At 42.4% G+C, this 247639-nt stretch overlaps 2 protein-coding genes across 10 annotated transcripts; one reads left to right on the forward strand and one right to left on the reverse strand.

Moving 5' to 3' along the window:
• Positions 1-20865: 20865 nt before the first annotated feature.
• anln (anillin, actin binding protein) lies at positions 20866-133884 on the reverse strand. Of its 3 annotated transcripts, none has more exons than XM_068056674.1 (24): positions 133653-133883; positions 122189-122336; positions 118627-118881; positions 103719-104062; positions 101833-102064; positions 100922-101115; positions 90744-90845; positions 77822-78005; positions 74722-74871; positions 70945-71201; positions 68730-68890; positions 65906-66053; positions 65475-65610; positions 64501-64689; positions 63751-63877; positions 62641-62689; positions 62489-62545; positions 55950-55985; positions 46882-46903; positions 45917-46029; positions 38083-38169; positions 31645-31752; positions 25610-25782; positions 20867-22466 (listed from the first exon to the last, which is right to left on the reverse strand). In XM_068056674.1, exons 1-24 carry the CDS (start codon positions 133668-133670, stop codon positions 22322-22324), a joined length of 3435 nt encoding a protein of 1144 aa, XP_067912775.1. In that variant the 5' UTR covers positions 133671-133883; the 3' UTR covers positions 20867-22321. The 3 variants fall into 3 exon arrangements, with proteins under 3 accessions (XP_067912784.1, XP_067912775.1, XP_067912768.1); XM_068056667.1 differs by having other exon boundaries at positions 46882-46906; XM_068056683.1 differs by lacking the exon at positions 31645-31752 and having other exon boundaries at positions 20866-22466; positions 46882-46906; positions 133653-133884.
• A 38407-nt stretch (positions 133885-172291) lies between these two features.
• Positions 172292-233939, forward strand: LOC137383571 (putative tyrosine carboxypeptidase MATCAP2). Of its 7 annotated transcripts, none has more exons than XM_068056697.1 (7): positions 172292-172375; positions 191162-191820; positions 213464-213607; positions 214849-214981; positions 216426-216731; positions 225953-226050; positions 230300-233939. In XM_068056697.1, exons 1-7 carry the CDS (start codon positions 172336-172338, stop codon positions 230456-230458), a joined length of 1539 nt encoding a protein of 512 aa, XP_067912798.1. In that variant the 5' UTR covers positions 172292-172335; the 3' UTR covers positions 230459-233939. The 7 variants fall into 7 exon arrangements, with proteins under 7 accessions (XP_067912798.1, XP_067912827.1, XP_067912835.1 ...); XM_068056726.1 differs by having other exon boundaries at positions 191162-191706; XM_068056707.1 differs by having other exon boundaries at positions 172295-172634.
• Positions 233940-247639: the final 13700 nt, after the last annotated feature.

Here is a 247639-nt window from a genome sequence, read left to right on the forward strand (position 1 = left end):
TGAAGCAGGCGAGGCTCTGAAGACCTATGAATCCTGTACAGTTTATAAAATTTAAAATGACGATTAAAATCACTGTCAAGAGGTCTCTTAAATACCTTAATTGCCTACCTGCCGCATCGCCATCTGATCTTCACCCTCCAGGTTTGCCACCATGGCCAAAATCGAGATGGGACGTCATGATGTTGGACTTCCTCTCCAACATCTCCCGTTCCAATTTTATGCCCCTCCCCACCTCTGTTCCCATCCCCAAGGTTGGCACAAAATTCAGCCCTTTGTGTGTGTCTTCACAGTAGAAGACAAGAAAAATACCAGAAATAGTGGAGAACCAAAGGTCCAATGAGAGTGAGGAATTTAAGTAATTAATTAAAGTAATTAATATTAATAAAGAAAAGTTACTGGAGAAATGAATAGGACTAAAAGCTGACAAATCCCTTGAAGCTGATGGCCTATATCCTGGGGCTTTAAAAGAGGTTGCCTGCGGGGATGGACTGGTTTTGAACTTCCAACATTCTCTGGATTAAATGTAACAATGCTATTCAAAAAAGAGGGAGAGAGAAAACAGGGAACTACAGACCAGTTTGCCTGACATCAGCTGTTGGGAAAATGTTGTAAACCATTATTAAGGAAGTCGTAACAGAGCACTTAGAAAATGATTAGGCAGAGTCAACTTGGTTTTATGAAAGAGAAATTATGTTTGACAAATCTATTAGAGTTTTGTGAGATAGTAACTACCAGGATAGATAAAGGGGAACCAGTGGGTGTAGTATATTTGGATTTTCAAAAGGCATTCCATAAGTGTGCCACATGAAAGGTTGTTGCACAAGGTAAGGGCTCAAGGGGTTGGGGATTAATGAATTAGCATGGATAAAGGATTGGTTAAAGGACATAAAACAGAAAATAGGAATACATATGTCATTTTCAGGTTGGCAAGCTGTTATTTCTGGGGTACTGCAAGGTTCAGTACTGGGGCCTGCACTAGCTACAATCTATATTAATTACTTAGATGAAGGGGCCGAGTGTACTATATCCAAGCTTGCTGATGATGCAAAGGTAGGTGGTAAAGTAAGCTGTGAGGAGGACACAAAGAGACTTCAAAGGGATATAGATAGATTAAATGACTGGACGAGAGGTGGCAGATGGAGTGTCATGTGGGGAAATGTAAGCTCATTGGACTAGTAATCCAGAGCCCTGGCTAATGCTCTGAGGATATGGGTTCGAAACCCACCATGGCAGATGGTAGAATTTGAATTCAATTAATAAATCTGGAATTAAAAGCTAGTCTAACAATGACCGTGAAACCATTGTCGATTGTTGTAAAAACCCATCTGGTTCATTAATGTCCTTTAAGGAAGGAAATCTGCGGTCCTGACCCACAGCAATGTGGTTGACTCTTAAAAAATGGCCTAGCAAGCCACTCAGTTCAAGGGCAATTAGGGATGGACAATAAATGCCAGCCTTGCCAGCGATGCCTACATCCCACAAATGAATAAAAAAATTACTTTGGTTGGAAGACTAGAAAAATTTAATATTTTTAAATGGTGAGAAACTATTAAATGCTAATGTTCAGAGGGATTTGGTTGTCCTTGTACAAGTTAACATGGAGATACAGCAAGAAATTAGGGAGGCAAATGGTGTGTTGGCCTTCATTGTAAGGGGGTTGGAGATAAAAGTAAGGAAGTCTTGCTGCAATTGTACAGGGCTTTGGTGAGACCACACCTGTGTACAGTTTTGATCTTCATACTTAAGAAAGGATACACTTGCCTTAGAGGGGGTGCAATGAAGATTCACTAGATTGGTTGCTGGGATGAGAGGGTTGTCCTGTGAGAAGAGGTGAAGTAGAATGGAGTATACTCTCTGGAGTTTAGAACAAGGAGAGGTGATCTCATTGAAACATATGTGATTCTAAAGAGTGATTGACAGGGTAGATGCTGAGGATGTTTCCCCTGGTTGGAGAGTCTAGAACTAGGGGGATATTCTCAGGATAAGGGGACAACCATTTAACACTGAGATGAGGAGAAATTTCTTCACCCAGAGGGTGGTGAATGTTTGTAATTCGCTAGCCCAGAGGGCGATTGATGCTCAGTCGTTGGGTTTATTCAAGGCTGAGATCGGTAGATTTTTGTACTCTAAGGGAATCAATGTTATGGGGATAGGGCGTGAAAGTGGAGTTGAGGTTGAGGATCAGCCATGATATTATTAAATGGCGAAGAAGGCTCGAGGTGCTGTATGGCCTACTCCTACTCCTAATGCTTATGTTCTTATGAGGATGAATTATGACTTGGAGACATTGGGGGACCAACAGCCAATGTAAATCATAAAGGACAGTTGTGATGGAAGCATGGGACATAATGCAGGGTAGGATACAAGTAGCAGAGTCCCAAATGAGCTGATGTTTATGGAGGATGGCAGATGGAAGGCCATCTAGGAGTGCATTGGAATAGTTAAGTTTGGAGGTGCAAAGGCAGGGATGAGCTCAGACCTGAACCTGGCCAACTGTTAAGACTTCATCCATCGTGCTGCACTGCTGCAATAAAATATGAAGGCAATCTTATCAAAAAATATATTTTTGGCTTTCAGTGTGGGCAAATAAAAACAACTGCACTCTTCAAAGTCCAACAAAGGAAAGCTTAATTTTTCCTTGATACAATTGAACTGGTCAAGTTTGTGTGAAGTGGGGACACTTATAAACCAGGCTCACATGTTTCTCGATTTTAAAATTCTAATCCTTGTTTTAAAATCCCACCACAGATTCACCCTTCCTTATCTCTATAATGTCCTCCAACCCTACAACCCTTCCATATCTCTGTGCACCCACAAATATCTTTGTTCCACCATTGACAGCCATGCCTTCAGCTGCCTTTGAATTCCCTCCATAAACCTCTCTGTTTCTCCTCCTTTAAGAGGCTCCTTAAAACCTACCTCTTTGACTAAGTTTTTGGTTACCTATCCCAGTGTCTCCTTATGTGGCTCAGTGTCCAATTTTGTTTGATAACACACCTTTGAAGCACCTTGGAATGTTTTACTACTTTAAAGGCATGATATAAAATGCAAAATTTTGTTGATTTTTTGTATATTCTACACAATATCATCCTTTGTTCCAATTATGTCGTTTAGACACACCATAGTGCTGGCAAGAACCAAGAACTTAAATATTGCTATTCATTTTGCACATTGCACTCCAAATACATATTTCATTAAATCATGAAGATATCAGATCAAAAACGATTTCCTCAATCACCCCTATGTTCCCCAATGTAGAACTTTGGCAATGCCAAACCAAACAGATTCTAATACGATAACTCTAGAAAATATATCAACTAGAAATGACCAGACAACCCTAGTTACACAAGACTTCACATTCCTTAATTACATTAATCACTATCTTGGGCATTGAAAGTCTTCTTCATAAGTAACAGCTCATAAGACATCTTGCTGCTCCACTCTGTCTAAAATTGTCATTATTTTAGTGTTTGACAAAATTGTTTTGCATTGTTTGAAAAGGAAAATCTAGGGTTCATTTTATCATAATGACTTTAACTTCAACTGATTTGATGGTGTGTTTTGAAATTGTTGACGTCATTTTGCATGTAAAATAAAACAGAGTTGCCAAAAAAACATGAAGATGGTAGCCCTTTAAAATCATTGATTAAATAATAAACGTTTTTCAGGAATATTTGTGGATCAGCCTTTACATTAGATGAAATAAAAAGAATATCCTTATGAGGCCGGTTTATTCAGGAAAAGACTTAATCAACTTGCACTTTTGAATGGTGGATGAACATATTACCAATTATGACAGCTGCAAAATATTCTTTCTTTTTTTCTTTTGGGCCTCCTTATCTCGAGAGACAATGGATACGCGCCTGGAGGTGGTCAGTGGTTTGTGAAGCAGCGCCTGGAGTGGCTATAAAGGCCAATTCTGGAGTGACAGGCTCTTCCACAGGTGCTGCAGAGAAATTTGTTTGTTGGGGCTGTTGCACAGTTGGCTCTCCCCTTGCGCCTCTGTCTTTTTTCCTGCCAACTACTAAGTCTCTTCGACTCGCCACAATTTAGCCCTGTCTTTATGGCTGCCCGCCAGCTCTGGCGAATGCTGGCAACTGACTCCCACGACTTGTGATCAATGTCACACGATTTCATGTCGCGTTTGCAGACGTCTTTATTGCAAAATATAAGCAAAGCTATATAATTCAGAAGGTACCAATATAAATTATCAATGACAAGAATCTAAGTCTTGAAAGCTACTATCAAAATGGTAGTCTAACTGCATGAAAATATCAAAACATGTCTTGCCTCTTTGGGTATCCATTTATATTTATTAATGTGAGGGACGTCAATGGAGCACCTTTTAGCTTTGATATTCAATCTCGTAATTAAGAATTCACAGATCAGGCATAGTGCATACTAAATTCAAGTCAAATTCCCAAAACACTACTTCAGCATTTATCTACAATAAAACACATGTCGCTGCACTTCTGAAGTAACTTATTATACATGGAGTGCTTTGAAATGTTTCTAAGAAACATGCTGAGGTGCTAAATAAATGCAGATTTTTTCATCAATTCCCAGCCTCAGAAGAGGATCCCTCACCTAATGTGAAATTTCTATTTCCTCTGAGGAAAATGGTCCACTGTTGCCACTACTAGAGCTCCAGTTTATTTTCTTGGCCCAAAAGGGCGGCACAGTGGCGCAGTGGTTAGCATTGCAGCCTCACAGCTCCAGGGACCCGGGTTCGATTCTGGGTACTGCCTGTGCGGAGTTTGCAAGTTCTCCCTGTGTCTGCGTGGGTTTCCTCTGGGTGCTCCGGTTTCCTCCCACATGCCAAAGACTTGCAGGTTGATAGGTTAATTGGCCATTATAAATTGACCCTAGTATAGGTAGGTGGCAGGGAAATATATAGGGACAGGTGGGGATGTGATAGGAATATGGGATTAGTGTAGGATTAGTATAAATGGGTGGTTGATGGTCGGCACAGACTCGGTGGGCCGAAGGGCCTGTTTCAGTGCTGTATCTCTAAACTAAACTAAACTAAACCCTGTTATGTTAATCAGATAAGTTAAATTTCTTCTGGAGTCAGAAGCAAATTAAAATATACAAGTTGCTGATGCCAGCATTAATACAGTTCAGCTATGTTATCATTTCTGGATGGTCCCAAATGTTTGTTCGATCTCCAAATATTGGCAATATATAATAAAAAGAATAAAAGCAAAATACTGAGGATGCTGGAAATCTGAAATAAAACATAATGCTGGAAATACACAGCAGGTTTGGCAGCATCTGTCGAGAGAGAGAAACAGAGTTAACATTTCAGGTCTGTGACCTTCCATCAGAACTGGCAAAGGTAGGAATGTAATAGGCTTTGAGCAAGTGAAAGGGGTGGGGTGGGGGGCTGGGGAAGAAGAACAAAATGAGAAGTCTGTGTTCGGGCAGAGAGCAGGAGTGATTAAATAACAAAGATGTCATGGATTGAAAGACAAAGGGAATAGTAAAAGCTGTAGTAAAAGACAAAGCATTTGTCCGGAGAGAGTGTTAATGGCAGAATAGTGAATAGCTTTGTTGAAAGTAAAAATCATGAAAAACAAGTTTATGATTGGTACATGGTAAAAAAAAACAATCAAAATGGCTGTCATGCTCTGAAGTTGTTGAACTCAATGTTGAGTCCAGAGAGCAGTAGAGCGCCTAATCGGAAGATAAGGTGCTGTTCCTCAAGCTTGCATTGAGCTTCACTGAAACACTACAGCAGGCCGAGGTGAGACATGTGGGCAAGAGAGCAGGGTGATGAATTAAAATGGCAAGCAACCGGAAGCTCAGGGTCATGCCTGTGGACTGAGTAGAGGTGTTCCGCAAAGCGGTCGCCCGATCTGCGTTTATTCTCCCCAATGTAGAGGTGGCCGTATTGTGAGCAGCGAATACACTATACTACATTGAAAGAAGTACAAGTAAATTGCTGCTTCGCTTGGAAGGAGTGTTCGGGGCCTTGGATGGTGAGAGAGGATGGAGAGAGGAGGTAAAAAGGCAGATATTACACTTACTGTGATTGCATGGGAAGGTGCCGTGGGAAGGAGATGAGGTGTCGGGGGTAATGGAGGAGTGGACCCTTCAGAATGCTGACAGGGGAGGGGCAGATATGTTTGGTGGTGCATCATGCTGGAGGTGTTGGAAATGGCAGAGGATAATCCTTTGGCTGTGTAGGATGGTGGGGTGGAAAATGAGAACAAGGGGAACCCTGTCGTGGTCCTGGGAGGGAGGAAGAAGGGGTGAGGGCAGAAGTGCGGGAAATGGGTCGGACAGAGTCAAGGGCTCTGTCAACCACCGGGGGGGGGGAAATATCCTCAGTTGAGGAAGGACATATCAGAAGTGCTGTTGTGAAAGGTTGCATCATCAGAACTGATGCGACGGAAAAACTCGGAAAATGGGTTGAAGTCCTCACTGTATGCAGGGTGTGAGGAAGTGTAGTCGAGGTAGCCGTGGGAGTCAGTGGACTTATAATGGATAGACAGCCTATCCACAGAAATGTAGACAGAGAAGTCGAGGAAGGGAAAGGAAGTGTCAGAGATGAGAAGGTGAGAGAAGGGTGGGAACTGGAAGGGAAGTTGATGAAGTTTTCCAGTTTGGAACGAGAGGAGGAAATGGCACCGATACTGTCATTATGATAAAAGCAACTTTTATAATCCAACTAGTAACAGTTAATGAAGTCTGAGTAATGTCATCTAATAATTCCATACAATGTACTCTGGGCATTATCCATCCCCTGCCACCGTCCCCCCCATCCCCCCACCACCACCGCACCACATACTCTGGGAAACCCCAAACATACTATGTAATCTGGGCCCCCACTGCACCACCAACTCTGGACTCCACCACTCCCACTGCATATGGAGCAAGAACATTGCCAAATGTTCTTGATGGGCCGAATGGCCTCCTGCTGTGCCATAAATGGCTCTATGTTACAAATTGCATTGGAATGGCAATGATGTTGGCATTAACATGCTCAACAAGACTGCTCATGATTTTAGTGTTTGCATGTCAATAAGTCACTTCATGGCAGAATCATTTTGTAGTGCATGTAAAATGATTATCCTTTTTTTATTCATGGCATGTGGGTGTTGTTGGCAAGGGTAGGATTTGTTGCCCATCCCTAATTGCCCTTGAGAAGGTGGTGGTGAACAGCCTTCTTGAACCACTGCAGTCCATACGGCGTAGGTACACTGACAGTGCTGTTAGGGAGGGATTTCCAGGATTTTGATCCAGTGACAGTGAAGGAACGGCGATATAGTGCCAAGTCAGGATGGTGTGTGACTTGGAGGGGAACTTGCAGGTGATTGTGTTTCCATATGTCTGCAGCCCTTGTCCTTCTAGGTGGAAGAGGTTGCAGGTTTGGAGGCGTGGTGAGTTGCTGCAGTGCATCTTGTAGATGGTACACACTGCTGCCATTGTGCATCAATGGTGGAGGGAGTGAATGTTTAAGGTGGTGGATGAGGTGCCGATCAAGCAAGCTGTTTTGTCCTGGATGGTGTAAACCTTCTTGAATGTTGTTGGAGCTGCACCCATCCAGGCAAGTGGAGAGTATTCCATCACACTCCTGACTGCCTTGCAGATGATGGACAGGCATTGAGGAGTCAGGAGGTGAGTTACTCGCCACAGAATTCCCAGCCTCTGACCTGCTCTTGTAGCCGCAGTATTTATATTTCTGGTCTAGTTGGGTTTCTGGTCAATGGTAACCCCCAGGATGTTGATAGTGGGGGATTCAGCGATGGTAATGCCATTGTGTGTCAAGGGGAGATGGTTAGATTCTCTCTTATTGGAGATCGTCATTGCCTGACATTTGTGTGGCACGAATGCTCCTTGCAACTTATCAGCCCAAGCCTGAATGCGGTCCAGGTCTTGCTGCATATGGACATGGACTGCTACAGCATCTGAGGAGTTGCGAATGGTACTGAACATCGTACAATCATCAACAAACATCCCCACTTCTGACCTTATGATGGAGGGAAAATCATTGATGGAGCAACTGAAGATGGTTGGGCCTAGGACACTACCCTGAGGAACTCCTGCAGTGATGTCCTGGTTCTGAGATGATTGGCCTTCAACAACAACAACCATCTTCCTTTGCGCTAGGTATGACTCTAACCAGAGAAGAGTTTTCTCCTTGATTCCCATCTACTTCAGTTTGGCTCGGGATCCTTAATGCCATACTCAGTCAAATGCTGCCTTGATACCAGGGCAATCACTCTTACCTCACCTCGAGTTCAGCTCTTTTTTCCATGTTTGGATCAAGGCTGTAATGAGGTCAGGAGCCAAGTGGGCATGGTGGAACCCAAACTGAGCAGGTTATTGCTGTTTGATAGCATTGTCAATGACACCTTCCATCAATTGCTGATGATTGAGAGTAGACTGATTGCATGGTAGTTGACCAGATTGGATTTGTCCTGTTTTTTGTGGCTAGGACAAACCTCGGCAATTTGCTTACCATGACTAGTCGTAAAATTGTTTTCTCAGGGAGTTTTAATTCACAGCAATTATCGATTGATGGGATATTCCTTGAAAACATAATGGAGGGAATTTATGCTGTCCGCCACGGATAATTTGGTGGCATGCGGGGTGATATAATTAGGCAGGATTCCTGACGGTGGGATATTTTGGAAAAATTAAGTCAGTGGTGTTCCAGCATGGTGGCAGATTGCAGTTTTGCATTCATTTAAATAACATGAATACTAATTATCCTATGTATAGTTACGATTTAATCCTACTTGCCAAATTAAGTGAACGGTGAGCAGTATTCCTGTGCCACACAGTTCACAAATGTTTCAATGTGGCATGCAACAGTCGGATCTGTGCAGTTGAGCCTCAGGGCTGTGCTCTTCTCTCTTTAGCTCATCCGCTAAACTAATGCCAGCATCAGAATGGATGTTTGCCTCCAGGCTTGGCACCAGCGAGGGTCAATCTTCTCAGGCGATTGTGGCGAAGGCCTGGCGGGGGCTACAGGGAGGAGCAGGACAGGGTAGTCGGGGAGAGAAGGGTGGGGTTGATCAGGTGCATGTTCTTATGGAGGAGCAGGACAGGGTGGAGTGGAGCAGCCAGGTTGTTGAATGGTTGCTGTTGATGGTGAAGATGTATTTTGTTGGCTGCAGGGATGGTGGGTAGATTAGATCAGTACTGTGTGAAGATATTTAGCAAGGCCCTAAGGGAGGGATGAGTGCTGTCGACACCGGGGAGTTGTGGCGCAAATTGAGGGTATTGGCTAGCAGAGAGAACGGTCACTGTCAATGGGGGCAAATGGATTCTGTAGCAGGGGGAAGGTCAAGACTAATGGATGGGTAATTGGCAGTTTCATATGGAGGGGATCGGGACTCAGTAACAATGGTTGGTTCGATGTGAGGAAGTTCAAGGGTCAGAGTCGGCATGTCGAAAATAACAGGGGTAGGAACGACGGGATAAGATGGTATGAATATATTGATGATTACGCTGTGCACGGTAATGGGGGGAGGCTCAATGGTAATGGAGGGAAGGGTAACGGTAACATTGGGTGGGTCAAGGGTAATGGGTTCAGGCTGGTAGGTTGCAGGAGGAGGTTGGAAGGTGGGGAGACTTGCCGTGAATTCCATGCGCACTATTTTCTCCAACGATAATGGGAACCATGTGGACACTCAAGGACAGCAAGGAGAGTGGGAGGAGGCAAGCAATAGTGGGTGTGTCTTCTATCTGGCTGTAGTTTGAAGGCAGATATAAGGGAGCTGTTCATTCCCTCAGTGTTTTAGCTCACAAGCAACAGAGGGCTGAATCGCCCCACTCTGCTGATTTATTGCTCAGAAAAATCACAGCAACATACACCCAATTCGTCTAGTACCACAGGAAGAAAAACAAAGAGAGAGACTAAGGAGGGCTCTTCTCCCTCAACTCATGATGCCTGAATGCCAGCATCAGGCAGAATAGGAAGGTTCGGATGCTCTGAATGATAACATCAAGGAGCGGCCTAATCGAAGACAGGCACTGGCATGTCATCGTATGCTCAGGACAAGGACAAATTACTTTCAAATGTCAGAGAGGCAATGCCAGAGACGCCTAAGGATGTCACCTGAAATGGTCGCAGAAAAATGTAGGATCCTGCAACATGACCTGCAGCCGCTTGGCTTCAATGGGAATCCCATGCCAGTTGCCCTCAAGGTAACTGCTGCACTCAATTTTTTCTCCAGCGGCTCCTTCCAGGGATCCTCCTTCTTCTTTGGCCTCCTTGTCTCAAGAGACAATGGGTATGCGCCTGGAGGTGGTCAGTGGTTTGTGAAGCAGTGCCTGGAGTGGCTATAAAGGCCAATTCTAGAGTGACAGACTCTTCCAAAGGTGCTGCAGATAAAATTGGTTGTCGGGGCTGTTACACAGTTGGATTTCCCCTTGCGCTTCTGTCTTTTTTCCTGCCAATTGCTAAGTCTCTTCGACTCGACACACTTTAGCCCTGTCTTTATGGCTGTCCGCCAGCTCTCGCAATCACTGGCAACTGACTCCCATGACTTGTGATCAATGTCACAGGACTTCATGTCGTGTTTGCAGATGTCTTTAAAGCGGAGTCATGGTCTGATACCAGTGACGAGCTCGCTATACAATGTGTCCTTGGGGATCCTGCCATCTTCCATGCGGCTCACATGGCCAAGCCATCTCAAGCGCTGCAGGCTCAGTAGGGTGTATATGCTGGGGATGTTGGCCGCCACGAGGACTTCTGCATTGGAGATAAGGTCCTGCCACCTGATGTCAAGGATTCTCTGGAGGCAACAAAGATGGAATGAATTGAGACGTCGCTCTTGGCTGACATACGTTGTCCAGGCCTCGCTGCCGTTGAGCAAGGTACTGAGGACACAGGCTTGATACACTCCGACTTTTGTGTTCCGTGTCAGTGCGCCATTTTCCCACACTCTCTTGGCCAGACATAGCAGTGGAAGCCTTTCCCATGCGCTTGTTGATTTCTGCATCGAGAGACAGGTTACTGGTGATAGTTGAGCCTAGGTAGGTGAACTAGGTAGGGATCCAAGAGCGACATATGTGGCATCTTGTAGTCTGCAACTCACAGGTGTATCAAAGAGGTGACCAATGCCCTTTTTCGACATACCAATGATTTCATCTACTTACCTGTAGACGAGGACAGCCAGGCAGCAAGGTCTGCAGCCTTCGGCACCATCGCTGGTTTCCCTAGAGTGCAAGGGGTGATTGAATGTACTCATGTGGCCATTAGAGCTCCCTGAGACCAGCTTGTTACATTTATCAATCACAAAGACTCCCACTCTTTAAACGTACAGCTGGTTTGCAACCACAGGAGAAGAATCATGAATGTTTGCTTATGTTTCCCAGGGAGCTGTCATGACTCCGACACTGAGTAACTCTCAGCTGTCAGCAGTTGTCGAGAAACCAGCCAAAGTGGACGGATGGATCCTGGGTGACAAGGGTTACCCACATTGTGCATGGTTGATGACACGAGTAAGTTATCCCCGAAGCACTGCTGAAGAGTGGTACAATGTAGCTCACGCATCCACCAGAACCACCATTGGCATGCTGAAAATGCGATTCCGTTGCCTGACCAGTCTGGAGAGGCTGTTCAGTACATGCCACAGAGGATGTCACAAATAATCGTTGTCTGCCGTGCCTTGCACAACCTTGCAATTAGACGCAGCAACATTCCGCAGGCGCAGGAACACCAGTCCTCCTCAGATGAGGTTGAGGATGAGGACAACAATGCCAATGATGCCGTCATCGATGAGGGTCATGGAGAGACATGCAAGGGATATCAGGGAGAACCTAATTTATGCACGTTTCAGCCAACAATAAGCCACATGATCAAGGAACGTTGGGAGGAGAAACATAACAAAATCCCCACAGACATTCCCTTTTGTCTGAGGTCTTATTCATCTCTGCAATCTTAACAAAGCATTGCTGCACTTTCAAGAAGGTGGGGGAAGGCAGAAAAAAGGTAACTATAGGCCAGTCTGTTGTGGGGAAGGTGTTAGAATCAATCATTAAGGAGGCTGTAGCTGGGCACTTAGAAAAACTCAAGGTAATTGGGAATAGTCAGCATGGTTTTGTGAAAGGGAAGTCATGTTTAACCAAATTATTGGAGTTCTTTTGAAGAAGTAACATGTGCTGTGGATAAAGGGCAGCCTGTTGATGTACTGTACTTGGATTTCCAGAAGACATTTGGCAAGGTGCCACATAAAAGGTTATTGCGCAAAGTAGGAGCTCATGGTGCAGGGGGTAACATATTAGCATGAATAGAAGATTGGCTGGCTGGCAGAAAATAGAGACCACGCATACATGATTGGCAAAATGTGATGAGTGGAGTCCACAGGGATCTGTGCTGGGACCTCAACTTTTTACAATTTATATCAATGACTTAGATGACAGGAGTAATGGCATGGTAGCTAAATTTGCAGATGACACAAAGGTAGGTAGGAAAGTATGTTGTGAAGAGGGCATAGGAAGTTGCAGACCGATATAGATAGGTTGAGTGAGTGGGCAAAAATCTGGCAGATGGAGTACAACGTGGCAAAATGTGAAGTTGTTCACTTTGGCAGGAAGAATAAAAAAACAGAGTATTAATTAAATGGAGAATGACTGCAGAATTCTGAGGTACAGAGTGATCTGGGTTTTCTAGTGCATGAGTCACAAAAAGTTAGTATGCAGGTACAGCAAGTCATAAAGAAGGATAATGGAATGTTATCCTTTATTACGAGAGGAATTGAAAAGAAAAGTAAGGATGTTATGCTTCATTTATACAGGGCATTGGTGAGACCACATCTTGAACACTGTGTGCAGTTTTGGTCTCCTTATTTAAGGAAGGATGTAAATGCATTGGAGGCAGTTCAGGGGGGGTTTACTAGATTGATACCTGGAAGAGTGGGTTGTCTTATGAGGAAAGGTTGGACAGACTGGGCTTGTTTTCACTGGAGTTTAGAAGAGTGAGGAGAGACTTGATTGAAGTATACAAGATCCTGAACAGTCCTGACAAGGTGGATGAGGAAATGATGTTTCCTCTTGTGGGTGAGTCCAAAACTAGGGGGCACTGTTTGAAAATTAGGGGTCACCCTTTTAGGACAGAGGTGAGGAGTAAAGCCTGGCTACCCGACTCGAACCCGACTAGACCCGACTACATGTGTTGGATTCGGGTTGGGTCGGGTCAAAATTCCGAATCCAGCATTCGGGCTCGGGTCAGGTCAGGCTGGATACTGCTTCTGGGAAGTCACTGGATCAGGCTTACCCATGATTCCCCACAACTTCAGCTGCAGGAATAGCCTGCTGCCAGAACAAATGAAGGAGATTCGTGTCAGGTCAGGTCAGGTCAGGTCGGGCACGAAAAAAATTAAAGGGCTCGGGTTGGTTGTGGTCGGGTCAGGCCCGGGTTGGGTTTTAATTTTATACCCGAGTTAGGCTTTAATGAGGAGAAATTTTTTCTCTCAGAGAGTTGTGCGATTTTGGAACTCTCTACCTCAGAAGGTGGTGGAGGCGGGGTCATTGAATATTTTTAAGGCGGAGGTGGATAGATTCTTGTTAGGCAAGGGAATCAGAGGTTATCGGGGTAGATGGGAGTGTGGAATTCAAGACACAAACACATCAGCCATGGTCTTATTGAATGGCGGATCAGGCTAGAAGGGCCAAATGGCCTACTTCTGCTCTTAATTCATATGTTCGTATGTGATTGGCTATGATGAATGCGACTACACACCATTGCAAGCAGCATTAAGTTATGACTGTAGAAAACAAAAGTAAGGCATGACAGTATTGGAAAAAGTTATTAATCATCAATAGGAAAAAAGCCATCATTGTAGAGTGAAGGCTCAAATTCCAATGGGATATGGATACTGGTCATTTCCTGAGATGCTTTGCAAGCATCATTGCATTCCTACCATAGGCCTCCAAAAACCTCTTTGTATCTATTTGTAACCAAGCAAAACATTACCAAGAGTGGATCAAATTTTGCATGAAATAAAAATGTATTAATAAATTTTCTCAATCATGGCAATTTGTACAGCACCCATGTAATCAAAACTCTTTCAATTTCCTTTTTCTCCCACTACGTCTAAGTGCTACCCCAAAATTAGCAGCTGAGGTGTACTCAGTGCACTGCCCCGTTGCTGTGGATGACTGTGGCAGGCGTCCTCTGGAGGTACGGGGCCTTGATGGCTCCATCCTACTGGGGGTCTGCAGCAATGGTGCTTGAATATCCCCCGTGCATTCGCCTGCTGGAGGTAAGGGGGCCAATGTCAGGAGGTGGTGGCAGGTAGGGGGGAGGACCAGATGCCACTTACCCTGGGGATGTCCTGAGAGGAAGGCCCCGGGGCAGCTGGCACGCGTTCCTCCTCCATCTACGTGCACGATGGTACCTGCCTGTCTACAAGGGGAAGGAGCACCTGGAGGGAGGCTCAGATTCCTCGTCCCCCTCTTGCCTAGACTCTGCTGCATGGTGCCCACGGCAACAGCAATACAGGTCAGATCGCATACAGCTTGAGTGCTCAACCAGGCTCGCCACGGAGCTCGCCAGGCTCTTGACTGAGGAAGTCATATACTCAAATGCCTGGGATATGGCAGACATCATGGCTTGAATGGACTCCTCCGTGGCACGTGGAAAGCCATGGATGACCAGGCATCTCCGACATATTTTCCACATGGTTCTGCTGCACATCCAGCAGACCTCTCGTAGCTACAAAACAGAGGATCATTATGAGCGTGGGGCTGAGCAGGGGTCTGGTCCACAGCAGTCTTCTGGTTGTCAGGGGACATAGCTGGTACATGTCTGTGTCATGACTACCAGCTTGTGACCTAGATTCTGCCCTTACTCCCCCAGCAGACCATGTGGATGTATTGGCGCTGGCGGAGGTGAAAGAAGAGGCAGGTGACAATGCACCCTCTGGGGCATTGGCTTCTTCTTCCTCCCCAGAAGTGGATTCTTGGGCCCTGCAACATTCTGCGACTCGAGTATGGACACCTACAGTGGAGACACAAACACAGGCACATTAAGCATGTGCTTGACGTGAGTTCACACAATTTCCATCAGTTTCCACTAATGGCTGCAAGAGTGGAGATGCCACTCAGCGTTACACCTTGTGGCTCCTGCCTCGCCATCTCCGCTCGCCCTGCCTCCCTCGTGACCTCCAACGCCTCCTCCTCAGTTGTGGTCAGCAGCCTTATGTCAGGAACCCCTCCTCCCATTCTAGCAAGCTCACGCTGGTTATGGCTTCGTTTATTCTGCAGCAGACAGTGCAGATTTATTGACATGACAAATGATGCATCACAACCATTGCATATATGCATCAACATCACTCATTCTGCAGTGGCTTTCGCAGGACACATCCAATCACATAAACAATGCCAATCTTCATCTTGGCACAACATCATTTAGTGAATGGCACCAAGGCTGCTCACGTATTCCACTGCATTCCTTGCATATCCTGTGCCTTAAAGAAATGGAGCCATGGAAGAAAACAATGGAGCAGCCTCACCAGGACCACTTACCCTTGCCGATCTGAGCAAGTCATTGATTTGCTTGCGGCACTGCACCCATGTTCTAAGAGTCACCCTACGCTTCAAGACCTCCTCTACTACCTCCATCCAGGTTGCCTTGGTGAGGCGAGAGTCTTTGGACTCCATCTGCAGGGAAGAAGACCTCCTGCCTTTCCCTAACAGCCTGGAGGAGAAGCTGCAGGGAGGCATCATTGAAGGGGTGGCGCAGTGGTGAGCATTGCAGCCTCACAGCTCCAGCAATCAGTGTTTGGTTCTGGGTACTGCCTGTGCGGAGTTTGCAAGTTCTCCCTGTGATCACGTGGGTTTCCGTCGGGTGCTTTGGTTTCCTCCCACAGCCAAAGACTTGCAGGTTGATAGATAAATTGCCCCTAGTGTAGGTAGGTGGTAGGAGAATAGTGGGGATGTGGTAGGGAATATGGGATTAATGTAGGATTAGTATAAATGGGTGGTTGTTGGTTGGCACAGACTCAGTGGGCTGGAGGGCCTGTTTCAGTGCTGTATCTCTCTAATCTAATCTAAAAAAAACCATGGGGCAGGTCTCTGCCTATTGGCTGCCATGTCATTCACTTTGGCTGCAGGGAAAATAAATGATATGAATTTGGAGGTGACTTTTACAAATTAAGGGAGGCAAAAACATTTTGATTTATGTAAAGGCTTCAATTTAGGTTAATCTGAAGATACATGAAAGGAAAGCTGCTGATCCTTGAGGCTGCAAGCACAGAATGGTTTATATCTGTGACGATCCTGGTGCTTGGGGCAGTGATGGCAGGTTCCACCAATGAAAGGCCGCCCCTGCCATATGATCCCACGTGTTCCCCGTGCCCACAAAATCACGTGGGAAACTGGAATTGCAGTGGAAGCAGAAGTTACAACTTCCAGCCCCGCCGTTGGGAACACTGCGGCACTCATAAGATTCCACTGAATGTCCATCTGTACTCTGTGAAATGCCACTTTTATTGTCAATTATAACAATTCCTAAACATCACTGCCAGAGGTACAAGTTGGTAATGATTGTCTTCTATCTCTTGATTGAGTTCATCTATTTCTGCTGAAGACAAAAGCTACTGTGGTGTAGTGGGTATAATGGACAACATGGCAGTGGATTCGCAACCCAGAGGTTACGTCTTGAATTGAATAAAATCTTGCAATTTGTGGGATAGCACAAGCAAAAGGTTGTAAAACCCCAACTGATTATTTCTCTTCAGGGCAAGGAACCTAGCAGCCACATGATCTGGCTTATATGTGACTCCAGCCCCATATGGGGTTAATGCTTAATACCTTTAGGGAAACTTGGGATGGGCAATAAATACTTCATTGTCGGTTTTGCCCACATCTCAAAAGCATATTAAAAAATAAAATCAAGCTCTGTACCTGGAAATTTTGTGGTTGCTGATTTGTGATGTTTGGTAAAAAAGTTAAAACCGTAATCTGTGGGATAAGGACTCCAAGTTAAAAAGTATTGTGGTATTGTCCTGGCAAATTAAGGATAAAAGACTAACAGACTTGACTTTCAATCTAATCTCACTCCATTGTTTAAGTGTTATGTTGTACGATAGTCCAAGTCAAGGAACGTTTGCATATTAACTTATCCAGTTAAATCCCCTGGACCTGTTGATCGACACTCTAGGGTTTTAAAAGAGATGGATGCAGAGTTAGTGGATGCCTTGGTTTTGATCTTCCAAAACTCCCTCGATCCTAGAATGATCTCCATGAAACCCAATGTTCAAGAAAGGAGAGGAAAACAGGGCATGAAAGATCAGTTAGCCTGATATTAATAGGGAAATGGTAGAATTTATTATTAGGGACGTGGTAATAGCACACGTGAAAAATCACAATGTGATTAGACAGTCAACATGGTTTTATGAAAGGGAATTATTGCTTAACAATTTAGAATTTGAGGGTCAAACTAGCAGTGTAGCTAAGGGGAAACAAGTGATGCAGCATATTTGAATTTTCAGAAGGAATTCAATAAGATGCTACACAAAGAGGTTGTTACACAAGATTGGAGTCATGGAAATGGCAATAATATATCAGCTTGGATTGAGGATTGGTTAATGGATAGAAAACAGAGAGTAGAAGAAAAAGTGTCATTTTGGGGAGGGCCGGGTGTAAGTAGCAGAGTGGCACAAGGATCAGTGCTTGGGCCTCAGCTATTTGCAACTATATCAATGTCTTCGATATATGGGTTGAGTATAATATATTCAAGTTTGCTGACAATACAGAGGTGGAACAGTAAGCTGTGAGGAGGGTTCCAAAAGATACTGACTCATTAAATGATTGGGCAAGAATGCAGCACTCTCCCTGCAAGGTGCATTGTTTCCCTTCATGACACTTTCTAAACATCTTTGATGGCCGGAGAACTGACAGAATTTGAGTGATTAGTCTGCCACCCATTGGCGAATAGTAGCACTACACTATTGCAGATGTGCATACATGTAGAATTGACAGCACAGAAACAGTCTAATTCTCCACAAATGCCCTCAATTCCTCTCCTGAAAGCATTGAGCTCTTGTTGCAATATGATTTCAGTATTGGGCATCTTGTATTCTCTAACCCAAGGCGGCAATTTTAAGTTATGAACCATTCTTGCCCAATCATTTAATGAGTCAGTATCTTTTGGAACCCTCCTCACAGCTTGCTGTTCCACCTCTGCATTGTCGGCAAACTTGGATATATTATACTCAACCCATATATTTGACTGCTGGGAAGGGGTTTATAGTAAATTTGATCTTGACATCCACTCACGTCCTTCCAGCAGGGATCACTGGCAAGTATTCAGAATTCTGCCCAATTTCCCCCCCTCTCACATTCAGGAATAGTAAAGTCAATTATAACACCCTAGTTGACTAACCTCAAGTGTATCATTATGACACATTTGTATGGCTCAGCTATGCACCAGATAAGTTGGTTGAACCTCATTTTAATGCAGATTTAAAAAAAAACTAATTTAGATCAATGTAAGCAAAACTGATGAGTAAAATAGGAGATCCTTCTTAAAGGCGTGCGATATAGTTGGAGCAAGCAGGAGGGTAAGGGATTGACAAGTGCTACAAACCTGATAGAACTAAAATCAAGTATTAAAAAGGATGTTTGAGGAAAGATGAATTGTTTTTTTCTCCACAGATGCTGCTTGATCTGCTGAGGATGTCCAGCATTTTTTGTTTTTATTTTCAGACTTTCAGTATCTGCAGTATTTTGCTTTTGTATATTCAGCATCATCTTCGTATTAGTCACAGTATACATTGGGCCAAATGTAACAGGGTAGCAACAGAACCCTTGGGTTGAACACATCAATTGCTAGACAGAAATAAGTTCCATGCGGATAGTCAGGACCTACTAACAGAGATTAACTGCCAAGATTAGTTAATTAGTCTACAACAAACTTAGACATGAGGCAAAGAAATCAGTGAACAGCTTTGTCAGCCATAGACTCAGTCACCATTTCTGCCCAAGCATACTATACTTACCATAACTCATGTCTCAAATTGCTCATAACCGCAGTGACTTGGGATGATATATGATAAAATCACTATAAAATTCAAGTAATTGTATCCCAAAATATTAAATTAAATTTGCATTTGAATGAATCAACATTCTGTTGCCACCATCTCCCAGGGGAGCCTATTCCATAGAAGTATTAATCACTCACTGAAATAATGCTTCTGTGGATTAAATTTGAATTTAACACTCCTTGAAGTGCAGGCTGTGTCCTGTGGATCTACTGTTCTGGCCAAGATGAAACAGCTCATTGTGGTCTACATTATATGGTCTCTTTAGAATCCTAAAATCATATTAGAAGTCTTAAATTTCTCTTTTGCAGAAAGAATATGCTCAACATATATAGTCAGTCCACATAAACCAATCCCTCTATCCTCTCAATCATTCAGGTTGTCCCCTTCTGTATCCTATCAATAGCTGCAGTATCCTTTTTGTACGATGACCAGAACTGTACCGTTACAGTTGCAACAATTTATAAAGTGGTAGGATTACCTCACTATTTTGACACAATACTGATCTTTCAATACATCCCAAATCTGATTTGCTTAACTCACTTATCAAGCTTTGTTGCTATAGCTTCAGTTTGTTAGTCAGGGTCACCAGATAAAGGAGGGTCTGATGAAGGATCACTGACCTGAAACGTTAACTCTGCTTCTCTCTCCACAGATGCTGCCAGCCCTGCTGAGCATTTCTTGCTTCTATTTTAGATTCCCAGCGTCTGCAGTATTTTGCTTTTATTATACCACCAGATCTCTCTCTCTCATTATTGAAACTGTTGGAAGCTTTGCAAGTTAAAAGTCCAGACATCTTACCCCTGGTCAATACGTAAAGTGACTCAACCTGGGTTTTTGAGGCCAACCTATAACACAAAACTACCAATGAGCTGAAACCCAATGTACTGAACTTGGACTACTAGAGGATATTGAAGACACATGGATTATAATGGCAGGGAAGAAGGGGTCATCAACAACGCTATGCTTTTTGTACAGGCACATAAGCATCAAAACACTGATGCCCAAAAGATCTTAAAAGGACATTACTTCTGCTGCAATTCTTATACAAGATGGTAGATTGAGGATACAAAAGAATGCCACTGCTGCATTCAAAGGGTTAAGTTTGTTTGAAACCCATTTTCAAATGAAATTGAATTTAATACCAGTTTTAATACATTTCCCCCCCATAACCTTGGTCATCCAAGACTCGACTGTCCATGTCTACATCACCCCTGTGCTCACTGACCTACACTAGCTCCTGGTTCAGCAATACCTCCATTTTAAAATTCTCATCTTAGTTTTCAAATCCCTCCATGGCCTCGACCCTCCAAATCTCTGTAATTTCCTCCAACCAGATAACCTGGGAGATATCTACACTTCTCCAATTATGGCCTCTTGAACATCCTGATTTTAATCGCTTCACCATTGGGGGCCAGGCCTTCAGCTCCCAAAGCCCTAAGCTTTGGAACTAAACCTCCCTTTCCTCCTTTAAGATGCTCCTTAAAACCTACCTCTTTGACGAAGCTTTTGGTCATCTCCCCCCTTAGCTCATGTGACTGTCAAATTTTATTTGCTAATGGGGATGTTTTACTATGTTAAGGATACTATATAGAGACAGAGATGGCATCCTGAGCTTGGGTTCTGATGAAGGGTCACTGAAATGTTAACTCTGCTTCTCTATCCCCAGATGCTGCCTGACCTGAGTATTTCTAGCATTTCTTGTTTTTATTTCAGATTTCCAGCATCTACAGTATTTTGCTTTTATTACTATATAGAGACAGATTGTTGCTGAATTTTAATCAATCCATGAGCATAATATCTTTGCGATGGTTATGTATTTTGAAGCAGTTTAATTTTAAACTGTGCATACGATGGTCTTGTAATAATACAATAAAACATTAAGAAATGAAACTAGGTATAATAGCCAGATTCAACAGACAGGACAAAGATAGAGGAGAAAAAGAATATTGACCTACTAGAAATAGAAACAGTACAATAATTTTTGCATTTAATATTTTACAAGTTTGTTAGTGTGATATTACAGTACTTATTTGGTATACATTTAAAAGCTGTAAAAATGATAGCTGGGGCAACTATAATGTGAATCCTTTTCAATACATTCTATGATGGCATCCTGAGCTTGGGTTCAAAATCATTGTGTGCCAGTTATAAGTGTAATCCAAAAAAATAACCCTCTTAAAATTCATACAACTGGAGTTCACATATTCTTGTAGCACAATGTAGCTTAATGCACGGTGAACAAAAATTCAGGCCTGAACATATTTTAAGTAGGATTATTAAATAATTCAAAATGATGTTCACAAAAGACATATAATTAGTGGAGTTTAATAAATCTCTCAAAAATGGCCTGTGTAGAATCTTATTAAAATGCTTTTTGCTAAAGATAAATGTCACAGCCTGCAAGCATCAAGCAGGTAATATATAGCAGCATAATTGAAAATATATGTTTGAAATTATTGCATAGTGTGTTCTAGTACCTCTAAAACTCCAGTGTTTTAAACTACAGAAAAAAGTGTTCCCATATTTCAACTTGACATTTTCTGGAATCAGTTCATGAGCCAGGCCAACAATCTTAAGATCCATGGAGTGACAGCCCAATAGACTGGGTAATGTGCAGATCTCTTCTCAAGAGGGCTTGGTACACTTGTAAGTCAGTTGCCCTTGTGTGCAAACTTTACTAGTTGTTGGCTGGACTACTAAATAGAAATTGTTTCCTGTGGTGAAGGACATGAACTGAGACTTGTGCCATTGTTAAAAACATGCGTTGGCGGATATGGAGAAACATAATTGGTGGCGGCTATGTCATCATTCTGGACCCAGTTGGCTCTTCCTCATATATTAATATATTTTATAGGTCTGGTTTATAAATTCAGCTCCTCTTATTTGCAAGTAGTTGCTGTCCGCAGTTCCTTAATTCCCTCAGTGACAAATATTTTACAAATAAAATCCTAACCATGAAAGTTACAGCTATTCTTATGATCAGATGTTGAGTTCTTAGACCTGTAGCATTCTTTCAAAAGAACAGCTGTAACTCAATAAGCTCAAGGCAAAGCTATTTTTAACAAACATTATATCAAGGTCCTCCAAAATGATTTATCTTCCCTCTTTCACCAAATAATGTTACTGCTGGACCAATCTAGGACCATCTTTTCTGCTTTTAAACACATTTTCTTCAGCTACTGCTGTGCATTGGTTATTGCGTGTGTACTGACTGTTCAGGAACATTTAATGTACAAAATGACAAGAATTTGCACTTGTTCAATGCTCATAATGTTTCAGTCCCACTCAAGGACTTAAATGGTAAATAAAATTGGTTAATAATGATGTTCAATCTCCTTCAACAGGACATGAGGCCTGTAGCAGGCATCAGGTTGCCAGGTCCGCAGATCAACTAGAGCCCGATTCAGCTTCTGCATCCAGAGGTTGCGTTCATCCTTGGTATCAGCAGATAGCCAGTTCCTGGAATTGGTGGGGGTGGGTGGTTGGAAATTGGTAAGATTGTGTTAACAGTGTCATAAGAAAACATTTAAACTGCATATCATTATTCAATTCTTATATTGTAATTCATAGAATCTTACAGCACAGAGGGCAGCCATTTGGCCCATCGTGTCCATGCCAGCTCTCTGGAAGAGCAACTCACCTAGTCCCACTCCCCTGCCTTTTCCCTGTAGCCCTGCAAATTTTTTTCTCTTTAGATAATTATTCAGCTTTCTTTTGAAGGCCTCGCTTGAATCTACCTCCACCACACACTCAGGCAGTGCAATTCAGATCCTAACCACTCACTACATTAAAAAAAAAACTTTTCCCCATGTTGCTGTTGCTTCTTTTGCCAATCACCTCCTCTGGTTCTGGATCCTTTGGTCAATGGGAACAGTTTCTCACTATCTACTCTCTCCCGACCCCTCAAGATTTTGAATACCTCTATTAAATCTCCTTTTAATCTTCTTTTCTCCAAGCAGAACAGACTCAGCTTCTCCAAACTAACCACGTAACTGAAATTTCGCATCCCTGGAACCATTCTCATAAATCTTTTCTGCACCATCTCTATTGCCTTAACATCCTTCAGAAAGTGTGGTGCCCAGAACTGGACACAATATCCAATTGAGGCTGAACCAGTGTTTTAAACAGGTTTATCATAACTTCTTCATTTTTGTACTGTCTGCCCTATTTATAAAGCCCAGGATCTCTCATGCTTTATTAACTGCTTTCTCAACCTGCCCTGCAACCTTCAATGATTTGTGCACATATATCGCTAGATCCCTCTGCTCCTGTAGCCCCTTTAGAATTGTATCCTTTAATTTATATTGCCTCTTCTCCTTCTTCCTACTAAAATGAATCAACACACTTTTCTGCATTAAATTTCATCTGCCACGTCTGCCCATTTCACCAGCCTGTCAATGTCCTCTTGAGGTTTATCACTATCCTCCTCACAATTCAGAACACTTCCAAGTTTTGTGTCATCCACAAATTTTTAAATTGTTCCCTGCACACCCAAGTCCAGGTCATTTATACCTAGAAAAGCAGGGGTCACAATAGCGATCCCTGGGGAACCCCACTATATTCACCTCCTTCCAGTCTGAAAAACAACTGTTCACCACTACTGTTTCCTGCTACTCCGCCAATTTTGTATCCATGCTGTTACTGTCCCTTGCTGACAAGTCTGTTATGTGGCATTTAATTGAATGCCTTTTGGAAGTCCATGTACACCACCTCAACCGGATTACCCCTCTCGGTCATCAAAAAAAATCAAGCTAGTTAAACACAATTTGTCTTTAACAAATCCGTGCTGAAATTCCTTAATTAATCCACATTTGACCAAGTGACTATTAACTTTCTCCCAACTTATCGTTTGTAAAAGCTTTCCCACCACTGAGGCTAAGCTGATTGGCCTGTAGTGGCTGGGCTTGTCCCTACACCCTTTTTTGAATAATGGTGCAACATTTGCAATTCTTCAGTCCTCTGGCACCACACCTATATCTACGGAGGATTGGAAGATTATGGCCAGTACCTTTGAAATTTCCACCCTTAATTCCCTAAGTATCCTTGGATACATCTCATCCGGTCCTGGTGGCTTATCAACATTTAGTACAGTCAGCCTATCTAATACCTCCATCAACTTTTAGCCGATCCAGTGTTTCAACTACCTCCTCTTTCACCATGACTTGGGCAGCATCTTCATCCTTGGTAAAGCCAATTCAAACAAGTTTACATCCAATCACTTTTAACTTTGGCTTTGTTTCTCTCTCAACAGATCTAGTTAATTTTTCCTTACCCTAGCCACTTGTAGTGCTTCTCCAGCTGCCAGCTATGACGAATCAGCACTCTAATTTCTGACATAGGGAAATCATTTAACCAACCAGAGTCAAAGTACATTGATTATAGAAAATATGCTTAATTGTCTCACAAATACAAAGCAGAACTATGGTGGAGTGCAAATACATCATTCTAGTAAAGTGTATGGGCACACTGTTGTTTAAGCACGATACCTAGAAGTTAACGACTGCAATGAAATATCTATTACACAAAACAATCTGTATACAAAACTTTTTTTTTAACAAATTCTGTGATAAAGAAACTAATCTGAACTGAGGTTTTTTTTGTTTGAAACTGTGCACCAGGAGTACTAAGAATACTGTCTCTATCCATTTGCACCACATCTCTTCGACTATGGCTCTCAGCAGACTTGCTGCATCGTGTGCATCAGGTTTCCCGTCAGATACACATATCTTAGATATGGAATGTTGGCAGAGCTGTATCTAGTGATGTTCCCTCTCCTTCTCTTGCTCTCCAGTAAAAGGAAGTAAGGGAATAGTATTAACAGATAAGGGTTATTCCAGCTTCTATACAGCAAGTGAAAGGATCCTATTAAAACAGAAGACTTAGAAGTTAGTCCTCTTTTTTACTGCCTCTTCCTGTGGGGAATTTCATGGTCCACAGCAGCATGATTAAAATCAGAAGCACACTGTTCAAGAATTTACAAATGAAGACCACTGTCCCATCACTCCATGGTACAGCATTCCTGAGAGAAGCCCTCAAGTAAGATTGTGATCTCAACAGAAGTTAACAACAATAGGAATTGGAGTCAGCTGTTCAGCACCTCTAAATCTGCTCTGCCATTCAACTAGATCATGGTTGATCCGTACCTCAATTCTATCTACCCACTTGACACGCTTACCTAACAATAATCTATCGATCTAAGTCTTGACAACTTCAACTGTCCCAGCATCCATAGCCTTATGGGAAAGAGAATTCCAGATTTCTACTATACCTATGTGAAAAAGTGTATCCTGATTTCCCTCCTAAATGCCCTAGTTCTAATTTTAAGAGTACATCCCTTGTTCTGCATTCTTCCACCACAGTAGTTTCTCTATATTGTTCTAATTAAATCCCTTAATTTTAAACATCTTTGTTAGATCACCGCTCAACTTTCTAAACTCGAGGCAATACAAACCAATTTTATGCAACCTGCTGTCATAATATAACCTCTTAAGTCCATGTTTCATTCTGACAATGCAACGTACAGAGATTGGCAGTATTTTACCAAGGCACTGAAATTTCAGATTGAATTCTGCCCATCAAAAGTAGTTTGCCTTGTTTCTTACTTGGTGACACAAAGAGTGTTCTTGCACTGACTGACAAGAGTTTCTCTATCATCTTCTCGCTGAGGCCTTACAGTGATGAGTTCCAAAGTGTGGGGTCGAGCACAGAACTCACGGTTAGCTGGCTCTATTTTTCTGCTAGTACAATTAGCCAGATTTACACGGCCAAGAGGGTTCTGGAAGTAAATAAAGAGTTGTTTAATCACACCTGCATATACACATTAGTGCTCAATAAATCTTAAAACAGGATCAGCAAACATCTGGAGAGAACATTAAATTTAAGACATATTTCTGTGCTCTCTCCTCAATACAATATCTGATCAGTAATTGAAAAGATGTGTTGCAATTTTAAATTACATAAGAACAAAGAACAGTACAGCACAGGAACAGGCCATTCGGCCCTCCAAGCCTGCGCCGATCTTGATGCCTGTCTAAACTAAAACTTTCGGCACTTCCAGGGTCCGTATCCCTCTATTCCCATCCTATTCATGTATTTGGCAAGATGCCTCTTAAACGTCGCTATCGTACCTGCTTCCACCTCCCCCGGCAGCAAGTTCCTGGCACTCACCACCCTCGGTGTAAAAAAAACTTGCCTCACACATCCCCTCTAAACTTTGCCCCTCGCACCTTAAACCTATGTCTCCTAGTAACTGATTCTTCCACCCTGGGAAAAAGCTTCTGACTATCCACTCTGTCCATGCCACTCGTAACTTTGTAAACCTCTATCATGTCACCCCTCCACCTCCGTCGTTCCAGTGAAGACAATCAGAGTTTATCCAACTTCTCCTCATAGCTAACACCCTCCAGACCAGGCAACATCCTGGTAAACCTCTTCTGTACCCTCTCCAAAGCCTCCACATCCTTCTGGTAGTGTGGCGACCAGAATTGTACAAATATTCTAAGTGTGGCCTAATTAAGGTTCTGCACAGCTGCAGCATGACTTGCCAATTTTTATACTCTATGCCCCGACCGATGAAAGCAAGCATGCCGTATGCCTTCTTGACTACCTTATCCACCTGCGTTGCCACTTTCAGTGATCTGTGGACCTGTACGCCCAGATCTGCCTGTCAATACTCCTAAAGGTTCTGCCATTTACTATATACTTCTCACCTGTATTAGACCTTCCAAATTATCTCACATTTGTCCTGATTAACCTCTATCTGCCATTTCTCCGCCCAAGTCTCCAACCGATCTAGATCATGCTGTATCCTCTGACAATCCTCATCATTATCCGCAACTCCACCAACCTTTGTGTCATCCGCAAACTTACTAATCAGACCAGCTACATTTTCCTCAAAATCATTTATATATACTACAAACAGCAAAGGTCCCAGCACTGATCCCTGCGGAACACCACTAGTCACATTCCTCCATTCAGAAAAGCACCCTTCCACCTCTACCCTCTGTCTTCTATGACCAAGCCAGTTCGGTATCCATCTTGCCAGTTCACCTCTGATCCCGTGTGACTTCACCTTTTGTACCAGTCTACCATGAGGGACCTTGTCAAAGGCTTTACTGAAGTCCATGTAGACAACATCCACTGCCCTTCCTTCATCAATCAAAGCAACTTCATTTTTCTAATATATTTGTACACTATAAATGTAATCATACCTTCAAAATGGATCTCAAGTTAATTTTGTAGCACATTGCAAAACAATGCTAAGTGTGGCAGAGTTTCATTGGACCAGATATCAAACTTTTTTTTTAATGTAGTGCACTATTCTGGGCATTAGCTAATCCAAACAACTGTGGCAATTTCTGGTGCTTGCCGTTACTATTTACCAGAATATTTAAATTCGACCTAAAATCTACTAAAGGTAGAATCAGAGAACTCCAAATTGATTTTTTTTTGTGAAAACTTGGAACTTCATACTTTAGAGCAGAATTTAAGGGACAAGAAACAATCAAGGATGAAAATACTCAACTTTTTGAAAAGAGGAGTGGTCCTAATACTGACCCATAGGGGATCACCACTGCATACTTCCTTCTAATCTGAAAAATTATGATTCACCACTACTCTTTGCTTTCTGTCTCTTAGCCAATTTTGTATCCATGCTGCTACTGCCCCATTAACCCAATGAGCTTCAATTTTGCCAACAGTTGGATTGGAAACACAGATCGGCAGGTAAAACACTAAATGAGCAATGGGAAACCTTGAAGGGGGAGTTAGTATAGGTAAAGACTAAACACATTCCTATGAGGGGTAAAGAAACCATAAGGTCCATGGACGGCTAAAGATACTTAGATTAGAATGAAACAGAAAACGGACACTTATGATAAATGCCAGGTTTATAATACAATGTGGAACCATGGAGAATACAGAAAGGGCAAAGGAGAACTGAAAAACAAATTATGAGGGAGCAAAAAGAGTGTATGAGAAAAGATTATTGGGTAACATAAAAGGAAATACTAACTATCTTATGAATGCAAGAGTAAAAGGATCATAGTCAAAGGAAGGGTGGGGTTGATTAGGGACCAAAATGAAAATCTTCTTGTGGAGGCAGAGGGCATGGCTGAAGTACTAAAGGCAAAAGAATCAGAGAGATGAGATGAGAATTTTTAATACATAGCTTCTTGCTATGATCTGTAATGCACAGTTTCAAAAGGTGGGAGCAGATTCAAGAGCAACTGGATATTTAATCTGAAGAGGAAAAATTTTGCAGGGCTATGGGGAAACAGCGAGGAGTGGGATTAATTGAATAGTTCTACCAAAGAGCTAGGACAGACACAATGGGTCAAATGGCCTCCTTCAGTACTGTATGATTGTATGACTTCTCGGTGCACAAATTAGGCCATCAGTAGGGATGACAGAGGGGGACATTTGTAGATAATTCAGAACAGGTCAATAATGTTGGGTAACTTTTTTAAAAAAATAAGTGATGTATTGGTCAAAATGGGGAATATTTTTCAAGACTGTATCCATGACTGTAGATTAGTATGTTTCGAATTAAATGATAAAAGGAAGAATTGTTAATTTAGCTCTGCAAAATGAAGTGGGGAAAATGAAAGAGGAGAACAATTGGGAAACAGTGGCCATAACAGTTAGATCCAATGTAAAACAGAAAAGCACAGCAGTCAAAGGTGAAGGTACTGGGCAGAGTTCAGTGAGATAAGAATTGTTTCACATTCTCCTCTTCTGCCACCCTACCACTATCATTTGTAAAAACTGATGAATATTTAATATCTCTCCGTATTTTCATCCTCCACAACTAAATTTCATCTTGAAACAGTCCTATGATTTCTTTAGCTATTCTTTTAATATACTTATAAAAGGTAATGTAAGGAATTATATATCAGTTCGTCTTTTTTATATTCAGTTTCAAAAACTTGAATTTATATAATGACTTTCATGTAATAATACATCCCAAGGTGCTCCACAGGAGCATAATCAAACAAAATTTGACACCAGGCCACATAAGAGATATTAAGGTCGGTAACCAAAAGCTTGGTCAAAGTAGTAATTTTAAGGAGCATCTTAATTTTTTTTTTATTTATTTAGAGATACAGGCCCTTCGGCCCACCAAGTCTGTGCCGACCAACAGCTACCCATTTATACGAATCCTACATTAATCCCATATTCCCTACCACATCCCCACCATCTACCTACACTAGGGGCAATTTACAATGGCCAATTTACCTATCAACCTGCAAGTCTTTGGCTGTGGGAGGAAACCGGAGCACCCGGCGGAAACCCACGCAGTCACAGGGAGAACTTGCAAACTCCGCACAGGCAGTACCCAGAACTGAACCCAGGTCACTGGAGCTGTGAGGCTGCAGTGCTAACCACTGCGCCACCCTAGCTTAAAGGTGAAAAGAGAGGTAGCGAGGCTGAGGGGTCTAGGGAGGGAATTCCAGAGTTTAGGGCCTACGTAGCTGAAGGCAAGGCCACTATCAGTGGAGGGAAGGAAATCAGGGATGCTTAAGAGGCCGGTATTGGAGAAAAACAAGATTTTGGAGAAATTGTAGTCCTGGAGGAGGTTACAGAGATAGGGAGAGGCCAGGTCATGGAGGGATTTGAAATAAGTTTGAGAATTTTAAAATTGAGGCGGTCGAACCTTTCCAATTTCCTTGCTATGAATAACTTTATTAATGGTCCTAATTTTATCATATGCATCCAAATTAACAGGGCAAAAAAAGTTAGCAAACAGGTTAACAGATTAGGAGTGGGGAATCCTCAAATTTGAAATGGTTATTGTACAAATGGAAACATTCTTATGAGAAAGGGCAGCAAAAGATAAATGCAGAAAATAAAAGTAAACTAATACCTAAAAGGGATGCATGGGAAATTTATTTTGCTGTTGTGGAGCATAATGAGAAACCACTTGAACTTGCAGGCAGCAAGTAGTTTGCTGAGAAAAAGATGTAAATTTCTGTGGCTGACTTTGGCTTTTAGATTCCTATCCATTTAATTCAACATTTCATCTCAATTTGATCTCTTAATGTCATCCCCACACTAAGTTACCAAAGATTAAACTGCACTAAATCAAGGAATAAAAAAGCACAAATGTTCACCACCCATTAGATAAGACTTTTAGAATCATAGAATGGTTACAGCACAGAAGGCAGCCATTCGGCCTATTGTGCCAATGCCAGCTCTTTGGAAGAGCAACTCACCTAGCCGCACTGCACCGCCTTTTCCCCATAGCCCTGCAAATATTTTTCACTTCAGGTAATTATCCAATTCTCTTTTGAAGACCTCAATTGAATCTGCTGCCACCACATTCTCAGGCAGCATATTCTAGATCCTAAGCATGTGCTGTGCAAAAATGTTTTCCCTCTTTTCTGCACCCTGTCTTATGACTTCACGTTCTTCCTAAAGTGCAGTGCCCAGAATTGGACACAATACTCCAATTGAGGCCAAACTAGGGTTTTATACATAACTTCCTTGCTTTTGTACTGTATGCCCCTATTTATAAAGCCCAGGATCCCTTATGCTTTAGTATTCGCTTTCTGAACCTGCCCTGCCACCTTCAATGATTTAGGCACATATATCTCCAGGTGCCTTTGCTTCTGCACCCCCTTTGGAACTGTACCCTTTAGTTTATATTGCGTTTTCTCATGTTTCCTACCAAAATGAATCACTTCACACTTCTCTGCAGTTAAATTTCCATCTGCCACTTGTCCAGCACTATTCCTAACTCTTGGGCAGGCACACACCCAAGATTCAAATAAATGACGTCAATAGTTTCTGAATTTTGCAGGATTTGATGAAACTGAGGGGGATACAAGGGAAACAGATTTTACAAGCAAGTGTGCAATGATGTGTTTTGGACTTACTCTTTTTCCAAAGAAAAGTATTCAGAAATCCTTAAATTACACAACCTGGGAATTGAGAAAATGTTGTCTCAACAAATTTGCAAGTAACCAGGATGTGCAACCCTGTACTATATACAAGATAGTCGATAATCTGTACAAATACATAAATCTCTGAAATGCTGCTATTGTTCCAAGCTTCACGAGGAACAGCATTGACCATTCAGCCCCTCGAGCCTCTTTTGCCATTCAATGAGATCATGGCTGGTCTGTAAAATTCTGAATGCCAGAAATAAAGGACTCAATTCTACTGTGGGATTAGCTGAAAGTGCAAATCGCATCTCAATGAGAAGGGCAATTTTTTTTTTTTCCATCCGTGTCAGCGATATACTGCACTATCAAAACAACCAGTACTTTTACTGATGAGACGCAGCACAGATGGGGTGCAAAGATTTGGAAATGTTCCAAAGCCTGGCACTTAAACCTCCTTTTCGCAGAGTATCAAGCTATTAGCCACCTCACTCCCATCTGCCATTTAATAAAAGTGCAGTTCCTCCCTGGATAATATCCAGCATCAGAAGCTGCACATGGTGCTTAAGCATTTACAGGGCAGGTATTTCAAGCATAAAGGAAGATATGTAATGTAGGTGTTATGAGAAAATTAATAAAAAAAATTATATTTGAGATGAATACAAACAGAAAAGGGATATTTGAATTGCATTATTGATGATTCACTTCAGTTGTTATTTTCTAACACTGCAGCAATAGCGCATGTGATGACAAACCTTGCATTTTTCATCATCTGGATAGGTCCAATATGAGATGCAGTTCCCTGATAGGACACACCAGCGTCGGTGCCAAGCTCCAAAACCACTGACATCATCAAACATGGTCTACAAGCAAAGAAATGTATTGAGTTGATCAGAAGGATGTTTTACCAACACCCATGTAATATTGGATAAGCTGTGAAAGCACTGGTTTGTGACTGCCTAGATAACGAAAAAGACAACTCTACTATCCAGGTCATTCCATACATCATTCACAACCCCCCTCAGGTAAGCTCCACAGACAGGAATGGATGACAGCCTATTGCTGACTTCTTCAAAAGCTGGAGCAAAAATCTCTTATTCTTGGGACAGACAACCATACCCAGTGTAGAATATAGCCTAGAATGCCTATACATGCCTCAGCACAATGAGACAGCTGAGCGACAAATCCAATTGATCGGAAAACACTCCGTGGCATAGAGTGTATAATGCAGTCCAGCAATTGTGGTACCGCTCGCTATTTAAATCTTTAATGGTCATTCAGATGGTGGTACTTGGGGGGGGTGGAGGGTATGCTCATCTTAGTCTGTTGGCTTAGAGATGTTCGAGCTAGGGAGTGCACCTGACAGCATAAATCCGCGAAGAGCCAGCTGGACTAGATGGGCCGAATGGCCCCTTTCTGTGCCATAAATGACTATGACTCTAAAATGTTTAAATAAGAAAGTAGATAGACATAAAATGGCAGATTTATTAAAGGGAATAATAGTGATGGATCAGAAGTTCTTCTCCCTCAAGCTGAGGATAGTTGAAATATGATAAAGTAAGCCATTTTTATACGATTGAAATATAATGAATTGACTCGTAAATCTGTTAAATTAACAAGGTTAGGACCATCTCTTTAACTACATGCTTTTACAATTGATTAAAAAGGAGATCATGCCTAATTCTAGACAAACAAGGATACAATAGTCTGTGTGAAGCCAATCAGGCTATTTGCGATGAGTTGTAGCTGATGCAAAAGCATGCTTGCACAACAGGGCCATAAGCAGTATCAATAGAAGAGCACAAATAGAACAAAATACAGCAGATTTGAACAAGATCTACCAACGCTGTACTGTTGTCCAGAGACTGACGATGTAATACCTACCTTGATTCTGTTAATTGTTACTTGAATACTGTGTATGATTGATTCTGCTAACATTATACTCAATTAGGACTGCCAAACTGAATCAGTAACAGGGTAACCTAGGACCAAGTATCCTGACACAGAGGCCCTTTAACACCAGGCCATTCTACAACTGAAAGAGTGGAAAATTTGATGGCGGAATTGTTTTACAATGGCTAAAGCAGGCCATCTCCTCCTCAATTTTCAAACAACAATGCATTAGCTGGAGAACCAAGTAAATTTCAAAAACTAGCAGTGGTGCTCAGAGCTGCAAGGCGTCCTTCTTCACCAAGTATGCCCCAAACATCACCGAAAGGCTCATTGTACTAGCCTATCTCAAACATATATTTGTGGGGTAGGGCAAGATGAAAAATACAGAATTCAGAAAATCCCGAGTAATTAGGAAAACTCAAGAATTATTAGGATCACTGCCAGTGTGCTACAGCATATTCCGTCAGTGCCAAGAATTCCTTTTTCAGTGTCATGGAAATGCCACTGACCCAGACTGACAATTGGCTGGTGAAACAAGACATTTCCAATCACGCTCAAATAGCACTGATTGAGTTCTTATTCTGGCCATTTGTCTTGGAATAAACTGGTACAAAACTAGATTAATTTATTGCAAGTCTATTCCAGTGGGTCAAGGCTAAATCCAGCAAGTCTTCTAAAAGGTCATTTCAGCTTACCAAAGTCACATGATTAACACCTGCAGAAATGATTTTCCATGCCAACCCCCTTCAGGCTTTGAAGCTGACCCAATGGGTCTAAGTAGAATTACAGGACCTAATGGTGTTATGTTGGGAGTTTCACAGGACTGTAGCTGTGTCGATCAGATACACAAGACCCTGATCTTAAAGGTGCTCAAAGGAAACCTGATCGAGCTTGAATGCCGGACCCACAAGTCCGACATGGCCCGGCCCAAACCCGACACGTCGTCGGGATCGGGTTGAGTAGTAGGCCTTTACCCATGTACTGATGTAAAGGCCTGCTACCCGACCCGACCCCAACGGGATCCAACGACATGTGTCGGGCTTGGGCCAGCTCGTGTCGGGCGTCCGGCTCCAGCAATACGGACTGGGGTTGTGTTTCCTTTGCACACCTTTATCTGATCTTGACTAGGATGGGTTTTAATGGAGGGGGTGGGGAGTTAACAAATAACATCACAGCATGTGTCATGCTCCTCCTGGTCCACAAGCAGTGCTGTAAAGGTATTTGCCTCTTCTACGAAGCAGCCCTCACTTCCCTTTAGCCGCTGGGTTCCCAGAGGCCCAAAAACCCAACTAACTAGGGTTAAACCTGGAGGATGGTTAAATCTGAGGCAAACGGGTTCATTATAATATTTAAAATGACCAAATCACCTGCTAAGAGGGGGTTGGTTACCTGTCTCCCACCACCTTCCTGTTCAAACTGGAAGTGGGCAGGTTGGAGTGGGGTTCAAGATCTTTTAAAATTTTTTCATAACACGCAACCAAAACCTACCAGTTTTTGGGCAATGTATAATTCCCTACAGTTTTTAATACATTCAACACAGTGCTTAACGCCCAACTTTGACCCTCTTGTCTCTTTCCTACAACTTTTCTTTTAAATTTTATCAGATGCAAATACAAAAAAAAAAATCATTTTTTTTCAAATGGATGTGGACTGCCTTTAGAGCGTGCTTTTAGATTCAGCGAGAGAAAGATAGTTATGTAAGTGACATGATTTATATTCTCAAAGGCCTCCCACTCTGACTCAAACATGGACAACCAAGTCTGTTTCTGTGCTATGTGAAGAATAAAGAATATTTGATCTTCAGTGTTGGTTGAACTAAATTGGAGGCAATATGAACATGGTTGAGAATATTAGCGGATTATGCGGAGCAAATTGCCTCTGATGAACAACGTGCAGCTGTCAGAATAATTATCTGCATTTAATTCAAGGGTTCTCATTAATCTTCAATCAGATAATTTAATATTCCACTAACTGGTGCTTTTAGATTAGTTACAGTATGAAGAATTCCTGATATAAATCTAAATACACGTGAGATATATCAAAACAGTATAAGATTCATGATGGGTGATAGGCCAATGCCAACACACAAAAAAAGTTTCACTCAAATTCTATCATGGAGCTGGACATACTATCCAATGATTATCAGAGAGCTCTCAGCCATTTGACCAATGTGCGTTAGTTTGGCTCAGCAGTGGCAGACTTTCTTCAGAGTGAGAGGGTGCAGAATTGGGATCAGTAGCACCTGTTTGGGTGCTTTAGGTGGCATTTGGGAACCAAAATGGCATCCAATGCCTGCGCAGACACTTCTGCCATGAAGCGCTTGGGATGTCATTTCAATAAAGGTATCTTTTATGTACAGCTGAAGCAGGTGTTAGGGGCCTAACATCTGATTCTGGTCCTTGCTATAACTGGTTCACCCTGAGGCAGCCAGTGCTGATTGCCTCCACAAAAACCAATGCTATACACCACAAAAGTATTCACCATAATCAATGCCACTTCCGGTCCCGACCTCATTCCTGACTCTAACCTCCAGGACCACACCCCCAGCCGCCCTCCCTACTCCCCAACAGCAATCCTGACCGCAGCAGTACTCCAGAGGCCCTGCAATCCTCCTACCAAATCCCCTAACAACCCGCAATCACGGACTGTGAGGCCCACCCATTCCTCCTCCAGACCCTCGGGGTCCAACCTAATTGCCCACCTGACAAGTGGAGCACTAAACTGTGGAGGTCACCACTGCACCATCATCATATGGTCAGAGGCCCAAAATTCAGGACTTGTCAACAACCCATGTTCAAATGGGAGGTCTAACACGGATGTAGGTAAGGCGCCCAAAGATAGGCGCACTCAAATTTCTTAGAGGACCATAGACCCTGCCCCATTCCAGAGACATGAGCACAGAATCTAGGTGTCCTTCTTGCGCACTACTGAGGTGTTGGTGCACTGTCAGAGGTGCCATTTTTTCGCTGAAAATTAGGTCCTGTCTGCCTTCACAGATGGACATAAAAGACCACATAGCATACAACAAAGAGTGAAATGTTCTCCTGGTGTCCTGGCCACTATGTATCCCTCAAGCAACACTGCCAAAACAGATTAACTGGTGGGCCAGTTATCTCATTGCTGTTCATGACTACACTTCAAAATAATTCAGACTTTGTCTATTTGCAACACAAACGGGACCAGATTTATTGGTCCCCGAGGAGGACAAGACACACCCAGAAGTTTGTTTGGAATGCGTAATTCCATTCTGCCTGCTGTAGAGTAATTCAAGTTCTTTGCAATGTGTAATTCGATCCAGTCATCATCAGGCAGACAGGGTTCAGAGTGCCACTGTTATTGTACAATATGGCTGAGGAAGGTGGAAATCATGTGAAAATGGTGATATGGTAGAATGCACAAAGTGGAGCTTTATTTAACTTTGTGCAGATCCTCTAATCTAGTGTTCTGCAATTGTAATTATAGTTGTTCTTAGCTGGTAAAATAAAAGATTCTATACTCTAATTCAGGGGTCACCAACATGTCAATCACAAGCTACTAGTACCTCGCCGACTGTCTGAGTAGCTCACCAGCAGTGACTGGAGCATGCGCTCTGGGTGGTGACTGGAGCTGGACGGAGACGGTCATGTTGGATCCACAGCAGGTGAGAAACGGATGAGTGCAGGAGAGGAATGGAGCCAGTGGGTGGGTGGGAAGTCCTCAAATACCCAGTGTAGGCCTCAAACACCCCCAAGAATAAAAGCAAAATACAGCGGATGCTGGAAAACTGAAATGAAAACAAAGTGCTGGAAATACACAGCAGGTTTGGCGGCATCTGTAGAGAGAGAAGCAGAGTTAACGTTTCAGGTCTGTGACTGTTCACATTCTGATGTAAGGTCACAGACCTGAAACGTTAACTCTGTTTCTCTACCCAAAGATGCTGCCTGACCTAAGTATTTCCCACATTTTCTCCTTTTATTTCAGATTTCTAGCATCCAGAGTATTTTGCTTTTGTTTTATTGCTGGCTTTACTCATAAAACTGAGTCGAGAAATTCAGCCAGTTTGTATTGGGGTGGGCGTTGGATGCAGAATTAGGTCCCTAACCTCCTGGTCTTTTTTGTTGCATCAGTTTGAGCTGGAGTGCAAATGGAGGGTTTAACCCCAAGTACTTTTGAGCCCAGATGGGCTCAACAATTTTCACCATGAGGCTGTCAAGGGAGGTAGATTCCGGGGGTGGGGGAGTGGGGAATGACGTTGCTAAACGAACACCAACCACGCAATGAAGCCGCTGTTAGGCCTCTGGACACCAGCAAGTACAGTGATCTCTTCACCAGGCTTGCATGCAGTGTCAAGTATAACAATGAAATAAAGCTAAGATCAGTTTTCCTTCATAATAAATATGATGTAATTATAATAGCTACATATTTAGTTTGCATTTATCTATCCATATTGTTTCAATATATGTTTAAGCGGCTCGTGATATTTTTCGTTTATCAGAAGTAGCTCTCACCAAAGAAAAGGTTGGAGAACCCTGCTCTAATTAGTGCGTTTTGGAGTTTTGTGTTAATTTTACCTCTTGGAAGTAATAAAAATTCTTTAATTCAGGATGAAAGGATCAAGGTCAAGGCAGAAATGTTAAATAAAATCCAACAACCTGGGCAGTATGAGCACAGCCACTATGGCAAGAAGCCCTTCCGGTCCGGCACGTGTGGCAAGGTTGCCCTTCATCCATTGCTACTGCCTGACCGACTGCTAGCGCATCCACATGGATGAGCAGCCCTTCCTTCCCGGCCTGCGGGAAGGACGTCACTGAGTTGGGTGCCCTGTGAGAGCTCCGGTGCCACCACACTGGGAAAAGCCATTCCATTACTAGGAGTGCGGCTAACACTTCCTACACTCCAACCACTTGGCAGTCCACCACCAGCGCGCACACGCACCCACCAGGGGCAGGAAGCAAACAGCTTCAGCCTCCAAGCTCAGCAAGGAAACGTGCCTCAGCAAGCCCCACTTCTGGGTTCCTCTCCAGTCAGTTCTCTGGAGTCCAGGCACATGCACGACTGATTTGGGATTGCACATGTGCAAAAAAAAAGTCAGTCATCAGGGTCCCCATATGGATGCGCAGAAGGACTAATAAGTCTGCAAGCTATCATTTCGAATAATTAATTGGCTATTAAATAGTTGCGATGGCCTGAGAATGTGAAAACTTATTTAAATGCAGCTTGTTCTTCCTTTGCAAATGAATCATTAATTCTTCAAAACAAAGAGCAATCAGTAGGGATGGTTTCAAATTATAACCTCTAATTATAACCAAAGAAGAGCTTACCAAAAATCCACGTTCTTCAATCGTGGACCCAACCTGGCACTGCAATTTTACATAAATATGACCTTCAAGAGGACACAAGAAGGGAACCTGCAAAGAACCAAAAGAAGTGCATATTACAAATAAAAACAAAGCGCTGGATATACTCTTTAGGTCTGGCAGCACCTGTGGCGAGAGAAACAGAGTTTAATGTTTCAGGTCAATGACCTTTCATCAGAGCCGTATATTACATTTGGTTAGTACTTTTAATCAGTATTTTAACTAGATCCAGTTTGTTACTGGTAGACTGTTAGTCTGTTATGTTAGCTTGCATAATAGAATTGTGACCCTAAGGCGACTGGAAGGTGACAACACGGTCTGCCAAAATGTGTTGAAAACCTCGGTTGTAAAACTATTTAACACTGTTTGATGAATTTAACTTCCCTGATGAGGTTAATAGCCACTGATGAAACTAAAATATTTGCATAGTCCGACACTAACCAGGGCCATGCAACATTACAAAGCCTTCACAAAGAACAGTATAAAGGCTTTATTCATCCAGCAGTTATGTTAAGCATATTGATGCTCACAAATAAAAACAGAGCTTGAACTAGTTACAGAATTGCAACAATTCATTTATAAGTCCAGCTGCAGCATAGTCATACCAAATCCTCTATATCCGATCATGAGTTAACGCAGCTGCGTCATTGTATTTATCACAAGCTTTTTATTTTGTGGGTTCTTTAAGTTATGAACCTTCCTAGATGATGCTTTACTAGGATATCTTTGACTGTGTAGTGCACACTTTCTTAAATATCAGAGATTTCTTCTCCAGATCCTTAAAAAAAAATCAAAGCTACACAAAAAAGCGGTTTAATTTTCTGGCCAAATGATTTCTATCTTAATCATAGTCATAGAGATACAGCACTGAAACAGGCCCTTCGGCCCACTGAGAATATTAAAATGTGACACCAAGTGCAAAGCTCATTACCAATACAATTTCAAGCAAATAAAATCTAAGAGTTATCAAATTTACATTTTGGATCAATTAGGTAGGGTGAGGCAAAAGATTTGGAGCTTAAATTTATACTTAATTTGTTATAATTAATTTTGCTTTAATGCTTCAAAGCAGGGCCCATTAGTGACCCGAGACAACACTCTTAGTGATAAGGATAAATAATTACGCTATCAAGCAAACACAGCCATGCACACAAGTTGAGCATTTGAACAAAGAATCTGTGCATCGGAAACAGAAACAGCAGTAGTACAGAAGCAATTGATAAGAGAATACCATAAAAAGTGATGTATCAGGTGATCAATTGTATAACTGCTGCAAGTAGTACATGGGCAAAGAATGGAAACTATTCCTAGATTAGGATATACAATAGTGTTATCAAATATTCATGCAAAATTCCTACCCTCCAAGAAGTTGAAAAAGAACTTACCACAGTGGCTGCCACTTAATCAAACCTGCTATTCTCAGTCTGAGCCTTGAGATGCAAAATCAAGAGGCCAGATACGTATCAGTTACATTTTTTGTTAAATTACTCAAGTTTTAATGCCATCATAGAACTAACTTGCTTGAGTTTTTTGAAGAGGTAATAAAGAGGGTTGATGAGGGTAATGTAGTGTACGTGGACTTCCAAAAGGCACTTGATAAAGTGCTACATAACAGGCTTGACAGCAAAGTTAGAGCACATGGAATAAAAGTGACAGTAGCAGCAGGGATACAAAATTGGCCAAGTGACAGGAAACAGAGAGTAGTTGCGAATGTTTTTTTGGATTGGAGGGAGGTGCATAGTGGGTTACCCCAGGGGTCGGTGTTAGGACCCCTGCTTTTCTTGATATATATTAATGAGCTAGACTTGGGGTACGGGGCATAATTTCAACATGTGCGAATGATACAAAACAGTGCAGAGGCTGGTGATAAACTTCAGGAGGACATAGACAAGCTGGTGGAATGGGTGGACAAGTGGAAGATGAAATTTAGTGCAGAAAAGTGTGAAATGATTCATTTTGGTTGGACGAACGAGAAGAGGCAATATAAATTAAAGGGTACAAGGACCCATATCCAGTCATGAATGATGGTGAACAATTAAACAACTAACTGGAGGAGGTGGCTCCACAATGATGGGGGAGCCCAGCACATCAGTGCAAAAGATAAGGATGAAGCATTTGCAATAACCTTCAGCCAGAAGTGCCGAGTGGATGATCCATCTTGGCCTCCTCCTGAAGTCCCCAGTCTTCAGCCAATTCGATTCAATCTGCGTGATATCAAGAAACGACTGAAGGCACTGGATACTGCAAAGGCTACGAGCCCTGACAACATTCAGCAAATAGGACTGAAGACCTGTGCTCCAGAACTTGCTGCGCCCCTAGCCAAGCTGTTCTAGCACAGCTACAACACTGGCATTGTGGAAAATTGCACAGGAATGTCCTGTACACAAAAAGCAGGACAAATCCAACCCAGCCAATTACCGTCCCATCAGTCAACTCTCGATCATCAGTAAAGTGATGGAAGGTGTCGCAACAGTGCTATCATGCGGCACTTGCTTAACAATAACCTGCTCAGTGACACTCAGTTTGGGTTCCACCAGGACCATTCAGCTCCTGACCTCATTACAGCCTTGGTTCAAACATGGACAAGAGAGCTGAACTCAAGGGGTGAGGTGAGAAATGACTGCCCTTATCATCAAGGCAGCATTTGACAGAGTATGGCATCAAGGAGCCTGAGCAAAACTGAAGTCAATGGGAATCAGGGAGAAAATTCTCCACTGGTTGGTGTCATACCCAACGCAAAGGAAGATGGTTGAGGTTGTTGGAGATCGATCATCTCAGCTCCAGGACATCACTGCAGGGGTTCTTCAGGGTAGTGTCCTAGGCCCAACAATCTTCAGCTGCTTCATCATAAGGTCAGAAGTAGGGATGTTCGCTGATGATTACAAAACGTTTAGCACCATTCGTGACTCCTTAGATACTGAAACAGTCCATGCAGAAATGCAGCAGGACCTGGACAATATCCAGGCTTGGGCTGATAAGTGGCAAGTAACATTCGCGCCACACAAGTGCCAGGCAATGACCATCTCAAATAAGAGAGAATCTAACCATCTCCCCTTGACATTCAATGGCATGAAGTTCGCAGAATCCCCCACCATCAACATCTTGGAGGTTACCACTGAACTGGAGTAGCTATATAAATACTGTGGCTACAAAGGCAGGTCAGAGGCTAGGAATCCTGCAGCAAGTAACTCACCTCCTGACTCCCTAATGGCTGCCCACCATCAACAAGGCACATGTCAGGAGTGTAATGGAATAATCTCCACTTGCCTGGATGGGTGCAGCTCCAACAACACTCAAGAAACTCGACACCATCCAGGACAAAGCAGCTCACTTGACTGGCACCCATCCACAAACATTCACTCTCTCCACCACCGACACACAGAGGCAGCAGTGTGTACCATCTACAAAATGCACTGCAGCAACGCACCAAGGCTCCTTAGACAATACCTTCCAAACGCACGACCTCTACCACCTAGAAGGACAAGGGCGGCAGATGCATGGGAACACCACCACTTGCAAGTTCCCCTCCAAGCCACACACCATGCTGATTTGGAACTATAGCGCTGTTCTTTCACTGCCGTAAAGTCAAAATCCTGGAACTCCCTTCCTAACTGTTGTAATACAAGAAATGCAGCAGCCAATTTGCACACAGCAAGCTCCCACAACAGCAATATGATAATGGCCAGATAAATCGGTTTTCTTTTTGTGATGCTGACAGAGGGTTAAATACTGGCCAGGACACCAGGGATAACTCCTCTGCTCTTCATTGAAATAGTTCCTTGGGATCTTTTATGTCCACCTGAGGGGGCAGACAGGGCCTCGGTTTAATGTCTCATCTGAAAGACAGAATCTCCAAGTATATGACTCCTTCAGTACTGCACTGGAGTAACAGCCTCGGTTTTGTGCTCAAGTCCCGGAGTGGGACTAGAAGCCGGAACCTTCTGACTCAGAGGCAAGAGTGCTACCAACTGAATCACAGCTGACACACATGGAGTTAAGATAGATTAGATCATGGCTGATCTCGAAGAGATGAATGGCCTACTCCTGTTCCATCCTGCTTATGTCAATAGTTACAACAGATTAATGCATGTCACATTTTTAAAACATGGTATACGTGGCCCATTGTGGTGATCTGGAGCTAAGACAAGTAAATGAAGTTGAGGTACAGCCACGATCTAACTGAATGGCTTGAGGGGCTGAATGGCCTACTCCTATTCATATATAATCTGCCAAGTCCAGATACTATTTTGTTTATATAATGGCACCATCAAACAGGATGCCAATGATGCCAAAATAAAACCACTATATGAAGTAAACACTGATATGTTAGATAAAAGCAAAATACTGCAGATGCTGGAAATCTGAAACAAAAACAAGAAATGCTGGATTCACTCAGCAGGTCTGGCAGCATCTGTGGAAAGAGAAGCAGAGTTAACGTTTCGGGTCAGTGACCCTTCTTCGGAACTGATATGTTAGATCTTTGTAACAATTGCTTGATGAAGCTTTATGTTGAGAATGTATCCCAGAGACCTACACAGGACAAACCTAAAAGGTATCAGCAAAGCAGTAGTGTGTGAGCAAGGTGATCCAAGACCAATAGAGTAGCTTTTTCTGAAGCTTTGTACTGCAGATCAGCTACCTAAACATAGCTTGCTTTTAAAGCTGACTCCAGACATAGTGAGATTTGAGTATTGCTGAAAATAAAGACATTATGTCGAAGCTTTTTGTCTTGCACTCATCAGGACAATCTGCAAAAATACCAATGTAAGGGAAAATAACAAATTTATACTGTATGAGAAGACAGTGCTGATTGGTTGGAAAGTGAACTCTGATTGGTATAGGCGTTGCATTGGAGAATGCACGAGTTAATGGTCATAGAGTCGTACAGCAGAGTAACATGCCCTTCAGACCACCTTGTCCATGCCGACCATAATGCCTATCTATACTAATCCCATCTGCCTGCATTAATTCCATATCCCTCTATGCCTTGCTCATTCAAGTACCTGTACAGATGCCTCTTAAATGTTGCTTCTGTTCCTGCCTCCACCACCTCCTCTGGCAGCTCATTCTAGATACCCACTATTCTTTGTGTGAAAAATTTACCCCTTTGATCCCCTTTAAACCTCTTCCATCTCACCTTAAATCTATGCCCTCTAGTTTTAGTCACCCCTACCATGGGAAACAGACTCTGGCTATCTACCCTATCTATGCCTCTCATAATTTTATATACCTCTATCATGTCCCCTCTCAGCCTCCTTCGCTCCAGGGAAAACAGACCCAGCCTATCCAATCTCTCTGAATAACTCAAGCCCTCCAAACATGGCAACATCCTTGTGAATCTTTTCTGCACCCTCTCTAGCTTAATCACATCTTTCCTGTAGTGCAGCGACCAGAACTGCACACAGTACTCCAAATGCGGACGAACTAACGTTATGTACAACTGTAACATGACGTCCCAACTCTTGTACTCAATGCCTCGGCCGATGAAGGCAAGCATGCCATATACCTTCTTCACCACCCTGTCTACCTGTGTTGCCACTTTCAGGGAACTATGTACTTGCACCCCAAGGTCTCTCCGCTCGACAACGCTCCCCAGGGCCCTGCCATTCACTGTATATGTCCTGCCCTGGTTTAACTTCCCAAAATGCATCACTTCGCACTTGTCTGCATTAAATTCCATTTGCCAATCCCTTGCCCACTTTCCTAGTTGATCTATATCCTGTTGTAACCTTAGACAACCTTCTTCACTGTCCACTATACCACCAATTTTGGTGTCATCTGCAAACTTGCTAATTATGCCCCCTACATTCACATCCAAGTCATTAATATATATGACAAACAACAGAGGTCCCAGCACCAATCCCTGTGGCACACCACTGGTCACCGGCCTCCAATCTGAAAAACAACCCTCCACTACCATCCTCTGCCACCTATCACCAATTCTGTATCCAATTTACTAGCTCACCCTGGATCCCTTGTGTCCGAATGACTTTTCGAACGGTGACTGACAGGGTAATGCTAGGTATCCCAAAAATTTGAGCAACAGGTGAAGATAGCCGTTTCACACTGCTACTATGTAGTAGCAATGTGTGGTGTTTGCCACGAACAGATGCTGCCGTCAAGCCAAAAAGACATCCTGCCTATCACACAAATGAATAGTGTGATACATGAATTTCAATGCCAATGTGATGCTAGGTATATAGGCCGTCAGTCACAAAGACTGATGGATAGTATCAAACAACAAGTCCCTTCTGCTGTTCGCAATGGGCAAGGCACAGGCCGTACCCAACCAGCTCGTGCTTGCAAAACTCAAAACAGTGTCCAACATTAGATGTGATTCCACGATTGGACAACATTTGCTAAATAATCCTCAGTGTGCTAAGAATTACGCTGACAACCAATTTAAGATCATCAGTAGGGCTTGCGGTGTGGTGCATTTGCATGTACCGGAAGCTACATATATTAATACACAGGGCCCTGTTCTTTGCAGACAGAAAGAATATGTACAAACATTGCGCCTGTTCCAGCTAAACAAAATAAGTGACAGCCATTCTGGTACATTCTCCATGGCAACACGTCTACCAATCAGAGCTCACTTGCCAACCAATCAGCACTTTTCCCATATAGTATAAATTTGTTGTATTCCCTTACATTGGTATTCTTGCGAATTGTCCTGATGAATGCAAGACGAAAAGCTTCAACATAATGGACTGAATTTTACCAGCCCCTCAACATCAGGGGTTGTGGTGGGCCCGTAAAATACTTGCGGCAGCGGCCCGCCATGAATCCCAACGCAGAGAAGGCCCTGCGGCATTTTACCGGCGGCGGGGAGGCTTCGGTGCAGCCTCCACGACGCTTCGGTGCAGCCTCCACGACGCTTGGCGGCGTGGCCTTCATTTAAAATCACATCTGGGTGCCGGCACCTTTAAAAAATGTTAACGAACCTGAAGGGCTTGAAGCCCTTTAAAAATGGCACTGATGCCTGCACGGTGGCACCAGACGCCATTATCGGGGACGCAGCAGCCGCCCCCTCTCCAGCATCAGGGGCGGCTGCTCCGCCGCCTCTATTTAAATGAGCCCCCATGCGAAATATCGTGGGGGCTCAGCGGTGGCGCATCCGTGTCGGAAGGCAGAGTTCAAAGCGCGCCACCGTGACGTGCGGTGTGCTAATAAAATTCAGCCCAATGTCTCTATTTTCAGCAATACTCAAGTTCTGTACTATTTATAGAGAGATTTGCATAATTGGAAGGTGAACAGGCCAAATATGTCTAGGTAATAGTGCACTGTGACCCCACCCAAATAATGTTGGTGACAGAATATGTAATGCAGAAATCTTGTGACTGGTAACCAACTGGCATTATAATGAGCTTCAATTCAAAGAATAATTTAAACCTAAATGAAAAAAAATCTCCATTAGTATGTACCTGCAGAGTGTAAGTTGTCTTACTTAATTAAATATACAAATCATGTAATTAACCCCAAATCAAATATTGCTTTTAATTATAACCAATTCAGATTGGATGCTTTTAACTTAGTTTTATTTTTAGAAAGAGAAATGTGCATCCCAAGACATGCTACTGAACTGCAAGTAAACTTCTATGACCAATGTAATTCTGAGAGCTGAATTTGTGATTAAATACACTAGAGATTCAATAGGTAGAAAAAGCATGTGTATGACAAACCTTTTCACAGAATATCAGAGCATTTGAAACAAAGGAGATATGCAATCTGCTAAAACTGCACATGGTCAGACAGACAGACGATTAATCGGACTAAAGAAGTACTCCAGTTTGCTAACCTTATCTAGATGGAATTTTGTGTTTCCTACAGAACAGAGTGAGAACTTGTGGGATCCAACCATGGTGAAATTACTAGTGCGCACTGCATTGGGACCTCCAGGACTGGCCAAAGCTACAAATGAAAACAGAACATTGAGAAACATGGACAAAAATTTCCAGTCATCATTCGAAAATTACTAGTGAAAGACAGCAGGAGGGGGTGGGGGGAGGGGCAATCATGCACAATGAAATGGGGAGAAGTCATCCTGATTCTATATGAATTGAAACAAAAAAATGACTAAAAGCTGCCCCAACAGCAACTGAAAATTGTCCACAGCCAATGTTGTGTTGGGTGTTTTTCAGGCGTCCTTGGGCATGGAACACAGCCTTGTGAATCTGGTAAATTTTCTGCCAGGGAAAACAGACGCATTATGACCAATTTCAATGCTAATCATAAATGCATCCTTGCTGAGGTTAAAACAGCATGTCCAGTGGCATTCCAAGTTTCTGACAACAAAATAGCTCTAAGTACACTAGCCTCACTACCAATACAAGCTTATCGAGACTTCCATTGGCAAGGTGTAGGCAACACAATGCAAATGCGCATTCATCCTCAGTTTTGGATGTGTGAGCAAAACCAAAACAAAGGTTAATTTCCACAGGAATCAGTAAACCCATTATAAACTTCACACCAAATCTTTGATAATGTACGTATGAACCTAGTGTCAAATTCTGATGCAACAGCCTACAAGTAAATATAAATCTCTGTTCTTTTTAAAATAAGCCCATCCAAGAGTTCAGATTTTAAAAAATACCATTAAAGAATGAAGGGACCCAACTGTTCCAATTCAAAGCTATTTCAGGCTTCCGTTGCGTTTACAGCAGATATCCTTAGACATCTAGCAATTAGTGTCAATGGGGGTACTTTAGCAGAAGAGACTACTATAAGTCACAGCAGCTAATACGGAAATAGCATTCTACTTACCTGGTGTATGCAAGTTGCTTTTCTGCTTGAAATGAAGAGATCAAGAATTAACATTAAATTTTATTCATAAAATCTACATACAGAAAACTTAAATACTAAATCTAAACAAATTCAGTGCAATCATGTAAACTTTCTAATCCTTTAATGAAATCAAAATACAACTGTGCAAAACTTCTATTTAAAAAAAGTAATTTCTGCTTTCCTCTTTATTTCATTCCCAAACAAGGGACTAGCCAAGTACTCTATTCAGACCTCTTTGCTGCTCCTGAACAGTTAGGAGGTAGAGTAGGACTTTTCACTATTGCACACTGACATTCTGCAACATCAACGTCACCAAAGACTTGGATCACACAGGCAGACACACAATCCAAGTCATTCTGGAGCTCCTACCCTACACTCTCTAAGCAATAGGATCTTATATGGTTTTGTACACTCTCCCTTTGGGTGACAAAAGCAACTGGAAATTTTATTCAAGGCAAGGGATGCCTCAGATGGGCAAATTACCAAAAGATCAGAGTCAGAGAAACCAACATATCAGAATGGAATAAGAGCCATGTCAAAACAAAGTACAGCATAGCTGTCTGGAAAGATGCTCATCACAAGGTAACTGTGGATGCTAGTTCAGAATACAAACCTCAATGATACTCTTCCTGTACTTTTCACAACTGTAGATGGGAATTTGGGAAGGATTTTATAGGTCTGTCACATTTCAGTTAGACTTTTCTAGGGGCAGGTTTTCTTCAATGATTTTCTTATGAAAATGTCTACAAAGCCTAAGCTTCTCCCCACAATTAGATGCGGTGCTTTATCTTGGTTCAACATTAGCATTTTTCCTGTAATAAAGCAGCATGCCCATTAATGTCCCTATGCTATAGGAGAAGTTCAACCATACATTGAATTTAAGTCCATAATTAATAATCTACTCAACATTGTTGCATTGAAGGATAAAGCATCAAGGTCTAATTGTGGGGGTAAGCCATCATCTATCTGACTGTTCCTGTGGTCCACGTGCATGCTAAAGATTCCATGTCTTTATTTAGAAAAAGTATTCTCCCAGTGTCTTAGCGAGTGCTGAGGAAGTGCTGTACTGTCCGAAGTGCCGTCCTTCGAATGAAACGTCATCACATTGTTGTTTGCGACAGCTTGCTGTATGCAAATTGGCTGCCGTGTTTCCTATATTAAACAGTGACTGCACTACATAAGTACTTCATTGGCTGTAAAGTACTTTGGGATGTCCTGAGGTCATGAAAGGCACTATATAAATGCAAGTTTTTAAAAATTCTTCCTTCAAACAATTCCACCAACATAACCTCAAAATTGATTGGTCATTTATATCATTGCCTTTTACAGAACACTGCTGGTCAGAATGGCTGCCATATTTGCCCATATAACATATGAAGAGATAAGAAGAGGTCAAAAAATTAAGAGGGCAAAGAGCAACTATGAAATTAAACTATCAAGGAGCATAAAATAGTACAATATTTTACAAGCACATAAATAACAAAAGGAAAGTCAGGATGAGAATAGGGCCACTTAATAATGGACAGATTAATATTACAGGCAACAAAGAGAACTGGCAGAAATATTTAAAAATTACTTTGCTTCAGTATTTACCAGGGCAACAGGAGAAGTGGACAGGACATCGAATAATGAGATTAGAAATGAGATAACTGCATTTAAAATAAAAACTTGGAGGGTAAAACCCCTGGTCCAGACAAGATTATATTAAGCATTTTAAAAGAATCTAGGGACGAGATAGCAGAGCCATTCCTACACATTTCAAATAATTCATTCAAAAAAGGTGTAGTGACAGAAGACTGACGATAGCTAACGTTATACCTAAATTTAAGAATGGAGATAAAACATGTCAAAGCTTAACATCGATGGTAGGAAAAATAATGGAATTCCTACTAAAGGAGAGAATAGAACATCTAGAAACCAAAAGTATAATTGAGAAATAGAATTTTCTATGGATTTTGAACAGATGAAAGACAGAACAGACCAGGCTAAGGCAGTAGATGTAATTTATCTAGATTTTCAAAAGGCCTTTGATAAGGTACCACATAATAGACACATAAATAGGAATGTAGACTCAGGGTACAAGTGCTTACCAGCTGGTTTCAAGACAGAAAGCAGAGATAAAAGGTAGTAATTCAGAGTGGCAGAAGATGGGAAGTGGTATTTTACAAGGATCAGTGTTGGAACCACTATATTAACAACTTAGACTTTGGAATCAAAAACACAATTTCTAAATTTGCGGATGACACCAAACTGAGGGAGGGGGAAGATAGTCAATACTGGGGAGGACTACAACAAATTACAAGATGATATTAACAAACTTGTAGAATGGGCATATAATTGGCAAATGAGATTCAACATAGATAAATGTGAGGTATTGCATTTTGGCAAGAAAAATGAGGTTGTATATTACTTAGAAAAGAAGAATCTAAATAGGGTAGAGGAGATAAGTGATACACAAATCACTAAAAGTAGCAACACAGGTTAACAAGGCGATAAAAGAGCAAACCAAGGGTTTATTTCTAGAAGGATAGAATTGAAAAGTGAAGTTATGCTAAACTTGTATTGCAATTTGGGGAGACCAAACCTGAAGTACTTCCTATACTGACCACCATATTATCATAACAATATAGAGACACTGGAGAGGGTGAAGGATGATACCAGAAATGTGACATTATATCTATCAGGAGAGGATGAGCAAGCTGAACCGCTTTCCTCTTGGAGAGAAGATGGAGGGGGTGGGCTAATAAAGGTCTTGAAAATTATGAGAGGTTTTGACAGAGTAGACACAGAGAATGGGCTGAATATTGCCAGAAGGGTCGCGATCCTGACCTTCATGGAGGTGACCAATTAAGAAGCTGCCTCCAAGAGCCTGTCCAATTAGGGACAGTGGCCACGTTCAAGCATTGGAAGGTCTGTTCAATGCAGCCCATGGATAGGGATGCGGCCTCCCTCGCAGTGTGGGCAGCAGCACCATAGAGGTGTGTTCAATAGAAGGGGAGCAACTTGTCATTGTAGCAAGTACAACATGAGCAGAGACATCAGTCTCCTTGAAGTGGCTGCAATGGCATGCCTTCTGCTTAGGGAGACCTGAGCATTGTGATTTACTGCCAGCGAATCAATAAAAGCCCTCAAATGTCTTGGATTTTGGACCTTCCACTGTGAAGCCACCTCCACCGTGAACCCATATGCCGTTGGAAAAATTTCAATCCATTTGCTGTAATAGGGACTGACTGCCCTATTAAGTACCCTAATGGACTACCTGCCATCGGGAGCCCACGTCCGGGAAAAGCGCACTGAGGCGGGTAGATATCTGGAGCTGGCCTGTCGTGATTCTGTTGAAAATTTCCACACACCCACCTCCGCTGGGCTGGGAAAATTCAGCTCCATGTTTCTATTTGTAGGCAAGAGCAAAACCAGAGGCTAAAATAGTCACTGAGATATCCAAGATTATGATGGAGCTGTATAAAACGTTAGTTAGGCCACAGCTGGAGTACTGTGTACAGTTCTGGGCACCACACTATAGGAAGGATGTGATTGCACTGGAGAGGGTGCAGAGGAGATTCACCAGGATGTTGCCTGGGCTGGAGCATTTCAGCTATGAAGAGAGACTGAAAAGGCTAGGTTGTTTTCCTTAGAGCAGAGAAGGCTGAGGGGGGATATGATTGAGGTATACAAAATTATGAGGGGCATTGATAGGTTAGATAGGAAGAAACTTTTTCCCTTAACGGAGGGTCAATAACCAGGGGGCAGAGATTTAAGGTAAGGGGCAGGAGGTTTAGAGGGGATTTGAAGAAAAATTTTCCACCCAGAGGGTGGTTGGAATCTGGAGCGCACTGCCTGAAGAGGTGGTAGAGGCAGGAACCCTCACAACATTTAAGTAGTATTTAGATGAGCACTTGAACCGCCATAGCATACAAGGCTACAGGCCAAGTGCTGGAAAATGGGATTAGAATAGTTAGGTGCTTGATGGCCAGCACAGACACGATGGGCCGAAGGTCCTGTTCCTGTGTTGTATAACTCTGACTCAATAGGGACTTGATTTCACCCAGAGAGTGGTGAGAACATGGAACTTGTTACTACAGGTTGTTTGAAGAAAATAATATCGAAGCATTTAAGGGGAGACAAGATAAGCATATGTGAGGGAGAAGGGAATACAGGGTCGAGCTCGATGAAGGATGGGAGGAAGCTCGAGTGGAGCAAAAATGCCAACATGGACTGGTTAGGCAAAATGGCCTGTTTCTCTACTGTATATCCTATGTAGTTGCTAAATTACAAGTAATTAATTGCTTGAAATGCTGGCAGATATAATTGATCCACTCAGATACTATATAAACCTGCATTCCATCATTGTAGCATTGTTATAGTACTGAGATAAAGATATTCAGTACCTTACATTTCAAAGACACAAATTCAGCAATAAAATTTCACTACTTCCTTATTCAAAAGAGATCATGGTTTCATTGGATGCATAAAACAAAACGAACACTAATACTAATTAATGCAGTACTTTATGTCAGTCTCAATTCCGGGTTGGGAACTTGGAAAGGGCATGGCAGGACATCGGACACAATCATGCCAGAAGCAACCAATTAAGAAGTCACCTCCGAGAGCCCCACCATCACTATTCCTGGGTATGCCCTGTCCCACTGGCAGGACAGACCCACCAGAGGTGGTGGCACAGTGGTATACAGTCAGAAGGGAGTTGCTTTGGGAATCCTCAACATTGACTCCGGACCCCATGAAGTCTCATGACATCAGGTCAAACATGGACAAGGAAATCTGATTACCACCTACTGCCCTCCTCAGCTGAGGAATCAGTGCTTCTCCATATTGAACACCAATTGGAAGAAGCACTGAGGGTAGCAAGGGCACAGAATGTACTCTGGGTGGGGGACCTCAAAGTCTGTTACCAAGAGTGCCTCGGTAGCACCACTACTGTCCGAGCCCTAAGGGGCGTAGCTGCTAGACTGGGTCTGCAGCAGGTTGTGAGGGAACCAAGAGGGAAAAACGTACTTGACCTTGTCCTCACCAATCTACCTGTCACAGAAACATCTGCTCATGACAGTATTGGCAGGAGTGACCACCGCATAGCCCTTCTGGAGATGAAGTTCCGCCTCCACATTGGAGATACCCACCATCATGTTGTGCAGCACTGTGCTAAATGAGATAGATTTTGAACAGATCTAGCAACTCAAATGTGGGCATTGTTGAGGCGCTGTGAGCCATCAGTAGCAGCAGAATTGTATTCAACCACTATCTGAAACCGCACAGCCCAGCATATCCCCCAGTCGACCATTACCAACAAGCGGAGGGAGGGAGGGAGGGATGGATGGATGGATACAGAGAAAGAGAGCAATAAATTGGTCTCCTCATTTAAAGATTCTTCAAAAAATTTACTTTTGTTGTTTTGATTAATAGTAAGATAACTTTTTAATGCCTTTATCTTTCCAAAATTGCATCACCAGCCACCTATGCAAGACAAAAAATGTAATGCGGCTCCCTCACACAAAACGTTTGGACAACCCTGATCTACAAGATGCACTGCAGCCACTCACCAAGGTTCCTTTGACAGCAGCTTCCAGGCTCGCAACGTCTACCAACTAGAAGGACAAGGGCAAAATCCTGGAACTCTCTTTCTAACAGTACTGTGGATGTACCTACACCACATGGACTGCAGTGGGTCAAGGCAGCGGCTCACCACCACCTTCACAAGGGCAATTAGGGATGAGCAATAAATGCTGGCCTCGCCACTGACAACCACATCCCGAGAAAGGAGGAGGCGGTGGCATAGTGGTATTATCACTGGACTAGTAACCCAGAGACTCAGGGTATTTCTCTGGGGACATGGGTTCAAATCCCACCACAGCAGAAGGTGGAATTTGAATTTAATTAATAAATCTGGAATTATGGCCATGAAACCATTGTCGATTGTTGTAAAAACCCATCTAGTTCACTAATGTCCTTTAGGGAAGGAAATCTGCTGTCCTTACCTGGTCTGGCCGACATGTGACTCCAGACCCACGGCAATGTGGTTAACTCTTATATGCCCTCTGAAATGGCCTAGCAAGCCACTCAGTTGTATCTAACCGCTACGAAGTCAATAAAAAGGAATGAAACCGGACGGACTACCCGGCATCGACCTAGGCACCGGAAACGACAACAGCAAACCCAGCCCTGCCGACCGTGCAAAGTCCTCCTTACTAACATCTGGGGGCTTGTGCAAAAGTTGGGAGAGCTGTCCCACAGACTAGTCGAGCAACAGCCTGACAGTCATACTCAGGGAATCATATCTTACAGTCAATGTCCCAGACACTGCCATCACCATTCCCGGGTATGTCCTGTCCCACCAGCAGGACAGACCCACTAGAGGTGGTGGCACAGTGGTATACAGTAGGGAGGGAGTTGCCCTGGGAGTCCTCAACATCGACTCCAGACCTCATGAAGTCTCATGGCATCAGGTCAAACATGGGCAAGGTAACCTCCTACTGATTACCACCTACCGCCCTCCCTCAGCTGATGACTCAGTACTCCTCCATGTTCAACACCACTTGGAGGAAGCACTGAGGGTGGCAAGGCACAAAATGTACTCTGGGTGGGGGACTTCAATGTCCATCACCAAGAATGGCTCGGTAGCACCACTACTGACCGAGCTGGCCGAGTCCTAAAGGATATAGCTGCGAGACTGGGTCTGCGGCAGGTGGTGGGGGAACCAACATGAGGGAAAAACATACTTGACCTCGTCCTCACCAATCTGCCTGCCGCAGATGCTTCTGTCCATGACAATATTGGCAAGCGTGACCACCGCACAGTACTTGTGGAGACGAAGTCCCGCCTTCACATTGAGGATACCGTCCATCGTGTTGTGTGGCACTATCACTGTGCTAAATGGGATATATTTCGAACAGATCTAGCAATGCAAAACTGGGCATGCATGAGGCACTGTGGGCCATCAGCAGCAGCAGAATTGTACTCATCCACAATCTGTAACCTCATGGCCCGGCATAACCCCACTCTACCATTACCATCAAGCCAGGAGACCAACCCTGATTCAATGAACAGTGCAGGAGGGCATGCCAGGAGCAGCACCAGGCATACCTCAAAATGAGGTGTCAACCTGGTGAAGCTACAACCCAGGACTATTTCCATGCCAAACTGCGTAAGCAGCATGCGATAGACAGAGCTAAGCGATCCCATAACCAACGGATCAGCTCTGCAGTCCTGCCACATCCAGCCGTGAATGGTGGTGGACAATTAAACAACTAACTGGAGGAGGTGGCTCCACAAATATCCCCATCCTCAATGATGGGGGAGCCCAGCACATCAGTGCGAAAGATAAGGCTGAAGCATTTGCAACAATCTTCAGCCAGGAGTGCTGAGTTGATGATCCATCTCGGCCTCCTCCTGAAGTCCCCATCATCACAGATGCCAGACTTCAGCCAATTCGATTCACTCCACGTGATATCAAGAAACGAATGAAGGCCCTGGATACTGCAAAGGCTATGGGCCCTGACAATATTCCAGCAATTGTACTGAAGACCTGCCACGGACTCCAGAACTTGCCACGCCCCTAGCCAAGCTGTTGCAGTACAGCTACAACACTGGCATCTATCCTGCAATGTGGAAAATTGCCCAGGTATGTCCTGTATACAAAAAGCAGGACAAATCCATCCCGGCCAATTGCCGCCCCATCAGCCTACTCTCAATCATCAGTAAAGTGATGGAAGGTGTCATCAACAGTGCCATCAAGCAGCACCTGCTTAGCAATAACCTGCTCAGTGACGCTCAGTTTGCGTTCCGCCAGGGCCACTCTGCGCCTGACCTCATTACAGCCTTGGTTCAAACATGGACAAAAGAGCTGAACTCCAGAGGTGAGGTGAGAGTGACTGCCCTTGACATCAAGGCAGCATTTGACCGAGTATGAAATCAAGGAGCCCTAGCAAAACTGAGGTCAATGGGAATCGGGGGGAAAACCCTCCGCTGGCTGGAGTCATACCTAGCACAAAGGAAGACGGTTGTGGTTGTTGGAGGTCAATCATCTGAGCTCCAGGACATCATTGCAGGAGTTCCTCAGGGTAGTGTCCTGGGCCCAACCATCTTCAGCTGCTTCATCAATGACCTTCCTTCAATCATAAGGTCAGAAGTGGGGATGTTCGCTGATGATTGCACAATGTTCAGCACCATTCGTGACTCCTCAGATAATGAAGCAGTCAGTGTAGAAATGCAGCAAGATCTCGACAATATCCAGGCTTGGGCTGATAAGTGGCAAGTAACATTCGCGCCACACAATTGCCAGGCAATGACCATCTCCAACAAGAGAGAATCTAACCATCTCCCCATGGCATTCAATGGCATTACCATCGCTGAATCCCCCACTAACATCATCCGAGGGGCTACCATTGACCAGAAACTGAACTGGAGCAGCCATATAAATACCGGCAGGTCAGAGGCTAGGAATCCTGAGGCGAGTAACTCACCTCCTGACTCCCCAAAGCCTATCCACCATCTACAGGGCACAAGTCAGAAGTGTGATGGAATACTCTCCACTTGCCTGGATGGGTGCAGCTCCAACAACACTCAAGAAGCTCGACTCCATCCAGGACAAAGCAGCCCGCTTGATTGGCACACCATCTACAAACATTCACTCCCTCCACTAGCGACGCACAGTGGCAGCAGTGTGTACCATCTACAAGATGCACTGCAGCAACGCACTAAGGCTCCTTAGACAGCACCTTCCAAACCCACGACCTCTACCAACTAGAAGGACAAGGGCAGCAGATGCATGGGAACACCACCACCTGCAAGTTCCCCTCCAAGTCACACACCATCCTGACTTAGAACTATATCGCCGTTCCTTCACTGTCGCTGGGTCAAAATCCTGGAATTCCCTTCCTAACAGCACTGTGGGTATACCTATCTCAAATGGACTGCAGCATTTCAAGAAGGCAGCTCGCCACCACCTTCTCAAGGGCAATTAGGGATGGGCAATAAATGCTGGCCTGGCCAGTGACGCCCACATCCCATGAATGAATAAAAAAAATTTAACTTACTGTGATTGACGTCAACAGCCTCTTTGGAGTAATAGCCTAAGAAAGAATGAACCCTTTTATTATTGAAACAGTCAATCATGTAGTGTTAAAATTACCCTCCTGATACCTGCATGCAACCAGAATATCACCCAGTGTGTGTAACAATACATACATTTCTGTTGTTAGTTCAAAAAGTTTGTTAGTGTTATTTTCCATCTTTCAGAAGGGCAGGAGGAAGTAATGGACCTTCTTCCAGTGAGCAATATCCTGCAGTTAGAAGTTAAACGATAAACTTGGGTGCACTAACCCATACAGAAGTGCAGGTTTCCCCATTCATGGGAGACTAAATCTGTTTATGGAACTGCCTTCTGGTCATGCATATGGGACAAAGATGTTGGGGGAAATGTCTGAACTATAACAACAAGATGTATTATATCAGGTTATAGTGGCAGTGCTTCATTCAGCTTTTCATTATAAACTTAAGATTTTTTTCCACAATGTAACTTTTATTGTAGCAAAATTTTCAGCAGTGCCAGATGCAATTCCCAATTCCCTTTGTTCTCAATATATGACCCTAGAGCCAAAGAGACAACCACCCAACCACCATCAAGCTGAGTGGCCAAAGTCCTCTTTCCTTCTGTTCCAACAGCATTTATTTAATCTCAACTAGGGCTGCTGAGCAGTGAACAAAATGATTGCGATTAAGCGGCACAGCGGTTAGCACCGCAGCCTCACAGCTCCAGGGACCCGGGTTCGATTCTGGGTACTGCCTGTGCGGAGTTTGCAAGTTCTCCCTGTGTCTGCGTGGGTTTCCTCCGGGTGCTCCGGTTTCCTCCCACATGCCAAAGACTTGCAGGTTGATAGGCCATTATAAATTGCCCCTAGTATAGGTAGGTGGTAGGGAAATATATAGGGACAGGTGGGGATGTGGTAGGAATATGGGATTAGTGTAGGATTAGTATAAATGGGTGGTTGATGGTCGGCACAGACTTGGTGGGCCAAAGGGCCTGTTTCAGTGCTGTATCTCTAAACTAAACTAAACTAAAAATGTTTAATCTGGTTAATCTTGGTTTTAAAAATAAAATAATGCTGGCCTAGCCAGCGACTCCCACATCTCACGAACGAATAAAAAAAGTGTAGGAAACACTCAGTAGGTATGGCAGCACAGTGGAGAGAGAAAACAGAGTTAACGCTTTAGGTCAATGACCTTTCAACAGAACTGGAAAAAGTTAAAAATGTTACAGGTTTTAAGCAAGTGCAGAGGCAAGGAAATGTTGGCAGTGGAGGGCACCCAACAAAAAGCGTAAAGGTCTGTGATATGGTTCAAAATCGGAGACATTTATTAACATAAGGGACGATGGCAAGTAAAGAAACATAAGATGGGCCTACAAGAGGTGCAAATGGGAAAGCAGCATCATCAACAGCTGTCATCCAAAAGCATGAAACACAAAGAGAGAGGAAGAAAATTGGGGGCAAAAGATATGATCTGAAATCGTTGAACTCAAGGTCGAGTTCAGAAGGCTGTAAAAGTGCCTAAGCGAAAGATGAGGTGCTGTTCCTTGAGCTTCATTGGAACAGTGTAGGAGGTTGACGACAGATGTCAGAGTGGGCGCGGAGCGGAGAATTAAAACAATAGGCGACCTAAAGCTCAGGATCATGCTTGCTGACTGAACAAAAGAGTTGCAATCCGCCTTTGGCCTTCCCTGTGTAGAGGAGACTGCATTGTGTTATTGTCCTGCCACCAAACAACCCCGGCCTCAGTACTTGCTTAAAACCTGTTACATTTCTGAATTCTTCCAGTTCTGATGAAAGGTCTTTGACTTTAAATGTTAACTCTTTGTTTCTCTCTCTGCAGAGGCTGTAGACTTGCTGATTGCCAGTATTTCTGTTGTTATTTCAGATTTCCAGCATCCATGGTATTTTGCTTTGTAATTTTGATTTTAATCGTATATTTAATTGATAGTGTTGTCGCCGACATACGTAGGGGCCAGCGTTACTATTAGTTTCTGGTTGCCATTTTGGTTACATTCCTATCTGTGTCAGCTTTATCTTTACTGTTACCATGAGAAGATCTGTCCGCATGCAGCAAGATATGAACAACAGTCAGGCTTGGGCCAATAAATGGAAAGTAATGTCTGGGTCACACAAGTGCCAGCCAATGGCCATCTCCAACAACAGAATTTAACTGTCTTCCCTGGACGTTCAACAGCATTCCTGTTGTTGAATCCACCCCCCATCAACTTCCTCGGGGTCACCATTGGCCCAGTTAAGTTTCTGGTCAGCCATGTAAATACTGTGGCTGCAAGAGCTGGTCAGAGGCTGGGAACTCTGTGGCAAGTAACTCACCTCCTGACTCCCCAAAGCCTGTCCACCATCAACAAGTCAGGAACGTAATGAATATTCTCCACTTGCCTAGATGAATGCAGCTCTAACAACACTCAAGAAGCGCGACACCATCCAAGACAAAGCAGCCAGCTTGATCAGCAGCCCATCTACCACCTTCCACATTCATTCCCTCTCCATCAATGGTGCACTGTGGCTGCAGTGTGTACCATCTTCAGCATGCACTACGGAAACTCGCCAAGCCTCCTTTGACATCACCTTCCAAACCCACAACCTCTACCACCTAGAAGGATAAAGCTCACCACCCAGGACAAAGCAGCCTGCTTGATTGGCAGCTCATCCACAAACATTCACTCACTCCACCACCGACGCAGTGAGTCCCATCTACATGATGCACTGCAGCAACGCACCAAGGCTTCTTAGAGAGCATCTTCCAAACCCGCTACAAGGGCAGGAATTACATGGGAACACCTCCACCTGCAATTTACCCTGCAAGTCACACACCATCCTGACTTGAAACTATATCACCATTCCTTCACTGTCGCTGGGTCAAAATCCTGGAACTCCCTTCCTAATAGCACTGTGGGTGTACCTACCCGTTATGGACTGCAGCTGTTCAAGAAGGCAGCTCACCACCACCTCAAGGGCAATTAGGGATGGGCAATAAATGCTGGCATAGCCAGCGACGTCCACATTCCATGAACGAATAATAAAAAGGAGACACACGGGAACACCTCCCCATGCAAGCCACACACCATCCTGACCGGAACATCATTGTCCCTTCATTGTCACTGGATCAAAACTTGGAACTCCCTCCCTAACACCACTGTGGATGTACCACTAACTTCTCAAAGGAAATGAAGGATGGGCGACAAATCCTGGCCTTATCAGTGATGCTCACCTCCCACGAGTGAATAAAACAAAATGACAAAGGTTGATAAGTAGGATTAATTAGTACAAGGAGCATTGGTGTCAGAATTCATGTCAGAATTAACAGAACATTAGAGATGGTCAGAGGTACACAAATATCTCATTTTTCATGTCACGTGTCTCTAATAAATGCAACCACCACCACCCCCCCTGACCCCCGCACCCTCCCAACACTGCCAATTATAGAATGTTAAGCATCAGAATGTTTGCCCACACTGATATTTGAAGCTATTCCCATGACTTCTTAGCCTCCTGCAAAAGGCAGCAAGGGAATGTTATGACTCAGCACTATCCTAGTTTCTACACAGAAAGTGAAAGCAGCCTTACTACAACACAGATTTGTCTAGTGCCTTTAATGCAGGAAACATCCCAAGGTGCCAAAAATGACACCAAGCCAAACAATGGGGTAATCAGAAGGGTGACCAAATGTGTGATCATGTTGTGGAATTTAAGGCAAATCTTAAAAGAGAGGGAGATAGAAAGGAAAAGAACAAGATGATGCACAAAAGACCAGTGTCAGAAGAATGGAGAGTTCAAGAGTGGTGTTGATCACAGGACTGGAGAATGTGAAAGATGGGGAAGGGGAACACAACCAAGGATTAAAAGAAGAGGATGAGAATTCTAAATGAGAAATTGGAGACCCGGAGCCAATACAGATCAGAAAGCACAAGGGCAGTGGGTGAGCAGACCCGGGGCAATGGGTGAGTGGAACTAGGTACAGAATAGGATATGGGCAGCAAGGTTTGGCTGAGCTGAAGTTTATGCAGGGCAGAGGATGGTAGGCTGGCAAGGAAAGTATTAGAATGTCTGGAGGGAACATAAGCATGGAAGAAGGCTTCAGCATCAAATGGGCTGAGATAAGGATAGTGAAAGGTGATATTATGGAGGTGGAAGTAGGCTATTTTGAGAGAGAATATGATGTCAGAAACTCAGCTTGGGGTCAAATAGGACACCAAAGTTGGGGTTTAGTTGAGCCAGTGACAATGACTGGGTAGAGGATGAAATTAATGGCAAGGGTACAGAGTTTGTGGCAGAGGCCGAAGGTGATAGCTTTGGTCTCCCCATTGTTTAACTGGAGAAAATTATGGCTCATTCAAGACTAAAATTCAAACAAGCAGTCTGATAACTGAAGTACAGGACAGGTCAAAAGAGTTTGTGGCAAGGTGAAGCCTTGTACATGTGTACATGTAGAAGTTGATTCCATGTCTGTAGATCAAATCATCAAGAGGCAGCAATTACATGAGCAAGAGGGGGCCAAGGATAGATCCTTATGGCTTTCTATGTAACACAATATTTGGTTCTGATTGAGAGAAAATAATTTTGTGTGGGGCTGGGGGTGGGGGAGGGGAGGGGTAGTTAACAGACAGTGGAAGGTCATTTTATTAGAACGCACTGCCAGCTGCTGTGGCTTCCCACCTACAGTGCTGCATTGTAAGATTACAGCCACAGACTTCTCCTCCAACTGGCAACTGCCTACAGTGATTGGGTTAAAATGAGTGCACAGTGTTTAAACCTAGCTAGAAAATGTTGGTAATCAACTAGTATAATGAAACTTTTGGACAATTCTAAACTGTCTTGCTTGAGGGTCACTCAGCTGCTCAAAGCCCAGTCCTCAACTAACACCCTCACTTGCTCATATCGCAAACAAAAGCAAACACCTTGGCTGATTTTTCTTCCCCGTCCCCCATAAGCATCCCAGGGATACAGCCAGTCTGCAATGTTTCACAACCAGAGATCACGGATTGATCCCAAAACATTAAGATCAAAGATGTAAGTAAAATAACTGCGCTACCTAGACTCGGGAGAGGAAGGAGCAAGGGAAATAAGGAGGCTTTGGCCAGTCAGTTTGATACTAATCATGGTTTTTGACTTCTTTTAGCTTGCTCCTCACCTCCCATAATCATAAATAGGGGAATTTAAAAATCAGACGAGGAGGCAATGTTCACTTTATAATAAATTAAACATTTACAGCTCTTGTGCAGAATCCATCAACAATGCGCTATGTGAATCGCAACCATTCATTTACTCCACATGAAATATATGTCTGGAAAAAATCCAAAACATTTCCAATTGTAGACTAGTCAGAAATTAAGGGACATCAGCATTGGGGTTTTATTAGAAGACGAATATTGTTATATTGAAAATGTAAATCATACCAAAGAACAAATCAGTTCTCGAAAGTAATGAAATACTCCCAGATGAAGTGCAGACATTTTGCACAGAAACTACAAAAAGAAAATATATTTAGCCATCTTTTTGTTCTTAGAAAACTTTAAAAATGTAGAGCAACTAGCAAAGCTTCGGACCCCACAATTCGGTTTCAAGAACAATTCAACTGTTGAAAGGAAGAAACTCCACAAAACTAAAAAATTATGACTTCACATTATATAGCAAACCATAAAAGCGTAGAGATCTAATTATACTGCTGGAACATATATAAATACATATTAAACATAAAATATCTGAGTAAAATCTCTCATTGACAGAGCATTTCATTAGAAAACAGTCAAACCCATAAACCAATATCAGAAAGAAATCAGAACGTTTGCACTTTTTCTTTTTTGTAGAAAAAGCATCTGGTGACAGTCTTGCTGCTTTAACATTTAATTAGTGTTTCAACAACAGCTTCAGTTTTTCCTCACTGCAATATTTTGTGCTGTCATAACATGTGTACACAAACAAAGAGTGTGACAATTGATTTTTTTTTTTAAATGTTGGATTAATTTCTTGCTATGTTGGGAAAAGGAAAGATGACCCTCTAGAATTGCATACCAGACCAAAGTCTTGGCTCTTTCAAGTTACTTTGTTTTTTCATATACTGGCAAGTCTCAATGTAGTGGCTTTTTTCCCCTCAGTTAAATTGCGTGGAGCAACTTTGTCTATAACCCTTCCCCATCAGCCAACTGCAGTGATTTTTATTTATTTATTTAGAGATACAGCACTGAAACAGGCCCTTCGGCCCACCGAGTCTGTGCCGACCAACAACCACCCATTTATACTAACCCTACAGTAATCCCATATTCCCTACCACCTACCTACACTAGGGGCAATTTACAATGGTCAATTTACCTATCACCTGCAAGTCTTTGGCGGTGGGAGGAAACCGGAGCACCCGGCGAAAACCCACGCGGTCACAGGGAGAACTTGCAAACTCTGCACAGGCAGTACCCAGAATTGAACCCGGGTCCCTGGAGCGATGAGGCTGCGGTGCTAACCACTGCGCCACCCCAATATTAAAGATGGATTATAAAATCAAAGAAAAATTTCATGCAGAGCTTGCCCTTTACCTTAGATTTATTAGTTTTTTTCTTCTTATCTGTGATACTGCTGTCCCGACTCTGTGCCTAAAAATAAGAATGACAATATTACAGATAGCAGATGAGATAGCCCATGCCAAAAAAAACAGTATTGTACCTGTGGAATTTTATTGCATACTCACGAGACTATAAACTTCTATTTCAATTTCAAAGTCATTAGAGACATCTTGCCTAAAATAAAAAAAAAGTTTGAGTACATTCTCCAAGAGGCAAAATAGATGTCCAGCTTTTGCAAACAGAGAAACATGCAACTGCTAAAACTATAACACTGCAGCACTCCCTCAGTACTTCATTGAAGCGTTAGCCTAGGTCAGCGGTTCTTATACTTTTCTGTCCGAGGACTACTTAGGCAGAGCAAAAGATCCCGCAGACCACCTAGCGGTCCTACCCCACCCGCTTCGCCTGCCACCGCAAAAACATCAGAATTAATGGGAACAATGGCACTGCTTTTGATGAGACACCAATGAGATGATGTCTGATTCAAAGCTGGAGAGCTTCAATCGCATATTAGGCTCTAGGTTCAGCCACTTCCTCTTTTTGTTTTCAGCTCCACAAGTGTTGAAAATCTGATCTCACAGTTGTATGTTATAATATTAACATGAATCTTGCTAATAAAACTACACTGTTGTTGCGCGCGCTTATGACAACTTGTGCTGCACACATGGGAGCCAGTCTGGTTGTATGACATTACGCGAGTAATGGGATTTGAGGGTTCTGGCTTGTTCTCGCATGGCCTCGGCCATGGCATTGCGCGTCAGTGACTTGCATTTTGGATCAGCCTGTGGACCACCAGTGATCCATAGACCACACTTCAAGAACCACTGGCCTAGGTGATGTGCTCAAGTTCTAGAGCAGAGCTTGCACCCACGACCTTACAACTCAAGATGAGAGTGCATTTGTTTCATTGATTTTCAGTTCCCTAATGTTATGAACTAACAGTTAACACATTCATCGCAACTATTAGAGCATGTGGTTGCAGGATGAGAACAAAGGAGTACTAATCGTTTGACAATTAACCAATTTAAAAAATAATGCAACTACAGAGGTAACACTGTTGCTTTGTTTAAAAAATGTCTAATTTTGGACTGGTCATTTTGTTCAGAGATGCATGCTGTGCTAGGTGCATGTTACCTGAATGTGAATAAGCTGCTAATGCAATATAGTTTGAGTCAGGCTGCAAATATGCAAGTTGAAAGTGGGCTTTTGGATGTATTGCCACATTTGTTACTTACAGTGTAAATTTCGTGGGGAAACTAATAGCATCTCCACTGAGTGCATTCTGGGTAGAGGCCAGTGGCGTGGCCACCATATTTAAAGCTCCTGCTTTAATCAGGATAAAGAAATAATAGCTGGTAGTATCTGTAAGAAACCAATAATGCAATGAGCCATATATGTAATTTAAAAAAAAAAGACTTTCTGGTATTAAAAAAAGTTTTACCATGTTCACCTTTCAAATTAATATTGGCAAGAAAGATTTGGTATTAACAATGCGATTTATTTAAATGGCAAGTAGACCCTACAATTAATTTACAAATAACTGATGATCTTAAAAAGCTAAAGTGCTAAACATAACACAGATCTGTTAAAACATCAACCGCTAATTTTACATTGCATTCCACGGACTGATATTTAAAAAGCATAAAACCGCATGACAGCACGGCATCACTTAATTATGCCTGCACATCCAAAATAATTTAGTCTTTTAATACAGTTCTTTGGCAGCATTGTATTTTGGCCAAAACCAAAGCACCAGGTTTAACATCTTACATTTGCTGCATCGAGTTTTAAGCCATGTAACAAGGAATTTAAAAACAAACTACAAATCTAGTTGCAATTGCAAACTATCACATTTATAGCTGATACTATTAACATCCTCATTAGCTGGTTCAGCTTTAGGGTAGAACTCATCAATTTTCCCGGCTCTGTAGTTTCTGTTCCAAGTTTACTTTAAATACCTTTTTCCACTTTTAAATTAGGCTTACCCATTTTGTGAGCTGTTGAGCAGATGAAGTCAGCCTTCAAAGGAAGGCGGATTTCTGAAAGTGCAATACAGCCCCTCGATGGAGCAAATTCGCCAGCTGCTTTCGCCATGTGATCTCCTCTTTTATTGACTGGCACCCCCTCACTCTTTAGTTTGTTCAGTTCAGTAAGAAGTGACAACCTCTTTTCACCTAAGAACAAAAATAAAACAAAAGAGAGATCCACAAACCAGTTCTTTGTGTATTACTCTTTCAACTGTATGAGCACGTTTTATGCTGCAATGTGTCATGCTCATTTTACTCAATGGTCCAATCTGACTGTCAATTTTGAACTCAATTTGCACCTGAGCTTGATGTAGTGTATCCCAAGGGAATATGTACAATTTGGTTTAGGAAACTGATCATGTAATTTGATTTTACGCATCACCCACTGATTGACTTAAGTTAGGTATAACCCCAGATAATGCAAATTATAAACTATATTATGGAAGAAACAAGTCTAATGGGTATTTTCTTGATCCACTTGTGAATTTATTGCTTTATTACATTGAAAAGCAAGTGTGGTCTACTTCATTTACATCTACGCTTGTCAAATGTACATCCACACACAGTAATTGTTCAATTGAACATTGTTCTATACCAAGCCCTTCAGTGCCATCTGGATAAAGGCACATTTGATCAGAAGCCTCCAAGTACTTAATTTTAGCTTTTAAAAGAATTTGTTATTTGAATGTTCAATATATTCAACCAACAGAAACACTGGCAAATTCAGGCAAATAGGTTTATGTTAGATATCTTGAAAACTCCCAATTATAAAACAGCAGACATGAACAAAGCACACTGTTTGGTGAGAAGTGAGTGTTCACATATTTACTTGTTTAAATGCTCACTGGCTTTTCTGAACACCATTGCATGACTGTTTTGCACTGGAGAAAATTGTGCATTTATAAAAGACGCTGCATCTTAGTGTTTCTTACTGGCAATTAGTAGCAGCCTTTCAGCTTCAGCTTCCTGCTGAGATCCTTTCCCATGATCTTCATCTGTACAGCAGTTTAAAGCCTGACTTGCCTGGTGGATAACACTCTGCTGGATATTTATCTCATTGTTCAGATTCTTGGAATGATAAAGTAAAACCAATTAACATGAGAGAAAGATAGTATTATAAATATCAAATTGGAGGATTTTACTGTTCAAGCTGACAGAGAATCTGCTGTCTCCAAAAAAAAAAAGTGTACCATGCAACCTAAAACCAAGTTCAGTTTGTGTTTTTGACAAATACAAATCAAACTCCATTTCTTTCTTTGTCCCTGAATTTTAATGCTCTTAATTCAAAATGCATAACTGTGAAAGCAAATCAGTTTGATGTAATGTCCAGCCTGCTATAGTCCTCTTGCATTGAAGACATTACCTTCATCTTCTGTTTTATGGTAACTGAACTTGGAGTTACAATATTTTTTTCCTCATGTCTTTGAGAAACATCCTCTTTACGGACAATGACTTGTTTCACTGAAGGGCGTTCAGTATTCTTAATTCTTTGAGACCTGTAGGCATCAATGCTGTGAAAAAGGGGAAAAAATATCAACTTAATTGAAATTACAACGCAAAGCTGATTAAAGTCAAACCCTAATGGTGCTTCTTCTGACTTAGCAACCAACAAGAATTGACAATACTGCTGGCTCAAAATCCAGAGCCATACAAGGCAGATTGCTGAATAAATGAAGACTAATTGACTAGTTACAAACTTCACTATTTTCCTTACACTCCCATCTACTGTTTCCACAAACATTTAGGACAACTTGCTTTGTGTGCACAAGATTATTCCTGTTTCCTGTCTGCCCCACCCTCTCCCCAGAGTTCTGACGGAGTAAGTTCATTGTCTGCAAGGAAATTTTTTTAAAAACAACACTTGCTGGTAAAAGTACTAGATATAAAAGTACTTCCTAAAGCCATTCATCCAATTTTGGTAAAACTGACATTTCATTCACACAGAATTCCTCCCAGCACCTATGAGCAGATTTTAATTGCTAAGGCCTGCTTGGGGAAGAGGGGGGGCGGGGGAGGTGGTGTTGGCAGGTTAGGGTGTGGCAGGAGTTAAAGCCCCGCAAAGTGGCATCGGGTTCAAAACCAGACATGATCCCATTCCACTTGCGGGTTTGCAGGCAAGTGGGAAACTCCCATGGAGCTGTCAACTAAGTAATTCCAATATTTAATTCCTCAATCAACTGAGGACTTAACCCAGCATTCTGGCTTTAATAGCCAGCGGATAGATTTCAGTGTGGAACTCCCCAGAGTCAATCAGGTGAGAGCACAGTGGGAAACTGACAGGATGGGAAGCCTTCAAAACAGTGAACTGAATAGCTGCAGCCCTGGCTAGGGAGGCTGTTGTGCACATCACTTCTGAGAATGTGCTTTCACTGCTTGACAGGTGATTTCCAACTTCTTAGAAGTCAGTTCACCTGTCTTATTTATTTAGAGATACAGCACTGAAACAGGCCCTTTGGCCCACCGAGTCTGTGCTGACCATCAACCACCCATTTATACTAACCCTACATTAACCCCGTATTCCCTACCACATCCCCACCATTCTCCTACCACCTACCTACACTGGGGGCAATTTACAATGGCCAATTTACCTATCAACCTGCAAGTCTTTGGCTGTGGGAGGAAACTGGAGCACCCGGCAGAAACCCACACAGACACAGGGAGAACTTGCAAACTCCGCACAGGCAGTACCCAGAACTGAAACCAGGACGCTGGAGCTGTGAGGCTGCGGTGCTAACCACTGCGCCACCCTTAGACTTCACTCACCTTGATCTGCATCTCCCAGGCCTTCACTGCAACATGGGACAGCTTATGCAGTTCTACCTTGGACTTCTGACGAGGAATAAAAGAAAGAAAACACTAACAGCACCAGGAGCAACACTAGCTGCCTGCTCCTCAGCCATATGCCTCTCCACAGGACAGAGGGAATGGACACAGAAATCCAACTTGAAGGAGGCAAGACACCCAACGCAGGGTCTACAGGTAGCTCTCTTGGCACGGGAGTAGCAATGCCTCAGAAGGCTCAGGCTTTCATGGCAGGTGACATCTGCAGCTTCCTGGAACAAGACCTTCTTCCCAGTGGACTAGGTGGGCACAAGTTGCCTGCAGCTATCACTAGAAGCCACCCACCCCCAACTCATGGTCTCTGTCTTGCCCTGGAGCTCGGTGCTCTCTTCTCAGGCAAGGGCAAAAGGCACAGACAGTTATAAATGTGAGAAATTTTTTGCGTGGAAAGGAGAGGAGGACATCTTGGAGGGTGACTGCAAGACATGGGTGTGAGATGGCACAAAGATGAGGTTGAGTGTTAGTATCGGCTGTTCAGATGGGGATCAGAGGAGATAGCTGGAGAGAGAAATGAGTGGAGCTGTAAGGGGTTTGTGTGAGGAATGTGGTGAAAGAGAATGCTGGGAAAGTCAGAGCATGGAGCTTGGTAGCTAAAAGTATTATGCCACTTATCTTTCCTGCCCTTGAGATCCTGGAGTCTCTTGGGGCACTGTATCCAGGTTTGAGGGACTACACTCCTGCTCCTCACTTCCTCAGCCATTTCCATACACACCTGCTAGGTTTGAGAGGCTGGCCCTCCCGTCCTTGGCAAATATCACCTCACCTCAGTCCTTCAGCTCCCACCGCAGTACCTCCAGTTAAGACGTCGAGACCCTGGGTGCAGCCTTCCCAGGCCTCCTTTCCATTCCTATGGTTGCTAAGTCTCAGGGATCAAAGTACAATTTAGCCATTCTGACCCCTGCCAGGGTTCCTTTAACTAGAAATCCTTCCATTGACAGATTCATTGCATCATCTCGCATCCCCCCCTCTCCAGTCGGGAAACCTGGAAATGTGATGCTAATACCATGGCAGACCTAAAGAGCCACAGCAAAGCCCACTTCAATTACAAATGAGTTCCCACCCTGCTACCAGCCTGCTTGGATAAAATTCCATCCCATGTCTTTTCCCCCACCAGAAGTGGTGAGAAAGGGAGGAAAAGCAAAATAAATCAAAATGAAACTCCAACCAAAACACCAATTGCACTATTATATTATACTCAAAACTGATCTCAGACCAAGGCAGAAGGGAAAATTACAGCAAATAAAAGCTCAAATGAAACACAGTAAAGAAATACTTAAAAAAAAAGCCCTATTGTTCTATTTCATTTGAAAGCATCCTGAAATACAACTATAGCATCTTTGTCATACCTGTATAACAAGCTGTGGTCATCCGTTGAGGCTCCCACACGGTCAGCAGACTCTGCTCTGTTTATGTGTCCTTGCTGGAATGTGCCCTTCATCATTTTGTCTGAAGTAATACTGTCCTTCTGTGTTGCAGAACTCATTGTAGTATTTGAAGAAATAAGCTTCTATATGAAAAAGGTAAAATATAAGCGCCACATTAATTTTCTCAAAAAGCTAGGATTTTTAAATTGCATTGAGCCAAATGGATTCCTTAGTATATACTTTATTCAATAATTACAAATTTGGTACTATTATGAAATTTTACTTCAAGAACAGATTAGCACATCTGCTCAAAATATACATAAGAACTTAAGGAGACACAGTCTAAGAATTAGGGACAGGCCATTTAGGACTAAGATAAGGAGAAATTTCTTCACTCAGAGGGTGGTGAATCTTTGGAATTCTCTGCCCCAGAGGTCTGTGAAGGCTCAGTCACTGAGTATGTTCATGACTGAGATTGATAGATTTCTACATATAAAAAACATCATGGGTTATGGGGATAGTGCAGGAAAATGGTATTGAAGTAGATCAGCCATGATCTCATTGAATGGTGGAGCAGGCTCAAAAGGCTGAATGGCCTGCCCCTGCTCCTATTTCTTATGTTCTTAAGAAACATACAAGCAATGGCACTGTGCTTCCACAATCTAGAAGATCAATAACTGTTAGGACTATGAGGAAGTCCTCTGCTGTTGTATCCTTCAGATTATATACACATTTTGCTTTTGTTAAGAGACTTTCTCAGAAAGTTAAAGTCAATACATTGTGCTACATACACCGGGAAAAGGCCACAGTCTACTGTTCACCTTACAGGACTTACCATTGCTAAAGTGACTGCTTAAAGTTGAATATTCCAACCACTACTAAGTAAATGAGGAAGAGGGGAAGTTTTAAACAGGTTTGCATACAAATTAGATTGTATGCTGAAGAGAGGGAAAACGAGAGTGGGTTTGACAGAGAAAGAGTGAGAATGGGCAGAGGGAAGAGTAGAAAAACAAGTACAAAAGTGGGAGAAGATGATAGGAAAATCAGTAGTAATGTAGGGAAACAGACAGCCAATTTGTGCTCAGCAAGGAGTCACCCACACAATAGGATCAGTGACCAGGTAATCTTTGGTCATGTCAGTTGGTAAATAAAAGCTAGCCAATAAACGAGGAGAACTCCGCTGCTTTTTGAACAGTGCTGTTGAATCTTCTACATATCAAGAGGTCATACAGGGTCTCTGTTTAACTTCTCAAGCATAAGACAGCATCCGACTGTCCAGCACTCCCTCAGTACTGCACTGAAGTGTCAGCCTAGATTATGTATTTAAATCACTAGAGTGGGCTTGAACCTGCAATCTTCTGATTTAAGCAAGTATGCTGCCACTAATCTAACTAAAGTAGCATGTTTTGGGATTATAAAAGATTAGAGAAACTGGAGGTTCTTCCTTTGGAACAAAGGTGATTAACAAGAGATCTAATAAAAGATGCTGAAAATGCTTATAAAGTTTTGATAAAGTTCTTCAGGAAACATGATTTATACTAGTTGGGGAGTTAGCAACTTCAGGGCATGAATTTAAGATAATCCTCCAAAAAATGGAGAGGTTAAGATTTTTTTTATTCTTTAAAATGCAGAGGCCTGTTAGAATTTGGAATGTCCTACCAAAAAAGAGTGGTGGGAGTTTAATACCTTTCAGGAAAGCAGTTGATAAATATTTGGCAAAGAAAAATTCAAAGGATATAGGGAAGGACAGGTGAATGGAAACAATTGTATAGCTGTCAGAGAGCCAGCACTAGCAAGTGCCAAATGACTCCTTTCTGTATTGTACATTTCTAGGATTCTCAAATGATTTGGTTGAAACTGGCCAGGGTAGCAGTGAGAAATGGAAATGTCACACTGGTGCATTCAGAGGTGCTCTTCTGAAGCTGGGATTAAGGTACATTAATGGAGTAAAGCAGACATTTTTTTCCTTGGGGGTGGGGGGGAAGAGGGGTTCAGGGTGAAACTAAGCAGCATTGAGCGCTCTCATGTTAGGTATTGCATGCAGACACTGAATGCCCAAAATGGCAATGTTCCAGTTTCCAGCACTAACAATCCCTACATTGATGAGCATACAAATTCACCAGGAGAGAGAGCGGGCGAGGGGAAAAAGTCCCCACATGCATAAAACACACAGGATTGGACAAAACTAAAATCTCACCTCTGAATTTGTCACAGTAGCAACTGTTTCTGCCAATGGAGTAAATAGTGACATTGAGGACATGTTCAGTTCATCATTTTTCTCCTCCATTTCACTTTCAGTTTCTTTGCTGCATGCCTTTCTCTCATCCAACTCATCATCGCCATATTCCTCCTCTTCCAGGACCCCATCAAATAGTTCATTAATGACCTCAGAGCTGTTAATCTCATCATCATTGTCAACACTCATCTCAATTACACGCACTGTTTCAACTTTATCTGGCAGAAAAATATCAATGCAGATTAAAAGGCAATATTTTAAACATCTCTTGGTTTTCAAACACCAAGAATGCATTACTTACAGAAATATAGATTAATATACATAATAGCCAGATGCAGAGTATAGCTCGATCCATCCTGCTCCATCAAAATGCTTCACCCAGTCTCAGAAGAGCATCATGTCCACACAAGTACATATTTTTCCTCTTCTTATACCAGCCAACATTATGGTTGGAGTGAGGTTGCTAGTTTTTTCATTTTAAATTTGTTTCATGGGATGTGGGCATTGCTGGCAAAGCCAGCATTTGTTGCTCATCCCTAATTACCCTTGAGAAGGTGGTGGTGAGCTGCCTTCTTGAACTGCTCTAGTCAGGTACACCCACAGTGCTGTTGGGGAGGGAGTTCCAGGATTTTGATCCAGTGGCAGTGAAGGAACAGCAATATATTTCCAAGTAAGGATGGTGTGTGGCTTGGAGGGGAACTTGCAGATGGTGTTCCCACGCATCTGCTGCCCTTGTCCTTCTAGGCGAAAGAGGTTTTGGGTTTGGAAGGTGCTATAAAATTGTGGACACCAAATTGTGTGCTGAGAAACTTCTCAAACCTTATAAGCAGCAGACAGAGCAGGCTTTCTAGTTCTATCCATCTGATTAAATTCAAATCTACATCCAAGAATGAAATGATGGCAGGCTAGCCCATCCTACTATCCAGTTCCTAACTCACCCCAACTGTCCTAACACAAATATATGTATTAAGCAGACAATCTGGCTATTTCATCATTATTATTAGGACTAGCATTGTATTCCAGATTTATTAATTAATTGAATTTAAAATCCCCCAGCTGCCATGGTGGGATTCAAACTCATGGCCGGGATTTTATGGACCCTGAGGCGGGGAAGGAGGCAGAGGAGGTGGTTGGGGGACATGGAGTTTTGTGATGGGTGGCGGGGTGGTCGAAGGGCCTGTCACCGAAAACTTCCCGGGGTCCGGGTAAGCCGAAGCTGGTGTTCCCGCCCAGAGGCCGATTGAGGCCCTAAAGTGGCCAATTAAGGGCCTGGTCCTGCTGCTGCTGGGATCTTAACAGCCGCGGACAGGGCCTCCGCCATGTGGGGAGGACACCACCCTCCCTGCAGGCTTGGGGGTGCGGTCTCACTTCCATAGGCAATTTGTGGCTTATGGAGGACCCCACAGGGAACAACTCGACCTTCCGGGAACCCTCTTCCCTGGACTTCACGACCACCCCCCCACCCAGCCTCGCCAAGAACATCCAGACTAGCCCCAGCGATCCCACCTCACCTACCTCTTTGTCCAGGGTTCCAGTGCTGGGCCCAAGTCTGAGGCATCTGCAGTACCTGCATTGGCCAGCGCTCCCTGTGGTGTTTCCACTACTGCAGAGCTGCCGGCCCTCTGATTGGCTGGCAGCTCATGAAAGACTGGTATCCTGCCTCCAAGGGATTGGCATCCCTGCTCGTGAATCTTCAACTGAAAAATGCCAGAATGTTGCTCTGGGGGACCGTAAATATGCAGAGGTGGGGCTCCCCTGGCCTTTTCAGTCCAGCGCCTAGAGCCCCACCTCCAACACAAAATCCAGTCCCATGTCACCACAGGATAATCCAGTAACATTACCACTATGCTACCATTCCGGGAAAGATGGGCATGGATTTGGAACAGGATGGGGAACTCAAGGTTTCCAATCCCAATTTCTACCCTGTGACCACTGAGGAAAAGCATGCATTTAAGAATATCAACCTGGATAAAGCTTGGCTATAAAATAGCTTGCCCACACTCACTAAGTTCATATGTAAAAGAATGGCTACTTGGGGCAAATTAGTGGAGACTGAATGAGTCAACATTTCCAGAAAAAAGCAAGGTTTGTGGATAGGCAAGGACAGAGTCTTCACTGAAGTAATCAGCTATTGAATCATTATATTCGTAAAGTTCCTTCACCATTATGCACATTTAGCACCTTTAATGTTAAAAAAAAAACAACCAATCAATACCATGTTCTGATATTAGTCAGTCAAAAACACAAAAGTAAAATTAAGGCCTATTAAAACACATCCCATCACTCTCTTCATCATAGTATCTACCACATTTTGCATGCATCTGTTTATACCTCTACTACCATGACTTTCAGATTATTCCAAATATTTAAGACTGAATGAAGAAATTGTTCTTAATATCTAGTTAAGTTCAGTCATTTGGTCCTACTTATTCAACTTAATACTGAGTTTATCTTATAAGATTTTTTTTACTTTGATGAGGCTTTCCTTTTTAGGCATTAGTGCTCAAGCTCATCTAATTTTCTTCCAATCTCAAGACTACTGTGGTATTTGTCTGGCAAGCAACAAATTGAGTGGCAAGACCAATATCTACTCAAGTGCGCCAGCTATGGCTTAGTGGTGACACTCTTGCCTGAGACAGAAGGTTATGGTTCAATTCTCACTCAGGGGCTGGAGCATAAAATCTAGTGGCTGAATTTTAGTAGCTCGCTGCTGTTCTCGGCAGTGAGCTTCAAAAGGTGTGTGATGCACATGCGAGACGTGCGCCACGGAGGGCTCATTAACATAGAAGGGGCGGAAAGCACGCCCCCAATGACGGAGATCCGAAGGCACGGGACTTCCGGCAACCAGACGAAATAATGATGTAGGACAGCCGTCGCTACAAGGTAAGTCACTATTCATTCACTTTAATTTAGTTAATATACTTAAATGAAATTTCTGTCGCCATGTGGCGGGAACGCCGCCACGAGGCCTCGCTGCTGCTGCTAAAATGGGGCGGGGCCATCCCAGCACCGAGGCCCATGGTGGGCCTCTCCCAGAAGGATATTTTGAGCCCTCCAGCCACGACCCCCCATCAGGGGGCTTATAAAATGCAGTCCCAGGTTGACACTCTCGTGCAATACAGCTTAACTGATCATTATCTCATTGTTACAATAAAAGCAAAATACTGCAGATGCTGGAAGTCTGAAATAGAAATAGAATGTGCTGGAAATATTCAGCAGGTCAAGCAGCATCTGTACTGAGAGAAGCAGAGTTAATGTTTCAGGTCTGTGATGAAGGGTCACAAACCCGAAATGTTAACTCGGCTTCTCTCTCCATAGATGCTGCCAGACCTACTGAGTATTTCCAGCACTTCCTGTTTTTATTATCTCATTGTTGTTTGTAGGACCTTACTGTGCACAAATTGGCTACCACATTCCCGACAATACAACAATGACTACACTTCAAAAGTATTTCACTAACTGTAAAGCACTTTTTGGGATATACACAAGTATTTTTCTTTCCTTATCACACCACTATTAAGGAATTAATTCCTCAAGATTCATTTTCACAATATTTTTGTGTTTTCCAGACAGTCCAAGCATTTTAGTAATTGGTGTTGAACTCACCATCAAAATATGGGTTAGTACAACTGAGCTCCTAGGAAACGTTTTTACTCATAATCCCAGAAGTAATTTTTAGTAATCAGAAAACAAAATACTATGGTCACAAACAAAAATGACGAAATGGTAGCTGCTCACCAGTACTTTCTTCATCATCTCTCTTTTCTTCATTATCTGTGACATGCTCTGTGACATTCAGTTGTTCAGAGACAAAGGTAACCTTTTTGAAAGGGCTTAATCTGGCAGGGCTACTTGGAACGTCCTTCATGTTTCGTTCACTGGAAGTAACTATGAGAATAAAATGAATATAGATTGTGATCCAAATAAAAGGTGCAAAATCCCAGACTAGTTGAAATATCTGAATAAAACCCTACAAGAGTTCCACAACTACTTAAATCGAGTAACAAGCTCGACTGATTTTTGCACTTTGTTTCCTTCCCTTGTTGTCTGACATCATGAACTATCCATATAAAAGATGATGGGGAAGGAAAATGCTTGCAGATTTAAGGTAATTGGCAAATAAACCAGAGGGAAGATGAGGAGAATTTTTTGAAAGCAGTGAATTGTTATAATCCGAGTGCACTACCTGAAAGGGTAATGGAAGCAGATTCAATAACAACTTTCAAAAGGGAATTGATAAATACTTGAAAGGGGAAAAAATAACAGGCTTGTGGGGAAAGAGAAGGAAAGTGGGATTAATTGGATAGCTCTTTCAAAGAGTGGCATAGGCATGATGGGCCAAATGGCTGCCTTGTGCGCTGTTCGATTCCATATCTTTGCCAATGATGCTCTAGCAAGAATGAGGTTTTAATCATTAATTTATATCCATGCAAAGAAGCACCTACTCTTTGCTGAACACCTCCCAAAGATTGGGAAATGGGCGTATGCATGTGCTCAAATGTGTTGATAGCACTGTGGACACACGTCCATGTTTCATCATTCTTTGAAGCAACACAAATTTAATTCTGCTTTGCTGTACATTAAATGGCTTAGAGGTATCTAATCTTAAGCACTGTCTGTACATTCAAAAGTAAATGTAAAGTTAAGAAGTTTTAAAATCATGAGTTATAAAGGAGGAATTCCTTTAAAAAGTGCTAATGCAGTATGCTTTCTAAGTTTATAAAAATAGCCTTATCTTGAGCAGTGAACAAGAAATGCCCAATTATCTCAGTGAGTAACAAGTATGACAACGTCAATGTCACACTTCTAGCACCTCAACTTCAAAAGTAAAGAAAGAATAGTAGGTCCCACATAGTAGTCTAGTCAAAGTAAAAGGCCACAGGATCCAAGGAAAACTGGCAGGTTGGATCCAAAATTGGCCCAGTGGCAGGAAGCAAAGGGTAATGGTTAAAAGATGTTTTTGAGACTGTAAGGCTGCTTCTAGTGGGGTACCACAGGGCTCTGTGGTAGATCCCTTGCTTTTCAAGATTTATAAATCCATGATTTGGACTTGAATAAAGGGGTTATGATTAAAAAGTGTGCTGATGATACAAAAATTAGCCATGTGGTTGACAAAAGAAAAAGAAAGTTGTAGACTGCAGGAAGACATCAATGGACTGGTCAGGTGAGCAGAAAAGTGGCAAATGGAATGAAATCCGGAGAAGTGAGGGGTAATGTAATTGGGGGGGCGAACAAGGCAACGAAATACACAAGTGGTAGGATACTGAGAAGTGTGGTAAAACAAAAAGGACCTTCCAGCGCATGTCCACAGATCCCTATAGTTAACAGGACAGGCAGATAAAATGGTTAACAAAGCATATGGGATATTTTCCATTAGATTTAGAGATACAGCACTGAAACAGGCCCTTCGGTCCACCAAGTCTGTGCCGACCATTAACCACCCATTTATACTAATCCTACACTAATCCCATATTCCTACCACATCCTCACGTGTCCCTATATTCCCCTACCACCTACCTATACTAGGGGCAATTTATAATGGCCAATTTACCTATCAACCTGCAAGTCTTTTGGGCTGTGGGAGGAAACCGGAGCACCCGGAGGAAACCCACGCAGACACAGGGAGAACTTGCAAACTCCACTCAGGCAGTACCCAGAATTGAACCTGGGTCGCTGGAGCTGTGAGGCTGCAGTGCTAACCACTGCGTCACTGTGCAGTCAAGGCATAGAATTTAAGAGCAGGAGTTATGCTAGAACTGAATAAAACACTATTTAGGCCACAGAGAGGGTACTACATATAGTTCTGGTCACTACACTACTGGAAGGATGTGACTGCATTAGAGAATGTACAGAAGAGATTTACAAAGATATTGCCATGACTGGAAAATTTTAGCTATGGAGGAAAGATTGGATAGGCTGAAGCTACTTTGTTTGGAACAGAAGAGACTGAGGCGAGATTTAATTGAGGTGTAATAACATTATGAGGGGCCTACATAGAGTATATAGGAAAGACCTATTTCCCTTAACTGAGAGGTCAATAAACCAGGGGTGCATAGATTTAAAGTAATTGGTAAAAGTATTAGACGGTAGTTGAGGAGAAACTTTTTATCCAGAGGGTGGTGGGGGTCTGGAACTCTCTGCCTGAAAGGGTGGTAGAGACAAAAATTCTCATCACATTTAAAAAGTATTTGGATATGCACTTGAAGTGCTATAACCAACAAGGCTACGAACCAAAAGCTAGAAAGTGGGATTAGGCTGGAGAGCTCCTTCACAAGCAGCAAAAACACAGTATACTGGATAATCTCCTGTGCAGCAAATTTCAATGATTCCATACAAAATTATAGTGACTGCAGCTGGGATGTTTACACTAGAAAAGGAAAGGTTCATTTGTGATCTTATTGAAAGCCCTCAAGTTTAGCACAATCACAGATTCTAGAAGAGTGCATAGCCTCAAACTTAGATTTAGATACTTTATGTACAGGCTGGTGAATTGCATCAAATGAAGTCAGTGGGGGCTGATAGGATCAGATAGAATTGGATAAATAGCTGGTGAAAAATTTGGTAGAGAGAATGAGAGTTCTCATAGCATATGATACTCGCTACACACTAGCCAGATGGATCACAGTGTCTCTTTATCTTTTTAAACTGTCCACAATCAGAGTCGTGCATTTGTTTTTCCCCAGATTTCATAGCCTAGTGCTTGTTGCAGAAACTCTGGGATGAACACGAGGACGTGATTGAACTTTGGTTTCTCGTGACTAATAGTTTCACTGGAATTTTCTCAGTATAAATTAAACATGTAGTAAAGCAAATAATTTTTTGAATAAGACCTTGGTACCTTCAGATGCTGAACTAGATATTTCCACAGATGAAGGGTCAAGCACCTCTGTTGATACAGATTTCAGTGGCGATTTTGTATTTGATTCCGATGTTGATTGAGACATGCATTGTAGAAGACTCATCTGGGATCTGTGAACTTTTGGACTCCTTTGCTCAGAGATCTTGAGAGGATCACTAATATCCTATTTTTAAGTTTAAAAGAAAAGAGGTGATTAGCTTCTTTGTGCATTTGATTATTTGTACAACAAATATCAAGAATATGAAGTGAGAAGTAATGAAATACAAGTTTATTACAATTGTGAGGAATACATGACAAATTTCTCAAAACTGGCATCAGTGCTATGAGCAAACAAACAATAACAGACATGAAATGGTACATTCGGCCTGGCCCACACAATGGTGATGCCTTATCACAATATATACATTCCACCCAACCTGAAACCATGTGTTGCTTGCTGTATGTTTCTAATGGCTCATTTATATGAACCATTAAATATGATCATTTGTTGTGCTGCGGAAAGGAGATAGAGGGGAGATGGTATAGTGGTAATGTCACCAGAGGTGGCGGCACAGTGGTATACAGTCAGGAGGGAGTTGCCCTCAACATTGACTCCGGACCCCATGAAGTCTCATGATATCAGATCAAACATGAGCAAGGTAATCTCGTGATTACCACCTACCACAGAAACCACCCCTCCCCCTTGGCTGATGAATCATTTCCTTTCCATGTTGAACACGAAATGGATGCAACACTGAGGGTAGCAAGGGCATAGAATGTACTCTGAGTGCAGACTTCACTGTCCATCACCAAGAGTGACGCAGTAGCACCACTACTGATCGAGCTAGCAGAGTCATAAAGGACATAGTTGCTAGACTGGGTCTGTAACAGGTGGTGAGGGAACCAACAAGAGGGAAAAGTCGATTTGACCTCGTTGTCACCGATCTACTTGTCACAGATGCCTCTGTCCATGACAGTATTGGTAGGAGTGACCACCGCACAGTCCTTGTGGAGATGAAATCCCATCTTCATGTGGAAGATGCTCACCATCGTGTTGCGTGGAACTACCACCGTGCTAAATGGGACAGATTACCAACAGATCTAAAACTGGGCATCCATGAGGCCCTGTGGGCTATCAACATCAGCAGAATTGTATTCAATCACAATCTGCAACGTCATGGCCTGGCATATCCCCCACTCTACCATTACCATCAAGCCAAGGGACCAAACCTGGTTCAAAGAGTGCAGGAGGGCATGCCAGGAGCAGTACCAGGCATACCTAAAAATGGAGGTGTCAGCCTGGTGAAGCTACAATCCAGGACTACTTGCATACCAAATAGCCTAAGCAGCATGCAATAGGGTTAAGCGATCCCACAACCAACGGATCAGATCTAAGCTCTGCAGTCCTGCTACATCCAGTCGGGAATGGTGGTGTACAATTAAACAACTAACTGGAGGAGGAGGCGGCTCCACAAATACCCCATTGTCAACAACAGGGGAGCACAGCACATCAGTGCAAAAACAAGGCTAAAGGATATACATAGGCAATTTGCCACGTTGCTAGTGTTGTAGCTATACTGGAACAGCTTGGCTAGGGGCGCGGCAAGTTCTGGAGTCGAAGTCTTCAGTACTATTGCTGGAACGCATCCATCTTCAGCCAGAAATGCTGAGTGGTTGATCCATCTCGGCCTCTTCCTGAAGTTCCCAGCATCAGAGATGACAGTCTTCATCATATCTGATTCACTCCACGTGATATCAAGAAAAGGCACCGGATACTGCAAAGGCTATGGGCCCTGACAATATTCCAGCAATAGTACTGAAGACTTGTGCTCCAGAACTTACCGGGCCCCTAGCCAAGCTGTTCCAGTACAGCTACAACACTGGCAACTACTCGCCAATGTGGAAAATTGCCTAAGTATGTCCTTTACACAAAAAGTAGGACAAATCCAACCCGGCCAATTACCGCCCTACCAGTCTACTCTCGATCATCAGCAAAGTAATGGAAGGAGTCATCGACAGTGCCATGAAGTTGTACTTGCTCAGCAATAACCTGCTCACTGACACTTAGTTTGGGTTACTGCATTACAGCCTTGGTCTAAACAAACATGGACAAAAGCGCTGAACTCAAGAGGTGAGGCGAGAGTGACTGCCCTTGACATCAATGTAGCATTCGACCAAGTATGGCATCAAGGAGTTCCGGCAAAACTGGAGTCAATGGGAATCAGGGGGGAAACCTTCCGCTGGTTGGAGTCACACCTAGCACAAAGGAAGATGGTTGTGGTTGTTGGAGGTCAATCATCTCAGTCCTAGGCCATCACTGCAGGAGTTCTCAGAGTAGTGTCCTAGGCCCAACCATCTTCAGCTGCTTTATCAATGACCTTCCCTCCATCATAAGGTCAGAAGTGGGGATGTTCGCTGATAATTGCACATTGTTCAGCACCATTCGCGACTTCTCAGATACTGAAGCAGCCCGTGTAAACAATATCCAGGCTTGGGCTAATAAGTGGCAAGTAACATTTGCGCCACATAAGTGGCGGGCAATGACCATCTCCAACAAGAGAAAATCTGATCATCTCTCCTTGATGTTCAATGGCATTACCATTGCTGAATCACTCATCAACATTCTGGGGGACTACCATTGACCAGAAAGAAAATGAACTGGACCAGCCACCTAAATACTGTGGCTAAAAGAACAGGCTGGGAATTCTGCAGCGAGTAACACATCTTCTGACTCCCCAAAGCCTGTCCAACATCAGGAGTGTGATGGAATACTCTCCACTTGCCTGGATAGGTGCAGCTCTAACAACACTCAAAAAGCTCGACATCATCCAGGACAAAGCAGCCCACTTGACTGGCACCCCATCCACCTTCAACATGCATTCCCTTCACCAACAGTGGCAGCAGTGTGTACCATCTACAAGATGCACTGCAGCAACTCACCAAGGCTCCTTCGTTAGCACCTTCCAAACCTGCAACCTCCACCACCCAGAAGGACAGGGCAGCAGATGCATGGGAACACCACCACCTGCAAGTTCTCCTCCAAGCCACACATCATCCTGACTTGAAACTACATCGCCATTCCTTCACTGTCGCTGGGTCAAAATCCTGGAACTCCGTTCCTAACAGCACTGTGGGTGTGCCTACACCCCAAGGACTGCAGCAGTTCAAGAAGGCAGTTCATCACCACCTTCTCGAGGACAATTAAGGATGGACAATAAATGCTGGCCTTGCCAGCAAGGCCCACATCCCATGAACGAAAAAAAATTCATGTAACTGTTTACTGTAATACTACAAAGCTCTGACTGCATCAGATGGCATTTGCCTTGAAGTTAAAAGTAAAAGTCAGAGAGCACCAAGCAGACGACTGGTTAAAAATTAAAATTGAACAGGGATCCTATTAAATTTGAGATAACATTTTACTAGAAAGTTACTAGTAAATCTACTGCTGGTGGTTACTTTTATTGAAATGCAAGTTGTGAAGAATGAACTAACGAGACACCGATTATGATGAAAATTCATTTGGGGGTTATTACCTTCATCTAGTGAAAGTGTAAACAATTTAAGTTGAGACAAAAAGTATCAGTAAATTTGGACTCAAACAAAACTCTGTTTCCCGTATCCTAACTCACACCAAGTCCTATTCACCAGTACCCTGTGCTCGTTGACATACATTAGCTCAGTCCAGCAATGTCCCAATTTTAAAATTCGCATCCTTGTTTTCAAATCCTTGCATGACCTCAGCCCTCTCTCTCTTTAACTTCACGAGCTCTATAACCCTCCAAGACGTCTGGGCTCCTCCAGTTCTGGCCCCTTGCATACCCTTGATGTTAATTGCTCCACCATTGCTGACCGTGCCTTTGTCCTGGAATTACCTCTGCAAACCTCTCCATCTCTCTCCTCCTCTAAGTTACTTCTTAAAACCTACCACTCTGACCAAACTTTTGATCACATGTCCAGCTTATGTACCTCAGTGTCAAATTTCATCTGATATTGTTTGTTCTATTATGCTAATGGCTTCGATGGATGATAGTTCAGCAAGGAGACCAATTGCTGTTGTCTCATATGTGATATTAAACCAAATCTTGATTTGCAGATCCAACTGCAAATATTACATATGAAGTCACAGTTGAAGGGAAGGGTGAAGTCACTGGCTTTACATAGGAAATAGGAGGACTAAGCCATTTGGACCCTTAAGCTTGCTCCGCCACTTAACTATATCATGGTTGACTTTCTACCTCAACGGCGGCACAGTGGCGCAGTGGTTAGTGGCGCAGTGGTTAGCACCGCAGCCTCACAGCTCCAGCGACCCGGGTTCAATTCTGGCTACTGCCTGTGTGGAGTTTGCAAGTTCTCCCTTTGTCTGCGTGGGTTTTCCCCGGGTGCTCCGGTTTCCTCCCACAAGCCAAAAGACTTGTAGGTGATAGGTAAATTGGCCATTATAAATTGCCCCTAGTATAGATAGGTGGTAGGGAAGTATAGAGACAGATGGGGATGTGGTAGGAATATGGGATTAGTATAAATGGGTGGTTGATGGTCGGCACAGACTCGGTGGGCCGAAGGGTCTGTTTCAGTGCTGTATCTCAAAAAAAAAATCCCTTGATATCTTTAACATCTAGAAATCTATTGAACTCTGTCTTGAATACACTCTATGACTGAGTCTCCACAGCCCTCTGGGATTGAGAATTCCAAAGATTCACCACCCACTGAGTGAAGAAATTCCTCCTCATCTCAGTCCTAAATGGCCTACCTCTTATTCTGAGACTGTCTCCCCGGGTTCTAGAAACCCCCAGCCAGGAGAAACATCCTTCCTACATCTACCCCGTCAAGCCCTGTAAGAATTTTGTATGCCTCAATAGGATGCTTTGCAGCATGTTCGCTTGTCCTGTAGGGTCCTGATTCTGTTCTCTTCAAACATCGAGATTGCTTGATGACAGAGCCTTCTCCATTTAGATCTGTCCATGGTTGTTTTATCCCCATGTAATGGGGTCCAACTAAGAGGTTCTGAGATTGGCTTTCAAAATGTCTTTGCAAAAAAGTTTGCAACATCCTATGGTGCGGGACCCTGTACTCAGCTGGCAGCAGAATACTGCCTTTGGCATGCAGAAATCCTCCATGGCCGACCCAGCAAAGCTGAGCTCTGATGAGCATGCTTGTGATACCAGGTATGCAGCACCTTGCATGAACTTCGGTGTTAGGGATTTTGTCCTGCCACTTGATGTCCCAGATAGACCTTAAGTAGCGACGGTGAAATTCATCTACTTGCTCTATGTGATGCCAGTAGGTTGTCCATGCCTCACAGCCATACAGAAATGATGTGAGAACCACTGTCTGGTAGACTTTGACCTTTGTTTTGAGAGACAGACTCCATGCTCTCTCCCAAGCCTGTGGATGAGCCTGCCGAATGCTGAAATTGCTTTTGCCAGGCAATGGGTGATTTCATCATCCAACATGGTGTTGTAGGAGAGGATACTCCCAAGATAGCAGAACTTCTAAACTGAGTTGAGGTGGTGTTTTGTTGATTGTGACTATGGGGTATTGGAGTTTGTGACCAGGAGCAGACTGGTACAACATCTCCATCTTTTCCAGACTTATTGTAAGGCCGACGTGTCCTGAGGCTTTGACAAAGTGGTCAATAAGCAGCTGGATACCCTCTAGACAGTGTGCTGAGAGCACAGTCGCCAGCAAACAAGAGTTCACTTAGTAGCTGCTCTTTGATCTTTGTGTGAACCTTGAGCCTTTGCAGATTGAAGAGGTTGCCCTCTGTACTGAACTGAAGGTGTACTCCTACATCGAGATCTTGGAGTGCATACAAAAGCATAGCCGAAAAGTAGACGGCAGACAGAACTGGAGTCATTATGTAGCCTTCCTTGGTGCCATTGGTGACAAGAAAGGCATCTGATAAGGCACCCATTTGCACTTGCCATCATGAAATGAACGGATGACCCTGATAATCCTTTCAGGGCAGCCATATTTATAGTGCACTTCCCACAGGCCTTCATAGTTTACTGTGTTGAAGGCCTTGATCAGGTCAGTGAACACAATGTAAAGGTCCTTGGTCTGTTCGCGGAACTTTTCTTGAATTTGATGTGCCGCAAAGATCATGTCGACTGTTCTTTGTCCAGAACGAGAGCTACACTGATACTAGCTATCATCTTCTTCTTTGGCCTCCTTGTCTCTCTAGAGACAATGGGTAAGCGCCTGGAGGTGGTCAGTGGTTTGTAAAGCAGCGCCTGGAGTGACAGACTCTTCCACAGGTGCTGCAGATCAAATTGGTTGTCGGGGCTGTTACACAGTTGGCTCTCTCCTTGCGCTTCTGTCTTTTTTCCTGCCAACTGCCAAGTCTCTTTGACTCTCCACACTTTAGCCCCGTCTTTTTGGTTGCCGCCAGCTCTGGCGATCACTGGCAACTGACTCCCACGACTTTTGATCAATGTCACAGGACTTCATGTCGCATTTGCAGACGTCTTTAAAGCAGAGACATGGACGGCCGGTTGGTCTGATACCAGTGACGAGCTCGCTGTACAATGCATCCTTGGGGATCCTGCCATGTTCTATGCGACTCACATGGCCAAGCCATCTCAAGCGCCGCTGGCTCAGTAGAATGTATATGTTGGGGATGTTGGTCGCCTCGAGGACTTCTGTGTTGGGGATACGGTCCTGCCACCTGATGCCAAGGATTCGCCGGAGGCAGCCAAGATGGAATGAATTGAGACGTCGCTCTTGGCTGACATACGTTGTCTAGGCCTCGCTGTCGTACAGCAAGGTACTGAGGACGCAGGCTTGATACACTCGAACTTTTGTGTTCCGTGTCAGTGCGTAAGAGTCTGTAAGAGGAGTGACAATCCTGTTATAAATACCCCTTGCAAGAATCTCTCCTGCTGTGGAGAGAAGTGAAATACTGCAATGACTGTCAAAGATGGACTTGCTTCCCTTCCATTTGCAGAGGTGAGTTATGGAAACATCCTTGCAATCTTGGAGCACAATGCCCTGGTTCTAGATTAAGCAGAAGAAGCTAGCGAGTTTCCGAACCGTGAGTTCCTCCGTGCTTGAAAACTTCAGGCAGAATGCCATCAGCTCCCAGAGATTTACCCACAGATAGCTGCTTTATGGCCTTAGTGACTTCAGCTTGAGACGGATCGAGGGCAAGCTCATCCAGAAAGCACATTATGGATTCTTGGTTCAGGTGATTGTTAAAATGCTCTGTCCAACGAGAGAGAATCTCATGCCTGTTCGTTAGGAGCTGATTGTTGTCTGCTGAGAGGATGGCAATCACACTGTTAGCTTTGGGGCCATAGACAGATTGGAAACCTTCATGGAATGCCTTCAGGTTATGCCTATAGGCAGCTTCCTGAAGGCTCTGCAGCTTTGTTCCCCCATCATCGGTTCTTTATCCCTCAGTTTGGCCTGCAGCATGTTTTGCTTGATGGTATCTGATTTTCTTGCCAGTGATTTTTTTTTTGTCAGATATGTAGAATCTGTAAGAATTGCGCACATCATCTAGTAACTTGGCTAATTCTTGGTCATTCTTATCAAACAAATCTTGGTGCTTCCGTCTGACAAATCCCAGGATCTCAGATGCCATTAGTGACATCCCTTAACTTCTTGCAAGAATCTTCAATGTTTAGGTTATCCTCAGATACCAATAAGCTCTACGGCTAACATCCACTATGCTAAAAGTGCTACAAAAATGCAAGTTGTTGTCCTTGTTAAAAAAGTATAAAGTCCTTCAGTTCTGTTGCACAGAATTCTATGAAACCATAAACCTAAAACAAAAAAGCAGTCATGATCTTGGATTTGAACAAGTTGTAAGCATATACACAAATTTCTTGAGAATAATCCCTTTATCTAATTACCACATTGAAAACAAGCATCTATACTTTGGTTTTAAATACTTGGGTATGATAAACAACTAAATTAGTTTATGTAAAGTATCTCAATTGAACTTATTAAGCTGGGTTGTTTAAAAATTAGATCCTCTTAACAGCTTACAATCTCTTCCCACTAACTTCAACCTACATTGGAAGATCAGAGACAAACAGAGCGAGAGAGAGAGAACGGTGGGAGCAGAGGTTTAAAAAGCGTGCCAAAAGCCCAGAGACTGGCAACAGACAGAGTGAGAGCAGAGCAAGAAAAAAAAATAAAATTAAAAAAAATAATCGAAAAGTGACATCAGAGTGACGTCACAATAGACAGTGAGAGCAGGGAAACAGAAAGCCGCTGGGATGAGTATACAGGTAAGCTTTTAATTTAATTTAAATCAAACATAGCATAACACTTGATTGATTTATTAGTACATGAACTAAAAACTATAGTGAATTTTATAATTTAGAATACAGAGCGCGAGAGAGACCAGTAGTGTATTGTTTCAAATTAGGACAAGTTGATACATAAGCTGTATTAAGTATTATTAGTGTTTATCAGTATTTGTAAGGTTTACAAAAAGTAGTAAGGTTTATTAGTATTGGCAAAGCTTTATCATCATTGGTAACGTCTATTAGACTCACGGAGCGCAGATTAAAAGCAGAGTGTGGAGATTCGAGTTTGGTGAGTGGCGAGTTCAGTGAAGGGCGCAGAGATGCTCCATTTTTCCTTTTTTTGTACTCTTTTAACCCTCCACTATTTGGTTCTTGCTTTGGTGTAGTGGAAGGAGCATTTTGGTGAGTATCTGGTAAGCTGTGACATCACAGGCAAGCAGGTAGGTGATTGGTTTGGGAAGAAGCTACCCATTTGGTGAGTATCTGGCAAGTGCTTAAGGTCCATTCTAATCCTAACATTATATAAAAAAAAACTGAATAAAATAATTAAATAGTTAATTAAAACACATTAAGGGTGGCAGGACAGGTAATGTGTCACACCTGCAGCACATGGGAGCTCCTGGATGCCAGTGTGATCCAGGGCAAACACGTCTGCACTAAGTGTTTGTAGCTCGAAGAGCTTCGGCTCAGAGTCATTGAACTGGAGTCCAAGCTGCAGACACTGAGACACATCAGGGAGGGGGATCATTGGACACTTTGTACCAGGAGGCGGTCACACCCCTTACGATAGGGTCTTCTGATTTAGTTAGTGATCAAGGACAGGAGAGTGTGGCTGCAGCTGAGGCAGGTAAGGGGACCCAGAGAACAGGAGTGCAGGAGCCTCAGCCTTTGCAATTGTCCAACAGGTTTGAGGTTCTTTCAGCTTGTTTGGATGTGAGTGGGTCTGCAGGGTGGATGAGCAACCTGACCATGGCATCATGGTACAGGAAGCCATTCAAGTGGAGGGAGAAAAAAGGAATGTAGCGTTAGAAGGGGAGCGTATAGTTAGGAGGATTGACACTGTTCTCTGCAACAAAGAGCGAGAGTCCAGACAGTTGTGTTGCCTGCCCGGTGCCAGGATTCGGGCCATCTGCTCAGGGTGGGAGAGTAACTTGGAGTGGGAGGGGGAGGATCCAGTCGTCGTGGTCCATGTAGGTACCAATGACATAGGCAGGACAAGGAAAGAGATTCTGCATAGTCAGTATGAGGAACTAGGCACCAAGTTAAGAAGCAGAACCTCAAAGATAATAATCTCTGGATTATTACCTGAGCCACATACTAATTGACTTAGGGTAAATAAGATTAGGGAAATGAATGCATGGCTGAAAGACTGGTGTGGTAGAAGTGGGTTCCGGTTCGTGGGGCACTGGCACTAGTACTGGGGAAAGTGGTGGCTGTACTGTTGGGATGGCCTACACCTGAACCGTGCTGGGGCCAGCATTCTAGTGAGCCACATAAATAGGGAAGTGGAGAGGATTTTAAACCGAATAGTGGGGGCAAGGGATCAAATCTGGAAAGATATGGTAAATCAATGAGCAAGAGAGAAAGGTATTAATATGGGAAGTGATAAACAAACTGGGACAGGAAGGGACAGAGCGTACAAATCTACAATCAACAGATAAGGCTAGAGGTTCCAAAAATAATAAAAAGGACAAAACTAAAGGTTCTATATCTGAATGCACGTAGCATTCGAAACAAAACAGATGAACTAAGTGCGCAAATTGAAATAAAGTATGATCTGATAGCCATTAGAGAGACATGGCTGCAGGATGACACAGATTGGGACCTGATATTAAAGGGTACATGGCATTTAGGAAGGACAGGAAGCCAGGAAAAGGGGAGGGGTAGCTCCGTTAATTAATGATGGTATTAGCACAATAGAGAGGGATGGCCCAAGTTCAGGAGACCAGACGCAGAAGCAGTTTGGGTAGAGATGAGGCAAGAAGTCACTGGTGGGAGTGGTGTACAGGCCACCTAACATTAACCACACTGTAGGACAGGGTATAAAGGAAGAAATAATGGCAGTTTATCAGAAAGGTACAGCGATCATTACAGGGGATTTTAACCTACATATAGACTGGAAAAATCAGATGGGCAGAGGTAGCCTAGGTGAGGAGTACATAGAAAGTTTTCAGGACAATTTCTTGGAACAATACGTTCTGGAGCCAAACAGACAGCAGGCTATACTAGACCTGGCATTGTGCAATGAGATTGGAGTAATTAATGACCTCATAGTTAAGGCACCCCTAGGTAGCAGCGATCATATGATTGAATTTTACATTCAGTTTGAGGGAGAGAAGAGTGAGTCCAAGACTAGTATTTTAAACTTAAATAAGGGCAATTATGAGGGCATGAAAGCAGAGCTAGCTAAAGTGAACTGGCAAATTAGGTTAAGGGATAGGTCAATAGAGATGCAGTGGCAGACATTTAAGGGGATATTTCAGAATACACAGAATAGATACATTTCAACGGGAAAGAAAAATTCCAAGGGTGGGACCCGCCATCTGTGGTTAACTAAAACAGTTAAAGATAGTATCAAACTTAAAGAAAAAGCCAAATTTGCACAAAGATGGGATGCAGGTCAGAAGATTGGCCAGAATATAAAAAATAGCAAAGAATGACTAAAAGGTTGATAAGGAAGGTAAAATTAGAGTACGAGAGAAAGCTAGCTAGAAATATAAAGACAGATAGTGAGAGTTCCTATAGATATTTAAAAAAGAGTAAACAAAGTGAGTGTTGGTCCTATTGAAAGAAAGTCTGGGGAATTAATAATGGATAATGAGATGGCAGATGAATTGAACAGATATTATGCATCGGTCTTCACTATTGAAGATACAAGTAACATCCCAGTATTAGCTGTAAGTCAGGAAATGGAAGGGAGGAAGGAACTCAAGAAAATTACAATCCGACCAGGGAAGTGGTACGGAACAAATTGTTGGAGCTGCAGGCTGACAAGTCCTTGGGTCCTGATGGACCTCAACCTAGGGTGTTAAAAGAAGTGGCTAGTGAGATAGTTGATGCACTAGTTTCAATTTTCCAAAATTCTCTAGATTCTGGGAAGCTACCATTAGATTGGAAAATAGCGAATACAACTCCTTTATTCAAAAAAGGGAGGGAGACAGAAAGCAGGAAATAAAGGCCAGTTAGCTTAACATCTATCTTAAGGAAAATGCTAGAAGCTATTATTAAAGATGTTATAGCAGGCATTTAGAAAAATTCAAGGTAATCAGGCAGAGTCAACATTGTTTTGTGAAAGGGAAATCATGTTTAACCAATTTATTGGAGTCCTTTGAGGAAGTTACATGTGCTGTGGATAAAGGGGAACTGGTGGATGTATTGTACTTAGATTTCCAGAAGGCATTTGATAAGGTGCCACATCAAAAGTTATTGCAGAAGATAAAAGCTCATAGTGTATGGGGTAACATATTGGCATAGATAGAAGGTTGACTAGCTAACAGGAAACAGAGTAGGCATAAATGGGTCATTTTCTGGTTGGCAAGATGTAACAAGTAGTGTGCCACAGGGATCTGTGCTGGGGCCTCAACTTTTTACAATTTATATAAATGACTTAGATGAAGGGACCAAAGGAATGGTTGCTAAATTTGCTGAGGACACAAAAATAGGTAGGAAGGTAACTTGTGAAGAGGAAATAAGGGGGCTACAAAGGGATATAGATAGGTTAAGTGAGTGGGCAAGGACCTGGCAAATGGGAGTATAATGTGGGAAAGTGAGAAATTGCCCACTTTGGCAGAAATAAAAAAGCATATTATCTAAATCGTGAGAGATTGCATAAATTGGAGATGCAGAGGGATCTGGGTGCCCTAGTGCATGAATCACAAAAGGTTAGTATGCAAGTACAGCACGTAATTAGGAAAGCTAATAGAATGTTATTGTTTATCGCGAGGGAATTGAATACAAAAGTAGAGAGGTTATGCTTCAGTTATACAGGGCTTTGGTGAGACCACATCTGGATTACTGTGTACAGTACTGGTCTCCTTATTTAAGGAAGGATGTAAATGCATTGGAGGCAATATAGAGAAGGTTTACTAGACGAATATCTGGAATGGGTGGGCTGTCTTACGAGGAAAGATTGGATAGGCTAGGCTTATATCCTCTGGAATTTATAAGAGTAAGAGGCGACTTGATTGAAACATATAAAATCCTGAGGGGTCTTGACAGGGTGGGTGTGGAAAGGATGCTTCTCCTTGTGGGAGAATCTGAAACTAGGGGTTACTGTTTAAAAATATGGGGTTGCCCATTTAAGACAGAGATGAGGAGAATTTTTTTCTCCCAGAGGGTCGAGAGCCTTTGGAATTCTCTTGTTCAAAAGGTGGTGGAAGCAGAGTCTTTGAATATTCACAAGACATAGGTAGATAGATTCTTGATAAACAAGGTGGTGGAAGGTTATCAGGGGGAAGGTGTAAATGTAGAGTAATCAGTTCAGCCATGAACTTTTTGAATGGCAGAGCAGGCTCGAAGGGCCAAATGGCTGACTCCTGCTCCTAATTCTTTGTTCATATGTACAAGATGTAGTTTTTTCTATCTAGGAGAGGTGGATTTACACTGTGCAAGTTTCTAAAGAAGAGTCGCTATTTTACATCAATACTACAGCTTTGAGAAATGTATACCTCAGACAGCTTGGAGAAGCAGTTTTCCCTTTTCTTATCAGCACTCCACAAACTGCCCCTCTGAAAACGATTGCGAACATTAGCCAGCTCTCTTTCACGCTCCTGAAAAACAATTACAACAGCAAAACTATGAAAAGGGAATATTCTGGCTTGACACCAAGTGTATTTAATATATAAATAAAACTGACTGAATAATATTCCAAGGTTATGGAAATTGCAACACTAAAACTGCCAAAATTCATAGCATAGTCTAAATTTGAGTTATTAATGAGCTAAGAAAGCAGAATTGAACAGAAGAGGCAGTTTATTTTAAAATTCTATCAACTAATGCAATCTTCCTTAAATTTCCACTTTACACTACATGCACCTGTGGGAATGTGGGTTCATGTATCTCAATGTTGTGGGCTGTTTGTGGGATCAGCACACAATGCATTAAACAACTTTCAGTTCTGCTGAACAGGGATGCTTTGTAAAGGATGAGAAGCTGAAGGAATGGGAAGGTCACTCATCCGTGCCTTGAAGGTCTGGGACATGTTGTTTGGTCACTGCTTATAGTAATAAAGTGATTGACGAGCTTAATCAGAACATATAACTATGGTAACAGAATCATTGGGAGAGATTGAGATGAAAATGAGTACACCTTATTGACTCCATATTATGTGAAGTCTGTTCTGTGTGTCTTATATTGTAGTTATGTTATTATGCATAGAATGTGGAGATCAAAAAGTGGAATTGGTATAAATGTTTTGCACAAACCACTGTTTGCTGTAGTCAGGCTGAAATTGTAAAGCATGGTACCTGAGCTCTTAAAGTGAATCGTGAACACAATAATAAAGAATACTATAATTATATAGAATTGTACTGTATGATTTGACTAGGTACTCATGTTGGATTGTGTAACGTGAGCTCATGAAAGACAAAGATCTGATTCTGCTGTTGTTACAACTGACATTTGTGTTGAAATTAACAAAAGAAAATAGAACTGGAAAGCAGTCCAAAATATTGTCTCAAGTTCCCAAGTTACATTGCATGCACTCATTCAACATTGAAAGTAGAGGAAAGAAGCTTCATCAATCTCCCATTCTTTCCCTTCTAACACATGCACACACCTGGCACTGCACTATTAATTTTTTCCATACAGAAATTGAACTTCTAAAAAGTAGTAGTTATTCAAAATGCACATGCAATTGAGAATCTTATCACAACAGGAAAACAAGAAGATTGGAAGTAAGGAAGAAAGGGGAAATGAGTGAGCCAGAAAATTCAAAGTTTTGGTTTTAAACAAATTATTTTGGATAATATGCGACAATATTAATACATAAATCTTCTGCAGTTTTAAAAAAAGGTCCATTAGGTTCAGAAATGCTACCAACTGGATAGGATATAAATAATACCACCCAAACTCTTGATTCTAGTTTAAACTAAGCTAATTAATTCCAAATGTATTTGTGGTGCAAATAAGTTGCAAATAACCGAACCAGAAGCATGAATTTATTTAACTTAATTACTCCAGCTTAAGATACGGTAGTTGTAAGCCTGCTAGAGTAGCACAGGTTGGCAACTGTGACTCTCTATACACCAAGGAGATTAGAGGTCCCCTACAGAATGGAAGGGTAGGGTAAAACAATTATAGTTTTTACTGTTTGTCTGAAGACAAGCATCTATGGAGTGGAATAAGACTGGGAGATAGGTGATGATTGTGATCTGGTCTCAGGAAAAGTGCAGTCACTATGAATGAATCTTTTGATACTCTACCCTCAAAGAGCTTCTGGACTTCACTCGCTACATGGGCCGAAGGGCCTGTTTCTGTGCTATATAACTATGAGTCTACACCTGTCTTCCAACTGAGAAAACAGTTCACCAATGCTCCATGCTGACTCCACTCTAACTTAACCTTCGTTATCCTACCAAGGGACTTCGATTTGAACTCTGGACTCCTTTCTATTATCTCCTATCTACTACCTATTTCCCATTGGCCATCAGGTTTTTAATGGATCCTATTTTTTTTTTTAAATTCATTCATGGTATGTGGGCGTCGCCGGCTCGGCCAGCATTTATTGCCCATCCCTAATTGCCCTTGAGAAGGTGGTGGTGAGCTGCTTTCTTGAACCGCTGCAGTCCATTTGGGGGTGGTACACCCACAGCGCTGTTAGGAAGGGAGTTCCAGGATTTTGACCCAGCGACAGTGAAGGAACGGCGATATAGTTCCAAACCAGGATGGTGTGTGACTTGGAGGGGAACTTGCAGGTGGTGGTGTTCCCATGCATTTGCTGCCCTTGTCCTTCTGGTCGGCAGAGGTTGCAGGTTTGCAAGGTGCTGTCTAAGGAGCCTTGGTGCTTTGCTGCAGTGCATCTTGTAGATGGTACACACTGCTGCCACTGTGCGTCGGTGGTGGAGGGAGTGAATGTTTGTAGATGGGGTGCCAATCAAGCGGGCTGCTTTGTCCTGGATGGTGTCGAGCTTCTTGAGCATTGTTGGAGCTGCACCCATCCAGGCAAGTGGAGAGTATTCCATCACACTCCTGACTTGTGCCTTGCAGATGGTGGACAGGCTTTGGGGAGTCCGGAGGTGAGTTACTCGCCGCAGGATTTCTAGCCTCCGACCTGCTCTTGTAGCCATGGTATTTATATGGCTATTCCAGTTCAGTTTCTAGTCAATGGTAGTCCCGAGGATGTTGATAGTGGGGGATTCAGCAATGGTAATGCCATTGTATGTCAAGGGGAGAAGGTTAGTTTCTGTCTTGTTAGAGATAGTCATTGCCTGGCACTCGTGTGGCGCGAATGTTACTTGCCACTCATCAGCCCAAGCCTGGATATTTTTCAAGTCTTGCTGCATTTCTACACTGCTTCAGTATCTGAGGAGTTACGAATGGCGCTGAACATTGTGCAATCATCAGCGAACATCCCCACTTCTGACCTTATGATTGAAGGAAGGTCATTGATGAAGCAGCTGAAGATGGTTGGGCCTCGGACTCTACTCTGAGGAACTCCTGCAGTGATGTCCTGAAGCTCAGATGATTGACCTCCAACAACCACAACCATCTTCCTTTGTGCTGGGGTGACTCCAACCAGCGGAGGGTTTCCCCCCCCGATTCCCATTGACCTCAGTTTTGCCAGGGCTCCTTGATGCCATACTGTGTCAAATGCTGCCTTGATGTCAAGAGCGGTCACTCTCACCTCACCTCTGGAGTTCAGCTCTTTTGTCCATGTTTGAACTAAGGCTTTAATGAGGTCAGAAGCTGAGTGGCCCTGGCGGAACCCAAACTGAGCAGGTTATTGCTAAGCAAGTGCCACTTGATGGCACTATTGATGACACTTTCCATCACTTTACTGATGATTGATGGGGCGGTGGGGCGGTAATTGGCCGGATTGGACTTGTCTTGCTTCGTGTGTACAGGACATACCTGGGCAATTTTCCACATTGCAGGATAGATGCCAGTGTTGTAGCTGTACTGGAACAGCTTGGCTAGGGGCGCAGCAAGTTCTGGAGCACAGGTCTTCAGTACTATTGCCGGAATATTGTCAGGGCCCATAGCCTTTGCAGTATCTAGTGCCTTTAGTCTATTTGTTTATTATCTATTTGTTTTCTGTGCCCATTTGCGTGCCCGTTTTAGCTGCCACTTGGGATCCAAACCTATCACTTCTATTTCCACTTCTTTGCCTCTTTTCTCTTTATCCATCCTACACCCTTCTCTTCTATTGTCATACCTCCTTTCAATTCGCCCATCCCAGGTACTCTGCCCTCCCAATTCCCAACCCAACTCTTCAGAACTCCTCTACCTTTCTGCTGTCCCAGGCTTGAATCCCTTCTGCATAAATCTACAGCTTCCCTCTGTGCATCTCTTGACATCCTCTGAAGGACTTATCAAGGCATGAGGCACTGGCTCATTATGAGCAGAAACCCAAATTGCCTCCGTTCTACTCTCTTGCTGAACTTTCCACCCAACACACCTGCTGCCTTATCAATGTCCTTCCAGTCCAACTCACCCCTCTCACTCTCTAGACATGCCAGCACATCTGTTCTCACCGCCATCCTGCCCCGCATCTCCCTCCAGAATATCCATTCACTGGAGTACGATAACATAACCCACCAAGTTATCTTCACTGCTTTCCTCCCTCAGCACCAAACGACTTATCCTCAGTGATTTCAAACCCCATTTTAATCTACCATGTTCTCTCTCCCAAGTTCACTGCCCTCTTATCCTCCCTGGGTATTGTCACTGGACTAGTAACCCAGAGACCCAAGGTATTGCTCTAGGGACATGGGTTTGAATCCCACCACAGCAGAAGGTGGAACTTGCATGCAATTAATAAATCTGGAACTAAAAGCTAGTCTAATGATGGCCATGAAACCATTGTTGATTGTTGTAAAAACCTATCTGGTTCACTAATGTCCTTTAGGAAAGTAAATCTGCTGTCTTTACCTGGTCTGCCCTACATATGACTCCAGATCCACAACAATGTGATTGACTCTGAAATAGCCTAGCAAGCCACTCAGTTGTAACTGACCGCCACAAAGTCAATAAAAAAAGAATGAAACCGGATGGACCACCCGGCATCAATCTAGGCACCGGAAACGACAATGGCAAATCCAGCCCTGTCGACCCTGCAAAGTCCTCCTTACCAACATCTGGGGGCTTGTTCCAAAGTTGGGAGAGCTGTCCCACAGACCAGTCAAGCGCCTGACGTAGACATACTCACAGAATCATACCTTGGAAACAATGTCCCAGACACTGCCATCACCATCCCCGGGTATATCCTGTCCCACCGGCAGGACAGGCCCAGAGGTGGCGGCTTAGTGGTATGCAGTCGGGAGGGAGTTGCCCTGGGAGTCCTCAACATCGACTCTGGACTCCATGAGGTCTCATGGCATCAGGTCAAACATAACCAAGGAAACCTCCTGCTGATTACCACCTACCGCCCTCCCTCAGCTGATGAGTCAGTACTCCGCCATGTTGACCACCACCTGGAGGAAGCACTGAGTGTGGCAAGGGCGCATAATGCACTCTGGGTGGGGGACTTCAACGTCCATCACCAAGAGTGGCTCAGTGGCACCATTACTGACCAAGCTGACTGAGTCCTAACGGACATAACGGCTAGATGCAGCAGGTGGTAAGGGAACTAACAGGGAAAAACCTACTTGACCTCGTCCTCACCAATCTGCCTGCCGCAGATGCACCTGTCCATGACAGTATTGGTAGGAGTGTCCACCACACAGTCCTTGTGGAGACAAAGTCCTATCTTCACATTGAGGATACCCTCCATCGTGTTGTGTGGCACTACCAACGTGCTAAATGGGATAGATTTCGAACAAATATAGCAATGCAAAACTGGGCATCCACGAGGCGCTGTGGGCCATCAGCAGCAGCAGAATTGTACTCATCCACAATCTGTAACCTCATGGCCCGGCATATCCCCCACTCGAACATTACCATCAAGCCAGGAGACCAACCCTGGTTCAATGAAGAATGCAGGAGGGCATGCCAGGAGCAGCACCAGGCATTCCTCAAAATGAGGTGACAACCTGGTGAAGCTACAACCCAGGATTACTTGCGTGCCAAACTGTGTGAACAGCAAGCGATAGATAGAGCTAAGCTATCCCATAAGCGATGGATCAGATCCAAGATCTGCAGTCCTGCCACATCCAACCGTGAATGGCGGTGGACAATTAAACAACTAACTGGAGGAGGTGGCACCACAAATATCCCCATCTTAAATGGGGGGAAGCCCAGTACATCACTGCGAAAGATAAGGCTGAAGCATTTGCAACAAGCTTCAGCCAGAATGGCCGAGTTGATGATCCATCTTGACCTCCTCCTGAAGTCCCCAGCATCACAGATGCCAGACTTCAGCCAATTCGATTCACTCCACGTGATATCAAGAAACGACTGAAGGCCCTGGATACCGCAAAGGCTATGGGCCCCGACAATATTCCAGCAACAGTACTGAAGACCTGTGCTACAGAACTTGCCGCGCCCCTAGCCAAGCTGTTGCAGTACAGCTACAACACTGGCATCTATCTTGCAATGTGGAAAATTGCCCAGGTATGTCCTGTACACACAAAGCAGGACAAGTCCAACCCGGCCAATTACCGCCCCATCAGTCTACTCTCAAGCTTCAGTAAAGTAATGGAAGGTGTTATCAACAGTGCCATCAAGAGGCACTTGCTAGCAATAACCTGCTCAGTGACACTCAGTTTGGGTTCTGCTAGGGCCACTCATCTCCTGACCTCATTACAGCCTTAGTTCAAACATGCACAGAAGAGCTGAACTCCAGAGGTGAGGTCAGTGACTGCTCTTGACATCAAGGCTCAAGGCAGCATTTGACCGAATATGGCATCAAGGAGCCCTGGCAAAACTGAGGTCAATGGGAATCGGGGGGCAAAACTCTCCACTAGTTGGAGTCACCCCGAGCACAAAGGAAGATGGTTGTGACTGTTGGAGGTCCAAGACATCACTGCAGGAGTTCCTCAGGGTACTGTCTGAGGCACAACTATCTTCAGTTGCTTCATCAATGACCCTCCTTCAATCATAAGGTCTGAAGTGGGGATGTTCGCTGATGATTGCACGACGTTCAGCACCATCTGTGACTGCTCAGATACTGAAGCAGTCCGTGCAGAAATGCAGCAAGGCCTGGACTTGGGCTGATAAGTGGCAAGTAACATTTGCGCCACACAAGTGCCGGGCAAAGACGATCTCCAACAAGAGAATCTAACCATCTCCCCTTGACATTCAGTGGCATTACCATCGCTTAATCCCCCACTATCAACATCCTATGGGCTACCATTGATCAGAAATTGAATGGAGTAGCCATATAAATACCATGGCAACAAGAGCAGGTCAGAGGCTAGGAATCCTGTGGCGAGTAACTCACCTCATGACTCCCCAAAGCCTGTCCACCATCTACAAGGCACAAGTCAGGAGTGTGATGGAATACTCTCCACTTGCCTGGATGGGTGCAGCTCCAACAACACTCAAGAAGCTCAACACCATCCTGGACAAAGCAGCCCACTCAATTGGCACCCCATCCACAAACATTCACTCCCTCCACCACCGATGCACAGTGGCAGCAGTGTGTAGCATCTACAAGATGCACTGTAGCAACGCACCAAGGCTCCTTAGACAGCACCTTCCAAACCTGCAACCTCCACCAACTAGAAGGACAAGGACAGCAAATGCATGCGAACACCACCACCTCCAAGTTCCCCTCCAAGTCACACACCATCCTGACTTAGAACTATATCGCTGTTCCTTCACTGTCGCTGGGTCAAAATCCTAGAACTCCCTTCCTAACAGCACTGTGGGTGTATCTACCTCACAAGGACTGCAGCAGTTCAAGAAGGCAGCTCACCACCACCTTCTCAAGGGCAATTAGGGATAGCCTAGCCAGCGATGCCCAAATTCCATGAATGAATTTTTAAAAAAACTTCCTCTCCATAAAAACTCGCCAACCTATATCCGTGGCCACCTCCTTGACCTTGCCATCTCACATGGTCTTGCTACTCCCAATGAACCAATCACAGATAAGGTCATCCCGGATCACTCGCCACCCACATCTCCCTTCCATCCCAAAGCCTACTTCCTTCTGTATATGCTTCTGGAAAATACTATTCACGAATTCACTGATAACTGCACTTTCAAAATCCCAACTATCTAGCCTTTGGTCCTCCGTTCATCATAATATTTCTGCAGCTACTGATTTGCTCAATCACACCCTTACCTCCACCACTGATGTCCAAATCCCCAATAAAACTATCACACCCTCTCACCCTGGCACGACCCTCATCTCTGCTCCCTGCAGACAAATGAAGCAGACTTGAAAGGATATGCCAGACAACTGGCTTAGCCATTCACCACTACATCTAACTGGACCACACAAAGCATGTTGGAATGCAAAGATAACCCCCGCTTCTTTCCTCTACTGCAAACCATCTTAAACACCTCTCCCCTGTCTCTTTCCTCCACCCTCGCCTCCAATATTAAGCACAAAGAGCTCATGGACGTCTTTGTCACTAAGATTGATCTGCTGCTTTCCTCCCTTCCACCAGCCCATTGAGACAAGCTTCTTCCAAGTTCTCCTTGCTCTAACCCTGAACTCTCACTTTTCTTTAATTTCTATTCTATCTCCTCTTATGGCGTCAAAGCTGACCTTGTCCACCTCCTGCGCTCTCAACCCTATTCTCGCTAAACTGCTGACCCTCCAACTTCCCTTCCTGGCCCTCTTGTTAACAGTTCTCTCTCTTCAGGTATTGTCTCTTGCTCCTTTAAATCTGCCATCACCACCTCTGTCCTCAAAAAATAAGCCCTTGGTCCTTGCAAAGGCACCACCCCATCTCCAACCTCCCTTTCCTCTCCAAAGTCCTTGAATGGAATGTCACCTCCCATATCTGTATCCATCTTTCCCAGAATTTGATGTTTGAATCCCTCCAGTCAGATTTCTGCTCCTGCTACAGTAGCAAAAAGAGCTCTTATCAAAGTCGCAAATGAAATCCTATGTAACTGTGACAAAGGTAGACTATCCCGCCTCATCAGACCTGTATGTAGCTTTTGACACAGTTGATACACCATCCTCCTCCAAACTCTCTCCACTGTCGTCCAACTAGACAGGACTGCACTTGCCTGGTTCCATTCTTATCCATCTAATCGTGACCGGAATATCACTTACAATGGCTTCTCTTCCCGCTCCCACAGTTATCTCTGGTGGCCCGCAAGGATTTATCCTTAGTCCCCTCCTAATTCTCACTGAGAAGATTCACTTCGGCAGTATCATCTGAAGCACAGTGTTAATTTTCACATGTGTGCTGATGACACCCAGTTCTACCTCACCACTAGCTCTCTCGACTCCACCACTGTGGCTAAATTATCAGACTGCTTATCTGTCATCTAGTACTGGATAAGCAGAAATTTCTTCCAATTAAATATTGGAAAGGCTGAAGCCACTGTCTTCAGTCACTGCGCCAAAGTCCATTCCCTCGCTACTGACTCCATCCCTCTACCTGGCAACTGTCAAAAACCAAACTATTGGCAACCTCGGTGTCATATTTGACCCGGAGATGAGCTTCTGATCACATGTCCGCCAATCACTAAGACCGCCTATTTCCACCTCCTTAACATTGCCTGACTTCGCCCCTGCCTCAGGTCAACTGCTGCTAAAACCCTCAATCATGCCTTTGTTACCTCTACACTTGATTGTTCCAACACAATCCTGGCCGGTCTCCCATATTCTACCTCTGGAAACTCAAGGTCATCTAAAACTCTGCTGCCCGTGTCCTTAATCACACCAAGCCTTGTTCATCAATCACCCTTGTGCTCATTGATCTACACTGGTTCCCAGTCAAACAACATCTTGATTTTAAAATTCTCATCCTTGTTTTCAAATCCCTCCATGGCCTCACCCTTCCTTAACTCTAATTTTCTCCAGCTACGCAACCCTCCGAGATATCTGTGCTCATCGAATTCTGGCTGCTTCAGCATCCCTGATTTTAAGTGTTCCAGAATTGGTGACCATGCCTTGACCTGCTTGGCCCCAAGCCCCTCTATCTTCCTTAAAACCCTCATTCTTGGACCAAGCTTTTAACTATCTGCCCCAATAACGTCTTCTGTGGTTTGGTGTCTAATTTTGCTTTAAAATGCTCCTGTGAAGCACCAGAATGTTTTATTCTGTTAAAGATGCTATATAAATACAAGCTGTTGTTGTTGGGTCTGTTCATATACTTTATCAGTTTCTAAAGTCACAGGTTGTGGATTCAAGTCCCACCCCAGACAGCTGAACATATAATCTAGGCTAATATGCCAGTGTAGTACTGAGGAAGTGTTGCACTGTCGGAGGTGCCGTATTTCAGATGAGACGTTACACCAAGGCTCCATCTGCTCGCTCAGGTGGACATAACTGATACCTTGCACTTCATAGCCAAAATTAATCCCTCAACCAACAATCACGAATACAGATTAGCTGCTCATTATCACATTGTTGTTTATGGGATCCTACTCAAAAGCAGTGACTACACTTCAAAATGTACTTCATTGGCTGTAAAATGTTTTGGCACGTCCTGAGGTCATGAAAGGCACTATATAAATGCAGGTCTTTCTTTCTAAGAAGTAACAGAGATAGACCACATATCTTGAACTGTTTCTATCTAGGAGCCAAGAATGAATCCTGGGGTAAAGTTCAAGTTCAGACCTGTTTAAGCTGCTTGGTTAGATGTGCAGTAGCAGAAGGTTCGTGCTGTTTAAAAAGTCGCTCCTGAATTGCCTTTGTGCTGGGAGTAACATTTGGAGCTCTCTGTCCAGGAGTGGATGGAGCAGGGCTTGATACACTGTGCTGTTGACAACGCTCACCAAAACGTTCCAGGAAAGACTTGACCCCTGTACCACCTGTAATATATTTGGGGATTAAAGGAGCCATCTGTTACAATCCAATAAAAACTAGAATTCAACAGCAAGTGATAATGAGAAACTCAATTGTCCAAGTACGTGCGATATTCCAAATACTTTGCTTGTCTTTAAACTTAGTTTTTCTACAGTAATTTTGAACAAGAATAATTCAACAGCAAGTGCAGGAATCAAACTATTGAATATTCTTTTTTTTTTAAAAAAAAAGGTCCATGGTTGCACAGCATACATTTTCTTAAAAATACTTGATCACATTTTAGAAATTTGTAATACCAATCCTGAAGTTAACTACACTTGGAACAATATTAAAAAGGAAACTACTTTATTTAAATCAGCGTTGTAGCTTTCTTGTCCTCTTCCCCAACCGTCTGTATGGCACAGACTATGTTGAGCAATAGGTAAAGCCACTGGCCAGTGTCCTACAGATTGGAAGATCTCAGATATATGATCCCCAGTCTGTGCTTCTCAGCAAGGGGAGCAATTGGAGCATTCCAACTGGTTTACCCAAGATGGGAAAAGAATATTGGACGATCAATTTAAGTACAACAAACAATTATATTAGAAAACCATTTTAAAGTACTCAAGTGCAAAAGTGCATAATAAATTTGAGTTCTTTGAATTGCATAAATAAAAGGAAACTGGCTTCAGTAACTTTGTCATACTCACCCACATCCTAATATTGCTTGAGAAACAGCTTACCTGGAGTAGCTAGAATGTCTCTAGGCTGAACCTGGGCTGCCGACGCTTTGGTTAGTTGATCTCTGGACTGGGTCTGGTGCTGGGCAAATGCCCCATTCGCTGGTAATGATTTGGCATCAGTTTTCTTTGGACTAGGCTGGACTTTTTTCTCAACAGGTGCCCTTTCAGGTAGTGGTGTCTTGGGCTCTTCGGCTATTTTTGGACTTAGCACTTTGGGCAAATGAACTGCTCCCTGACAAAATAGATCAACCTGTACAAGTAAGCTCAGCAGAATTTATGTATATCCACAAATCTGACACTGCAAAAGCTATCAGAATTTTTCTTCAAAAAAAAAAGACAAATTGCTATTGCACCCAAATAATGCTATACTCGTTACTTCCAGAAATCAAGTTTTTGTAAGTGTTTGTTGATAAATTGATTTCCTTTCTTTTACTTAATTAAATTGGCTCAGTTGATAGCACTCCTGCTTCTAAGCCAGAGGGCTCTGGGTTCAAGTCCCACTCCTGGACTTGATGGCCACGGAAGGAGCATTCAAAACATGGCCTATTAGGTTGTTAATCAGCTTGAGAATCCTTCCAATATGCCACACTATTCTCCAAGGGAAAAAGAGAGTGTAAAGACATGAAAACGAACAAACTTAAATGAAGTTTCACATACCACAGCAGTCTCTGGGGACCTGTTATCAATCACTGAATCTGGCACTTTTTAGCCAAAAAGCCTCTAATTTTCCATTCCTGTGGTAAAGAACCAGTGCTTTGCTCATCAGTACAGAGGGGACTTGGAGCTAACTGTTGGGCATCGCTGAGTATCCACCGTACTTGATCACTCTAATGCATTGCATCAATGTCCACAAGTCATTATATTCTTTTAACACTAATAGAGTTCTGTCAGTGACTGATTTACCAAAGTCACCATGTAATTCAGCCCAGGTTTGAGAAGTTATTGGATATAAACGTGGGTGGCACAGTGGTTAGCACCGCAGCCTCACAGCTCCAGCGACCCAGGTTCAGTTCTGGGTACTGCCTGTGCGAAGTTTGCAAGTTCTTCTTGTGACCGCGTGGGATTCCACCGGGTGCTCCGGTTTCTTCCCACAGCCAAAGACTTGCAGGTTGATAGGTAAATTGGCCATTGTAAAATTGCCCCTAGTGTAGGTAGGTGGTAGGAGAATTGAGGGAAGGTGGCAGGGAATATGGGATTAAATGTAGGATTAGTATAAATGGTTGTTGGTCAGCACAGACTCGGCGGGCCGAAGGGCCTGTTTCAGTGCTGTATCACTAAACCTGGGAGCTACAAATCGGCTCTTAGTTGAACGTAAAAAAGCTAGGAATGTCACTCTTGATCAGTATCAAATGTTTCCTGTCAGAAAGTACAGATGTCAGCATCTGATAATGATAAATACAGGCTCAACAGTGGTGGCTAACCCAATCCCACTCATCCACAGTCAAATATCTGCAAATACTCCTGTTTTAAGCTCACATATTAAAAAAAAAGACCATTTATGGCAATGAATTGGAAGGCAGTGGTGCCTAAGGGACTGTATCGCAGCATATATGATAGTTATGCAGAAAATTCAAAGGGGGTGGGGAAGAAAGTAACCACAAAATGTTTCCTGTCCAAGACAACAAAAAGGTGACCGGTTTCATTCAAAAAAGATTCAAACAGTACAATAAAAAATTATCATGCAGGCATTAGCTAATACACCTCCACCCTTCCTTAAAGATACAACAAAGTACTTTGATTCAGCAGGGCAGCAGTTAAAGGCAAACTTCACAGGATTAGTAAATTAGAATATATTATATATATATTTTTAAAAACAAAAAATATGTTCTGAGAATCACAATTTACTATTAGGATTTGTGACAATTTTTTTAAAAAGCTTGACCTACCTGTGAGACAGTAAAGGCTGTTTCGTTAACTACGCTTTCGACAGATCTTGGAGGACTTCTTGTAGCTTGCTGTTTAATACTGCTACTGTCAGTAGCTGCCACTCTGTTTGCTGTCGAAGAGACTGGTAAACAAGCAGTACCAGGCTGTCCTGGCAGTTTGTTTTGCTTTATAGTCGGGTGGCTCAAGTCGTCGTCCCAGGAGCTAATTGTTGCGGCAAGGTTCGCAAAGCGTCCTCTCCTTCCAGCTGGAGTTGTAGACTCGACAGTGCTCACTGTCTGCTGTTGTGGAGGGGAAGATGGCTTCTGTGAGTGTACGGGCGATACATGCGAATCAATTTCGTTACCTGTTTATGAAGAAAACGCAAACTATGACAAACGGAATTCTTTGTCTGTTCAAATTCTATTTTATAATATAAGCAATTATTGAGCATTTGTTTTTAGTAGTGTATCCAAGCAGTAGTGTTTAGAATTTAATAAATGTTAAATAAAAATATTCTAGCAATTAGAGTTGGTATAATAAACAGAAATATTGAAACTCCGTTATGCTTAGAAGACTAGCTATTCAAATACCTTGTCAGTACAGTTGTATAACTAACATACCACCAGTGTTTAAAATACTTAAAAAGAGGAATGTTTCTGATGTAAACCATTGCTATTCAATTAACAAGTCAAGCCTTCTAGATCAGGAAATATATGCAATTTAAAGTAATTTCCTTAACTCCACAGAGACCTGTCATTTCAGGCCTCCAATGTGGGAGCTGCTCAGTTTTAAGCTGGAAGTACTCCTAGTAATTACCTTTTCCTTTAACCATTACAGTGCCAGCATCTAAAGTCAGCATTTTATTAATTAGTTCACAAACTGCGAAACCGAAAGACCAGCACAAGATCAAGGTAGCAATAAAGGTAATGATATCCGGGTATGGCAGGAAGGACAGTAATTGCAAACTTAGAGTGTGCCAGCAGATAGGGCGAGAGTTTACAAAAACTGTAAAAAAACTGAATTAAGGGCTCTGTATCTGAACGCCTGTACCATTTGCAATAAAACAGATGAATTTTTATTTGAGCTGTCAATTCATATGTATAATCCGGATAGCCATTACACAGACGTGGCAACAAGAAAACCAAAGCTGGGACCTGAATATCCAAGGGTAGACGACATTCAGGAAGGACAGGAAGCTGGGAAAAGGTGGTGGGATAGCTGTTAATTAAAGAGAGCATTAGTACTGTAGTGAGAGATGATCTTAGTTCTAAAGATCAAGATGTAGAATCAGTTTGGGTGGAACTAAGAAACAGCAAGGGTCAGAAAACATTGGTCAGAGTTGTTTAAAGGCCAAACAGCAGTGGTAATGTAAATCACAGTATAAATCAGGAAATTAGAGGTACGTGAAACAGGGGTAATATAGTAATCATGGGTGAGTTCAATCTACATATAGACTGGGTGAACCGAATTAGTACTAATTTCGTAAAGGATGAATTCTTGGAATGTACGTGAGATGGTTTTCTAGAGCAGTACATTGAGGAACCAACTAGGGAACAGACTAATTTAGATCAAGTATTGTGCAATGAAAAAGGACTTATTAATAACCTTATTGTAAATGAGCCTTTAGAAAAGAGTGACCATAGTTTAGAACAAAAATACATTCCTTTAATGCACAAAAACCTAGCAAGGAAAGTGTGCCGACCGTGGCTAACGAAAGGAATCAAGGATTGAATTAAACCAAAGGAAGAGGTATATAAAGTAGCCAAATAAAAGGTAAGCCTGAGGATTGGGAGCATTTTAGAACTCAGAAAAGAAGGACCAAGAAAAAGATTAAGAAAGGGAAAACAGAATGAGAGTAAACTAGCGGGAAACATAAAAAATGGACCGTTAAAGCTTCTATAGGTATGTAAAAAGAAAAAGATTAGCTAAAACAAATATGGGCCCATTACAAGTGGAGTCAGGAGAATTTATAATGGGGATTAAGGAAATGGCAGAGAAACTAACCATATACTTCATGTCTATCTTCACGGAGGAAAATACTAAAAACCTCCCAGAAATAATGGTGAATCAAAGGACTAATGTAAATGAGGAACTGAAAGATATTATTAGTAAAAAAAAAAGTACTACAGAAATTAAGGGGACTTAAGGTACATAAATCCCCTGGACCTAATGATCTACAACCAGAGTGTTGAAAGAAGTGGCAGTAGAGATAGTAGATGCATTGGTGGCTATCTTTCAAAATTCTATAGGCTCTGGAACGGTTCCTGCAGATTGGAAAGCGGCAATTGTAACTCCACTATTTAAGAAAGGAGGGAGAGAAAACGGGAACTACAGATCTGTTAGTCCAACATCAGTCATATGCTAGAATCTATAATAAAGGACGTGATAACAGGACACTTGGAAAATAATAGCAGGCAGGATTGGGCAGAGTCAACATGGATTTATGAAAGGGAAAACATGTTTAATAAACTTGTTGGAGATTTTTGAAGAAATAACAAGCAGAATAGAGAATGGGGAACCGGTGGATGTGGTACATTTAGATTTTCAGAAAGCTTTTGATAAGATCCCACAGAAGACGTTAGTAAACAAAATTACAGCATATGGGATTGAGGGGGAATATACTGGCATGGATTGAGAACTGGTCAACGGACATAAAAAGAGAGTAGGAATAAATTGGTCATTTTCAGGTTGGCAGGCTGTGACTAGTGGGGTACCGCAAGGATCAGTACTTGGGCCCCAGCCATTCATAATCTATATCAATGATTTGGATGTGGGGATTAAATATATTTCCAAGTTTGCAGATGACACAAAACTAGGTGGAAGTGAGAATTGTGAAGAGGATGCAAAATGTTTCAAGGGGATTTGGAAAGGCTAAGTGAGTGGGCAAAAATTTGCCAGATGGAATACAATGTGGAGAAATGTGAGGTTATCCATTTTGGTAGGAAAAACAGAAATACACAGTCTCTCTTAAATGGAGAGAGGCTGGGAAGTGTTGAACTTCAAAGGGATTTGGATGTCCTTGTTAATGTGTTACTGAAAGCTAATTTGCAGATACGGCAAGCAATTAAGAAGGTAAATTGTATGCTGGCCCTCGTTACAAGAAGATTTGAGTATAGGAGTAAAGATGTCTTACTGCAATTATATAGAGCCTCGATGAGACCCTGGTGTGCAGTTTTGGTCTCCTTACCCAAGGAAAGATATACTTACCATAGAGGGAGTACAACAAAGGTTCACCAAACTAATTCCTGGGATGGAGGGATTGTCCTATGAGGAAAAATTAAATAGACTGGGCCTTTATTGTGTTGAGTTTAGAAGAATGAGAGGTGATCTCATTCAAGCATGCAACTTTTTTTATATATAAACAGGGCTCGACAGGGTAGATGCAGGAAGGATGTTTACCCTGGCTGGGGAGTCTAGAACCATGGGACACAGTTTCAGAAATAAAGGGCAGGCCATTTAGGACTGAGGTGAGGAGGAATTTCCTCATTCAGAGAATCATAGAAACCTTATGGCACAGAAAGAGGCCACTTGGCCCATCATGTCTGCCACCCGGCCCATCATGTCTGCCACCCAGCCTAATCCCATCTTCCAGAATTTGGTCCAGAGTCCAGTAGATTATGGCACCAGAGGTGCATATTTAGACACCTTTTAAATGAGTTGAGGGTTTCTGCCTCTACTACCCCTTCAGGCAAATGAGTTCCAGACCTCTACCACCTTCTGGGTGAAAAAAATATTTTCCTCACTTCCCCTCTAATTTTTCTACCAATCCTTTTAAATCTATGCCCCCTAGTCAATGACCTCTCTGCAAAGGTAAATAGGCCCTTCACATTAACTCTATTCAGGCCTCTCAAAATTTTGTACATTTCAATCAGATCTCCCCTCAGCCTTCTCTGTTCCAAGAAGAACAGTCCTAGTCTATCCAATCTTTTCTCATAGCTGCATTTTTCCAGTCCTGGCAACATCCTCGTAAATCTCCTCTGTACCTTCTCTAGTGCAATTACATCCTTTCTGTAATGAGGTGACCAGAACTGCACACAGTACTCAAGTTGTGGCCTAACTAATGACTTGTACAGTTCCAGCATAAGCTGCTTGCTCTTATATTCTATACCTTGGCTAATAAAGGAACGGGTTCCAAATGCCTTAATCACCTTATTGAGGTGGTGAAAGTTTGAAATTCTCTGCCCCAGAAGGCTATGGAGGCTCAGTCATTGAGTACGTTAAAGAACGAGATCGATAGATTTTTACATATTGTTACGACCACAGCGGGAGCAATGCACTGTTAATTCAGTCCTGTCGCTCCACAGGTCACAGACCATTTCTTTAAGCTTTTCAAATAGGAAGTGCAGCCAAATTGAACATTCTAGTATCTCCCGAATGAAGCGGACCAAACCAGGTATCTTTAGATAACAAATTAGACGTTGATTTAAAAAAAACCTAAAATCTTAAACACCAAGATGTCTAAAGACCTTATAACTTATTTAAAAATCTAATTCCCACATTCACATACATACATATACAAAAGTTAACAATGGTTCGGTTTTACATTAGCTGGCCATTCAGAACAAAATAAATAAAGTCTTGGCAAGTTGTGTTCCTGACGAATGGAGTCTTCCAATGTAGAAAGTCAAAGGTTGCTTGAAGTCTTCACAGTGGTCCGATGGGGAAAAAAAAGGCCCTTCAAAGATAGGAATTCAGCAGTTCGGCTATTGGAGTATTAAACTGTCCCTTCAGTGATAAACAGCAAATACCGATAATTTGGTAAGAAAGAAAAGTTTTTTTTACATTTTTCTTAGGGAAAAAATTCGGCTTGAAGCTTTGTAGAATTTTGAGAGTGTAACAGAGCTTCTTCAGTTCAAATCGTCTTAGAACTCTCAGCTTAAAATCAGTCTTTTCCAGCAAGTTTAAAGTCAAACTGCAACATTGACTCACGTGACCTCTCTCTCCTGCTGCTGTTGCTTGGCAACCAGAATGCAACTGGCAGTCTGAGTCTCTGGAACTTTCTGTCTTAAAGGTGCATTGATCTTTTTACAGTCTTAAAAGCACACACAATATTTGTAAGGAGAAAAAAAACCAAGACCGTGACAATATTAAAACATCTAGGGATATGGGATAGTGCAGGAAACAGTGTTGAAGTAGATCAGCCACGATCTGATTGAATGGCAGAGTGGGATCGAACGGCAGAATGGCCTTCTCCTGCTACTATTTCTTACGTTCTTATGTTAAGATCCATTACAGAAATAATACCACTGAAAGCCAGTAGTCTCACGTTATTGTAATAAATGATTAAACAATTCTACATTTGGAAAGCTGTTCTATCTCATCCCAATTTATTATATTTGTACTATATTTAACTATTAACTTCTTTAATTTTAGTTTTTTTAATTTTTAAAATGTTGAGAAAAAGCTGATATTTTTCTTGGCTTCCAATAAATCCACCACCTTTTCTGTAAAATGGACATATGCAAGTAAAATTCAATTCTGATCGCTTAAAAACTTAGTTTCAAAAGGCTAAATTTCTGTCTGATTAAAATTAAACTTACTTCACCGAATCAAACTTTTGACATTTCTCAGGCTGCCAAGTATCCAACAAGTCAGCCAAGGAGAGCAGACATACAAAAATGCATTATCTCAAGTGACTCAAGCAAACTGTAGCAACACTGCTCATATTATATACATGCCTTAGCTTTGAGTGTGTTTCGGCCCCCTTCAAATATCCCACCTACAAATCTGATTTAATAAGTTCTCTGCAGAGTTCTGCAAGTAATTAACTTGCTCAGTGAAAAGCACACAAATGCACGCCAAAATATTCCTTTGGAGCACATGCACTCCACTGATTGGCTTGCTGTATTTGTATTTTTTTTGATACTTTATTACCCAATATTTGAAACAAAAGCAGATATCCGCCAGTCCAATAGTATCAATACCAATGATGCAAACCAGACTGTTAGCTGAGCACATCCACAACATCACTTGATATGAAACAAATAGCATGCCCCAAGTTCCACTACGAATATACAGATATATTCTTCAAAACATTGATTCCTAAGTTTTCTCTTCATAAAAACAGAAAACAATTTGTCTTTTAGTCGCTGTAGTTTTATATTCCTCGAACTAATTTTTGCTGAAACATCAAAAATGCAGGCAAGGGGAAAGGAAGTATTAAACGTATGAAAGGAGAATTCCAGGCCTTCACATTCAGGAGTTTAAAATCTAGGGCATTGAGTTACAGTTTATCTGCAAGCATGAGGTCAGTTTCCACACATATGTGACCATACCCTCCCCACTTTCAACCTTAGTTATACATCTGCTGCTGCACTGTCTGACTGCCTGACATCAAGTCATGGCCAAAACTTTCTGCAGCACAACACTGGAAAGTCCAATGCCATCTTGTTTGGCTACCACCAGAAACTCTGTGGTTTAGTCCCTGATCCCAACCCCTCCCATGGTTGCCTGCTCAAACTCAAGTTGCATAATAGGACCTTGGTTTGACCTGAGCTGATGTTTAAGCTCCACACCCAATCATACTTCCAGCCCTGAAAGATCACCTATGTCCATCCGCACCACACCTCTCCAGAGCCACTGAAATCTGCTATGAAATAAAAGATTTTCAAACCACATGGAGTAAGGGGTGCAAAGAGAGGAGACTTCACCTGAGTGACTCGCAGTCAGAGTGTGAAGGTGGTAATTGGGTTCACATGGGAATTCGGTGTAGAGGGGGAAAGAGGTGCTCCTTTTTCAGCCTCCTGTAGCTGTACAAGATGCAAGTTGCTTCCCAGAAATATAGAGGACAACCTTGAGACAGAGACATCTCAGGAAAACTGTAAGGTGAATGGTTGGTGAGTAACTGCTGTTAGGGAGTATCTGTAAATAGCTAAGTTGCTGCACTGCTGTTAGAGTTCATGTGTTAATAGCTGGAAATTGGAACTATGTAAAGTAAAAATTAAAATTTAAGTATCTACCTTCTGATTGAGGTATGCAAGCAGAAGGGAAGTAAGAAGCTGGGTCTACTGTTTTGTTTCATTTTTTAAGCAGTAGGGTTCATTGTATTACCAAGGTTTAAATTAGTCAAGTAAGTGCTGGTGAGGAGAGGCATTAATTTTTAAAAATTAAGAAAATAGTTAATTACAACACAATCAGTATGGCAGGGCAGGTGATGTGGTACAGCTGCAGCATGTGGGAGCTTGTGGAAACCAGTGTGATCCACAGAAACCATATTTGCAGCAAGTGTCAATGGCTCGAGGAGCTTTGGCTCAGAGTAGATGAGCTGGAAGCCAAGCTACAGATACTGGAATGCATCAGGGAGGGGGAAAGTTAGCTGGACACTTTGTTCCAGAAGGTAGTCACACCCCACAGGATAACATCTTCGGATTTGGTCAGTAGTCAGGGCCAGAAGGGTGTGACTGAGAGTGAGGCAGGTAAAGGGATTGAGAAGGCAAAAGTGGAGGAACCTCAGCCCTTGCAACTGTCCAACAGGTGTGATGTCTTTTCAGCTTGTATGGATGAGGGCGAGGCTGCAGGTTAGATGAGCAAACTGATCATGACACCACGGTACAAGAATCCAGTCAAGCAGGGGGAGTAAATAGGAAATAGTGATAGTAGGAGATAGTATAGTCAGGGGGATATAGACACAGTTCTCTGCCGCCAAGAGCTAGAGTCCAGAAGGCTGTGTTGCCTGCCCAGTGCCAGAGTTCGGGACATCTGCTCAGGGCTGGAGAGGAACTTGCAGTGGGAGGGGGAAGATCCAATTGTTGTGGTCCACGTGGGTATCAATGACAGATAAGACTAGGAAAGAGATTCTACATAGGGAGCATGAGCAGCTAGGGGCTAAATTAAAAAGCAGAACCTCAAAGGTAATAATTGTTGGATTATTACCTGAACCATGAGCAAATTGGTGGAGTAAATAAAAATTGAGAAGCGAATGCATGGCTTAAAAACTGGCATGGTAGAAATGTGTTTTGATTTGTGGGCACTGGCACCTGTACTGGGAAAGTGGGAGCGTCTTCACCTGAACCATGCTGGGACTAGTGTTCTGGTGAGTCGTATAACTGGAGCGGTAGAGAGGACTTTAAACTAAATAGTGGGGGGGAAGGGATCACATGAGAGATGTGGTAAAGCAAGGTAATAAAGCAGGGTCGCGATTTGGGTAATGATAACCAGACTGTGGCAGGAAGGGACAGAACACACAAACGCAAGACTGCACCAAAGATAAGGCCAAAGATTGCAGAAACGGTAAAAAGACAGAGTTAAAGGCTCTGTATCTGAATGTGTGGAGCATTCATAACCAAATGGATGAATTGTTAGCACAGATAGAAATAAATATTTATGAACTGATAGCCATTACAGACATGGTTGCAAGGTGACCACAGCTGGGACCTGAATATTGAAGGGTATTCGACATTTCAAAAAGGCAGGAAGCTAGGAAAAAGTGGTGGGGTAGCTCTGTTAATTAAGGATGTCGTTAATACAATAGCGAGAGATGACCTTAGCTCGGAAGAGCACGATGTAGAATCAGTCTGGGTAGAGATAAGAAATAGGAAAGGTAAGAATGTACTTGGAGTAGTCTCTAGGCCCCTAACTGTTGCCACACTGTAGGAGACAGCACACAGGAAGAAATAGGGCATATAAGAAAGAAGGTACCACAATAGTCATGGGTAACTTTAATCTACATGTAGATTGGGCAAATCAGATTGGCAAAGGTAGCCTGGAAAATGGGTTCATAAGAGTGTATTCTGGACAATTTCTTAGAGGAATACATTCTAGAGCCAACTAGGGAGCAGGCTATTCCAGATCTTGTAACGTGCAATGAGACAGGATTAAAATCAATAACCTCATAGTAAAGGAGCCTCTAGGCAACAGCAATCATAACATGAATTTTATGTTCAGTTTAAAAGGGAGAAGTGTGGGTCTATGACTAGTGTTTTAAACCTAAATAAAGGGTAATTACAAGGGTACAAAGACAGAGCTCGCTAAAGTGAACTGGGAAACTAGGTTAAAAGGTAGGACAGTAGAGATGCAGTGGCAGTCTTTTAAGGAGATATTAAATAACGTTCAGCAAAGATTTATCCCAGTAAGATAGGAAGATTCTTTGAGAAGGATGCATCATCTGTGGCTAAATAAAGTTAGGGATAGTATCAAATTAAAAGAAACACTGCACAAATCTGCAAAGATTTAGTGGTAGGTCAGATTTTAAGAACCAACAAAGAGTGATAAAAAAAAAATTAAGATGGAGAAAGTAGAGCATGACAGAAAGCTAGCGAGTAATATAAAAAGAGTTTCTACAAGTATTTAAATAGGACAAGAGTAACTAAAGGAGTGTTAGTCCTCTAGAGTGTCAGCCTGGGGATCTGTTAATAGAAAACAATGAAACGGCGGCAGTGTTGAACAGGTATTTTGTGTCTGTTTTCACTGTAGAAGACTTTAAAAAAAACCTACCAAAGATACTTAAAAATCAAGAGATGAGAGGGAGGGAGGAACTTAAAACGATCACCATCACCAGGGAAAAGGTGCTGGAAAAACTATTAGACCTAAAGGCTGACAAGTCCCCAGGACCAGATGATCTGCATCCTAGGGTCTGAAAAGATGTGGCAGATTCTGGATGGGCCCCAGTGGCATGGAAAATAGCAAATGCAATGCCTTTATTGATGAAAGGAAGGAGACAGAAAGAGGAAACTATAAGCGAGTTAGCCTAACATCTGTCATAGGGAAATTACTAGAATCCATTATTAAGCAGGTTATGACAAGGTGAGAAAGGAGTCTGGGGGTTCCCTCTCAGCCTTTTCCTGGTTTGGCCATAACAGAGTTTAATTTTTAAAACACCGTGTTATTAGCTTCCCCCTCTTCACTGCTCTCCAATTGTAATGGCAAAGAAATCAACCAGACAGGTTTTCTTAGATTTAAACAAGAAAGGTGTACTTTTATTAACTGTAAACCTCTAATTCGGTTAAAGCTACTAAAAATACGCAACGCGACCCCGCTAGCATGCATACACGAAAAACACACATGCAGATAGAGACAAAAAAAGGAGAAAGAATCAAGGGAAAAGGTTTGAAGCAATTGCTGGAGTTCATTTACTGTCTTTTGAGTTTGATGTAAAGTCTTTGCAGTTTGATCTTGCCGTCTCGTTGGGGCCCAGTACACTCTTTCAAACTTGTTTCGATGGTTTTCTGTCTTGAAATCCCGTTGCAGTTTCTTCTCTTTGAGAGAGATAGCGAGACAGAGAGATGCTGTCTTCCTGCAAGTTCAGTTTAGTTTAGTTTAGAGATACAGCACCGAAACAGGCCCTTCGGCCCACCGAGTCTGTACCGACCATCAACCACCTATTTTATACTAATCCTACACTAATTCCACATTACTACCACATCCCCACCTGTCCCTATATTTCCCTACCACCTACCTATACTAGGGGCAATTTATAAAGGCCAATTAACCTATCAACCAGCAAGTCTTTGGCATGTGGGAGGAAACCGGAGCACCCGGAAGAAACCCACGCAGACACAGGGAGAACTTGCAAACTCCACACAGGCAGTACCCAGAATTGAACCCGGGTCGCTGGAGCTGTGAGGCTGCAGTGCTAACCACTGCGCCGCCCACAGTTGTAGTCTGATCTCAACCTGTTCAGTGAACACAATTCAACCCAATCCTAGGCCAGCAGGCCAGTCATGTGACCAGCTCTTTTTTCAGGACAACCTGCCCGGCGAGGTTTTGTGGATTTTTTTCAATCTTAGTAGACATCCACAGTAGGGAGCTGAAATGCTCTTCACACCTTCAATGTCTTTTGATCAAAATCCATTTGGTTAATTGAATCAGGAAGCAGTTCCATTGTCTTCTCCAGGCAACTGTCTCTTAGAATGCAAATGTTTCCAGCCACTGTCCTTTTAGAATGCAGGTGCAGCCATGCTTTCAGTCCATTAAGAGTTTAAAATTAATGTTCCATATGACGAAATAAAAATGCCTCATTCTTGGCAGGTATGGTTTTCATCACACAGGATACTTTAAAAATCCTAATAGGATCAGAGTCAACATGGTTTTGTGGAAAGGAAATAGTGTTTAACTAATTTATTAGAATTTTTGAGGAAATAACAACAAGGTGGATAAAGGTGAACCTGTAGATGTGGTGTACTGGGATTGCCAAAAGACATTTGATAAGGTGCCACATCAAAGGTTATTACACACGATAAGATCACATGGTGTAGGGGTAACATATTACTATGGATAAAGGACTGGCTAGCTAACAGGAAGGAGAGAGTAGGGATAAATGAGTTTTTTTTCCCGGCTTGACAAGCTGTAACTAGTGGAGTGCCACAGGGATCAGTGCTGGGGCCTGAACTATTTACAACCTGTATCAATGACTTGGATGAAGGGACTAAATGCATGGTAGCTAAATTTGCCGATGACATCAAGATAGGAAGGAAAGTAAGGCGTCAAGAGGTTAAGAGTCTATAAAAAAGGATATAGATAGGTTAAATGAGCAGGCACAAATTTGACAGATGGAGTATAATGTGGGAAAATGTGAACTTGTCCACTTTGGCAGGAAGAACAGAAAAGCTGTATATTATTTAAATGGACAGAGATTGCAGAACTTGGTGGTACAGAGGGATCTGAGTGGGGATCCTGGTACATGAATCACAAAAGGTTAGTATGCAGGTACAGCAAGTGATTGGGAAAGCAAATGGAATATTGATGATTATTGCAAGGGGAATAAAGTACTAAAGTAGGTAAGTTTTACTGCAGCTGTACAGGATCTTGGTGAGACCACATCTGGACTACTGTGCATAATTTTGGTTTCCTTATTTGAAAGAGGATATAATTGCATTTGAAGCAGTTCAGAGAAGGTTCACTCAACTAATTCTGGGAATGGAGGGCTTATCTTATTAAGAAATATTGAACAGGTTGGGTCTATACCCATTAGAGTTTAGAATAATGAAAGGTGATCTTATTGAAACATATAAGATCTTGAGGGGACTTGATAAAGTGGATACCGGGAGGATGTTACAGCTAAATCAGCCATGATCTTATCAAATGGCAGAGCAGGCTTGAAGGGCCAAATGGCATGCTCCTAACTCTTATGTTCTTATGCAAAAGCAAAATACTATGAATGCTGGAAATCTGAAATAAAAACAGAAAGTGCCAGAAATACTCAGCAGGTCTGGCAGCGTCTGTGGAGAGAAAAACAGAGTTGACGTTTCGAGTTCGATATGATTCTTCTTTAGAAATCTGCTGTTTTTCAGTTCCAGATTCAATTTTTCCAGCTCTCTTCTTCAGCAGCCTAGTAAGCTCTGAACCTACATGAACTCTAACGCAACCAGAATTCCACTGCCCATTTTATGGGAACACCAGCACCTCCAAATTCGCCTACAGGTCACACACCATCTCAGTTTGGACATACATCGCCGCTCCTTCATTATCACTGGGTCAAAGTCCTGGAACTTCATATATAGCAACACTGAGTACCTTTTCCACTGCAGTGGTTCAAGAGGCAGCTCACCACCACCTTCTCACAGGCAACTAGGGGACGAACAATACTTGCCCACCTTACTAGCGATGCCCATATCCCAAGAATTAATTAACAAAAAAATATGCACAAAATACCACTTACCCATCATTCATCCTCACCAATCCCTACCGACAACCTGTGCTGCTAACCCCAGTCCACTGTCTTCAAAATGTTAATCACAGTCTACAAATCTCTCTATCCCCTTGCTTTCACCCATCTCTGCCAGCCCTGTGCCACTGCTTGCCACCTTCAGCTGTAGCTCTGGCTTGTGCATTCAACCTCGTTCCACTCTGCCAGATGCCAAAGCCTTCAGCCATTTTGCTCTAAAATGCTCCCTTAAGCTTGCCATCCCCTAACCATTCATCTTCAAAAGTACCCTTAAAACTCAACTCTTAACCAGCATCTTCAAATTCGTCTGCAAATTACTCTCCTACTTCAGCTCAGATTGGATCTTCAACTGTGAAATACCTTGGGATGTTTTGCTACATTAAAGGTGCTCTATAAATGCAAGTGGCAATTGCTGCTGCTGTAAAAAGGCTAACATTTTTAGGTTGGGTGATCAGACCATTTACTACAGTACACATCTGAACTGCAAGTACTTAACTCTTAGCATCACAATCAAATAGAAATAACAGTTTTAACCAGTTGGCTCTTTCAAGTTTCTGCTACTAATGTTGACCAAATTAACGATGAGTGTAATCAGTCATTATCAAATGGCCTTCATAGCTTTAAAAAGATGCATTATTTTTCACATAGTATCATGGTACATTGTGGAACACAAACAATGCCACAGTGTGCCAAGATGTAAACTTGATCCTCAGTCAGATGTGTACTATCTGTGGACTGAAACCAGGAGAAAATCCTCACCAGGTTATTGCTGCCTATGCTTGCTTGCTCCCCAACTTCCAGCCAAGCAATGATCATCCCTTCTGTCATTGTGCCTTTGTTCTTTAGCATTCTCCCTTACATTGCCCTTGCTAGCTCTCTTCAACCATGAGCATAGTTCTTTTTGCACTCCCACCCCTGCTGCGGTAATCTCAAAAGGTGATCACTCCAAATTCCTCTTTGTAAAGATTTCAATCATTCTCCTACTCGAGGGATACCATGAAAAAGTGCAAACTGTTGTCGTATCATTGTCCGCTACTATTGTTACTACGAACAGTGTCCTCTAGTGTTCAAAATCATTCATTGCTACCTTTAAAAAAAAGGGTATTGTCATATTATTGCCATGCTGATTTTCAATTTAGAAACTTGTAAAGTTGCTTCCGTTTTGGAGCCATTCGTCATCTCTCTTGCCTGCAACTTTACACATATGCATCAAAAAATAACCTTTTCTCATCTATGACTTTTCTTGTTGCGTTATTTGGAGAGAATTAAGAGAATTAGTTGCAGTGATTATATCATAATTGATCAGTATGTGGTGCTTTAAACTAGCCAAAGGGTCATGGGGTTAAAAGCTGACTCTAGAGTCTTGAATGCAACTTTTAAGTCTGGCACATCAGTGCAATACTGAAGGAGTGCTGCACTGTCAAAGGTGCCATCTTTTTATGAGACATAGGTGGATGTAAAAGATCCCATATAACTATTTTTTTTTTAAAAAAGCAAGTGAGTTCTTCTGGTATCCTAGCCAACATCTATCCCTCAACCAACACCCAAGGAGAGATTGAATGTCATTTATGCAAACTTACTGTGTGCAAATTGGCTACCTCATTTCCTATATTACAGGGACTACACTTCAAAAGTACTTCTTCTGCTTGTAAAACACTTTGTGATGTTCCAAGATCATGAAAGGCACTATATCAATGCTAGTTCTTTCTTCCTTTAATATAGGACCAGGACACACCAAATGAAGTACAGGTATGTCCTTTAATAATATTTAGGATTATGAGACACTAAGTATTTCCCCTTCAAATTCATTATTAGACCATTAAATTTGAACATCGCAGTCTGGACTACTAGGTTAGAGTTTCAAAGGCAAGTACATTATTACTTTAAACATAAGTAAAGGCTATTTGAATTCTTGGATTTTCTTCTGTGGGAGGAAAAGAAAAGCTGCCAATATTATACATCAATGACTTTCCACGACCCTTAAGCTCTGGATTTCCCTACCTCAACCTCTCTCCTCCTTTAAAATGCTCCTTAAAACCTACATCTTTGATCAAATTTTTGGTCACCGCTCACATTATCTCCTTATGTGGCTCAGTCAAATTTTGTTTGATTACACTCCTGTGAAGCACCTCGAGATGATTTAATACATTAAAAGGTGTGAAGTAAAATGCAAGTTGTTGTTGGAAGATTAAGACAGAAAAGGCCAATTGCTCTCCATTTCCACTGCAGTAGAGCAATTTTGAATGAAACATTGTTTTAAAAGAAAAAGCAAGAAATAAATCACATTGAAATATACAATCACATTCTAACCAACAATTAAATCATACCATCAGTATCCCATTGGCGTCTTTGTTCTGCCAGTCTTTGCATCCGGTTCTTCACAGAGGCAGCTGGGAGAGTATTTTGGTTCATCTTTTGCTCTTCCTGAACCCCAAATAATCCAACATGTTGACATGGAGGAGGTTGTGCAACAGAAGTAAATGCAGGAGTTCCTGGCTCTTTGTTCTCTGCTGCAGGAACTGGGGTTTCCATTTTATCTGAACAGCGTCTTTTGGAAGGAGAAGGTTTGTTCGATATTTTTGCTACATACAACAAAACAGATTCTTAGTATGGCTGCAAAATAACGTGGAGGAATCCTGACACTTAAGGAGAGAATATATACTATAAATTGAGGGGGGGAAATACATTGCAGTATGACATAAAATTTAGGGATTTAAAATTGTGATTTACACTTAAGTGCTTTAAAACACATTTGTTTTATTACTGCTTTTCATCCACTCTGATGCCATTTTTTCTGTCATTGTGCCCATGCCCTCTGGAATCCTCTCCCAAAACCACTTCACCTTGCTACCTTCTCCCATCTTCAAATTCCTCTTAAGAACTCTCCCTCCCTGTGGCGGAACTGCCCACCCTTGGTAATATTACCACACAGTACAGCACCATTTTGTTTGAACACAATTTGTTTAATTATAAATATTGGTCAAAAGGAGTTTCATGTCTTAATGCAGAAGCTGTAAATACTGGCAACATTTTAAGTACCATCACTCAAAGTATGTGTTTTACTACATGGTACCTCTCCCAACAATCGACAAAAAAGCTTTGGTTCACTCCCCACTTCAGACCACCACAACAAAGTTATCAACGTTTACCCTTTATGCCAGCAAACAGTTCTAATCATAGTTATTTAGCTTGATCCCATCTCCCTGCAACTCCTTTACCTTTCACCCACCTATCCAATCTAATCATTCATGTTGACAGTTTCTGTCTCAACCATTGACCTCGGAAGTGAATTCCATATCTTTACAACCTGGTTAAAAAAAAAATTCTCCTACTTTGTGTTCTAAATCCCTTACATTTAATCTTCTATCCATGGCCCCTTGCTCTTGATCACTCAACCACTGGAAACAATCTGTTTCTATCTACTCTGTCCTACCCCTTTATCGTGTTAAACACTTCCATCATATTGCCCCAGAATCTTTGTTGTTCTAATCAAAAAAGCCCTAGGTTTAAGTCTTTCTTCGTATTTGTGTTTCCTCATACCAAGCAACATCTTAGTGAATGAATCTGTGTTGTATCCTCGTTAAAAGGTGGCCAGGCATCAGGGGTAGAGTACTTTGTGGCTAAATAGACATCCTGCCATGCTGCAGTACACTGCATCAACATGTTATGCCATTAAATATAACAGCACATCAGAGCTTACCGAGCTCAAAAAATGGCAGCCCGCCCGTTCAGGCCACATGCAAAAGAGCGCAGCGACTCATTTAAATAGCCGGGGTGGACTGACACCCCAATCTTGTGGAGGGGGCAGGCTTCTCATCCCCAGCAATGGCTTCAGCTGCCTGTGCGCAGGCGCTGGCGATATTTGTAAAGGGCAGCCAGCCCTGCCATTCAATTTAAATTTTTAAAGTCCTACCCCACAAAATTAAATACATTTTTACCCTCCCCTTTCCCACCCCCTCATAACAATTACAATTTGCCCTTACCCTCCCAAAACACTTCTCTTTGACGTTTGACCTTACCCCCCACCAAACTGCACAAAGTTTATGGTTCAACCCTTCCCACCATCCTCTACACCCATTATGTATATTTGACCCCATATTCCCCACCCCTCCCACACTGACAAACTTGCCTCCCACACCTCCCCCCAGTGTGGCGCCGCATTTCCCCAACGGGGATCTGAAGGCGCAGGAATGCCAGGTGCCTCGCCGAGATTGCAGCGGGCTCTCAAGATCACAAGTAAGTCTACGTTAATTTGTTAATTTTATTCATTTGAATATTTAAATTGTGGTCCCGTCACCCAGTGGCTTGGGGGCCGCCACAGAGCCTCGCTGCCGCCGAGGGATCGGGCCGATCCCTCTCGGCACCGAGGTATGTGGCGGCCTCATCCAGAGCCATCTTCAGGCACCCTCTGCCACAGAACCCAATGCCTGGCGAAGAGCAAAATCCAGCCCAAATATACCAGTCAACTGGCTTAGAGCTCAAGAGGCACAATTTCAACTAGAAAGATACATCTGTAGGAGCTACAATAGGGCTCTTTGTTTAATTCAGAACCACACTTGGGAGATTTAATGACAAACTGCATTGGGTTTCTAAGCTCAATGTAAATTAGTAACAGTAGTGGCCCAACACTGATCCCTAGGATTCCCCACTCAGCTTTTCTCCCACTGACTCGAATCTTAAAGCAAGTACCAAATGTCATCTGTCATACAGTCATAGAGAGATACAGCACTGAAACAGGCCCTTCGGCCCACCGAGTCTGTGCCGACCATCAACCACCCATTTATACTAAGCCTACATTAATCCCATATTCCCTACCACCTACCTACACTAGGGGCAATTTACAATGGCCAATTTACCTATCAACCTGCAAGTCTTTCCTCTTAATAAGTATTCCTTGAGTGGTAAAATATGATGCAATGATATAGCAGGAGATAGGATTATAAAAAAAAATAAGCATTTTAAATTAATGTCCAATCCTCCACCTGTGAGTAACCCGAATGAACACTAAAAATGCTTATATACTTATACTATACACCATGTACAACTTTCATTGGTGTACATGTCAGTTTCTTCGTAAATTAAATATTTATTGATATGCAAAACCTTTAAAAACGTGGCTACCAGTGCCTGTGCGACAGAGAAAATTAGCACAGTTCCCTTGCCGGCAGTTTTGTGGGTGGGACCTGATCCACTAAACCATGAAACAACCAAGATTACAGAAACTTGAGTGCAGGGGTTTTTGGGCATAATTGATTTACATTTTGAATTCCACGATCTTTTGCACTGGTTCAGCCAATTTCACTCAGATTACACCAATATTGCTGGCATAAAGGAGTAGAAACTCTACCCAGTGTGCTTAATTGCACCTTATTCCAGTCAAATTAGCCCTTTTAAAGTAATATACCCAGTTTTTTTAGTAACTGAACTCCAACTCATACTGAACTTCCATCGGTCTGTGTTCACTGTGTTTCACATGTGCCACAACTTCAATATTCTCTACAATTCCTGAGTCCTTTGCAAATACCAGGTGGAGATGAGCACTATCTCTAGCCAAGCACATTAAACTGAGCCATTGTTTAGCATTTCAGCCAATGACATGCACATATTACAGTAGAGAACATCTTCAAATTTCATGTTTAGGGTTCTAGGTATATGGCTAGTTATGAGTACATAGGCTCCCTGTATATGGGACATGTAGCACATCAAGAAATATTACTTTCTTCATAATTAAGGAAATAAGTGGCCTGATTCATCACATCATTGGGGATCTTATACTGTGTAATTCCTGATTTGCTTGAATTTATTTCAAAACAATATCCATGCTTTAGCCAGCTGTGGACTACAGGCCATCTTTCCTCAGAATCAAGCGCACTGTAAGAAAGCTCTTACCTTCCTCAGTGGCTTCCAATGGTTGGTTGCTGGCCTCAGACAAAGGCTCCCTGGATCTTTTTGCAATTTGTCGAGCAGCTGCTGTGGGCCTCTCAGCCATCTTCTTCTGCAGATTCTCTCGCCGAGCTCGAGTTCGTTCAAGTAGTTTCTAGAATAGGTAACAATTCAGTTTATTGTCCACAGCCTTGTATAAAATCACAGATTACACAATGCAAACACGAAGCAAATAGCATCACTTCATTCAATTAAAACAATAAGCTTTTATTAGGGGAAAGATAAGTGGAGCACAAAAACTATTTTATTGCTAAAGCCAAGATGTACCACGCTAAAGCATGGATATTGTTTTGAAATAAATTCTTCAAGCAAATCAGGAATTACACAGTACAAGATCACCAATGATGTGATGAATCAGGCTACTTATTTCCTTTCAGCTTGATTAGAATTAGTACATACTGAAAAAAAAGGATTACATACACAGATTTAAACAGTGCAAATAAGTGTAGAATATTGGATTTAAAATGTTTTTAAAAATGAACTGATGAAAGGTCATTGACCTGAAACGTTAACACTTTCTCTCTCTCTCCACAGATGCTGCCTGATCTGCCGAGTATTTCCAGCATTTTCCGTTTTTATTTCAGATTTCCAATATCCAAAGTATTTTGCTTTAGACATACTAAATCAGGTTGGCTTCAGTGCCATTTTTCTCATAACATACTGGCACCAAAACACTAAATAAGCCACGTGGTAACACTGGGTACTTGTATGTTCTAATGAAGGGCATAATTTAAAATATACAGCTCCTGCGTGTCCTGCCAATAAGCATCAGTTTATTTCTATAAACCAATGTTTAAAGTATGCAGTTATTTTTCTGCAATACTCTGCATTGTCACTAGATATTTCATTATCGGACTTGAAACATCCTGCCACTGTACCCAGAGCAAAATATCCAAAAGATGGAGAGAGAAGAATTCTGGCAATGGATTTAAAAATTCTGAAAAATAATCTGGAAGGAAACTCTTAAAATTTGCATTTTACAGATTATGGCAATAAATGTTAAATGGGATACAAGACAAATACAAAAAAAGACATAAGTTCAGATGCCACAGTAAAGACAGTATTCAGCATCATTTGGAATTCTCCACCCAAAGGGCTGAGGATGCTCATTGAGTATACTCAAGAGATCAATAGGTTGTAGGATATTAAGGGATATGGGGATAGGGCAGGAAAGTAGACTTGAGGTAGATCAAAGACATAGATAGGACTAGGAAAGAGGTTCTGCATAGGGAGTACAAGTAGCTAGGGGCTAAATTAAGAAGCAGCACCTCAAAAGGTAATAACAAGAAAATTGGAGTAGGCTAAATAATATTAGAAAGAGTCAAGTGCGTAGCTCAAAGATTGGTGTGGGAGAAATGGGTTTCGATTCACAGGGCACTGGCACCAGTATTGGGGAAAGTGGGAGCTGTACCATTGTAACGGTCTTCACCTGAACTGAACTAGGATCAGTGTTCTGGTGAGTTGTATAACTAGGCTGTAGAGAGGGCTTTGAACTAAATAGTTGGGGGGGGGGGCGGTGGCGTAGGATCAAGTGAGGGAAAATGTGAGAATTTAAAGATTGAAGAGAAGGTAAGACAGCAAAGTAGCTATAACCATAATGATAGTGTGTGGCAGGAAGGGACAAAACATACAAACTTTAAAAAAGTGTGCCAGCAGATAAGGCTAGAGGTTGTGAAAATAATAAGACAGAATTAAAGGCACTCTATCTGAATGCACACAGCATTCACAACAAGGCAGATGAATTGACAGCACAAATAGAAATATGCAGGTGTGATCTAATTGCCATTACAGAGACATGGCTGCAGGGTGACCAAGGCTAGGAACTGAATGTTTAAGGGTATTTGAAATTTAGGAAGGATAGACAAAAAGGAAAAAGGAGGTGGAGTAGCACTATTAATAAAGAATCAGTTCAATACATTAGTGAGAGGATCTTAAATCGAAATATCAAGATGCAGGATCATTTTGAGTAGAGCTAAGAAACAGCAAGGGGCAGCAAACATTGGTAGGAGGTCTTTATAGGCCAAACAGTAGTGGCAAGGTCGGGCACGGTATAAATCAGGAAATTAAGGGTGCATGTAACAAGGGTAATACAGTAATCATGGGGGACTGCAATCTACATACAGACTGGGTAAATCCAATTAGCACTAATGCTGTGGAGGACAAATTCCTGAAATGTATACGAGATGGTTTTCTAGTACAGTATGTTGAGGAACCAACTAGAGAATGGGCTATTTTAGATCTGGTATTGTGCAATGAGAAAGGGCCAATTATTGTCTCATTGTAAAGAGGCCTTTAGGAAAGAGTGACCATAATATGATAGTGATGTAGTTCAATCTGAAACTAGGGTCTTAAATTCAAACAAAGGAAACTACGGAAGTATGAGGGCAAGTTGGCTGTGCAGATTGGGAAACTACATTAGAAGGTATGGCAGCAGATAGGCAATGGCTAGCATTTAAAGAATTAATACATGTTTACAACAAATTTATGACCCTTTCAGGCACAAAAACTCAGCAAGAAAGGTGATCCAACCATGGCTGACAAAAGAAGTTACTGGCTGTATGAGATCAAAGGAAGAGTTTATAAAGTTGACAAAAACAAACTAGTAAGCCTGAGGATTGGGAGTATTTTAGAATTCAGCAAAGGATGACCAAGAAACTGATAAAGAAAGGGAAAAAAAGAATATGAATGCAAGCTAACGAAAAACATAATGACTGATTGTAAAAGCTTTAGGTATGTGAAAAGGAAAAGATTAGTAAGGACAAATGTGGGTCCATTACAGGCGGAGACAGGAGAATTTATAATGGAGAATAGGGAAATGGCGGAGAAACTAAACAATTATTTTGTGTCTGTCTTCAGAGGAAGATACAGAAAATCTCCCAGAAATACTAGGGACTTGCGAAAATGAGGAAGTGAAATAAATTAGTATTAATAAAGAGGTAGTACTCAAAAAATTTACTGGATTGAAGGTTGATAAATCCACTGTACCAGATGAGCTACATCCCAGAGCGTTGAAGGAGGTGGCTATAGAGATAATGGATGCATTGGTGGTTATCTTTCAAAATTCTATAGATTCTGGAAAAGTTCCTGCAGACTGGAAAGTAGCAAATGTAACCCCACTATTTGAGAAAGGGGGAGAGAGAAAACAGGCAACTACAGACCTGATCGTTTGAAGTCAATAACAGGGAAAATGTTAGAATCTATTATAAAGGATGTGATATCTAGACACTTAGAAAGTAATGATATAATTGGGCAGAGTCAATATGGATTTACGAAAGGGAAATCATGTTTGACAAATCTGTTGGAGCTTTTTGAAGATGTTACTTGTAGCATAGATAAAAGAGAACCAGTGGATGTGGTGTATTTGGATTTTCAGAAGGCTTTTGATAAGGTCCCACACAGGATGTTAGTAAACAACATTAGTGCACATGGGATTGGGAGCAATATACTGGTATGGATTGAGAATTGGTTAACAGACAAAATAAACAGGTCATTCTCAGGTTGGCAGGCTATGATTAGTGGGGTACTGCAAGGATCAGTGCTTGGGCCCCAGCTATTCACAATCCATAATGATTTAGATGTGGGAACCAAATGTAATATTTCCAAATTTGCTGATGACACAAACTAGGTGGGAATGTGAGTTTTGAGGAGGATGCAAAGAGGCTTCTAGGGGATTTAGACAGGCTATAGGAGTGGGCAAGAACATGGCAGATGGAATATAAAAATGTGAAATTATCCACTTTGGTAGGAAAAGCAGACTATTTCTTAAATGGTGAGAGATAGGAAAGTGTTGATGTCCAAAGGGACATGGATGTTCTTGTTCAGAAATCACTGAATGCTAACATACAGGTGCAGTAAGCAATTAGGAAGACAAATGGTATGTTGACCTTTATTGCAAGAGGATTTGAGTACAAGTAAAAACATCTCGCTGCAATTGTATAGAGCCTTGGTGAGACCGCACCTTGAATAGTGTACAGTTTTGGTCTCCTAAGAAAGAATATACTTGCCATAGAGAGAGTGCAACAAAGGTTCACCAGACTGATCTCTGGGATGGCAGGACTGTCCTATGAGGAGACTGGGCCTGTACTGTCTAAAGTTTAGAAGAATGAGAGGTGATCTCATTGAAGCATACAAAATTCATAAAGGGCTTGACAGGTTTGATGTAGTAAGGATTTTTCCCCTGACTGGGGGCAGGGGGGCTCTAGAACCAGGAGAGACACAGTCTCAGAATAAGAGGTATGCCATTTAAGACTGAGATGAGGGGGAACTTCTTCACTCAGAGGGTGGTGAATTTTTGGAATTCTCTACCCAGAGGGCTGTGAAGGCTCAGTCATTGAGTATGTTCAAGACACAGATTGATAGATTTCTAGATATTAAGATATCAAGGGCTGTGGGAATAGTGCCTGAAAACAGTGTTGAGGTAGAAGATCAGCCACCATCTAGCTGAATAGCAGAGCAGGCTCGAGGTGCGGAATGGTCTACTCTTGCTCCTATTATCTATGTTCCTATCCATGATTTTATTGAATGGGGGAGCAGGCCCGAAGGATCAAATAGCCCACTCCAACTCCTATTCCTTGTGTTGTTATCACAAGCAGATAGCAGCAGTTGTAAAAGTGGGCACGAATCAGAATGCAATAAGCCAGATCTCCACGCATTTATGGGCAGAACAAAATATTAATACCTTCCAATGACAAGTTTTTATTAACTGGAAAGAGCTGGCAGAAGACTCAATATGTGTCACTCATTAAGGCTAGTGGTTTTTTTATAGAAATTTTACCTGAAAATCATGCTGGTCCTGGTCACAACCGTTGGTTACAGAATTTACAGGTTGCCAGGCTATGGCAACTCATTAGCTTTTCATTTTCACCAAGTACAAATGAAAGAAGCAATTCAGTCTAACCTTTTATAGAAACCCATGGACTCCATTCCAGCACCCTGAGTGATTTCAGAGCTTATGCTTCCATTGTTCTAACCTGATCACTATTCTGGGTAATTGAGTGAAAGTATGCTTCTGGCATGAGTCCTGAAATTGCCTTTTACTAGTTTGCACAAGTGGCCATCATGTCCCACAGTGGTGGCTTATTTATATATAATGCTGTAAATTAAATTATCTGTAGTATCATAACTCTATAAAAAAAGTCCTCATTCATTCATCTCCTTTTAAAACAAGCATTTTTCTAATCTTTCATTAATATTTCAATCCTATGATGTGGAGAATAAGATTCAGTGCCTTCTTAGCACCAGTATCAGGGATTGGCATTTTCCAAAAAAAAGCAAAAAAAGCTGTAGATGCTGGAAATTAAACAAAATAGAAAACACTAAGAACACTCAGGCCAGTTAGCATCTGTGGAGAAAACTCAGCTGCTGAGTGATTCCTGCATTTTCTGCTTTTTGTTTTGGGATTTTCCCAACTGTCTGAGTGACCAGCAGACAATACAGTATTCAAGGTATCTAACTGCAGAACTCTAGATTCAGCATAATGGTCTAAAGGGGACCAGCAGTGCGAATTAGAGGGGTGAAGATGAGGGAATGAAGTGCAAGGAAAGAGTTAATCAGACTGACTTGAACTTTGCTAATGTAATAGATGATTTTTTTCTTAATATTGTAGTAATGTTGGTCTTTGTTAAGCAGGGCAGTAAAATTCATTTTTAAAGTAGTGACCACTGAACTTTTGAACTAAGATTGCTCATGCAGCTCTGGAAAGTTCCAGTGTCAAGTAATCACCTGCTTAATAATGATCCTGTATCATTGAATGCTGGTTTCTAAGTTTCAGGGAGCTACAGTCACTGATTAATGGGTACAAGGACACAGTCTTTCAAAGGGATAACATCTGGGTAAATATCTTTTTAACTGGTGTTTTGCTGGTGCTGGATTGTGTAGAATCAAATACATAAAGGTTTTAAGTATTGGGAAGAGCAATCATATGCAACAAGAGCAAAATCCAGGAGTTACACTGATCTTAAATAAAAGCAAAATACTGCAGATGCTGGAAATTTTAAATAAAAACAAGAAATGCTGGAAATACTCAGCAGGTCTGGCAGCATCTGTGGGGAGAGAGCAGAGTTAACTTTTCAGGTCAGTGACCCTTCATCAGAACTTATTTTGATGAAGGGTCACTGACCTGAAATGTTAACTCTGCTTCTCTCCACAGATGCTGCCAGACCTGCTGAGTATTTCCAGCATTTGTTTTTGTTACACTGATCTTGTGCACCCACAGGAGAAAAAAAAAGGGTCATTAGTATGGAAACCATCTTATTAACTGAAATTATTGATAATCAATCAGTCCAATTAGTTTCTCTGTATATGGAATTGTATTCTAACTTTTTGTATAATCATGTATGATGCAGAAATGGGTAACTGTCATATGTATAAAAAGTGGCAAATTTGGATTTGTAAAGGTTTGATCAACTTAAATGCATTATAATTCTAAGCACTGCATACAAGTCTCCAACCATCAGATGTGGTTGTAAGTGTACTTATGCATCTTTAACAAATCTATGAATGTTTAACCTCAAACATTTCAAGATCCTACTGATTTTGAGGAATAGATGGCACATCTGATCATAAATAAAAACTATACTCTAGCAAAAAGGAAAGACTTGCATTTAGGTAGTACCTTTCACGATCTCAGGACATCCCAAAGCTTTTTTTTTAAGCCTAATAACACTGCCTTGATGCTACAACACATCAGGGTTGCCAATTAGATTTCATTGAAATTAAATGATGGGGAAACCAATGGAGGTTGGCAAGGGACAGAGGCTGTAGATAAAATGGATCTGGGGGAAAGCAAAGCTCAAGAGACCCATGACCATCAGGCATCTCTCTCTTGATTTGCTTTCCTCACCATATCCTCTCCAGAGATCCTTGATTATCTTTGCTAAAAAGGGAGGAAATTTGTAACCCCAATTTTAGCTCAATGTGAAGCTGAAACCAATTTTCAATTTTGACCTAACTCAAAATTAAGTTTTAATCTAGGAGTGAATTACATTTCAAGCATATTGGGCCACCTTCCATCCCCACTGAAGTGCAACAGGTTTGATGTGTTTTAAATATATGATAGCAACACTTAAATATCCAAGCGAAATAAGATGAATGTTGTTCAAATTACATTTTTGCATGTGAAGTTACATGTAATTTAAAAATGATACTATATCATGAACCCATCTGCTGTATGATTTTAACATACCAGAATGCATTATTTAAATGTTGACAGCTCTCTACTCACATTACATGGTATTTACAGTACAGAAACAGGCCATTTGGCCCAATAATTGTATGCCAGTACTTGTGCTCCACACTAGCCTTCACCCACCTTACTTTGGCTCACCCTATCAACATATCCTATTTTTATCCCCCTGAAGTACTTAGTTTCCCCGACTCATTTCACCCACTTCATGTCATAGCAAATTACACATATTCTCTGCAATCTCCAAGTAAAAAAGTTTCTCCTGAATTCCTTACTAGTTAATACTACTTTATTGGTGACTATCTTATATTTATGGCCTCTGGGGGGCACACAAAGGTAGCTACACTCAACATTCCTGTGCAGTCCAAGCTAATATTTGAAACTTTCCAACGATACAATTTGGCACACACCACTTTCCATTGATTCAGGAGGAAAGCTATCAGCAGCATTTACAGAATTTAAATATTTTGAAACACATACTAGGTCTGTTAGCCAACACTGCACCAGAACATTTTTGTTGAAACAGCTGGATCTCATTTCTCAAAAATGTACAGTTTGACACATGACTCAAAATTCTAATCCTATTGGAGTAACTGACATACTGTACCACTAATTCAAACAACTGGCCGAGCAGATATGTAAGATTTGAATCATTCCACTTCCTAGTGTTTTTCAATCCCTTAAAATCCAAAGATGTATGTTGGCCTTTAGGTGCAATCCACAGCTATATTTCATTAAAAGCACTATTACTGGAAATAGAAAATGTCTGGAAGCAAAGTTATGCTTGTCCATCAAAAAAATTAAAGAGGAAAGTGAGAGCATCCCCTTAAAAATATAATTGTACCTCATTAACAGTAGAATATAATCATTACTACTCATTGGGGATAGAGCTGAATTCTATTGGGTAAAGCCAATATACAACTTAACCAGTCTACAAGTTTGATTCTTGTCTGTGCTGTTAGCCAGTTTCAGTTGGCATGGTAGTACAACAGTTATAATTGGGCTTGATGCCATTCAGCCAATGAGAAACATCAAAGTCAGCAAACATTTCCTCTCCTCCCCATTATCTACTGATCCTTACTAGAAAGTGCATGGATGTCAGGTGAAGACAGATCAGCTTCAGCTAGGATTCTTCAAGTAAATATCTGAGCTTACAGAAGAATTTTTACGAAGGCAATAGAATGCAACCAGTGCCCACTGAACCATATGCACCTTCAGAAGGGAGAGCTGAGAGTAGAATTTTAACTATAGCAGTCAAAACATTACTGGCTTTGTGCAATGAACTAAAATTAAACCTGTTAAATGGTTTTCCACAAGCTTATAAAAGTATATGTTTTCCATACAAAAATACCAGCAATGACTTAGTCTGAGACAAGGGGAAAACCATGTTAGCCACAGTAGTATTTACACGAAAGTTTCAATTACAAGTGTTTCTGAAAACCCAACTTATCTGCATCTGGACAGTAAAACCATCAGGAAACTGCAAACACAGTTTTGGCCAAAAGCTGATTTAGAGGAAACAGCAGAGGGTGTTTCCTTCTTAACTCAAGAGTCTTATTTATAATCCAGGCCACCGGTTTGCGGGGGAAATGGGCAGAACTGGATCCCCAAAACATGCAGGATAGGTTCCTTCCAATATCCATAATTAGGCAATGAAAGCACAAAAACACACACACACACACACACACACACACAAAAAATTCCCTTGCTCTGGAGATGCCCAGAATGATGGGCGACACAGTTTGTCTCAGTTGCGTTTCACAGTGTTTTGAGATACGGGTGTAGGAGGGGTGATCATCGCTTAGGAACGCAGCAACATCACTCCAGCATGTAGAGAATAAAGACTTGTCATTTCAGCTCACAGACATTGTACAAGTTATTAAGTTTTGAGTGTACCCGTCATCAGAACTGAACACGCCCAAATGTAACTTTTTTTTGTTATTGCAGGTGCTGACCTATCAATTTCTAGCATTTTTTGTATTCATTCACATTTTTCGTATTTGTACTTTTTCTGTTTCTATTTTATCTGAAATGCTGATATGTTGACGTATTTGGAATGCTTTCCTCTGAGTTCGTCATCCTGATTTCCACCACTCCCCGAACTGTTTCTCTTAAAAGGGGGGAAGGTGAGGAAGAAATCGGGGATTGTTGAGATAGGATCATTAAGAATGAATTACCTTTCGGAATATGCTGTGTTTTATAGTTAAGAAGTGGGGACAACATCTTTTTTGATTCTGTGATAGAAAAGTATTCATATGTTTAAGTCATCAAAGAGCATACAGTACCTGATTTGGGGAAAGAAAAAACTAAATTCTGACTTGGCAAATGAACAGCTAATAATCTGCTGTACAGTCAACAGCCACTTGTGAGATTAAGTCAGTTTCCTTACATGGACACAGCATGTTTGTTGAATCACAATTTGGTTTACATTTGGGCTCAAACTGAAATTTCAGTTATGTCTTGTCTGCTGTAAGATTTGGATCATATCCAAAAGGTGTAATTGGGAAAAACATTGGTAGGGCACTTTTGCATTGCAATATTTAACTGACTGACTCACTGACTTTCTTACTGTAGAATGCAGAACTAGTTTGAATGTAAATGATTTGTTTTTTTACTTATTTTTCAGTTTAGTTTTAAGTCTCCACAATTCTAAACTATATGTTGTATGAAGGAAAAGCAAAATCAGTAAGATATCACATTAGGACGAGGGAAAGTGAAGTTGAAAATGAAGACTTGACTGAATATTATACAGTCTGAAAAGCATGTCTGTGTTTCCTTTGCTGTTTCCTTCTGCTGTTAAAGTAAAAAACAAATCATTTACATTCAAACTAATTCTGCATTCTACAGTAAGAAAGTCTGTGAGTCACAGTCAGTTAAATATTGCAATGCAAAAGTGCCCTACCAATGTTTTTCCCAATTACACCTTTTGGATATGATCCAAATCTTACAGCAGACAAGACATAACTGAAATTTCAGTTTGAGCCCAAGTGTAAACCAAATTGTGATTCAACAAACATGCTGTGTCCATGTAAGGAAACTATGACTTAATCTCACAAGTGGCTGTTGACTGTACAGCAGATTATTAGCTGTTCATTTGCCAAGTCAGAATTTAGTTTTTTCTTTCCCCAAATCAGGTACTGTATGCTCTTTGATGACTTAAACATATGAATACTTTTCTGTCACAGAATCAAAAAAGATGTTGTCCCCACTTCTTAATTATAAAACACAGCATATTCCGAAAGGTAATTCATTCTTAATGATCCTATCTCAACAATCCCCGATTTCTTCCTCACCCTCCCCCCTTTAAGAGAAACAGTTCGGGGAGTGGTGGAAATTAGGATGACGAACTCAGAGGAAAGCATTCCAAATACGTCAACATATCAGCATTTCAGATAAAATAGAAACAGAAAAAGTACAAATACGAAAAATGTGAACGAATACAAAAAATGCTAGAAATTGATAGGTCAGCACCTGCAATAACAAAAAAAAAGTTACATTTGGGCGTGTTCAGTTCTGATGACAGGTACACTCAAAACTTAATAACTTGAACAATGTCTGTGAGCTGAAGTCTTTATTCTCTACATGCTGGAGTGATGTTGCTGCGTTCCTAAGCGATGATCACCCCCTCCTACACCCGTATCTCAAAACACTGTGAAACGCAACTGAGACAAACTGTGTCGCCCATCATTCTGGGCATCTCCAGAACAAGGGAATTGTGTGTGTGTGAGAGAATGGGTGGGGGTGGAGAAGATAAGTTAAAACAAAATCCACTGGAAAATATTCTGTATTTAACACAACAGAATGACCATCTCACCTACAAAGACGCGCGCGTTACAACTGGGACTACTGGTTTATTGTAAGTAAAAGTCTGATTTCATTGCTTAATTATGGATATTGGAAGGATCCCATCCTGCATGATTTGGGGATCTTAATCCCCGTTTTGGGGATCCAGTTCTGCCCATTTCCCCCGCAAACCGGTGGCCTGGGTTATAAATAAGACTCTTGAGTTAAGAAGGAAACCCACCCTTTAACTGCCGAGCTGGGGAGGCCTGGGGAATACGATTCTAAAGCTACAGGTGAGTGACAAAACTGACCTTATTGGGATGACAGCCTGCCCGGCAGTCACAAAAACAGTTTACACACTCCTCGCCATTACGCACGGCTCGGTCTCTTAACAACCGCAAGTTAGCCGTGAAGACACTCTGTCACGGACATACGTGGCCCTACCTCAGTGAACGGATCCATAGTTTCCTAGTGACGCACCAGCCGGAGCAGATTCTGTTAATCGGCCCGTTCCTTCAGCTCTTCTCGTGCTGCTACCTCCGCAACCCCGAGCTGCGCCAAACTGTTCAAAATTTCAAATTCGGCGGCGCCAACGGTACAACCTCAGATCGCGAGACTAAGGGTTGATGGGATGAAGGCGGGAAGCAACCGTCAATGTTGACGTCGCTTAACGAACAATAATGAAAATGGTGAGCTGGCGCAAACGCCGCGTCATGTGTCTTGATAGACAGGCTAATTAACCAATCAAAAATCCGGAGCCGACTTTTTCTCTTGGCTGGGTTATTCACAAATCAGCTGGATTCTGGTCGCAAGGCGCTTTCAGTGTCAAAGCTGCGGTGTCTTTTTTCTGCAATTTTCTCACTTTTTTCTTCTCAAGCCTTTGCTTTCTTGCTAGGATACTATAACTTGCACAAGTTAGAGGAGGGCAGGTTTCCACTTTTTTTGCGGTCTAGGGTTATGTATTTCCCTCCCTTCGTTGCGTATATGTGTCTGTAAGTGACCAGGCATTATTCGCCTGTGAGCCTTGCCAGGCTATTTGACTATGGCATTCTGAAGGGACCATTCCCTCTGACATCTTGGTGCACTCCTCAATCATCCGCCACCACTCTCCCTATTCTCTGACACCCTCTGGTGTAAGCGCAGGAGATGCAACACCTGCTCTTTTACTGCTTCACTTCCCACCCGTCTGGGCCCCAAACACTCCTAAGCAATTTACTGGCCTCCAATCTGAAAACAGCCCTCCGCCCCCCCTATCACCAAGCCAATTTTGTATCCAGGGCTAGCTCACCCTGGATCCCATGTGTTCGATCCTTTTGGATCAGCCTACCATGCAGGACCTTGTCAAAGGCCTTGCTAAAGTCCATGTAGACAATGTCCATTGCCCTGCCCTCGTCACCTCCTCAAAAAACTCAATCAAATTCGTGAGACATGATTTCCCACGCACAAAGCCATGCTGACTATCCCAAATCAGACCTTGCCTTTCCAAATGCATATAAATCCTGTCTCTCAGAATGCCTTCCAATAACTTTCCCACCACTGATGTAAGGCTCACCAGCCTGTAGTTCCCAGGCTTATCCCTGCTGCCCTTCTTAAATAAAGGCACAACATTAGCTATCCTGCAGTCTTCTGGTACCTCAGCTGTGGCTAACGATGATACAAAAATCTCTGCCAGGGCCCCAGCAATCTCCTCCCTTGCTTCCCATAACATCCTAGGATACACCTGGTCAGGCCCTGGGGATTTATCCACCTTAATGCGCTTCAAAAGCTCCAGCACCACCTCCTTCGTAATGTTGATATGCTCCAGGATATCGCTGTTCCCTCCCTTGAACTCACTAGCTTCCATGACCTTCTCCACGGTAAATACAGACTAGAAATGTTCATTTAAGACCTCGCCCATTTCCCGTTGCTCCACACATAGATTACCACACTGATCCTTAAGGGGACCTACTCTCTCCCTAACTACCCTTTTGCTCTGAATATACTTACAGAATCTTTTAGGATTCTCCTTTATCTTATCTGCCAGGGAAATCTCATGGCTCCTTTCCCCCTCCTAGTTTCCTTCTTAAGTGTACTCCTATACTCCTCGAGGGACTCGCTTGATCCCAGCTGCTATATAGCCTGCTGACACTAACTGTCATGGTTTACACTTTAATAGTCAATCAAGTGATGTACTGAAGGGTTGTTGACTGGCATCTATAGAACTGTTCTGAAACAGGAATCAGCAGCTCTGGGCAAAGTTTGGGGGAGGAGAGATGAGGGAAATAGATAATCAAGCCTGCTTTTCTGTTTAGTGATTTTCCATAGCATTTAATTTTCATCCCTGTGTTTTGCAGAATCTAGATTTTTTTAAACACATCTCTGTAGTTGCTTGATCATTGAATCATAGAAAAGTTACGACACAGAAGGAGGCCATACAGCCTATCATGTCTGCACTGGCCGAAAAAACTAGCCGCCCAATTTAATCCCACCTTCCAGCACCTGGCCTGTAGCCTTGCAGGTTACAGCACTTCAGGTGCATGGCCTTTTAAATGAGTTGAGGGTTTCTGCCTCCACCAATGATCTGGGTAGTGAATTCCAGCCACCCACCATCCTCTGGGTGAAAAAGTTTTTCCTCATGTCCCCTCTAGTCTCCTCTAGTCCTTCTACCAATCGCCTTAAATCTGTGCCTCCTGGTAATTGACCTCTCCGCTAGGGGAAAAAGGTCCTTCCTATTTACTCATAATTTTGTACACCTCAATTATGTCACCCCTCCATCTCCTCTGTTCTAAGGAAAGCAACCCTAGCCGATCCAATTTTCCTTGACAGGTCTTTGACTTGAAGGCTTGGTGATTGAAGTATAATCATGTCTCACTTAGTGTTTTGCATAAATGACATAGTAGTATCCATAGTAACAGTAGTAATCAGACTTGTTTGCAGAGACGATATTATGCCGTTTGTTTTACCAGTTCCTGGGTATGTGTCTGGTAAATCGTATCACATTGCAGAGATGTCTGGCTCACAGGAATTGTTTTTTAAAATGAGCAAGACAACTTGGAAAGCTTGCTTGGGATCTCAGCTATTTTTAACAGCAGAAATGTATTTTTTTTAAAGCAGAGATCCAATCATCGTGGTGCATTCAGAATTAACCAACTTTCAGCTGCTGCCCAAGGCGTGTACAGTACAATTATGTGGATAAAGCTAATATGTATGAAAGCTTATCTTTCGGGTAAATTTGGACTTTGCATTCAGATTTGAGATTCCATAGCTCAGCTCATACAAAGCCAAAACACCAATTTTTATAAAAAGAACAACCACGAAATAAAAGCAAGAGTATCTGCAGATATTACATATGTTAGTTATTGCACTTCAAGTACATTCTTTTAATGAATTTAATTAATTTTCTACCTTTCTTTAACTTCGTTCTAAAATATAAATTATGACAGTGCTGAACATCAAAGTGCACAACAGTGAAGACAGCAGATGGCTTAGCTGATTAAGGCAGTTAGTGCAGACGAACATACGAATTAGGAGCAGGAGCGGGCCACTTGAGCCTGCTCCACCATTCAACAAGATCGTGGGTGATCTGATTGTCACCTCAACTCCACATTCCTGACTACCCCGATAACCTTTCACCGTCTTCTGAGGAAGATAGTTCCAAAGACTCTCAACCCTCTGAGAGAGAAAAAATTATCATCTGTCTTGAATGGGCGACATCTTATTTTTATACAGTGACCCCAAGTTCCAGATTCTCCCACAAGGGGAAACATCCTTTCCACATCAACCCTGTCAAGATCCCTCAGGATCTTATGTTTCAATCTAGTTTCCTCTTATTCTTCTAAATTCCAGCAGATACAAGCCTAGTCTGTCCAACCTTACTTCATAAGACAACCCACCCATTCCAGGTATTAGTCTAGTAAACCTTCTCTGAACTGCTTCCAACATCCTTACTTAAATAAGGAGACCAATACTGTACACAGTACTCCAGATGTGGTCTCACCAATGCCTTGTATAACTGAACCATAACCTCCCTACTTTTGTATTCAATTCCCTTTGCAATAAACAATAACATTCTATTAGCTTTCCTAATTACTTGCTATACCTGCATACGAACCTTTTGCGATTCATGTACTAGGATACCCAGATCCCTCTGCATCTCAGAGCTCTGCAATCTCTCACCATTTAGATAATATGCTCTTTTTTATTCTTCCTGCCAAAATGGACAATTTCGCATTTTCCCACATTATACTTCATTTGCCAGATCTTTCCCCCTCACTTAACCTATCTATATCCCTTTGTAGCCTCCTTATATCCTCTTCACAACTTACTTTCCTACCTATCTTTGTGTCATCAGCAAATTTAGCTACCATACCTTCGGTGCCTTCATCCAAGTCATTCATATAAATTGTAAAAGGTTGAGGCCCCAGCACGTGGCACACTATTAGTTACATCTTGCCAACCAGAAAATGACCCATTTATGCCTACTCTCTGTTTCCTGTTAGCTAGCCAATCTTCTATCCATGCCAATATGTTACCCCTACATCATGAGCATTTATTTTCCGCAATAACCTTTGCTGTGGCACCTTATCAAATACCTTATGGAAATATAAATATAGCACATCCACCGGTTTCCCTTTGTCCATAGCACATGTTACTTCTTCAAAGAACTCCAATAAATTGGTTAAAATTGATTTCCCTTTCACAAAACCATGTTGAATCTGCCTGATTGCCTTTAAATTTTCTAAGTGTCCTGCTATAACTTCTTTAATAATAGCTTCTAACATGTTGCCTATAACAAAAGCTAACTGGCCTGTAGTTTCCTGCTTTCTGTCTCCCTCCATTTTTGAGTAAAGGAGTTACATTTTCTATTTTCCAATCTCATGGAACCTTCCCCTAATCTAGGGAATTTTGGAAAATTAAAACCAACACATCAACTATCTCACTAGCCACTTTTTTAAGACCCTAGGATGATGTCCATCAGGACCCTGGGACTTATCAGTCCACAGCTTCAATGCTGGTGTATTGAGACAAACCCACTGTGTGCAAATGTGGCAAGTAACATTCGTGCCACACAAGTGCCAGGCAATGACCATCTCCAACAAGAGAGAATCTAACCACCTCCCTTGACATTCAATGGCATTACCATCACTGAATCTCCCACCATCAACATCCTGGGGCTTACTATTGACAAGAAACTGAACTGGACTGGCCACATAAATACTGTGGCTTCAAGAGCAGGTCAGAGGCTGGGAATTCTACACCGTGTAACCCAATTCCCGACTCCCCAAAGCCTTTCCACCATCTACAAGGCATAAGTCAGGAGTATGATGGAATACTCTCCACTTGCCTGGTTGAGTGCAGTTCCAACAATTCTCAGGAAGTGCGACACCATCCAGGACAAAGCAGCCTGCTTGATTGGCACCCCATCCACCTTAAATAATCACTCCCTCAACCACCGATGCACAGTGGTAGCAGTGTATACCATCCTATAAGATGCACTGCAGCAACTCATCATGCCTCCTTCGACAGCACCTTTCAAACCCGTGACCTTTTCCACTTGGAAAGACAAGGCCAATGGGCATGTGGGAACACCACTATCTGCAAGTTTCCGTCCAGGCCACAAGCCATCCTGACTTGAAAATATATCGCTGTTCCTTCACTGTCGCTGGATCAAAATCCTGCCTAACAGCACTGTGGGTGTTCCTGCACCAGATGGATTGCAGTGGTTCAAGAAGGCAACTCACCACTACCTTCCCAAGGGCAACAAATGCTGGCCTTGCCAGTGAGGCCTACATCCCATGAAGCAAAGAAAAAAATGTGCACAATGTATTGCCCCTTAAAGTGGTAGTTCAACAGTCGCAGTACCTCAATGAACTGGGTGGTTAGGTGGAGATGGAAAGAGTATCTCTATACTAGGGTGCAGGGAATGGAGGAAAATAATGCTTCTGTAAATTGTATGTAGGAGGGAAAGTGCCTGTGATTGTGGCATAAAGCCTCTCTCTAAACAAGGGTTGAGGGAAAGTAATTTTTCAGATAGCTTTTGGGGCTGTGATGGTCTGTTAAATATGGATTGACTTAAATATCATTGATTCTTGATCTGCTTGAAAAGTTGCCGCTGCCAACATTAGAATTTCCATAAACTGTACTGGCTAATGGCCAAGAGATGTTTGGAAGAGCTTAACTCATTACGGACAGTCTCCCGATAGATCCCTGCCCGTGGAAGCAAATTATTCCACACACATCTGCAATTGACCGAGCACTAAACCCAACCTAATAACTGACATCTCATTAAAAATACCAAATTGTTTCAGTTAGTGTAGCCTTGTTTTTAATGAATGAAATTGGTACACTACAGGTTACACAATAAGCAACCCTTTTAAAATTAGAGGGTATTATCAGACTTCAGTTTAGCTCTTTCAAACATTTAGGAATATAGAAATACTATATTAGCCTCCTGGAACTTTTAAAAAAATTCTTTCACGGCATGTGGGCGTCGCTGGCTAGACCAACATTTATTACCCATCCCTAATTGCCCTTGAGAAGGTGGTGGGGAGCCACCTTCTTGAACCTCTGCAGTCTGTGTGGTGTCGGTACACCCACAGTGCTGTTAGAAAGGGAGTTCCAGGATTTTGACCCAGTGAGAGTGAAGGAATGGCATTATAGTTCCAAGTCAGGATGGGTGTGGCTTGAAGGGGAACTTGCAGGTGATGGTGTTCCCATGCATCTGCTGCCCTTGTCCTTCTAGTGGTAGAGGTCGTGGGCTTGGAAAGTGCTGTCGAAGGAGGCGTAGTGAGTTGCTGCAGTGCATCTTGTAGATGGTGCACACTGCTACCACTGTGTGTCAGTATCCTCCTGTTTATTGTGTACAATCTTGCTCCCAGTAACCAGGAACTCACTGCCGACAAGCATGGTGGACACAGAGACAATCGATGACTTCAAAGGGAAATTGGATGGGCACTTGAGGGAAATAGACTTGCAGGGCTATGGGGATTGAGTGTGGGAGTGGGACTGATTACAAAAGCTCAGTGGGGAGCTGGCATGGACTCGACAGGGTTAATAGCCTCCTGTGCTGTAAATGACTCTGTTCCAGTCCAGTTGTAAGACCATAGTCTAGGTTGATACTTCAGTACACTACTGAGAGAATGCTACATTGTTGGAGGTATATAGTAAATAAAGCCGATGAGCTGAGGGCACAGATAGACACATGGCATCACAATATTGTTGCTATAATGGAAACTTGGCTCAGAGAGGGGCAAGAATGGTAGCTCCATATCCCTGAATATCGTGTTTTCAGGCGGGATAGAGAAGGAGATAAAAAAAGGAGGGGGTGTAGCATTATTAGTTAAGGAATCAATAACATCCTTAACGAGGGATGATATGCTAAATGAATCATCAAACGAGGCCATATGGGTGGAGCTCAGAAATGAAAAAGGGGCAGCCACACTACTAGGAGTGTACTAAAGACCAACATATAGTGAGAGGTGGGTAGGAGAACAAATATGTAGGCAAATTTCTGAGTGCAAAAACTATAGGGCGGTAATAGTTGGGGATTTCAGCTACCCCAATATCAACTCGGATGCAAACAGTGTGAAGGGCACAGAGGGGACACAATTTTTGAACTGCATTTAAGAGAACTTTTTTTGCCAGTAGATAACAAGCCCAAAGAGAGGGGGTGCAATTCTAGATTTAGTCTTCGGTAATGAAGCTGGACAAGTGGAGGAAGTAACAGTGGGTGACCATTTTGGAGATAGTGATCATAATTCAGTTAGTTTTAGCATAATCATGGAAAAGGACAAAGATAAAGCAGGAGTAAAAGTTCTAAATTGGGGGAAGGCGAATTTTATGAAACTGAGATTAAGTGGACTGGATACATCTACTTGAGGGAAAATCAGTGGCAAACCAGTGGGAGGCATTCAAAAGCGAGATCCTACAGGCACAGTGTAGGCATGTCCCCACTAAGATAAAGGGTGGTACGGCCAAATCTAGAGCCGCCTGGTTATCTAGAAGCTTACAGGATAAGTTAAAGCAGAAAAAGAAAGCTTATGACGATCACAAAAGTCTTAATACTTTAGAAAGTGTAAAGGAGTATAGAAAATGCAGGGGTGAAGTAAAAAAGGAAATTAGAAAAGCAAAGCAAGGACATTAAAAATTGTTGGCAAGTAAAATCAAGGAAAACCCAAAGATATTTTATCGGTACATTAAGAGCAAGAGGATAACTAAGGAAAGGGTAGGGCCTATCATAGATGTACAAGGGAACTTATGCGTGGATGCAGAAGAGTGGGCAGGGTTGTTAATGAGTTTTTTGTCTCTGTCTTCACAAAGAGAGGGTTGATGTAGACGTTGTAGTTAAAGAGGAAGAGTGTGAAATATTAGATACGATAAGCATAATGAGAGAGGCAGTAATAGAGGGTCTGACATCCTTGAAAGTGGATAAATCACCAGGGCCAGATGGATTGCATCCTAGATTGTTAAAGGAAGCCAGGGAGGAAATAGCGGATGTGCAGAGGATCATCTTCAAATCCTCACCAGATACAGGAGAGATACCAGATGATTGGAGGTCTGCGAATGTTGTACCATTGTTCAAAAAGGCGAAGGATATGCCAAATAATTATAGGCTGGTCAGTCTGGCCTCGGTGGTGCGTAAATTGTTAGAACCAATTCTGAGGGACAGGATAAACCGCCACTTAGAAAGGCACAAATTAATCAGGGATAGTCAGCATGGATTTGTTAAGGGAAGGTCAGTGCTTACTAACTTAATTGAGTTTTTTGAGGAAGTAACAAGAAGGATTGATGAGGGTAGTGTAGTGGATGTGGTCTACATGGACTTTAGTAAGGCATTTGGCAAGGTCCCACATGGCAGACTGGTCAGTAAAACGAAAGCCCATAGGATACAGGGGAATGTGGCAGGTTGGATCCAGAATTGGCTCAGGGACAGGAAACAGGGTAGTAGTCAACGGATGTTTTTGTGAATGGAAAGCTGTTTCCAGTGGCGTTCCACAGGGCTCAGTGTTGGGTCCCTTGCTGTTTGTGGTATATAGTAATGATTTGCACTTAAATGTGGGAGGCATGATTGGGAAATTTGCTGATAACACAAAATTGATCATGTAGTTGATAGTGAAGAGGATAGCTGTAGACTCCAGAAAGATATCAATGGTTTGGTTGAGTGAGTGGAAAAGTGGCAAATAGAATTCGATCCAGATAAGTGTGATGTAATGCATTTGGGGAGGGCACATAAAGCGAGGGAATACACAATAAATGGGAGGAAATTGAGACGGGTAGAAGAAGTGAAAGACCTTGGAGAGCATGTTCACAGGTTCCTGAAGGTGGCAGGACAGGTAGATAGAGTGGTGAAGAAGGCATATGGAATGCTTTCATTTATTGGCCGAGGTATAGAATTCAAAAGCGGGGATGTAATGCTGGAACTGTATAAAACGCTGCTTAGGCCACAGTTGGAGTATTGCATACAGTTCTGATCACCACATTACAGAAAGGACATAATTGCTCTGGAGAGAGTACAAAGGAGATTTACAAGAATGTTGCCAGGGCTTGAAAGTTGCAGCTATGAAGAAAGATTTGATAAGCTAGGGTTGTTTTCCTTGGAACTGAGGAGGCTGAGGGGTGACTTAATTGATATATACAAAATTATGAGGGGCCTAGATAGAGTAGGTGGAAGGACCTGTTTCCCCTAGCAGAGAGGTCAATTACCAGAGGGCACAGATTTAAGGTGATTGGTAGAAGGATTAGAGGGGACATGAGGAAACACTTTTTCACCCAGAGGGTGGTGGGGGACTGGAATTCACTGCCAGGAACGGTGGTGGAGGCAGAAACCCACAATTCTTTGAAAAGGTACCTGGACATGCACCTGAAGTGCTGCAAGCTGCAAGGCTACAGACCAGGTGCTGGAAGGTGACTAGTTTCAATTTTTTTTTCTTCTCGGCCAGCACGGACACGACGAGCTGAATGGCCTCCTTCTGTGCCATAGTCTTTCTACGGTTGTATGGTATCATCCTTTGTACAAGACATTAAACTAACTACCCACCTCCCCACCATATCTGCCTATTCCTGTAGCATAATTTGAAGAAGAGCAAGAAGATTGCCTTGTTTTCACATGTACGGTGACGATACCCAGCTTTACCTCACCACCAACTCTCTCAATTTCTCCACTGTTCTTAAATCATCAGATTGCTTATCCGATATCCAGAAATTTCCTCCAATTAAATATTGGGAAGACTGAAGCCATTATTTTTGGTCCCTGCTTCAAACCCCATTCCCGAGCTACTGACTCCATCCCACACCCTGGCAACTATCAGAGACTAAACCAGGCTGTTGTCAACCTTGGTGTCTCTTTTAACCCTGAGATGAGCTTCCAACCACAAATTTGCGCCATCACTAAGACCACCTATTTCTACCTCCATAACTTGGCCCCTGCCTCAGTTCATCTGCAGCTGAAACCCTCATTCTTGCCTTTGTTACCTCTAGACTTGACAATTCCAATGCACTCCTGACTGGTCTCCCACACTCTACCCTCCGTAAACTTGAGGCCATCCAAAACTGCTGCCGTATCCTAACTTGTACCATGTCCCATTCACCTATCAATCCTGTGTCCGCTGACCTACATTGGCTCTCAGTCAAGTAATGTCTTGATTTTAAAATTCTCATCTTCATTTTCAAATGATCTTGCCCACCCCTATCTCTGTAATCTCCAGCCCCATAACGGTCTGAGATATCTGCACTCAACTATTTCTGGACTCCTACACATTCCTAATTTTAACCGTTGCACCATTAGCGATTGTGTTTTCAGTTGCCTAGGCCCGAAGCTCTATAATTCCCTCCCTACAACTCTCTGCCTCTCCACCTCGCTTTCCTCCTTTAAGACACCACTTAAAACCTACCTCTTTGACCAAGCTTTTGGCCACTTGACTTAATATCACCTTATGTGACTTAGTGACATGTTTTGTTTCATAATGCTCCTGTGAAGTTCCTTGGGCCATTTTATTATGCTAAAGGAACTATATAATTATAAGTTGTTGTGCCCTGGCTAACATTCCTCTCTCTGCCAGTACTCCCAAATTGGGTGAGATGGTCATTAATCTCATTTGCTATTTGTGGGAACTTGCTGTGTGCAAATAACTACCACATTTGTCTACGTAACACCAGTCACTGCCTTTCAAAGTATTCACTGTGTGAAGCATCTGAAATGTAAGATGAGGTACTGTATAGAAGTATCAGCTTCTGCATGTTATCCTAAATTGTACATTCCAATTCCAAACCTGATGTTTCTCCTCTGTAAATAACCAGAACAAAGGTTTAATAAAGCTGACCTTCTCTATGATAAATTTCTTTTTTCTGAAATGTAAAAGATGCTATCTTACAGAAGTAAGTTCTCCCCTCGGCACACAGAATCTCTAAACGGCAGCAAATTAATGAGCAGCAACAAACATCAAAGCCTAGAGATACTTCAGAGTCTGGAAAGGATCTAATGAAGTTCTTTGATGTACATTAACTGGGTCCAGACACTAGGGTGAAAATAGTTTGCAGATACGTAACTAATAATCTTCTTTCTTTGTGGAGGAATTATGTATATGGAACATGCAAGAACAAAAAATAATTCAGACTCAGGTTAAATCTTGCAGGGTAAAAGAAGTGAAGAAAAATATACTAAGTCATTATAACTCTCAATATCCAGAGTTATTGGTGTTCAGTTTTCTCTTGTCTTAAGAAAGCACTGATGTAATTTGAGGTCCAGCTCCACAGGCACCAGCAACCCTGTGGCATCTTGCTTAAGTAGTGATTTTCCATTGGCATGACCCCAGACAGTGAGTATCAGGAGGCTACTAGACAGCTAGGAGATTGAGGGTAGGAATCACAGCCCAGTAGAAGTCAATGGACAGTGGTCAAGAAATTCATTTCCCCTACTCCTTTTCCTCCCTTCTGTACCATGGCATTGACTCTCCATCCCTGGCCAGTGCCTCAGGTCAAACCAAACACTTTGCACGCTTGTTGTCCTCTTCAACCCGTGCTGACCCCATATCCTCTCCATTACAAAGGCTATTACATGCACCTTTGCAACATGACCCACCTTTGTTCCTGCCTCAGTCAATCTGTAGCTGAATCCCTCATTCATGTCTTTTTTACCTCCAAATCTAATTATCCATCTGATTCACTAATGTTCTTCAGGTGAATAAATCTGCTGTCCTTACCCGTTCTAGCCTACGTGTGACTCCAGTGTCACAGCAATGTGTTAACACTTAACTGCCATTTGAAATGGCCTAGAAAGTCACTCAGTTCAAGGAAAATTAGGATGGGCAATAAATGATGGCCTTGCCGGTGGGGCTCACATCCAAAGAACGAATTTTTAAAAATGCTCAAATGCTCCAATTACTCCAAAGTTCTGCTGCCCAAACTCCTATCTTCCACTCTCTATAAGATTCATTGAATCTAAATCTCTGTTGCATTTATCCTATCCCACACCATCATCTTCACCCTCACTGACTTATCTTTGGCTGCCAGTCCCTCAACACCATGGTCCCTTTCATTCATGTGTTAAAATCCCTCCATTGTCTCACCTCTCTCTACCTCTGTAACCTCATCCAGCCCTATAGCCCCACTGTAATTCTTCGTTCCTCTGACTCCAGCCTCTTCTGTACTTCTCCTCTCCCATTGTCTTGTTATTGGCAGCTGTGCATTCAGACACTCAAGTCCCACACTTTGGAATTGCTTTATCTCTTAAACTACCTTTAAAAGCCTCTGTCAAACTTTCACACACACATGCACACACACACACACGAGATTCACATACATACACAGAGTGGGGAAGGATACATTGGTCAGACAAAGTCCGGAGCAAGAAAAAGGGGTATATAGTCTGTGGAATTTGGTGACCCAGTTGTCTTCTCGATGAACTTAGTGGTCCTGGGACTTCTGGCTTGTAGAGGTGGCCAGCAGATTTGGGGTTTTCCTGTAGAACAGCGATGCAAGTGGTTTCCTTCATGGGGTCGCTGTCTGCAGCAATGATAGACTTAGGTGGTCAGGGCTAGCAGGCAAGGTTCGAAATTTGCCAGTGGACTGGGGAGAGAGAGAGTGATCCCACTTGGATCTCTTCTGATCAGTGTTCATTGCTTATCTGCTACAGAGAGAGAAAAGCCAGCCTAAAACACTCAGATGGTGGGCCTGTCACATGATGGCTCAATGTATATTTCTTCTTGCAATTTAATTAGTTCATGTCGAGGACTTCCCTTCTCTCCATCAGGATCCCATTGTTCCAATGATTAGCTATAAGTGGTCTGTCTCCACCAGTTTAATGTCGCAAGGTTACTTTTAATATCTTGTTAATGGAGACTGGCCAGGTGAGGCACTCCAAACTTCTCAAGTCCTTGTTCTGAAGGGGACTGGCCAGACATTCTGTCTCCCTCTCTGCAGTGGAATGTAAGGGATTTTGATGCGAATTTCAGTGGCTATTTTAGTCGCTAGTAGTCACCTTTTTTCTGTTCCTTTTTCCTTTTTTAAAACTTAAGTCATGTTTCCAGCCAATGGATTAAAAAAAAATCATGATTCGGCACAGCACGTGTTCGTAACAGCGGTCTCACCAATTCCCTGTCGAGTTGTAGCAATAAATGTCAACATTCCATTTGCTCCCTAAGTACTTGCTGTACCAGCATGATAACCCTTTTCTGATTCATGTACAAGGAAAATCCCAGTCCATTTCCAACAAGAGGCCTTGATTGGACCTTAACCAGGTCAATTGGCTATCCACACCGCTTGCAGGCGGTAACTCTGCCAGCCCCCACATCCCAAGTCTAGGAAAATGGCCCAGGGGCAGGATGGAGCCAGGGAACCGGCACACTGGCTGGCGATATAAAATTATGCGCCCGCCCACCTCCATTCCCACCCCCATCAGGGGCTAAAAATTCAGCCCCATATTTAAAAACTGTGTTGGCTAGCTATTGCCCAACGTGGAAATTGAAACAAGTGAAGAGACAGAAATCTTACACATCCTGTAGTTTCAGCAAACAATTAAACAACATTGTCGGCTAAATTGTACTCTGATACAGTAAAGCCTAAAGCATGCTGGGAATAAATAACTTTTAACCATTTCAGTATTTTTAGCTACAGTACAAATCTACAAGTTATCTCTGAGTAAAACGAAACAAAAAACTTTAATGACGGAGATTAAACCAAGTCCTAATCGTATGTGTATATATATACACCATCAGGGTATCTTACACTGTTGTCAGGAAGATTTATTTTTGCATTGGTCTATTATTTAAATGTGCAATACGCCTTTATGTAGGTTTGCTTGTGTTATACTGGGGACAGAATGATATGATGTGGCATTGTATAAATAATGAGGATGCATTCTCTCCAAGATGGAGGAACTGCAATAGTAAATAAAGTGAATAAAATCTCTTGGGCAGATGACTTTCAGATTATGCAATCAATTACCTGATGCTGAAATTAACTGAGGATCAGTCTCACACTGGCATAATATAATGTTAACAGTTTGATGTGGACTGCTAAATCAACAATAGATAATAAATCGGGCATTTTGCACAATGGTTTTTGTCCTTGATGAACAGGCAAGTGATTGGTCACCTTAAATTCCATTCACAAGAAATTGTAGCTACTTTCTGAAGGTGCTGCAACTTGAATTCTCAAAATGAGAGGGAGTTCAAGTAAAGAGAATGCTTCATTTTCAGAAAAGTTGGCTTGCTTGTTTTCTGGTGGATTGTCAGCCCCTAGATCATTGCCTGTAGGACTCACTGCTACACCCAATTAGTGATTTTCCCCCCTCTTTTTAGTCCTATTTATTTCTGGACACTCTATATACCTTGGGCCAAAAACATAGCGAAATGAGATCTGTAAAATTATATAATTAAATCATATCATGAGTCTGGTCGCAGTGGGCTTGCATACGGTTAAGATGTCATTGGTGTACTTTTTCCTTGCAATACTTGAGATGGGGAGAACTTTCACTTGGCTGACACAGTAAATACACAACTTGTTTTGTTTGGGTATCTTGCAAGTATTCAAATTCCTGGGTCTTGTGAGAAAGTTTGTACATAGGAAGTCAGTACATGGATAGCTGGAGTTCAATTATATTCAACTTAGTTAATGGGAACGTTTATCGTACATGGATTTTCATTGTCACTTCAATTCATATCTAGCTGGTTAAATATGACTGCATTGCTACTATGTAGTTGTCTTGGAAATAGCTGTCTCATAATGCAATTACTTCTGTTGGGTGTTAAAGACTGGTCAAGCAAGAAGCCTTTAAATCATTCTTTACTGTGATGTGTGTCTCCTAGAATATCATTATTAAAGATAATCTTCAAAAGGATTCATGCTACATAAAAGAAAAATACGCCATTGTAATCCAGGAATCCTCTTTGGGTATCAAGTCGTATACTTGCCTAGCTTCCATAGGAGGATTCAGGAGAACGTAAATTCAAAAGCAGCAAGGGAAATTTCAAGGGACTATAGCAGAGGAATGTTTTGGATAAAAATAAGCAGAGTGAGTCAGCAAGGGACAGAGAGAGTAACAAAGGGAATAGGACATTAGTAATTAGGGTGACATCAGGGAAAATTAGAAAAAAGTCAAAGCTAAAGCCACAATATCCCAAATGTGTGAAGCATTTGCAACAAATTATATAAATTATTAGCACAGATAGAAATTAATAGGTTTGATCTAATAGCTATTATGTAGACCTGGTTGCAAAGTGACTAAGGTTGGGAATTAAATATTCCAGGATACTTAACTTTTAGAAGAGATAAGCAAAAGGGAAAAGGAGGAGTGGTAGCCCTGATACTAAAGGATGAGATAAAGACTCTAGCGAGAAAAGATCTTAGTTCAGAAAATCAAAAAGTAGAATCAGTTTGCGCGGAGCGAAGAAACAGCATGGGGTGGAAAACATTGGCAGGAGTTGTTTATAGGCTCCCTAACAGTAGTTGTAGGGCAGAGAATAAATCAGGAAATTAGAGTTGCATGTAACAAGCAACAACATACTGTAAATGGAATACAGTAAAGTTCATGGAATGTGTATACAAGATAGTTTTCTAGATCAGTCTGTCCAAGAACCAACTAGGGAACAGGCTATTTTTGGATAGTACTGTGCAATGTGAAAGGATTAATTAATAACCTTGTAGTAAAGGGGCCTGTAGGGACAGTGACTATAATATGATAGAATTTTATATTGAGTTTGTAAGTGATTTATTTAAGTCCAAAACTAGGGTTTGAAAGCACATAGGCGCGGGAGGGTGGTGAGTTGGCTAAGGTAGATTGGGAAACTACATTTAAAGTTATGACAATAGATTAGCAATGGCTAGCATTTAAAAAATTAATACATGATTTGCAACAAATATATCTTCCTTTAAAGCCCCACAGAAGAAGTGGTCCAACCATAGCTAAGAAGAGCTGAATTTTATCCTGGCAACAGGAGTCCCGGCAATGGGCTGGAAGGTGGGGGAAGAGCACTTCGGCCCTGTTTCAGGCCCCCAGTGGAACTCTACGGCAGGCAGCCAATTAACTGCCCGTTGTTGAGGATGCCATCCCTTTAAGGGACTAGCTCCCACCACTGGAACTGCTGGCTAATCAGAGGGCCGGCAGCTCAGCAGTGCCGCCAGGAGCTGTGGCCACTACTGGTACTGCAGGAAGCCTGCAGTAACAAAGATGGGGAAGACCCCGGGATGCAGGTAAGTGGGGTTGGAAGTTGCTGGGGCCAGTCAGGCAGGCCCCGGTGAGGGGGATGGGAGCCTGTTGGTGAGGGTGGGTGGAGTTCTTTTGCAGGGCCAGCCATCACTGCTGGGGGGGCCCTCCGTGGGCCATGGATTGCCATCAGAGGAATGAACCCCACCCCCCCCTCCCCCACTAAGAGGCTACCAGGTCTCACTTGGTGGTGTCTCCACATTGTGGTGGGCCCCTCTGACATTTGTGAAATGGGAGCAGAGGCAGGAAGAGGCCTTTAAGTGGCTATTAATCGGCCACTTAAGGGCCTCAATTGGCCTCTGGGTGGGAAGGCCATCCCCGGACCAAATTTCATGGCATCGGGAAGGCGACGAGTACTCCATCTCCCACCGTCTCTCTCAATTTTCTGGGCTCCCTGCCTCTGTTCCCGTCCCTCCAAGGCTCATAAAATTCAGCCCGAGGAGTTACAGGTAATATTGGTTCAAAGGAAGAGGCTTATAATGTTGGCAAAAGGAGTAGTAAGCCTGAGGATTGGAAGGATTTTGGAATTCAGCAAAGGAGAACCAAGAAGTTGATTAGGAAAGAGAAAAGAGATTATGAGAGTAGAATAGCAAAAGACATAAAAACAGATTGTAAAGATTTCTAAAGATATGTAATAGGAAGAGATTAGCGAAAGTAAATGTGGGCCCATTAGAGGCAGAGACAGATGAAATTAAAATGCTTAATAAGAAAACAGCAGAGACGGTAAACAAATACTTTGTATCTGTCTGCATGATAGAAGACACAAAAGGCATTCCAGAAGTAATGAGGAACCAAGGGTCTCGAGAGAATGAGGAGCTTAAAGAAATCAGTATAAGTAAATAAATAATACTGGAGAAATTAATGGGACTAAGTGGCGACAACTCCTCCTGGACCTAATGGTCTGCACCCTAGGGTTTTAAAAGAGGTACCTGCAGAGATAGTGGATGCATTGCTTTTGATCTTCTAAGATTCTTTAGATTCTAGAACAGTTCCCAAAGATTGGAAGGTAGAAAACACAACCCCACTATTTAAAAACAAAGTGACTCCTGACAACGCATCCCAGCGCTGACGTCATCAGAGTGCTCCCAGATTCGCACATGCGCAGAACAGACTCTTGCTGCCAGTATGGTGCTGCACATGTGCAGCCTAGCCTATGTCAGCACCCGGCTTGCCAGGGCTAATTCGCGCATGTGCGTGAAAACATCATTTGTCGCTCGTCACTCCCGGCCTCGCCACTTCTCCCCATCAGCTGCTCACTCCCCACTTCACCACCCTCCCTCCCCACCTACCTTTGGACCACTCACTCGTGGCCTCGCCAATTTCTCCCCTCTGCTCTGCCTCTGCTCCCCCACTCCTTCCCGCTTCTGTTCCCCACTCCCTCCCGCTTCTGGTCCCTGCTCCCTTCAACGATCGCTGCCTTTCTTCCCCGCATGGAGGAAGCGGGGAAGAGAAAGAGTGACAAGATAGGCAGGGGAGGGGAGGGAGACTGCGAGCAGGAGGGAGCAGGGAGTGAACGGCCAAGGTGGAAGAAGTGGCGAGGCCACAGATTCTGTTGAATTGCACATACAATCATTCTGAACATGAGCTCCCAGGATTTAACTGTTCCAACTTCCAAAATGTTAGAAATCTCTTTTTAAAATGCTCAGTGGTTTAAAATTTGGGTTTGTGTCCAAAAATAATCGTCAATAAAATTCATTAAATAACCCATTGCAGGTAGCAGGGACCAGAAGCGGGAGGGAGTGGGGAGCAGAGGCAGAGCAGAGGGGAGGAAGCAGCAAGACGGCGATTGCCTTTTGGTTTCACTTGTTTTCGTTTTTGTCATAGATTGAGCAGCATCATCTTTGCTGTAAACATTTTCCAAAAACATAGCAGACAGTGACATTTCAGTGCATGAGGCTGCATTTGCACATGTGCAAGTACTGCACCACCTAATGGTTGCATTGTCAGCAAACACAGCTATTTAAGAAAGCAGGAAGTGAGAAAACGGGGAACTGTGGCCAGTTAGCCTATCAGTAGCAGGGAAAATGCTAGAATCTGTTGAGCTGAGTGACCCTGGTGGAACCCAAACTGAGTGTCACTTAGCATGGATTGAGAATTAGTTAATGGACAGAAAACAGAGAGTACGAATAAACGGGACATTTTCGGATCGGTTGGCTGTAACTGTAATATAAGGATGTAAAGGGTTAATACTGAGGACAGTGAGAAAGACCCCTCATACTGTACAAGCAATAATGTAACAGTCATGAGATAGGCTTGAGAAGAAGGTACAGCAGCACGAAAGATACTAACTTAGGTGGCTAACGAAGAGTGTATGTAATAACTGTAAATAATAGAGTTGTTAGTTACCCTTTAGCAGAGTCTAAGACTTTCTCTAGAACCCCCTGAAACATTACTAATACAAAAACAACTAACCCGACAGTAACTAGCGGGGTACTTGGGCATTAGCTATTTACAATCTAGACCAGTTGGCCTTAGTAGGAAAAATTTAAAAAAGCAAAATATTTTTTGAATGGTGAGAGACTGGGAAATGTTTGCATTCAGAGGGACCTGGATGTCCATGTACAGAAAGCTAACATGCAGGTACAGCAAGCAATTATGAAGGCAAATAGTTTGTTAGCTTTTGTTACAAGAGATTGTAGTATAAAAGTAAAGAAGTCTAACTACAATTATACAGGGCATTGGTGATGTCACACCTGGCAGTTTTGGTCTCCTTACTTCAGGAAGGACATACTTGCTCTCAAGGGAGTACGACAAAGGTTCACTACTCTGATTCCTGGGATGAGGGGATTGTCCTATGAGGAGAGATTGAGTATAATAGGCCTATATTCCCTGGAATTTAGAAGAATGAGAGGTTTTTCAATTGAAACATATAAAATTCTTAAGGGGCTTGACAAGGTAGATGCTGAGAAAATGTTTTCCCTGGCTGGGGAATCTAGAACACAGGATCACAGTCCCAGAATAAGGAGTCAGACATTTAGGACTGAGATGAGGAGAAATTTCTTCACCCAAAGGGTTGTGAATTTTTGGAATTCTCTACTCCAAAGAACTGCGGACGCTTAGTCGTTGAATATATTGTCGACAGAGGTGATAGATTTTTGGGTACTGAGGGAATTAAGGGTTATGAGAATTGTGCAGGAAGGTGGAGTTGAAGTAGATGATCAGCTATGATCTTGTTGAATGGCGGAGCAGGCTCGAAGAGCTGAATGGCCTACTCCAGCTCCTATTTCTTATATTCTTATGTGGAGTACACTAGAAATACAGTAATAAACAATATATACTTTCAACAGATCATGGCCCCCGATTTACCTCCTCCTGAGGTGAAATTGAGCACATATAAGGATTGAAAATATAAACCCAAACTTTTAGTTCATTTTGACCCGCAAATTAAGAGAACAAATTGATGACTCGGTCAACAGATTTGTTATGCTTAATGGCGTTAGTTTATTTGTACCCACGATTACATATTTAAAACAGGCACAGATATGAAATGATTACAGGAAAATAAAAATGGTTACAGAAAATGATTACAGATTTAAAAGGTTGAGAAAAGAGAAAATAAAGTAATAGTAAAAGAAAACAGCAGCTTTACTCACAGCAAATGAATGTTTCAGCAATGTTATTCTACTCCCAGCAAGTAAATATTTCAGCAATATCTAGCAATAGAATGCTCAGTTATGTTACCAACTAGTCATACAATTGTAGCATTTCAGCTACTTGCAGGATTCAATTTAATCCAACAAGGTGACGTGTCCGTGACTACAACAAACCACTATAGGTACAGGTATATGTTGGTTATAAGTGTAGCAGATTTATTAGGTAGTTTACATTCAGTGCAAAGAAATAATACTTAACAAAGACAATAGTCACAGTCAGTTCCTCAGAACCTTGGCGATAGCCCTCCAAGTGACTGTGGCACGGTCTGTCTTTCTTTTGCTGTGTTCTGTTGACTGAAGATTCTCTTCTTTCTTCCTCTGGGTTTTTCGTGCCGCTTCTCATGTTCAATAGCTGTTCTTTTATACCCCAGCTTCGAGCCTACATGGCAACTGACAATTGCCTGGGCTATCTCACTCATTCTGCTTACTCATCATTTTTTAAAACTATTACATTGAATATATGCTTAATTTCTGTTCCATTTTCTTGCAACTTAGTTATTTCTTATCTAGAAACTTCATACAAACTGTTGTTACGTGAGTTACAGCAATGTATTTTACTCCAGTGATAACAGATTTTAGAAGCTTTAAACCTTCTGTTTTAATTGTAACTTAATTAATGTTTTTTTCATTATCTGTTCATTTCAAACATATCACTACATTCTTTTCATATTTAACTCAAGGTTTGTTTTTTGCTACCAGCTTTTTAAAAACATAACCTTGGCTCGGCACCAGGCTTGTTTCTCAACATCATACCATGTTTAACTGAGCTTATACATATTATATTTACTGTAACAATATTTTAAAGCATTATTACTTATCAAAATCACTTCTAATTAAGCTTATACATTTTAAAACATTACATCAAACAGTGAACTATCTTACACAATCACCTGAGGTGGCCATTCCCATTGATTGTAAGTTTTCTTCCAGGTGATCAACCGGGTTCCTTCTCCTTGAGATCTCAATTCCTCCACTGTGGTGCTGGTCTCGGTCCTGCAGTAAAGTGTGTTCAGACTTTTATTCCCCTTTTCAGAGGACGGAATTAGTTTACTATATTGATAGGTCACGCATCCTATTAAATTTCTTTTTAAAAGTGCAATACCCAATTTTATTCTGCGCTCTTTGTTTAAACTATGATTTTAATTCGCTCAGAAAGCTATCTATCTTTCTTTCGTTTCTCCAGTAATCTTCCATTATGTGTAGGCCTTTATAGTCAATTTTCCAGAAAAAGATGTTTGTATGTTGTTGGAACACTGTGCTTCACTTTTTCTAGGTCTAAGGCCTAGTCTTCATAAACTAAAGCACTAGTGTCTCTTGCTGGCTGGTATTATCTTTGTTGCTTTCTTGATAGCATTTGTTTTCATTTCTTGGCTTAGTACAAGTTTAATTTTAAAAGATTGACAAACCAACATTCTTTCATTATTTCAAGGCATGCTGGTTGAATGTCAAGCTTAAAAATTATGTCAAAATGCTATTTTTTAGTCCTACACACAAGCCTGACAGAGTGTGCCTGGAATGCATTCTACCTGAATGGCTTATATTTGTGTGTTCACTTCATTTTCACAGGCTCAATGCGTCTTATCTTCAGGCTTGTTTCTTGATACTTGCTTACATGAAGAATTGGTGGCAGAAATTCACCACTGCTGCAGGCCTGATGATCTCTGAAGAAGCTGCAGAATACAGTAAGACAGTAGGCCTTCCAGACGTTCATTCTCAGATCCTCCCATCTTCTTTGCACTAGCCTAAAAAACATTGCACTAGAAGTTGGCCCCATCCACAAATCTAGCCATGACGCCAGAGTAATCACCATTGGGAGTTTCCACTAATTGCGCTCGTTTGCAGGCCTTTGAATGGGATCTAAAAATTCACCTTTTTTTTTTAGGGTGCAAGGATACAAAGGCTTCTGAATGTAATTTTTTTTTAATTTACTAAGCAAATGACCACTGTATCCCACTGTAAATAGCACATCGTTCTGTATATATTTGTTAAATCATTTTCAGTAATATATTATTGGGTTACTCACTGGTGAACTACAAGAAAGCCCCCAGCGATTTAACATCCGCAGCACTTAAAGCAGCCAGAAGTACTGCACAAAGAACAGCTAGGCGTTGCGCAAACGACTACTGGCAACACCTATGCAGTCATATTCAGCTGGCCTCAGACACCGGAAACATCAGAGGAATGTATGATGGCATGAAGAGAGCTCTTGGGCCAACCATCAAGAAGATCACCCCCCTCAAATCTAAATCGGGGGACATAATCACTGACCAACGCAAACAGATGGACCGCTGGGTTGAGCACTACCTAGAACTGTACTCCAGGGAGAATGCTGTCACTGAGACTGCCCTCAATACAGCCCAGCCTCTACCAGTTATGGATGAGCTGGACATACAGCCAACCAAATCGGAACTCAGTGATGCCATTGATTCCCTAGCCAGCGGAAAAGCCCCTGGGAAGGACAGCATTACCCCTGAAATAATCAAGAGTGCCAAGCCTGCTATACTCTCAGCACTACATGAACTGCTATGCCTGTGCTGGGACGAGGGAGCAGTACCCCAGGACATGCGCGATGCCAACATCATCACCCTCTATAAAAACAAAGGTGACCGCGGTGACTGCAACAACTACCGTGGAATCTCCCTGCTCAGCATAGTGGGGAAAGTCTTTGCTCGAGTCGCTCTGAACAGGCTCCAGAAGCTGGCCGAGCGCGTCTACCCTGAGGCACAGTGTGGCTTTCGTGCAGAGAGATCGACTATTGACATGCTGTTCTCCCTTCGTCAGATACAGGAGAAATGCCGTGAACAACAGATGCCCCTCTACATTGCTTTCATTGATCTCACCAAAGCCTTTGACCTCGTCAGCAGACGTGGTCTCTTCAGACTACTAGAAAAGATCGGATGTCCACCAAAGCTACTAAGTATCATCACCTCATTCCATGACAATATGAAAGGCACAATTCAACATGGTGGCTCCTCATCAGAGCCCTTTCCTATCCTGAGTGGTGTGAAACAGGGCTGTGTTCTCGCACCCACACTTTTTGGGATTTTCTTCTCCCTGCTGCTTTCACATGCGTTCAAATCCTCTGAAGAAGGAATTTTCCTCCACACAAGATCAGGGGGCAGGTTGTTCAACCTTGCCCGTCTAAGAGCGAAGTCCAAAGTACGGAAAGTCCTCATCAGAGAACTCCTCTTTGCTGACGATGCTGCTTTAACATCTCACACTGAAGAATGCCTGCAGAGTCTCATCGACAGGTTTGCGTCTGCCTGCAATGAATTTGGCCTAACCATCAGCCTCAAGAAAACGAACATCATGGGGCAGGATGTCAGAAATGCTCCATCCATCAATATTGGCGACCACGCTCTGGAAGTGGTTCAAGAGTTCACCTACCTAGGCTCAACTATCACCAGTAACCTGTCTCTAGATGCAGAAATCAACAAGCGCATGGGTAAGGCTTCCACTGCTATGTTCAGACTGGCCAAGAGAGTGTGGGAAAATGGCGCACTGACACGGAACACAAAAGTCCGAGTGTATCAGGCCTGTGTCCTCAGTACCTTGCTCTACGGCAGCGAGGCCTGGACAACGTATGCCAGCCAAGAGCGACGTCTCAATTCATTCCATCTTCGCTGCCTTCGGAGAATACTTGGCATCAGGTGGCAGGACTATATCTCCAACACAGAAGTCCTTGAAGCGGCCAACATCCCCAGCTTATACACACTACTGAGTCAGCGGCGCTTGAGATGGCTTGGCCATGTGAGCCGCATGGAAGATGGCAGGATCCCCAAAGACACATTGTACAGCGAGCTCGCCACTGGTATCAGACCCACCGGCCGTCCATGTCTCCGTTATAAAGACGTCTGCAAACGCGACATGAAATCGTGTGACATTGATCACAAGTCGTGGGAGTCAGTTGCCAGCAGTCGCCAGAGCTGGCGGGCAGCCATAAAGACAGGGCTAAATTGTGGCGAGTCGAAGAGACTTAGTAGTTGGCAGGAAAAAAGACAGAGGCGCAAGGGGAGAGCCAACTGTGCAACAGCCCCAACAAACAAATTTCTCTGCAGCACCTGTGGAAGAGCCTGTCACTCCAGAACTGGCCTTTATAGCCACTCCAGGCGCTGCTTCACAAACCACTGACCACCTCCAGGCGCGTATCCATTGTCTCTCGAGATAAGGAGGCCCAAAAGAAAAAAAAAAAGAAACTCACTGGTGGTAGATTGATATTGTGATTAAAAATGCTTATTTCTTGTGATGAACCCATTTTCAGCTGTATTAATCAAACTGCACCAAGTTACCACTCTTAGATCTATCTAGGAATATTTTTAAAGCAAAATTTATTTTATAAAGAATTAAAACGCTGTCTGATTCTGTTGCTTTATGTCAGATTTTGCATTCAGCAATATGCAAATGAGTCTGAGAAGAAACCTGAGGGAAAAAAATGCTTCCCAAAACTAGCTTACTTTTGGGTGCAATTTGCACCTGGATCACCAATTGCACCCAAAGCAGAAACTCTACCCACAATCTTTATTTTGAACAGCTGTCCTAGTTGTATTCAGTGCAAGTTCAGTTATTCTGCTGTCAGATCTAAGTAAATCTGAATAAGTTATTCGGCTTATACACATTTGTCCAATGTGTAATTTTTTATACTTTCTAAAGAGATGGAAAAACATATTGAACATTACAACTATTCTTTAGTATGTAATTTACTGTATTCACGATGTTACTGTGGCTACATTAACCCATATAGAACAGAGAATAAAGTTGCAGGTTTTGGTTTGGAAAGAACCAGATCTGCTTCTAGGAACAGTCTAACCATGAACATGATAAGTATTGGGAAAAAGCCAGAAGTAGCATAAATAATAACCTTAAGAGCCAGGTGCAACATCAGGCAGTATATAACGGAGAAGCTAATAGTGAATAATAAAAGCCCCAGTCCTGTGACATGAGTGCTGACTCTAGACTGATACATATGTGCAGTACAGATGGAGTGTTGCCTGGTCTATGATGCCACCTTTCAAATGAAATGTTAAACTGGAGTCCTGTCTGCCCTCTCAAATGGACATAAAAGAACCCATACATTATTTGCAAAAGGGCAGGGAGTGCTCCCAGTGGCCTAGCTAAACAGATTATCAAATCATTTATCTAATTGCTGTTTGAGACCTTCCCGTGTGTGGTAACTTCTTGTGTACCTATTGGCTCCGCATTTCTCTTTCTTGCAACAGAGCCTGTATATGCATCAGAAAGTTATTTTAATTGTCAATTCAAAGAACTAAATATAAATTTGAAATACTCTAACAGTTCAGAGTTCAAATTAATAATTCTAAATCATGATCCAATGCGTCAGGTAAGCCACAAAAGGTGCAATGTATTTTGACCTGGTAATGTTATATGTCCCAGACACATTCAGGAAATTGAAATCAGGGAACCTTTAAGGGATAGCAAGCATAGGATGATCATGTTTAATTGAGAACTGGAATTAGAAAATATTGAGGACCAGGAACCAATCATACAATTTTGGAAAAAAAGCCAACTTCAAAGATATGAGGGAACAGCTGTGCTCAGAGTTGGGAGAATCTGCAAAATGGAGTAGGATACTGAACAGACAAGCAATAGGAAATTGGTGCAAAGGGGAAAGAAGGTACTGAGTAATTTAAACTATGAGGCAACAGTAATAAGTAATTACTCAGGCTAAAATTTAAATGATGAATTAAATAGAGGATAACAACATTAAAGAGATTTAAATTGCATAAAATAAAAATCTGGTAATAATAATAGGAGTTAAGGAGATAATAAAATAAAGTAGTTAATAAAAGCAAGACTGATTAGTTACAAATTAACCTGGTCAAGCTAAATACAACTAAGTAAAATTTAGATCAAGTAATTTTATTATAGCTAGAATTAAATTACTACTAATCAATAAATTACAGCTGGCCTGTTGACGCCTGTGATATTTATCCATAAACTTATCTTAATTGGCTACTTGACGCTTACGGGTGGGTAGCCCTTTTGCCCCTGATCCTACCTCCAGGAAAATGGCCTGGGGATAGAGTGGTGCCAGCAAATTGACATGCCAGCTGGCAGCGCAAAGTTATCCGCCTGCCCATCTTTGTAATTCTGGTCATGGTGCCCACAAGGATCTGTGCTGGGGTCTCAACTACATTTATTAATGACATAGATAATGCAATAGAGAGCCATATATCCTAGTTTTCTGAGGGTATAAAGATTGGTGGTATAGTAAGAAGTGTAGATAGGAGTATAAAATTACAGAGACATTGATAGATTAAGTGAGTGGCTGAAACAATTGCAAATGGATTTCAATGCAGATAAATATTAGGTCATCAATTTGGACCAAAAAAAGGATAGATTTAAGCATTATTTAAATGGTAAAAAGCTAGGAACCTTGGACAAACAAAGATTTAGCCATTCATTTATGCAGATCACTAAAATGTAGTAGTCACATACAAAAAATGATCAAAAAAGCAAATGTAATGTTAGCCTTTATAATTAAAGGGCTGGAATTTAAATGGGAGGAAGTTTTGCTAGTTATACAAAACCCTGAATTATGGTGTACAGTTCTGGACACTGCACCCTTGAAAAGAAAGGAGCAGCACAAATTCATCAGAATGTTACTAGGCCTCCAAGAGTTAGATTATGAGGAGAGATTTCATAAACTAAGCTTGTTTCCCTGGAATATAAAAGGTGATTTCATTGAGGCGTTCAGGAAATTGAAGGGAATTTATAGGGTAGGTCGAAACTTTTTCTGTTGGTGGTGGAGTCTAGGTCAGGGGGACATAAGCTCAAAATCAGAGTTAGGCCATTCAGAAGCTAAGTTAGGAGACACTTTTTCATGCAAAGGTTGGTAGAAGCGTGGAATTCTGTCCTACAAAAAGCAGAAGATGCTAGCTCAATTAATAATTTTAAATCTGAGATTGATAGCTTTTTGCTTGCCAAGGGTATTAAGCAATATGAAACCAAGGCAGGTAAATGGAGTTAGGGTAGAGATCAGCCATGATTTCATTGAATGGTGGAACAGGCTTGAGGGCTGAATGGCCTATTCTTGTTCCTATGTTACCAACAGCTCCATATGATTAGAGTAGATTTAGTCAAGGGCAAGTGGAGCACCTATAAAAGGCCTAACCCATGCAATGCAAAATATATATAAACGAGGGTCAATAAGTGTAGACTAAACATGTGAAACTCAATGGATGAGCAGGGGAAATAAACTAAAGTAAAATAAAAAGAATGGGGGCTGAATTTTACCAGCCGTGGCTTGGGGGGGGAGGGCACCTCGACCCCGACGCCAAGAAGGACCCGCCATGCATTACCGGTGGCGGGGGAACCTTGGTGTGGCCCCACCCACCACTTGGCGGTGGGGCCTTCATCGAAATATTTAAATTAACAATAGTAAGATGTAAATTAACTTACCTACAGGCGGCGGCCTCGGAATTCCGAGGCGAGAATCTGGTGGGGAGGGAGGAAGATTAAAATTTTCAGGGCCAGAGGTGTGCGGGAGTGGAGAAAACAATTTTTATTGGCTGTGGGGGTGGTGGGAAGGGGTTGAAGGGCAAATGTTAGAAGGTTGGGGGGGTAAGTTTGGGTAGGGAAATAAAGTAAGTTTTGTTAATAACAGGCAATTAAAAGACCATGGGGGAGGGGGTTGGGGAAGGGCCTCCATATCCCAATTATTTATTTTTTTAAAATCAGCACAACTGTAATTTAAAAAAATTAAATCTCTGCTAAGGGCTTAAAGCCCTTTAAAAATGGTGCTGGCGCCTGCGCAGTGGCGCTGGACACCGTTGCCGGGGACGCGGCAGCTGCCCCCTCTTTGTCATCACGGGCAGCCGCCCCGCCCCCTCTATTTAAATCAGCCCCCTCGCGTAATATCGCGGAGGCTGTGCGGAGGCACTTTCATGTTGGAAGGTTGCTGCTGTCGCAGCGTGGCATGGTAATAAAATCCAGCCTTGGATGTTTTCTACAAATCATGCATGGAGATCACTGAGATAAATACAAAAACTTGCAAAAACCTTTGAGAAGGGTGGTCAGAAAAAAAAAGACGATTAGCATAAGCATGTCTTCCCCAGTGACTACTTGCAGGAAATTCAGACTGATTATTTTCTCCTAGTAGTCACAAGGGAAGACATAAGCAACTACCCTCCCTAAATAACAATAACCTAAATAGAGTTAATGACTGTGATATAAATGAGATAGACGAGGAAGTCCTAGATTGACTAAATGGTATAGATAGTACCTATCCCAGAGCAGAGAAACAAGGAGAAAATTTATCATCCAGGTCATGATCACTAAGGAATTGATAAACACGGAGATACAATTATACTCAAAGCAGGTTAATACAAAACCTATTTTCAACAAGGTGGCAAAACAGATGGTAAAATAATGCAATTGAATAAATGTGAGGAGTTTCTGTACCATAATCTAATAAACATCAGCTAACATGGATTCAAAAAGGGGAAATTCTTACTTAACCAAAGTTTTTGAGAAAGCCCTATGCATGCTGTACATAGGCTTCCAAAAAGTATTCAAGAAAGTTTCACATCAAAGGCTACTAGTGAAGTTCAAAGCTGTGGGATTCAGGGTGTACCTTGGGAATGGATTAGGAATTGACTGAAAGGATAAAAGTGTTGGTATTCCAAGGAGTTATGGCAGAGTGCTGAGTTGTGTACCCCAAGGATCAGTACATACACCATTACTGTTTCAAATTTATTTAAATTACTTGGGTTCAGAAACTCCTTGGAAACTGGTCAAATGATGTCAAGCTAAGGGGTTAGATTAGGAAATGCAAAACAAATCAGACAAAATAAGTAAGTGGGTAAAACAATAACAGCTAAATTTAATATTGGCAAATATAAGGTACTACACATAGGAAAAAAAATGCACAACATGGCTACTGCATGAATGCTTTTGAAGTAGCTTAGGATGATGCTGAAAAAGAGACCTCGAGATCTGGCAGACTTGACATTCAACATGTCCAATCAAGCAGAGCAGCAATAACAAAGTGAATAGAATGTTGACCTATTTAGTCAAAACAGTACAGTACACATTGGAGTAAGTCGTGATAAAACTGTATAGTATTCTGGCCAGAGTACATCTCGAGTACTGTGTCCAGTTCTGAATCACCAAGACACAAAAGAGGTAATCAAGCACTGGAGTAAGTTCAGAGAAGAGTTACAATACAGATAGACATTAGAAGTTTGGGCTATGAAGAAAGACTGGAGAAATTGAGTTTTCATCCTTGAAAGGAAGTGATGTGAGGAGATTTGCCTATACTTTTTGTTCCATTCAAAAATAATTGAAGGACGAGGAGCTCAATAGAGGGTGATAACTAAATTCAAGCATAAAAGGAAATGGAACCACACTAGACCAGTGGTCTAGTTGAAGGATCCCATTTTGGTTGAAGGATCCCATTTCAAATGGATTACTAGTGATAGATCCCTATCTAACTTGTAATATTGTATAATAATCGTAATATGAAAGTTCTGCTTGTAAAAAGTGTTTTAGTAATGCTTTTAAGAAAACATGTAATTACTTAGAGCAGGAATTTGAGGACTATTTCACTGATGTAGACAGCGATGAGACAGATAAGACAAACCAGAGGTAAAAGATAAGTGTGACTCCATTAACATTCTAGTGTATGCCAACTGAACTGCTTTTATTGTGGCTAAAGATTGGGTATGTATGCCATTAACAGGCAGTCAGTTCACAGATCACATCCAATACAAACACCTATTGGCCAAATCAGTATTAACAGCAGTCTCACTCTGGATGTTTAACTTCCGCAAGTTACTGTTTTATTATTTTTAAAACAACTTCCCATAAACATATGAATTTCCTTCCCTCTAATTCCAGTACAGAGTACTCATTTGAACGTGACATTCTCAGGAATATTTTACAGACCTTTGCGAACCAGCTCAGTTTCTCAGCATCACTTAATCATGCAAGAAATTCACATTATGCAATACAGTGGAAGATGTAAGTAAGTCAAACTGACAGCTTTTCCACAATTACAAGAATTAAACCAACAAGTGACTAATGTAAACAGAAAATGCTGGAAATACGCAGCAGGCCAGGCAGCATTATAATGGCACTTGCTCACTGCATGAGTCCAAATTGAATGCATCCTGGCAGCCACCTGGCCTCCCACCTCTCCTCCCCTCCCACCAAAAGTAAATGCGAGACTTACTGCTGAAAACGTGGCAGCCGAGGTGGCCATCACCGCAAAGAAGGACGAGTATTCAGGTGTTTCAAGGTTGAACATCTTGACAGTTACTGGGTGTGAGACAAACACCATTAATTTATACAAAGTGAGTGGCTTGTATTTTTGTTTCTTCCTTCTTCTCCACATCCCCCCACCCCACCACCCCTTGTGTTTTTCTCTCTCTCTCATCCACAAGAGAGTTTATTTTGCGGACCCCAGTCTGCAAAGCACTGCACCAGACTATAGCAAACCCTGCCAACTGAACCAATGATTGATGGCTTCTTTTTTTGAATTTGTTACAGCAATTACATCTGATAAACAGGCAGCTTAAAAGTGTAATTGTTGTGAATTATTAGAGTTTTAGCATAACAATTATATTGTTTTTGAAGGCAACATTATTTGAAATGTTCCCCTAAAATTTGGACTCCACAATGAATTATCTGAAATTCAGCTGATATATTACAGCATTCAACAGTCTTAATTACACTGCTGTAAAAACAAAGGCAACTATTGTGCAAATGAAGTCTTTCCAGATTTCAATAAAATAATTATATTTTATGTTTTATAAACATAATTTATGAAGGTTTTACATGCTTTCTGGCTAAAATAATGATTTTCCATTGTTTCCCCCACCTCTCGTACAGGTGCTGACTCATACTGAGCATTTGCAGTTTTCCAGTACCACATCCAAGTGTGAATTCTTTATGCATGCACCTAAACAGTGTCAGCCCAATCCTGTCCAAACTGGACATCAGGGCCACTGGAACCTTCCTATCTTTGTGAGGTTGTATGCTTCCCTTCCCCCACCATTTGGCTTTAACCATTTACACCTCAACTGAGTCCATCTTTTCTTTTTATACGTGTCTCATTATTGCCGCATTTTGCCTTCCAGCATCATTACTTTTTGAATTTAATCTCTCTGTCCAACCTATTACAGGCCACTCCCTTTTGTTCTTTATTTCCTCCTCTCACATCGCCACCTCCCCCAGCCTTCATATTAACAGTGGCATGTCTTCCAGGAGTCAGTGTTGTGATCATTAATCTCAATGATCTGGACTAACATATAGAGTTTACAATATCAAATCTGCAGATAACACACCAATAGGGAGCATGGTTAACTGTGAAGAGGGCTGTAAGTGATATCAGTACAATGCAATAAGTTAGTAGAATGGGCAGGTATATGGAAGAAGAAATTGATTATGGAGAGATGTGAGTCAGTATATTTTGGGAGGCAGAATAGAAGCAGAAATATACACCTTAAAAGAAATAGAGGAGCAGCAAGATTTTGGAATTCAGATACACAAACCTTTAAAACTGGGAGGGCAAGTTGATGAAGCTGTATTCAAAAAAAGAATATGGGAAACTACATTTTCTAAATAAGATTACACAGTTACAAAGTCAGACCTATATAATCATTGGTTTGGCAGGAGTTAGAATATAGTGTTGAATTTTGGACTCCTTACATTACGAAAGATGTTAAAACCAAGAAGAGGTGCAGAAAATTTTCACTAAACCAATACCAGAGATGAGAGGCTTCAGTTACAAGGAGAGACTAGAACTGGGCCCTTTTCATTAGCTCAAAGAAAGCTAATACGTGATCTAATGGAGGTGTTCAAAATTATGAGGTGTTTTTATGAAAGTAAATCTGGAAAATCTAGTTCCCCTGGTAGTTGAGACCCTTATTACTGGGCATAAATATAAGATGATCCCCAAAAGAACAAAGGGTCAAGATAAGCAAATTTTTTTTTACAGTGGGTTGTTAGGACATGAAATACCCCGCCAGCAATAGTGGTGGAAGCAGAATCGGTATTCCCTTTTGAAAGTGGCAGAGTGATATTTGGAAACAAAAGATTTGAAAAGCCAGGGGAACATGACTAAGTGGATAGCTCTTTTGTAGAGCTGACACAGCTGCAATGAGCCAAATGGTGTCCTTCTCTTCTGTAAAATTCTAAGACAATCATATTTCGAAATTGCCCAAATTTTACTCATGCAGTGTATGAGGTGTATGGAAGAAGAAATTGATTATGGAGAGATGTGAGTCAGTATATTTTGGGAGGCAGAATAGAAGCAGAAATATACATCTTAAAAGAAATAGAGGAGCAGCAAGATTTTGGAATTCAGATACACAAACCTTTAAAAAGGCGGGGCTAAAGTGTGGCGAGTCGAAGAGACTTAGCAGTTGGCAGGAAAAAAGACAGAAGCGCAAGGGGAGAGCCAACTGTGTAACAGCCCCGACAAACAAATTTTTCTGCAGCACCTGTGGAAGAGCCTGTCACTCTAGAATTGGCCTTTATAGCCACTCCAGGCGCTGCTCCACACACCACTGACCACTTCCAGGCGCTTACCCATTGTCTCTCGAGATAAGGAGGCCAAAGAAGAGTGTATGAGGTCATCTATATTGCTCAATTGAATGATTACATTGTCACTTTATGCCACATAATTATTATCCAACATTTATATGATTTGAAGAGTCTCCTGCAAAGTATCTCAAACAACTTCTATTTTTTCTGTTGCAAAGTCCATAGGGTTGCAGTGGCAAAATAAAATTCTCATTGTTGCATTCAATGCAAAACATAACTGAAGATTACTCAGATCATAGTGGGGTTGGAAGGTGTACTGCAATAGTTGCATTTTATTTAATTCTAAAAAAAAAAAATCTCTTTTCAATTCTCATTACTGTTTCAGGATTTGAGTTCCTGCTCTTTTCAAATATTTTTCCAATCCAAGTTGTTATCCTTGTACAATTCCAACCATTCTTTCCATTCCTTCTGTTTATCAGATACCATTTTAGTGAATCTGATATTACCTCACTTTAAATATGTACTTTTACCTGCCCTGAGGAACTCATGCACCAAAGTCCTGAGATCATGTAACCTTTATATAGCTCACTACTATCCTGTATGATTCCATCCTCTTTTCCTTGCTGTTATACCTCTATTGTTAATTTATTTTCCCATTTGTTCAGTTTAAAGTTTCCCTATTATTAACCACACACAAATATTATCATTACTTTAATACAATGCTTGCCCACATCAAAGGTTGTCTCTTTACATCAATTAATAGCTTCAATCAGACAGTTACTTAGAAGAAGAAACCACATCAAACGCCATTCGACGAGCTGATAATCCCAAAGGCAAAACAGTTCAATACACAATCTTGAAATTTAAAGTAGTATGCTATATTTGTCTTTTGTTTTCTCTACTTAGTATTCTTTACATTATTCCAATTAAATGTTCTTCCTCAGTTTCTGTCTGCAGATTATGTATGCTTATTCCATTTGGTCTACAGAGTCCTTTATTATTGGCCCTAATTTAGGGTGTCTAGTTATACATTATTTACAATTATACATTGTTCTTCAGAGTTCCAGAGCTTTAAATTATTATTTCCTTCCCCCAGGCAGTCTACCTAATAGAAAATGTTGTGGATTTATACTGTTCTTTGTTCCTTTGCTACTGGTCTGTTTAATGCCACAGGATGCTGACTCTTTTCCTCTCTTGCGTATATTACCAATGGCTCCAATCTCATCTAACCTTCAGACTGCTGGGATTTTCATAGTATGTACTAAAACCTGGGAAAAGTTTTGTGTGTGAAGGCTTCCCTACGCCTACATTAGATCATCTGTTACATCAAATCTTGGATTAAATCTCACACCCAGTGTGCTTTTTGGAAAAGTCTTTCATTTTTTGAAAATGTATTCATTCTTAGGATGAGGGTGTTGCTAGCAAGTGCAGTATAATGCCTATGCCTAATTTCCCTTGAGAAGATGGTGGTGAACTGCAGTCCATGTGATGAAGGTACTCCCACAGTGCTGTTAGACAGGGAGTTCCAGGAATTTGACCCAGTGATCATGAAGGAATGGCAATCTATGTCCAATTTCGGATGGTATGCGGCTTGAAGGGGAACCTGGAGGTAGTTCCCATGCACCTGCTGCTCTCGTCCTTGAGGATGGAAGAGGTCACGGGTTTGGGTGGTGCTGTCGAAGAAGCTTTGGCAAGATGCTTCAGTGCATCTTGCAGATGGTACACATTGCAGCCACGATGCTCTGGTGGTGGAAGGAGTGGATGTTTAAGGTAGTGGTGTCAATCAAGCAAAATGCTTTGTCCTGAATGGTGTCAAGTTTTATGAATGCTATTGGAGCTGCACTCATCCAAGCAAGTGGGGAGTATTCCACCACACACCTGGCTTTGTACCTTGCAGGCATTGAAAAAGCTTTGGGGAGTCAGGAGGTAATAAACGTGCCCTGGCACACCCAGGCTCTGAACTGCTTTGGTAGCCACAGTATTATGTGGCTGGTCCAGTTAGGTTTCTGGTCAATAGTGCCCCCGCCTCCAGAATGTTGATGGTGGGGGATTTGACAATGGTCATGCTATTGAATGTCAAGGGGGAAGTGATTAGATTCTCTCTTGTTGGAGATGGTCATTGCCTGGCACTTGTGTGGCGTGAATGTTACTTGCTATTAATCAGCCCAAGCCTGGATGTTGTCCAGGTCTTGCTGCATGCATGCACAGATTGCTTCTTTATCTGATGAGTTGTGAATGGAACTGAACACTGCACTATCACCAGCAAACATCCCCACTTCTGACCTTATGATGGAGGGAAGGTCATTGATGAAGCAGCTGAAGATGGTTGGATCTAGGACACTGCCCTGAGGAACTCATGCAGAAACTTAATTGGACCGGCCACATAATACTATGGCTACCAAAGCAGTTCAGATACTGGGTATGCCATGGCACGTTTCTTACCTCCTGACTCTCCAAAGTCCTGAGATGATTGACCTCCAACAACCAAAACCATCTTTCCTTATGCTAGGTATGATTCAAGCCAGTGGAGGATTTTTCCCCTGATTCCCATCGACTTCAGTTATATAAGGGCTCCTTAGTGCCACATTCAGTCAATTGCTGACTTGTTGTTAAGGGCAGTCACTCTCACCACATCTCCCTGAGTTCAACTCTTTTGTCCATGTTTGGACTAAGGATGTAATGAGGTTTGGAGCCAAGCAGTACTGACAGAACCCAAATTGAGCATTGGTGAGTTATTGCTGAATAAATGCCGCTTGATAGCGCTGTCAACGACAACTGTCATCACTTTGCTGATGATTGAGAGTAGGCTGATGGACAATAATCAGTTGCATTGGATTTGTCCACTTTTTGTGGACAGGGCTGTAATCGGGCCACATTGCTGTGTAACAAATCCATCTGAGTGAGTTGGATGTATTGCTAATAACAAACACACTGAAAAAAAAAGTTGTTTCCTATCAAAAACATTATGAACATATGAAAAAGAAAGAAGTTCTATTGAAGCTGTCCAATACTGGCATAGTGTAATGTCACAAACCATAATTATGTCCAGCACCCGTAGTATTTTGCTTTTGTAATCTGTTGTACTGATTGAGGTTGTCTAATGATAAATATTAGCCAGGCCATCGGGAGAAGTCCCTTGCTCTTCTAGTAGTGCCATTGGATCTTTTATGTCCATTGAAAAGGGTAGATGGAACCTCAGTTTAAAGCCTCATCCAAAATATGATACCTCCAGCAGTACAACACCCCTTCAGTACTCTACTGAAATACCAACCTAGATAATGCACTCAAGTTTCTATAGTATGGCTTGAACCCATGACCTTCTGAGTGTTTTCAAGCCCCATTTCCTTAACAATATGATATAATCATTGCAAGTTTCATGTTTCAAATTATACAGCTGCTTCCCTGTACATAACATAACAGGAGAAAAGACATGAATGAAGAAGAACTATTCTCTCTAATATAAAAGCAAAATACTGCGGATGCTGGAAATCTGAAACAAAAACAAGAAATGCTGGAATCACTCAGCAGGTCTGGCAGCATCTGTGGAAAGAGAAGCAGAGTTAACGTTTCGGGTCAGTGACCCTTCTTCGGAACTGACAAATATTAGAAAAGTCACAGATTATAAACAAGTGAGGTGGGGGTGGGGCAAGAGATAACAAAGGAGAAGGTGCAGATTGGACCAGGCCACATAGCTGACCAAAAGGTCACGGAGAAAAGGCAAACAATATGTTAATGGTGTGTTGAAAGACAAAGCATTAGTACAGATTAGGTGTGAATACACTGAATATTGAACAGCAGCAAGTGCAAACAAAGAAAGAACAAAGAAAATTACAGCACAGGAACAGGCCCTTCAGCCCTCCAAGCCTCCAAACCTGAAGAAAAACAACCTGAAAAAAACAGTGGGTAAGCAAACTGAACAAACTAAGATGAAATGAAATAAATGCAAAAAAAGATTGTAAAAAATGTAAAAAGGAATGTAAAAAAAAGGAAGAAAAAATAACTAAAAATGGAAGTAAAATGGGGGGCTGTCATGCTCTGAAATTATTGAACTCAATGTTCAGTCCGGCAGGCTGTAGTGTGCCTAATCGGTAGATGAGATGCTGTTCCTCGAGCTTGCGTTGATGTTCACTGGAACACTGCAGCAATCCCAGGACAGAGATGTGAGCATGAGAGCAGGGGGGAGTGTTGAAATGGCAAGCAACCGGAAGCTCAGGGTCCTGCTTGCGGACTGAGCGGAGATGTTCCGCAAAGCGGTCACCCAGTCTGCGCTTGGTCTCCCCAATGTAGAGGAGACCACACTGTGAGCAACAGTATACTACATTGAAAGAAGTACAAGTAAATCGCTGCTTCACCTGAAAGGAGTGTTTGGGGCCTGGGATAGTGAGGAGAGAGGAGGTAACTGGGCAGGTATTACACCTCCTGCGATTGCAGGGGAAGGTGCCTTGGGACGGGGACGAGGTGGTGGGGGTAATGGAGGAGTGGACCAGGGTGTCGCGGAGGGAACGATCCCTTTGGAATGCTGACAGGGGAAGGGAGGGGAAGATGCGACTGGTAGTGGCATCATGCTGGAGGTGGCGAAAATGGCGGAGGATGATCCTTTGGATATGGAGGCTGGTGGGATGAAAAGTGAGGACAAGGGGAACCCTGTCACGGTTCTGGGAGGGAGGGGAAGGGGTGAGGGTAGAGGTGCGTGGAATGGGTCGGACACGGTTGAGGGCCCTGTCAACCACAGTGGGGGGAAATCCTCGGTTGAGGAAAAAGGAGGTCATATCAGAAGTACCGTCATGGAAGGTAGCATCATCAGAGCAGATGCGTCGGAGACGGAGAAACTGGGAGAATGGAATGGAGTCCTTACAGGAGGTAGGGTGTGAAGAAGTGTAGTCGAGGTAGCTGTGGGAGTCAGTGGGCTTATAATGGATATTGGTAGACAACCTATCCCCAGAGATGGAGACAAAGAAGTCGAGGAAGGGAAGGGAAGTGTCAGAGATGGACCATGTAAAGGTGAGAGAAGGGTGGAAATTGGAAGCAAAGTTGATAAAGTTTTCTAGATCGGGGCGGGAGCAGGAAACGGCACCGATACAGTCATCAATGTACCGGAAAAAAAGTTGGGGGAGGGGGCCTGAGTAGGACTGGAACAAAGAATGCTCGACATATCCCACAAAAAGACAGGCATAACTTAGGACCCATGCGAGTACCCATAGCGACACCTTTTACTTGAAGGAAGTGCATGGAGTTGAAGGAGAAGTTGTTCAATGTGAGAACAAGTTCAGCCAGGCGGAGGAGGGTGGTGGTGGATGGGGACTGGTTGGGCCTCTGTTCCAGGAAGAAGCGGAGAGCTTCAGTCTTCAGCCTTCCAATTCTAACACCCATCGTTGGTAATACCAATGATTTATTCACAATTCCCTTAATTTGGATTTTTAAATGTTCACATTTGAAGCAGGAAACTTAAGTATGTAAAAACATAAATTTCCCATGTTAAGTGCATTTTTTTTTTAATCTGCAAATCATGGCATTCACAGGTGTTGGCAACATTAAGCATCCACTGCGTTTTGAACACCTCTGTATAGAGTTTCTGTCTCGGTTACCTGCCAGGCGGATTATTCCAAACATTTACCATTTGAAAAAACAAGTTCTGCTAAAAATGTAGCTTAAATTAAATTTTCCCTGATTTATGCCCTCTGGTCTTAATTATCGCGGTTAGATTGAAGTAATATCTGCATTTACTGTATTTATACTATTTAATATTCTATACACTTAGGTGAGTTTTGCTCCTTTAACCACCTGGACTGTAAAACTGAATTATCTTCTCAGCTCACCCATCCTCTTTACACATAGGATGTCTTGATTCTCTTCTCTGTATCTTCTCCAATGCCCGAGGGCTAGTGCTCTTTAAATCTAATACAATTTAAATATGTTAAAATTACGACGGTGTTCCTTTGAATAGTTCAAAATTATTAGTTGGCAACATTAAAATTTTAAGATTGAAAGTATTCATTGTTCGGATTTGGAGGTGGAGCTAAGGAAGAGTACGTCTGAAGGGTTGATAGTAAACTGTGGTCCGCAAGTAATGAATTTCAAGCATTATATTTTCCATTTTTAAAAAAGTGCTCTGAGTTTGAGGTTGTGTAGCAATTGTAAATTGGTCCCCAAAAGAAATGTTCAATGTGTTCCAAAGTGATTGACGTCACAAAGCACCGAATTATGACGTAATGAGGTTACTTTGGGAACCGTAATTGGGGGCTGGAGAGTGGAACGTGGGAATGACAGGCGGTGAGTCGGCGGGTGCGCCATGGAGGAGTTGGGAGACTGGGGCAGCACGGGCTGTTTAGGTACAGGTTGCAGAATTTAAACCTATTTTAAAAATGCTAGAGTTTCGTGCAAATTATAAGCCTGTGCCTTGTCTTTGATTACAATTGGGCGAGTCAGAGACACTTCCTATATATATTTGTTGCACCGTTCATTTGTTTGGCCCTTTGTGAGTGGAAGGAAAGGACTTAAACGGTTTCGTGTACTACTTCTGGTGGATATATCTTACAATTGCCAGTCACGGGAGGTTACCAGGGATGCTGGAATCAATCCGAGTAACCGGTACGTGTCACTTCCTGTACTGTAGAGAAATGGAGCAAAATATTCAGTTCTTGTTGGTGAGAGATTGAGGTGGGAGATTTTGTGTTTATTCGCTACTTAGATAATTAAAGGAGGAAATCAGAAATCACATCCGTCGCATTGCAGTTACTGATGGTGTGATGGTCGACTTTTATCATTGATTTCAATCACTTCCACTTGTGACACCGTTTTTATCGCTTGATTTTTTTTCATTAGTGACTCTTCGGAGTATTTGTTTACTGAATAGTTTATTTTTCATACAGCCCCAAACTTTGAATACCGTTTGAGAAAAAATGTAATGAAGTACATTGCAGCAAGATTTCCGCCACTCGCAATGCAGCCTGATTTAACCGCAATGGTCAGTTGTCAGCCACATAATAAAGTGGCTCGGTGATTGAGGGTTGGTATTTTAAAGGGGCACTGCCCTAATGAAATATCTCATTTGTTTATTGGCCTACATTGGCTCCCAGTCAAGCAGTGCCTCTTTTTAAAGTACTCTTTTTTTTCAAATTCTTCCGTGGCCTCGCCCCTCCCTATCTTTGTTTATTCCTTCAGCCCCACAACACTCTGAGATATCAGTGCTCTTCTAATTCTGGCCCCTTGAGCATCCCTGATTTTAATTGCTCAACTCCTGGTGGTTGTGCCTTCAGCTGTTTAGGCCCTAAGCTTTGCAATTCCTCCTTAAACCTCTCTGCCTCTCTTTTCTCCTTTAAGATGCTCCTTAAAACGCACTGATTTTACCTATTTTATGTGGCTTGGTGTCAAATTTTGCTTTATAATGCTCCTTGGAATGTTTTATTATGTTAAAAGTGCTTTTTAAATGCAAGTTGTTGCTACTAATTTGCTTTGTCACTTGTGTGCTGTTATAATGTATAATGTTTGGTCTGGGTCTCTGAACAAAATTATTTAAATATAACGTGAGCAAGAAAGTTTCACCCATTCGGTTGTCTCGTCTAAAAATTTTCAAGGGGCACGACCATTTTCACATCCGTTAATCATGTCAGTTTACAATATTGAAATCAATTGTATCGGAACAAAATTATCTATGACTTGGATAAAGAAGCCCAATATTTAATTTTCATTTAGCCTTTCTATGAGAAGCATGAATCATCTGTGGCTAACTAAGGAAGTTAAGGATGGTATCAAATTGAAAGAAAAGGCATACAGTATTTTGAAGAATAGTGGTAAGCCAGAAGATTGGGAAAATTTTAGAAACCAGCAAAGGATGACAAAAAAATGAAGAGGAAGAAAATAGATTGCGAGTAAACTAGCTAGAAATATAAGAACAGGCAGTAAGAGCTTATATAAGTATACAAAAAGGAAGAGTAGCTAAAGGGAACGTTGATCTCTTAGAGGCAGAGACTGGGGAATTAATGACGGGAAACAAAATGACAGAGACTTTAAACAAATATTTTGTATCTACATGGTAGATGACATGCAGGTGGCAAAAGGGAGGGAGGAGCCTATCGCTATCACTCGAGGAAAAGTTCTAGGGCAAGCTAATGGGACCAAAGGCTGACAAGCACCCTGGAGTTGATGGCTTGCATCCTAGGGTCTTAGAAGCGGCTGCAGAGACAGTGGATGCGTTGGTTGTAATCTTCCAAAATTCCCTAGATTCTGGAAAGTTCCCAGTAATTTTCAAAACTGCAATTGTAATGCCCCTATTTAAGAAAGGAGGGAGACAGCAAGGAACTGTAGGCCAGTTGGTTTAACATCTTTCATTGGGAAAATGCTAGAATCCATTGCTAAGGAAGTAGTAGTAAGACATTTTGCAAATCATAATACAATCAAGCAGAATCAACATGGTTTTATGAAAAGGAAAAATTTCAGACCTTTCCTTTTATTCTTCTTCCACCCTTCCCCTTTGACCTACTTAAAACCTATTATTACATTTCTAACTTTTCCCAGTTCTGATGGGTCATCAAACTAAAACATTAACTCTGTTTCTCTCTCCTCAGATGCTGCCAGACCTGCTGAGTATTTATAGCATTTTTCTGTTCTTTTTGAAAAAGAAATAATGTTTGACAAATTTATTTAGAGTTCCTTGGGGATTTATTGAGCAGGGTGCATAAAGGGGGACCAGTAGATGTAGTGTATTTGGATTTCCAAAAGGCATTTGATAAAGTGCCACATAAAAGGTGACTGCACAAGATAACAGCTCATGGTGTTGGGGGTAATATATTAGCATTGATTGAGCATTGGTGAACTAACAGAAAACAGAGTCAGGTTCAATGGGGCACTTTCAGGTTGGCAAACTGTAACTAGTGGAGTACCAGAGGGTTCAGAGCTGGGGCCTAAACTATTTACAATCTGCAGCAATGACTTGGATGAAGGGACTGAGTGTATTGTAGCCAATTTTGCTGATGATATAAAGGTAGGTGGGAAGGCAACTTGTGAGGAGGATGCAAAGGGATATAAAAAGGTTAAATGAGAGGGCAGAAATTTGGCGAATGGAGTATAATATGGGAAAATATGAGGTTATCCACTTTGGAAGAATAGAAAACAAAATATTATTTGAATGGAGAGAGACTACGGAATGCTGCAGTACAGAGGAATCTGGATGTCCTCGTACATGAAGCACAAAAGGTTAGCAGATGGGTAAAGCAGGCAATTAGGAAGGTAAATGGAATGTTGGCCTTTATTGCAAGGGTGATGGAGTATAAAAGTAGGAAAGTCTTGATACAAATATACAGGGCGTTTGGGAGACCACACCTTGAGTACTGTTTTGACCTCATTTAAGGAGGGAGATACATGCATTGGAGGCAGTTCAGAGAAGTTTCACTAGGTTGATGGGATGAAGGCATTATCAGGAAAGGTTGGGCCTATATTCATTGGAATTTAGAAAAATGAGAGGTGATCTTATTGAAACATCATTGATTCTGAGGGGGCTTGGCAGAGTAAATGCTGAGAGGATGTTTTCCCCTTGTGGTGGAATCTAGAACTAGGGGGTAGAGTTTCAGATTAAGGAATCACCCATTTAAGACAGAGATGGGAGGAATTTCTTCTCTTGGAGGGCCATGAATCTTTGGAATTCACTACCCCAGAGAGCTGTGGAGGTTGGGTCATTGAATGTATTCAAGGCTGAGATAGGCAGGTTCTTGCACTATTGTGGGGGGGGGGGGGGGGGTCAAGGGTTATAGACAGAGGTCAGCAACCTTATTTTACCTGAAGAGCCTTTTTAAAAAAAAAAATAAAAAATTGCCTAGGATAAAAACTGCAAGATGAAAAAAATACAGAATGGGGTAAAGGCATTAACATAACTTGAGAGGAAAAAATTGTTTATCAAAAATTTAAGGAACATTATGTGCATATTTACTATTTAAAAAAAAAAGTCATTTGCTTTAACTTCTCTCTGATGCTTAAGAATGACATCAGTTACTAATGAATTGCATGTAATTTCAGACTTGTATATAGGTTGGGCAAAAATCCAGTTTTGTCATCAGGAATAGGTAAAAACCAGTATTTTTTGTTATCAAAGTTGAATCTTAGTGTTACCCAATCTTAAATTTGCCTTTTGGTTTTATCAGCCTTTTCCTGGAGAATCCTGTTGGCACGTTTCTTTAACATAGAATTAAGACAATTTTTTTTCAGTCACTGATTCTTATGATGAAAGAATAGCACATTCAGAATAATTTATCATCTCAACTATCTTCTTTGGCCTCCTTGTCTCTGGAGACAATGGGTAAGCGCCTGAAGGTGGTCAGTAGTTTGTGGAGCAGCGCCTGGAGGGGCTATAAAGGCCAATACTAGAGTGACAGACTCTTCCACAGGTGCTGCAGAAAAAATTGGTTGTCGGGGCTGTTACACAGTTGGCTCTCCCCTTGCGCTTCTGTCTTTTTTTCCTGCCAACTGCTAAGTCTCTTCGACTCGCCACACTTTAGCCCCGCCTTTATGGCTGCCCGCCAGCTCTGGCGATCGCTGGCAACTGACTCCCACGACTTGTGATCAATGTCATAGGACTTCATGTCGCGTTTGCAGATGTCTTTAAAGCGGAGACTTGGACGGCCGGTAGGTCCGATACCAGTGGCGAGCTCGCTGTACAATGTGTACTTGGGGATCCTGCCATCTTCCATGCGGCTCACATGGCCAAGCCATCTTGAGCGCTGCTGGCTCAGTAGTGTGTATAAGCTGGGGATGTTGGCTGCCTCGAGGACTTCTGCGTTGGAGTTGCGGTCCTGCCACCTGATGCCAAGGATTCTCCGGAGGCAGCGAGGATGGAATGAATTGAGATGTCACTCTTGGCTGACATACGTTGTCCAGGCCTTACTGCCGGAGAGCAAGGTACTGAGGACACAGGCTTGATCCACTTGGACTTTTGTGTTCCGTGTCAGTGCACCATTTTCCCACACTCTCTTGGCCAGTCTGGACATAGCAGTGGAAGCGCTTGTTGATTTCTGCATCGAGAGACAGGTTACTGGTGATAGTTGAGCCTAGGTAGGTGAACCCTTGAACCACTTCCAGAGCGTGGTCGCCGATATTGATGGATGGAGCATTTCTGACGTCCTGTCCCATGATGTTCGTTTTCTTGAGGCTGATGGTTAGGCCAAATTTGTTGCAGGCAGCCGCAATCCTGTTGATGAGTCTCTGCAGACACTCTTCAGTGTGAGATGTTAATGCAGCATCTCAACTATATTAGAACAATAATGGTCGCAACCATAAAATCTGTTTTTAAACAAAATGCATTATATATAACCATGGTGTAGCTATACCACGCTAATAGGTTTATTTAGAGCTCAATGATGATTTTTGTTAATATCATTTGAAACTGTATGATACATAATGATTAGCCTTTTATTCCCAAAACAAAAGCACAGCTCTTGCTTCTTTAGAAAGTTAGACAAATCCCCTTTGTGATATTTCTCCTAATATTTATATAATTTAGTAAATTCTAGCATTAAATAATTGTGGATGCTAAATTGCTTAACATCTATGAATTGAATCATGAGATAAACTGTTAACAACTAGGAGATCGTGCTATTCAGAGCAGTTTGAAAGTTTCATTTATCTTTCCAAAACCACAGTTGCAGAGTTACCATATATTTTCTAAAATAATCCCTAAAAATGCTATTTTGAAGCCCGACAGTGTAGAAAGTAAATTTTTGATTTAAGCTAATGACTAACTCAATAAGGAAAATTGTGTTTCCGTCTAGTTCCTTGATTTGCCATTTTCTTGAGTTAATTTTTTAAAGGCTTTTTTCATGATAATGCGATCCAAGTGGAAAAGATTGGGAGTTGCAAATGAGATGTTAGAGCCCCATGCAGCTCTCGAGCTGCAGTTTGCAGACCTATGGTTATGGAGAACAGGCAGGAAAGTGGGGTTGAGACCAAGAGAAGTTTAACCACAATCTTATCAAATGACAGAGCAGACTCGAGGGGCCGTTATGGCCTACTCCTAATCCTATTTCCTATGTTTTCTGTTCTTCTCAAGTGAGAAGAAAGGTGCTGAGGTCATTTGTAACACCTACCACTGCCCTGCTTAGGATAAGCTTACTTGATAGTATCTTTGTAATAGCTGATGCTCAGGTGAGTTCCTTCAGCTGGTAGGTATAGCTCAATGATGTATTTTAAAAAAAAAATAAGCTGTCCAGTTGGGAAACACTGCAAGAAGGTCTAAATATACTAGCAAGATGGGCAAATAGTTGGTAGATGCAGTTCAATGTAGAAAAAATGTGAAGTAATCATTCTGCAAGTCAGAATAGGTAAAGGAAATATACTTTTAATGTAAGGATTTAAATGGTAGAGGTGTAAAGGAACATTAGGTTGTACTTGGGTAAATTAAAAGTGTAGATAAGGCCATCGACAGGCAAATAAATTATGTTTTGTGTGCAGCGGCATAGAATGCAAGATCAAGGTGGTAATGAACTTGTGCAAGATCTCAGTTGGAAGTAGTATGTGCACATTTGGGAGCTGCATTATAAGAATATAAAAGCAATAGAGATGGTGCAATGGAAATTCACTAAGCTGTTACCAAAGATGAGAAGTTAGTCATTAAAACATTGGAGCTTTTGTCATCAGAGCTGGCAAGGTTTAAGGGGGCAGAGATCTTGAAGATTATGAAAAGTCATGACTGATTAGGAACTGTTATTGAAGCAGAACCCCTATATATTTTAAAAATAAATTAGCTGGTTTTTTGAAGGAGTAATATTAAAAAGTAATGGTAGCGACTGTGAGAGTGAGATTATCTAGCTCATGTGGCGTACACTTGGGCTGAATGCCCTGTTTGTGCTGTAGCATTCTGACTCTAAAAGGTCACATGGATTTTGTAAATAATCCAGTCAAAATAGAAGACAATTAATAGCTATACCTTGCCTTATCATAGTGTTTTTAAAGTATTTATATATAAGGACTTGCGATGAGCTGGACTTGCAAAACCAAAACAAGCATATAAAAAGATAGTTTCGTGCATCTAGAGTGGTGAAATTTTTAACTGAAATGATCACTAAAGTATGAGCAAAAGAAATAAAAACAAAGTGCTGGAAATACTCAGCAGTTCTGGCAGCATCTGTGGAGAAAGAAACAGTTGATATTTCGAGTCGGATATGACTCTTCAAACCGAAGTAAGGTAGAAATGAAACAAAAACAAGAAATGCTGGAATCACTCAGCAGGTCTGGCAGCATCTGTGGAAAGAGAAGCAGAGTTAACGTTTCGGGTCAGTGACCTGAAACGTTAACTCTGCTTCTCTTTCCACAGATGCTGCCAGACCTGCTGAGTGATTCCAGCATTTCTTGTTTTTGTTTCAGATTTCCAGCATCCGCAGTATTTTGCTTTTATTAAGGTAGAAATGAGATGGGTTTTATGCCGTTGAAAGGGGGAGGAAGGAAAAAAGGGATGACCAGTCAGTCGAACCTTGGGCGGTGGGTAAATTGTTACAACCTAGTCTGAAAGACAGGATAAACTGTCACTTAGGCACAGATTAATCAGGGATAGTCAGCATGGATTTGTTAAGGGAAGGTCATATCTTACTAACTTAATTGGGGTTTTTGAGGAAGTAACAAGAAGGATTGATGAGTGTAGTGCAGTGGATGTGGTCCACATGGACTTTAGTAAGGCATTTGACAAGATCCCACATGGCAGACTGGTCAGTAAAATGAAAGCCCATGGGATACAGGAGAATGTGGCAGATTGGATCCAGAATTGGCTCAGGCTCAGGAAACAAAGGGTAGTAGTCGATGGATGTTTTTGTGAATGGAAAGCTGTTTCCAGTGGTGTGCCACAGGGCTCAGTGTTGGGTCCCTTGCTGTTTGTGGTATATATTAATGATTTGGACTTAAATGTGGGAGGCATGATTGGGAAATTTGCTGATAACACAAAAATTGGCCATGCAGTTGATAGTGAAGAGGATAGCCATAGACTCCAGAAAGATATCAATGGTTTGGTTGAATGGGCAGACAAGTGGCAAATGGAATTCAATCCAGAAAAGTGTGAGGTAATGCACTTGGGGAGGGCAAATAAGGCAAAGGAATGCACAATAAACGGGAGGATACTGAGAGGGGTAGAAGAAGTGAGAGACCTTGGAGTGCATGTCCACAGGTCCCTGAAGGTGGCAGGACAGATAGAGTGGTGAAGGCATATGGAATGCTTTCCTTTCTTGGCTGAGGTATAGAATTCAAAAGCAGGAATGTAATGCTGGAACTGTATAAAACGCTAGATCGTCCACATTTGGAGTATTGCATACAGTCTGGTCACCACATTACAGAAAGGGCATAATTTCTCTGGAGAGAGTACAGAGAAGATTTACAAGAATATTGCCAGGGCTCGAAAGTTGCAGCTATGAGGAAAGATTGGATGGGCTAGAATTGTTTTCCTTGAAACAGAGGAGGCTGAGGGATGACTTGATAGAGGTGTACAAAATTATGAGGGGCCTAGATAGAATAGACAGGAAGGACCTGTTTTCCCTAGCGGAGAGGTCAATTACCAGGGGGCACAGATTTAAGGTGATTGGTAGAGGATTAGAGGGGACAGGAGGACAAACCTTTTCACCCAGAGGGTGGTGGGTGTATGGAATTCACTGCCAGGAATGGTGGTGGAGGCAGAAACCCTCAATTCTTTGAAAAGGTAGCTGGACATGCACCTGAAGTGTTGTAACCGGCAAGGCTATGGACCAGGTACTGGAAGGTGGAATTAGATTGGGCAGCTTTTTTTTTTTGCCGGCCGGCACGGACACGACTGGCTGAATGGCCTCCTTCTGTGCTGTAATTGTTCTATGGGTCTGTGATAGGGTAGAGGGCAGCAGAGATTAAATGACAAAGCTGTCATGGAACAAAAGGCAAAGGATGTGGTAATACTTGTAGTAAAAGACAAAGCATTTGCCCAGCAAGAGCGCTAATGGCAGAATAATGAACAGCTGTGTCCGAAAGCAAAAACATGAAAAACAAGTTTAAGAACGGTACATTTTTTTAACACTATCAAAATGGGGGTCATGGTCTGAAATTGTTGAACTCAAATGTTGAGTCCAGAAGGCTGTAAAGTGCCTTGCTTTGAGTTTTACTGGAACACTGCAGCAAGCTGAGGACAGAAATATGGGAGTGAGAGCAATCCAAAAGAATGTATGTTGACCTACTTAATCAGTCTGCAGTTTAATTATTTAGTGGATTGGTAAAATAGTTGACTGTGTCTGTTGTATGCAGTCTGTTCCACACTGATGACTAAGAGGATCACTGCCTCTGCTTAATATATCTTCTTTCTTCTGTACACTTGAAAAAGGCACTTCATGAATCTCCTCACAATGCCTGTTATGCCAGCTGTGTCTATCTTATAATTATTCATTACTTTTCCAGTTTTGATGTCTTTATCTGAATACTCCTTAATTAAACACTACAGTTTTCTTTCTTTCTATTTCAAATTTGTCTAGGTTTCTTGAGCCTTCCCAACCCCTACACTCCTATTCATGCTGGGGGTTGATTCCAAGGGGACTGAAAGGCCTTTGGTATCTCACCCAACTGACCGTTCCTGGGTAGTTTGTGTTAGCAAGCTATTCTACCTATCATTGGGGTATCACAGCTACACATAATCATGCTCCCACCTGACCTCCGCATACTTGCATTTTCCAACAAGGGTCACTGGTTGGCAGTCAGGAGTGGGAACCATGGCTGTTAATAGCTGTGCTCTACTCTACCCCACTCTCCAGCTGGGATTAACTCACCCAGCATAAACCTCTGGCCAGGTGGCTCAGTATCACATTGGCTGATGGGTTTACCTATTCAGCAACCGGGTCAAAATGCTTTAGTTTTTTTGCTGCATTTCTTTCTCGTCTCCTACAAGATGTGGCTGACAATGACCAGATGATAGCCAGCTAGCTTTGACCAGAAGGTCATTAAATCAGGCTTGCAGTGCTGCCTCTGAACCAAGGTATTTTAGCCAGCAGCTTTCCAAGGATTGATGTTGCATTGTATCCCCAATGTTCACACTGGGGAGCAGTTGCTCCTCCTAAATTGATGCCTATGAAAAGGGAAGCAGTGGCATAGTGGTAATCTGGACTAGCAATCTAGAGGCTGAGGCTAATGCTGTGAGGGCACTGGTTCACATCCCACCATGGCAACTGGTGGAATTTAAATTCAATTAATCTGGAATTACAAAAGCTAGTCACAGTAACCAATGTTGATTGTCGTAAAAACCCATCTGGTTCACTAATGTCCTGTTTAGGGAAGGAAATCTGGCCTACATGTGACTCCAGAAGCACAGTAATGTGGTTAACTCTTAAATGCCCTCTGAAATGGCCTAGCAAGCCACTCCGTTGTACCAAACCACTGGAAAAGGTCCAAAAAGGAATGAAACAGGATGGACCACTCCGCATCGACCTAGGCACTGGAAACGACAAAGGTACACCCAGCCCTGTCGACCCTGCACAGTCCTCCTTACTAACACTTGGGAGCTTGTGCCAAATTGGGAGAGCTGTCCCACAGACTAGTCAAGCAACAGCCTGACATTGTTTGTAAGGCGAGTATGACAATGGCCCAGATGCCACCATCACCATCCTTGGATATGTCCTGTCCCACTGGCAGGACAGACCCACCAGAGGTGGCAGCACAGTGGTAGACAGTCGGGAGGGAGTTGCCCTGGGAGTCCTCAACATTGACTCTGGATCCCATGAAATCTTGTGGCATCAGGTCAAACATGGGCACTGAAACCTCCTGATTACTACCTTTTGCCTACTCCCCCTCCGCTGACAAATCAGTACTCCTCAATGTTGAACACCACTCAGAAGAAACACTGAGCATAGAATGTACTCTGGGTGGGGGACTTCAATGTCCATCAGCAAGAGTGGCTCGGTAACGCCAGTATTGACCAAACTGGCCGTGTTTAAAAGACATAGCTGCTAGACGGGTCTACGGCAGGTGGTGAGGGAGCCAACAAGAGGGAAAAATCTATTTGACCTCATCCTCACCAATCTACCTGTCATAGATACAACTGTCCATGAGAGTATTGGTAGGAGCGATCACCGCACAGTCCTTGTGGAGACAAAGTCCCATCTTCGCATTGAGGATACCCTGCATCATGTTGTGCGGCACTACCACCATGCTAGATTTTGAACAGATCTAGCAACTCGACTGGGCATCTGAGGCGCTGTGCACCATCAGCAGCAGCAGAATTGTATTCAATCTGCAACCTCATGGCCTGGCATATCTCCCATTCTACCATTACCATCAAGCTGGGGGATCAACCCCTGGTTCAATAAAGAGTGCAGGAGGGCATGCGAGGAACAGCACCAGGAATACCTTTAAAAATGAGGTGTCAGCCTGGTGAAGCTACAACACAGGAATACATGCAAGCCAAACAGCAGAAGCAGCAGGCAATAGACAGAGCTAAGCGATCCCACAACCAACGGATCAGATTTAAACTCTGCAGTCATGTCACATCCAGTCATGAATGGTGGTGGACAATTAATCAACTAACAGGAGGAGGAGGAGGCTCCACAAATATCCACATCCTCAATGGGGGAGCTCAGCACATCAGTGCAAAAGACGAGGCTGAAGCATTTGAAACCATCTTTAGCCAGAAGTGCCAAGTGAATGATCCATCTCAGCCTCCGAGTGAGGTCCCCACCATCATGGATGTCAGTCTTCAGCCAATTTGATTCTCTCCATGTGATATCAAGAAATGGCTGAAAGCACTGGATACTGCAAAGGTTATGGGTCCTGGCAACATTACGACAATAGTACTGAAGAATTATGCTCCAGAACTGGAGGCGCCCCTAGCCGAACTATTCTAGTACAACTACAATGCCGGCATCTACCTGACTGTGGAAAATTGCCCAGGTATGTCCTGTACATAAATAAAAAAAAAAAAAGGATAAATCCAACCCAGCCAATTACTGCCCATCAGTCTACTCTCCATCAGCAAAGTGATGGAAGGTGTCATCAACAGTTCTGTCAAATGGCTTTTACTCAGCAATAATCCGCTCAGTCATGCTCAGTTTTGGTTCCGCCAGGGCCACTCAACTCCTGACTTCAATACAGCCTTTGTCCAAACGCGGACAACAGAGGTGATGTGAGAGTGACTGCCCTTCACATCAAGCCAGCATTTGACTGAGTGTGGCATCAAATAACCTTAGCAAAATTGAAGTCCATGGGAATCTGGGGGGTGGGGGGGAGAGAAACTCTCCACTAGTTAGTCATACTGAGCACAAAGGAAGATGGTTGTGGTTGTTGGAGGGCAACCATCTCAGTCCCAGGACATCACTGCAGTAGTTCCTCAGGGTAATGTCCTAGGCCCAACCATCTTCATCTGCTTCATCAATGACCTTCCTTCAATCATAAGGTCAGAAGTGAGGATGTTCGTTGATGATTGCACAATGTTCAGCACCATTTGCGACTCCTCAGATGCTGTATTTCTACACTGACTGCTTCAGTAAGACCTGGATCACATTCAAGTTTGGGCTAATAAGTGGCAAGTTACATTCGTGCCAGGCAATGACCGTCTCAAACAAGAGAGAATCCAACCATCTCCCCTTGACATTCAATGTCATTACTTTTGCTGAATCCCCCACTATCAATAACCTGGGGGTTATCATTGACCAGAAACTGAACTGGAGTAGCCATATAAATACTGTGGCTACAAGAGCAGGTCAGAGGCTGGGAATTCTGCAGTGAGTAACTCACCTCCTGACTCCTCCAAGCCGGTCCACTATCTATATGGTACAAGTCAGGGGTGTGATAGGATACTCTCCACTTGCCTGGATGAGTGTAATCAACAACAGAAGCTTGACATTAGCCAGGACAAAGCAGCCTGCTTGACTGGCACCCCATCTACCACTTTCATCATTGACTGCCTCCACTACTGACTCACAGTGACAGCATTGTGTACCATCTACAAGATGAACTTCAACAACTCACCAAAGCTCCTTCAACAGCACCATTCAAACCTGTGACCTCTACCACCTAGAAGGACAAGGGCAGCAGATGGGTGGGAACACCCCCACCTGCAAGTTCCCTTTAAAGCCACTTACCATCCTGGCATGGAACTATATCGCTGTTCCTTCACTGTCACTGGGTCAAAATCTGGGAACTTTTTTCCTAACAGCACTGTGGGTGCACCTACACTACGTGGACATCAACAGTTCAAGAAGGCAGCTCACCATCACCTTCTCTAGGGCAATTAGGGATGAGCAATAAATGCTGGCCTAGCCAGCGACGCCCTCATCCCATAAAAGAATTAAAACAAAAATAAGAGTGCACAAGCTGAAGATTGTAGTCATCCATTTCCCAGTGGCCTTTGAGCAGGGAGCCAGGTCTAAATCACAGGCCATTTGAAAGGTGAAGTTCAACCATCTCTTCACTAATATAGAAGGGGTGACTATTTCATTTGAAATTACTTCCTTAATGATCAGTGTCTTCTTGGTTGCTTCTCTTGTTATTACACAACTTTGAGGACAACCTAGAAAATGTTTCAACAATAACTTGCACTTGCATGACATCTTTTTTAATGTCATAAATGTGTTGCCAGGACTAACAGACAAAACTTTTCACTGAGCCACGGAAGGAGGTATTAGGACAAAAGCTTGATCAAAGAGGTAGGATTTAATTCCAGAGTTTAGGGTCTGGATGGCCGAAGGCACATGCCAGTGATGGAGCAAAGAAAATGGCGCAGTGGTTAGCACCGCAGCCTCACCGCTCCAGCGACCCGGGTTCAATTCTGGGTACTGCCTGTGCGGAGTTTGCAAGTTCTCCGTGTCTGCGTGGGTTTCCTCCGGGTGCTCCGGTGTTCTCCCACATGCCAAAGACTTGCAGGTTGATAGGTAAATTGGCTATTATAAATTTCCTCTAGTATAGGTAGGTGGTAGGGAAATGTAGGGACAGGTGGGTATGTGGTAGGAATATGGGAATAGTGTAGGATTAGTATAAATGGGTGGTTGATGGTCGGCACAGACTCGGTGGGCCGAAGGGCCTGTTTCAGTGCTGTATCTCTGAACTAAAACTAAACTAAAATCAGGGAGGCATGAGAGGGCAGAATTGGAGAACTGCAGGTATCTTGGAAGATTGTAAGGCTGGAGGAGGTTGCAGGGATGAATCGGGGTGAGGCCATGGAGGGATTTGAACACCAGAATGACAATTTTAAAATTGAGGGGTTGCCAGACAGAGAGCCAATTTTAGGTCATTGAGCACAGGGATGATGGTTCCCTCCTCATCTCAGCCATGCTAGCTTGGTGCATTTTGTTACTTGCGGTTAGGTGGGTATGGGTAGATCTAGAGAAAACGTTAATTCTGCACTTTGATAAAAGTAAAATACTGCCGATGCTGGAAATCTGAAATAAAAACAAGAAATGTTGGAAATACTCAGCAGATCTGGCAGCATCTGTGGAGAGAGAAGCAGAGTTAACTTTTCAGGTCAGTGACCCTTCATTAGAACTGGCAAAGGTTAGAAATTTAATAGATTTTAAGCTAATAAAGCGGGGGTGGGGCAAGAGATAACAAAAAAGTAAAGGTATTGTTGGGACAGGGTCAGATTGGCCCCCTTCATGCATAGTTCTTACTTCCATTTTTGTCAACATTATCAAACTCTGGTGCTCAGAAGCAGGAAGTCTCAAAAGGTGGAATTTGGATGAAGTATTTATTAATGTGTGAGCTTGTTGTCCACAGTATCTGTTTCTGCGGCAGTCTTGGGTATGTTGCCACTTTCCATGCTGCCTCAGTGGTTGGTTAGAAATGGGTAAAAATCTAACCCTTATGTTTACTTTCCACTGTGGTCTTGGTATATGGCTGTTTTCCATGGTCGTGGAGTGGCTATGCATCCATCCTGTTCCCAAATGATCTAGTTGTGGATACAAATGTAGTTCTGGAGCAGATTGTTGCTAGATGTGTTCAGTTCTCTTGGAGGTTCAATAGTCCATTTGCTTTCAGTGTCTCAAGTGCTGGAATATGTCTGAGAACCTAGACAGCGACAGAGGAATTCTCTCTTGTACTGACCTTGTTTACTTGAACTTCTTGAATTCTGAAGTTCAAATTTATCTGAATGTTCATCCTTGATGATCAAAATAAATCAACTGTAGAGTCCACACCCCAGAATTTGATGATTAAGGAAAGTTTCTTTCATAAAATTCTGGGAAATTTTCAAAACAATGTCAGCAAGTGTTCCAATAACAACATATAAATCAATCATAGAGAATAACTGACCAGAAGGTCATGGAGCAAAGGCAAATGGTATGTTAATGATGTGTTGAAAGACACAGCATTAGTGCAGAGAGGGTGTTAATGGACAGAAAAATGAACAGCCCTGGCCCAAAGCACAAACATGAAAAAAACAGTGGGCAGGCACATAAGAAAAATGAATGATGAAAAAAACTAAAATAAAATAAAAGTAAAATAATAACTGAAAATTAAAAAGGGGGGCCCGTCATGCTCTGAAATGATTGAACTCAATGTTGAGTCCGGCAGGCTGTAGCGTGCCTAATCGGTAAATGAGATGCTGTTCCTCGAGCTTGTGTTGATGTTCACTGGAATACTGCAGCAAGCCCAGGACAGAGATGTGGGCATGAGTGCAGGGGTGTGTGTTGAAATGGCAAGCAACCAGAAGCTCAGGGTTATGCTTTCGGACTGAACAGAGGTGTTCCACAAAGTGGTCACACAATCAGCATTTGGTCTCCCCAGTGTAAAGGAGACCACATTGTGAGCAGCGAATACAGTATACTAAATTGAAAGAAGTACAAGTAAATCACTGCTTCACCTGAAAGGAGTGTTTGGGGCGTTGGGTAGTGAGGAGAGCGGAGGTAAAAGATCAGGTATTGCATCTTGAGAATTCACAGGAAGGTGCTGTGGGAAGGGGACGAGGTGTTGGAGGGTAATGGAGGAGTGGACCAGGGTGCCTCAGAGAATGATCCCTTCACAATGCTACAGGGGAGGGGAGGGGCAGATACATTTGGTAGTGGCATCACGTTGGATGTGGCGGAAATGGCAGCGGATGATCCTTTGGATGTGGAAGCTGGTGGGGTGGAAAGTGAGGACAAGGGGAACCCTGTTGTGGTTCTGGGAGGGAGTTTCATTTCATCCTTTGTCTTATCCGACGCATTAACAAAAAAACTTTTTTTCTTCCTTTTTCAGTCGTTAAGGAACGCAAGCTCCAGCAGCTGATGGGGACTAATGCCCCTCCAGATCCTCCTTCCCCTTCACTTCCCTCTGATCCCATCCCTTCTGATCTGACCCCTTGCCGTGTATTCACAATACCCTCTGACCTTCCCCCCTCTGACGCTGAACGTTCTGTACTCAGCAAAGGACTCAGTTTTATCCCCTTACGCTCCCACCTCAGTGTATTTCGCACTTTGCATGACGTTGAGCTCTTCTTCCGTCGCCTTCACCTCCGGGTTTCCTTCTTTGACCACGGGTCTCCCCCACCACCCCCCCCATGACCAACAGACCCATTCACCTGCCTCCAGCGTTCTCCCTTGACTTGGAGCCGTCCCTCTGGCCGATTTAACCACTCTTGATATTTTCATTGAAAACTGTCAGCGAGACATCAGCTGTCTCAATTTCTCTGCCTCCCTTTGAACTTGCTGCACTCTGTTCTCTCAGGTCTAAACCCAACATTGTCATCAAACCTGCAGACAAGGGTGGTGCTGTTGTTGTCTGGTATACCGACCTCTACCTTGCAGAGTCTCAGCGCCAACTGTCGGACACTTCTTCCTACCTCCCCCTGGACCATGACCCCACCACCGAACATCAAGCGACTGTCCAAAGGACTGTCACTGACCTCATCTCCTCTGGAGATCTTCCCTCTATAGCTTCCAACCTCATAGTCCCGGAACCCTGGACAGCCCGCTTCTACCTCCTTCCTAAAATCCACAAACAGGACTGTCCTGGCAGACCCATTGTCTCGGCCTGTTCCTGCCCCACTGAAATTATTTCTTCTATCTTAACTCTATCTTTTCTCCCCTGATCCAGTCTCTTCCCACCTACATCCGTGACTCTTCTGACACCCTACGTCATTTTGGCAATTTCCAGATTCCTGGCCCCAACTGCCGTCTCTTCACTATGGATGTCCAATATCTCTACACCTCCATCCCCCACCAGGACTGTTTGAGGGCTCTCTGCTTCTTCCTTGAACAAAGCCCCAACCAGTGCCCATCCACTACCACCCTCCTCCACTTGGCTGAACTTGTTCTCACATTGAACAACTTCTTCAACATGGGTCCTAGTTATGCCTGTCTTTTTGTGGGATATGTCAAACATTCCTTGTTCTAGTCCGACTCAGGCCCCCTCCCCGAACTCTTTTTCTAGTGCATTGATGACTGTATCGTTGCCTGCTCCTGCCCCGAACTAGAAAACTTTATCAACTTTGATTCCAATTTCCACCCTTCTCTCATCTTTACGTGGTCCATCTCCAACACTTCCCTTCCTCGACTTCTCTGTCTCCATCTCTGGGGATAGGCTGTCTACTAATCATTTTAAGCCCACCGACTCCCACAGCTACCTTGATTACACTTCTTCACACCCTGCCTCCTTTAAGGACTCCATTCCATTCTCTCAGTTTCTCCATCTCTGGTGCAACCTTCCACGACAGTGCTTCTGATATGTCTTCCTGTTTCCTCAACCGAGGATTCTTCCCCACTGTGGTTGACTGGGCTCTCAACCGTGTCCGGTCCATTTCTCACACCTCTACTCTCGTCCCTTCCTCTCCCTCCCAGAACCATAACAGGGTTCCCCTTGTCCTCACTTTCCACCCCACCAGCCTCCACATCCAAAGGATCATCCTCCACCATTTCTGCCATGTCCAACGTGATGTCGCTACCAAATGCATCTTCTCCTCCCATCCCCTGTCAGCATTCCGAAGGGATCATTCCCTCCCTGATTCCCTGGTCCACTCCTCCATTACCCCCACCACCTCGTCCCCTTCCCACGGCACTTTCCTGTGCAATTGCAGGAGATGTAATACCTGATCTTTTACCTCCTCGCTCCTCACTATCCTAGGCCCCAAACAGTCCTTTCAGGTGAAGCAGCAATTTACTTGTACTTTCAATTTATTAGACTGTATTTGCTGCTCACAATGTGGTCTCCTCTACACTGGGGAGACTAAATGCAGATTGTGAGACCGCTTTGTGGAACACCTCCGCTCAGTCTGAAAGCATAACCCTGAGCTTCTGGTTGCTTGCCATTTCAACACACACCCCTGCGCTCATGCCCACATCTCTGTCCTGGGCTTGCTGCAGTGTGCCAGTGAACAACAACGTAAGCTCGAGGAACAGCATCTCATTTACCGATTAGGCACGCTACAGCCTGCCAGACTCAACATTGAGTTCAATCATTTCAGAGCATGACGGGCCCCCCTTTTTAATTTTCAGTTTTTTTACTTTTATTTTATTTTAGTTTTTTTCATCATTCATTTTTCTTATGTGCCTGCCCACTGTTTTTTTCATGTTTGTGCTTTGGGCCAGGGCTGTTCATTTTTCTGTCCATTAACACCCTCTCTGCACTAATGCTGTGTCTTTCAACACATCATTAACATACCATTTGCCTTTGCTCCATGACCTTCTGGTCAGTTATTCTCTGTGACCTTGTCCTATCAACACCTCTTTTGTTATCTCTTGCCCCACCCTGCTTTATTTGCTTAAAACCTATTACTTTTCTAACATTTGCTAGTTCTGATAAAGGGTCACTGACCCAAAACGTTAACTCTACACTCTCCACAGATGCTGCCGGACTGCTGAGTATTTTCAACATTTCTTGTTTTTATTTTAGTTCTGCACTTAACTTGGTGCTGAAATTACTAAGACCGTTGAGCCTATTTTTCATTTAAAATATTGGCAATCTCTCTTCGGAAAGAACTGTTTTCAAACACTTTTAGACTATTAGCTACTTTTGAAAAGATTCAGTTTATTATTCTATGCAATTGAAGGAGGGAACTGGCATTGTCGTGCTTGCCCTTTTCCCATTGTATTTCAGCCAGTTGATCATTAAGCTGTTTGTGTCTTGTTAGTTTGAAGAGTTGCATGATATGCATGGCTTATCTGGAAGTGGTCTGCAAATGAGGGAAAACTTCATGCAAAGTTAATTTGAACCTTCCTGTTGTCCAATCCTTGCAGAAAAGCTTCGTTGGCCAGAGTTGGAACTGGCCAAGAAATCAGTTCTGTTGAATCCCAGTGAGAAAAACGATGTGAACCAAGCAGGTCTCCAGCAAGTGTCTGTCAGCATCTTGAAAGAAATATTTACAGGAAGCAATGGCTACAATGTCTTGCCATCAAAGGGAGAGAAGAAACGTTTATCCTGCAGCCTTCACAAAAAACATCGAAAGTCTGCCAAACCGTCAGCTCTGTTGCGGTACAAGGAACGCCGATCCCCCAGCCCCTCTGTGCCACAGGTTGACAGCGAGTGGTGTCTTGGAAGCAGGCATACTCCATTGCTCATGGGAAGCTTAGTTGCTAGCGGTTCAAAATTCCCCGTCAGCATATCTGTGGTAGGAAGTGGAATAGGTCTGTCCCAAAGACCGAAAGGTAAAATAAAAAGGCTTTACTTCTCAAGCCTTCAGAAGTCCAGTTTGCCGGTTGGACAAGGGAAAGACGGTGAAAGCTCCACTCGTAGACTCTGCATCCTGACTGCCGTCAAACCGTCAAATGTGGAGAAGGAGAAGGTCAGGTTTTTCAAGTCTGAATTCACTTACAATCCACAATTTGAATATGCTAATCCTGCTTTGCCCAATGTGTTAGCAAGACACAGTATCGCTTCAGAGAAGTTTCTTCTGCAGGTACAGTCATGCTGAATTCATCTGGTATTAAAGCTGTGTTTTAACAAAAGAAAGAAGTAGATTTTTCTCACTGTTTATATGTCTGTATTAAAGCTGATTGGAGGAACTTTTAGCAGCACTGTCAATTTGTGTTCTGTTGAATGAATGCACAAATCTGTATTTACACACATCCCTATTTACTGTTGTAAGGAGATGGATAAAAGCTGTGATTTCAAGGGACCTTGTTCCTATCTTGTGTAAGGGCAAGATTTTCTCTCTTTAAAAAAAGACTTGCATTTATATAGCATTTTACATAATGTCTCAATATAGCACTTTACAACCAATAAAGTTCTTCTGAAGTGTCACTGTTGTGATGAAGGAACATGACAGCCAATCTGCACACAGCAAGGGGCCTCGGTTCAACATCTTGTATGCAAAGGACAGTACCTCCATCAGTGCTGCACTCCCTCAGTATTGTGCTGAAGTGTCGGTTGAGATTATGTGCTCAAGTCTCTGGAGTGGGATTTGAACGCACAACCATCTGTCTTAGAGGCCAGCTGAGCCATGGGTGATGCAATTTTACTTATCGGCAGCAAAAATTTACAGTTTTGATATCCATGTCAAACAGCAGAACCTTTCCGACCATTATTCTTTTTAAAAATTGAAGATGCATGTTAATATCATTTCCATGGGGCCTTCTCTAGATTTTGCAATGCAAAATGGAGACTCTTTTTCTGAAAAGCAGGTGTTGGTCTCCCTCTACCTTCTGGGACAACTTTTGGGAAGATTCCAGAGAGAGAGGATCCTCCACTGAACATACTTTGGATCAAGGTACTCTTGCAGATGTGGAGAGTGCTTTGGAGAAGGACTTCTGCTTTCTGCATCAGACAAAGCAAACCCTGCATGTCCCCATGTCAGAGCAAAAAGCATAATGTGACTTTATGCTTTAATTTGGGGAAATACCTTTTGTCTCCATGTTTTAAATTTTATTTTTTAACTTACTGGGCCTGGAGTTTATTATAAGGATAAACCATGGCTTTAGCAGAAAAGGATCATTTATTATATACTAGAGAAATCCAGCCTAGAATTAAACAACCTCTACTGTTCATTTACTATTTAGAAGTGCTTTAACAAAAAAAGAAAACTTCTGACTCCTTTTATTAGAAGAAAAGGCTTCTGCTATACAAACCCCTTAAAACTTTTAAGGGTTCTTAGGGTTGGCTGAGGCATTGAGGTTTGTTGAGGCCTTGTAGATGTCTCAGTGCTGATGGGTACTTTGGTCACATGTGTCCTTGTCGCAGGATTAGGACAGTGATGAAGGATGTGATCCGGAAGAAGCAACAAGGTACAGAACTTTGGCTTCCTTCATGTGGCCATTTTTAAAGTCCCCTTTATTGGAACCGCACCTTTGGCATGGTTTCTTGCCAACAATAGACTTCTTCAAATACAGCACTGGGATTGGCTGACTCTTTGTTCATCCATCCTCATAAAATCATAGAACATTTAAGGCACAGAAAGAGGCCATTTGGCTCATCGTGGCTGTACCAGCTGAAAAACGATCCACCTAATATAATCCCATCTTTCAGCATTTGGTCCATAGCCCTGCAGATCACCCCTCAATATCCTATACTCGAGGGAATACTAACCACTAAATAACTGGGTTATTTTTATATATTGTTATACTTTGCAGCATACTGCAGTACGGCAAGTTCTCCCCTCCAAAGCTTTGTCTGCCAGCTCCCCATTTTGACTTCACCTTTGACAGATATGCTTTGTAAATGTGGCAACTGTTGATGAAGCAGAATGTTTTATGTTTGAAATCTGACAGAAGTGTTTAACTCATCAAAATCCCTTTTAATTTTAAATTGGGATACTGTTTCTGCTGGTTGGAGAGTCAGTAATTAAAGGGTGCAAATTTAAAAACGTCGCTTCAACCTCTAACATCACCCACCTCCCACTATCTCAGCCCATCAGCTGCTGAAACCCTGATGCATGCTTCTGTCACTTCCAGCCATCAGTACCCCAATGTTCTCCTGGCTGGTCTCCCATCCTCCAGCCTCCCTAAAATTCAGCTCAATGTATGCTGATGCTTATGTCTTATTCTGTTTTTGGTGTATTGGAAAATAGCCTGAAGTTGTGCTTTGTGAAGGAATGGAAGACATGGCAATTTTTCGTGCAGCTTCAATTCTGAATTTTTTTTTTTAAAAAGTCATACCTCTTTTATTCATTGATGTGATGTGGGTGTTGCTAGGAAATTGTTGCCCGTCCCTAATTGCACTTGAGAAAGTGGTGATAAGCTGCCACCTTGAACTGCTGCAGTCCATCTGGTGCAGGTACACCCACAGTGCTGTTAGGGAGAGAATTTCAGGATTTTGATCCAGTGACAGAACATAAGAATATAAAAGCAGGAGTAGACCATTTAGCCCTTCGAGCCTGCTGCACCATTTAGTGATATTATGGCTGATCTTCTACTTCAACACCATTTTCCTGCACTATCCCCGTATCCCTTTGATATTTTTAATATATAGAAATTTATCGAACTTAGTCTTGAACATACCCAATGTCTGAGTCTCCACAAGCCCTCTGAGGCAGAGAATTCCAAAGATTCATCACCCTCTGACTGAAGAAATTCATCCTCATCTCAGTCCTAAATGGCCTGCCCCTTTATTCTGTGACTATGTACCCTGATTCTAGATTCCCTAGCCAGGGGAAACATCCTTCCTGCATCAATCCTGTTGAGGCCTATAAGAATTTTGAATGTTTGAATGAGATGTGATCACCTCCCATTCTTCAAAACTCCATAGAATAACGGCCCAGTCTATTCGCTTTTTTCTCACAGGACAATCCCTCCATCCCAGGAATTAGTCTGGTGAGCCTTTCTTTCACTCCCTCTATGGCAAGTACATCTTTTTCCTTAAGGAAGGAGACCAAAACTGCACACAATACTCCAGGTGTGGTCTCACCAAGGCTCTATATAATTGTGCAAGACAACTTTACTGCTATACTCAAATCTTCTTGTAATAAAGGCCAACATACCAGTTGCCTCCTCAATTGCTTGCGTACCTGCATGTTAGCTTTCAATGCCTCATGCACAAGGACACCCAGGTTCCTTTGAAATTCAACATTTCCCAGCCTCTCTCCATTTATGAAATACTCTGTATTTCAGTTTTTCCTGCCAAAGTAGATAACCTCACATTTCTCCACATTGTATTCCATCGGCCAAACTTCTACCTACTCGCTTAGCCTCTCCAAATCCCGTTGAAGCCTTTTTGCATCCCCTCAATTCACATTTCCACCTAGTTTTGTGTCATCTGCAAACTTGGAAATATTACATTTAATTCCCGCATCCAAATCATTGAGATTGATTATGAATAGCTTGGGCCCAAGCATTGATCCTTGTGGTACCCGACAAGTCACAGTCTGCCAACCTGAACACGACCCATTTATTCCTGCTCTGAGTTTTCTATCCATTAGCCAGTTCTCAATCCATGGCAGTATATTTCCATGTTCCCTGCCCGCAACCCCCACCCCCCCCCCCCCCCCCCATCCCCCCCAACAATCCATGTGCTGTAATTTTGTTTACTAACCTCTTGTGTGAGACCTTATCAAAAGCTTTCTGAAAATCTAAATACACCAAATCCACTGGTTCCCCCTTATTTATTCTGCTGGTTGCATCCTCAAAAAAACTCCAGCTGGTTTGTTAAACATGTGTTATGGCCAGGTGAGGAGGTGATTTCGGGCTCCCATCTTACCCCTTCCTCTTATTTGACTGCAACAGGGTTTATTCCTTTTAAACAGTGGTTATGCTTACCACCTCTGAGTGTTTTACCTTTTTCCTTTACTGTGATCGTGAAAGAACAAATCGGACAGGTTTTCTTGAGTTTAAACAAGAAAGAGGTTAAGTTTATTAATTTTACACTCTAACCTGATTTTTAAAAGTATGCTACACATTCACGCATACATTCACATGAGAATCTCACATGCACAAATAGATTACAGAAGGGAAAAATAGATTTGGTGGTTGGATTAAAGTCCAGAATAAATAGAACTTAAATACAATCTGGAAAGTGGATGATCTAGTAGTTCTCGGCTGAAACTGTACTCTTAAAGTTCTTGGTTGGTCAAAGTGTAGTTTGGCTGGCTTGCTGTGCTCAGGGTTTGCATGAAGGCCGAATCTGTAGTTGGCTCTTTTCCCCTGGTTGCTGGCTGTAGGCTTGGAGGATCTCCCAGTCGCAGACAGTTTTCACCTGATGTTTTCTTGGGGGAGAGAGGGGAGGGGGGAGCAGCAGCCTTCTGTGCTGCTGTACACTTAGTTAATGCCTGTCTGCTTGTCTGTGGTAACAAAACTTGTTTCTTCAGAAATGAACAGGTGGTCAAATGGTTCTTCTCACTCCCCTTTGTTTCTAATGAGGTTTTTCTGGACTCTTCTAATGAAATTCAAAGTTCTACATGCCCCAGGATGTCCAGTCACACTTGAAGGAGGTTGGCTCTTTCAAAGTCAATAGGTGGGATGGCCTTGACTAATGTGATATTGAAGCCATTCTAGGTAGTTCAATCACTTAGAGCAAGCCATTGTGCTGATTGGGCTTCTTGTTAGACTATTTGTCTCCAGTCCAATCTCGTGGTATTTCAGATATCAATGGAAGTGGCTATCTTGGTTGCTAGTTTTTTTTTAAAGTTACTTGTAGGGTTTTTTCCATTAAAAGTCTAAAGTAAGTTTCCAACCATTGAAATTAAAATGTCCCATTTGGCATATAGGGTTTTCCTGACATGTGATTTCCCTTTCATAACTCCATGTTTTCTTTGCCCAATCCTACCATTACTTTCTAAGTATCCTTTTATCACGTCCTTTATTATAGGTTCTAGCATTTTCCCTATGACTGTTAGACTAACAGGTCTGTAGTTCCCCATTTTCTCTCTCCTTCCTTTCTTAAATAGAGGTGTTACATTTGCTATCTTCCAATCTGCAGGAACCATTCCACAGTGAACAGAATTTTGAAGGATGACCACCAATGCATCCACTATCTCTACAGCCCACCTCTTTCTTTCAACAATCTGGGATGTAGATCATCAGGTCCAGGGAATTAATCTGCTTTAAGCCCCGTTAATTTCTCTAGTACTTTTTTATGAATATTACTATCTTGCAGTTCCTCATTTATACTAGTCCCTGGGAGGTTTTTAGTATTTTCCTCCGTGAAGACAGACAAAATATTTTAGTTTCTCTGCCATTTCCTTATTCTCCTTAGAAATTCTCCTGACTCTACTTGTAATGAACCCACATTTGTTTTTGCTAATCTTTTCCTTTTTTAGATACCTATAAAAGGCTTTACTGTCCATTTTTATGTTTCTCGTTCGATTACTCTCATATTCTATTTTCCCCTTTCTTAATCTTTTTTTCTTGGTCCTCCTTTGCAGAATTCTGAAATGCTCCAAATGCTTACCAGTTTATGGGCATCTTTATACACCTCTTTCTTTGCTCTAATACAATCCTTGATTTCTTTTGTTAGCCACAGTTGGAACACTTTCCATTCTGGGATTTGGTGCATTAAAGGAATTATTTTTGTTGTAAACTATGTGTTCGTTCTTTAAATGTGATGGACAGTAAAGGAATGGCAATATAGCTCCAAGTCTGGATGGCGTGTGGCTTGGAGGGAAACTTACACCATGTCGGTGGTGTTCCTACTCGTCTGCTGCCCTTGCTCTTTTAGGTGGTAGAGGTCGTGGGTTTGGAAGGTGCTGTTGAAGGAGGCGTGGTGAGTTGCTGCAGTGCATCTTGTATACAAAGAACAAAGAACAGTACAGCACAGGAACAGGCCATTCGGCCCTCCAAGCCTGCGCCGATCTTGATGCCTGCCGAAACTAACACCTTCTGCACTTCTGGGGCCCATATCCCTCTATTCTCTTCCTATTCATATATTTGTCAAGATGTCTCTTAAACGTCGCTATCGTATCTGCTTCCACCACCTCCCCTGGCAGCAAGTTGCAGGCACTCACTACCCTCTCTGTAATAAAAAAAAAACTTGCCTCACACATCCCCTCTAAACTTTTCCCCTCGCACCTTAAACCTATGTCCCCTAGTAACTGACTCTTCCACCATGGGAAAAAGCTTCTGACTATCCACTCTGTCCATGCCGCTCATAACTTTGTAAACCTCTATCATGTCGCCCCTCCACCTCTGTCGTTCCAGTGAAAACAATCCGAGTTTTTCCAACCTCTCCTCATAGTTAATGCCCTCCAGACCAGGCAACATCCTGGTAAACCTCCTCTGTACCCTCTCCAAAGCCTCCATGTCCTTCTGGCAGTGTGGTGACCAGAATTGCACGCAATATTCTAAGTGTGGCCTAACTGAGGTTCTGTACAGCTGCAACATGACTTGCCAATTTTTATACTCTATGCCCCGACCGATGAAGGCAAGCATGCCGAATGCCTTCTTGACTACCTTATCCACCTGCATTGCCACTTTCAGTGACATGCGGGACCTTGTCAAAGGCTTTACTAAAGTCCATATAGACAACATCCACCGCCCTTCCCTCATCAACCATCTTCGTCACTTCCTCAAAAAACTCAATCAAATTAGTAAGACACGACCTCCCCTTCACAAAACCATGCTGTCTCTCGCTAATAAGTTCGTGTTTTTCCAAATGGGAGTAAATCCTGTCCCAAAGAATCCTCTCTAATAGTTTCTCTACCACTGACGTAAGGCTCACTGGCCTATAATTTCCTGGATTATCCTTGCCACCCTTCTTAAACAAAGGAACAACATTGGCTATTCTCCAGTCCTCTGGGACCTCACCTGTAGCCAATGAGGATGCAAAGATTTCTGTCAAGGCCCCAGCAATTTCTTCCCTTGCCTCCCTCAGTATTCTAGGGTATATCCCATCAGGCCCTGGGGACATATCTACCTTAATGCTTTGCAAGACACCCAACACCACCTCCTTTTTGACAATGAGTACACACTGCTGTCACTGTGCGTCATTGTTGGAGGGAGTGAATGTTGAAGATGGTGGATGGGGTGCCAATCAAGCAGGCTGCTTTGTCTTGGATGGTGTCAAACGTCCTGAGTGTTGGAGCCGCACTCATCCAGGCAAGTGGAGAATCTTCTGTCACACTCCTGACTTGTGCCTTGTAGATAATGGACAAGCTTTGGGGGGGCGGGGTCAGGAGATGGATTACCCGCCACAGAATTCCCTACCTGCTCTTGCAGCCACAGTATTTATGTGGCTGCTCCAGTTCAGTTTCTGGTCAGTGGTAAGCTCCCAGGACGTTGATAGTGGGGTATTCAATGATGGTAATGCTTTTGAATGTCACGGAGAGATGGTTGAATTCTCTCTTGTTGGAGATGATCATTGCCTGGCACTTATGTCGAGGGCTGTTTTTGCAATTAGAAGCCTGTGACCAGTGGTGTACCACAGAGATCGGTGCTGGGACCCTTGCTGTTTGTAGTGTACATTAATGATTTAGACATGAATATCGGAGGTATGATCAGTAAGTTCGCAGATGACACGAAAATTGGTGGTGTCGTAAATAGTGAGGAGGAACTTTAGATCACAAGACGATATAGATGGGCTGATAAGATGGGCAGAGCAGTGGCAGATAGAATTTAATCCTGAGAAGTGTGAAGTGATGCATTTTGGGAGGACTAACAAAGCAAGGGAATATACAGTGGATGGTAGGACCCTCGGAAGTACAGAGGCTCAGAGGGGCCTTGATGTACTTGTCCATAGATCACTGAAGGCAGCAGCACAGGTAGATAAGGTGGTTAGGAATATAGGATACTTACCTTTATTAGCCGAGACACAGAATATAAGAGCAGGAAGGTTATGGTGGAGCTGTATAAAATGCTAGTTAGGCCACAGCTGGAGTACTGTGTACAGTTCTGGTCGCCAGACTATAGGAAGGATGTGATTGCAGTGGAGAGGATGCAGAGGAGATTCACCAGGATGTTGCCTGGGCTGGAGCATTTCAGCTATGAAGAGAGATTGGATAGGCTAGGGTTGTTTTCCTTAGAGCAGAGAAGGCTGAGGGAGGGCCTGATTGAGGTATACAAGATTATGAGGAACATAGATAGGGTAGAAAGGAAGAAACATTTTCCCTTGGCAGAGGTGTCAATAACCAGGGGGCATAAATTTAAGATGAGGGGCAGGAGGTTTAGAGGGGATTTGAGGAAAACTTTTCACCCAGGGGGTAGTTGGAATCTGGAACACACTGCCTGAAAGGGTGGTAGAGGCAGGAACCCTCACAACATTTAAGAAGTATTCAGATGAGCACTTGAAATGCCATAGCATACAAGGCTACAGGCCAAGTGCTGGAAAATGGGATTAGAATACATAGGTGCTTGATGGCCGGAATGGACACGATGGGCTGAAGGGCCTGTTTCTGTGTTGTATGACTCTGAATGTAACTTGCCACTTATTGGCCCAAGCCTGAATGTTGTCCATATGCAGCAGGAGCTGGACACAGATTGCTTCAATATCTGAGGAGTTGCAAATGGTACTGAACATTGTACAATCTGTGAGTAAGGCTTTGTAATTGCTCATCAAATGAAAATTGATGATACAGCTGGAAGACGTTGTGATTTTACTTGCCAAAAGGAAGAGCACTCATTGATGAACTGTGGCACATTGTTGACAGTAAAAAAAGAATGAAATGTTTTGAATTAGAAGCAATTAAAAAGGAAATAGACTAGGATTAGTAGGTTAACTGGCAGTACATGCACTTACTTGAAAGCAGTGGTGCACTGTAATAGTAAATAATTAAATAGCGACATAGAAATTGAATGACCAGTCAGGGACCAGAATTAATTCTCCCTCTCCATGTCTCAGCTAAGCAAAGAAACAGTTATTTTTATTAAAGACAAAACTGCATATCTCGAACTCTGTGGACTCTGCTAATGGATCAGCTCTCACCACACCTTTACCCATCCCCTTCCAGAATATCTGTTCACTTGTTAACAAGGCTGTTGGCATCCATGAACTTATTATGGATGATTGCATCGACATCATGGCCTTGATGGAAATCTGGCAGAGGGGTGATGACACCTTGCCTCTTAATGAAGCCTCCCTGCCTGACTATATCTTCCACCACTCGCCCCGCCAAGACATTGGCAGTGGTGTTGTGGTGTTTATCACCAGATCCCACCTTGGCCTGACCATCCCCACCCTACTTCACCCTCCTTTTGAGAATCTCACCTTGTTCCATCCCCTCACCTCTCTTTCAACATCATTCTCCACTGCCCTTCCAAGTATGAGTAAAAAAATTTCTCATGAGGATCTCTTCACTGCTTTCCTCCCTCAGACTTTGCACCAAACGACTTCTCATCCTTGGTGATTTCAACCTCCATCTGAATTCTTCTGAGTTCATTGTACTCTTACCCCTAAATCTCTCCCTCCATGTAAACTCCCCAACCCATATTCACAGCCTCCCTTGACCTTGCCATCTCACATGGTCTTGCCAGTACCATAATATCAATTATAGGAAAGCCATCTCTAATCACATCCTTCTATCACTCACTACCCAGATCCTTCTTCCATGCCTAACTATACCTCTTTCTATATCTGTGCCTGGAAAGAAAAATCCTCCAGTTCACTTACAACTACACTTTCAAAATCCCAATGGTCTAGCCTTTGGCCCACTGTTCACCACAACATCTTTGCAGCTGCTAATTTGCTCAACCGCATTCACATAGCCACCTTTTGATCTAGTTCCCTATAAAACCATTACTCTGTCTCACCGTGGCCATTCCCCCAGTACGGCCCTCATCTCCGCTCCCTTAAGTTCAAGGGACACAGACTTAAAAGGATATGGCAGACAACTGGTTTAGCCATCCACTGCCAGATCTGGCTGGACCACATAAAACACAATCTGGTCCTGCTCTCATCTGCTAAAACTGCTCACCATTCCAGGATCATTCCAGAATGCAACGCTTCTTAATTGCTAACCATCTTCTTAAACCCCTTTCCCGTGTAAGGAGCTCATGGACTTCTTTGTCCCTAAGATTGTGACTATCTGGTCAGCTGCCTCTGCTGCGTTCCTCCCTTCCACTAGCCCATCTGGCCAAACTTTGTCTAATGCTTCTCCTCTGTCCTAGACCTGAGCTCGCATCTTTCTTGAGTTTCTCTCCTATCCCCTCCTGGACAAGATGAGCCCATTAAACTGCTGACCACCCAACTTGCCCGCCTGGTTGCTGAGCCCCATGCTAGCTGATACTGTTAACAGTATTCTCTCTTCAGGTGTTGTCATTCTCCTATTAAACAATCCATTATCAGCCCTGTCTTCAGAAAACCAACTCTTGATCCCACCATCCTTGCAAACTACTGCCCCATCTCCAAGCTCCCTTTTCCCTCAGGTCCTTGAAGGTGTGTCACCTCCCAAATTCGTTCTCATCTTTCTCAGAACTCCACGTTTGAATTCCTCCAATCAGGCTTCTGCCCCTGCCACGGTACTGCAACGGCTCTTGTCAAAATCACAAATGACATCCTATGTGATCGTGACAAAGATAAACAATATCTCTTTATCCTTCTCGACCTGTCTGCAACCTTTGACATGGTTGACCACATCATCCTCCTGCAATGCCTCTCCACTGTCGTCCAGCTGGGTAGGACTGCTCTCACCTAGTTCCATTCTTCTCTAAGTGCAGCTGGAGTATCACTTGCAATGTTTTCTGTTCCTGTTCCTGCACCATTACCTTTTGGTGTCCCCCAAGGATTTATCCATGGCTCCCTTGTATTTCTCATCTACGTGCTGCCCCTTGGCGACATCATCCAAAAGCAAAAGGTTAGTTTTCACATGTATGCTGACGACACTCAGCTCTACCTCACCACCACCTCTCTCTACTCCTCCACTGTTAAATTACCAAACTGCTTGTCTGACATTCAGTTTTGGATGAGCAGACATTTCCCCCAATTAAATATTGGGAAGACTGAAGCCATTTGTTTTCGGTTCCCTGCTCCAAACTCCTTTTCCTAGCTACTGACTCCATCCCTCTCCCTGGCAACAGTCTGAGATTAAACCAGGCTGTTCGCAATCTTGGTGTCACGTTTGACTCAGAGATGAGCTTCTAATCTCCTATTCACACCATCACTAAGATGGCCTATTTCCATCTTTAACATCGCATGACTTTGCCCCTGTCTTGGCTCATCTGCTGCTGAAACCCTCATTTATGCCTGTGTTACCTCTAAACTTGACTTCCAACATACTCCTGGCTGATCTCCCACATTCGACTCTCCATAAACCTGAGGTCATCCAAAACTCTGCCTGTCTTAACTTGCACCAAGTCCCATTCACTTATTATCCCTGTGCTTTATTAGCTCCCAGTCAAACAATGTTTTGATTCTAAAATTCTCATCCTTGTTTCCCAATCTGTCCATGGCCTTGCCCCTCCCCATCTCTAATCTCCTCCAGCCCCACAACCTTCCGGGATATCTGCGCTCCTCCACTTCTGGCCTCTAGAGCATCCCTGATTTTTAATTGCTCTGCCATTAGTGGCCGCACTTCCAGTTGCTTCGGCCACACGCTCTGGAATTTCCTTCCTACATCTCGCAACCTCACTTTTTTCTTCTTTAAGACACTCCTTAAAAACCTCTTTGACCAAGCTTTTGGTCATCTGACCTAACAGCTCCTTATATGGCTTGGGTGTGAATATTTTGTTTTGTAATGCTCCTGTGAAGTGCCTTGGGATGTTTTATTTATGTTAAAGGAACTATATAAATAAATGTTGTATCCCTTATTTTTGTTGTGGCCTTAGTAGTATCCATTTTCCCCAGTTGAAAGTCTGAAGATTTCATGATAAAGAGACAAGCAGCTGAAAATGGGAGATGCTGTGTATTTTTTAAAGAAATTCCACTCGCAGAATTTACTGCAGAGCTAAACACTGGTGGATTGTCTCAATGTAAAGAATACCAGCTATTGATACAGTAATGATTTAAACATCTCACTTACATAAAATAGGAAATATTCTGGAAGTTGTTGCTTTCAATTGCAGGATTATAGTGAGCTAGTTGTAGCAGTCCACTGAGCATGATGGAATGACAGCTTGTTTTTCACTGGCTTTACCACACATGGAGGGACACAGGAGGAAAGCAATAACTAGTTTACATGTGGAAAACAAAACCACAAATCATAGAATCATTTAGCACTGAAGGAGGCCATTTGGCCTACCATGCCTGTACTGGCTCCCTGAACAGCCATCTAATTCGTCCTACTCCCCTGCAGTCATGCCAAAACCACTGTCTCATAAAATCAAGAGATTTGATATAAATATCATGAGTTACTATTTTTTCCAAACATGAAGCTATAGAATGATTGGGAAAGATGGATGAGAATTTTAGAATCAAAACTTTGTTTGACTGGGAGCCAATAGAGCACAGGGATGATAAGTGAATGGGACTTGGTGCAAGTTAAGACAGGCAGCAGAGTTTTGGATGACCTCAGGTTTACACTTGTATCCGCTGGAATTTATAAGAGTAAGAGGCGACTTGATTGAAACATATAAGATCCTGAGGGGTCCTGACAGGGTGGACGTGGAAAGGATGTTTCCCTTTGTGGGAGAATCTCAAACTAAGGGTCACTGTTTAAAAACTGTTTAAGACAGAGATGAGGAGAAATTTTTTCTCTGAGGGTCGTGAGCCTTTGGAATTTTCTTCCTCAAAAGGCAGTGGAAGCAGAGTCTTTGAATATTTTTAAGGCAGAAGTAGATAGATTCTTGATAAGCAAGGGGGTGGAAGGTTATCGGGGGTAGGTGGAAATGTGGAGTAATCGGTTCAGCCATGAACTATTGAATGGCGGAACAGGCTCGAGGGGTCGAGTTGCCTCCTACTGCTCCTAATTCGTATGTTTGTATAAACCTCATTCTCTCTCTCTCTCTGCAGTGTCCTTGTTGTCTGAGCATTGCTAATCATAGCTTATGCTATGATATCAGTCTGGCGCAAGATGAGGAGGCAGGCCCCAAAAACTACCTCAGCTGGTACAGGGACTGAACCTGCGCTGTTGGCATTATTCTGTATCGCACTCTAGCCAATTGAACTAACTGACCCCATAAACCGCATTAGTGTCTTATTTAATTTCTTAACAGGTCAGAACACTTTGCAAGAACTATATTCATCTCTAAATGCTTCAGAAAAACCTTTTATTTTTTTTTAAAAACCTACATGTTAGCCCACATGTGTTTTTTTTAAAAAAAGATTCTCCCTCCCATTGTTGTCACTATTGACTGAAACAGCTGCTTCCTTTATTGGATGAAACCTAATCCATGTGTCTCAGCTTATTGTATTAATTAAAATTACATTTATATACAATGGAGACACTATGATCACTTCCAAATTTGAGTTATTCAGAATATGACAGTGGCAATTGAGTTACTACAAACATATGATCAATAATTGACAGGTAAAGGCCCTCTGGCCCATCCAGCCCCTCTCACAATTGTGATACCACTATATATTATCTCCCTGCTTGTAAAATGTAAAGATTTTAGTTATCCGTTTCAATGTTCAGTTTTTATCATTAATTTAATTTGTGGTTTCTTGAAATAATTTAATATAACATAGGCATGTAGAATAATCAGTGAACAGTACAGTTACATTGCTCTTTTAGTTCCAATAAAAAGTTTTTAATTCTCTAAGTACTCCTTATTCAGGAACACTTTTCAAAGTGCTTTACATTAAACAGTGTAAAATAGTGGATAGCAAACAGGAGGGGAAAGCTTAAAAATAGAGCAGGTTGGGAAATGAATAGCACAATAGATGAAAAGTGTTTTAGGGAGTTATGTTTTTAAAAGCAAGAAAGTATTGAGAGAACTGAATAGAAAGGGCAGGACTGTAGTGGCTAAATGGGAAGCGATCAATAGTGGAACAAAGATGTGAAAAACCACAAGAAGCTTGGTGTTAGAGGACTGGAGGGGACATGTAGGAATTTGAAAATTAGGCCAAAAATTTAAGTCAATTCCTTAAGGCATAGGAACTACTGGAGCTTGGAGAAGAAGGGTAATGGGTGGGCAAATGAAGAATTGGGTTGCAGACTTTAGGCTTGGGAAATGAGGCTGGCGAGGAGACAGAATCTATCCCCTTTCATATGCAGTCCTGAGCCAAGTGGTAGAAAGAGGTTAGAAGCAAGGCTACAAACCTATTTATGGGTTTCATGGAAAATTTGGCAAAGTGAAATTTGATTGCCAAAGCACCAGTAAAAATTCTGGAATCTAATGCAATATAAAACTTTTTCTTGGCCAACATAGTTCAGACAAGTCGGTAATTGCAAGTCTGAGTATTTTCTTATGAGTCTATTCCTTTGCCTGAAGGTGGCCTATCACAGGTCCAGCACAGGAACGGCCCACAGAGAGGGTCACTCTGGCTGCCTGACTCTCTTTCATGGTTTAGCTGACTCCCGGGAGGTCTTGGATAGGGAACATGCAGTGTCCATTGGTATGGTTAGGGCCTTCTGTGATAGGTGGACACAGCAGAGTATCTTAGCAAAGCAGACAATGACATTGATTTATAAATTGTGATCTTGAGTGTTGATATTTAGAAGTAACTTTTTTCAAAAAAAAATTAGTCCATTATTGTGACTGCAAGAGGACATGGATAGATAGGCTATCAGAATAGGCAGATAAGTGGCAGGTGGTATTCAATACAGAGGAGTGTGAGATTGTGTATTTTGGCAAAAGGAACAGCGAGAGGCAAGATAGACTAAATGGCATAGTTCTGAAGAGTGCACAGGGACAGTGGGACCTGGGGGGTTCATGTGCATAGACTTTTGAAGATGGAAGGACATATTGAGAGAGTAGCTAGCAAAGCATATGGGATCTCAGTCTTCATAAATAGAGGTATTGAGTACAAAAGCAGGGAAGTTATGCTGAATCTGTATGAAGCTCTGGTTAGGCTACAACCAGAATATTGTGTTCTGTTAGGACAATGATGGGCATGTGGTCCACAAGTTGCACGTGACCCAGCTAGTCCTTGTTTTGCATCTAGAATATTGAACTTTGTATTTCAGATTTTATGCTCGCCTGTTTGCATTCTTAGTTAGTTTGTCAGTGTGTAGCCAGAGTATCAAACAATAACATGCATTTATATTGACCCTTTTAATGTAGCAAATCTCCTAAGGCAATTCCAGCATTATCAAAAAAAAATGGCATGGAGCTTTGTAAGGAGATGTAAGGATAGGTGACCAAAACCTTGGTCCCCTGCTGCATGGGAAGCACGGGGTCAGTACATTGTGGCAACAGTGACCAATTACAGCCTCCGAGAGGAGAACGTTGAGAGGAGATTTGATAGATATGTTCAAAATTATGAAGGGTCTAGACAGAGTAGAAAGCAAGAAACTGCTCCCATTGACGAAAGGTTCGAGAACCAGAGGACACCAATACAAGGCGTTATGACCTCAGAAAGATCATTAATGTGAAAAATACGAGATATGAACACCCAGACAATTTTAATGGATTACATGACAAGTTTCATGTTTTAAGACTTTAATTATAACAACTAAACTAAATGAAATCCCCAATTAACTAAATAGTACTTTGTAAGTAGCTGATACCCCAAATTACAAAGATATTTTCTTTACTTATTCAACACTTGAGAACCTTACACCACACTTATACGTTACACAGTCCTTTTTGATGACTAAATCCTTTGCGGTTAAAAGTACCAAACTCCTCCCAGTTGCAATGGGTTGGATCTTCCAGGCTTTTCCAAAATCAATATTCTCTTCGCTCCATCTCCGAGCACTTCGGACCTGGACATCTGCGGTTAGTGTGATATCTGGTGATCCCATGGGTTCTTTACCCCTCTGCAAGCTTCAACTCTCAAAACAGGTTCAAGTCTTCACAGCATTTTGCTGTTGATCTTCAGACTGCAATTACTATTAAATGCAAATTGCATGGATTCCTATCCAAAAATAACATTTTGGAATACATTATACTATGTAGCAATTTCAATAAATGTAGCATGCGTGGGAGGAACAGGTGATTGGATCTACAGTTCCCAAAGCTCAACAACTGAGGTTTTCCTTGTGCCATGCCGTGGACTGATTGCTTTGATTAGTCAATAACTCCTTTATCATTGTATCATGTGACCACTAGGATGCTAGATGGAGCTTTTTCTTGTCATTTGCCAATTCCTATGTTCAGTTATAACAATGGATATTTACCTGTATTTAAGTATGATCAGAGACAGTGCACATTCAAAGCAACTGTAATCATCACTAGATGGTGCTGTCGTTATTTCTAATAATATTCAATGACCTCATTACCTCGATGTTGTGAGAAAAACACCAAGAAATTTTAATTGAAATCGGGAGATAGAAGATCAGCAAGACAAAACTCCAATACTGCAGCAATGTAATGAACAGTGTTATTTTCCTGAATTTATATATATTTCAGAAGTCACACTTTGGTTGCAATTTGCGAGCACTTTATAGAAAGAACCTTAAACAAAAATAGAAGTGAAAGACATTCTTTTCCTGCTGTGTTTGTTTTCCTCTGACGATAAGTTAGCCTGGCTTTTCCTCAAAACGAAAAGCTAAGCAGCTGCCAATCTAGAGAAACTCCTAATTAAAAGATAATTAGCATCTAATTGTCCTCAGGGTATACCTGCAAAGAGGTACATAGAGCAAGAAGCCGAGGAAGATCAAGGTGGAGCTGGGTAGACAATGTTGCACAAAGGGATACAGCTGACTGAAGCGGACAGGCTAGTTCCGATCTGACAATAGTGGAGAGAATTAATTCAGCCCCATCGTTGCTGCTAAGCTGACAGTCAAACATTTAGTAGTATATGTCCCTTCAGACCACTTCCCTAACCTGTGACTTTATGGGAGTGGAGCAAATTTAGTATCACAGTTGTGCTGTAGATCTTGGACGTCCAGTGAGTAATGCCACAGGAGATCAGCAATGCTTATAATTTTCCTCAACATTCCTGTAAAAGAGACATTAATTTTGGGATGATAAGTAAGAGTTATTGTCCTGATCCCTTGGGGAGGGAATGTTGTGATTATATGCTGGCAGTATTTGAACAACTGTTGTGATGGAAGGTTTGATGACCACTTTCACAAAACCTATAGCTCTAAATGTTTGATGTTGGAGATTTCCTGGGTTTTTTTTCTAAAATTAATTAACAAAGCCATTTCTTACCTATACATCTTTACAGCTCGAAAGGCAACCTGTCATGAGTGACGTCAATCCTATGGTTGTTCAACTCTGGCTTCTGGTAATCTTGAATAAAGCTCCAATAGCTGCCACCCCAGGACACAAATCTCGCAAGTGCCAGAATATACCTGAGACTGCTTTTAGTTGCGCATTAGCATTTTCAGTGTTGCCAAGTGCACAGAGTCTGTTTAAAAAGTGTGAGTGCTCACCAGTTCAGGAGAATCAACAAATATAGGCAACAACAACATTGTGAGGTTCTGTCTAAGCAAGGGCGCAATGCAGTGTTGGAGATATGATACTTGAGCTTCCAGAGGTGGAGACGACCATTAATATGGTGGTTTTACTGCACTGAATAACAAAAACTGGACTTTTTCTGTTTCTTTAAAATCAATAAGTCTCTGAACTTCCACAGATAGTTCCTTTGAAAATGATAAACAATTTCATTCCTTCGCAGTAGATGCTACGGAAAGAGCATCCTGAAGGAAACTCAACCTTTAATTGTTCTTGGATATGGCCAGTGCCAGCAGGGCTGCACTGATTGCTTAATTAAAATGCCATGGTTACCTTGACAACTGAATGGTTTAAGGTTCAACAACGTAGCATGCGACTAGAGTCATGTATAGGCCAAACCAGATAGGACTGGCAGACTCACTTCACTGAAAGGACATTACAACAACCCAACAATTTCATGGTCATTTTGTTATCTCTGGTGCCAGCCCACAAATTACCAGATTTACTGAATTCAGTTTCATAATTTGGCATGTTAGGATTTGAACTAATGATCCAGTATTAGTTTGCTAGCCCAATGTTGTAATCACTACACTACCACCCCTGACTCTAGTACATATTAAGAAGTTATTACCTGTATATAAATGTTGCTCCAATCTGACACCAATCTGCATGAAACAACCCTGTTTGCTTAGGGTTCACAACATAGTGAAATGCAGACCATCATGGAATACAGAAAGTCTGTTACTGGAAAGGTTTGTTCTGCTGTATGTATCTTGTCCTGCTCACCCATCACCCCCTCCTGGCTGACTTACGCTGGGTCACTGTCCCCTAATGAATAAATAGTAAAATCCTTGAGGTCTATAAATCCCTCCACTGTTTTGCCCCCTTTTCTCTGAAATCCCCTTTGGCCCTATATTCCCATCTGCATTCCTCTGACTCCTGTTTTTGATCACCCCCTTCCCACCATTGGCAGACTTACTATTCTCTGGAACTCCCTCCCTAAATTTCCCTGCCTCTTCCCCTCTCTCCATGTTTTAAAAGCTCCTTAAGACCCATCTCTGACCAAGCTTTTGGTTATCTCCTCTAATATTGCCCTCCTTGGCTTGTTGTGTTTTCCTTGTGTCTATTTCGGAAGCAATTTGGGGCATTCCCTTACATTAAAGTTGCTATATCAATACAAATTATTGCTGTGGGTTGTTACTCATACTAGGAGAATGTCATTTGGAACTCCCTAAATAATTTCCTGCTTTTGGAAAATTGCAGCAATTGTGTCTGACAACTGAGTGCACTTAGCTTTTCACACTGAAGTAGGACGATGCTCATCAGGCCAATCTCCTTGCCCTTAGTTTAAAAGGAAAAGATCTGCACTGAGTGCTGCTTGAGTGAACATAGTGTGAAGGGAGTTTGGTGAGTGAGGGAATCTGAAGGGTTAATTTCTCTCTCAAATCTAGTTTTTGTTTACATTTAGCTATTAACTAAAATTACTGTTTTTAATTTAAGAGGCAAATTCATTTTCTTCTAGTTTTAAACAAGGATATTCAGCTCTCTGAGAGCAGCTGTAGCTAGTTAACAAGGCAGCTATCTTAAACTGCTTTCTAAGCTCGAGTAAAGCTGGCTCATTGTTTTTCAGAAAGTGTAAATTCGGGGGTTTCTGAGTGCTACTTGTCTGTACAGTCTGAAGGGTGTTTGGTGAGTGAGGGAGTTCGGTGAAGAGGGGAACTATAAATTAATTGAGTAAAATAAATGTAATTACCATGATAAAGATTCCAGAACAGGTGATGTGTCGCAGCTGCAGTATGTGGGAGCCCCTGGATGCCACAGCAATCCATGGCAACCACGTTTGCACTAATTTTCTATGCCTTGAGGAGCTTCGGCTCAGAGTAGATGAGTTGGAGGCGGAGCTGCAGACATTGCGATGCATTAGGGAGGGGGAAAGTTACCTGGACACTTTGTTCCAGAAGGCTGTCACACCCCTTAGGATAGGGTCATCTAGTTTGGTCAGGGACAGGAGGGTGTGACAGCGAGCTAGGCAGGTATGGGAGCTGTTATTTTATATTAATCTTCTAAATGTTGGGCCTTCTTCACCAGCCTTACTAATAATCACTAAAGTATTTTTTTTTTAAACTAGCTGACATAAAAATAGTGTACAGCTCACTCTCCACAGGTTGGTAAGATAATGCATTTTATGCCCGACTTAAACTCTGTAAAGTGGCACCATTATTCTTCTGATCCAACTGGATAAAATGTTGCATTTTCTTTTTACATTGTGGTGTGGTTGGGTGCAAAATGAATGTCCATTGAGGTTGTACCACAATTAACTTTCTGTGGTGAGTTTATTGGGTAACTAATGCCTGAATTCAGCAATTTCTTAGAAATAACAGAGCAGCTAAGGGTGAAATGCCATTTGCAGTGTAAATCGACTAGCAAGTTCTGCAGATTCACAACTCGTGCTGTATCTCTCAATCCCTTGTATTTACTGGCCAATTTTCACACACAGTGCAATTATTTTTCCAGGAAATTCAAGCCCAAAAGGTCAATGTGACTGTGAGGTAAAAATATTTGGTATCTTAATCATACCGAATGATGCAGGCCTCACTGATATAATAAGACAAAGGAAAGACTTGCATTTATGTAGTGCTTTTCATGACCACCTGACATCTCTGTTTTACAGCCAATCCAGTACTTTTAACTGTTGTAATGAAGGATAGTTATATAATAATTTGCCTATCAATTTATAAAAGTTGCATAAGTTGGTATTCCCTTTTAAAATCTTATTCTCCATTCCTTACATGATCTTTTTTTGTTCTACTTTCAATAATGTATTTTCAAGTTTTTTTTTTAAAGTTCCAAATACTTTTCTGTGCTCCAGGGCTGGCTGACTGACACAAGGTCAGCATCAGAAACATCCTCCTCTGGCCCCAGGCCATTCATCAGTGCCCATTCGCAATTTTTATTCAGTGACCTTCAACACCATTTTCCTGCACTATCCCCGTAACCCTTGATGTTTTGAATATGTAGAAATCTAACAACCTCAGTCTTGAACATACTCTCATGGGTTTTCTTATCTCGGGGCTTGAGTGAGATGTTTTTCATGAGTGTTGATTGGTCAGTGTGGTGACAGAGGTAACTAAAGGATGATTGTTCTATATCAGCAGACAGTGTAGAAAGAAGCTGTTGTGATTGGGGTCTGATTTCCAGAAATTGGAGTGGGGTGTGGATTGGGGGAAAGAATATCAGGATAAATCTGCTTCTTTGATATGAATCTTTCCTATTTTAAACAAACAAAAGAAAAACTTGCATTTCTATCACATCTTTCATGAACACAGGATGTCCCAACGCACTTTTTTATTTAGTTTAGACAGTCATCATGATCGGCGCTGGCTTGGAGGGCCAAATGGTCTGTTCCTGTGCTGTACTGTTCTTTGTTCTTTTGACCTAAACTGTATAAAATGCTGAAAAAGTTAAATCTCTCTATTTAAAAAAAAAAACTTGCATTTATATTAAGCATCTCATGACCACAGGACATTCCTCCAACCAATACCATCACAATTGATTGGTCATTTATCTTTTTGTTTGTGGGACCTTGCTGCAAACAATTTGACTGCTATGTTTCCCTACATTCCGACAGTGACTGCACTTCAAAAGTAATTGGCTGTGAAGCACTTTGGGACATCTTGAGGATGCGAAAGCGGCTATAAAAATGCATGTTTTTTTCATCACCACTAACTCCTTTCAGAGCCTGTCACTCCAGAATTGGCCTTTATAGCCACTCCAGGCGCTGCTTCACAAACCACTGACCACCTCCAGGCGCGTATCCATTGTCTCTCGAGATAAGGAGGCCCAAAAGAAAGAAAAAAAGAAAACCCCTTTCAGTAACTTCAAAACTTGCAAACTTGCACCTGCTTCAATTTTCTGTTCTCTATTTCAGCACTTTTTCCACCTCCAATTGAGGGAATATTGGGGTTTTTCCTGCAACTTAGCTGTGACAAGCCTGTGTCCCATAGCACTTTCAGTCTAACTCTCCGTCCTCATCTATTTTGAGTTCTTTGTTATAGGATGGTTTGAACTGTCAGCTTATTTTTTTTGAAGTTTTTGGTCAACTTTTGCTAGTTTCCCAGTTTAAAAAAAAATGTCTGAAACTATCTTAAATGCTTTCTTGCAGTTGCTCATGTTTCACTCACGGGCCACCAATAGGAATACTGACTTGAATCTTTCTTCAGATGTAGATGAAAAACAATTTCTTGCATATCCAGTTCCATTTTGACAAATGTCCTTGAAAGAATCTTCTTTCTATGATAGGCAATTAAGATAATGAAAATGGCACTGAAGAAATATGGCAGCTACGAGAAGTTTGAACAAGTGACAGGAGGAAGCCTGCTCACCAAGAGTCGCATCTGGTTCTACGTGAAGAAGTACATGGAGAGGGAAAACTGCCTTGGTGATGTAAGCTGGAGTAGAAAGACTGGAGTGCATGTTAATTTGTGTGAATGGTTTTGTTTATTTTCAGTTTAGAGTCTTTGAACTGTATAATGTGGAGGAAGGGATTGGATAGGCTGTGTTGGGTCTTGTATATGGATAGAGTCACTAACTATAACGAGTCAAATTTAACTTTGGATACACTGTTAAAAAGATGGTAGCTTTATGATTTATATACTTATAAGATGATCCATGGATATTGTTGCACAGTGTGTGAAACTCTATATTGAAACTGAAAGTAACAAATCGCAGTGATGTCAGTTCTGAGAAAAGGTCCTCAACCTGAAAAATGAACTGTTTCTCCACAGATGCTGCCAGATCTGCTGAACATTTCCAGCATTTTATGTTTTTACCTCAGTAATTATTTAGTTCTAGAATTTGTTCTCAACTAATCGAATAGGCTGAACTTTGAGCCTGATTCTGTCCTCACCCAATGCTCTCATGTAACAGTTTCAAGCAAAAGTTGGGGGAATGGGGAAGGAATCACTGATCAGGAGCAGGAACCCTGCCTGAGTTTTCTTTTCACCTGCCTACTCCTATGGTGCTAAGACCAATTGTAGCACCAACTTCCAAGATTAGCTGTCTGTTCCCATGTGAGGCATTGGATCTAGATGTGTATGGATCAATTCTTTAGTTTTAGTTTTAGAGATACAGCACTGAAACAGGCCCTTCAGCCCACCGAGTCTGTGCCAACCATCAACCACCCATTTATACTAATCCTACCCTAATCCCATATTCCTACCACATCCCCACCTGTCCCTATATTCCCCTACCACCTACCTATACTAGGGGCAATTTCTAATGGCCAATTTACCTATCAACCTGCAAGTCTTTGGCATGTGGGAGGAAACCGGAGCACCCGGAGGAAACCCACGCAGACACAGGGAGAACTTGCAAACTCCACTCAGGCAGTACCCGGAATTGAACCCGGGTCGCTGGAGCTGTGAGGCTGCGGTGCTAACCACTGCGCCACCGTGCATCTCTTTGTTCCAGTTTCCAATGAAAATGCTCCTATGAAACTCAAAATTAATGGTGAGTAAATGAAGTCCAGGAGTTCAAGGGCACTTTTCATTTGTTAGTTCTTGAAATGTTTAATTAAATTTAGGTGAAGGATTGCCACGTACTTTCAGTATGACTCTTTTCCGCTGACTGCAAGCTGTCAATGTTCCACAAGACTTCTAAGTGCGTTTCATTGTTTAACTTTGCAGATTGCTGTCCGCTTAACAGACGATCTGCTTTCCCGTGCCTCCATGACGATAGTGAATGGACGTCCGACTCTGACCATCAATGTTTCTACTGCTCGAGAGCACTGGCTAGAGGGGATGCTGAGACATGAGATAGGTGTGAGAATCTGTACTGACGTTTCGTAGCTGAGACTCTGAAACTAGGAGAGTCAGTGCTAAAGTCAATAGGTCAACAAATAAACGTGAAATGGTTACCAGCGAGTTTGTTCCAACTTTAAAATTTAAGTTAATTCAACAGGTTAGGGGTTAGTGCAATAACCAATAAGTTTCCAATGCTAATACAAAAATTCATATATATATATTCCCCTCTCAACTCTGTCTTGGTTTGTATTTGTGATAATATATCCGGAAAGTAGATTGTAGCACATATTGGGTAAGTAATTTGAAATGTACTTAAAAAGATTTCATAGATTGGACTCATCCAATGCATAAAGCTTGAGGTACTTATGCTGCAGATTGACTGAATAGTGTGGGATAGGTATGTAGGTCTAGAGTACAATACGATGACTCCTTCCTCATTCCACTTGAAGCAGTTCTGTACATTGATGATTCTATTGACCTTGTCCGATTATAACACTCAAGTGGTCATCTTTCATTTAAGGATATGGAGAGTACGTGTTGCCAACTATTGAACTGTGGGAGGGATGGTGGGCCATAAACCCAAAGACATCCTAACTGATATATACATTTTCCCAACAGAGTGTTGCTGAATAATGATTGGCATTTACTCTCTTTAACTGAGGGATATGGAGGCTGGGCTCATTTGGCAGCACTGTTGCCTCTGGGCTAAATGGTTGTGGCTTCAAGTTGCAGACCAGGGCTTGGGTCCATAATCCGAGCTGATTTTTCAATGCAGTGTTGAGTATTGTATCGTTGGGGTGCTATCATTTGAATCAGAGGTTAAATCAAGGCCTGTTTAGGGATATCCCTTTGCATTATTTGCAGAAAAGCAGGTGATGATATTGATGTCTTCAAACAAACTCAACAAAAATAAATTAGCTGGTCATTCAACTCTGCTGTTAGTGGGATTTTGCTGCAAACAAATTGGCTGCTGTATTTGTTTACATAGTGACTGCATTTCAAAATAACTGCTTATCTATGAAGTGCTTTGGGACATTTAAGACGTGATGAGGTGCAAAGTAAATGCTATTTTAAGGCCAATTTTAAATCCCCCAACAACTGCCCTGCAAAACATCATCTTTGCAGGCAAAGGACAATTGGATGAGACTGACTGGACATTCATCATGCCTTCCAGTGTCTAACCTCAGGAGGTATTGGCAGAGGTTTGCTCCCACTGACAGCAGTAAATGGAAGCCTAGGCAAACCTTGGCTTAAAAGCAGCATAAATAAGAAAGATCCAATGATGGGGAAAAGCTCCTCACTGGTTTAGTTTAATTAAAATCTACCTGCTATGATATTTGAAGAAAAGCTAACTGTGTGTTGTCTGTCCAGTGCTAGTTTCATTTGGGTCTAATGATCAGTGGATTAGTATTTTCCTTTAAAGCGAGTCTAGTGGTTTTAATATTGAATTCCTTGTGCAGGTACCCATTACCTTCGAGGCTTGAACAATAATCTACAGCCATGGTGTAACTGGAATGGTCGTAAAAAATTTGGGCTTAAACCAATCAACCCAACTGAGGAGGGACTGGCCAGTATCCACAGTGTGCTGTTCCACAAGGACCCCTTTCTCTGGAGAGCAGCTCTGCTTTACTACACAGTCTACCAGGCCAGCCACATGTCCTTTAGGGAGCTCTTCCTGGACATTGGGAAATTTGTAGAAAACCCAAACACTCGGTGGGATTACTGTGTGCGAGCCAAACGTGGTCAGACTGACACATCCCAGCCAGGTAGAAATTTTTTCTGATGAAACGGACTTCAATACATGGTTAGCGATCATATTTTTGGCATATAATCTTCAGATATTTGTTTCTGCAACTTTGAATGAATGTGAGCATATAACAGGGTTGCAGTCTTCCTTCTCTTCAGGAAATCCAAAGATGATTATTATCTAATGCAGATCATTGTATAGAAATTTCCTATTCTTTTCTCCCCCATGTACTTATCTGGCTTCCTTTTAAATGTATCATAAATTATGAAGATTATCTTCTACGAGATAGTTTCCCCAGTGGATAGCTGAACCATATAGACCAGGTAGGCCCCAAGTTTGATCCCTGGTCTGTGCTGAAGTTTGTTGATACCAGCGGGGACAGTAATATTGACAGAATTGTTCTCAATGACCCCTAAAATAGAGGAGGAATGTCAGCCAGGAGGTCCGGCTCCTGTATTGTCAAGTGACCTTTGGCGTACATTTATGAACGTCATAGAGGATAGCAACGGGATGAGCTCTGATGCTATTGGAGATTGAATAGAGTGCCAATATTTGGCACATGACCAATTGACCGAGCTATCAGCAGGTTGCCAGTGCATGTGGAACTAGATCCCAGCAAAAGTCAGTGCCTTCAGAAGTGGAGGAGGGGCGGTGGTGGAGAAAAAAATAATCAAGATCATCTTGCTCTTTGACGATGACCTCTAACTCCCTGCAAATGCTGAGGCAGCACTGTTTCAGCAGCCACTAGCTTGCCATCCATCACACACAGTCTGTGGCCGATACTCACGATTCACAGCCCTGTCCCGTCTTCCCTGGTGTCAACAGCCACACACACATAGGAAATCCAGGCAGGAACCTCAACTGAATTATTCACTTTTTAACCCCAAGAGTACCGAAAACAGTTTTAATACTCCTGCTGCTGGCACTGCCCTAGTTAAGATCAACCCAACCAAAGCCACCACAAACCCACCTACTTACAGTTTTAGCAAAGGCGGGACACGGGATGTGAGACCAATCTGCACTCAGATGGTGGATTGGTCAGTAACAGATTGTAAGGAGGCTCTGTGCCTCCATTTTTATAAGTTCTTTACTTTGAAACCTTTTTGGTAAAGGAGGCAAGAAAGGCCAGATCCATAAGGTAAGTAAGTGCCTTTACAGCACTACTTGTGGGTCAGGAGCAGCAGGAGTGTTTCTCCCCCACCCCAGCTTAAGAAGCTTACCAACTTCCAGCTCCATGATTGCTGGCACCCCACGATCTCCCTCTCCATGCATGTTTTTTCCTTCCAACCACCATCTGCCTCCTGAACATGATTGCTTTCTGCACCTGATCAGGATCTGCCCCCACCCATGATCTCTCCTTTCCTCTGCTTCACTACCTGCTCTTTGGTCCCTGGCTGTGGCCATGTGCTCTAGGCTTTCTTGCCTGACAGGCAGCCAGCTTGTCACTCGGGCTGACTGTCAGGCTGAAAACCTGTGGTTGTGGGGAGGGGGTGGGGGTGGTGGAGAAAATGTACAAGGCATTCTGCTGTTAATATCTGTAAGACTTTCAGGGAACCTGTACTTTCAGGTTTCCTGTCCAGAACTTCTCCCCTACCCCACCAGCACCCTTCCGCCACCCCTTCTCAACTCCAAAAGCACATCCTCGTAAATATTGATGCCTAGGGATCAAACTCAGGAACACTTCATATGCACAACTCAGATACCCACTGTTCATGGAGGCTGCAGGTGGGAGGCAGCCAGGAAAGCTTTGGAATAGTCAAGTCTTGAGTTAGCAGAGGCATGGATGAGAGTTTCAGTAGCAGATGAGCTGAGGCAGAGGTGGAGAATCCTGATATTACTCAGGTGGAATTAGGTAGTCTTGGTGATGAAGAGGATATGGGGATGGAAGCTTAGCTCAAGGTCAAATAGGATGCCAAGGTTGTGACTGTCTGGTTCAGTCTCGGACAGTGGCCACGGAAAGTGATGAAATCAATTGCTTGGGAAGGGAGTTTGAGGCAGGGACTGAAAATAATGGCTTCAGTCTTCCCAGTATATAATTGGAGGAAATTTCTGCTTATCCAATATTGGATGTTGGATGAGCAGGGTGACAAATCAGGCAGTGGGAGCTTAGGGTGGCGCAGTGGTTAGCACCGCAGCCTCACAGCTCCAGGGACCCGGGTTCGATTCCGGGTACTGCCTGTGTGGAGTTTGCAAGTTCTCCCTGTGTCTGCGTGGGTTTTCTCCGGGTGCTCCGGTTTCCTCCCACAAGCCAAAAAGACTTGCAGGTTGATAGGTAAATTGGCCATTATAAATTGTCACTAGTATAGGTAGGTGGTAGGGAAATATAGGGACAGTTGGGGATGTTTGGTAGGAATATGGGATTAGTGTAGGATTAGTATAAATGGGTGGTTGATGTTCGGCACAGACTCGGTGGGCCGAAGGGCCTGTTTCAGTGCTGTATCTCTAATCTAATCTAAACAAAGCCACTAAATCACAATGGGGGTTTAGCAGATATGTCCATTGACTCAATAAGAGGCCAAAACATTTTTTTAAATCACTTGCATTAGATGTAAATCAGAAGTGAAGGGACTTTAATACCAGATAAGAATAACTTCTGAAACCCGTGGACAACTGTAACATCCATACCCAGTGATCTGTGATTGGGTTTTGCAGTTTAAAGGTGCCCCTCTAGGCAAGTTTAACTGGTAAGAAATTCAAATGTAAACGTTTATATACTGTGCTATGAGAGTTTCCTGTCGAGAGCTGCACTGATGTACATGTTACATAAATGATAGAGGTTTGCAATTCAACGGCTCAACTAGAAGGACAAGAGCAGCATGGGAATACAAGTATCTTCAAGTTTCCCTCCGAGCCACACACCATCCTGACTTGGAAATGTATTGCCGTTCCTTCACTGCCGTGAGATCAAAATCTTGGAACTTTCTCCCTAACAGCACTGTATGTGTACCCACGCCAGATGGACTGCAGCAATTCAAGAAGGCAGCTTAGCACCACCTTCTCCAGGGCAATTGGGGATGGCCAACAAATGCTGGCCTTGCAAGTGATGCCCACATCCCATGAAATGAATTAATAAATAAATTTCAAAGTCGAATGGTGTGTGATTTGGAGGGGAACTTGCAGAACATGGCGTTCCCATGTGTCTGCTGCCCTTGTTCTTCTGGGCGGTAGAGGTCATGGGTTTGAACGGTGAGGAGAGTAAATGAGAAAGGGTGGGAGGAGGATCATGTGGAGGCTGAACATGACTGTTTAGGAGCAGTAGGCCCAAATGGCCTGTTTCTGTGCTGTAAATACTATGTAAAACATTGCTAAAAAGAATGAACTTGCCTTATCACACCTTTCATGACCTCAGGACTTCCCCAAGTACTTTTGAAGTGTAGTCTTTGTTGATATGTAGGAAATACGGCAGCAATTTGCGCACGCAACTCCCACAAACAGCAATGATATGACATAATGACATTGATATAATTAGGGATGGGCAATAAATGCTGGCCTTGCCAGCAACGCGCACATCTCATGAAGGAATAAAAGCATATCCTTCTATTCCTTTCTCCCTTGTGTGTTTGTGTAGCTTCCCCTTAAATGCATCCATACTGTTTGCATCAACTACTCCTTGTAGTAGCAAGTTCCATATCATGACCACTCTCTGGGTAAAGAAATGTCTATGAATCCCCTATTAGATTTATTACTGACTATTTTGTATTTATGACCCTTAGTCCTAGTCTCACTCACAAGCGGAAACATTTGATCTACAGCTCACAATCTTCCTCCTTGCACATTCGTACTTCACTTACTTCCCTTCGTCCCTCTGCTCTTACACTAGTCAGCTGTAAGTATTCACAACTTGCTAAACAGATTAGATTGTTGGTTGAGGAATAAATATTGGCTCGGACACACTGGGGAAAAAATCCCTGCTCTTCTTTGAAAAATGCTTTGGGATCTTTTAGGTCAGTGTTGTCCAATAGGATTTCAGTGATTGCTAAACTTGTGGCGATCAGTTCACCATATTTGCCACATGATAAATATATGTAATATTAATAAAACACAAATACACAATCTTTTGAAAATCGTTTTGTGGTTTTAAACCGTCAGCAATCAAGACCAATACATCCACTGCCAGAGCCAGGAGAACAGCTTCAAAAGGGTTTTGCAGTCTAACTGTTCTGCAAAGAAAGCCTGCTGTATACACACTCAAAGGGTGGTGACACTTTGTTAACTGAAGTGTTCTGTTTCTGACAGTGCTCCAGTTTATTTTAAAAAGAAAACAAATTTCAAGAGTAAACTGTCTATTTTATCAGAATTAATGTATTGGGAGACTTGAGGAGAGCAAAGAATTGACAAATTTATACATATTACCTTCTATGCTCTGACCCTTGCCTTGCTTTACACTCTGTCACCTGACATTTCCGAACACAGCATCTAGACATTTAATAGACCTTTGGCTCACAGCCAGCCTCCTGCAAACTCTCCTTTTACACCAATTGTATCCCTATTTCTTTCAATCGCTCTCTTCAATAGATCTATTAAGATGAAGGTTGAATATATTTGAATGTTGCTGCACCACCCAGCTTGCCAAAATTGCACATTTCAGCCCTCATTGGCAGCCATGCAGTGCTGTTCGTCACTCGTGCACCTCAACTGTTTTGCGAAAACTACCAGCTAAACAAAACCACGTTTTTCAGTTCAGAACAATTGGATCACTGTCCTTCTGCAGGACAGCCCTGCTTTCACAGCGTTTGACTGGTCTCTCAGATCTAAATGTATCATCATTTAGAGGCACCCAGAGAGAACAGGAACAGAGAAGGTTAATCTTTCTTGTTTTTTTGTGCAAGTGGCCCTTCAGCTTCCAGGTCACTAGAAATCCAACATTTGAACTCTATTCTGATCATCATAATCACAGTCTGACAGTCCTGTTCTTCCTTGCTCAATTAATGATGGACACCAAATAGTGGTCTAGCAAATGACACCCATAGTCATAGCCACCGCTGCAACTTTAACACAACTCCGTATTGTGTGACTCTAAAAGTGAAGAGCATCATTTTGCCACATGTCTGCGGCTGATTCACCACATATGGCAAGTGTTTTAGGTTCACCTGAGAGGGTCAACAAGCCCTCGATTTAATGCCTATTCTGAAAGATAGCATCCCTGGCAGTGCTACTGTCAGTATCCTTCATAGGAATATAGGAACAGGAGCCATTTAGCCCCTCATAGCTGATCTGTGACTTAGCTCCATACACCTACCTTTGCCCCAAATCCCTTTGGATAACAATCTACAAATATCAGATTTAAACTTTACAATTGATCTAGCATCAATTGCCCTTTGCGGAAGAGAGTTCCAAACTTCTACCAGCCTTTGTGTGTAGAAGTGTTTCCTAAATTCACTACTGAAAGATCTGGCTCTATTTCTTTAGATTATGCCCCGGAGTCCTAGACTCCCCAACCAGTGGAAATTGTTTCTCTCTATCTCCCCTATCTGTTCCCCTGAATAACTTTTTAAAAACTTCAATCAAATCACCCCTTAACCTTCTAAATCCCAGGAAAATCAGCCCTAGTTTGTGTAATTTCTCCTCTTAACCAGCCTCCAAGGGTTAAATTATCATTCTGGTAAGCCTATGCTGCATTCCCTCAAAGGCTAGTATATCCTTCCTCAGGTGTGATGCCCAGAATTACGCACAGTACTCCAGGGCTTTATATACTGTAGCATGACGCCGATCCCTTTTGTACTTTAGTGCTCTAGATATAAAGGCCAGTATTCCATTAGACCTTTTGATTATTTTCTGTGCCTAGTCATGACATTTTGATGATCTATGTCCCTGGACCTCCAAGTCTCTTTGGACTGCCATTGTTTCTAGCCTTTTCCCTTCTACAAAGTACCCTGTTGTATCTTTTTTTAGGTTCAAAGTGGATAACTTCACATTTTCCTACATTGAAATCCATTTGCCACAGGTTTGCCCATTCACTTAATCTATCAGTATCTCTTTAATTTTATGCTTCCATCTACACTGCTTACAGTCCTATCTATCTTTGTGTCATGGGCAAATTTAGAGATATAGCTTTCTATCCCATCATCGATGTCATTCATAAATATGGTGAATAGTTGAGGCCCCAACACAGATCCTTGTGGGACACAATGAGTCTCCTGCTGCCAGTTAGATTAACTGCCCATTATCCCTACTCTGTCTTCTGCTGTTTAGGGTGGAGCTCAACCTAGATTTTATGCTCAACTCTCTTGGGACTTGAACCATCAACCTGACCCAGAAGTGACCAATTGAGCCACAGCTGTTACATATAGATATATATCCTGTGTGTATTTGTGATTCTAAGTGTTGAATTATTCAGTTCATAGCAGTCTCTCCTTTGGCTTATTGGGTTGTGTGTTCATATGCCATATGCAAGTGGGGACATGAAAAAACACTGGCGGGCAAGACAAAGGAAAATCCTAAGGCATTTTATGTATATTAAGGGCAAGAAGATAACCAGGGAAAGAGTAGGGCCCATTAGGGACCAAAGTGGCAATCTGTGTATGGAGCCGGAGGACATAGGTGAGGTTTTAAATGATTACTTTTCATCTGTGTTCACTATGGAGAAGGACAATGTAGGTATAGAGATCAGGGAGGGGGGATTATGATATATTTGAACATATTAGCATTGAAAGGGAGGAAGTATTAGCTGTGTTAGCAGGCTTAAAGGTGGATAAAACCCCAAGCCCAGATGAGATGTATCCCAGGCTGTTACGTGAGGCAAGGGAGGAGATTGCAGGGGCTCTGACACAAATTTTCAAATCTGCTCTGGCCACAGGAGAGGTACCAAAGGATAAGAGGACAGCAAATGTGGTACCAATATTCAAGAAGGGTAGCAGGGATAAACCAGGTAGCTACGGGTTGGTGAGTCTAACATCAGTGATTGGGAAACTATTGGAAAACATTTGGAGGGACAGGGTTAATCTCCACTTAAAGAGGCAGGGATTAATCATGGATAGTCAGCATGGCTTTGTCAGGGGGAGATTGTGTCTAACAAACTTGATTACATTTTTCGAGGTGGTGACGAGATGTGTAGATGAGGGTTAAGCAGTTGATGTAGTCTACAGGGACTTCAGTAAGGCTTTTGATAAGGAGATTGGTTAAGAAGGTGGGATCCAGGGCAATTTGGATTCAAAATTGGCTTAGTGGAAGGAAGCAGAGGGTAATGGTCGAGGGTTGTTTTTGCAAATGGAAGCCTGTGACTAGTGGTGTACTGCAGGGATCGGTGCTGGGACCCTTGCTGTTTGTCGTGTACATTAATGATTTAGATGTGAATATAGGAGGAATGATCAGTAAGTTCGCAGATGACACAAAGATTGGTGGTGTCATAAATAGTGAGGAAGAAAGCCTTAGATTACAGGATGATACAGATGGGCTGGTAAGATGGGCGGAGCTGTGGCAAATGGAATTTAATCCTGAGAAGTGTGAGATGATGCATTTTGGGAGGACTAACAAGGCAAGGGAATATACAATGGATGGTAGGACCCTAGGAAGTACAGAGGAGGGTCAGAGGGACCTTGGTGTACTTGTCCATAGATCACTAAAGGCAGCAGCACAGGTAGATAAGGTGGTTAGGAAGGCATATGGGATACTTGCCTTTATTAGCCAAGGCATAGAATATACACCTGCGAATGAGCCCAAGACCCTCCTGGTCTATTGTCTGATCCACTCGCTATGTCACCGAGCTGACTTATCAAAAGATTGTCAGCGATATTTAATATTCCTGGATGAGTAGTGCTGAGTCCTGTTTTATCTTTGGAGCTGGTGTGTGATTCTTTCACTGTCCAGCCTGTTTGATAACTCTCGTGTTTCGTGGATACATAAAGTGTGTATTCTCTGCATTGTTCATGTGAAGATTACACAGTGAAAGTAAAGATCATGCTTACACTCATGATATCACAGTGACTGTGATTTCACAAGAATCTAAAGAAAAGCTGGCACCCACAGATGGTAGGACCCTAGGAAGTACAGAGGGACCTTGGTGTACTTGTCCATAGATCACTGAAGGCAGCAGCACAGGTAGATTAGGTGGTTAGGAAGGCATATGGGATACTTGCCTTTATTAGCCGAGACATAGAATATAAGAGCAGGGAGGTTATGATGGAGCTGTATAAAACGCTAGTTAGGCCACAGCTGGAGTACTGTGCACAGTTCTGGTCACCACACTATAGAATGGATGTCATTGCACTGGAGAGGGTGCAGAGGAGATTCACTGGGATGTTGCCTGGGCTGGAGCATTTCAGCTATGAAGAGAGACGGAAAAGGCTAGGGTTGTTTTCCTTGGAACAGAGAAGGCTGAGGGGAGATATGATTGAGGTATACAAAATTATGATGGGCATTGATAGGTTAGATAGGAAGAAACTTTTTCTCTTAGAGTAGGGATCAATAACCAGGGGACATAGATTTAAGGTAAGGTGCAGGAGGTTTAGAGGGGATTTGAGGAAGAACTTTTTCACCCAGAGGGTAGTTGGAATCTGGAACACACTGCCTGAAGAGGTGGTAGAGGCAGGAAACCTCACAACATTTAAGAAGTATTTAGATGAACACTTGAAATGCCATAGCATATAAGACTACGGGCCAAGTGCTGGAAAATGGGATTAGGTGCTTGATGGCCAGCACAGACACGATGGGCCGAAGGCCCTGTTTCTGTGCTGTATAACTCTGACTCTATGTCTCTATTCTGGGTCTTGGCATGCACTCTAAGATGGCATTTTAGTGCTGTACTGACAAAGGTGCCACATTTGGGTTGAAATATGATAGCACTATTTAAAGAAGAGCAGGGGTGTTCTCCCGATTTTCTGGATAACGTTTATCCCTCAGTTAAAGCCAGCAAAATAGATTAAACGGTCGCTCTTGCTCTCTCTCTCTCTCTCGCTCTGCTGAATTTCCCTACATTACACAGTGACTACATTTCAAAAGTACTTCATTGGCTGTAAAGTTGTTTGGGACATCCTGGGGTCATGAAAAGTGTTCTTCCAATTATCTGTGAAACCGTCTTTCTCTGTAACTGAAACTTCTCTCTCTTGCTCTTTGCCTTCTCTCATTCTTTTGCTTTTTTCTTTCCCCCTTCATCTCTCGTTTCTTGTATTTCCTCTCGCTTCTCCCCCAACTCCTCTCTCTCCTTATTCTCTTCCCTCCCCAGCCCCAGCTTGATGTAAGTATACAATATGAAAATTAATCTTGATGGAGAAATGATTTAGTAAACATATCTGATTTATTTAGGTTGTTTTAGCAAAGACCAAGTCTATCTGGATGGCATCCTTAAAATTCTGAGACACAGAGATAACATTGATTTCCAGCTCTTAACAGCATTGGGGAAGGTCAGTTGAATTGACGGCTCGATTTTCCTTTTGTGCTGCTCACATGAGCATTGACAATACTTTCTGCAAATTCTCAGTTATTATAGATGTAACTTGTGAATAGGTCAACTAATTAATAGAAACTTATGCAGGCAAGGCCACCCTAGCACCCGGCAGATGTCCCATGAGTTTTGACCTCTTTTTTTAGCTCTCCCTTTGCCGAGCTCAGATTCACAAAATAGCAGCAAGCTCCGAAATATAAATCAGGACTGTAAAATTAACAGCCTCCAAATCCATCTGCTCTGGATTGGTTTTAAGTTGCCTTGGTTAGAACTGAGAGACAGTGTAAAAGTGCCAGACTCTCTAACAGTAAGTTTAATTTTCTAACTTGACCTTCAAAAGAAAACTGAAGGTATTAAACTACTAAAGACTAGTGTAATGAACATAAGTAACAATTTTAGATTTTATTCAGACACTTAGTTTAGTGGCATGTAAAGCATTTTTGTTAATTCTTGATCACAATGGTCCACAAGCGTGCAATGGGAAACTGATAGAAGTTGCCGTATTCCACTATTTGACCCAGTCATCTGTCCAAGCATCAAATTTTGGAATGAGCATTTCTGGCAGATGCAGAAAAAAGAACAAGATGCCCAAATTGGAAAGCTTGTAAATATATAAAGCTGTCTGTGTAACTGGCTGTGAATGCCCTCAATGAAACCATTTTGAGCAAACCCGATCCAGTTCCTATGGGTTATAGAGCCACAACACAACATGGTATGTAATTAGCAGTCTCACTTGGAGAGGCCCCAAGATAACTGAATGGGAAAATGTTACCCTGGTCAGTCAAAATGGCCTCAAATTGTGCCTAAGGTACATTAAGAGTAGAAGAAACTTTATTCTATACACCTGGAAGTACTTCATTCTGATACTTGGTGCCCAACATGGAAGGTTTTTCATCCGCCAGAATTCACCACAGGAAAAAGATTGGTTATATTATGTTTAGCAACACCAGAATACTTAATAAATAACTATTTGGCTCTATCTTGTTTTATGAAACGTGTCAAAGAACTCGAGGTGCACTTGTGTTTATGTCCATTTTAACTCTGCAAATTGGCATATGTGCCTGAATGAACTTATAGTTCCATACTCATAGAACATGAGAATATATGGGATGAGTAAAGGCTGTTCAGGCCCAGTCTCACTCCTTTCAAACAGCATGTACTCTTTGGACTTTATCCAGTCCATTTTCTTCAATAGGAATATAACAAGTACAGGACCAGGAAAGACTGCCATCCATCCCATTAACAAGTCCCCCTGCCTTCCAATCACCCACTGCCTCAAATATCTATCCACTTCTCCTTTAAATTTCTCCACACGATCTGCTTCCACTGTCTCTTTGGACAGTCTGATCCACACGTGCACCACCCTCTCTGTAGTTAAATCTAAGCTATCTTGGCACCATCCTTCATTTAAATTTGAACCTGCATCCCCAGGTTCTGGAGTTTGTGGAAGTCGCCCATGGAAAGGTCCTGCAAAGTTCTTGCCTCTGTCCTGAAAAGCTTCAGGGACATTCTTAAAATTTAAGGGAAGATTTTCTGGGTCAACAGTGAATTAGAGATAGGGAGGTGCGAGACCATGGAGCAGTTTGTAAAATAAAAAAGGATGAGAATTTTAAATCCGAGCAAATGTTGGTCAGCGAGCACCTGGCTGATGGGTAAAGGGGACTTTGTGCAAGTTATCGCATAGGCAGCTGAGTTTTGGATGACTTCAAGTTTACAGATGGTAGAATATGAGAGGCTGGCCAGGAGTGGGTTAGAATGGTCAAGTCTAGGGGTAGCAAAGGCATGGATGAGGGTATCGGGAGTAGATGTAAAAGAGGTGGAAATGGGCAGTCTTGGTGGGGATATGTGGTTGAAGTTTATTTCTGGGTCAGCTATGACATCGAGGTAGTGAACAGTTTGGTTCAGCCTCAGACAGTTGTCAGTGAGAGGGATGAACTTGGTAGCTAAGGAATGGACTATGTAGTGGGCTCTGAAGATGATGGCTTCGGTCCTCCCAATATTTAATTGGAGGAAATTTCTGCTGATCCAGTGCTAGATGTTTGACAAGCAGTCTTATAATTTGGTGACAGTGGAGAAGTTGAGAGAGGTGGGGGTGAAGTAGAGCTGGGTGTCATCAGCATACATGTGAAAACTAAGACTGCGTTTTCAAGTGATGTTGCTGAGGGGTAACATGCAGACAAGAGATAGGAAGGAGCCAAGGTTAAATCCTTGGCGGTCATCAGAGGTGACAATGCAAAAGCGGGAAGGGAAGCCATTGCAGGTGATACTCTGGTTATGATTATATAGATAAGAATGGAATCAGGCGAGTGCTGTCCCACCAGCTGGACAATGGTGGAGTGACGTTGGAGGAGGATGGTGTCATTCACATCCAGAAGGATGGGAAGGGATAGTTTACCCTTATAGTCACATAACATGTCATTTGTGACTTTGAGAGCCATTTTGGTACTATTGCAGGGGCAGAAACTTGATTGGAGGGATTCAAACATGGAGTTCTGGGAAAGATGGGTACAAATTTGGGAGGAAACAACACATTCAAGAAGTTTGGAGAGAAAAGGGAGGTTGGAGATGGGGCAGTAGTTTGTAAGGATGGTGGGGTCAAGGCTTGGCTCCTTGAGAGGGGTGATGATGGCAGCTTTTTCTTTAGAGATACAGCACTGAAACAGGTCCTTTGGCCCACCAAGTCTGTGCTGACCAACAACCACCCATTTATACTAACTGTACAGTAATCCCATATTTCCTATCACCTACCTGCACTAGGGGCAATTTACAACAGCCAATTTACCTATCACCTGCAAGTCTTTGGCTGTGGGAGGAAACTGGAGCACCCGGCGAAAACCCACGCGGTCACAGGGAGAACTTGCAAACTCTGCACAGGCAGTACCCAGAATCGAACCCGGGTCCCTGAAGCTGTGAGGCTGCGGTGCTAACCACTGTGCCACTGTGCCACTTTGAAGGAGAGAGGGACAGTACTTGGAGAGAGAACCATTAACAATATCAGCTAACATGGGGAGCAAGAAGGGAAGTTGAGTGGCCAGCAGTTTAGTGGGAATAGGATCGATGGAGCAGGAGGTGTGTCTCAAGGACAAAGTGAGTTCTGCGAGGGCATGAAGGGAGATGGGAGAGAATGTAAAGTTGAGAGTTCAGACCTAGGACAGAGGCAAATTTAGAGCATGTTTGGCCTGGTGGATTAGGGGAAAGGGTGGGATGTGGTGGAGGCAACTAATGGATTTTTTCAACCTTGGGGACAAAGAAGTGCATTAGCTCCTCACACTTATTGTTGGAGGTGAGGGTGGAAGAGAAAGGGGAGACGAGTTTAAGAAGACAGTTTGCAATTGAGAAAAGAAGCCAGGCGTTATCTTGCATTCCAGTCTGATCCTCAAATGTTAAGCAACTTCAAGTGTGTCCCTCAACCTAAGGGAGCGAACATGAGGATTGTTCTGGGGAAATGACAAGGCTGAGGGAGAGTAATGGTTTTAGTACGGAATATGGCATGAAAGCTGGAGGTGAGGATGCAGTTAAGCAAATCAGTAGCAGAAATGTTGTGGTGAACAAAGGGCCAAAGGCTAGACAGTTGTAATTTTGAAAGTGCAATTTGAAGTGAATTGGGGGATATTTTTCCCAGGGGTATGCAGAGAAGGAAGTAGGCTTGGGATGTGGAAGAGAGAAAGGGTGGCGAGTGGGGAAAAAAAGGAAGTGATCAGAGATGGCCTTATGTGTGATTGTTACAATGGGAGTAGTAAGACCATGTGAGATTGTGAATATGTGTTGGGAGTTTACATGGAAGGAAAGATTAAGGGAGCATAAGAAGGCAGTGAACTCAGGAGAGAGAGCATGATGAGTTGAGGTGGAGGTTGAATTCACCAAGGATGCAAAGTCGCTAGGTGCAGAGGTGAAGGGAGGAAAACAGTGAATTTCAGACATTTGGCATTCCATTCCAATTATCTTGTAATTAAGCTGCTCTTAAAATGAATCTCCGAACTGATTTTTCTATCTGGATAATGGCTTATTTCTTTGTACTGAATTAGGTCTAGGTTGAACTAAATTAAAAAATTAAGATTGACCACATTTGTGACTGGCAATATAACACAAAGCCTTATCTTGGAGTATTCATTTGATAGAACCCTTGAACCCATGAGGAAAAAAATTAATGCATACCACCAATATTAAAAGTAAAGATGAATTGTGTTTCCATTCTCACTTTCTTTCAGGTATCTTATGAAGATATAGACCGGCTAAAGGTTGTTGCCATATTGCAGAATGCACAAATACCTCACTTCATGCAGGATCAGGCTCGGTATCTGGAGCAATTGGACAGGATCATGGAAGTGAATGGATTGACATACTGTGAACTCCAGGTTTTGGTTTGAGAGGAATTGGGGTCTCTAGATTGACCCAGTTACTGGGATTTCCAAGCTATTGCTACATGTAAAGAAGCAAAACTACTATTATCATTCCGAGTTGGTAACATGTTTAACAGGCAATTTGTATTTGGCTATGTCTACTGATTGTAGTTGATACGTCGCTTCAAGGATGCAGGTAATTTTGAATTGAGAATTGAAGTACTAAGTATGGCAGATTACATAAATGTATTTTATGTTTATGGAATTGAAATGAAAACTGAATACTTTTTTAAAAAACAGAAAAACAAAACAAAACTTGAAAAAGAATTGCCTGAAAAACATTTTATTCATGCAGCAAAAAAATGTAAGAGTAAAGTGCAATGCGTGAAGGATTCTAACTGAAGTAACAGAGCAAAACAATAATTAGAGCTGTGATTGTCAGCATGGTATTAAGTGTGCCTGAATATTTATAGCATTACTTAACTGTATAGCACTTCACCTCTGGCTGTGATATGATGGATGCATCAACTTACCTTCATGAGGGCCCATTCTCCTACGGGAGTGATAAATTCAGCAGCCTGCGCTAATTATAAATATTACACAGAATTTCTGCTCGAGAAATTAATGGAGAAAAATTGCAACAAAAATTCTGTGTTAAAATTGTCATGTTAATAATACCTGTATACTTGTGTCATTTCACATTGTTTAATCATGTAAAGCCCTGGAATTGTTAAAAATGTAATTGTCAGTTTCCTTCAATTGTTATCCAAATTGATGTCTCTACGAGTCATACTCTGGCCTTCAGGAAGAACTGGCAACCAGGACACTGAACAAGAGTATTGCTAACGTTGCCTTCATTTCTCGCCATTGCATTGAATGTACAACACAAAAACAGGTCATTCGGCACAACTGATCCACGTTGGTGTTTATGCTCCATTCGAGCCTCCTCCCAGCCTTCTAGCCCTCTCGGCATTCTCTTCTATTCCTTTCTGCATGTATTTATCTAGCTTGCCCCTAAACGCATTTACACTATTCATCTCGACTACTCATTGTGGAAAGGAATTCTACATTCTAACCATTCTCTGGGTAAAGAGGTTTCTCCTGAATTCCATATTGGATTCATTAGTAACTGTCTTATATTTATGGCCCCTAGTTTAGGTCCCCCAAACCCCTTCCAATAAGTGGAAACATTGTTTCTACATCTAATGGCCAATTGGTGGAAAATTGAGCCTTAAAGAAGCTGAAGCACATTAGGACACCACTTTTCAGGAGCAGCAATGGCTGACTTAAGGACCTATTTTTTTGGGCGGGGTGGGGGAGGAAGAGGAGTAATAAAAGAGAAAATATTTGACATTCTGGATTTTCAATATGGTCTGCAACTCCAAACAATAAATGGCTGAATTTCACACTTCATGCTCATTATTTACTGTGCACCTGAGCACAAATAAACATCAATATGTAATGAAATTGCAGCTGCTTTTCTGGGCTGGACTGTGCATTATTTAAAGAATAAATGAATGCCAGTGCTACAGTGTTGTAATGAGAAATGGTTGTGTATGATGTGGAGTTCCTGGCCTCTTTGCCCAGTCAGTCCAGCAAAATATGACTGTGGATCCCACCCTTTCTAAATAAAACCAACCACAACTGGCATTCCAATAGTATAGGTTCACTGAATGCTGAAAACACAGTCCTGATATCTTGGACAAGAAGAGGTTTCATATCAAATCCCTAACCTCACACTTGGCAAGGAATGCAGACAATCCCAGGAAGAGAAGTTATTCATCAACCAATCAAAGTAGGCCTTGACTTTCTCTGACCCTACTTCTACCAATACTATCTGGGTATCTGACCAGGCTGGCTTGACAAGATAACCAGATCTAAACTTAGCTGTAAGTCAAGCTTTTGTCCTTAGTAGAACTTCTAAGATTTATTCTTTTGGCACACAGGAAGAATTGTATTTTTTCTATCAGTTAAACACGTATATTTTGAGAATTCTTTCCAGAAGACATTGCCCTTTATACTTGACATACATGGATCTAAGGCCATATCAAATCGCTCATTCTATTCAAGATGCAATAGATTTTGTTACAGATTTAGGTAAGTATGGCTCATACCTTCTCACACCACTGCAGCTTACGCAGAACCAATGGATAGGTTTATCAATGTTTTGGATTCAGATTCTGCTTAATGACTTCCATCCTTTGGGGTACTTATTCTTTCCCCTGCCCCCACCACCACCACCACCACTGTGATTCCTGTGGGTCTGGGGAGAAAAAGAGCATCCACATACTTTGGAAAATTATTTTTCAGCAAAGAGTCCTCAATCCATTTGATGTCCTCTTTTTTACCTCCCCACTCCTCCTCACCATTTATGTAATCATTTAGGTTAGTAGTGATTGGTTTATTGGACAGATCTGTCTTGGCTCTTTTGGAACACCAGTGTCCATCTTTCTCACTTCCCCATGGTTTAGTATTCCCATTATGTATCTTTGTATTTTTTTTGATCTTCTGAATGGAAACATCAATTCAACTCAAAATTATGTTGGCTCTAACTTTCATAGGTTTACTGTTTAGTTAACATTGCTGGTTTGAAGAACATTTCATTTGTTCATTGTTAAAAGTTTTTTTTTCTACTTGGTAGTCAACAAGGTTCTCATTGCTGGGAAATGCTGCATTAGATACTGTTTGTTTTTAAAATACCCCAGACACAGGCCTTCCGGATGTTGGTCTAACTCTGGTAATCATTCTTTGTAAACTGGAGAATGGATGCATTTTGTTTACCTGTGTTTAAACCATATATGTTGAAAACTCCAACTAAATGTATTATCCACATGATATTGGACAGCCTCGAGGAATGAACTCTGGATATTCATAAGAAGTTATTGGTAAACAATTTCCTGAGGAGTGTTTCATTTTTCATTCATACTGCTACAATGTTAGCAGTTCCACAAACATTGGTGTTACTGTGGACGTGTGTGATAAATTTTAAATTAAATATTCTGTAACTAGCAGAACTAATGAATGGTTAACTCTAAATGTCAGGACTTGGTGTGCATCTGTTGATGGGTCCAGATGATGTCACATGCATCATTATGGTGGTAGATTCACAAAAGATGGTGCATGCGATTTGTTTGATAAATTCTGTCAGCTGTGTGCTTGGTTTTGTATTTGTGATGGAGCCAATGTATGTTCAGTCTGATCTGTGAATATTGAGCCTTTTCAGCCACCATTTCAGTCACCAAGTACAAAGTGTACCAGTGGAAAAAAAATAAATTATGTCTATGTAAAGTGCTGCAATGTGATATTTTCCTGTTTCAGTGAAATGGTGAACTCAATTCACTGGGTAACTATAATAGGTTGAATAAATTAATGTTAGCTACAGTTAACAGTATCAGTTCGATTAAAGAACTGTTTTGTGATATAATCAAATTGTGTTCAAAGCACAAGTTAACAACAGATTAGTGCTTCGTACCAAGCAATAGTTCATCTGCCCATCTGGGAGAAGTAAAACAAGTAGTAATTTATTTTTAAAATGTGATTGTGAATAAAAAGTAAAACTTTTTAACTCAACAAAATGAGACATTTAACAGAATCCCTCTTATTTAATGGTAATGTTGCCATTTGCATTAATTGCTTTTGATGTAAAATACATTTGATATACTTATGATAAGCACACATTCTCTCCAATGTATTAATCACTATAACCTCTTGGACTTTTTTGTTTCAAAAGTCATTCCATGCCCTTTCTCTTGGTTGCAGCTTGGCAGTATGAACATTGGTCCAGTGTGTAGTGGTGATGACAGTATCAACTTAATTAGCTGGCTGGTAATATTCAACAGAAAACTAAAGGTTCAATGACATGCAAAGTAAAATTGGCTGAGTGTTATTAGATTTAAATATTTGAGGAAAAGGTTCCAGAAAGTATGCCATAATTGTATTTTGCTGCTCCGCTTCTGAACTGAACGTAATCCATTCTGGTGAGCCTTCAGCACAGCCTTGAATATTTGTACCTGGTGCCAATTTTGATTCTCTCCCTTAAAACTATTATATTCCCAAGGCAAATTCCATCATACATTCATACATGTGTGCCAACTCCCATAAAATGCTTGTACTGGATTACACAATGTGCACAGGCAGATAGGGATGATAAAACATTAATTTGTGAAGGCACTGCTGCTCCCCCATATTAGGAGATGTTAATTATGATCACAGTTACACGTATACAGATCTATGGGGTAATTAAATGTTTGGATAATGATTTAGCACTGTTCTTTTGGGGTCATGAAGGAATAATACATTTGGGGACACATGGGGCTACATTTTATTCTGGCAATGCGGGTCTTGGCGGTGGGAGGCCTTGCTTCGGTCCTCCGTCAAACCCTCAAAGCCATTTGACAGCGAGCAGGCGATTAACTGCCCGCCATCTTGGACACCAAAGAGACAAGCTCCTGTCTTCAAAGCTGCCAGCCAAACAGAAGGCTGGCAACTCTCTAGTACTGGCAGTGCCACTGGGAATTGCCGGTACTGCAGAAGACCCTGAACAGGTGAGTGGGGTCGGGGTCACCAGGGCCATTCAGGCAGGCCCCAGTGAGGGTGGTGGGGGGGGCAATGGCCTCTGGGGGAAAGAGAAAGGGGATGGGTAGTTTCATCAGTTTCAAGTTTCCAAGAACACAAGAAATAGGAGCAGAAGTAGACCATATGGCTCATCAAGCCTGCTCCGCCGTTCAATATGATCATGGCTGATCTTGGGCTTCAATTCCACTTTCCTGCCCCCTCCCTATATCATTTGATTCCCTGCAAGACCAAAAATCTATCTATCCCAGCCTTAAATATATTCAATGATGGAGCATCTACAACCCTCTGGGGTATAGAATTCCAAAGATTCACAACCTTTTGAGTAAAGTAATTTCTCCTATTCTCTTGAATGATTGACCCCTTATCCTGAGACTGTCCCTGTGTTCCAGATTCCCTGACCAGTGGGAACAATCTCTCCACTCTACCCTATCAAGCCCTTTCAGAATCTTGTATGTCTGTTAGTTTCCCTCAGTTTTATGATACACAAGACTTCTCACAGCTAATACCGACATGGGCTGGTTTCTTATACTACATACAGTCTACAGCAGATACTATATTCTAATACTTGGTATGAGTCTATAGAGATTAGAGTTTATGGCTGTTTCGATAGGATTCATGTGAATCACCTTCAAATACCCAAAGACAGTGTTGCACTGAAGAAATGCTGCATCGTTTGGGAATATCAATACAAAGTTGATAAATTAATGGGGTGTTCTAAGATGTGCTCAGATTTTGCCAAATTAAGTGGATTAGTTAATTTTCTTTTTAGCTGAAGTGCTATGATCATTGTCCTCGTTATGTGTCCACGTATTCCCTCCCAATCATTGTAAGTGCTAGTTCAATTTGGAGTTACATCAAACCTAGTCAGGTACTGATCACTAGCTGAATTTTGTGTCAGCTTTGGCTTAGTAGTTACACTCTTATCTCTGAGTCAGAAGGTTGTACAGTCAAGTGCTACTCCAGAAGTATGCATACAGAATCCAGGCTGACACTCTAGTGCAACACCGAAGGAGTGCTGTGGTGTCAGAGGTATATCTTTTGGATGAGACGTTAAACTGAATCTCTGTTCTACCCTCTCAGTAGAATGTAAAAGATATCATGGCACTACTTGCAGAAGAGCAGGGGAGTTCTCCTCCTTGTCCTGATCAATATTTATCCCTTAACCTGCATCACCACTGATATTGTGGGACCTTGCTGTATGCAAATTGGCTGCCACTTCTCTTGCATTACAACAGTGACTACACTTCAAAGGTAGTTCATTGGCTGTGAGGCGCTTTGGGATGACCTTAAAGATGCTATATAATGCAAGTCTATTTACTGTAATAACTACATGAGCAAGCAAAAGCTCATTAAAGGCTGACAGTAGCTGAATACTAAGTCTTTACTGCTGAGAGATGATTCAATGGAGGCATAAAGCTAGGTCAATGCCTTGGACTCTGTACTACCTGCACATTACACAAAATATTCTGCTTCACTGATTGAGACCTACTTAAACCATTGATTAAATGCTTCCTACCACCTCCTCCTTTGGACAGCCATTTCATATGGCAGCAGAAACAGGATTAGGTTGCTCTGCAGGCAGTTCATGACCGACTGGTGTCATGGTCCTTTTTATACATATATAATGTTATGCTAGGCCTCTACCTGCCAAGAATGAGGCACATTAATTTTGTCATGAACATTGATTTTTAACTGTTGCTGGAGTGAGGAAATGACTTGTTAAACAGACCAGCTGTGGCTGTGGTATTTGCATATTAACACAGTACTTGGAAGGACAAAAGACCATTCCCTGACACAGTCAACCCACAATGGATGTTGGTCACTGGACAGTGAGGGGGTGGGGAAGTACATTCCAGGGCCTGCTGGGGTGATGAAATCCACAGGCGCCAGGACTGGTTCGACCAGCTGGTCACATGACTAACTGCCTGTTCCAGTTTTTTGAACTAGCCGCAGAGTGTTTGAACTCAAAGACTTTTTGCTCCTGGACTGAGAAGATCTCTCCTGTCTGCTCCCAACTCTTTCTCACAAGCCTCTGAATCCACTGAAGACACATAACCCCCAAGAGAGAAAGGTCTCCTACAGCGAACAAGGTTTAAGAAGAATACTGGGCCCCAGTGAAAAGCAAGATCTACCTACAATCAAGGACTCTACTGTGAGCTTGAAGAACCATAACAAAAATTCCTCAGATATTGCCTCAAACTTTTCCACTTTTTTTCTGCTCTTTCTGTCTCTATTTGCATCTGTGTATTGCGTATGCATGCCAGCTTGGGCGCATCATGTATCCATAGACATTAACTGAATTAGAGTTTAAGTTTAATAGGTTTAAAGAAGAAAAGTTGAAATTTAAGAAAACCTGTTTGTGCTGGTTTCTTTGCCTTATAATTGGAAAGCGATGAACAAGGATTCACCAAGGGGAACTAAAAACATGGTGTGTTTAAAATTAAACCCTGTTACAGTAAGACCAGGTGAAGGCTGAGAGGGATCCCTAAACACCTTTCTCACCTGGTCGTAACAATATTACATGATCCTGCTTCAATCTTCTAATGCAAGATGAAATAGCAATATATTCCAAAGGTAGACTTCCCTCCTCAGCCATGAACTCTTCTTAGGTAAGTCCATTGACATTCTGACCTGACTGAAACCTCACCCACTGATGGTGACTCCTTATCCCTTTTTAATGCTGGCTACACATTCTTCAAAATTATTTGCAATTGCACCACTCGCCGTCAGTTGTCCCTGATAGGAACACAGAAGCAGGTCTAGGCCTGTCGAGCCTGCTCTCCCATTCAATTAGATCATGGCTGATCATCTACCTCAATGTCACTTTCCCATGCTATCGCCATATCCCTTGATGTCATTAGTATCCAGATATCTATCGATTTCTGTCTTGACCATGCTCAAAGATTGAGCTTCCACAGCCCTCCAGGGTAGAGAATTCCAAATAGTCACCACCCTCTGACTGAAGAAATTCCTCCTCATTGCAATCTTAAATGGCCTACCCCTTATTTTGAGACTATGTCTCCTGGTTCTAGACTCACTAGCCAGGGGAAACATCCTATCTACATCCACCCTGTAAGAATTTTGAGTTTCAATGAGATCAGCTCTCATTCTCCTCATAAGACAATCCCACCATCCCAGGGATTAGTCTAGCGAACCTCTGTTGTACTCCCTCTACGGCAGGTATATCCTCTAGATGAGGAGAACAAAACTGCAAACAATACTTCAGGTATTGGAGCTCTGTACAATTGCAGCAAGTCGACTTTATTCTTGTACTCAAATCCCCTTGCAATGAAGGCCAGCATACCATTTGCCTTAATTGCTTGCTGCAACTGCATGCTAGCTTTTAAAGACTCATGAACAAGGACATCCAGCTCCCTTTGGACATCAACACTTCCCAACCTCTCACCATTCAAGAAATACATTGTCTTTTTTTTCCCTACCAAAATGGATAATTTCACACTTATTCCATCTGCCATGTTCCTGCCCATTCACTTAGCCTGTCCAAGTCCCCTTGAAGCCTCCCTGCATCCTCCTCACAATTTACATTCCCACCTGGTTTTGTCATCAGCAAATTTGGAAATATTACATTTGGTCCCCACATCAAATCATTTATATAGATTGTGAACAGCTGTAGCCCCAGCACTGATCCTTGCAGCATCCCACTAGTAACAGCCTGCCATTCTGAGATTGACCCACTTATTCCTACTGTTTTCAATCCATACCACTATATTACCTCCAATCCCATGTTTACTAACCTCCTGTGTGGGACCTTATCAAAATCCATATACACATTGACTAGTTCTCCTTTATCTATGCTGCAAGTAACATCTTCAAAAAAACTCCAGTAGGTTTGTCATACATGATTTCCCTTTCATAAATCCATGTTGATTCCACCCCATCATATTTTTTTTAAGTGTTTAGTTATCACATTGTTTCTAATAGATTCTAATATTTTTCATACTACTGCCATTAACAGGTTTATAGTTGCCCATTTTCTCTTTCCCTCCTTTATTAAATAGTGGGGTTACATTTGCTACTTTCCATTCTGAAGGAACTATAGAATTTTGAAAGATAACCACCACTGCATCCACTACCTCTATTGCCACCTCCTTCAACACGCTGGGATGTAGCTCATCTGGGCCAAGGGATTTATCAACCTTCATTACAGTTAATTTTGAGAACTACCTCTATCAATACTAATTTCTTTAAGTTCATAATTTTCACAAGTTTCTTGGAGATTTTCTGTACCTTCCTCCATTAAGACAGACACAAAGTAATTGTTCAGTTTCTCTGCCATTTCCCTATTCTCCTTTTTCTGCTTGTAATGGCCCACATTTTTCCTTTTCACATACCCAAAGAAGCTTTTACAGTCCACCTTTATGTTTCTCACTAGCTTGCATTCATATTCTCTTTTCCCTTTATCAGTTTCTTGGTCATCCTTTGCTAGATTGTAAATTGCTCCTAATCCTCAGGCAACCTTGTAGGCCACTTCCTATTGGGTTTTTGTGGCTGAGAAGATGTATATTTGTTGATCTCATAGGGATATGGAAATGCCCACTGCTTCTTACAAAAAATCTAGATTCTCCCTCCTATTTGAAGAACGTTTTCTTTACCTCACTTCCTGCTGTTTTCCAGCTGCTGTTGATTGTAGCATAGCTGTAAATAACCTCATCAGATCATAAGTAGTAGGAGCAGGAGTAGGCTGTCCGGCCCCTCGAGCCTGCTCCGCCATTCAATAAGATCATGGCTGATCTTTTCGTGGACTCAGATCCACTTACCCGCGTTCTCACCGTATCCCTTAATTCCTTTATTCAAAAAGATATCTACCTTAGCTTTAAAAACGTTTACTGAAGAAGCGTCAACTACTTCACTGGGTAAGGAATTCCATAGATTAACAACCCTTTGGGTGAAGAAGTTCCTTCTTAATTCAGTCCTAAATCTGCTCCCTCTAATCTTGAGGCTGTGCCCTCTTGTCCTAGCTTCACCTGCCAGTGGAAACATACTCTCCACTTGTATCTTATCTATTCCCTTCATGATTTTATATGTTTCTATAAGATCCCCCTCATTCTTCTGAATTCCAATGAATATAATCCCAATCTACTCAGTCTCTCCTCATAAGCCAACCCCCTCAACTCCGGAATCAACCTAGTGAACCTCCTCTGCACCCTCTCCAGTGCCAGTACATCCTTTCTCAAGTAAGGAGACCAAAACTGCACACATTACTCCAGGTGCGGCCTCACCAGTACCTTATACAGCTGCAACATAACCTCTCTGCTTTTAAACTCAATCCCTTTAGCAATGAAGGACAAAATTCCATTTGCCTTCCTAATTACTTGCTGTACCTGCAGACCAACCTTCTGCGATTCATGCACAAGGACACCCAGGTCCCTCTGCATAGCAGCATGCTGCAACTTTTTACCATTCAAGTAATAATCCTTTTTACTGTTACTCCTACCGAAATGAATGACTTCACATTTATTAACATTGTATTCCATCTGCCAGTCCTTTGCCCACTCACTCAATGTATCTATGTTCCTCTGCAAAGTTTCACAGTCATCTGCACACTTTGCTCTGCCACTCATCTTAGTGTCATCTGCAAACTTTGACACCCTACAAGTGGTCCCCAACTCCAAATCATCTATATAAATTGTAAATAATTGCGGACCCAACACCGATCCCTGAGGCACAACACTAGTGACTGATTGCCAACCAGAATAGCACTCATTTATCCCCACTCTCTGCTTCCTGTCAGTCAACCAATCCTCTATCCATGCTAATACTTTACCCCTAACGCCATGCATCCTTATCTTATGCAGCAGCCTCTTGTGCGGCACCTTGTCGAAGGCTTTTTGGAAATCTAGGTACACCACATCCACTGGGTCCCCATTGTCCACCTTGCTCGTAATGTCATCATACAATTCCAAAAGATTTGTCAAGCATGACCTGCCCTTCATGAACCTATGCTGCATTTGCCCAACGGGACAATTTCTATCGAGATGCCCTGCTATTTCTTCCTTGATAATAGACTCAAGCATCTTCCCCACTACAGAGGTTAAGCTAACCGGTCTATAATTCCCCATCTTTTGTCTACCTCCCTTTTTAAACAGTGGCATCACATCTGCTGTTTTCCAATCTGCTGGGACTACCCCAGAGTCCAGTGAATTTTGGAACATTATTGCCAGTGCACCTGCTATCTCTCCCGCCATCTCTTTTAGTACCCTGGGATGCATTCCATCAGGGCCAGGAGACTTATCAATCCTTAGCTCCATTAGCTTGCCCAACACTACCTCTTCCGTAATAATGATTGTTTCCAGGTCCTCACCTACGTTCGTCTCTTTGTCAGTTACTGGCATGTTATTAATGTCCTCCACTGTGAAGACCGATACAAAATACCTGTTCAATGCCTCGGCCATTTCATCATATCCCATAACTAAATTCCCCTTCTCATCCTCTAAAGGAAAAACGTTTACTTTAGCCACTCTTTTTCATTTTATATATTTATAGAAACTTTTGCTATCTGTCTTTATATTCTGTGCTAGTTTTTTCTCATGTTCTATCTTACTTTTCTTTATAGCCCTTTTTGTGGCTCTCTGTTGACCTTTAAAGTTTTCCCAATCTTCTAGTTTCATGCTGTTTTTGGCCATTTTGTATGCCTTCTCTTTCAATTTGATAGCCTCCCTTATTTCCTTAGACACCCATGGCAGATTACCCCTTTTCTTCCAGTCCTTCCTTTTCACTGGAATATACTTTTGCTGAGCACTTTGAGAAATTGCTTTGAAAGTCCTCCACTGCTCGTCAACTGTCCCACCATAAAAATCTGTGGTTCCAGTCTACTCTAGCCAAGTCCTCCCTCATTCTATTGTAGTCCCCCTTGTTCAAGCGCAGGACCTTGGTATTGGATTTTATCTTCACACACTCCATCTGTATTCTAAATTCAACCATACTGTGATCACTCCTTCCAAGAGGATCCCTAACTATGAGGTCATTAATTATTCCTGTCTCATTACACAGGACTAGATCTAGGATAGCTCGCTCCCTCGTCGGTTCCATTACATACTGTTCAAGAAAACTATCACGGATACACTCAACGAACTCCTCCTCAAGGCTACCCTGACTGAGCTGGTTCGACCAATCTATATGTAGATTAAAATCCCCCATGATAATTGCCGTACCATTTTTACAAGCATTAGTTATTTCTTTGTTTATTGCCCGCCCCAATGTGATATTATTTGGTGGCCTATAGACTACGCCTATCAATGACTTTTTCTTCTTAGAGTTACTAATTTCCACCCAAATGGATTCAACCTCAAAATATGCCTACTTTTGGATAAAATTTGCAAGCCACAGAACTATTTAAACAACAGTATGCTTCTTGCAGATCCCTTTTATAAAGCATGAAATATTGTTGGAACTCTCAGTACCATTTTATTCCCTATATCTATTGAGTTGTATCTGTCATAAATGCAGATAGTTAAAGGCCTAAGCTTATTGAATTCATTACTGGAACTGCTTATTATTGTTCATTAACAGTCTCTGTTGTCACGACTGAAGCTGGAGGAGTGCACTGTCTTTCTTCAGTTCCACTTCTCCACAGGTCACAACATATACTTAAGTGTTTACCCAATTACCAATAGGGCCAATTATATACTCTTTTTATTTTGCAATAAAATCCACCAACAGGTTTCTTTAATAAACAAAAGTGTTATAAAACAAGTCAATAAAGATACAAAGCTTTTAACAGTTTGAAATATGACAATAAATATATATATATTCCCTTCTAAAAACACCACACACCAATTAAAAGAAAAACGATAAGACATGTTATGTTCCAGATGGCTTACGTCTGGCGACCAAGTCAACATAGACCAGTCACTGGGATCTTTTCAGAAGCAGTTCGTTCAGGAGATGTCGAGAGGAAGTCTTCCAGAAGACTCTCAGGAGAAATGCTGCATCAGTTTCTCTATTTCTTACACATGATTCTCAGGACTTTTCAAAGAGGTGGATGAACTGGTCTTCTCTTTTAGCAGGCTGCCTCCAACTGACTCAAAGCAGTATTCAAAAACAAAACCCACTCTTGAGCATCATAAATCTTGGCATGTCACTTCTCTTGTAAACAACTTCAATAGTCAGAAGGTACCTGTTTACTTAGCTGAAGACATGTGACATCCAGTAAATTTTTTTTAAAGAGTCCTTCCAGTGACCCTTTAAAAAACAAAAGTCCAACATCTATGGAATCACTTCAGTCCTCCAACGAATCCATCTCCACAATTCTAAAACAAGAGCCCTCAAAAAAATTTAAAAAGCACTTTCATAACAGTTTACTATTGATTTAACTTGCTGCAAAAATATGCATTTTTCCCCACAAATATCCAGTCTTTGAAATAATAATGTAACTGTGTACTCAGATCAAAGCCTTTAAGCTGTTAGTAGCTTTCAGTGCACATTTTACGATATATTATGCACCATCTAACAGTGAGCTTCTTGTTTTTTAATCCCACATTGTATCCAGTGCATCAGCCCAGGATAGCTGCTACTGTTTATACAAAATCCTTTTATCCCTTAATCAGACTTCAATGAAGTTCACAAATAAGTTGTATAGGACAGAAGGAGGTCAAATGATTTCCCATTACTGCAGACATACAAGTCTCTCATTCCTGGATAGTTCCAATGCTATTCCTTAACAAGTTAACTGAGGAGTAGCACTGATGAACTTTAATTTTATTAACTAGGCTATAACATTGTACTTTGTTAAATACCTTTTGAAAGTCCATCAACTTCACTGCCTACATCAACTTCTTATTTCAAAGAACTTAATCATGTTAGTCAAACACTAAAAAATCCATGCTGGCTGTCAATTACTAACCCATTTATTTCCATGTAACAATTAATTTTGTCTCAGAATATTGTCTCCAAAAGTTTCCCATCACCGCTGTTAGGCTGATTGGCCTGTAGTTTCTGGGTTTATCCTCTGCCTTTTTGTGACATTCACAATCCTCTAATACTCTGGTACCATATCCAAGGAGGAATGGAAGATTGTAGTTTGAGCTTCTGCAATTAAGTGCTAAAGAGAGGATCGTGTGGAGCCAGAATACTTTGCACCTATATCTTCACTAAAGGAGTCTTCCATTGCCACAGTATAGGAAAAGGTGGTAGAGAAATTGGAAAGGATAAAAATTAATGTAAAGGAGGGTACTTGAAAAGGTTAGTAGTGGACGTCCAACCTCTCTACACCCCCATCCCCCACCAGGACAGTTTGAGGACTCTCCGCCTCTTCCTTGAACAGAAGCCCAACCAGTCCCCATCCACTGCCACCCTCCTCTGCCTGGCTGAACTTGTTCTCACATTGAACAACTTCTCCTTCAACTCCACTCACTTCCTTCAAGTAAAAGGTATTGCTATGGGTACCCGCATGGGTCCTAGTTATGCCTGTCTTTTTGTGCGATATGGCAAACATTCTTTGTTCCAGTCCTACTCAGGCCCCCTCCCCCAACTCTTTTTCCCAGTACATTGATGACTGTATCGGTGCAGTTTCCCGCTCCCGCCCAGAACTAGAGAACTTTATTAACTTTGCTTCTAATTTCCACCCTTCTCTCACCTTCACATGGTCCATCTCCAACAATTCCCTTCCTTGACTACTCTGTCTCCATCTCTGGGGATAGGCTGTCTACTAACATTCCTTACAAGCCCACGCGACTCCCACAGCTACTTCGACTACACTTCTTCACACCCTGCCTCCTGTAAGGACTCCATTCCATTCTCCCAGTTTCTCCGTCTCCGATGCATCTGCTCTGATGATGCTACCTTCCACGACAGTGTTTCTGATATGTCTTCCTTTTTCCCCAACCGAGGATTCCCCTCACCACCACCACCACCCCCCCCCCTCCCCCCCCCACTGTGGTTGACAAGGCCCTCAACTGTGTCCGGCCCATTTCCAGCACCTCTACCCTCACCCCTTCCCTCCCAGAACCGTGACAGGGTTCCCCTTGGTCCTCACTTTCCACCCCACCAGCCTCCAGATCCAAAGAATCATCCTCCACCACATTACAGCGTGATGCCACTACCAAACGCAGCTTCCCCTCCCTTCCCATCAGCATTCTGAAGGGATCATTCCCTCCGCGACAACCTTGTCCACTCCTCCATTACCCCCACCACCTCATCCTCTTCCCACAGCACCTTCCCCTACAATCGCAGGAGGTGTAATACCTACCCATTTACCTCCTCTCTCCTCCTCACTATCTAAGGCCGCAAATACTCCTTTCAGGTGAAGGAGCGATTTACTTGTACTTCATTTAATTTAGTATACTGTATTCACTGCTCACAATGCGGTCTCCTCTACACACAGGAGACCAAACGTAGATTGGGTGACCGCTTTGTGGAACACCTCCGCTCAGTCCGTAAGCATCACCCCGAGCTTCTGGTTGCTGGCCATTTCAACACCCACACCCCTGCCCTCATGCTGACATCTCTGTCCTGGGGTTGCTGCAGTGTTCCAGCGAACATCAATGCAAGCTTAAGGAACAGCATCTCATTTACCTTTTTATGTTTAGTTATTTTTTCTTTGGTTATTTTATTGAAGTTTTTTTAGTTTGTTTCTACTGTGCCTACCCACTGTTTCTGTTTTTTAATGTTTGTGCTTTACAGCCTATTCACACCCTTTGTCGTACTAACGCTTTGTCTTTCAGCACACCATTAACATACCATTTGCCTTTGCTCCATGACCTTCTGGTCAGTTATTCTCAGTGACCTTGTCCTATCAACCACCTCTTGTTATCTCTTGCCCCACCCCAGTTTTACTTGCTTAAGAACATAAGAAAATAGGAGCAGGAGTAGGCCATTAAATAAGATCATGGCTAATCTGTCCCAGACCTCAACTCCGCTTTCCGGCTTGCGCTAACCTTTTACATTTCTAATATTTGTTAGTTCTGATGAAGGTCACTGACGGGAAACGTTAACTCTGCTTCCCTCTCCACAGATGATGCCAAACCTGTTGAGTATTTGCAGCATTTCTTGCTTTTATAATCATTTGTTTTGGGTGGGAAGCAGTGAGGAGCCCCTCCGGAGGAATTGTTTAGGCTGCAACCTTTCCTGCCTGTGTCCCGTTATTGGGACATGGAGCCACCATCCCCAATCCGCCTGTCGCCGGAAGGCCACCGGGAATACCCCAATGAAGTCCCCCCCATTCCACTCAAATAAACTCTTATCTGGTAATTACTGGCCACCTGCCTTTTGCCAGGCAGTTACACACTTTCATTGTTCACCCACCGAGGGTAACAACGCAGAGGCCTGATCGCGCTGATCTGATGCCTTCTTGCCCAATAAGAGCAAAATACTGCGGATGCTGGAACTCTGAAATAAAAAGAGAAAATTAACGTTAACTGTTTCAGTCTCCACAAATACTACCAGACCTGTGAAGTCTTTCCAGCACTTTCTGTCTGCCCTTCTGTCCGAATTTTGCTCTCTGCCGGGCCTTCAACCGCGCGCCTGCGCGGATATAATTCCACCCCCGCGGGGACAGCATGGACCGCACCCCCACCCGACAACACATCACCGGCCCCGCCTCGAAGGAACGCTCCGATCCGAGCAGTGGCCCGCGCCAACTTCGACCCGAAGGCCGATCATTGGCTGTCCCTCACCAAGGCCCCGCCCCTCGGAACACCAAAATCCAGCCTCACTGCCGCGCGGGCGATTTGGGCGGGGAGCGGAATGTGGTTGAAAATGTGCCTCACTTTGGTCTGGGTCAGTGAAGGTGAGTCCAGAGAGAGTGGGGTGGGGGGGAGGAAGGGTAGAGAGGAAGGTGGGGGGGGGGGGAGGGAGGGAGGAAGGGTAGAGAGAGTGTGGGGGGGGGAGGGAGGAAGGGTAGAGAGAGTGTGGGGGGGGAGGGAGGAAGGGTAGAGAGGAGTGTGGGGGGGGGGAGGGGAGGAAGGGTAGAGAGAGTGTGGGGGCGGGGGGGGGGGAGGGAGGGAAGGGTAGAGAGTGTGGGGGCGGGGGGGGAGGGAGGAAGGGTAGAGAGAGTGGGGGGGGAGGGAGGAAGGGTAGAGAGTGTGGGGGGGGTGGAGGAGGGAAGGGTAGAGAGAGTGTGGGGGGGGAGGGAGGAAGGGTAGAGAGAGTGTGGGGGGGGGGAGGGGAGGAAGGGTAGAGAGAGTGTGGGGGGGGGGAGGGAGAAGTGGGAAGGGTAGAGAGAGTGTGGGGGGGGGGAGGGGAGGAAGGGTAGAGGAGAAGAGAGTGTGGGGGGGGGGGAGGGGAGGGAAGGGTAGAGAGAGTGGGGGGGGGGGGAGGGAGGAAGGGTAGAGAGAGTGGGGGGGGGGAGGGAGGAAGGGTAGAGAGAGTGGGGGGAGGGAGGAGGGTAGTGGAGGGTGGGTGGGGAGGGAGGAAGGGTAGAGTAGAGAGTGTGGGGGGGGGGAGGGAGGAAGGGTAGAGAGAGTGTGGGGGGGGAGGAGGAAGGGTAGAGAGAGTGTGGGGGGGGGGGGGAGGGAGGAAGGGTAGAGAGAGTGTGGTGGGGCGGGGGGGAGGGGAGGAAGGGTAGAGAGAGTGGGGGGGGGAGGGAGGAAGGGTAGAGAGAGTGGGGGGGGGAGGGAGGAAGGGTAGGAGAGTGGGGGGGGGGGAGGAAGGGTAGAGAGAGTGGGGGGGGGGAGA

The sequence above is a fragment of the Heterodontus francisci genome, chromosome 2 (genome assembly GCF_036365525.1).
Source record: "Heterodontus francisci isolate sHetFra1 chromosome 2, sHetFra1.hap1, whole genome shotgun sequence".
Taxonomy (NCBI): domain Eukaryota; kingdom Metazoa; phylum Chordata; class Chondrichthyes; order Heterodontiformes; family Heterodontidae; genus Heterodontus; species Heterodontus francisci.

What these genes read in the sequence shown, in the direction of transcription:
- anln (XM_068056667.1), bottom strand. An exon ending in CAAAATTCCATCTAGATAAG is followed by an intron (nt 38,170 to 45,916) that starts GTTAGCAAACTG and finishes GGTTCTTTGCAG; the next exon opens with GTTCCCTTCTTGTGTCCTCT. An exon ending in CAGATGATGAAAAATGCAAG is followed by an intron (nt 25,783 to 31,644) that starts GTTTGTCATCAC and finishes ATTTACTTCCAG; the next exon opens with AACCCTCTTGGCCGTGTAAA.
- LOC137383571 (XM_068056697.1), top strand. Translation starts at nt 172,336, where the DNA reads ATGGAGGAGTTGGGAGACTGGGGCAGCACGGGCTGTTTAG. An exon ending in CAGAGAAGTTTCTTCTGCAG is followed by an intron (nt 191,821 to 213,463) that starts GTACAGTCATGC and finishes TTTCTATGATAG; the next exon opens with GCAATTAAGATAATGAAAAT. An exon ending in GGGAAAACTGCCTTGGTGAT is followed by an intron (nt 213,608 to 214,848) that starts GTAAGCTGGAGT and finishes TTAACTTTGCAG; the next exon opens with ATTGCTGTCCGCTTAACAGA.